The 282210-nt window shown below is 45.2% G+C and overlaps 10 protein-coding genes, 1 long non-coding RNA gene and 1 other non-coding gene across 35 annotated transcripts; 6 read left to right on the forward strand and 6 right to left on the reverse strand.

Annotated features, from left to right (window-relative positions):
* The first annotated feature begins 4802 nt into the window (after positions 1-4802).
* TROAP (trophinin associated protein) lies at positions 4803-11338 on the forward strand. Of its 3 annotated transcripts, XM_006177686.3 has the most exons (15): positions 4803-4950; positions 5200-5354; positions 5456-5642; positions 6157-6314; positions 6404-6541; positions 6733-6815; positions 7317-7369; positions 7829-7950; positions 8894-9010; positions 9118-9201; positions 9302-9361; positions 9626-9757; positions 9916-10549; positions 10821-11014; positions 11175-11338. In XM_006177686.3, the coding sequence occupies exons 1-15, from the start codon at positions 4803-4805 to the stop codon at positions 11220-11222; spliced, it is 2313 nt and encodes a 770-aa protein (XP_006177748.2). In that variant the 3' UTR covers positions 11223-11338. The 3 variants fall into 3 exon arrangements, 2 of the variants coding, with proteins under 2 accessions (XP_006177748.2, XP_032348645.1); XM_032492754.1 differs by lacking the exon at positions 9626-9757; XR_004324469.1 differs by lacking the exons at positions 9118-9201; positions 9302-9361; positions 9626-9757; ... (1 more) ...; positions 10821-11014; positions 11175-11338 and having other exon boundaries at positions 6157-6216.
* Positions 11339-11967: 629 nt separating this feature from the next.
* Positions 11968-15424, reverse strand: C1QL4 (complement C1q like 4). Its single transcript, XM_032492760.1, has 2 exons — positions 14857-15424; positions 11968-12782 (listed from the first exon to the last, which is right to left on the reverse strand). The coding sequence occupies exons 1-2, from the start codon at positions 15391-15393 to the stop codon at positions 12603-12605; spliced, it is 717 nt and encodes a 238-aa protein (XP_032348651.1). The 5' UTR covers positions 15394-15424; the 3' UTR covers positions 11968-12602.
* Positions 15342-29413, forward strand: LOC116667582. Of its 4 annotated transcripts, XM_032492757.1 has the most exons (5): positions 15342-15648; positions 15773-15937; positions 20728-20829; positions 25676-26125; positions 29351-29413. In XM_032492757.1, exons 1-4 carry the CDS (start codon positions 15368-15370, stop codon positions 25911-25913), a joined length of 786 nt encoding a protein of 261 aa, XP_032348648.1. In that variant the 5' UTR covers positions 15342-15367; the 3' UTR covers positions 25914-26125; positions 29351-29413. The 4 variants fall into 4 exon arrangements, with proteins under 4 accessions (XP_032348648.1, XP_032348647.1, XP_032348650.1 ...); XM_032492756.1 differs by lacking the exons at positions 25676-26125; positions 29351-29413 and adding an exon at positions 21214-21798; XM_032492759.1 differs by lacking the exons at positions 20728-20829; positions 25676-26125; positions 29351-29413 and adding exons at positions 17239-17402; positions 17656-18242.
* On the forward strand, positions 26159-31515 carry DNAJC22 (DnaJ heat shock protein family (Hsp40) member C22). The gene is given in 5 exon segments (XM_032492755.1): positions 26159-27610; positions 27612-28231; positions 28233-28323; positions 29367-29548; positions 30072-31515. Coding segments are annotated over 4 exon segments (1005 nt in total). The 5' UTR covers positions 26159-27496; the 3' UTR covers positions 29547-29548; positions 30072-31515.
* A 6670-nt stretch (positions 31516-38185) lies between these two features.
* LOC116667888 lies at positions 38186-38315 on the reverse strand. Its single transcript, XR_004324941.1, has one exon. It is a non-coding gene; the product is annotated as a small nucleolar RNA SNORA11 (small nucleolar RNA).
* A 3776-nt stretch (positions 38316-42091) lies between these two features.
* SPATS2 (spermatogenesis associated serine rich 2) lies at positions 42092-137628 on the forward strand. 3 transcript variants are annotated; one of them, XM_032492763.1, is made up of 14 exons: positions 42092-42260; positions 82198-82387; positions 90726-90994; positions 102685-102764; positions 105948-106056; positions 107173-107222; positions 112101-112359; positions 113548-113727; positions 116125-116260; positions 126897-126955; positions 130550-130659; positions 132887-132989; positions 134224-134438; positions 135491-137628. In XM_032492763.1, the coding sequence occupies exons 3-14, from the start codon at positions 90970-90972 to the stop codon at positions 135800-135802; spliced, it is 1638 nt and encodes a 545-aa protein (XP_032348654.1). In that variant the 5' UTR covers positions 42092-42260; positions 82198-82387; positions 90726-90969; the 3' UTR covers positions 135803-137628. The 3 variants fall into 3 exon arrangements, with proteins under 3 accessions (XP_032348654.1, XP_032348655.1, XP_032348653.1); XM_032492764.1 differs by lacking the exon at positions 82198-82387 and having other exon boundaries at positions 42092-42264; XM_032492762.1 differs by lacking the exon at positions 82198-82387.
* Positions 134379-147269, reverse strand: LOC106728782. The gene is made up of 3 exons (XR_004324470.1): positions 147260-147269; positions 146190-146194; positions 134379-134463 (listed from the first exon to the last, which is right to left on the reverse strand). It is a non-coding gene; the product is annotated as an uncharacterized LOC106728782 (long non-coding RNA).
* On the forward strand, positions 145116-162715 carry KCNH3 (potassium voltage-gated channel subfamily H member 3). Of its 2 annotated transcripts, XM_032492761.1 has the most exons (16): positions 145116-145641; positions 147036-147269; positions 147706-147840; positions 148775-148908; positions 149354-149597; positions 149963-150120; positions 150205-150412; positions 154250-154531; positions 154815-155014; positions 155214-155366; positions 155534-155783; positions 159095-159312; positions 160069-160400; positions 160809-160915; positions 161577-161653; positions 161743-162715. In XM_032492761.1, the coding sequence occupies exons 1-16, from the start codon at positions 145566-145568 to the stop codon at positions 162337-162339; spliced, it is 3405 nt and encodes a 1134-aa protein (XP_032348652.1). In that variant the 5' UTR covers positions 145116-145565; the 3' UTR covers positions 162340-162715. The 2 variants fall into 2 exon arrangements, with proteins under 2 accessions (XP_032348652.1, XP_014408729.2); XM_014553243.2 differs by lacking the exon at positions 155214-155366 and having other exon boundaries at positions 145118-145641.
* MCRS1 (microspherule protein 1) lies at positions 162708-172156 on the reverse strand. Of its 3 annotated transcripts, none has more exons than XM_032492765.1 (15): positions 172003-172131; positions 170741-170842; positions 170076-170214; positions 169571-169709; positions 168794-168952; positions 168534-168643; positions 167501-167609; positions 167064-167202; positions 164795-164870; positions 164385-164413; positions 164174-164266; positions 163918-164000; positions 163630-163717; positions 163258-163385; positions 162708-163142 (listed from the first exon to the last, which is right to left on the reverse strand). In XM_032492765.1, the coding sequence occupies exons 3-15, from the start codon at positions 170183-170185 to the stop codon at positions 163056-163058; spliced, it is 1350 nt and encodes a 449-aa protein (XP_032348656.1). In that variant the 5' UTR covers positions 170186-170214; positions 170741-170842; positions 172003-172131; the 3' UTR covers positions 162708-163055. The 3 variants fall into 3 exon arrangements, with proteins under 3 accessions (XP_032348656.1, XP_006177751.1, XP_014408732.1); XM_006177689.3 differs by having other exon boundaries at positions 170723-170842; XM_014553246.2 differs by lacking the exon at positions 170741-170842 and having other exon boundaries at positions 172003-172156.
* Positions 172157-182833: 10677 nt separating this feature from the next.
* FAM186B (family with sequence similarity 186 member B) lies at positions 182834-206148 on the reverse strand. Of its 4 annotated transcripts, XM_032492769.1 has the most exons (9): positions 206002-206140; positions 198147-198314; positions 197106-197331; positions 193029-193211; positions 189426-191088; positions 188712-188904; positions 186753-186931; positions 185879-186064; positions 182834-183183 (listed from the first exon to the last, which is right to left on the reverse strand). In XM_032492769.1, the coding sequence occupies exons 2-9, from the start codon at positions 198240-198242 to the stop codon at positions 183042-183044; spliced, it is 2868 nt and encodes a 955-aa protein (XP_032348660.1). In that variant the 5' UTR covers positions 198243-198314; positions 206002-206140; the 3' UTR covers positions 182834-183041. The 4 variants fall into 4 exon arrangements, with proteins under 4 accessions (XP_032348660.1, XP_032348663.1, XP_032348662.1 ...); XM_032492771.1 differs by lacking the exon at positions 198147-198314 and having other exon boundaries at positions 182835-183183; positions 206023-206148; XM_032492770.1 differs by lacking the exon at positions 198147-198314 and having other exon boundaries at positions 182835-183183; positions 206002-206118.
* Positions 206149-206386: 238 nt separating this feature from the next.
* Positions 206387-226707, forward strand: PRPF40B (pre-mRNA processing factor 40 homolog B). Of its 7 annotated transcripts, none has more exons than XM_032492773.1 (26): positions 206391-206522; positions 212598-212678; positions 213436-213579; positions 213886-213951; positions 214617-214644; positions 214861-214886; positions 215021-215131; positions 215418-215538; positions 215621-215645; positions 215873-216076; positions 216306-216435; positions 216519-216583; positions 217093-217257; positions 217355-217463; positions 217825-217975; positions 218660-218793; positions 219435-219549; positions 219698-219789; positions 223936-224052; positions 224277-224414; positions 224623-224718; positions 224970-225056; positions 225275-225452; positions 225712-225773; positions 225886-226029; positions 226130-226707. In XM_032492773.1, exons 1-26 carry the CDS (start codon positions 206520-206522, stop codon positions 226220-226222), a joined length of 2685 nt encoding a protein of 894 aa, XP_032348664.1. In that variant the 5' UTR covers positions 206391-206519; the 3' UTR covers positions 226223-226707. The 7 variants fall into 7 exon arrangements, with proteins under 7 accessions (XP_032348668.1, XP_032348664.1, XP_032348669.1 ...); XM_032492776.1 differs by lacking the exon at positions 206391-206522 and adding an exon at positions 207567-207585; XM_032492777.1 differs by lacking the exon at positions 212598-212678 and having other exon boundaries at positions 206387-206522.
* A 272-nt stretch (positions 226708-226979) lies between these two features.
* FMNL3 (formin like 3) lies at positions 226980-278645 on the reverse strand. 5 transcript variants are annotated; one of them, XM_014553248.2, is made up of 27 exons: positions 278252-278645; positions 248462-248545; positions 246397-246477; positions 246045-246121; positions 242850-242933; positions 239941-240093; positions 238643-238751; positions 238385-238461; positions 237940-238033; positions 236793-236867; positions 236101-236211; positions 235516-235662; positions 234988-235089; positions 233704-233983; positions 233178-233246; positions 232972-233096; positions 232569-232771; positions 231591-231825; positions 231386-231454; positions 231180-231260; positions 230949-231078; positions 230110-230270; positions 229682-229783; positions 229232-229324; positions 228805-228928; positions 228585-228701; positions 226980-227900 (listed from the first exon to the last, which is right to left on the reverse strand). In XM_014553248.2, exons 1-26 carry the CDS (start codon positions 278375-278377, stop codon positions 228610-228612), a joined length of 3084 nt encoding a protein of 1027 aa, XP_014408734.1. In that variant the 5' UTR covers positions 278378-278645; the 3' UTR covers positions 226980-227900; positions 228585-228609. The 5 variants fall into 5 exon arrangements, with proteins under 5 accessions (XP_014408734.1, XP_006177754.1, XP_032348659.1 ...); XM_006177692.3 differs by having other exon boundaries at positions 235516-235665; XM_032492768.1 differs by lacking the exon at positions 239941-240093 and having other exon boundaries at positions 235516-235665.
* Between the last annotated feature and the right edge of the window lie 3565 nt (positions 278646-282210).

Genomic DNA, 282210 nt, shown 5'->3' on the forward strand with positions numbered 1-282210 from the left:
TTACATAATCTCAAAGTACCCCCCCTACAAAAAATATTAATTACAAAGGGGAAAGAGTAATTTACAGTGAAGAAACCTGGCAGATACCACTTTAATGAAGTAATCAAAGTATTCCCATCACAGGAAAGTTGGAAACAGGCACCACTTGAATAGGATGCAGTAGACAGAAAATAGCATCATTTCTGTGGTAGTCCGGCCAGAGACACGTTCTCTGGGTCTAATCACGAGGAAACATCAGAACAAACACAAATTGAAGGACATTCTGCAAATAACTGGCCTGTAATCCTCAGAAGTGTCAAGGTCATGAAAGTCAAGAATGAAGAACTGTTCCAGATTGAAGGAGACTAAATAGATATGACAACTAAATGCAACACATGATTTTGGACTGGATCCTTTTGCTATGAAGATCACTTAGAAAACTGGAAGAACTTGAGTAGGGTCTGACGGTTGGATGGATGGACTGTATCAGTGTTCTTTTCCTGATTTGGATGGTTGCACTGTGGTTATTGAAGGAGAATGTCCTTGTTAGCAGGAAATATGCACTAAAATATTGGGGAGAAATAAGGCAACATTGGCAACTTACTCTCAAATGGTTGAGAAAAAAAAAGATTTTGTGTACTACTCATGCAACTTTTCTGTAAGTTTGAGATTTTTTCCACCAAAAAAGGTGGGAAAAAAAAGAAATGAAAGGCTACTCTTTGGAGAAACTTTAGATGGTTTCCCACAACTCAAGTTTGCCCTGGCACTGTAACTGTTTAATATCATATTGGAAGTTCTATACAATGATGTAAGAAGAAACTCAACAATGTCAAACAAAACAACAAAAAACTCAACAAGGTACAAACGACTGAAAAGGAATATATAAAATTGTTTTTATTTGCAGAAGACATAATTATGTCTATAGAAAACCCAACAGAATCAATAGAGAAACTACGAAAGCCAAGAGTTCATTAAGGTTGCCAGATAGAAAATCAATTATATTTCACTACAAATGTAAAGGAAATATTTGCAGTGTCTAAAGTGGACATGGGATTAATATGTAGAATATACAGTGGAATTGTATAAGTTAAAGAAATAAAGACAGGAAAACCAATAGGAAAAAAGTGCACAGAGTGTATGAATAGGCATTTCACAGAAGGAGAGCTCTATGGGCTAATAAGAATATGAAGTAACATTGAGACTCACAGAGGGAGGGGATTGCTCAGTGAAAGAGCACTTGCCTAGCATGCACAAGTCTTGGGTTCAAACCCCAGTATCTCCATTAAAAAATAAAGAATGGAAAAAAAAATTCAAACTCACTACTAATCAGAGAAATGCAATTTAAAATAACCAACAGTCCACTGAATACCCATTAGAACTTGTGTAATATCAAATGTTGAGAGGACAGAGGTAGTAACTTTCAAATAACAATGTTAAGAGTATAAACAACTACAGACTTTCTGAAAAATAACCTGGAGGTGCTTAGTGAAATTAAGTTTGTGTAAAATTCATGATTTGGAAATTCCATTCCTGGATGTATGTCCCAGGGAAATTCTTGAACAGGTTCGCAGTGGGCAACACAAGATAATTTTTGGAAGTGGGGAATGGATAAGCAAAGTATGATGGATGCCTATCATGGAATCCTGTGCAGTTGTTAAAAGCGTGAACTAGATTATATATAGCAATAATGATGGATCCTCAAAACAGAGTTGACTAAAAAAAGTAAAAATAAAATATGTGACAATGCCATTTACGCAAATTAAAAACACATACACTAAATAACCTGCAGTAGGTTGAATAATGCCCCCACAAAGATGTCCATATCTTAATTCCCTGAAGCTATGAATGTTACCTTACATGGCAAAAGAGACTTTGCAGATGTGTTTAAGGACTTGAGATTTATCCTGTATCATATGGGAAGGCCCAATGTAATCACAAGGGTATTCATAAAAGGGAGGCAGGGAATCAGTGTATAGTAGATGTGATAGCAGAAGGAAGTGGACAGAGTGATGGAAGAAGGGGCCACAGGCTAAGAAATGCTGGCAGCCTCTTAGAAGGTGAAAAAGGCAAGCAAACAGACCCTCCTCTGAAGCCTCCAGAAGGAATGGAGCCAGGCCAAATCTTGATTTTAGACTTCTGACCCTCAGTCCTGTAAAAGAATAAACTTGTACAGTTTTAAGCCACTAAATTGGTAGCAATCTGTTACAGCAGCAATAGGAAACAAATATACAACCCTACACATTTATAAGCACACGTGTAGTTAAGAACTTACATCAGTCACGTGAGAGTGGTGTCTCTGAGGGAGAGGAGTAGGAGATCAGATAGGGAATGAAGAGGGGTGACAGGATAAAACAAGAGACGTGGCCTGCACCTCCCCATATGCAAGGTCCAGCAAAGACAAACAGAAGCAGGTCACTCTGACTGCTGTGTAGAAAACAGGTTGAATGCTCTGATAGGTGTGGCAGATATTCTGAACATTGGCTCTTTTAAAGACTTTTACAGTATAAAATCAGTCTCGTTTGTACCTTGACTCTGTGAAGGCAGTGCCCTGAGGGGCAGGCATAAATATTTTGCTCACCGAAAGGTGTATCACTCAGTTTTGCTTACAAATTTGATCAGTGTGTGTGTAAGATCTACTCTGGGTAGCCTAACAAACTCAAGTCTGGGGGGTGTGAACTTGGACCTGCACTGTGCTGACCACCTTTTTTTTTTTAATTTAGATTTTTCTAGGGGGTAGGTAATTAGGTTTATTTATCTTTAGAGGAGGTACTGGGGATTGAACCCAGAACCTTGTGCATGCTAAGCATGTGCTCTGCTACTTGAGCTATATCCTCACCCTCTGTGCTGACAACCCTAATATCATATAAAGCTATTGTGCAGCCAACCTCCATCCTGGTGCCTCCTCACCCTTCACCTTCAGCCTTATTCCTCCCCATATCCCAAATGTCTGGTAAAGGGCCTTACACACAGTAGGCACACAGTGTTTGTCAGCCATCCTTGCTGATCTAGTAGTTAGGACCTGGCACGTTCATAGTACCTATTAGTGAAATGAGGTGACTGACCCTCCCCTTCCCTCAAATCAGATCATCTTTCTAGTTTTATTCCCTACTGTCCTACGTTCCATCTACCCCTAAGGACTTACTTTACTATACTATAAACACTCCATATTCTTTTCCTGCTTCCTTGCCTTTGCAAGCACTGTTACAAGTGACTAGAATAGATTTCTCTTTTAAAGAGGAGTTTCAAATATTACTTCTTCTTGGAGGTCTTCCCTATCACTCCATGCATTCATTTGATCAATTATTCATTCATCTATGGACTCATTCAACAAATACTGAGCACCTTTACAGCTAGGCACAAATGCAAGGCATTGAAAATATGTGAGCCAAAAATAAAAGGTCACCACCTTCATAGAGGTCTAGCAGGAGAGATCAAGTTTAATAAACATGATACATTATGTTCACATTGATGAACTGAGATACATGCTCTGAGGAAACACTGTTCTTTGAGAGCACATAACTAAGGAATCTTTTTTCTAGAATAGGGTGAGTTGTGAGTAGAGGGGTTCAAAGAAGGCCTCTATAAGGAAGTAACAGTGAACATCAATTTGGAGGCATGAATAGGCAAAGTGGAAGCAAAAAAGGTATTCCAAACAGAGAGGCTAGAAGGAATATGACAAATTTGAGGAACTGGAGGAGGCAATGGAGTTGGAAAGCAGAGAACAAGGAGGTAAGTGGTACAAAATGGGGAATTCGAGTGAGGAGAGGTCAAGGCACTGTGGCATGATCAGATCTGCATTTTGAAAAGATTATTGTAGCTGCTCTATGGTGACTGTATTAACGTGGAGAGCAAGAGAGAATGGAGGGTGGCAGGCTTTTGCAATCCTCTAGGTGAAATCAGGGTAGAGGTAATGAAAAGGAAGAAAGTAAATGAATTCCAAAGATAATTAAAAGGTAAAATTAATAAGAGTGAGGGAGAGTTTTAAGGGAAGGGAAAGAGGAATTCAAGAATAACTCCTAGGCTTCTGGCTTCAGTAACAGGAACCACTGGAGTCAGGGGAAGAACCTACCAGAATCCTATACACTTGAAACCATCGCCCATTTCCCGTCTTCCATTTGAGTTTAACCCCTTCCATTCTAACCGGGGTATTCTAAGTTCCCTCATTGTCACACTCCTGCCTGCCAGCAACAGGCAGGTGACACACCTCTCCCCAGTCCTCCAGGCCTGTTGTGTTGAAGGAGTTTCAATGACACAGTTTTTGAGTCTTGTTTCTTATCTTTAAAATGGAGACCACACCTCACCAGTCGTGAGGCTCCAGTTTAAAAATGATTGTATCTTTTCATTTTTGTCATTGTTTGGCTGTTCACTTTTTTCCAGCCCTCTCCGCCTGTTTGGAGGCAGTTCCTCGTCCCAGAGACAACGTGCAGACAATTCGTATAATGTGTCTGGAACGGCGGCCCCAAAGTTTGCCGCCCTACTCTGGTCAGAGTCCGGCCAGGGGCTCCGGCCAGCCTCCGACACCGTTAGGTAGCCTCCTGCAGGAGGTCAGCCCTCCCCACAGTGCCGCGAGACTGATTCATTCCGCACCGGTCCCGAGACCTCGCGAGAGTAGACGGCGCCCGTTGTCGCCCGGACTTGGAGCGCCACGCCTTCCCTAGCCTCAGAACGGTCTGCTCCTTCTTCTTTCCCCGCCTTCCACCCCGCGCTCCGCTCTCGGATTGGCTGATTGAGTCGGGTCAGGTTTTTCCTGGCCAGAAAGCGGCTCGACCACTAGTCCTTCTTTTGCGCCCGCCTCCGAAGCCTGTGGATTGGACAGCTGAGTCATGCGTCATGCGCCTCCGCGGGAGCGTAGACGAGCCAATCAGGAGCTTGGTGTATTTTACAAACTGGGGAAGTATCTGCAGCAGGAGCCGACAGAGTCCGGGGAAATAGCGAAAGCATTGGGGGCGACTCTGAGGGGTTCCAGGGGAGGTGCGGCATGGAAATCCTGGAGGGAATGAGGGCTGCGGGGGCTCATAGGGAGGAGAGGCAGCTCGGGGTCCTGGGGCGAAAGAATAGGCTCCGGGTGTCAGGAGGTGACGCCTAGAAAAGCGACCTTGTAGGCACCGGATCTTATGGGCGCATGGATTTGAGCGGAGGTGGGAGTATCAGGGAAGTCAGGACCGAAGCCTCGAACTGGCTGACCTTTGATCCCCGACCCTGCCTTCTTCTCCGTCTTAGTTGTAGCCGTCATGACCACCCTCCAAACCACGAAGGATCCTCTCCTCCGGAGTGTATCTCCCACCCCTAGCAAGATTCCCGTTCGCTCTCAGAGACGTCCTCCTCTCCCCACGGCCAAACTCTGCGCCCTGGACCAGGAGAACCAAGATCCAAGGGTAAGAGGGGCCTGAGGGGTGAAGACAGTAGCTACAAGGAGGCAGCACACACCAGCAATGCACCCAAACGCTAAGCCCCAGCTTTTTGTTCTCTTCCCCAGAGATTGGTGCAGAAGCTCAGTATTCAGCCTCCCCTCGCTGACTCAGCAGGCCCCAGGCCGAAAGCCACACTTCAAACAGACCAATCAGAGAAATCGGTGGGGAGCACTCAGCTCCGGAATCCCTTGGAGGAGCTCAGGCCTAGCCCTGGGGGACAAAATGTGGGGCCTAGGCTCCCTCCCCAGACAGGTACTTGTTGAAGGATTGAAAACAGTCTCCTTGGCTAAGTTGGAAAATGGGTTGGGTGCAGTGGAGTTTGGGAGCTTTGCACCCCCCACCCCTGTTTACTATAAGTCCTAATACCTGTTCCTGGAAACCTCTTTGCTCTTAGAAGCCCTTTTCTTCCTTCAGCAGAATGTCATCTCTTCTAAAGTCTTTTGCAGCATCCCCCGTCAATTGCTCTGTGTTCTAGTATTTTGCTGTACTTCTTTTATAACATGTCTATGCTTTGCTTGAGTCTGTTACCTCTCTATAGTTTGATAATAGCTGATTGAGGATGGGGCTTTGTCTTACTCATCTCTTGGCGCCAGTGCCTAGAGTAGTGTTTTACACAGAGTAAAGTTCTGTGAATGGTGAGTTGAGTTCAATTACATGAATCTCTTTGGCTCCCTCTTGCACCTCAAGGTGACTGCTAGGCTCCCTGGCCCCTCAGCCTCCCCACTTCCTGTTCCTTTTCACCTTTTCTTCTCCTCTTCCCTTGCAGAGGCTCCAGGGACCATAGAGTTTGTGGCTGACCCTGCAGCCCTGGCCACCATCCTGTCAGGTGAGGGGGTGAAGAGCTGTCGCCTTGGGCGCCAGCCCAGTTTGGCTCAGAGAGTACTGATTCGAGGAAGCCAGGGAGGCACCGCCCGGAGGGGCCAGGTAATGAGCCAGGATAGGAAGAGATCAGGCTGGGATGGACTGGGGAGGGATTCCTGAGCCTGTGCTGATAACCTCTTTTGGGGTCCTAGCATGCCCGGGCCTCTGCATATTTGGCCCCCAGAACCCCCACCCACCGACTGGACCCTGCCAGGGCTTCCTGCTTCTCAAGGCTAGAGGGACCAGGACCTCGCAGCCGGACCTTTTGTCCCCAGAGGCTAGAAGCTCTGGTGAGTGTCCTTGATGGGCTGATACTCGGTGCTTCTGGGACCTCCTTCCAAGGACAAAGCTGGGCCTTGGAAGAGAAGGTACCTTGTGATGAGCCAAAGGGGTGGTGTCAAGGCATGTGGGATTGGTGATGGGGCCTGAAGATTTGGGCCCTGCCTCTGACTCTGCCTTTTCCCTTGCTCCTATGGATCAGATTCCTCCTTCAGGACCTTCTTCTCACCCTTCTGCTCGTCCTCATTTCCAGGAGCTAAGAAAAGAGACAGGTGGCAGCAGCAGGTAAGGAGAAGAGGGTCATTTGAAAAAGAATGATCCAGTGTCTCATACAGGGGTCCCTCAGAACAGGGGCCTTCCAGTAGCTTTAGGACTTCCCACCAACCCGGGCAGGGAACCTGTGACTGCCCAGGGTGAGCCCTTGGAATGGGGTTCAGGCCTTCATCACCAGTCCTCGGTATAACATCCATTTCTTCAGGTTATGGGGGAAGGAAGGGGAAAGAAATGAGAGGTGCCATCTCTTTTGTTTAGTGGCCAGAGCATAGACTGTGGCAATAAATGGGGTTTGCGTTAGGTTCTTGACTCTGGGCACTTAAAGGCTGTGCAAGCTTGCCCTAACCTCCGAGGTTCAGTTTCTTTAATCTGTCAAATGAAGATAATGTTTGTATCAGCATTTGAGATTGTTGTGAGAATTAAATGAGATGATGTTTGTAAAGCACTTAGCACAGTGCCCAGCTCTTACTTGGTACTCAGTGACTAGCAAGCTGCTGTCCTTATTGTCATCAGGACTTCAGTGAGCCAGGCCTCAGGATTACTTCGGGAGATCCCTGTCCAGCCCGGTGAGTGTGTCTGGCCGGGGAGAGAGGAGCAGGGGTCTGCTTGGAGCAGGGAGCAAGACATGAAAGCTCAGCAGGCTCAGGGGGCAGGCCAAGTCAGAAGGAGCCAGAGGGGAAGGGACCTTCTTGATAGTCCGGAGGTTGGCCCAGTTGCACTGGTGTCGAAGGATGTGGTCCCCATTTCTACCTTCTCTCTGCCACTTTCTGCAAGGTTTACCTTCCACTCGTTGTTCACTCCTCAACCCCTAAGAGCTATCACCACACCCCCACCCACTCAGGGTGTTCAGATTAATGAGTGGTTACTGAGATTGTGCTAGGCTTCAAAGGGATGCTGGATGGGGTCCCTGCCCCTGCTAGTGCACTGGGGGCTGTCAAACTGGCATACCCTCCTCAGAGGTTGCAAAGCCCTGTACCAACCTTTGATGTGTGTTCCAGACACTACAGAAAATGTCTGTCTTCTAGCTTCCTCTCTCCCTGAAGGAGAACATGAAGTTGTCATTCACTCAGATGAAGGAGGAGGGGGCCCCCTTGGTCTGGCCAAGCGGGTACTGTTAAAAGAAACCCGAGAGACAACCCACAGCAGGGTGAGATGGGACCCTCTTGAGATGGGGGAGGGGAGTTGGGGAGATGCATGGGGCAATTCCCCAGCAGCAGTTGGCACTGAGGACTGTGGGTGGAGCCAGGCAGTCCTGGCCTGGGCCTCTGGATGTTAACTGGGTCCTGATTTACCCCAGATGGGTCCAGGCCCTCTCCCAAGTGGGACCGGCCTCTGTTTACCATGTATCTGAGGCCTGGAAGTGAGAGGCCACAGTCTGGTATATATTTGTATCAACATCAGATCAGTTCCAAGAGTGAGACAGATCTGACACTTGTCAGCCAAAAACATTTGTGCGTTCACTCCACAAGTGTTTATTGACCAGCTACCGTGTGCCAAGCAATGTTCTGGGTATACAGTAGTAAATAAGTTCACATTCTAGAAGGGGGAGCAAAAATAAACACATACATAAGTTATATAGTTTGTCATATAGTGATAAGTAATCTGTAAAAGAAAAAAATAAGGCACTGAAGGGGAAGGAGAAGTGGAAGGGGACTGGGTATTGCAGTTTGAAATAGATTGGTCAGGGGACTCCCATGGAGAAGGGGTGGCTAAGTGAAGAGCAGAAAGAGCTGAGGGAGTGAGCCATGCAGATATCTGGGGGAAGACTGTTCCAGGCCACGAGAACTACTGATGAAAAGAGGGGATGTGCCCATTGTGTTTAAGGATCAGCAAAAAGGCAAGGCTGAAGCAGAGTAAAGACAGGAAGTGAGGTTAGAGTGGTGATAGGATCAGGTTGGGTAGGGGTTTGTAAACCAGTGTGAGACCTTGGCTTTTACTTGGGGTGAGTGGAAAGCAGTGGGGAGCAGGGAGGAACAAGGGAGGGCCATGATTTGATAGATCTTACAAAAATCCCACTGGCTGCTGAAGTAAGAACAACACAGCAGTGCAAAGTAGGAGGGATCACTCTTCCACCTCGTCCTTCTCCACAGGATGGCTGCGGCTCTTGCCTGATGCCCTCCCCTGGCCGAGTAGTGCCACCTTCTGTCACCCGACCATCACCCTTTGGACGGGCTCAGCGTGTACCCTCCCCTGGCCCCTCAGCTCCAGTTTGTATCCACAATTCCTGGGGGCTGGGCAAGGGCAGAACAGTCTGGCTGGGATCCCTGCTGGGTCCAGGTTTTGTTCCGGCTCAGCCACCCCCATCTCTCCCCAGACCTCATATTCAGTGTTGCGGCGTCTCGCATTCCGCCCCAAAACTCAGTTCACACCCCTCCCATCGGCCCCCAGAGTTCCACAGGTAAGAGACGGCAGGGTGGGTAGCTGTCATAGGCCAGGGCTCCAGGAGGAAGGGAATGCATGGTTACAGGGAGAGTTATGGCATCTCACTTCTGTCCCAGGCCCGATGGTTGAGTGGCCTCTCCCCTCAGCCTTGCCCTGAAGAGCCTGCCCTGCCTTGGGTAAGTACCTGCAACCTTCCCATGCTCAGATTCCTCGCTCTGTCCTGCGGGCCTGAGGCCCAGCAGTTTTGAGGCAGGTGGCTCTCTGAAAAAGCTACCCAACTCTCCCTACTTCTCTGCTGCCCCTCCTAATCCAAGTCTAGGGCCTCTCAATTAAGGACCTAATCCCTTCCTCATGAGGGTGGGACTCCTAGAAGAAGACACTAGTCTTCTTCCTACCCCAGCCTGGCTTCCTCACATGGCCCCTCTCCTCCTATGTGGCAGGAACAGATTGCAGTCCGGTTATTTGACCAGGAGAGTTGTATAAGGTTGCCGGAGGGGTCTGGGAAGCCACCCATGGCAACTCATGGACCCCACCCCAATAGAACCCCCAACCTCCAGGAGCTGAAGATGCAGGTGGGCCTGTGTGGGCAACAGCTTTGATGCCGATGGGCAGTGACAGGGCTGGAGGCAAGACAGACAGGAGGGGGGCGGGTATGGGAATAGGACAGTGTGCATACGAGACTTGCACCCACATCTTGACATCACGTTGGGGTACTCTCTCCCACCCACAGCGCATCAGTATCCTGCAACAGCTTTTGCGACAGGAGGTAGAGGGGCTGGCAGAGGGCAAATGTGCCTCCCTTAGTGGGGGCTCCTCTCTGGATATGGTTGAACTTCAGCCCCTGCTGGCTGAAATTTCTAGAACACTGAATGCCCCAGAGCATAATCCTGGGTCTATCCACCTTCCTGGACTGTTACAACACTCTGGGCAGCCAGAGCCCCACCTTCCAGAGGAGTGTGGGGAACTGGAGCCCTGCCCTGGAGCAGAGCCTGAGGTGGCTCAGCCCTGCCCTCCAGCAGAGCCAGGGACCAGAGAGTCCCACCAGAGGAGGGAGCCTGAGACACCAGAGCCCTCCACCCCGGAACAGCCTGAGATGCCGGAGCCCTGCCCTCCGGGAGAGCCTGGACCCCTTCAGGCCTGCCCCCAGGGGCAGACAGGACTCCCAGAGCCCTCCCCTAGGATAGAGCCTGGGGTATCAGAGGCCTGCTCCCCAGAACCCAGAAGTCCAGAGTCCAGCCGACACCCCTGCTGCAGTCAGTGGGCTCCAGCGACCACCACCCTGACCTTCTCCTCTCAACACCCACTTTGCGCCAGCCCCCCTATCCACTCACTCCAGTCTCTGAGGCCCCCACCAGGCCAGGCAGGTAAGGAGCTGGTTGAAGGGGTTGTGAACAAAGAAGGTGCTCATCTGGCTGGAGCGGGGCCTGCCCCACACCAGGTGATCCCATGCTTTCTTTCCCCTACCTGCCTTGCTCCAGCCCGTCTCTCCCTCAGGAAGAAAGGGGGAGCTGTGCTTTCAGCCCTGTGTTCCTAATTGGCTTGGCCTTTGGTTGGGGAGTGGGACAGAGCAGTATATGGTTGGGAGTCTAGGAGTCCAGAGTCCTCCCTGAACTCTCCATGGCCCCTGGCCCTCAGACCTCAGCAGTCTGGCGCCTCGAACCCTGGCCCTGAGGCAGCGCCTCAAATCATGTCTGACCGCCATCCACTGCTTCCACGAGGCCCGCCTGGATGATGAGTGTGCCTTCTACACCAGCCGAGCGCCTCCCTCAGGCCTCACCCGGGTCTGCACCAACCCTGTAGCCACGCTGCTGGAATGGCAGGACGCCCTGGTGAGCCTCCAGGCTGCAGCCAGCTATGCCTGCACAGCAGGCCTGTGGGAAGTAGGAGGTGGGGAGGCGGCCAGCCTCGGCTCCTTTACGGAGGTCAATAGGAAGAGTTGGCTGCGGTGCAAAGATGGCCGGGCTGTAACAAGCTCTTCTCTCTCTTCAGAGTTTTATTCCAGTCGGTTCTCCTGCCCCACAGGACTCTCCGTCATGAGGCATCCTCCTCTACCCATTCCTGTGCTGCCTTGCTCCTTCCTTTTAACGCTTATTTATTTTCTGCTCCATGGATTGGGAGCCAACACCCTTTTGTCCTTCAATAAAGTTTCTAAAGTGTCCAAATGTCTGTTTTCCTCTGGCCCTAGGCCAACTACTGCTGTTGCTCTCCAATTGCCCACAAGGTGGCAGTGTCCCCCAGCTTAAATGTCAGCCCTGGGTTCTCAGGATCCCCCAAGCTCCCTTACCTAGGAGCTGTCCTAGCATCCCACTCCTGCCCACCCCACCCACCCGGCAAGCTCTGAGTTGAGTGTGTTGGGGAAGCGGGAGTGGGCCTTTGGGGACTGCTCTTCTCCTTGCTCCCTGAGATCATGGCCCTTCCAGGAGCCATCAACAGTTCGCTCATCGCCTAGAGCTCCTTAGAATTCTCTCCCTGCATTGGGCTGAAAGCAAAAGCACGAGACCCAGATCTTTGGAATCCTCCCTTGTTAGTGCCACTCTGGTTGGTGTCTCCCTACAGTGTGAGTCCTCAAAGCTCTCCTGAAGCTGGTACCCTTCCTTCCCCATATCAGAGTGGAAACCCTGGGCTACTCCCCTCCTACTCCAGAGACAGGCCTTGCCAGGAATAAACCTTTGCCTCTGGCAGAATGATAGTCAGAGTGGGGGATCCTTGAGAGGAGTGAGGACAGGGTCAGCCACTTTTTCCCTCTCCGTGCAGCAAGTTAAGAGGCACTCACATTCTCCAACTTCACTTTATTGGAAGAGGCAACAGCAGCTGTAGCCCCAGGGCCTAACCTGGATCGGGGTGAAGTAGGGGCTGTACAGGATGAATTTTAAATGCTAGGAAAGAATTCACTGGTTCCTCCAGTTCACAGGAAGGCCGCCATGACTAGAGCCTGGAGCCTGAAAATGGAGATGAGGGGAAGAGGGGATGGCTAGAGAAGTCAGGACAGAGGACCAGCGCCTACCCCATCCTAATGTCTCTTCTCCTGCCTAGATGGGCTCCTTCTGTTTCTGTTTTCTCCCTCGGAAAAAGCCAGGGTTTCCCTTCTGTTTTCTGCTTTCCATACCTCGGAGCTGCGTCTAGTGAAACTGTTCCCTAGCTCCCGGCAAAAGAGAGGGCATGACCTCCGCCCCTGTCCTGGCTTTCACATGCCTGCACACGGATGCTTCCCGCTCTGCGCTTCCTCTGCTCCCCAGCCGCTTATACCCTGGAGCAGCAAGAGTCCGCCCACTAAGGCCACCTCCGAGAGGGGGAGGGTCCGCTCCACCGCCAGGTTCTCGAAGGATGGGGTGGCGCCTTGGGTGGGGCCAGGTGAAGGTGGGTGAGGAGAGGAGCGGAGGCGAAGGGCGAGCAGGGATGTGGGGGATGAGGCCCGGCTCAGTCCGGGTAGATGATGAAGCCAGAGAAGGTGCTGTACTTGTTGGTGTTACCGCCATGCACCTTCCCGCCGTCCAGCTTGATGAAGACTTCATCTCCCACATCCAAGTGCAGGATGACGCTGTTGCTGGCGTAGTCGTAGTTCTGGTCCGCATCCTGAGCAATGGCGCTGGCTCGGACCTAGTGACGGAGAACAGAACAACCCACTCACGCCCTGTGCCAAGTTGGGGTGACGAGGGGTCGGCCGAGGAGGTGCAGCTGGGTCTGTGAAGGAGACGTGAGGGTAGAAGGCTGCAGGGATTGGGAAGGACAAGGTGCTTCGCAGGCACTGCCATTCACTAGGTGCTGTGACTGGGGCAAGTTTCATGCCTTCTCTGGTCCTGTTTGAGCTATAAGGTGGAAGGTAGGAACAGAGCCTTCCTCATAAGGTTATAGGATTAAGTGAGTGTGAAGTGTGTTAGAACAGTGCTTTGCACAAAGCTGTATAGGTTTTGCTATTATTATTGTCATTAAAAAAATAAAATTAGCCTAAAGGATAATTTCAAGATTCTGAACCCTCTCTGATCTCCTAAATTTGCATTCCGTTCCTCCAGTGATAGAGCACAGGCGTGTCTGTGCGTACGCAAGAGTGCGGGGGCCCTGGGAAGGTGCGATGATGCATTCCTGCCCCTGCTAGATTTCCCCTCCTAGCGCCGGTGGGCGCCCCGATGTGGGGGTCGCCTTCTGCCCCAACAGGTAGACCCTCCTGCCCTTTGGCCTCTGCTGCTGTTCGCCTCTCACTACCAGCCCCCTCTCCAGCCCCCCTTTTCCTGTCCCGCGGGGGTTGGTTATTAACTCATTAATTATTCATCATTATTCTAATCACTATTTACCTTCCCCAGGGCCGCAGCGCCCGCACCACGGAATACAGAGTGGGAGCCACGCAGCCCCCGCCTCCTCGGAAACCGACACATTCTAGATACAGACTACCCACCTTGCCCCTCACAGACACCTGGCATGGACCACACACACACCTGCACAGTGCCACATGCAGGTAGACACCCCTTTACTCGCACACCTTTGCACCCCGCACCCACAGACACACTTGCATCACGCACTAACACTAATTCTCGTACACAATACACTATCTCACTCCCATATATGGACACATATACACTCTCAATCCCTTTCCCTGGGTTCCCGGGGCATCTCTGCTGGGAGGAGACCCCAGTGCAGTGTCCGCGGGTCTTGGAGGGAGGCTGCTGCAGCAAGACCTGGGGTTCTGACAGCTGGGATGAGCAGGCCGGATGCGACACGGTCAAACCACCCCATCGCACACAGGCATTTAGGAGGTCACAGCTCAGCCCCAACCTTACACCCTGCAGCTTACAGGGGCCCAGGCACCTTTCCCCACCTCCACCACTGTGGCCTCTCTCTTCCTCTATGCATGTCGTGGACCTTGAACTGAGTCTTTGAGGCTTTTCTCCCAAGCCAAGACAGTAGTGACTCCGACTCAGATCACAGGGGCAGGGACTAGGCCAGGGTCCAAGGCTTCTGCTTTATCTGTCCTTTGCCTCTTTCTTTTTCCCATATTCATTCCGGCAAGCCACCTGGCTGACCCCTAAGCTGCCACACCATTTTTCACCTCTGCCTACCGACTCAGTATTAGCTGAGGGTAAGGCCCACTATAGAAATGGTCCCAAGCCCAGGAGCTAGCAATAAGAGCTGCTTGGAAAATGAGCGAATGTTTTCTTTCTTTTTTACCTTTTTCTCAAAAAGCCAAGTTTAATGCCCCACACAGGAACAGCTACCTACTGCCACTGCCTTAAACCCAGATTCCATTCTATTTTGAAGGAGCCAGATTCCAGTCAGTCACCCACAGAGCAGCTGGGAAACCAGAAGGTCAGAAGACCTACCCAAGACAGGACGAGAAAAGAAGCTAACTGCAGCGTGAAATACCGAAGAGGTTGGATGTACAGTTGTCTACAGTTGGAGTGTGAAGGAGCGGCTGCAGCGATAGTAGTAAGCTCTGAGTCCTCAGGTACTTATTCTGAGGTACCATTCCTAATGCCCTGTGAGACCCTGGGCAGGTCGTTTCCTTTCTCTGGCTCCCCAATTCCTCTTTAGCTAAATGACGTGATTTCTAAGTTCTTGGCCACCTGGCCTTCTTGGACTTAGTGACCCTATTTGGGAAAGAGGTTCGGGTCGCGTAATGAGTGCAGAGAGATTTAGGAAGCTACCAGGTCTGGAGCTAGGTGGGGGAGGGGCATCTCACCTGTCCATTCTTCATCAAGTCAGCCCACATGCTGGTGCCGTCACCGCCGCGCATGAGCACATGGTAAGCGAAGAAGTAGACACCTGGCATGGGGCAGGTGAACTTGCCACTGGCCGCCTCGTAAGCGTTGCCCACGTTGGTCACCACGTCGTCGAAACGCAGCACCTCGTAACCCTCGTGTGGCCGCCGCAGACCAGCGTAGAAAGCTATTCGAGGCACGTAGCCGGCAGGGGGCGCCACCCCGCCGGGACCTGGGCCGGGAGGGCCCGGGGGACCTGGCCTGCCCGGCTCTCCTGGAGGTCCTCTGGGGCCTGGCGGTCCTGGGGGCCCTCGCAGACCTGCCTTCCCCCGCCGGCCCACCTCTCCCTTGGCTCCCGGAGGGAAGGGGGTCACGGAGGCGGTCGCGCCGTCGGATCCTGTGCCCCGAGGCCCATGCGGGTCGCACACCATGCGGCAGCGACCCAGCATCTCGTAGTGTGCCGGCCCGCGGGAGCTGTGCACTAGCAGCGGAATGGCCACCAGCAGCAGCAGCACCATGGCCACCCCGACGGCCGCGCCCGCCACCCGCTTGCGGCGGCTCAGCCGCGACGCGGCCAGGGCCAGCAAATCCTCCTCACTCTTGGGCGCAATGGCGGCGGAGGCCCGGAGCTCTCCACGGACCCCGGAGGCGGTGGCCGGGCTCGGGCCTGGATCGGGATCCCCCCGACGGCTGCTCCCGGCACCCCCGCCCCTGCGGGCTCCCGCCTCAGTGCTGCGGTTCCCCAAACCTTCCGTCAAGGCGGAGGTCCCCGCGTGAGTTGAGCCAGGGGCAGCTCCCGACGGTTCAGAGTCCGTGGTCCTCTGTTACCCTCCTGTTCAGTCTAACACTCTCGTGCGCCTGAAATCGGTAGCTTCTCGGACGGCTGGTTTCTTACAGATCTAGGATGCCTGCTCTCCGGACAGCTGCTTTCTCAAGGATGGCGGCGCCTAAGTCCCCTGCTACCCAGACGGATCGCTCTCTGCCGGAGCTGGGACTACTCTCCGCGCTCTGGACGTCCCAGGCTCTGCGCTGCGAGTGGCGCCCACCGGACACGACCTCCTGGTAGGTTTGCGCCCTGGCTCTTGGCGAGCACTGACCCACCTTTCTACCCCAGCCGCGGCCCCAGCCCCTGCTGGTGCCCTGGCCCCACGTCTCTCTCCAGCCAGCGCTCTCCCTCTCTGCGTCCCTAACCTTCCTCCCCTCCCTCCCGGGGCGGCAGTGCGGGTGGTGTGAGCAGCCGCGCGGCGAGAGCCGCTATAAGCGGCCGGGGGCGGAGCGACCCCTGGCGCCCAGAGAAGGAAGCGCGGAGGCGGGGCAGGCAGCGGCCCCCACCCGCATCCCTCTACTCTCTGTTCCTTCCCAGCTCTAAACCAATACTGCAGGGATTCATTGCCCCCACCCTATGCTTACTTTCACCCTCTTCCCTGAGTTTGGTATTCCCAGAGCCCAGAGTAGGCCAGAAACAGCGGTGGGGTAAAAGGGGTTGAGATACATACAGAAAACAGGTGGATTCCTGAGCTAAAAAGAATCCTCCCTGTCTCCCCCACCAAATAAATAAATAAATAAATAAATAAATAAATAAATAAATAAATAAATAAATAAATAAATAAATAAATAAATAAATAAATAAATAAATAAATAAGAAGAAAGAAAAAAAAAAACCTCACAAACAAACAAGAAGGGCGAGAAAAAAAATAGAAATTTGCTACCCCATGTCCCTCAGTGCCAATGACCCAATAATGTATGGTAAAGGATTCAACGGGTATGTGTTGGTTTGAACTAGAAGAGGCAAATCTCCAGGCACTCCTACCCTCGACCCCCAGTGTTGAGGGGCGCAGAGCAATCGAGAGAGTGAGGGAGCTAGAGAGTGAGAAAACAGATCAGCCTGGGGAGTGAGCAGGAAACCGACAGGAAAGCCGAGAAGGAGCTACAGAGAAATCAGAGACGAAAGCCAGATAGAGATGCAGAGACAGAGATAAAGCTTGGAAAAGAGACTAACTGACAGCCCCAGAGGGGGAGAGGGAGAGACAGAGACGGAGAGAGAGAGACGGGAGCCAAGACAGGTTGACAGATCGAGAGAGAAATGTAAATGGCGCGCTGCAGAGAGACACCCAGGTCCGTGTTCGGACTTCAATGTGACATATCAACTGTGGGGAAGACGCGGAGGCGGGGCGGTTCTTCCAGCAGTGTGGTAGGCTCTGGGCCTGTGCATTGTGACAGTGTGCTGGCAAGTGTGGACGTGTCCATGGGACCCTGGCCTTGTGTGTCCCTGGGTGAGTGGGATTGTGGACTGTGCTGTTGTCTTTGTGTGTGTATGTGTGAGGGCTGTTTAAAGGGAGGTTTTGCATTTGTCTTCTTCTTAGTTCCTAAATGTGGGACCCCACGAATGTCATCTCTTCCACCTCAGGACTGAAGAGGAGAGTCTACTAGGGAGAAAGTCAGAAGGCAGTTCTTGCCCTGCCACCCTTGTCCTGGTCCCAGACCTTGTCTAGCCCCAGGATCTCTGCCCCTTCACTCTTCCTCACAGGTCTGTGGTTAGAGAGAAACTCATAGAGATTGGACCCCACGTAATAAATATTTGGGGGAGGGATTTGAAATTGTTTATGCAAATAACATAACTACAATGCAGATTAAGTGCTCGGAACCCTCCTGTGAGAGGTGACTGTGTCTGTCATTTGAGTGACCAAGAGGAAACACAAGCTTTGATAGATCCTTCTCTATGAGGGATCTTCATCCTTCCTCAGGGTCTGACCCCTCTGGGGGCAATTTCTTGCTCACAGGAACCCCAGGGCCAGAGGCAAAAGTAGGTTGTTTGGAGACCCTGGAGGTGGACAGCTGCAAAGGATCTCTTAGAGACGAGGATAAGCCAGTACTGTGATATGTAAGAGTACATTGTGTAAAATGGAGAGCACCGAGCACATCAGGGCATAATTATTGGGTGGAAGGTGATTCCCTCATCTCCTGTTTCCCTTCCCTGCACCTCCCAGCCCATAATGGTGCAGGAAAAAACAGGTTGCTGAGACTGGGCCTGTGTGGAGGGAGGCCCCTACATGCTTGAAAGGGTTGGGAGAAAAAGGATTGGCAGTCAGTGGGGGAGGGGCCTCCTCCAACCATAAATACAAATTTTATTCAAGGTCTTTGTCGCCATTTGTCTTCCTCGGGGGGCTGAGGGCCATGTCGGCCCCATGCATGTCTAATTCTGAATCTGCTCCCCCAGCTGGATGATGGATGGATCAGAGACAGAGAGCAGGCCAGGGTTCACCCTGGCCTCCTCTGCCTGATCCCCAAGCCCCATCGACCTCAGGTCCTGCCACCCCTCTCCTCCCCCCTCTCCCCCCATGTACACACTGAAGGTCCTCTCTGCTCAGCCCGGCCCCCCACCCCCTCTCCTACTCACCCAGGTCCCAGCCCTCTTCTCTCTGGAGCTTCCCTTCTCCTCCCATCCCCAGCCCAGGCTCTGAGTTTCAGTGACCAGCAGGGCTGCAGGCGGCAGCGGGTGTGTGTGGTGGGGGAAGCGGGCTTGGCTCACAGGGAGCTGAGGGGCCAGCTCCATGAATTTATTCATGTTCTGTTGCTCTTTCCCCACACTCCGGAATGAAGCTGCCAGCTCACCAGGTCCTTATTGCTTCCCCTGCAGCTGTCACATTCGGCCAAGGAGGGACCTGGGCAGGGTCAAGGCCAGCCAGTGCTCCTGGGGCCAGAAGCCAAGGGTCTGGGCTCAAGAGGAAATACGGGGGCCCAGGCTGGGGTCTGGGACAATTTACCCAGAGCTCCTTGGGCAGCCAAACTGGGAGGCCTCAGAGGGATGGTATGGTTTGGAATGGGAAGTAGACTGAGAGCTGTGCTGCAGGACACAGAAGGGGCAGTGGAGGTGGGGACAAGGCTGATGGGGAGGAGGGGAGAAGAGAGAAAGCCTTTAAGTCCCTTAGGCTCCCTGATTTAAAAGCACAGCCCAGTCTGAATCCTGCCTTACTGTACTCGGCCCTTAACTCTGCAGTAGCCCTGACCCTAATCCCAAAGTATACACTTGACTCCTCTCCAATCCTAAAATGAATCCTAACTCCATAACTTGACTCTAAATGGAACCCACCCCTACCTGTCCTGTCCTGGAACACAGGGGTGTCCCAAGAATTTCCCCCAGGGCTTACAGCCAGGTGTGTGTCAGAGTTCTGAGGACCAGACTTTAGATTAGCATGTGATTAGCATATGATTTGCATATGATATGTACCTTCTACTCTGAGGAAGTTTTCTTGTTAAAATTTTATGAAGTCTAGCAGAAAGGTCCTGGCTCCTTGAAGTTTTTCTCTTTTGTTCCTTCTCCCACACTCCTTGTCACTGACCTGGACCCCTTCATGGGAAGAAAGGGGGCCGGAGGAAACAAACAATAGAGGACTCACGGGAGGAAAGATCCCAGAAGTGTGATCTGCCCCTGTCACTTACAGTGTAACCTCCGCGGGCCTCAGTTTCCTCATCTGTAAGGGGAGAGGAACCATCTGGCTTATGTTACATTAAGATCTAAAGAAACGTCTTTTTTTCCCCTTGCAATCTCTCCTTCCTCATCTTTTAAGGGCCATTTATAGTGTGGTTCTTTTCCACTCCTCCCTCCTCCCCCCTACACACTGGCTTTCAGCTCCCACAAGTAAGATCACACAGAACTGGATGCAACCTGGGTTGCCTGGTACCAGACCTCTGATTTAAAGAGAAAGGAAATTTGCCCTCCTGAGAGCACAGGGACTAGTACGGAAAGGGAAATAACATTATTATGTGCTTACAGTATTTCAGAGCTTTTATGTTTTGGGTTTTTTGGTCGGGGGAGTAATTAGGTTTGTTTGTTTGTTTGTTTGTTTACAGAGGTACTGGAAATTGAACCTAGCACCTCCTACATGCTAAGCACGTGCTCTACCACTGAGCTATACCCTCCCCCACTCCAGAGCTTTTACCAACAAGTTTTCATTGCATCCTGGAGACACTCCTGAGAGATGGATATATTGTCTCCATTTTACAGATGAGGGAAGGAGGACCCAGAAAGGAAAAATGACTTGTCTTGTATCACCCTGTAAATGGCAGCCCTAGAACTAGAGTTCTGATCTCCTGGTTTCCTTCTCACTGCCCAGAGAAGAGAAATGACACCGGAAGCAGTGGAAGGGTGCGAAAAGCAGGACAGGAGTGGGAAAGAGAGATCTGAATGGGTCTCAGGGGAGACCTATGCGTGTGAGGCCAACAGGGCAGGCAGGACCTTGACTGAACGTGTCCCCCAACCCCCACCTCCAGCGCTGTGGAGCCTAACACCCAATAGGTGCTCAGTTGTTGGCTAATGGATATTGGATGTTTGGCCGAAGTTAGCTGAGGAGAAGTCACTTAGTTCAGTCGGAAGAGGAGAGAAAAGAGAAAAGGGAGGGAGAAGGAAATGAGGGAATCGCAGAAAAAAAATGTGCTCAAGATGCCAAAGGCAGGAAAGCCGAGGACGTCTCTCCTCCCACCACCGAGGGGAAAACAGTCACGGCCCAAGAGCCCGCACGCACTTTGCCTTCTCTCTCAGAAGGTCGACAGGCCTCAGCGACCCGCCAGAGGGCAAGTCCGCCGCCCGGCCCAGGGCTTCCATTCATCCGCCGCACGGATCCCCTGGCATCGCAGCTCCGTGCAGACTTAGGTTCAAAGGGCAGCCACCAGAGCTCACAAGGCTGAGAACAGGCTCCTGGCTCCACAGAGAATGGGTAGAGATTGCTTCCAACGTCAGGCCAGATCACGCAGATTAACTTCCGCAGCCCTTGACCCCTGGCCAGGTGCGGCTCCTCGCCCTAGCCCCTCTCTCCACCCTCTTTTCCCTCCCCCTCGCCCCCATCGTCCTCCAGCTCCAGCCTCCAGTTAATGAAATGTGGCGAGCGGCCGCACAGAGAGCTGTCAGACCCCTCATTTCTCCGGTGGGATATTGGATCCCGCGCTGAGACCGACAGGTGAGCAGAGGAGGCGGGGGGTGGGGTGGGGAGCCGAGGGCGGGGCTTGGGCTTGTGAAAGCCGGGAGCCCAAGAGGCAGTGCGAGGCTGTAATCTTCGAAGGCTCAGCTAAACGAGGTTGGCCCTAGGATGCTTTCTGCCCCTAGCTCTTTCTTCTTCTCCAGCAAGCGGGAGACTTCACGAACCCCCACACCCACCTGACCCAGGGACCGACCTAGACTCCTGGTCCCGCACCGTAGGCCAGCCTGGCTCCCATGTGCGCCTCGTGCAGCGGTTCTGAGCCGGCGGCCGCGGCCCCTTACTTCCCCCTACCTCTTTCCATCCCTTCCTTCTTTCTCCCCCTCCTTCCCGCGCTCCCTCCCCGGCGGCCGCGGCCTTTATTAGGGATTCCACGGCTGTCGGTCCCGCCATCCATCCTGTCCGCCGGCAATTAGGCGGCCAGACAAAGAGCAGCTTCGGATGGATGAGGGTCCCGGCGGATCGGAAATGTGAAGGGTCAGCGCTGCCGCCCGCGGCGCACCCCGCTCCCTCTCCGCATAATCGCCGGCCGCCCGTCACTCAGCCTGCCGCCAGAGGAGCTCCGGGGCCCGGGCTGGGGGAGGGTGGGGGTGGGACAGCAACCTAGGCTCCTAGGGCAGGGCGAGGGCAGACCTGCAACAGGGGCGCCTCCTGCGGGAGAATGGAGGACTGCGGAAGGCCGGAGGTGCGGGAGGCCAGAGTCACGGGAGGAAAGAGAGGGCAGTATATGGCCCCCATCGTTCACTGAAGGCGGACTGGGGACGGCTGCCTGGGGGCTTCCAGTGCGGAAGCCGGGACTAGCTGTGAGTGAGAGGAGACTGGTGGCCCAGGCGCCGCCTGCTGGGAGTCTGAGGGACGAAGCCCAAGAGTGTCCCGTCTGTAGAAGTGGGACAGAGCCCAGGACAAGCCCTCTAAGGATCTCTAGACTGGTGCGCCTCCCATTGAAATAAAATGATACTGTGCTTCTATTCTCGGTCTCTTAAGTGAAATCCAACCCATGCACATCAAATCCAGAAAGGCTCCAAGGCTGGGCGACCCCAAATGGAGGCAGAGGAAGTTCAAGGAGCCCAGGTTTTACTGCGGATTCTTTGGCGCTAGCTCCTAGCTTACAAATCAACATCTCAATCTGACAATTAGTAGTGGAGGTGGAGGGAGAGGGGGTCTCGCCGCCTGGGCCGCGTAGCCCTCCCGGCAGGCGCAGAGAGGTGGGCGGTGCTGGCAGTGATGAACGATTCCAGGGGAGCCCGGGGCCCGGAGCGCGCATTCATTACTCGACTGACAGGCGGGCGGCGGGCCGCGAGTGGACGTGCCGGGAAAGAGACAGTGACAGGAGGGGAAATAAGGGAGGCGTATAACAGCTCCACTGCCCGGTCAGCTCCCGGTTCCTTGCCTCGACCCTGGTACTTGACTTCCTCGAGATTGGCCTTTTAGTTGCTGGAGCTGGCCCTGGTTGCAGAATTTGGGGAGCAGGGACAGGGACCTAAGCCCTCTGCTCAGATAAGGCGATTTAACGTCTAAGATGTCAAGAAAGGGTGTAGACAGGCTTTAAGACTAGGCGCTTTGGCCTGACCTAGGAGGAATTGTGCGTGTCTGTGCGCATAGAGGTGGTGTATGTGACAGGGATTGATGCGTGTTGGTCGCATGTGGGGGTCAGTGACTGTGTGTTGTCAGTGGTAGGGATGTGTCGGCCTGATTTTGTCAGTGGAGGTGTGTGATGCTTGTGTCTGAGGATGAGCTGCCTCCTCTCCCTGTATGTCTGTGCCACCCCACCCTACTTGCTGTCAGCTCTCTGTCTCCAATTCTGTAGGAAACAGCAGTGTGCACAGTGACAGCTGAGGTGTGCTGCTGGGGGTGTGGGGGATAGATGTTAACTGTGAGGGTGCTGGTCTGGACAATTGCTCCCTTCACCACCTCCAACCCAAACATCATCCCTTTCCCAAGCTTCCTGAGAGTGGTGGATTTTTTCCAAAGTCTGTAGACCCAGCTGCTAAGTTCTAGAGAAGGAAGCAGTTACTTCCAGAGTTTTCTACAGTCCACATACATATACACACTCACGCAGTCTCCATCACATATACAGTCTCCAATATAAGATGTGATCTCCAGCCCATCTGGCTTCCCAGGCTGGTGGTGGACAGAAAGGAAGAGGTGGATATCCAGAAGGGAGGGGAAGGCCATCAGACCTCCAAGAGAGCCCACCTCTTTTGGGGCTGGGTTTGTGGCTTCTGGGACCCTTACTTTTTGGATTTCAGGTCCAGTTGCTAGTTGACACTTTGGGAAGATAATGCTAATTACATTCTAATTCCTCTCCCTAAATAACTCTCTTCACTTGGTGTGTCTTTCAGCCCCTTCCATGTGCCTTACTCTTCTTTATACATAGGGTATCTCCTGGAGCCTCTGTATCTGTGTCTCTACACCCCTCCTTGTGTCTGTATGCCTCCACATTTAGGAATCTCCTCCAAATTTGTCTCCCTACGTTTAGGGGGTCTTTCTTTGTTCCTCTGGGGCTTCTCTTTCTGGGAATACCCCACCGCAACAGTGCGGTCCATGGAGATGGGGAGGGGGAGTAGGGCTTCCTTCCTACCCTCATCCAGAGGTGACTGCAACCTAAGGATAAGCAGCTAGTGTCAGGGCCCGGCCATGGCCGGGTCGCTTCTCATTCAGGGCACAGGCACCTGGTCGATGCCCCTCTGTCTGCCCCCCACCCCCAAGCGGCCCTCCTCCAAATCCACCCCCCGCCCCCTCCACCCGCCTGGAAAAGGCAAATTTGACATTTTTAAATCCCGAGCCTTAGAGGGATCGATGCGGCCCAGAGGCCCCGCCCGGGGTCGATATTCCTGATTGGGAAGCGGCCGTTGCGCGGAGCCCGCGTGTAAATCACCCGGACTGGGGGAGGGGGCGCGGGAGCCAACTGCGTCCCAGGCGCGCAGAGCCAGGCGGGGTCCCGGCCCTGGCCCCGGCCCCGGCCCAACCCTAGGGCAATGGAATGAGGAGACAGACAGGCCTTAGAGATTCAGAGACAAGCCTGCCCATGGCCCCTCTCTCCCCCGCCCAGCTCTGATAACTCTGCGGGCCGGCTCCGGTCTCGCTTCAGCGGCCGCCACCCTCCGTTGCCCCTGGAGCCGCCGGGGAGACCGGTGTCGGAGCCAGCCATGCGGCGGCTCCTCTCCGGCCGCTCCCGCGGGGCCTGGGCTTCGGCGGCGGCTGTCACGAAGCCGACAGGCCGGCCCGGCCGGTAAGGGGAGGGTGGCGGGGGAGAGGCGGGGGTGGATGGGGGAGGCTGGCGCGGATCTGGCTCACAGTGGGCGCGCAACAGATGTTTGCGGAATTGAGGGACAGCAAGGTGGCTTGGGCACCGGGCGGCGCGGAGCTTGGGCTGGAGGACGCAGGCGGGGCAAGGGGCGGCCCAGACCTGTTGAGGGTGGGAGTCTGGTCATCCAGCAGGGTTGAGCCTGCACCCGAGGGCGGTCTGGGGAGAATGAGCTGGATAGACCCCCTCTCCATGTGACCAGGGTAGCAGACAACAAAAGAGAATGGGGCGAGCAGGCAAGTTCGGGCCCCACCTACAGCTGCCTCGCTGCTCCTGCCTTCTAAGCCTCTCAGTTCTCTTTTGGGGAAACTGAGGTACCCGAGGCTGAGAAGGGCCAGGAAGGTTAAAAGCGCTATCAACGATGAGGCTAGGGCAGCAACCATAATTCCTGCGTGGGTCTCAGGATTCACCTGCTTGCCCCAGGCCCGCTTGAAGGTAAATACAACACCAAGGCCCCCACCGCAGCTCAGACCCTCCCCTCCTGCTTCAGCCTGTCAGATCCCCCTACTCCCCACCCTACGCCAGTTTATAGAACAACAATTTGGGGAAAACAATCCGGGCCGAGTGACGGCCCCGTAATTGTGACAAAGTGAGTGCGGGCGGCTGGAGAGAGCGCTAGGGCGGGAGCGCGGCGGGGCGAGGCGGAGGCAGGGGCGCCTCCCGCCCGCCCCGCCGCCCTCTCGTTCTCATTCCGGTCATCTCCCATCCTTCTCCTTGACTCTTCTCCAATTCTTCTTCCCCCGTCTCCTCGCGCCTCCCTTCGCTTGTTCCTCCATCGCTCTTCCCTTTCCTCTTAGTAACGGCTCTTTTCCCGCCACAGCCCCTCCCCCGGAGAGCTTTTCCCTGTCTCAGATCTCCCTCTCTCCTCCGCCCTCCACTTGTTTCTCCATCTTTTCGTCGCGCTTATCGCCCTCGGGGCACTGACTCCACCGCAAAATCGCCTTCTCTCCCTCCCTAGTCCCAGCTTCCTGAGATGGAGCCCTGAGCCCCCTCCCTGTCCCCCACTCTCCGGGAGGCAGGCGCAGCCCGGCACTCCGGGGTTCCTCCGGCCTCAGAGCCAGCGGCGCGCGGAGGCCCCGGGGCCCGGGCGGCCTGCCGCTTCCCTCCCCCTCCCGCAGCTGCCTCCCCCACCCGGCTCTCTGCGCGGGGAGCTAGTTTGTTTGTCCAGCGGCGGCCGCCGCCGCCGCCGGAGCTGTTTGCCGAGCTTAGCGCGCCGCCGCACAGTGCCGGCCCAATTAAGTCTCATTCATTATTCAGCGCCCCGGTCCGCCCCCGCCCCTCAGCTGGCGGCTCCAGCATTGCTTCGGGGCCTTCCCCAGCCCCACAATGTGCCCCGGGGGCAATATGGGGAGCCACATTCCCTCCCCAGGCCAGGATAAGGACTGAGGAGGCTGGGAATGTGGAGGGAACAGAAACATTCTGCTGACTGCTAGGAGGCGACTTGGGTGAAGAACCTCCAGGCCCAGCCCACCCCCAAATCAAGGCTGGGGGACCTTAGAGATCCGAAATTTTCCTTTGCAGAGGAGGAAACAGGCCCAAGAAGCGGCAAGACTTGCCAAGGTCACGTAACAGAATCAAGATTGGAGCCCACGACATTGAAATGGAGGCATCTTGCATCCCAGGTCCATCCCAGCATCGAGGCGGGAGGATGTGGACTATTCTCATGCTGGGGAAGCCCTCGCCCCCATCCCTTTTGCTTCTGGTTCTCCCTCTCGCCAAAGTCAGCGAGATACAGCGGACATGGGTTCCTGAGGGATAAGGGGGCTCCTCAGGTCTCAGGCTCAAATCTAGGATCTAGATGTAGTGCCCCTGACTGGCAGGCCTGGAGGCAGGGCAGTGAGGCAAACTCGGGGAAAGAGACCCTCTCTGCAGCCTGTCTGTCGGTGTCTCTGCCTTAGAGGAACTGGAAGTGGACCCATCCAAGACAGCCTTGAAGAGCAATGGAGTAGGGAGAGAGGAGTGCAGCCCGAGGTGAGAAAGGAGACACATTCTCATTTGTAGGAGTGGAAAGGGGGCGATCAGGGGCGGTTTTTTGCGTTTATGGGGAACCGCCCTGGGCTGCTTTTTGCGGGGCCGTCTGGACAAGGTGAGTCTCGGGGACCCGCCCGGCACCACCCGTCCGTAAACGGCAACGCCACCTGGTGGTCGTGGTGCCGCAGTGCAGGCGTTCTCGGCCTGGAGTGGGGCGCTATGCCAGCCGTGTTGAACCTGGGGACACTGAATACGCCGGGAAAACCTTAAACCGAGTTTACCCGAGAGGGCTGGCGAGAGGAGCCCCAGCCTGAAAAATGATCCCTAAGGGTCCAGGAAGGGCCTTGGGGAGGGGCCTGACCAGGACGGCCCGACTTCCGTGATACAGCAAACACAGAAAGACAAAGTCCATTTGGATGGAAGTGGGAGCGGAATGAGAGGGGCCATTTTGACTCTGTGGTCAAAGAAAATGACTGATCTGATGAGGTCTGGGAGCCGAGGTCCCCAGGTACGGCTGCTCACCCTGGGACTAGCAGGTACTAGCTGGTGGTCATGAGGTGCACTCTGTGTAGAGGGGAGAGACTGGCAGGCACTTTTTGGCATCTGGTTTGATATTCTGGGAATTAACCTGGCCGCTCTGGAGAGAATTTCCAAGTCTGCGCCGAAAGTTGGTGGTTGAATTGTGGAGTGCCAGGGTCTAAGTCAAAATGTAGTTTTCCAGAGCTGGAGGGAATTCAGGACCTCTTTCAAGTTTGACTTGTGGGAAGATTTCCTGATCTGGGGAGATGGGAGGCTGCAGAGGGATAAAACCTCAGCCAAGTGTCTGAGGGCAGCAGTAGTGGGAATTGGGGTGGGGGCAGGGGTGCTGTGTGACAGAGGACTTTAAAAACGTGTAGGAACTTTAAAAGGGCATTGTATCCATCCAGATTCACTCCACCCCACCCCACCCCCCACCCCCAATGCATGAGTTAATTCGGGAGGTCGGTGGTCTGAGGGGAGGTCTGAAATTTAAGCTTCTGCCTTTTTGTCTGTGTGCTGGGTTCTCAGTTACTCAACTGAAAGCATTTAAAACATTCTCCCCTAAATTTGGAGTCAGTGTGGTTGTGAAAAACAGAGATGAGGTGCTAGACCAAAGGGTATGGGAGAAGCAGAATTTCAGAGACACTCAGGAAGATCTGGACTTGATTAATATTGGAAGGAGAAAGGGTTACTGTGCTGGGGAACTGGATATAGTCTTACAACTGCTTTTTTCCATGTCTTAGGGTCTAAGGATAACTCTGGGGCCGTGATTCTCACAGAGGATCCCAGATTTCTGCATTCTGAGTAATGTCAGGTGCCACTGGACTTGTTCTGAGACCCTTTCCCTAGAGGATGGCCAAGGGGCTCTTGATGACCTATGTCCTCTGGGCTGTAGGGGGCCCTGTTGGGCTCCACCACCTGTACCTGGGGCGGGACAGCCATGCATTGCTCTGGATGCTTACCCTGGGGGGGGGGGGGACTAGGCTGGCTCTGGGAGTTCTGGAAGCTCCCAAGTTTTGTTGCTCAGGCCAACAGAGCCCAGGGGCAGAGGCAGAGCTCAGGAGGGGGGACACCCCCTCTGAGTCCCATTCGCTTTGCTGCCCAGATGATAGTGGGCATCTATTTTGGCCTTGTGGCTCTCATTAGCCTTTCTTTCATGGCCAGCTTCTATATTGTAGGCCTCCCACTGGCAGTTGGCTTAGGGGTCCTGCTGGTGGCTGCTGTTGGCAACCAGACCTCAGACTTTAAGAACACTCTAGGGGTGGCATTTCTTACTTCCCCTATCTTCTATGGCCGCCCCATAGCCATCCTGCCCATCAGCTTGGCTGCCAGCATCACAGCCCAGAAGCATCGCCGATACAAATCTTCACTTGGGTCAGAGACGCTCAGTGTGCGGCTCTACCGCCTGGGCTTGGCTTACCTTGCTTTCACAGGCCCGCTAGCGTACAGCGCCCTCTACAGCACAGCTGCCACCCTCAGCTATGGGGCGGAGACCCTAGGCTCCTTCTTGAGTTGGTTCAGCTTCTTCCCCCTCTTTGGCCGCCTGATGGAGTCTGTCCTCCTTCTGCCTTACCGAGTCTGGAGGCTATGGCTTCAGCAGCAGCTACTTCCGGGAGTGGGAGAAGCTGTACGAGTTTGTTCACAGTTTTCAGGATGAGAAGTGTCAGCTGGCTCGCCAGGTAAGGTTTTCTCCTCTCTCAGTCCTGTCTGGGTCGGCTCCGGGGGTTAGGCTAAGCCTTATTGGAGCTGGTGCCCCTTATGTGGAAATACTGTTTTCATGTCTGCTGGGTCAGGCCCCAGAAGGATGTTCTAGCCTGTTTGGGCTTCTGTGTGCAATGAATGAAGGTGCAGAGCTCTAATAGGGAGCAGAAAAAGGTATGTCTATACCATTTACCTTTGCTTGAGGTACAACATATATAAAGTACACTAATTTTTTGTATACACCTATGTAACTACCACTCAGATCAAGGTATAGAATATTTCCAGTAGTAAGAAGGTTTCTTGGGGGAGCATATAGCTCAATGGTAGAACGCATGCTTAGCATGCAGGAGGTCTTGGGTTCAATCCCCAGTACCTCCATTAAAAAAAAAAAAGGTTTACTTATGCCCCTTTCCAATCCCCTCCTGGGAGGGGTACCTCTTTTCTGACTTCTGTCACCATAGATTAGCTTTGTCTATTCTTGGGCTTCGTATAAATGGAACCATTCAGTGTGTACTCTTTTGTGTCTGACTTCTTTCATTGAATATTATGTTTGTGAGATTTATTCATACTGTTGCACGGGATTATAAATGGTTTGTTTTCATTGTTGTGTAGTATCCCATTGTAAGAATATACCACAATGTATCTATCTATTCTGTTGTTAGTGAACATTTGGGTTGTTCCCAGTTTGGGGCTATTCTGAATAAAGCTGCTACGAACATTCTCGTACATGTCTTTGGTGAACATATATGCTTATTTCTCTTGCGAGGAGGACATCTTATCAGAGATGCCAAGTTCCAGGTTGGAAAATGGGTATCTGTGATTAAAGGCAAATCCTGGTTCTTGCCATGCGATCCAGAGAGTGTCTGTGTTTCAAAAGGCTGGAATTCTAATCTGAGGCTCTGGGCATTTTTGACCAGTAAGTGGAAGCCAATTCCAGCATGATTTAGGAAGGGAGCAGGGAGAGGCCCAGATGCCCTGACAACTCATGAGGTTCTAATTTGTTAGTTTCTGTTTCCTGAAGGTTTTGGGTGTCTCAGAGGGGGCAACAAATGAACAAATACATCGCAGATACCGAGAGCTAGTGAAGATCTGGCACCCTGACGACAACCGGCACCAGACAGAGGAAGCTCAGAGGCACTTCCTGGAGATCCAGGCTGTGTATGAAGCCCTGAATCAGCTCAGGAAGCCCAGGGGTTCCTGAAGGTGAGAAGAAACTTCCCCTTGAGGATAGACTCTTCCTGGCAGAGCTGGGGAGCTTGTCCTAGCCCAGCTTTGTCTACTTGGGGCATCCTAACAATGTTAAAGAAACTGCCATTTGCAGCAGAAATGAGAAAACCTTAGAGGTGAGAAAGCTATTGTGATGAAAGAACATATTTATGTTTTTGAATTTCTGAATTCTTGACTATTATATTCCTGATTATTTTTTTCTTAAAACCAGATAGTCAAATGAAAGACATATTATAAAACCAACAAAATATCTTTTAGAGACTATACCACATTATTTCACCCCTGGTCCATTGATGAGTGATGGGGGAAGGTTATTTATCAAATTTTTTTTTAATGTGCCACGTACTGAGTTAGGTGATTGAACGGAAATATAAGATTCTAGTATTTCACAAGCTGTCCTGTGACAAGAGGGATTTGATCTATTCTCTGGACTACCAAGGGGTAAGACTGGGGTTAAATTTCAAAATTTCAGAAAAAATATTTTAATTCCATTTATTAGGAGAGCTTTCTAGGAGCTACACTTTTCCCAAGAAGAAAGAAGCTGCTCTGGGGTAGCGACAGTCCCCTCATCAGAGACTCTTCTGCGTGGTGGGGTATTGTGGAATGCCCTCAAAACCTACATGGGTGTTGGACTGGCTGAATTCTCAGGTCTTCCCAAACCTTGGGATTTAATTCTGAGCTACACATCCTGCTCCCTCTTTGCTTACAGTCCAGTGGGGGAACACAGGTACCAAGTCCACCTCACTCAGTGTTTTGAACTGCGTTCTAAGTGGTGTAACTAGGATGCATTAGAATGTTGCAGAAGAGACAGACGACATTGTTTTATAGGAACTCATGGGAAAATTCATGATTTTATATCTCATACGCCCTTATGAGGACTTTGGGGAAACCCTAGGGAACCAATAGCTTGAATATCTCAAGGGGGCCTTACTTAATTCCCAAGTGTGGAAGAAATAGCCCAGGATGCTTCAGTTTGCAGAGGAAGACTGGAGACCAGGAACATGATGTTAAAATTATGTACCTTTACTCCAGCTTTCTTCCTCTTTTTTATTTGTGGGTGTGTCCCTTACACTTTTTTTTTTCTTTTTTCTGGAAGTTAACTCTGAGTAGTATATATATATTTAACAAGTAGGATTATTTTGGCTAGTGTTCCCTACTAATTAAAAAAATGGTCTGATCAGTTGACAGGAATGAAATTTGTAGATGTTTTTTCTTTGCATCCATATATTAAAAAAATTGTCAATGAATTTATGTACCTTGATTTCAAGACCAAATTAACTTTCTCACCTTTTTAAAGTTGACAGAAATTGATATATATTGCCTTTGAAAAGCATTTATAATTTGTCAGATTATAATGTGGAATTTTAATGAGACATTTTCATAGCTATTAATAATTTGTTAATATGATATGTAGTAGTACATCTGCAAAATGTAAATATATTAAATAACAGTCTATAAGGAAAAAGAGACAAAAAGTGACTGGGGCTTTACTTGATTTGGAAAATTATTTTACTGTTCTCAAATTTTCTTAGGAGTTTTTGTACAAAATATGCAATATTTTAGTTTGTTCAAATGGGAACTGTTGATGAGCAGTCTCTATTTTTCCAACATGAGCCATGCTACAATAAATATCTTTAAATATATGTGCTGGTGTTTTTTAATTTTTTTGACGTGGATTCCAATAAATCATAATGTCGGCTCAAACAGAATGTATGTTTTAAATTTTTATTGATATTGTATCAGGGTACTTTTTGAGAAGATTATAACATCCTACACTTCCACCAGCAGTACAAGTGGCCCTTTCTTTGTAACTGGTATAGACTGTTATCACTCTTTTAAATTTTTCCCACGGTGATGGGTAAGAAATAGTATCTGATGACTCATAGACACAGAATACCAACTTGTGGTTGCCCGGGGGAGGGGGCTGGGAATGGACAGATTGGGAGTTTGAAATCTGTAAATACTGACAGGTATATATAGAATAGATAAACAAGTTTATACTGTATAGCACAGGGAAATATATACAAGATCTTGTGGTAGCCCATGGTGAAAAAGAATGTGACAATAAATATATGTATATTCATGTATGACTGAAAAATTGTGCTCTACACTGGAAATTGACACATTGTAGACTGACTATAACTCAGTAAAATAAAATTTTAAAAAAACACTATCTAAATCACACATACACAAAAGAAGTACTATCTGATGACTTTAATTTGCCTTTCCCTGACTCCTAGTGAAGTTAGCATCTTTTCAAATGTTTATTGGGCACTTGAATTTCCTCTTCAGTGAATTGTCTGATCATGTCATCTACCTATTTTTTTTTTCATCGTGTTCCTACTTGTCTTGGTGAAATCTATTTTCTTGGTATCCTTTCTTGTTAGGAACCTTAGCAGTTTGCCACATGTGTTGTAGATATTTCCCCCCAGTCTATGGCTTGTCTTTTGACTTTAAGCATGAGTTCTAGAGTCAGAAGTATTAGGATTAGGGCTTGAATCTGGTTCCATGATTTTCTAGCTCTGTGATCTTGGGTTTCTTTAGCCACTTAGAGCCTTAGTTTCCTCTAAAGTTGGGATAATAGTATGTACTTTTAAAGGGTTGCTGTGATAAAGAAGCTGGCATATGTAGAGTGAGCAAATGTAACTAGAAGTTCCCTTTCCCCTTTTCAGCCTATGTAAAGAAATGGGGCTTGAGTGTCTAGTGAGTCACTGGTACAGAATGAAGTTTCTATCTATAAGGCTAAATTTTCCTAGAGTATATTAGTGTATTTTGTATTTTAAAAAATTCCTCTTGTTTTCCTGTGTGAATGCTTACAAATGATGGTTAGAAAGAAGTAAATAGGAAGATGGATTGTGTTGTGATGGGGGTAGGTTACAAGTGGTCCTCCCTTCTCTAGACTCTCATGGGTTTTTTGCTTTTTTTTTTTTAATGGAGGTATGCGGAATGGAACTCAGGACCTCGTGCACACTAAGCAGATACTCTACCACTGAACTATACCCTTCCCCTCAGTGCAGGATCATGAGAATAGCTTGCTCAGAGATGACCCTTCTGGTTTTTGATTGAATTAGAAATCCCCTGCCTGTCCCACCTTTGGGACATCCTTAATTGTCATTCTCTTATTAGACTGGAATTTTCTTCCCTGAAATTTATTCCTAGATCTGCCATCTCTTGCTACAAAGAACAAAAACTAACAAAAAACCCTTTCTTGAAAAGAACCTGCCCTTCACCTCATATCCCTCTAAATCTTCCCTTTTCCAGATTAAACATCACCTTGTTTAAGGAAGCACCATAGTTTGGTAGAAAGAGGATGGATGGAGAAGTGAGGAGATGAGGTTCAGCTTCTGCCTTTTGCGTGACCAGCCTGCTGACTTAGGATGAGGCCACTCTGGGCCTCAGTCTTTTCCTTGTATGGTGAAGAGGTTGGACTCACATGACCTTTAAGATTGCTTTCCACACTGGATTCTGGGCTTTTAACTTCAGCTGAGGCTTCTGTTAAACGGTTTGTTTTGTCATCTTTTCTCTGCCCTCTTGTGGACACTGTCGGGAAGAAAATAAAATGTTTAATTGCTCAAAGGGCAATATAATGACCAATCAGAAATTCACCTGTATCAAACTATTTCCATTTACTCATGTTCTCTTCTAGTCCTCATCCGTAAATGTACATAATTAACTTTACATGATCGAATCATATCAGGGATCTAATTTTGTAGTTTTTTCCCCTCATTGAGACTTTATATATATATAATTACTCAGATATAATTCACATACCATAAAATTCCCCCTTTTAAAGAATACAGGTTAGTGGTTTTTAGTATATTCATGAGGTTGTACAACCATAAATACGAATTCCAGAATATTTTCACCACCCCAAAAAGAAACCCCTTACCTATTAGCAATCATTCTCCATTCTCCCCTCCCCCCAGCCCCCAGTAACTACTAATCTACTTTCTATCTTTATAGGTTTACCTATCTAGGACATTTTCTATAAATGGAATCAGACAATGTCTCCTTTTGTGTCTGGCTTCTTTCACTTAGCATAATGTTTTCAGGATTTATCCATGTTGTAGCCTGTATTATTATTATATATTTTTAATTTTTTCAAATAACATGGAATTATATTTTAATGCTGTGTAATATTCCCTTCTCGGGAGACATTTAAGCTATTAATAGATATGTATATTTGTTGTTGTAAAGAATGCTGCATCGATATTTTCATGCTTCTAATTCATCTGCTCTCTTGAATTATATCAGAATAAATTCCCCTGGGTGGGATTATTGGGTCAAAGGCTATGAACATTTTTATGACTCTTGTCAATATTGCTCTTAAATTGTGGTGCCCAGAACTAAATGCAATTCTCAGATGAGTTCAGACAGAACAAGGTACTGTGGAGCTATTAAGTTCTCAAGGTCTGGACAGTATATCATCCTTTAAATCAAGCAGTCTAAGAATTTATTAGCTTTTTTTTTTTTTTTTTTTTGGTTGCTCATTGAGCTTATAGCCAACTAAGGCCCTTAGGTCTTTTTCTAGGCACTGTGTCTTCAAGCTGTTGCATCTACTTTAGGACCCAGGAGGTTTTTGAGGACTCCTTAGCCTGAATTTAGTATTTCTTTGTTTTGTTTTGTTTTTAATGGTGGGTGGTCCTAATAAGCTAGCAGCAAGTCTGGGTTTACTGCAGTCTTAACTAAGAACTGCAGATGGCGCCTTAAGGCTGTCACAGGGTAAAATATGTCCCTTCATTTTTTTGGAATCTGGTAGTGGCACCTCTGTAGCAGATTCATTACTAGAGTTTATCCCCTCCTTTTGCTGGGAAGGTGAGAGCAACTGTGAAGTTGGATTTGGGTGTTATTCAGGGCAAACTCCAAATGAAGTATGTTTTCTAGAGGTTATTTGATCGCCTCAGAAACTCTGGGGAAATCTAGCTCATATTAGAGCTTTGCTTAAACACAAATTTCATGCCACTGCTTTGGTTTTTGAAGTTTACACCCTGAGAAGCTGATTTTTTTTTGTTTCTCTTCATGTTCTTTGCCGTCTCCTTCTCTTAGTAATGGCAAGGATTTGAAACTTGTTCAATGAACCGGTTTTGTTTGTTTGTTTGTTTTGCTAGGGTGGGTTTTGAAGAACAAATGCAGAAAACTTTATCTGGGATTCCAGCTAAGTGAGGTTTCATTTCAATAATTTGTTGCTTTCTTCATTTTCCTTTTCTTCACAATTCTCTTTCTTCTCCCCACCTCTCATCCATCTGCTTACTTGCAAACTATTATAACTTTCAGGAAGACCTTGGATTTTCTAGATTTAAACCTCACTGATAAGTTTCAACAGAAGAGAGCAGTGCCCTGTGTGGGAGAGTTGGAGGGGAATGATTTTAACCCCTTCTGTGCCAGCCCTTAGTTCCATTTCTGGGCCTAAGAATGGTTGTGGGGGACATCCTTCGCTTGGCAGTGACTGAGTTATCATGAGAGTCTGGCTTCACAAGCATCACTTAAAAGGGCATTTTCCTACCATCAGTAGGTCAGGCACCTTTCAGATGAATTAGTATCAGGAAAGAAATTCGAAGGGTATAGAGGAAATATAAATGTATTCTATTCATATATTTCTCAGTCAATATCTGAGGGCCAGTGAGGCTCATGTTACTCCCCCTCCCCATGCCTTCCTACCTATAACCACCAGTTTGGACTTAGCTTCTCTTGCTAGTTTCTCTTCTTCAGTCCTGGGGCCACAACAGAGAGTGTAAGCTCACTGCTTCTCTGTGTAACTTGGGTGGGAAAGCACTTGTTCAATCCAGGCAAGTGGTACCATATTATTTTATATTCAGTGATGGGGACTCTTTGTCCCTTAGCAGTTGACTTTTCCTGCACAGCCAAAAGACTGATCATTTCAGACCCATCTTCCTTCAAACTCTAATTCTTTTCCATCAGTGTGTTTCTTGTTCTCATGTTCATGCCTTTGCTGATGTCAGTCTTTCCTATAATTCTTTTTCCTTGCTGCTAATCCAAATGTTTACACTTCTTTTACGATCCAGCTTAAGGTTTATCCCTAAATGATGCCTTCACTGATTAATTCCATTTCTAGTAATCATTCTTCCTTGAATTCCTTCAGCATTCTTGTCTAGTTTGTACCATTCTATCAAGCATTTTCTTACATCATTCTCTAGCTCGTGTTTGTTAAGTTTTGTCTCCTTAACTATACCAAAGCCCCGGACAGCAAGGACTGTCTTCGTTTCTCCCAGTGCAAATAATAGGACATTTGCTAAATATGTTAAATTGTTATTTAACAATTTGGAGCCTCAGTTTCCCCAGTTTGTTACATGGGGATAATGATGTCACAGGGATGTTGAGACATTTAAATGAGATAATGTGTTGAGAGCACTTTATAAATCATAAAACATTTTACAGAGGGTGGCATTATCACTTTTTAACAAATAGTGACAGGCTGTATAAATGAAAGAGTATGCTGAAATTCTATGAATGAACTTACAGTAAAGCAGTATTAGTTAAATATCTTACACTAAGAAACAAATTCACTAAAAATCAATTCCATCAATTCCAAGTTTAATGAACCTGCAAGGCATTCTTACCAAACTGAGTGTTTCTCAATTTTGGTTCTGACATTGCCACTAATTTTATGATGTAACAATTCAACCTTTGATAATTTAAGGCTTTTTCCAGCTCCAAACGTCTGATACACAACTGAATTTGGGTATGTTACCCATGTTTTTGGAACTTAGTTTTGTTATCTGTGAAGTGAGAAATGCCAACCTAATCAAACCCCATTCAATAGGACTTTATAGAGTAGATGTTCACGTAAACAGTAATCCTGCAAGGAAGTCTCTTGGGAGAAAAAAGTTTCCTTGGGGGAAAGCTGCATACTATATAGTGCATTCCCTTCAGTATTTTTTTTATTTGTGATTTTTTATTTAATGTGAAATTCATTTATTTTCCCTAATATTTTATAATGGACATGGATTATTTTTATACTCAGAAGAAGAGTTTTTTTTTAATTGAAGTATAGTCAGTTATAATGTGTCAATTTTCTGGTGTACAGCACAATGTCCCAGTCATGCATATACATATATATTTGTTTTCATATTCTTTTTCATTAAAGTTTATTGAATATAGTTCCCTATGCTATACAGAAGAAATTTATGTTTTTGAATCTATTTTTATATACAGTGGCTAACATTTACAAATCTCAAACTCCCAAATTTATCCCTAATATTTTTTTAATTGAAGTATAGTTGCTGTACAATCTTATATAAGTTACAGGTGTAAAATATAATGGTTCCCAATTTTTAAAGGCTATACTCCATTTATAGTTATTATAAAACATTGGCTATATTCCCCATGTTGTACAATATATCCTTGATCCTTGTAGCTTATTTTATACCTTATAGTTTTTATCTCTTAACCCCCTTTCTCTGATATTGCCCCTCCCTTCTTCCCTCTCCCTACTGGTAACCACTAGTTTGTTCTCTATATCTGTGCGTCTGCTTCTTCTTTGTTACATTTACTAGTTTGTTGTATTTTTTAGATTCCACATATAAGTGATATTATACAGTATTTGTCTTTCTCTGATTTATTTCACTTAGCATAATACCCTCAAAGTCCACCCATGTTGCTGCAAATGGCAGAATTTAATTCTTTTTTATGGCTGAATAGTATTCCTGTGTGTGTGTGTGTGTTTACCACATCTTCTTTATCCATTCATCTGTTGATGGACACTTACATTGCTTCTGTATCTTGGCAATTGTAGCTAATGCTGCAATGAACATTGGGGTGTGTATATCTTTTTGAATTAGTGTTTTTGGATATAGTCCCAGGAGTAGAATTACTGGGTCATACGGTAGCTCTATTTTTAGTTTTTTGAGAAACCTCCATACTGTTTTGCACAGTGGCTGCACCAATTTACATTCCTACCAACAGTATAGGAGGATTCCCTTTTCTCCACATCCTCTCCAGCATTTGTTATTTGTGGTCTTTTTGGTGATAGCCACTCTCACAGGTGTGAGGTGATATCTTATTGTGGTTTTGATTAGCATTTTCCTGAACATTAGCAATATTGAGCATCTTTTTTATGTGCCTGTTGGCCATCTGCATTTCCTTTTTCAAAAAACATCTATTCAGTTCTTCTGCCCATTTTTTTAAATAGCAGTTTTAGGTTTACAACAAAATTGACAGAAAGGTACAGAAAGTTCCAATATACTCCCTCTCCACACATACGCATAGCCATTATTTTTATTAACCAGTCATTATTTTTATTTATATTTATTTTTTTAAACTAAGGATGAACATACTTTGACATACCATAATCACCAAAGTCCACAGTTCACCTATTTGGACAAAAGTATAGATCTCCATCATTATAATGTCATACAAAGTATTTTCACTGCTCTTAAAAACTCCTCTACTCCAGAATGGCATATGGAATCTCTTTTTTTCCTTGAAAAGAGGTTCAAAGCCTTCATGTCTATAGGACCACTCATGGCTCACCCATGCATGGACTGGACAGGCTCTAGGTGGCAAATTCCCCTACTAAATACTTTGGCTTTTCTTCCAATATTGAGCCCTGTCCCACTGGTCCTGCCCAGCAGCCATGTGGAGGTGCAGGGGAATACCTGTAGGGTATGTGTTCATAGGAGGGCCCCAAGTGTTGTGCCTGTTGTCACAGTGAACCCGGATTCCTGTTGGCTGTGTTGTAAACAGAGGATCCATTTCTTCAGGCCCCCTGCTCTGAGCACACCCCATCTTCTGCCCATTTCAAAACTGTGTTGTTTGTTTTTTTGATATTGAGTTGTATGAGCTGTTTATATAGGTTGGATATTAACCCCTTATCAGTCATGTCATTTGCAAGTATTTTCTCCAATTTTGTAGGTTTTCTTTTCATTTTGTTGATGGTTTCCTTTGCTGTGCAAAAGCTTTCAAGTTTAATTAGGTCCTATTTGTTTATTTTTGCTTTTATTTCATTTGCTTTAGGAGATGGATCCAAAAAAAATATTGCTGCAATTTATGTCAAAGGGTGTTCTGCCTATGTTTTCCTCTAGGAGTTTTATAGTATCCAGTGTTACATTTAGGTCGTTAATTCGAGTTTGCTTTTGCATATGGTATTAGAAAATGTTCTAGTTTCATTCTTTTACATGTTGCTGTCCAGTTTTCCTAGCATCTCCCTTCAATTAACAAAGCACATTACCGTATTAAATGCTCTGGGAAGTAAAGAAACCAATTTATCTTGATTTCACCTGAATTTCTCAAACTACTTGGACCTGGAGCAGTTTTTTTCAGATAACATCTATTCAGCATCCCATGAAACTAATTTTCTAAGACAAACAGTGTGGACTGCCAACATGAATATCCTTAGGTATCAGAGGTAGTCTAAGCAAAGGTAAATGTTCACCCTTATGTGATGTTCTCTGCTGGTCGTCATTCCTGTTGTGACTTCAGCTTTAGTTAAAAGAGATCTTAACTTCAGTCTTTTTTTGCTAAGGAAAACATGAAATTGGCAATCAATCATTTCGGATACAAAATATCAACTCAAACAAAAATATGAGAAAAGTTCTGATCTCAAGGATCTACTTTGGAAATATATTAAATTAGGTCATGTATTAACATGAATATATCTGCCAAGGTGAAGTTTCCTGTCATGATTTATCTTTAATTCCAATTTTGCCTCACTCATTAGGTAACCTGGGGTAAATTCCCTTAAGGCTGAACTGAGACATATGGATGTTATCTCTAAATATCTTCTGTTGTAGTCCTTAGCAGTTACTCTAATCATTTCAGAAATTTGGTTGTTTTTGTGTTTTCTTCTGAGTGGGCCACAAGAATTACATGTTGAATTTATTAGCAGGATTTCTTTTCCTCCAATATAATTTGTAGGCAGATTTTAAAGAATTTGCCACTAATTCAAAGCAGGCAATGATCACTTTCTTTTATTGTAAAGTACAGCATATAAAATGGAAAATGTATATGTAATATAAAGAACAGTGATAAAATTAATAACCCAGGTCCAAAAGGTACTTTTGAAACATTTGTTCAATGTCCTTTAAGAGAGTGCTGCATGGAGAAAAGGGCCAAGGTGGGTCATGAGCTGCAGTAGCCCTCTTGGAAATCCCACTCAACAAAACATACACTCTATATGACCTGCCCTCCTTGGAGGGCCATTATTTTTTGAGTAAAATCCCTGTGAAGAGTCTACCCCTACTGTCACCCCAGGGACTTAGCAAAATATTCTCAACCATACTCAGGACTCTCACTTAGAGGAGATCAGCTAGATATTTTTCCTCTCATTCGATTTCCAGTGATGTTTCGACAGCTGTCATAGATTGGGCCTAGGCATGTTCCTTAATCCATCTCCCTTCTCCTTGAGTGCGATACCCACCTATAAAAACTCTCATTAGACCAGGGGCTCTCTTAGGAAAGGAATCATGTCTTTCCTAACAGGCTGTAAGGTTTCCAGGAGTGAGGATTTAATTTTCCTCCCAAAGAAAATACATTGGTTTTGCAGCAGCATCAGGTACTACAATGAAGGTGTTTCCCAAGTGACTATGGATAGGTGAAATCAGTCCTTCTAGAACAAGATCTTGGATCCTGTTGGTTCAGGTCCTATTCTTCAGTAAGACGTTTCCTACTAACCAGGGTCATATCATCCCATCCCATGCTGTATGGGAAGAAAGGGGAATTGTGGAAGAATTAGTCACTCATTCCTCTTTGTTCCTATACCACTTTGCAGTTTTCTGTTCCAGCACTTATCACATGTTATAGTTAATTATTTAATAGCTTTTATCCTCCAGTACAACTGGATACTTTCCTGGAGGATAATGATCTAGTTTTGTTCTTTGTAAGTGACCCATGCTTAGAACAATGCCTACCACTCACTGAGTGGCCAATTTAGTAAATGAAAGAAGATTCAATAATAAGCAACACATGGTGTAGTGCCCTAACTAGTTGGATGACCTCATCTTCTGTTTCTTTAGATCTGTAAATATGGTTGGATCAGATTAGGAATTATTAACCAGGGGCCAGTGGGCTCCGGAGGATTTTTGACCCTTCCACCCTCTGCAAATTTAAAAACCAAAGGACCAAATGACTTCGTAGAGATCTACTACAGGACCCCACTACATGTACTGCAACGGCAATAACAAACATGTGGAAACCAAACTACATTGTGCCTGTGGTGTCTGTACACACTCACACACACTCTCGGGCTTGTCGTTGGTGTCCAGTGCCCCTTATGCTTTGGCCTCAAAAAATAAGAACGTGGGGATAGATTCTGATTAACCTTTCCAATGCTGATTGTCTAAACATCCAGCCTCTAGTCGCTCCTAATAGATGGCTGATCTGTTGGCCGTGGGGTGGGTGCTTCACACACGGAGGACACTTGCTAGAAAGATGTACACATATTAGAGATCGTTCTTATCCTGGGGTGCTTGGGAATCTGACCATGAAGACATTAGAGTATTTGACAGAAACATAAAACAGGCAATGTGCCTGACCCCCATCTGTGCCAGCAGCATAGATGGATGCCACAGAAATGGACTTGGGCAGTATGTCCAGCGGACGTGGCAGAGAATCCTCAACTCACTGCTGAGGTTATCCTGCGCCAGGTCCGGAAGGCGCAACCTCCCCCCAACACCACGCACCAGCCCCGATGGATTCCCAGGAGGCTGAGTGGCTGGGGAGTCCGGACGTTTCCTTCAGCCGGTGGCTCTGAAATGGCCTTTTGCAGTAAAACTTGGGTCGGGAAGAAAGCAATGGGGAAAGTGCTGGAAATACGTCGGGGCGGAGTTGTAGCGCTGAAAAGGCGAGCAGCCTGGGAGACCGAGTCCCGGCTTAGACCTAGAGAGAAAAGCCCCATGCAACGCTTCCCTCGAGGCGGCCGCCTTCGGCAACCTCCGGGGGAGTTTCGGCTCTTTCCGGCAGTTCCAGCTCGGGCCCTCAATTCCCAGTCCACGCTATCCTCCCACCCCCACGTCGCCCCGCTCTTTCTTGGCGCGAGCCGTTCTGCACGTGCGTGCGACCTCGTTTCCCACTCGTCCCCACTCCTATCTAGTTTGTTCCCGACCCACTCTTCCAATCCCGTCTCTTCCTGTTTCTTCCCAATCCCCGGCTACGGCCGAGCTCCCTAAACTCAGGCCCACGACCCGCCAGGCGGTGTGAGACCGCGAGATCCGGTCACGAGAGGGGCGGTAACCCTACGTACTGGTGGCTGTCTCCCGCCCCGCGCCTCTCCGCACGCAGGCCCCGGGCTCGCGGGCCGCCTCGCGCCTGGGCCGCGCTCGCGCGCGGGTTGGCTACAACGGCTTCGAGCTCAGCGCGCCGGGTTCGCGCCGGCGCGAGCACGCGCCCTGTGCGCTGGCTGGCCAGCGCGCACGCGCCCGAGCGGGCTCCGGGGCGGGGCAAAGAGCTCTAGCACCGGAGAGACTGGTGTGGATCCGTTGGCACTCCGGCCCCCAGCCTCGGCTGCGATTCACAGTCCGCCGCCCGGCCGAAGGGGGAAGCAGGGAAAGGAGCGGTGGGGGCGGTGGGGGCGGGGCGGCGTCCGGCTCCGGGAGAGCTGGGGGAGGAGCGCGACGGCGGCGGCTCTAGAAGAGGAGGAGGAGACGCAGAGGAGCTCCTTTCCTCTTCTCAGACCCCGGAGCGTCCCGGACGCCGAGCCGGAACTAGGGGGACGCGGCGACTGCGGGGGCCTGGGGTAGGTGAGGCTGAGGGTGCTGAGTGGAGGGGTTTGTAGGGGGTGAAGGGGGATCACTGAGGTGCAGAGAGCGGGACTGAGAGAGGGCACAGGGGGAGGGGGCAGTTGTTGGGGGTTGGGGTACCGAGGGGGAGGGGGACGTGAGCCCTTTGGGACTTGGAGTGCCAGATGGTGAAAGGTTTCTGGGGTCAGTGGGGCAGGCCGAAGCACACGGGTCCGAGTTGGGGGATTTCCTGAGGCATAGGCCGGGGAAACAATGGAGTGAGGGGGAACTCTGGTGTGAGCGTGTGTAGGGTACTGGATTTTAAGAAACAACGAGATCGAAAGGAATGAAAGAATGGATCATTTGGTATGAGAAGTACAGTGAATTGGGAATTGTGCGCGGATGCGTTAAGGTCATCTGCGTGGGTGTCCGAAGTCCCTAGGATTTGGGGACAAAGTGGGATTTGAAAATAAGAGATAGAAGGACATTCGTGGAATGAGGGGAGCAGGAAACGGAAAATAAAGCAGAGAGGGGCAGATAAATAAAACAGACGTGGTTTGGGCTTGAATTAAAGCAGAAGGGTAAATCCAGTTACAGAGTATAGGGTAGGTTGATTGGAGTGGCATCTTTCTCCTAATTCATCCAGGATGACTGGGTTCTTTTATAAGGTGAATCTTTCTCTGGCATGTCCCACTGCCAAGTAGTGCAAGCCGCTCTTTTAATAACTTGGTTATCACTTGTAGTCCATTTCATTGATAAAACCTGCCTGTAATATTTATTTCCCCTCTGTATGTAATTTACCTGTGGTTAATGAACCAGGAGAGGACAGATCACTAAAAGTAGGCATCTTGCTTTGAGTTAGGTCAGTGATAATGCAGAGTTTAGGATGTTTGGGGGAGAACCAAGAGTTTGTTTTCATTTAGACCAAAAGGTGATGAACAACCTTGATAAAAATCTAAGTTATCTGTACTTTGTTAGAATTACAGTTTCTCACTGAGAAATTATCATGTACCATCTGTTACTGGTTTTATGCTTGTGGGAGAGAGTTTGGATTTTGTCTCAAGAAATTCTTGATACTGATTTCAAATTATCAGGCTGCTTTGTACCTTCCAGTTGGAATTAAGGTGATTTGAAAATATTGTGAGAAAGTATTTCTGGAGTTATGATCTTTGCATTTCCTTGATACTTGGATTTCCAGACCAGATTCTGAGTGGTTTTAGATACAAGATTGCTGATTTTGAAATTGTCATTATCATGTGTTCATAAATAGTCCATATTAAAGCTTTTTATTTATTGGTCACTAAGTTTTGCTGACTCATCTAAGATTTCTGGGAATTTTTCAGAAGGTTTATATCTCTCAGCTATGTCTTGGATAGTAGCATTAGACTACTTAATAAAGGTCCAAAAATGATGATCTAAATTGTCACTTTTCTATGTTAAAAAAACTGAACAAAGCAGGAGGTGAGTGCAGTTTCCTCATTAGTAATAATGAGGCTGTTTATTGACGTCTTACAGTAGGCTAGGCAAGGTGCTAAGATTATTTTGCATGTATTATCTTGGTTAATTTAATCCTCACAGTTACTTCCTTTTTGGTAAAGTAAGAGGTTAAATAACTTACTAAAGCTAGTAAATAAAGCTGAATTCAGATCCAGCTCTGTTAGATGCCTTCTTTAAATCTTCTCTGCCTGATTGTTGTTCCTGTGCTCTCTTCCTCCCAGTCTTGGTTGTAGTGCTAGCAGCAGGAATTGGTTGAAACTTGGGTCTGATATAGTCATTTAGATGAAGATTGGGTTTACTGGGGCTACATCTGTAGAGTTTATTGAAGGTTTATTGCTCCTGTGATTTAACAGATCTTCTGGGGTCCAGATAATAGGCAAAAACGTCTTGTTAAAGGTTTGTCCTGTGAGCATGCTTAATTTTCTGTTTAGTCTAGTGTACTGCTGAAGTACTATGCATACGTGGCACTCTTCCTGTAGAAGTCAAGGCAGCCAGTTGTGGAGCCAAAACCAATTAACTCTGGAAAACAATAGAGAAGTCCTGAGTGCCCAAGTGCCCTCCAAGCACCTGTTGAGTCCACAGTTGATACTGGCATTGTCTTTAAATATAGACAGCATCCGCCTAGAAACCAGGAGTAAAACAGCTAGAACTGAGAGAAACAGCTGGGGCCTCAGGGAGGAGCCAGAGGTTACTGGCCTAAACATCAGTCTAGTCCCTGGAGGCGGATCCAGGAGTAGCAAAGGCTGTAGATACTAGTGAATGGCAGGAGGGGAGGAAATTTTTATTTGTTAAGTATTTGTGTTTTCTCGGGACTGAACTCTGTGTTTTATATGTACTACTTTATTAGATCGTCAAACAACCCTTATAAAGAAATTGTAAGCATTATCCTCATATTTTAGATGTCTCAGAAAGGTTAAGAAACTTCATAATGATGGTGAAGGAAGTTTGCATGTATTATTATTATTTTATTATTATTATTTTGCTGCTTACAGTTTCTATTATAGAGCCACCATATTAAAACTGGAAACTTAAAGTCACTCTTTAGGATCCACTGTGCTTCTTTGTTAGAAGTAAAGCTGATTATTGCAGTCTTGCTGCTCACAGTGCAGACTGGAAGGTAAAGCTTATATGTTTCTGATTTAATTGTTGGGAACGGGAGCCCATTCATTATTTAGCAAATGATCTACTGTAGAATATAATTCACCTACTAATATATTCACATTATATACTGATAATATAATATTGATATATACCTGTGGCAGCATGAAAGTGGCATATCCGTTCCTCCTTTTCCGAAGCCTTGACTTTTAGGTAAGTCATCTAGGCTCTGGAGGGTGACAGTGAAGCATGCCTATTGTAGACTCTTACCACTTTTCTTGGTATGTTTTTGCCATAAAGGTTTGACTATCATTCTTGCTTGGTTACTTAAAAAAAAAATTGTAAATAACACAAAATTTACCATTTAAATCACTTTTTATATCTGCAGTTCAGTGGCATTAAGTACAGTCACATGGCTGTGCAGCCACTACCACCATCCATCTCCAGAACATTTTCATCTTCCCAAACTGAAATTCTGTACCTATTAAACAATAACTCGCCATTCCTGTCTTCTCCCAGCCCCTGGCAGCCACTATTCCATTTTCTGTCTTTAGGAATATGACTATTTTAGGTACTGCATGTAAGTGGAATCATATAGTGTTTGTCCATTTGTGTCTGGCTTATTTCATTTAGCACAGTATCTTCAAGGTTCGTCAATGTTTTAGCTTGTGTCAGAATTTTATTACTTTCTAGGAATGATAATGTCCTATTATATGCATATACCACATTTTGTTTATCCATTCATCTGTCATGGACATGGGTTATGTCAACCTTGTGGCTGTTGTGAATAATGCTGCTGTGAACATTGGTGTACAAATATCTGTTCGAGTCCTTGCTTTCAGTTCTTCTGGGTGTATAACCAGAAGTGAGATTTTTGGATCATATGGTAGTCCTATGTTTAGTTTTTTGTGGTAGTTTGGTTACTTTTAAATGGTGGTTTTATTATGTGTTCACCTGAAGAGCACTTCACCTTATGTTTGAGGGCTGCTGTTTCCTCTTCTGACTTTTTCTGTACTGTTTGAAGGATACTTACACTGGAAATCATTAAAAAGGAAATGATTTATTCAGTTTTCATGGCTCTCTCTTAGCTTCTGCCTACTTATATTTATGTATCAAGACATCTAGCAAGCACAGTAAAGTATACTTCAACTCAGCAATGAAACTACTTTTGAAAATCTTTTATTAGACTGTTGAGTTGATGAGGAAAATGGGATTTTAAGTTCTTAAGTATGAAATGTATTCAGTGTGAAGGAACCATTTGTTATATACAGATCTTTCCAGTGGAAAGATAAGTATCTATAAATGTGGATGATTATCTTAAAAAGGTTATCTGTATGTGTATTTGAAAAATGTGTCAATATTGTATAGGTGGTGGGGGGAAAAGCTCAGCGGTAGAGTGCATGCTTGGCATGCACAAAGTCCTGGGTTCAATCCCCAGTGCCTCAGTTAAGGGGGAAAAATAGTGTAGAGCATCTTCAGTTTACTTTGCTACCTTTGAGATTCAGGGTACTTTTTCCATTTAAAAATGTTTTACATGTATGAGCTGCTGAGTATTGCTTACCTTCTGTATCCCTTCTTTATTCACTGAAAAAAGTTTGAGTCCCTGCTATATGCTTTAAATATTTCCAGAAGGTAATGTAATACAGAAAGTGTTATTTGATTCCATTTTTTCTCTCTCCTTTTATATGTATTTGAGAGAGGGAGAGAGAGAAAGAGATGTCACATAATACCAAACAGATTGAAGTAGCTGCAGATTGCCAGTGAACTGTCTCTTAGAATGGATCTAACCTCCCATTTCATTTTTTCTAAATGTCACAAAGAGGTTAATTATCCTTCCATCTTGTTTCTTGAGATTATTGGTTTACAAAGGGACTTCAGGCTCACATGCCATCTTCTGAGAGCGTCATAGGAGTCTTAGTGAGACCACACTTACTTTGGATGTAGTCTGTTGATTCTGAAATATTTTAAAAAGACTTAAGGTTTCTAAACACCTTATCTTGAGGTTGCTGGATATTAAGGATTGGCCAGAGGCCAGCATTTACTCTTTACGTTCAAATCCACTATGACAGCTGTTTAGGGTGGGTTCCTGAAATATACATCCATCTTCCACACAGATTCTGCAGCAACCCCAGGCCCTTAAAACTTTTCTACAGGGTCTGAGGACATCGCTATCAGCTAAAAGGCAACTTCTGCAGTTGTTGTCCTATGACTAATTTGTGGTTGAGGTTTACACAGGGATTCTTACTAGTTCAAACCTTAAATGACAACGTTGGATTGCTGGTAAGAAGGATTTTTATATGACTTAATTAGTAAAAGACATGATTACTAGCTGTGGAGTATGTGTGTGTTCTTCTTTAGCATTGGCTAAAGAGTATTGGGACTGAGGAGAAGGAAGTTTGTGATGAGACTGTTCTATGGGTGTGGATGGGTCATGTTAGATAAATGAAGATATCTTCATTTATGAAGGGTGCCCTAGTGTGTGGTAGAAGTGACTCTTCTGCTTACTTTGGTTATCTTCATATCTTTATAGTAAATTGCCATCATAACCTACCTGCATATCCTACACGAGTCCTCAGTACAAGAATCTCATCATTAGAAGCTCCCTCACATTTGATGAAAACAGTGAAACTCATCTATAACTAAGATGGAATGACAGAAAATCAGAGTATTGTACCTGATTAATGGGTGGTACAGACTACCACAAACTAAGTCAGCCATTTAGCTTAGATACAAACCTGATGTTTTATTGTATCTTACTAGTCAGTACACCCTAGGTTTCTTGAGATGGTTGAATTTCTTATTAAGTTGATAATACTTTAAACAGAGCTTAGTTGGGTAATCTTTTTTACCTCTGTCACTATTCAAAGGTTGTATTTTATGGAAGTCTTTTAAAAGTTATTTGACATTAGTCATTTGTCTGCCAGCCCATAATATTATTATGATCCAGTAAGTTAGACTTCAATGTATTGTTATGTGATGTTACTGTAATTTGGGAGCACAGGAAACAACACAACAGCAGTGATGGCTAAATTCGTGTTAGGGCATCTAACCTGATGAAGTAGAAAAAGCTCCCGAAAAAGGAGGGATATTTGGCACCTTCATCGTGTTACTTGATACCTGAAATCTTAACATTTAAGTAAGATTAAGTAGAATTATATGCAATTTTTACATGATTACATTTTTGATTGGGCAGTAAATCTGAGAACACATGATCCTTTCATACTCTACTGGCTAATCGTTTCAATTGTGAAATAGCCCCAAGTATATTATTAAACTTCTTGGCAGCTGGACTTTTTGATGCCTGAAATGTGGATCTACTGAATGGTATTAGTTACGATCAAGCCAATACTGATGGTATATTTATAATATTTCCATGTTATGATTTTTTCTCCTAATTTATAGTTAAAATAGGGAAGCTGTATAATGTTTGTTAAGAGCACAGAAGTGTTAGTTGTATCAGGTAGGAGTTGCTGATAAGTTGGATTATGGACAGCTCTGCATAAAATTTTAATTGTTGGGAAGAGGGGCTATCAAGGTCCTACATTCTATGAACATAAAGAAGAAAAAGCACAAATCTGGTGAACAAATCTGGCTCTGAATCTCTGTCTCTCTGCTTACTCCCTCTGGATTTGGTCAAGTCATTTAATTTCTCTGAGCTGTTTCTGAAGCTGCACAATTGGTACAGCAGTTAATCCCTGCTACAGAGTTGTCATGACTATTGGATTTTTTTTTGTGTGTGATGAAATTCACATAACATAAAATTAACCCTTTTAAAGTATACAGTTCAGAGGTACTTAGTACATTCACAGTGTTGTATAGTCATCACTGTATCTAGTTCCAGAAGTGTTGCATCAACCCTGAAGGATACTGCATACCCATCAAGCAGTCTCTCCTCAGTCTCCCCTCCCCTAGTCTCTGGTAACCACCAGTCTGCTTTCTGTTTCTGCGAGTTTCCCTCTTCTGGATATTTCAGTAAATGGAGTCATACAATATATGACCTTTTGTGTCTGGCTTCTTTCACTTAGTATAACGGTTTTGATGTTCGTCCGTGTTGTAGCATATATCAGCACTTAATTTCTTTTTATAGCTGAATACTATTCTAGTTGTATGGATATATCACATTTTGTTTATCCATTTATCTGTTGATGGGCAGTTGTATCATTTCTCCCTTTTGGCTGCTGTGAATAATGCTGCTTTGAACGTTCACATACCGGTGTTTGTTTGAATACCTGTATTCAGTTCTTTCGGTCTTTACCTGAAAAATGGAATTGCTGGGTCATGTAGTATTTCTATAGTTAACTTTTTGAGGAACTGCCATACTGTTTTCCACAGCAGCTGCACCAGTTTATATTCCTACCAGCAATGTAAGAGGGTTCCAATTTCTCCACATCTTTGTCAGCAATTGTTATTTTCCCTATTTCTTTTTTGATTGTAGCCATCTTAGTAGGTGTGAAATGGTATTGTGAATTTGATTTGCATTTCCTTACTAGTGACTAGTGATGTTGAGCATCTTTTCAGGCACTCATTGGTCATTTGTATATCTTCTTTGGAGAAATGTCTATTTAAGTCCTTTGCCCATTTTAAAATTAGATTATCTTTTTGTTGAGTTATGATCGTTGCCTTTTTTTTTCCAGTTTTATTTATTTATTTTTGATTTACAATGTGTGCTAGTTTCTGTTGTACATCATAGTGATTCAGTTACACGTATATATATACACACATATATATTCTTTTTCATTACAGAGTACTACAAGCCATTCAGTATAGTTCTCTGTGCTATACAGTAGGACCTTGTTGTTTATTCTGTATATGGTAATTTGTATAAGCCTATCCCAAACTCCCATTTTATCCCCTCTTGCCCCTCCCCTACTGCTAACCATAGTTTGTTTTCTGTCTTTGAGTCTCTTTCTGTTTTGTAAATATGTTCTTTTGTGTCATTTTTAAAGATTCCACATATAAGTGATATCATATGATGTTTGTCTTTCTCTGACTAACTTACTTCACTTAGTATGATCATCTAGCTCTATCCATGTTGCTGCAAATGACATTATTTTATTCTTTTAGTTGCTGAGTAGTATTCCATTGTATATATGTATATACCACAACTTCTTTATCCAGTCATCTGTCGATGGAGATTTAGGTTGTTTCCATGTCTTAGCTATTGTTTATAGTGCTACTGTGAGTATTGGGGTGTGTGTATCTTTTCAAAATAGTGTTCCCTCTGGATATATGCTCAGAAGTGAGATTGCTGGATCATATGGTAAGTCTATTTTTAGTTTTTTGAGGAACCTCCATACTGTTTTCCATAATGGTTGCACCAAACTACATTCCCACCAACGGTACAGGAGGGTTCCCGTTCTCCACAGCCTCTCCAGCATTTATTGTTCATGAACTTTTGAATGATGGTCATTCTGACTGGTGTGAGGTGATACCTCGTTGTAGTTTTGATTTGCATTTCTCTGATAAGTAGTGATATTGAGCATTTTTTCATGTGCCTATTGGCTATTTGTATGCATGACCATTGCCTTTAATGGTTATAAAGCACTTAGACCAGTGAGGACATGTAGTACACACTCAGTAAACATTAAGTTATAATTATTTTTCTACATGTGGCCTAAGTTGAAAGGAAACTTTGCCTAGTTTTTCCAAATAGGAGTGGAGAGGCAACAAAACCTATCATTTGTTGTCAATAAGGATTTGACTATGTCAGTGTTGATAATTTTCTTTTGATTGATGCCTGCCGATCAAGAAATTAGGAACACATAAAAACAGTTTATCTTTGGCAGAAATCAGTATTTCATCAATGTTTAGTTTATTCCTAAGAACTATAAAGCAGTAGTGCCATCTAGTTATAGCTGAGATTTAGGTTGTCTTTGTTCTACCCTGTTATGAGACATTGTTATAAATGCCACAGTCAAAATTTTTTGAAAACTGGGTCAGGGAAGCCTACTTTTTATATTTAATGGTATGCAGCTGATGTATCATCATTGTTTTTATGCTTTTTGCAGCTTGGCTTTATGGGCTGGTCAAAAGAAGATAGATGAGAATAGGGGATCAAAGTAATTATTAATTTAGAATCTTGCCCTTTAGTCAGGATTGTGCCATTTTGAACTGATGAATATTCTGCCAGGTTTATGGGTAAGCATACTCATTTCACTATGTCATGGTTTGGAGTAGGGCAGTAGCTTAGGCAGAACATACAGAATATACTGTATGCAAATCTGTATTTGATTATTTTCTTGAAAAAGGCAGCAAAAAGCAGTGTGCTTTCAGGAACTGGTGTTTATTCAGATTCTTCCTGAAGGCCCTCTCCCCCTGCACTCCCAAGCTTTATTCTTTATGCCTCAGCTCTGAACCCTTCTATGTTTTGTGATGCCTCTGTTCCTTTGCCCACTTTGTGAACTCTGCCTGGAATGCCTTCTGGGTCTGTTGGGGACTCTGGCCTTCCTAAAGTCTCTCAGGCAGACCAAACACTACCTTTTGGGCTTTTAAACATGTAGCATACTTTCATAATAGCAGATTATCATAGTGTACTTCTAAAAATGCATGTTAAATTTTTAAAAATTAGTGCATGCGCATGGTAAACATTTGAAGAGTCTGGAAGTAAATGGTGGAAATAATTTTTCCAGTTCTCTTCCCCAAAGGCAGTCACTGGTAATACTTTCTGGAAGTATGTCCTTCCAGGTTATTCTTTGCTGATAAATAATTTTTATAGTGTATGAAATACTAATTTTTTCCTTATTTTTTATTGCAAAGTAATTTATAAGTATTAAAAAATTCAAGCATTATAGAAATATATAGAGTGAAAAGTGAAAGATTCCCTTTACCTTGATCCTTAACCCTTGTCCTTCCTATAGTAACTCTCCTCCCCAGTAACATTTCCTCTCTCCGGAAGTAATCCTGTTATAAGCCTAGTGTGTATCCTTTCAGATTGTTCCACTTACAGAAATGTTTTAATATACATATGTAAATGTATGGTCATTTATTACTCTGTAACTTCCTCTTTTTAATATGTTTTGGAGATTTTTCTCATCAGTATGTACAGATCTGTTTTAATCTCTTAATTTCTGCAAGGTGTTCATTCTATATTATGCATACACTATTTTTTTAATCATTTCCCAATTGGTGAAGATATATCTAGATCTATACCTATATCTATATCCATCTCTCTGTTGTAGTTTCTAACAATGCTTCAATGAATACTTTTATTATAGGCTTCTTTTTGGATATATATGAGTGTTTCTGTAGGTTGCTAGAAGTGAATTGCTGGGTATAAAGGATATATTATTCTAAAAATTTTGGTGAACCTTGCCAAATAGCTTTTTTCGAAACAACTTTTTATTTTGAAGTAATTTTAGCCTTACAGAAGAGTAAAGATAGTACAGAGAGTTCCCATATACCCTTTCCCTACCTTCTGCTACTGTTAATGTCTTCTATGACCATAGTATATTTATCAAAACTGAGAAATTAACATTGGTACAACAGTATTAAGTTTGACTTTATTTGGATTTCCCCAGTTTTTCCACATATGTTCTAAAAGTTTCTAGGATCTAGTCCAGGATTCCACATTGCAGTTAGCCATCATTTCTCAAGTGTCCTCCAGTCTGTGATAGTTTCTCAGTTTTTCCTTGCCTTTTTCAATGTCTTGGCACTTTCGAAGAGTACTGGTCAGGTATAGGTTTGTCTGATGTTTTCTTGTGATCAGACAGAGGTTATAGATTTGGGGGGAAGAATACCACAGAGGTGATGGGCCCTTGTCATCACATTGTATCCAGGGTAGATGGCATCAACATGTCTTAGTACTGGTGATGTTAACCTTGATTACTTAAGGGGATATCTGCGGGGTTTCATCACTGTAGAATTTCTGCTTTTCTCTTTCTGTACTCTGTTTGTTAAAGGTGAGTCACTAAGTCCAGCCCACACTTATGGGGAAGGGAATTAAGTTCCACCTTCTGGAGGGAGAAGTCTTAAAAGAATTTGGACACACGTTTAAACCTCCACAGTAGATATTTTAGGGCAATAGTTTGAGGCTATGCAAATACACTGCTTTTCTTTAAAAGGTCACCTGTTAACTTTAGCATTCATCAGTGGATCTTGCCTGCAGCAGTTATTACTGTGGTATCGTAATGGTTAGTTTGTTTCCCTTTTACATCTACATTTATTAATTAGAATTAAGGAGACTTGTGCTTTGTCGCCCATTTATTTAATAATTTATTTACACATTATAGAATTATGGACATTTATTATTCTTTGGAGTATAACATTATTTACTTTGCTCACTAAATTACTTTAAAAAAATACCAGTTTGCACTCCTACCAGCAGTTGTGGATAACAAACTTACACACTTAAAACATTGGCTAGTTACCTGATGAATTAAAACAATGTTTTATTTTTCTTGGTTAAACATGAAGTTGAGTGTGTTTTATATGTTTATTGACTATATTTCTTTGTAAATTGTCTTTTTATGTGTTTTGCCCATTTTTAAATTGGATTTTCTGTTGGTTTTATAGTTTTTTACACCCTGGATGTTAATCTGTTAATTATAATTTTTTTCCTTTTTGGGAAGAAAATTTTTCCTTCTCTCTTTTTTAAATTATGAGAGTAATGTGGTTATTGTAAAACATGTATAAAGTGAAAAGTGAAAGTCTCCCCACCCCCTCTTCAGTCTCATTCTGCATACCTACTACTATTCTCACCCCACAGGCTAATAGTTTGTCATTTTTCCTTTCAGAACTTTTTCTGTATAGGTGCAGAGGTATGTTTATATGTGTTGTATGTATGTACACATGTGTATGCATATATGAAAGTGTACATTTTTGATAAAAATGGGATCATGGAATATTAGTTCTTCAATTTTGCTTTTATCATAAATTTAAGAAGTCAGAGTCTTAATATGTTATAAATACGTGTTTCAGTGTCTTTCTGTCACTAGATTATAAGCTCCTTTGTACAAAGACTTAAATTCTTTCCACTGTTAAGGTATACTTTTTCTGTGTGAATGACACCACCATCCAACCATTTGCTCCTGCTGGGAACATTTCATTTCTTTAACAAAGTTTTCTTGAGTGCCTACTGTCTTTCTGTTGTGCATGAGTGAACTAAGCAGAAAAATCCTTGCCTGCATGCAGTTTATATTCTTGTAGGGGAAGGGAGATATTAAGCAAAGGAGCATCTGTTTAATATTTCAGTTGGTGATAACTGGTATTGAGGGGAGAGCCCCAAAACAAAAACAGGAAAGGAGATAGGGACACTGTGATCATGTGACTCTGTGTGTGTGTCTGAGAGAGAGAGAGAAACTGATGAGACTGAAAGGTGTTAAGGGAAAACTTTGCTGAGAAAATAATATTTGAGCAAATACTTAAAAGTCATCTCTGATTGCTTTCTCTTCCTCACAACTCACATCAGATCCATCTCCTATTCTTGTTGATTTCATCTTCAAAATATATCTCAAACCCTCCATCGAGTAGATGGATTGCTTTGGCAGTAGTAGTTTGTGACAGTTTTCTTCTGTTGTTATAATCTTCTCAGTGAGTAAGGAATCAAAGTGCTCAGTTGAGAGTGAGGGTGGGCAGGAGGTGATGGAGGTCTGTGGAGAGAAAAGGTGTGAACTTGTTCAGGAGAGTGAGAGAGTGGCTGCAGCCGGGATATACTGTATGATTGCCAGGTGGCATTAAGGGCCCCTTGAGGCTTGTGGTCATGGATTTAAAGTGAGATTAGTCAGTACGGTTTTTTTTTCCTCCAGCCACATTCAGCTGCAGGGGGTGTATGTTTGGAGTAGATTTAACCAGAGAGAGGTTTTACCCTGATAGTAAAACAAAGCATGAGAGGGTCAAGGCAATAGAGGACATATGTAAGGGAGTGATTGTGATAATACACTGTGGAATTTAAGCCAGGTCAGGAGGAAACCCCCATAAGGCTTTCAGCTGATTTCCCTATATAAACACTGCTGGCTAGAAGGGAGTAGCAAGATATATTCGAAGTCCTGGATGAGAAAAGGCTGCAACCTAGGATACTCTATCTGGCAAGACTATCCTTTAGAGTAAAAGGAGAGATAAAGAATTTCACAGACAAGCAAAAAAACTAAAAGAATTCAGCAATACTAAAACTATCCTAAAAGAAATATTGAAAGGTCTACTCTAAATAGAAAAGAAGCAGAGAACTACAGAAATGAGAAAACCATAATTGGAAATGCAATAACTACAGTGAGTTGCAAGAGAATAAACATGAAGATTAAAAAAAAGGACACCAAAATCATAAAAGGTGGGAGAGGGGAGCAAGAAAATGTAGATTTTTTTCCTCTCCTTTTTTTTTTTTTTCATTCTTTTTAGGATGTGTTTAAGCCTACATGAGTACTAGTCTAAAGCAAACAGATATAGTAAAGAGTTAACATACTTGAAAAGCAGGGTAACCACAAATCACAAGCATACAGTAGAGTCACAAAAACCAAAAAGAAACCAAGCTAATACAGAAGAAAATGATCAAACCAGAAAAATACCGTATGATATCACTTATATGTGGAATCTAAAACAAAGAGAAATGAACTTATTTACAAAACAGGAACAGACTCACGGACATAGAAAACAAACTTAGGGTTACTGGTGGGGGCAGGGGGATGGGAAGGGATAAATTGGGGAGTTCGAGATTTGCAGATATGAACTAATATATATAAGATAGATAAACAAGTTCATACTGTATAGCACAGGGAACTATATTAAATATCTTTTAGTAACTTGTGAAAAAATATGAAAATGAATATATGTATGTTCATGTATGACTGAAACATTATGCTGTACACCAGAAATTGACACAACATTGTAAACTGGCTATACTTCAATAAAATGTATATAAAAAAAGAGAAAGCATGGCAGTGACTTTGCTCTCCTTCCTTCAGAGGTAGCCACTATAATATATTAAGAGACTGTTAATCCCCTGAATGCTTTACAGTTTTTCACTTTGTATATATATATATATACACAAGTAATGTAGAAGAGTATTTTATTGGTTCTAGATGCATGTTCTACATCCCCCCTTTTAATCTCTGAATTTGTGATGTGTTTTATAATCAATTAGAGTTTAATTGGCTGAGTTTTTTTCTTAGTGGCTTGTTAGATAATAATGTGTCTTATTTATGGCTTCTTAGAAGGAAAACAGCATTTTAATTTTTAAACTTTATAAAAGCAGTATCATATTATGCTTATCTTTTGGCTCCTGTCTATCAGTTGGATGCAGCTCTAGACTACTGTAATAGCCTTTTCAGTGGGTTTTAAATGGGCTCCTCAGATTCCACCCTTCTACCCCTAATCATCTATTCCCAACACAGTGACTGTTTATTTGATTTAATAAATGCCTAAGTTTTCAGCTTCCTCTGGGCCGTTGCTACTCTCTAGTTACTCTGGCTTTTTATTTTCCCTAATGTCCTGGTCTCCCACTCATCTCAGAGCCTTTTACAAAGGCTGTTCCCTCTGCCTGGAATGCTCTTCACCACCTTCTGTTGTCATTGCCTGTTCATCTCTGCAGTCTTATCTCAAATATCACTTCCTCAGAAGTCTTTCCTGATGCCTCAGATGGTTCAGGTTTCCCTGTCCTTATGTATCTCATAGCATCCTGAGCTTAATTTTCAAGGCATTTCTAGTTTCTCTCAGATACTAACTATCTGAGGGTAGGGACCTTCTTGCTCAGCATCGTATATCCAGCACTGCTTGTACAAGTAGTCATGCAACAAAATTTGTTAAGTGGATGAATCTATTCATTGAGTAATTTCCTCCATTAGCCTGTAAGGACATTTTATTTTGTTTACCAGAGTATTTCCCAATGCCTAGTACAGAATCTGGCATATTCTAGGTGCTCAATAAATATTCGGTGACTGACTAAATGAATCAGTGAGTGAGATAAGTAGTTTTAAATAAGGATGGAGGCCAGAGTAGGGTCAGTTGATAAAGAATTTTATTTGCAGTGCTGAGAAGCTTCAAATTTAGATTTCTTGGAGGGTTTCAAGTGGGGGAGTTACATGAGCAGGCTTATATTCAATATAGAAGGATCTTTTCAGCAGTTATTTGGAGGATGGTTGGAACACTATAAAGCTATGGCTGTTCCTCAGGAAAGAGATTAAGCCCTGATATAAGGTAGCTGGAATGGAGAAGGTAAATTCAAGGGAATTTAGAAGTATATTAGGTTAAGATAGTGACTGGATTAAGGTAGGAGAAGAAGGGGAAGAATCTAGCATCACTTCCTGAGTTTCTTATTTGGGAGACTGAGTAATGCCTATTACCTAGAGTAGGCACTCTAAGAAGAAGGGCAGGTATGGGAGTGGATGGGTTTAATTGAGACATGTTAATTTTTTTAACTTGGGAAATTTGGATAATTTTATTGATTATTGATTTAGCTGGATTATGGATATTCTTTTTTTTCCCTCACACATACTTAATCCTTTATATGTAAGTATACAAAACCCACCCACCTTTTGTTTTTCCAGAAAATGATATGAGTTAAGCAGTTCTTACACCAAGGACATGTTTAGTGTGAGTGTCCTGCGGACTATCCAGGTGGTGGAGATGTAGATAGGTAATAAAGAGCTCAGTTGAGAAAGTCTGTTTCTGTACTATTCCCTGTAATTTCAGTTAAAACAACCTGACATTTTAACTGTTTCTATCTTAGGCAGTTTTGGCATGCTTTGTCTCCAGTCCCTGCAAAGCTGTTCTAGATTTTTCTTCCCTTTGTTTTTGTCCTTCCTCTTTAGTCTGCCCTTGCCAGATAGACTCAAGGGATTGATTTCTGCCTTCTGACCCCTGCATTTTTCCCATGTCTGCATATATTTTCCTCTCCTGTTTTTCTCAGAGATCATTTAATTTTTTTCTTTTATTTAGGTTTTAGGATTCATTTTTGTCAAAGTTATATGTATACATACTTTATAGGATCAAATAGTTATGTAAAGTTTGTTAAAAAAAAATAAAGCACCTTTCCTCCTTTATTTCCCTTTCTTAAAAGAGGCACTTTTAGCTTTTTCAGTTAACACTTTCTGGTATCCATTTCTCTAAATGATATACTTGTATTGCTGTTTTGGTACCATCAGTTGTAAGATGCACCATTATTTTATGTACTACTGAAAAAGGGAACTAGCTCCATCTTGGGTGATCTGTAAGAGTCCCTGCTTAAAGCCGGGAAGCTACATGAGAACATAAATGAGAAACCCACCACACAGAAAGGGACAGCAAGGCAACTTGCATGTCTCAATCCTGACGTTATTATGTAGGAGAGGTAAAAACTTTCTTTGGAATTTGAACTGGTTCTCAGTCTGAATTCACACTACCTATATGGTATCAAAAACTCAAGCAGAGATTTTAATTATAAATTGTTTCAGGTTGGTAGTGTCATAGGTGCTTGAAAGAAACAAATAACAATTGTAAGGTGTCATCAATTGTGTTTGGATTTCAGAGATGTTAAAATATGAAGGAAAAAAGGCATCTTAGAATCAGTGAAATATGGTCCCATGTGCCAGACGCTGTTCTTTCTCAGTGCTAGAGATATAGCTGTGAACAAAAGAAAAAGCCCTACTCTCACTGAGCTTACATTCTGGGGAGGGAAATGTTTAGACAAAATAAAAATATATTTGACATGCCAGATGTTGCAGGTATGTAAATTGGATGAGGACTGAACATTAATCAATGGATTTAGCAGTTAACAGCAGGAGAGGCTTTGGAGGTATAATCAGGGAGCAAAAGCCTATTGGAGTGATTTTTGAAAGAGAAAGGGAAGAAAGTGGAGGTGTTGACCATAGACAGGAGCAGTCTGTTCATCCACAGTAATTAGCAGGAGAGAAGACACGGCAAATGGGAACCAATGCTGGTAGTGGTGGCAGTTGCTTTCTATTTCACTGGGATAATTGAAGGAAGGGCAGCATTTGGGAGTGAAGATGAAGAGGTGTTGATGGCTCGAGGAAGAAGGAAATGACATGGGGGTCAGGTTATAGCTCAGCGGTAGAGTGCCTGCTTAGCATGCACAAAGTCCTGGGTTCCATTCCCAGTACTTTCATTAGAAAATAAGTAAGTAGTTAAGTAAGTAAGTTGTTTGACATGGAGTTATGTGTAACAAGGGTAAGTGTTTTGCCAGGCAAGTACGATGAAGTGAGGGAAGGGGCAGGAGTCTTGAGGTGCATGAAAGGGGGTGATTGTAATGATGGGCCTTGAGCTCTAATCTAAGGTGGGAAATGAGGACATGAGAGGGGAACAGAATCAATGGCTTATAAGTCCTGGTTGGGTCAAAGTATTGTTGGGGTTGCGGTGTTGGAGCAACCTGAAAAGATAGGAAGTGGTGATTGGAGAGCGGAGTGCAGATGAAGTAGAGATCGTGGAGAGACCATAGTTACCGTATTGACAAGTTCTAGAATATTGACTCAGGGAACGAGTGGCTAAAGTAAGGTAGAGGACAAGATGGTTGCATGTGAGGAGGTCAAGGAACTGAGAGGACAGTATCAGAGCAGTCATCTTGGTGAACATTTGAAATCATCTGGAATTATGACAGGCCAGTGAGATAGGCACTAAAAGCTTGAGGCTTGAGCAGAAGAGAGCCAGCTTATCCAGATGATTGTAGCAGGGGGTGGGGAGGTGGAGGTATGGTCTGGAGGCCTTTTTCAGAGGGAAGAAAGGGGACTAATTTGGAAGTGGAAACAAGGTACAAGGTGAATACCTCCTTTTTCTACCCCTAGGCCCAGTAGTATAAGGGGTGTGGGACAGAAAACAGCCATAGGTAGGGCTGTAGAGAGAGCAATGGCCTCAGCAGTGAGATTGCAGATAACTGAAAGCAAAACTGTGATTTCAGGTAACTAAGAGCAAAAAGGTGAAGGGATCATTCAGACAAGAGGTTGAAGATACAGGGGATTTTGCTGATATTGGAAAGATTTCAGAAATTGAGGGAGGAGTGGGAAGAGAGGTGGTTCATGAAAGGGGTTGTACTTAGCCATGTGGGGTTGAAAGTTGGAGGATATGGAAAGACTCGAGTCCTGGGATTCTTGTTCTAGTGGTATAAAGAGGGACAGTGATCATAATGAGATTAGTCTCTGTGTTTCAAGGCAAATTGTTGTGTAAGCAGGTGCAGAATAGAGATGTGGGAATAGAGTAAAGCGGTCTTATTACTGCTGATGCCTGTGGAGAGGCTGGGGGAAAGGCAGAGAGTTGGAGCTGTTACTTGCTTTCTACTCGTGGGGCCAAAGTGGTCTGCAGTAAAAAAGCTGTTAATCCAGCTCTTCAAACTAGAATTCCCTTTTCTGTTTTCTGTTGTTTTTGCCTTCCCTGCTTCCATTTTTCTCCCCTTTCTTACTGAAAAGTAGAATCTTTGGATGTTTTCAGTACCCTATTCTTAAATATCCTGGAAACTGGCAAATGATGTTATTAGCTTGCTGGAACATGATTACAATAAGGAAGTGGGGAGGCTCAGCTTTACAGTTGGAAAGGGAAGGAAGGGAAGAGGTTTCAGGCAGAATCAGCTTTTGATTCCTTAAATCTGGCCAAGAAACAGAGGACTTAGAAGAGGGAAAGAGTTTGACTTGTGTCCTGGGAGGGGAAAGGAAAGTGTTATTTGGAAGGACAGAACCTGCCTGTGGATTTGTGCCCTGACAGAGTCCTTAAAGAGCTGTTGCTGGATGGCAGACTGGACTATTGCTAGATTCATTCATTTCAATGGATGTTTCTTAGTACTTACTACATGCCAGACACTGGACTAGGTGGTTGGGAGATCAGGTGGAGCAAGTAGACAGCTTCTTGCTTACCTGGATTTACAGTCTAGCAGCAAAGACAATTAAATAAGAGATTACAATTTAATGTGAAAGCTCTGATAGAAGTAGTGAGGGTTTTTGGGAAGCCTGTAGTAAAAGCATTGGATTAGTCTCAGATTGGGGGAGGGAGGGAAAAAATGCAGATCCTGGCGTTAGTGACATTTGAACAGGGACCAGAAAGAGCAGGAATTAGCCAGGCAAAGAGAATAGGGAGAAAGTTACATGTCCAGCAGCCACAGCTGGACTGTCTTTGGCTCTCCAACATCCAAACCTTATCTTACCCAGGGGAACAGGGAGCAGAATCATCTATTCTCATTGCTGTCTTTATCCCCAATATTCCTGTACACCGGAGGTTGACAAACTGCAGCTCATAGGTCTGGCCTGCTGCTGTTTTTGAATGGTCGGCAAGATAAGTATAGTTAGCGGCTCAAACTGCAAGCCAAGAATGGTGGCAAAATTCAAACCCAGATGTCTGAATCCCAAATCTGGTTTCATTCCACTGATCACATTGTATTATAACTAGTTGTTTATATTTTCATCTCTCAAGAAGAGACTTGAGCTTGAAGATGGCTTGCTTTTTCTTTTATCTACCATTTCCAGCACAGATTGAGTCCCAAGTAAATGTTTTTTTGTTGTTGTTTGTTTTTTGATTCATTCTTCTTTTTTTTTTTTTTTTTTTTGTCAAATTGAAGTACAGTTACAATGTGTATAACACAATGTCTCAGCCAGGCATATACATACATATATTTGTCTTCATATTCTTTTTCATTGAAGGTTATTATATGATAAAGTAAATGTTTATTAAATGACTTTCATGTGTATAATTTCATTTGCTCCCTTGTACCTAATCCTGTGAGAATAACACATACATAGAACTTTCAAATGATTGATATTTATTTACTCTCTTACATACCATTTCTTCCATTTTTATTAGCAATATATCTATATTTTTTGACAGGAAAATAGGATTTATTGGTGGTCGTGAGTAAGGAGAGGATGGTGCCAAGGCTCTCATGAGTGCAGGGCCGGCCATTTGTATGGGGGTGGGGGCCACGACTAGGTCTGTATTTGACCCCACAGCCATCCAGAATGAGCCTTTATTAGCAATATTTTTTAAAATGTCACTTAAAATTATTTATATTAAATGTAACTAAATATAATTAGAAATATTTTTGGTATAACAGATGCCTTGAGGAGTTACTTACTGACATACACGTCCAGCTCTTTGTTTTTATAGTGAATGTGGTTGGCCCTCTGTATCTGCATGGGTGCATTCAACCAACTGTAGATTGAAAATATTTTTTAAAAAATTCCAGAAAGTTCCAAAAAGCATAACTTGAATTTGCCATGGGCTGGCAACTGTCTATATAGCATTTACATTGTATTTACAACTAGCTACATAGCATTTTCATTGTATTAGGTATTATAAGTAATCTAGAGATGACTTAAAGTGTCCAGGAGGATGTGTGTAGGTTATATGCAAATACTGTGACATCTTGTATGAAGGACTTGAGCATCCAAGGATTTTGGTATCTGCAGGGGTCCTGAAGCCAATTCTCCATAGGTACTGAGGGACAACTGTAATCTCAGAATGCTAGATATTTCTAGTTTTTGTCAGTGTTTTATAATTTCTGTGTATTCCTTTGTCAGTTGTCAGTTACAGCTGCTGTCTCCCCCTGCCTCATTTTAAATTTGCTGTTCCTATCATTTATGGATTCAGAAACTAGATATCTAATCTTATTAAAACTGTGTATAAAGTAAGTATATAGTCTTGGGGATAATAACCTGTGAGTAAAGTGAAGGTGAGGTGGTTTTGTTCTTAAGGATTTAAGATCTCCCAGTTGGAGAGATCAAACATACTGGGAACAATTATGATGCAAAAGTATATTAACTCCAAACTTGTATATCCCATTGCCCACTTAACATCTCTATGTGGATGGATGTCTAATATGCATGTCAGACTTAATATGTTTCCCCCAAGATTCTTCCCACAGTCATCATATCATGTCCTTCCGGTTCCTTGAGCCTTAAACCTAGCTGATGCCTCTCTCTCTGTAACATCTCACATCTATTCTAGTTTTACCTTCAGAATATGTACTGAATCTGATCACTCTGCTGCTACCACCAAGATTCAAACTGCCATTCTCTCTTCCTTGGATTATTGTGTTAACCATCCGACTCATTTTTCTGCTTCTGCCCTTGTCTCTGTACTGTCTGTTCTCAACAGACATCCAGAATGATCCTCTAAAAAGTCAAATCAGGTTGTCACTCCTTTGCTCAAAACCCTCTCGGGGCTTTCCATCTCCTGTAAAAGACAAAGTTCTGAAAGTGGCCTTAAAAGATTTTACAGAGCCTGGCCTCAGTTTGCCTCTCTTGCCTAATTTCCTATGACTGTTTCCCCTGGTCGTGTCCCTCTACCCAATAGTGACATCCTTGCTGTTTTTCTCCAGGCACCAGGTTATTCCTTCTTCAGAACCTTGATCCTTGCTGTTACCTGTCCCTGAGATGCTTTTCCTATGGAGGTAGTGTGGCGTTTCCTCTTTCTTTCTTTAGGTGTCAGGCTCAAATGTCATCATTTCAGTGCCGCTCTAGGTCTCCTTATCCCTTTGATTCTGCTTTATTTTTCTCCATAGCACTTATCAGCATCTGACAGACTGTGTGTATGCATGTGTATTTTAATTAATTAATTAAAATCTAACTTTACTTTTTTTAATTTTGTTTTTTATTGAAATGTACTTGATTTACAATGTTAGTTTCAGGTGTATTAACTGCTTTTAAAAATTTGTTTCACTGCTCTCTCCTCATAGGCATAGAGCAGGTGTTGGCAAGCCAAAAACGGCCCGCTGCATGTTTTTGTAAATAAAGTTTGATGAGCACACAGCCATACTTACTCATTAGTGTATTGTCTGTGGCTGTTTTCACACCACAACAGCAGAGTTGAGTATTGCAACAGAGACTGTATGGCCTGTAAAGCCTAAAATATTTGTTGTCAGGCCCTTTACAGAAAAAGTTTGCTGACCCCTGGGCTAGAACAATGTCTGGTACATGGTAGGTGATTGAATGAGCATAAAGGAAGTGCTGACTGGCAGGGCACAGACTAAATTGTTAGTGAAGATATGGGTTAATATTTTAAAAGTTGTTATTAGACTTTAATAATTAGGATAATTTGGGAATATGTCAACCATAATAATTTGTTCTAAATGAAGTTCTTGAATTTATTATAGTCATTATTACCTGATAGCAGAGATGTGCCAACCTTTTGAAGGCTAATTAATTTGGAGTGATAGTGTTCCAAAGGCATAAGATCCTTTTAAATATTACCTTTTAATCTAGTGCTACAGAAAGGACTGTAAGTAATGAGTAGGTAGTAGTTGTTGGCTGCATGCTGTGAAAAACATGAATGTACATAAATGTATATTCCTCTCAGGCATTTATGCTAAAGGAAGGTCATATGGAATAGATGATGATGATGATGATAAAAAAATTTGCATTTGACTTTGGAATATGTTTTTGGATTGCAAATGGATTAACCTGGTTATTCCAGATACTTCTAATAGTGTTTTAGCATAATAAAATCAAATTGGAAAAAAACAGCTTAGAATCTGAAAAATTGTATTACGTCTGGCATCCTATCTTTGTTCAAATCTTACCTTTTTAAAACCTGCATCCAGGGGATAAATAGTATCAGTCACACAAAACACCTGTGTGGAGAGGTGGAGAGGATTCTAGAAGTGTTTTAGTTTTAAAAGGCCTTTACTGGTAGCTGAGCTGAGTGTAGAGAAGGAATCTTTTTTTTTAAATAGAAGTACTGGGGATTGAACCCAGGACCTTGTGCATGCTAAGCATGTACTCTACCATTAAGCTATACCCTCCCTCCTAGAGAAAGAATTTTAAATCTTTTGCTTATTGGACTGTAATATGTATGCTTAAAAAACAAATATAATTTTTAAATGGTAAAGAATTCTAGAATCAGGGCTGGAAGAAACTTTGTCCAGTAAATATTTGAATGTACTCTAGCCACTCTTTTCGATACTGGGTTACAGATGAATAAGACAAGAGTCATTGCCCTCATGAGACTGTCTAATCCTCATTCCCAGTCCCCACCTTACCTCATTTTATGTTGTAATAGAAACAAAAGCTTGAGAGATGAGATACCTTGTCCAAGGTTATATAGCTTGTTACTGATAGAACAGAACTAGAATGCAAGTTTCTTATATGGGGGGTGAAAGCAAAGAATTTGTTCATTTGGGCAAAGTTTTCAGTGCTCACTTATATGCTTATCCCTTTCCCAGGTGCTGGGGGGTACAATGGTAAGTATAATGGCCATATCTCTTTGATATAGAGTATAAAGGGAATTTTTTTTTGGAAATCAGAATTTTTCCCACTATGTTGCATTATGCTGCTTACAGTCTTTTATCTCATGGGAAGGTTAGAGGCTTTCAAACATTCATTCTTTAATGTGACTTAGTTCAATGAGTTTAATGTTTTTCTGACACTAAACTGACAGGTCTATTTCATTGAGGGGCTTTTGAATGAGGAAGGAAGAATTAGGTAGTTGTGGACTGTCTGAGGGAGGTAACCTTTATTTATTTCAAAATTTGTTACAGGGCCTAAACTTCTGCCCAGTGAGTAAGAGAGAACCTTTCTTCTCTCTTTCATTTATATGTATATGTATATATACATATACATACACACACATATAAAATACATATATTTTTTAATTGAAGTATAGTCAGTTTACAATGTTGTACCAATTTCTGGTGTACAGCACAATACTTCAGTCATATAGGAACATACATATATTCATTTTCATATTCTTTTTCCCCATAAGTTACTACAAGATAATAAGTATAGTTACCTGTGCTATACAGAAGAAATTTTTTTTTATCTATTCCAACTGATATTTAAAATCAGCTGTGTTACGGGTTAAATAGACTTTTGCACACTGACCTCTTTCCTTTTAGTTACCCAAACTCGGCAATATGTGAGATATGTACTGGGTATGTGTACACTTAGGAGTATATTTATTATTCAGTGCTCAAAAGAATCATAAAGCAGAAGCAGAATGCATATTTTATTCTTTTAAATTTCTTGTCAAACTGATTATGATTATGTTTGATTTTTTTCTTCTCAGTTGCTTCCTAAAAAAGCCCAGACATTTGACAGTCTAGGAAAAAGTGAACAAAGGTCAATTAAACTGCTGCTAAATAATTTAGGATGTTTTAGTTATTTGATGGCATGGAGGATTAAGGCTTTTTTTCTTAAAATGTCTGGTTGGAAGTGCTTATACAATGGAGAAAGTAATTACATTTTCAGAGTAAGTTATTTTGACCTCCGGCCTCCTTACTGTTCCTATTCCAGAGCACCTTCTGCCATTCTGCTGGGGCCAATTAGTTCTTGGCTCAGCTGTTTGAGTTTCTGTAAAAGAAGCTGAGCTTAACCATGTTTATAATCTGTGAACATCAAATTCCATTTCTTCTAAGAGCTAGAATGTTAAATTCCTTTCAGTGATCTAAAACATGTTGGAACTTTGTATCTTCAATGTAAAATATTTATTTCTCTGCATGTAGATCATGGCATTTAACAATGAAGAGACCTTAGAAATAGTGGTTTTTATATATTAGTGATGATTATTCTAGTTCTGCTGCAGGTATAACCACTTTTAAAACACTACAAATTAGTATTATGTTGCAGAGGAGGTAGTATGACTACCAGTCTCAAATTACTTAATCATTAAAAAAAATTTGTAAAGTAAGTGAAATGATATACTAGTAAGCAGTAAAATATTGACTCTGTGTGTGTGTGTGTAAATATGGGTGATTTCAAATAACAGTTAGATACATAATTTGAAAGATAATAATTATCATGTTATAATTGTATGCATTTAAATCAGTCATAAAATATTTTTCACCACGGTCAGATCAAATATTTCAGCTGGGGGAAGAAGAAGGAGGAGGTGGATGAACATGAAGATGTTGTTTCATGTTATTTGGTTGTTAATAAAGGAAGGCACACTAAGTTGGACCTCCCACCATTTCAGGCTAGGGTCTGTCTCCAGGCATGTTGTTGCAGTCATCTATTGCTAAGGCACAAAACCACTCCAAACTTGGCATAATGCTCTCATGGTTCTGGGTGTTGACTGGACTCAGCCAAGTGATTCTTGCCTGAGTTCTTTTATGCACTTGTAGTCAGATGGGCCTAGAGTTACCTTGGAGGCTTCCATCCAGACTCACATGTCTGGCACCTGAGCAGGGAAATGCAAATCAGTAGAAGCTGAAATAGTTGGGGCTCTTTGAACATCTCTTTCTCTCTCTATTTCTGTATATCCTTTCCAGCATCGGGGCTTCATGGTAGCCAGACTTCTTACATGGAGGCTTAGGGCTCCAACAGCACTTACTCTGAGTAAGAGAGCCAGAAAGATACTGTCTTTTATGACCTAAATTCAGAATCATTGTCATTTCCACTGCGTTTTATTCATTAGAAGCAAGTCACTAAGAATGACCTGTATTCAAGGGTGGGGGGTGGAGAGAACTAGACTCCACCTCTTGCTGGGAGGAGTGTCAAAATTGTGCAGACCATTTCAAAGCCACCTTAGTCTTTCTTCCCTCTGGCTATGAATTATTTACATTCCTCTCACATGCAAAACACACTACCCCTTCTCAAGGCCCCCAGAGTCTTATCTAGTATAGCTTCAGGCTGAGGCTTGAGATCCAAGATGTCATTTAAATCAGATCCAGATGCAGTTAAGGCTATTTAGATTTAGTCCTTGAGTTACCCTACTTTCACTTTGAAGACCTGTAAACTAAAGAGTCATGTTATCATCCCCTATGCCCAGCCTACCCTATATGCCGCAATGGACAGGCATAAGATAACAGCTATAGACGCTCCTGTTCAAAAATAAAGAAAAATGTAAGGAACAGAATAGTCACTGCTCCATACCAAACCTGAAGTCCAGCCAGGCACATATTGCTAGTTCTGTGATTAGGGTTCAGCCCCTGCTGCCTAGGAGCCATCCCCTTCAGCTCTTGGTTTTTCCCTCTGAATATCCTCCCTTTCCCATAAAATGAATCCTGTGTTTGCAGGTGAGTAATTTTCTCAGCCTGTTTCCTGCCCATAGAGGTTTGGGCGGGGTGGGATGCAGGTCCCAAAAGCCTTTTTTCATTTTGTACTGTTTCTGTCCTTTTTAGTCCAAGGTGACAATGCTGCCGAACATAAAATTCCCTGTGAATCTTATTGAGGAGTTCAATCTCCTAGACAAAAAAGCCACACTTACACGTTGATATAAACCCTTCTCTACCTTAGGCTTTGTAGAGAAAGAAATAGTTTTCCTCAACCCTTCTAGGGTCGCTGGCTGAGTTTGCAAATTAAACTGACAAAGACTGATTAAGAGGAGAAAAGTATACAAATTTGTTTACTGTAAGTTTTATGTGAAATGGGAGACATAAATGAAGACCTAAATATTTAAACCTGAGTTTTTTTTTTTTTTTTTTTTTTAGCCTTCTAGGGATAATTTGATTGATTGATTGATTGACTGAAGTATAGTCAATTAGAATGTGTCTATCTCTGGTATACAGCACAATGTCCCAGTCATACATATACATACATGTATTCGTTTTCATATTTTTTCCATTAAAGGTTTTTACAAGATATTGAACATAGTTCTCTATGCTACACAAAAGAAACTGTTTTTTAAAATCTATTTTTATATATAATGGCTAACATTTGTAAATCTAAACCTGAGTATTTTTATGCTAGGTTTGATGAAGAGGGGACAGTGGAGAAATATGATGGATCAAAGAGTATGAAGTAAGTGTAGTAAACTGGGGGAAATTTAGCAAAGTCTGTTTTTTGGGATTCTTCTGTGTCCCTTTGTCTTTGGAGATAAGGATGCTCCTTTCTTCAAGTGTAGGGAGTTGCCTCTTACAGGGCTTTTTTTTTTCCTTCCGGGAGAATGGTTGAGGGGAAGGTCAGAGTGACATTCCTCATTCTGCTATTTTCTCGAGATCCTTCATCTTAAAACAGGGTGTCATATTTTGGGGTGGCATTTCCTGAACCCTGTCAGCTCCCTTTAAGCCTTTTGTGGTACAACACCTTTAAGATTCTTAGAAGGCCTTTGGTTTGGCAGAATCTCTGAGGCTCCATCTTAAACTCTTTGAAGTCTTAGGGGTAGGCAAACCATGGCCAGTGAGCTAAGATTTGTTTTTACATTTTTAAGGGTTATAAAAAAAAAAAGAAGAAGAATGTTGAACGGAGACTATATATGGCCCTCAAAGCCTAAAATATTTATCTGACCCCTTACAGGAAAAGTTTGCCAACTCTTGGTCTAAACAAAAGTTTAATCTTGAGGCCATGTTTCCCTGACTCTGCCTTAGTTTGATCTTTGCCCAGGGTATTTCTTAATTTGAAAAACATTTGCTATATGGGGAGCCTGGGTATAAGAAACATTTATTTTTGGACCTAGCAAGTTCTGACTCCTTTATATGTCCTCTATATTCTGCCTGGAAATCATGTAATTCCTTTTTTGTCTCATCTTTCTCCACCTGTACTTTGTGGCACACAGCTTAAAAAAAAAAGCACTTGACTCTTTTGACATTCTACCTGGAAATCTCCTTACCAGTTCATTTATCAGTTCATTAGATATTTTCTGTTTTTCACATTACTGTAGATGACATCTTTGCTAAACTTTCCACCATAATCTAGTAAGATTCTCCTTTCCTATAGCTTCCAGTAATAGTTTTTTCATTTTCTTTTAAGGCAAGGATCAGCAAACAACCTTTTTCTGTCAAGAGCCAGATAATATTTTAGGCTTTTTGGGCCATATGATCTCTGGCACACCTACTCAACTCTGCTATTGTAGTGAGAAAACAGCCATAGACATAGACTGTGTAAACACATGGGTGTGACTGTGTTCCAGTAAAACTTTATTTACAAAAACAGGCAGCAGGCTGAATTTTGCCAGTAGATTGTAGTTTGCTGACCCCTTTTTTAAGTCTTTATTGACAGCTTCTACCAGTGTCCTTAAGATCCTTCAGGCTTTACTAACACTTTGAAGGCCCTTGCTTTCTCCTGCCACCCAGTCCCAAAGCCAGACAGCTTAACTTTTTGTTATGGAAACAACCCACTCCCTCTACCAAAATCTGTTTTGGTTACCTAGTGCTAGGTAATACACCATGCCAAACTGAGTGCTGTAAAACAGCACTCCTTTTTATCTTTTATGGCTCTGATGTTTGGGCTCAGCTAGGCAGTTCTTTCTCATGGTTTTCCATGTGCAGGCGATTGGATCATAGCTGAGGCTGGAATCATTTAAAAGTCTTCCTCGCCAAAGTCTGTTACTCAGTTAGAGGCAGATGGTAGCTGGACTTGGAGTCATCTCCAGGGATTCCTCATTCACAAGTCTGGTGGTTGAGCTGGGAAGACTAGAACGGCTGACACTCAGACTTCTCTACCCCTCCGCGGCCTTCTCCCATAGTCTCTCCAGCATGAGGGCTTTAGGGTGGCTGGATGTCTTACATGGTAACTCAGGACTCCAAGCTTGCCTGAACTGGGAGGCACCAGGCAGAAATTTTATCATCTTTTATGCCCTAACTTTTGAAGTTGCTGAGTGTCACTTCCGCTTCATCCTCTTCATGGGGAGGAGAATTAGACTCTACCTTTTGATGGGAATAAGATCAAAAAATTTGCAGAGATGTTTTAAAATACAAAATGGCCCATACATACACCTATCAGAATTTTTTAGAAGCTAGACTGTATGGTGGGTCATGCTTTGTTAGGGCAGGCTTTCTACTCCCTGTTCATGGGGTGGTGGAGGTAGGAGATATCCTCCCTTTATTTAATGTTCAGCAATGGATTTGTGAAGAGCCCTGGAAGGAGACTTCACGGTAAGAAATACCTCTTTTCTTCAGCAGAGAGGACTTGGAAGTTTTGGACTTGGCCTTCCTTTTCCTCTCTCTTCTTTCTTTTGTATGAGTGTAGGCGTAATAGTGCTTCCATCCTAAAAGAGGAAACAAAAGGAACAAAGAGAAAAAGGAAAAAAACTGCCGAACTATTAAAAATTCTGGTTTGAATTGATTTTTTCTTAAATTGAATATCTAGTTTTCTTAATGCCTGCAGGGATACCTTTAAGGGAAATTTTGAAGAGGGCATGGGTGATAGAAGTGATTTTACTCTAGACTCTGGATAGCATTAGGGAATGGTCTCGAACCGCTCTACTGCCTGACTGCCTGAGAAGACTTTGCTTACCTTATTATAGTGACCTAGCTCTGGAGCTAAAATATTTGAAAAAGTTGGAGTATTTCTTGATATGTGTTTGTAGAGGCTTTTGTGTTATTTTTTTCCTTTTTTCTCTAGACGAAAAGAAGGTGTCAGTGAGTATATTTTGCTTTATTTGTTTAGGGTCAAACAGGCAATGTGAATATTGCATTTTTGTGTTCTCATTTTGTTTTCTTTTTCTTCCAGTGTTGCTTCTTTCTTTACCTTTCTCTTTGGATTTGTATATCATGAGAGATTCACCCAAATTGTCTGACGACCTGAAAAAAAAAGAAAATTGCTTAGTGAATAGAAAGTTGTTAAAGAAATAGCTGCCTGCCATATTGCTCTTCCTACTCTGGGAAGAAGAAATGCCTGAATTTAATTATTTACCTGTTTTATTTTTCTTGATATCCAGATCTATACATTGTTGAATTGGGGGTAGAGGGAAAAGCCTACTAGCTGTTATTTATTTTTCAGATAGTAATACTTTTTTGTTTGTTTGTTTTTGAGGGGGAGTAATTAGGTTTATTTATTTTTAGAGGAGGTACTGGGGATTGAACCCAGGACCTCATGCGTGCTAAGCATGCGGTCTACCACTTGAGCTATACCTTTCCCCTGAATAATACGTTTTAATAGTGTACGATGAAAATAAAGCCAAAATGATATTTAATTATCTTGCACTTTTATTTCTTTCTATTTTTTAATTGAAGTATAGTTGATTTACAATATTGTATTAGTTTCAAGTGTACAGCAAAATGATTATTACATGCGTGTGTGTGTGTGTGTGTATATATATATATATATATATATATATGTCTCTTCTTTTTTTGATTCTTTTACATTATAGGTTATTACAAGATATTGAATGTAGTTCTCTGTGCTATACAGTAAATCCTTGTTGTTTAACTGTTTTATATTTGGTAGTGTGTATTTGTTAATCCCATACTCCTAATTTATCCCTCCCCCTTACCCTTTAGTAACCATAAATTTGTTTTCTGTGTCTGAGTCTGTTTCTGTTTTGTGAATAAGTTCATTTTTTAGATTCCACATGTAAGTGATACTATATATTTGTCTTTCTCTGACTTACTTGACTTAATCATTAGCTTTTATTTTAGATGATTCTGTTTTTGTTTTTTTCTACTTGGTCTTTGAAAAATACTTTTACAGAGCTTTAATAAAATCCTAGAAATACGTACTCAAAGTTTAAGAACCTCGAGAAGAGTCAGAAAAGAAAGTTTTGAAATGGGTTACACTCCAAAGAAGAACAATATATTACCTTGAACTACTGAAAATGTTGAAGACTTCTCACTTTAGTTCTTTAACTTCAGTTGCAATTTGGAAGAGGTAACATCTTTTTGGGAGAGTAGCATTCTGTACCTTTCCCTGGTTGTTTTATTCATTTGCCTCCTCTTTCCTACTAATTGACAAGTATTATTACCTCCTGAAAGGTTCCTGTTGATTTGGAGGGAGTAGAGGAGGGGAGAAGGAAGGGTTAACTTGTCATGCTTTTAAATCCGGTAGTATCTACTTAACTAAGTTTAACTAGATGAAAACTTACCTTTTAGAATATTTAACGCATGATATGCTGCATGCATTATGCATTCATTTTAAGAATTATAATATAGTAGCATGGATTTATGAATGACATGGGCAGCAAATTATTTCCAATTTAAATTACTCTGTTCGTTTTTGGACAGAATAATTACTTGCTAGAGTAATATTTTTCTGGCATGTTACAAGCCATGAAAGTGGTTTGGAAGGATCTGAATGAATGCTGAGTGTAAAGATTTTTGGTAAAACTTGATTTTACTCTTTCTTTCCTCAGAGTGTCAGGGGATTAGTTTGATCTTGAGTGAGGAATAAAGCTGCTTTGTGAAACCAGTAATCCCTTAGAGACAAGTGGTATTAGAGATATTTTTAATCTGGGTCTTAGAAGCCAGAAGATTTGACCATTGATACACCTTTATCTCCTGCATTAATAAATTTGAAATATATTGTTGATTTGATATTTAGTTTGTATATTGATTTCTGTCTTTGGCTTCTTTAAACTGTTTGTAAATATTTGATTCAGGTTACTTTGTTAAAAAATACGTAATTATTCTGTCCTTTCATGTGACATACACCAATAGATGACAACTATTATTTTGAAAACAGCAAATGTATTTAATATTTTTATGATCATACAGATGTTGACTGGCAGAAAAATCTTTTGGATCGAAAAAACATTTGTCAAATGTAGATTTTTAGTTCAATATGAAGATGTACCATCTATTTTTTAGTGACTAGTTAACAAAAGTAGTTCAGAGAAAAGATTCTAAGCATTTCTGAAATGATGAAGCTTCTGTTCTTGAGACAGTGCTTTGTTTACACTGCACTGGGGGATAAAAGCAGCTGCAAATATCACTCCAAAGAGTTTTTTTGTGAGTTATGGGCTCTTTCAAGAATGACCAACTTCAACAATGACTGCTTCTTAGAGTCTTAAAATTTCAGAACTGGGAAGAGTCAAGGCCTAATTTTTGTCTGGTTTTCTTTATATATATATATATATATATCTTATACATATGCATTATGCATTCTACTCATATATATATATGAGTAGAAAATGATGTTTCCTTCCCTTGAGCTTTTGCATTACATTTTTCATTTTCCATGGTAGCTACTACATGTTATATGAAATTCATTGCTAAAGGATTAAAAGTTAGAACCATGATTTTCATGAAATATAAAATAAGAAAGTGTAAAAGATGTTATTTAACTCATTAATTAACAGGAGAACCAGTAAGATGTTAAAAGTAATTCCAAGGAAAGTTCAAAGTACTATCTATGTCTGTATCTATATCTAGGATCAAGTATGCTGAAATGAATTTACAAATGGATGCAAAACTGGCTTTTTCCACAGGGACATGAGGAAATCATTCTTCCCTCACTGGCCAGAATTTGTTTGCAAGTGTATGGACAAGAATGCCTTGTATTACTGTCATTTATCTACAACTTACAGTTATAAAACAGCTCAAAGATCATGAAGAATGCAAACCTTTTAGAATCAGGTAACTAGGAAAGTGCATATTACACAATGCCTAGTTGACCATTGAAGATGCCAGGTGATCTTTTTGGTCCATTTCAAAGTCTTTCACAGTTTGTCATAAAAGGACAAAATAAATGGATCTGGATTCTGTTTTTTGACAACAATTCTATGTGTGTTAGTCTTAGACACTTTCATTCCTTGTAAATGAAGTCAGTTTTTAAAATGAAGGAAAATTAAGTTATTCTTAATGGATGGATTTTTCTAGTATCTTGATAGACATTAGAACACTTAGATTAGTGTTGAATTTTGGACTGTTAGCAGTTACCTAAACCGCCAGTGGCTTTGAATAGTTAGGTAGCAAGTTTCATAAGACTACCAATGCCTAATATTTTGTAGATACTCCATTAGTAAAGACATAGTGATAATTTGAAGGAAGGTAGAACCCTCCTGCCCTATTTTAATTCATTAAAAAAGTATTAATTTATTACAACTTTAGCAACTTCCCAGTGTTAAATACTTTTTATCTGGGTAGTTGAACCCAGCGGGGGAGAGGGCATGGAGTTGGCATTATCTGCTCCAAATTCATGATGTCTACTTTTTTTTTTCTCTTTCCACAGAAAACTGTTAGCTTTAATTATGAATCTCAGCAAAGGATATCCATTATTAGTGTCTTTACATTAATTTGTACAAAGGTGCTAAAAAGTCATTTAGTTGGAATTGTAAGAATTCGATGCACTTGTTTGTGGTTTAATTAAATCCAATATGAACAATTTTCAATATACAAGAAAAGCAAATAAGAGAGAAGGAAAAATATTTTATGACTTTATTAAGAGCTAATTCTTGTATTACCATGATCCCATTCTAATTCTGATATATTTCACATTGATTGGGGAATCTACAGGCTTCAATCAGGGTTATCACCTACTTCAGCAACTTCTAAAATATCTATTCTATAACAAAATTAATTTAAGTATATTAAACTATATCACTCGAAAAATACTGTTACTATATTTTAAGAACAAAATTGGTGTCTGATATTCAACTAAATCAATGAACCTACTTTTTGCACATTATGAAGGAATAAATAATAAGATTGCCATGAAATCTGGCAGAGACCATAATTTATTTACAATACCACAGAGCTTCAGTACCTGGAAAGAATCTTACCGTTCACTTAGTTCAAGCCAGTCTGCAGATGAGACAATCCCATGTATGTCGCTGCTGTAGAGCTACCTAGTGGCTCAGGCTCAAACTCCAGATATTTTCCATCTATATTTCATGGTGTCTACTTTTAACTGGACCTTTCCTGCTTCATGACCTTTTTAATTTCTCTCATATTTATTCCCTTGCACTTTCCTGATTTTGACGCAGCTTTGGTATACTAGAAAGAAATAGAATTTGTAGTCTCATATCCCTGGGTTTAAATCACCACCCCACCACTTACCAGCTGTTAGAACTTGAGAAAGTCTCACAGTCTCAAGTTCTTCAGTTAAATAGATAACAAATACTAAGCAGGATTACATGAACTTGGTTTATAAGGGATGTAACAGCACATGGTGGGCCGTAAGTATTTTCTTTCTTACTCCTCGCAGGCCCTCAAACCTCCCTGCTTTCTCTCCTCTTGTTTCCATTACTCAGACAGTTGGGGTCATTTGGTATAACCTCCCTTGTCTTCCCTCTTCTATATCCATATTTCTTCCTGTCTTGTTTGTTTGTTTAAGAAGTATGTTTCTTTTACCTCACAGGGTTGTTGTGAAGATTAAATAAGATAATGTGTATGAAATTGCTTAGTACATTTCTAGCACATAGTAGGCATTAAAAGAAGATTAATTGGAGCTGAAAGTAAGGCTAATTTTATATTTGATATTGCCTCTCTAAGTTATTTTAGACTTTTATAAGTATTACCCTTCTCTGTACTATGTTTGATCTTTCCTTCTCCTCTTTCAAAAAGCATTCCTTTTTTAAAAGGGGAAACTCTAAGGGAAAACCCCTTTTGCTTGGCCTTGCTGGAACTCTGGCTAATATCCTGTTTCTTTCATTCCCTTATTGTTAGACTTCTCAGCTGAATAGGTAAGGGGTTTGGCTGCCACTTTTCCATCTCCACTCTCACATTAAACCCCTGCATTCTGACATATTGTAATTCTCCCCTGAATCTGAAACAGCACCCTCCCAATCAAGCTCCCACAAGGCTTAGAATGTAGTAGGTATTCAATGAATATTACTTGAATAATGAATGAAATTAGAAGCTTTAGAGTACTATCACTGAAGGCTCACTAAGGCTTTGAATCACTGCTTTTAAAGAAATCTGATAAGAAACCAGACATTGTTTGCTTAGCAGTGGTTTTGAAATAGATTCATGTTATGTCAGTATCTCACTCTTTTTCACTGCAGTGTATTGTATTCTACTCTGTGAATATACCACAGTTTATGCATCCATTCTGTCACTGATTGATGTTTAGGTTTATTTCTAGTTTTGGCCTCTTACAAATAATTCTGCTGTAAACATTCTTATACATGTCTTACATGTCTCACATACATGCATATATACATGCATTTTGTTGAGCATATACATAGGAGTGAGACACCTGGTTATAGGATATGCTTATGTTCAGCTTTAGTAGATTCTACTGAATAGTTTTTACACTCCCACTAGTAATGTGTAGAAATCAGTTATTCCACATCCTTCAACAGCCCTTTAAAAAAACTTCGTTATGTATTTGTTTTGTCATTTTGTTTATGTTGTGTATTTGGTTTTTAGAAATATTATATAGAATATTCATGAACCCACCATTTAACCTAAGAATTTTAATATTGAATATAGACAGTATTATATGTTCTCCCCTCTAATGTCCTCTTGCCTTTCAAGGTAAATACTATCCTAAGTTTTCTTTTTTTTTTTACTCTTTCCATTACCTTTTCAAAAAATAGTTTTATTAGATGTATATGTGTATCTAAATAATATATTGTCTAGTGTTACTTGTATTTAATTTTTTAAACAAGAACGTCATGTATATGTAATCTGTAAATTTCTTTCATTTTATGCTTAACATCATATTGCTAAGATTCTTCTGTATTATTGCATGTAGTTGTAGTTGACACATTTTCTCTGCCATACAGTATTTCATTTAGTGAATACATCACAATTTATTCATTTCCTGTTGATATTTGGGTTGTTTCCATTTCTCATTGTTAAGAATTCTACGTTTTCTGGTGTACCATGAGTAAGAATTTCTCTTGGCACTGAATGTAATTTCTGTGTCATAGGATTGATAAATGTTCTACTTTACAAAATAATATCTGTATTCCAAAGAAGTTGTACCAATTTATACTCCTACCAGCAGTAGATCAGGGATGAGATCCTTATCATTATGAAAGAATTTAAAAATATGACCTCAGTTACTTTTATAGGTATAGGACTATTTACGTTTTCTTGCTTTAAAAATTGATTTACAATGTTACTTTAGTTTCTGGTGTACAGTGAAGTGATTCATTTATATATATGTGTATACATATATTTTTTCATGTTCTTTTCCATTATGATTTATTACAGAATATTGAATATAGTTCCCTGTGCTATACAGTAGGACCTTGTTATTTAACTGTGTTATATATAGTAGTTTGTATCTGCTAATCTCAAACTCCTAATTTAGCCGTCTGCCACCCACTTTCCCCTTTGGTAACCATAAATTTGTTTTCTATGTCTGTGAGTCTGTTTCTGTTTTGTAAGTAAGTTCACTTGTATCATATTTTAGATTCCACATGTAGGTGGCTGTCCCTATGAATTTGACTACTCTAAGTACCTCATATAAGTAGAATTATACAGTATTTTGTGACTGGTTTATTTCACTTAGCATAATGTCCTTAAGGTTTATCCATGTTTTAGCTTGTGTTGAGTATTGGCACATAGTGATTCATCTTAAATACTTATTAATTGATCAATTAATATTTTTTAAGTTAGCAGGTGTATTAGAAATCACTTTTTCTATATGCATAGGATTTCCCTTTATGGATTACAATCAGTGAATAAAGTTGCTCTTAATTGCCTTGTTTTGTTTTTGCCTCATAGCTGCCTCCATTCCCTTGTGCTGCTTGTGCATCTGTGCTTCAGGGAGATGGAAGGAATGGCCTTTTTGTATGTGTGGAGTGGGGTAGGGGTGAAATGATCAGTATTGTTCAAAACCTTATTGAAGAATTTATATAGATGAGGATAATTTGGCTTGATTGGACTTGGGTTACAGCCACCTGCATGAAGGGGAGGGTACAGACAACTCTTATCACCCAGCTGGCAGTGAAATAGGAAGACAAACATATATGTATTCCTGCTTTGCTCCTTTGAGCCCCCTCTGCTCCCACACTTACAGCTGCCACTGGTGACTAACGTTAAGCAATTTAGAGGGTCCTGTGTCTTTTAATAGTATCAAACAGTTGTGGTATCACGTGGTTTCTGATTTTTCTGCTTAGAATGTATTTTTTTTAACATTTTTTATTGATTTATAATCATTTTACAATGTTGTGTCAAATTCCAGTGTTCAGCACAATTTTTCAGTTATTCATGGACATATACACACTCATTGTCACATTTTTTTCTCTGTGAGTTATCATAACATTTTGTGTATATTTCCCTATGCTATACAGTGTAGTCTATTCTACAATTTTGAAATCCCAGTCTATCCCTTCCCACCCTCCACCCCCCAGAATGTATTTTAAATTTCCAGAAATTCTATTTTGTTCCAATTTCCAATTCTGTGTTGTTCCAACTCAAGGTTTATATTTTTAAAAGGGAATTTATTGATTTTTCTAAATGAAAGTTTCATTTTCAAAAATAAAATTTATAGTGATCATTTCTTAGAATTATGGGAGTTTTTCAGTTAGGAAGGCATATGAATTGGAAAGTTAGTGCTAATGAATAAAGACATTTGTTGAGAAAACATACTTATGGAAATGTCTCATATTCACCTTTTTGACCTATGGAAGTCATCTCTTTTCTTCCTAATTATTTTTTAGAATGTATGAATGCATTACTTTGGGTCTTTCTCCTTATTCATATTCCTTTATAAAGCTACTGAGAATATTTATTGTCAAACCGAGTTATTGTGGAATAAGAACTCTTCTTTACTTTCTCACAACCAAAACCTTTTATAAGTCAGGGGAAAGTGCTTTTATTTGGAACACCTCCACTTTCTTATTTTTGATTGTTATTCTGCAGGTCTAGAGAGTTAGTGTTTGTAAGTTCTTACTGACATTTCTTCATCCTGTTGATTGGGTTTCTGAGTTGCAACAAATGGTATTTAGATTCAACTGATGTTTTTCAGCTTTGATTTAATCTACTGGGAAGTGATCTTTTTAAAAAAAAGTATTACAAGTATTTTGAACAGATTAGATGTCTGTATGGTTCTAATGCCAAAGTATAAAAAGGTAGATTGAAAAGTCTTTTTTTATTGAAGTCAGTTTACAATATTGTGTCAATTTCTATGTACAGCATAATATTTCAGTCATACATATACATACATATATTCCTTTTCATATTCTTTTTCATTATAGGTTTCTATAAGATATTGAATATAGTAGTTCCCTGTGCTATGCAGTAGAAACTTGTTGTTTATTTTATATATAGTAGTTAGTATCTGCAAATCTTGAGCTCCCAATTTATCCCTTCTCACCTCCTTCCCCACCTCCCAGTAACCATAAGTTTGTTTTCTATGTCAGTGAATCTGTTTCTGCTTTGTAAATAAATTCATTTGTGTCTTTTTTTAAAGATTCCACATATAAACGGTATTATATGGTATTTTTCTTACTACAGTGGTAGTAAGGCTGTGGAAAAACAGGCTACCTGTTTACATATCAATATGTAAAAGAGCTTTCTCTCTTCTCAAAAATATTTGCATACTATTTCATTGTATGAATAAACCATAATTTATTAAACTAATGTCCTGTTGATGGACAGTTAGATTGTTTCCAATCTTTTGCTCTAATAAATAATGTTACATTTGATAACTTTGGACATACCTGTGCAGACATTTGTAAATATGCTTGTAGGGCAAATTCCTAGAAATTGCCTTGCTAGGTCAAATAGTATATGCATTTTTGTTGTTTAATTTTTAGGGGGTGGGAAATTAGATTTGTCTATTTATTTGTTTGATGGAGGTAGTGGTGATTGAATTCAGTACCTCCTTCCTGCATGCTAAGCACAGGCTCTATCACTGAGCTATACCCTTCCCCCCAGTATATGCATTTTTTTTTTACCTTTTTCTTTTTTAACATTTTTTATTGATTTATAATCATTTTACAATGTTGTGTCAAATTCCAGTGTAGAGCACAATTTTTCAGTTATATATGAACATGTATATATATTCATTGTCACATTTTTTTCTCTGTGAGCTACCATAAGATCTTGTGTATATTTCCTTGTGCTTTACAGTATAATCCTGTTTATCTATTCTACAATTTTAAAATCCCGTCTATCCCTTCCCACCCTCCACCCCCTTGGTAACCACAAGTTTGTATTCTATGTCTATGAGTCTATTTCTGTTCTGTATTTATGCTTTTTTTTTTTTTAGATTCCACATGTGAGTGATCTCATATGGTATTTTTCTTTCTCTTTCTGGCTTATTTCACTTAGAATGACATTCTCGAGGAGCATCCATGTTGCTGCAAATGGTGTTATGTTGTTGGTTTTTATGGCTGAGTAGTATTCCATTGTATAAATATACCACATCTTCTTTATCCAGTCACCTGTTGATGGACATTTAGGCTGTTTTCCATGTCTTGGCTATTGTAAATAGTGCTGCTATGAACATTGGGGTGCAGGTGTCATCCTGAAGTAGGGTTCCTTCTGGATATAAGCCCAGGAGCAGAATTCCTGGGTCATATGGTAAGTCTATTCCTAGTCTTTTGAGGAATCTCCATACTGTTTTCCACAGTGGCTGCACCAAACTGCATTCCCACCGGCAGTGTAGGAGGGTTCCCCTTTCTCCTACAGCCTCTCCAGCATTTGTCATTTGTGGATTTTTGAATGATGGCCATTCTGACTGGTGTGAGGTGATACCTCCTTGTAGTTTTGATTTGCATTTCTCTGATAATTAGTGATATTGAGCATTTTTTTCATGTGCTTATTGATCATTTGTGTGTCTTCCTTGGAGAACTGCTTGTTCAGGTCAGTATATGCATTTTTAATTTTGGTAACTACTATCTAGTTGTTTACCATAGGTATTGTACAAATTGACATTCTCACTTAGACAGGTACCTGTTTTTCCACAGCCTTACTACCAGTGTGTATAATCCTTTGGGACATTTGTCAATCTGAAGGTAAAAAACAGTGTCTTAGTAGTTTTAATTTGCATAAAATAGGCCAAAATATTTTTTAATCTAAGTATACACATAGTCCTCCCTTAGTATTTGCTGAGAATTAGTTCCAGGACCTGCCACAGATACCAAAATCTGTGGATGCTAAAGTCCCTTATATGAGATGGTGTAGTATTTGCATATAACCTACAAATATCCTCTTGTATATTTTAAATCATCTCTAGATTACTTATAATACCTAATACAATGTAAATGGTATGTAAATAGTTGCTGGTGTGTGGCAAAAATCAAGTTTTGCTTTTTGGAACTTTCTGGATTTTTTTTTTCTGAATATCTTTGTTTCTTGGTTGATTGAATCTGAGAATGCAGAAACCAGATATGGAGGACTGACTGCATGTGGTATAAGAAGTCAGAGAGTATTACAAGGCTTATAATAATTAAAAAAAAATCAGTCCTTTGCTTCTTCTCCCCTCTCCCCTACTATTCCCTATTCTAGTTTTCCATGGGTAATTACAAACATTTCTTCTGGCATTAACCTCCATATTTCTGAGTAGCATGGCTATACTGACTTCTTAATCTTTTTAGGGGCAATCCTATTATGGAAGATGAGGATTTAATTTTCTTATGTTTTTTTCCTTCTTCACCCATCCTCCCTTTTTCCCTGGTTCTACTGATAGGTAGATTCTGTAACAATCTGTATTTTAAATTTAAAATAACTGCAAATATGTTTATGTACAGCCTAATTTACCTTTTATTTGTTAGTGTGTCAGGTTCTTATAATGCATGCCAATGTGAAAAGTTATGCACCCCAAGATTTGGAAATCATACCCTCTATATCTTGAGTACTTTGAACCATTCTGATTTCGTAACTACACATCATGTAAATTAGATGGGATTGCTGTTTTAAAGTTCTAACAGTACCTGAAATTATCACCTATTGCTAGTAACTCATAGTCTTGGTATAGTTTCCATTCATTTTTGTTAAGTAACTTATGTATGATTCTTGGAACCTTTTAGTTTTAGGAGACACATCTTTCATTGCAGTTAATATCAACCAGTGTTTATCAACCAGTGGTTGTCAATAAATGCCAGACATTCTTCTAAGTGCTACATCTGTATGAACTCACTTATATCATACAACAGCCCTGTGGGGAAGATGCTAGCATTATTTGCATTTTACAGATGAAGAAGCAGAGACACAGAGAAGGTAAGTAGCTTGCTTCTGGTCATTCAGCTAGGAGGTGGTGGAACTGGGATGGATACCCAGGCAGTCTGGCTCTAAAGCCCTCACTTATCCACTCACCACATTGCATCTATACTAGTGATGTACTTAACCTCAGTAGAGCATGTGTTTTGTTTTGGTTTTCCATGAGTAGTGATGGATTTATGCCAATCCATCCATGTTTAATATTTCTCATCCCTTTTTCTTTCTTTTTTTCCAAATCAGTGTATTCCTGAAAATTTTAAAAAAATTAAAAATTTTTATTGTGATAAAAAATACATAATGTAAAATTTACCATCTTAATCATTTATAAATGTGTGGGTCAGTAGTCAAGTATATTTATGTAGTTGTGTAACAGATCTGTGGAAATTTTCCATCTTGTAAAATTGAAACTTTCTACAGACATCCTTTTGTTTTATTGAGATTTGCTTTATTGCACTTCATGGATATTGCATTTTTTTACAAATTGAATGTTTGTAGCAACCTTGTGTCAAGCAAGTCTGTTGGTGCCATTTTTCCAACATATTGCTCACTTTGTGTCTCTATCACATTTTGATATTTCTTGCAGTATTTCAAACTGTTTCAGTATTACTATATTTGTTACAGTGGTCTTTGATCGGTGATCTTTGATGTTACTATTCTAGTTGTTTTGGGGTGCCGCAAACCATGCCCACACAAGACAGCAAACTTAATTGGTGAATGTTGTTATATGTTCTGACTGCTCCACAACTGGCTGTTCCCCTGTCTCTCTCCCTCTCCTCAGGCTTCCCTATTCCAAGAGAACAATATTGAAATTATAGGCATACTTTGTTTAATTGTGCTTCACTTTATTGCACTTCACAGATACTGTTTTTCTTTTTGTTTTTGTTCTTTTTTAACAAACTGAAGGTTTGTGGTAACCCTGCGTTGTCAGATCATGGTTAACAATGAAGTATTTTTAAATTAAAGTATGTACATTTTTTGAAGAGATAATGCTATTATTGCACACTTAGTAGACTACAGTGTAGTGTAAACAACTTGTATATGCACTGGGAAGCCAAAAAATTCCTGTGACTTGCTTTGTTGCAATGTTTATTTTATTGTAGTGATCTGGCACTGAACCTGCAATGTCTCTGAGTATGTTTGTACCTATTAAATCACAATATCCCATTTCCCTGTCCTTCTTTCCCCTGATAGGCACCATTCTGTTTCTGTTTCTCATGTAAGTGGAGTCATACAATATTTGTCTTTTATGACTGACACTTCATTTGACGTAATGTCCTCAAATTCATTCATGTTGTGGCATTTGTCAAGATTTCCTTCTTTTTAAAGGCCAAATAATATTCTGTTATATGTATATGCCACAGTTTGTTTATCTGGTCATCCGTTGTCTCCACCTCTTGTCTTTTATAAATAGTGCTACAGTGAATATGGGTGTACAGATATCTTTTCAATAGCCTACTTTCAGTTCTTTTGGATATATACCCAGAGGTGGGATTTCTGGATCATACAATAGTTCAATTTTTAATTTTTTGAGGAACCTTTATGTTTTCCATAGCAGCTGCACAACTTTATATCCCATCAACAGTACACAAGAGTTCCAGTTTCTCCACATCCTTGACAGTACATTTTCTGGGGTTGGTTGGTTTGTTTTGGTGTTTTGTTTGTCTGTTTGTCTGGTAGCAGCCATCCTAATGAGTATGAGGTGATACCTCATTGTGATTTTGATTTGTGTTTCTCTGATGGTGAGTGATGGTAAGCATCTTTTTGTGTGTTTGTTGACAATTTGCATATCTTTTTTGGAGAAATGTCTATTCAAGTTCTTTGTCCATTTTTAAATTGGGTCATTAATTTTTCTGTTGTTAACTTGTTGGGGTTCTTTATATATTCTGGATGTTAACCCCTTATCCTATAATGTGACTTACAGATATTTTTCTCCCATTCCATAGATTGCCTTTTCACTCTGTTGATTATTTTCTTTGATGTACAGAAGTTTTTGATTTTCACATAGTCCTATTCGTCTATTTTTGCCCTTTTTTGCTGTGTTTTTGGTGTCTTATCCAAGAAATCATTGCCAAATTCAATGTCATGAAGCTTTTCCTCTGTGTTTTCTTCTAGGAGTTTTAGATCTTATGTTTAGGGCTTTTATCTATTTTGAGTTGATTTTTGTATATGGTGTAAGTGAAGGGTTCAACTTCATTCTTTCACATGTGGATATCCAGTTTTCCCAACATCATTTGTTGGAGAGACTCTTCTTTTCCCATTGAGTGGTCCTGGTGCCCTTGTCAAAAATCATTTGGCTGTATATGTGAGAGTTTATTTCTGAGCCCCCTGTTTTATTCCATTGGTCTAAATGTTAGTCTTTATGCCATTACTGCACTATTTTGATTACTGTAGCTTTGTAATCTGTTTTGAAGTTGACAAGTGTGAGGCCTCCAACTTTGTTCTTTTTCAAGATTGTTTTGTCTATTTGAGTCTAGTTGAAATTAATATATATATAGCATAATATTTAGTATTTTAACCATTCATAAATATACAAGTCAGTGGCATTAAATACATTCACAGTGTTGTGTAACCATTACTACGATCTATCCTTGAAGTTTTTTATCATCCCCAACAAAAACTTTGTACCCATTAATAACTCTTCTTTTCCTCCTTACTCCTAGCTTCTTGTAACCTCTATTCTACTTTCTCTTTTTCTCATTCCTTTTTAACCCATGTTCCCATTCTGATAAATAGAAAAACTTTATGTCCACTTTTGTTGTGATTTGAAATGAAAAATAAATACAACATATAGCAGTAACTCAAAGTAATAGATTTTAAAACTGTATGTGCCCATCCTCTTCCCATTTCCCTACCTTGAGAGTCACTGAGCTGTACCCTTAGGCTCAGGGCATCTAGGAACTAGCACCATGTGTTTCCATAGCAGGTACTGGAGGTGTGGTCTGTGACCATGGACTTCTTTAGAGCAAAACTAACTGAAGATGGAATCTGGTTCATTGGTTTTTTTAGCTCTGAGCTCTAGCTCACTGAAGTCACTAATCCCAGACTGACCATTTTGAATTTGCTCTACTGTTCAGTAAGGAGCAACAGATTAATAGAAAACATCCAGATTTAATCATTTAATTTGCTTTTCAATATATCTGTCCATTATTGATTACTAGTTTTCCCACATTGAGGCTTTAATTTAATCAATACAATGAGGTATTATATACATTTTGTCCCCATTTGGGAAAAATGCTTGACTGGTTTCTTGTGTACAAATGAGTGGCTTAGTCAAGAGTATTCTTTGAGTTTTTTTCCCCTAGTTTTTACAGAAAAAATTTTTTGATTTTTAATTTATATTCTATGTACAGTAAAATGAACAAACTTTAAGAGTACAGCTCAGTGAATTTTAACATATATATGCACTCACTAACTACCCCCCCAGATCAAGATATAGAACATTTTCCACCTCAGAAATTTCCTTCATGTTCATTCTCAGAGATACATGCTTCCTCCCTCCAGAAAAGGGATGTCCTGACCCTTTTATCATAATAATATGTCTTTTTGTCTCTAGTAATTTTTTAAAGTTTATTTTGTCTGATAGTAAGCTCTCTTAGTGTTACTATTTGTATGACACATCTTTTTTCATCCTTTTACTTTCAGTCTCTTCATACCTGAATCTGTAGTGTGTCTCTTGTAGACAGTATATGGTTGGATCTTGCTTTTCCATCCAGTCTGACAGTTTCTGTCTTTTTGAGTGGAATCTTTAGTCCATTCATATTTAATGTAATTTTTATATCTTTAGATTTCATTCTGCCGCTTTGGTATTCATTTTTTGTATGCCTCATGTATTTTCTGTTTCCTTCTTCCTCCTTTATTACCTTATTTTGTGTTAGATTTTTTTAATGTATAATTTAAATTATTTTGTCTTGCTGTTGTCTTCTGTTTTTACTGTTGAGTTATTTTCTTAATCATCTGTCCTTTATGTCTCCAAACTTTAAGTAGATTAAGAATGAAATACCATAAGTGTTGGTGATTCTTCTCTGAAAAATAAAAAGGACAGTTATCCTTCTCATAACAGCAACTGCAGGATAACTCAGTAGAAACTCAACATTGTTTTCAGGGGGAAATACCTGATGTCATATATTTTGTCTAATAAAGACCAAGTTGGTGGTACACTAAGCCAATTTAAGAATGTGATCTGTAACTCGTAGTCTTAATTACATGGAGGAAAAGGGAAATGGGTTCATTAATGCTGTAAAAAGGAATCGACACCTACCTGCCAAGTGGCAAGGTGGAAATAATTAATTAGTCAATTAAAAAGAAGCAGATAATTTAAAATACAAAGGCTTTCAGGTGGTGAGTTATTTTCTTAGTGCTTGCTCTGGGCATAGCAAAATGCCTCTTTATTGCAGTCTACTTTAGATTAATACTAGTTTAATTCTGTAAAATAGCTTTTCTTTCCCCCTACTTTGTGCAGTTTTTATTGTATGTATTATATCTGTATTTGTTATAAACCCAACAATACAGTGTTATTATTACTATTTTATACAGTCTTATCTTTTAAATAATTTAAGAGAATAAAATTAAAAAATACATTCTTTTTACCCATGTATTTATTTTTCCCATTGCTTTTCGTTTCTTTGTGTAGATTCAGGTTACCCTCTGGTGTCAGTGGATTTTCTAAGTCTTTGGAAATGTCTTTGTTTCACCTTCATTTTGAAAGACAGTTTAGAAATCTGGATAAAGAATTCTTGCTTGACAATATTTTCTTTCAGCATTTTGAATATATCATCTCACTGCCTTCTGGCCTCCTTTGTTTCTGATGAGAAGTTAGCCACTAGTCATATCTTTGCTTCCCTGTAAATGATGAGTTGTTTTTTCTTACTACTCCCAACGTTTTCTGTTTGGGACTTTCATCAGTTTTACTGTATGTCTAGGTATGGATCTCTGTGTTTATTGTAGTTGTGGTTTCTTGAGCTTCTTAATCTCTATATTAATTTTTTTAAATCAGTTTGGTCATGGTTTCTGTCCTTCGTCTTCACTTCTGCTGCAACTCCTAATTCATGTATATCAGTACACTTGACACTGTTCCATAGGCCTTTGAGCAAAAGCAAAACACAGACTTTTGAAATCTGTGTTTGCTGAGTCTGGCTTTGGGCCTACTCAGGGACATTTTCAATCACATGGGATCTTTTTTCCTTTCTGAGTTTGGGTCACATTTTCTTGCATCTTTACATCTCATAAATTTTTGTTGAAACTGTGGACATTTTACATAATATAATGTAACAGTTTTGGATTCTGATGCTTTCCCCCCTTTTGAGCGTTGTTGCTTTGTTATTGTTGTTTTATAGGTAACTTGCCTGGACTAAATCTGTGGAATCTTTCTCCTTGGAGTGTAGCTGCTAATATCTGCTCAGTTTTTGTTTTTAATTTGTTTAATTTTTAAGTCTGGCTTCCTGAAGTCATACCTGTATCTGCATTGCTTAATGGTCAGTTACTGATTGGTCAAAGATAGTGATAAACACCTTGAGCCAGTAAGGCTTCCACTCCCTGCTAATCTTTGTGAGTGTTGGGGAAGCTCCTTCAAAGTTCAGACAGTTTAAAAGTCTGCCCTTACTCTTACCTTCCACTGGGCCCTGTTGTATCTTTTCTGCCTCTGTATGCAGGCTCCTGGTTGGCTCTCTCCAGTCTCTCCAGTGTGAATGTGTAGAGCATTTATCAAGGTCCCTTATAGTTTTGTTTCCAGATTTATTTTTTAGATTTCTGTCCATTGCTTGCACTATGACAGCAACCCCAGGCTAGCTGGCCCCTTGGTCTTGCTTGTTTGTTTGCCACCAAGAATGCAGACTGTTACTGACAATGCTGATGGGTATGAGGTTTTTCTGTGCTTTGCTGTAAATCAAGTCAGCCCTCTCTTGTCAGTAAAGCTACTGCCTTTTCATGGCTTTCACCCACCTAGAACTACCTTTCGCACTGACCTTGGGGTGATGGTAGTAGCTTTAGGTAATAATGCCACAGACTCTCACTGTTCTTACCCCAAGTTCAGTAGTTTCTCATGAATAACCACAGAGAAAGTAATATTTGAGAAGAGACCTGAAGGAGGTGAGGAGGTAGTCCATGTAGATATCCAGGGGAAGAACATCTCTGGCAGAGGCAACACCTTACAGGCCTTAAGGTGAGAATGTATCTAGGTTATAAAAGGGACAGTGAAGAGGCCAGTGTGGCTGATGTGAAGTACCTAAGGGGAAGATTAGCAGAAAATGAGGTCAGAGAGATAAAGGGAGGATGGGGACAGGGTGTAAGAGCAGCTAAGACCTTTTAGGCCACTGTAAAGGATTTGGCTTTAGCTTTGAATGAAGCAAGGAGCTGCTGGAGGGCTTTAAACAGCATGATTGGGACATAATTTGTCTACAATTTTAAAAGCAGCCAGAGAGTGGCAGAATAGAAGGATGCCAATTAAGAGACTACTACAGTCTTGCTGTAGCAATGTAGGTGAGAAATGATTGTGGCTTAGACAAGGGTGTTAGCAGTGGAGATGGTTAAAAGTGGTCCAGTTCTGGTGTATGTAAAAGGTAGTATAGATAGGATTTCTTCTGATGGATTGGAGGTGGGGACTGAGCAGATTCAGATCTCTTTATTTCAAGGGGAGTTTCCTTTATATTAGCTCTGAATGCTTTTTTTGTTCCTTTTATTGACTCCTGTATTTTTTGAGTCTATTATATTGATTCTAATTATCCTTAGATTGGATCATTTTATATTCTAATATTGTCTTCTGATTGCTTTAATCTCTTTTATTTTTATTCTGAAAGACTTTCTCTGTTCATTCTATTTTCATCTGTTCCATTTCTTGCTATTTCTGACATGTTATTGAATCTGTGATGGTGTTTTGTTTTTCAGTTTTTCTTTAGCTTTGCAGTCATCTTTTCATTCTATTTATTCTTATTCATTCTGTCCTTTATTTCCTAGCTTTTTTAAATTGAATCTAAATTCTTATTTAAAGTATTCAAATCAATCTTCAAGGGAGAATCTGCTTTTGGTTTTGGGGGGTTACATTGTTTTCCAGGTTGGGTTCTTTCTTGCTACATGGTAATTTCTTCTCTCGTCTCTCTTTTATTATAGGATATTTGACAGTTGCTATGTCATTTTTATTAATCTTCTTTATGTTTTATATGGACAGTTCTGTTTACATCTTTTGTTTGACAGAATATGGATATGATATCCTTGGTGTTTCTCACCTTATTTGGGACCTGTCCCAATGCAATCCTGCTCATCAGCTATGGTTAGTTTTTTATGGTTGCTTTCTTCCTCTTTTCTTTAAGCTGAGGGCATGAAGGTAGAGAAAGGCTTTCCACTGAAGAGTTTAATAATTTCTAGTGATCTGAATTCCACCTTTTTTCTATAATCTCATAAAGTGTTTTCTATCAGGCTTATTCTATCCAGTGGTAAATTCCATGTCTTTCCATAGACTTTGGCTGATTCTCCCAATATGGCTCAATTCGCTGGAAGATGTTAAGCCCCAGAGACTCAGCATGCTTTTCCTGTGGTCCCATAGTGGTTTGTAGATTCTCTTACTTTTGATGGTTTAAAAAAAAAAAAACAAAACTTACCCAGGACTATTTACTCATCCCTTTCATTTTCCTTCTTCCACATTGGAGAGTATTTCATAGAAGGTTACTCTCATTTCCTTCTTTGGTTGCATTTTGTAAAATGTTTTTTCTATCATGTGTCCAGGTATAAGAGTTCTGTGGTCCTCCTCATGCTTTCTTTACCCAGAAATCTTGAACATGTATTTTTTAAATGTTTAGTAATGTGGGGAAAAAAACATTTGTATCTTTGCAATTTATGAAAGTTTCTTTCAGTATTGACTAATCTAAATTTTGATGTTTCAATTTTTCTTAATTAAATTTCCTTTATGCTCTCCTCACTCACCCCACCCCCAAGTTTCTTGCAACCGTGTTTGAGCTCGGAAACCTGAGGAGGGCTTAGATCTAGGAAATTGTAGAGGAAGAGAAAAGACCCTTGATTTAGACAAGAAGAGCAGGTGGAGAGAGAGATCTTAGAGAGTGATAAGAGGTAATTAGTTTGTGATGCAGAGATGGGGATAAGATTTTTGAGATGGATACAAGAAGAATAAAAAATCATGCTTTTCTAAACTAAGAAGATGTTTTGATTCTAAGACTTAAGTTTCTTAGGAAGCAAAATACTACTTTTTACAACTGTGTTTTTTCTGGAGTACTTTTAATAACTAGTTTCATTTAGGAAAAAGTGCAAAATAAAGCCTGTGGGTATTTCTTAGAAATTTCTTATATGTAGCTGTTACTGTAATGGTGAATGTGTGTGTGTGTTTTCCCTCCAGAATCTCCCTGGAAAAAGAGACATGAATGTCTGCAGTGATATTTCCTGACAAGAAGTTGATACAAGAGAAGGAAAAGAGATCGACAGCTAGTGAGCAGAATTTCAAATAACCAGGATTTTACATTTATCACCTCCAACTGCAGACTTCTGTTGCCTACTTTTAAATCAGAGATAACTACAATCAGAACCCAAACAAGGCGGAGATACTTTTCTTCTGTATTCTCTGGGATTAAAGAAACTGTGAAATGTCTAGGAAACAGAACCAGAAGGGTAAGAGTACATGTGGGCATAAATTGTTAAAAGCATAGTTGTGGGGTTATGATCACCATTTCTATCTATAGGTAGTTTTAAAAAATGTTCTCTTAATGTGTTCTGAATGGTGGTATACTTCCCCTCACCCAGTACTGATAGTTAAAACATCTTTTTGTCGTGACTGCAGTTAATTTTAGAAGAGTCCAGAACATTCATAACTTTATCTTGTTGTGCTTTTAACTACCTACGTATTTGTGGATGTTAGATTATAGCTTTTTGTGTTACCAGTTTGGGAGTTAATTCATATAACAATTGCTTTTCTACTCTTATAAACTTACTAGATTGTAATATACTTTCAGGAAAGCCAAATGCATCTTGAAAGAGTCTCCATTTTTGGAGAGTGAACATATGTTACAGGGAGTGTGGTAGGAGATAACTTACTACAGGATATTCTATATCCTGTGAGTTGATGTTTCTTTGTAGACAGGAAATGTATTAAGAGTAAATGCTTCCAGTTGTCGATTCCTTCTTAAGCTTTCCTTCTGGGATTATGACTCTAGCTTTTTGTATAAAGTAAAATATAAGTTGCAAAGAGTCAAGACATACCAAGAATAGTTATAAGAAGGAAAGGACAACAAAGAAAAATGAAATCACTTTTTCAACTTTCTGAGAATAGCTGCGGAAATTTCAAGGGACAAAAAGCACTAGAAATATTACACATAACTGGAATATGTTTGTTAAAAGAATGATCATAGATATCCTGGATTTTTTCCACCTCATAACAGTTTAATTTTCAATTTAACGTTAATGTTCTTTAATACAAAACAAAGCTACAGATCTAGGTCTCATGTGCTATATATGAAGGAAATGATTTTAAATTTAATTTTGACTTGGCAATTTAAAAACTTCGTTATAAGAAAATACCATACCAGAGCTGCATGTGGTTTTGAACACTGTATAATAAATCTGTATAAAGAAAATCTGAGTTCTAAGGAATGGTTAGATTACTAAAGAAGCTGAACTCTTCTACAGAATGAGGTTTACCAACTGAAAAGTTTTTATAATCCAAGTTTGTTTCTTCTTAGTCATTATAATTCAGTTTGCTTTTTCCAAGTTAGGTTTGAAATACTGAGTATCTGTTTTCCTCCTGCAAGTGAGAAATGCTGTAGTAAAAATAGGATTCTGGACTTTAAAGTAAAGTAATTTCATCTAAAAAGTTTAGCATTTAATTTTTCCTAAAAAAGTTAACTTCAGCATATTGCTTTGATCTTTTAAAAACTAGAGTGTTTATTTCATGCCTATGTTTTGCCAGAGCTATAAAAAAGTATCATTGCTTTCTGTAATTGGTATCCAGTTACTATAAAATGAATATAAATTTTAGATCACATCATAGGCATTAAGTGCTAATACATTTCAATTGAACATAGCCTGGATTTACACTTAGTTGGAAACAAAAGAAAGCTTATGTGTCATTAGGACATTCTCTGAAGTAAATCTATATATATAACTGATACTTGAACAAAAAAAATATAAAATACTTATAAAATTCTATCGCATTTATTCATTTATATATTTAAAATTTCATTGTTTTGGGTTTTATTAATCCAAATAATTATACTGACTTTATCAACTTAGTTATAACACATTAAAAAGGTAGATACTATGATAGTTTTTGTTCTCTAGTGACACTCATTTACTAAGTGTCATTTTGTAATGTTATGTTTTTATTCCACAATAGACCATGTTTCCATATTTTCCTTTGTCAGTAATACTTGTAAATTTCTTATTTAAAGACATATTTAGTGAAGTTAAACTTGTATGGCTTAAATTTAATTGAGGTCAACTTCAATTACAAATATTGATTGCTCCAAACCTTTTAGGCAACACCTAGCAGAAGTCAGATCAATGCTTCTCCACCTGTAATCAGTGGACTGGTGCCTGTCTCTGAAGTAGAGAAATATTTAGAAATGAAGAGTGTTTAGAAACTCTTCTGTAGTGATTTAATTGTACTATAACATCCAAGCCCTTTTCAAAACAGTTTTATTGAGATATAAATACTATAAAATTAATTCATTATAAATACACAATTTGATTATTTTTAGTAAATGTATGCAATTGTACAGCCATCACCACAATCCTATTTTAAAATATCCTTCTCACCCCAGAAATTTCACTCTTACCTGTTTATGATCAGTTTCTGCTCCCAACCCCAGGCAAACACTGATCTACTTTGTCTCTTTAGTTTTTCCTTTTCTAGAGATTTTATATAAATAGATTAATACAATAAGTTTTTGTGTCTGGCTTTTTTCACTTAGTGTAATGTTTTTGAGATTCATCAGTGTTGCTGAATGTATCAGTAGTTTGCTCCTTTTTACTGCTGAGTAGCATTAAGGTTCTGAAAAGGCAAAACCCTGTTTCTTTTACCCTCTACTACTCATAACACTTCTGTGACTAGACGAGTGGGTGTTTTTCTTACACCGACCAATTCTCCAATACTAGCTGAGTGTCCTACAGTTCAGTTAAATTCTGATGCTGTCTGCCTGCAGTTAGTTTTAGATCCCATAGGTTAAGGGTTCAGTCCCCCAAGACTGCGCCCACGTCAGATGCCAATCACAAATAGTAGATCCCCAGGTTATCCATCCTTCTGTCCAGCTTGGCTACATATGGGTGGTTTCCATGACCTCCTCCTCAGGTTAAGTAATGCTATAATGCTCACTGAACTCAGGGAAACATTTCCTTTTACTGGTTTATTACATAATGGAAGATGTGATAAAGAATGCAAATGAACAGGCAGATGAAGGGTGAGGTCTGGAAGGGTCCTCAGTGCAGGAGCTTCTGTCCCCATAAAGTGAGATGTACTACCCTCCCAGCACACGGATGGGTTCACCAACCTGGAAGCTGGAAGCTCTCTGAACCTCATACTTTAGGGATTTTTTTTAAGACTTTATCACAGAGTGATTGAGTATTAACTTATCTCTTAACTCTTCTCCTCTTCTGTATGGGCAGATGGGGGTGGGGCTGAAAGCTCTAAGCCTCTAATCATGGCTTGATTTTTCTGGTGACCAGCCCCCAAAGCTATCTGGGAGTTCAAGTTGCTTGATTAAAACAAAAGGTGCTCCTATCACCCAGGAAATTTCAAGGCATTTGCTGTCTCAGTTAGGAACTGGAGTCAGATACCTAAGATTAGAACACAAGATGCTCCTAGTACCTTTACTGCTTAGGAAATTACAGAGGTTTTAGGTGCTCTAGCCAGGAGCCAGAGGTGAAGACCAAAATATGTATTTCTTATTATATTACAATATCATAGGTTATATCACATTTTGTTTTGTTTATCCATTTACCAATTGATTATTCATTTGGATTATTTCCACTTTTGGCTATTTTGAATAATTATAAATTATGAGTATTTGCTTACAAGTCTTTATGTAGACATATGCTTACATTTCTCTTGGGGAAATACCTGGGAGTGAAACTGCGGTGCCAAAACCTGTTTTCCAAAGTGACCGTTTTATAATTCCACCAGCAACAAATGTTGGTTTTGGGTGTTTCATGTCCCTGCCAACACTTAGTATGGTGTCTTTTTATTATGGCTATTTTACTAGGTGTGTAATGGTACCTCGTGGTTTTGATTTGTACTTTCTTAATGGCTAATGATGTTGACTATTTCTTTGTGATTATTAGCCATTTGTGTATCTTTTTTGATGAAATGTCTATTTAAATTCTTTATTCACTTAAAAAAATTGAGATATAGGTCTTTTTCTCTAAAATGTTTTATTTAATTGAGGTATAGTTGATTTAAGATAATATATATGTTTCAGGTGTGCAACATAGTGATTCTACAATTTTTAAAGGTTGTACTCCATTTACAGTTATTATGAAGAGTTAGCAGTCTTCTTATTGAGTTGTAAGCATTGTTTAAATTTTGAATTCACATCCATTATCAGGTACATGATTTGCAGATATATTCTCCTAATCTCTGGCTTGTCTTTTCATTTTCTTAATCGTGTCTTTTTAAAAGCGAAAGTTTTTCATTTTGATGAAGCCCAGTATATTTTTTCTTAAAGTATAGTATAATAAGTAAGGTGTAGGTTAAGTCCTCCTACTTTTTTCCCCCCAAAGCTTTTTTTGTCTATCCTGGTTCCTTTATAGTTCCCTATAAAATTTAGAATCAGTTTGTCAATTCATACAAAAATATCTGTTTGGAATCTGATAGGGATTACATTGAATCAATAGAACATTTTGTTAGAGAATTGTCATCTAAACAGTATTAAGTCTTTCAATCCATGAATGTAGTGTATCTCTGTATTTATTTAGATCTTACTTTCTCTCACCAGTGTTTTACAGATTTAAGTGCACAGCTCTTGCAATTCCTTTGTTAAGTTTATTCCTAAGTAATTTATTCTTTTTGATACTGTTGTGGATGAGACATCTGATTTTTGTTGTTGTTAAACTCACTTATTAGCTCAATTAGTTTTTTTAGTAGATAACTTAGATTTCCAGTATACAAGATCATGTCCTCTATGAATAAAGTTGGTTTTCTTCCTGTCTTCCATTCTGGGTCTGTAATTTCTTTTTTGTTGCCTTTTGCTTGGGCTTGAACTTCTGGAACATTGTTGCAAAGAAATATGAGAGCAGACATCTTTGCCTTGTTCTCAGTCTTGGGAAGAAGCATTTAGTCTTTTACCATTAAGTATGATGTTAGCTGTAGGTTTTTCCTAGATGCCCTTTGTCAGTTTGAAGAAGTTTCTGTCTTTTCTTACCTTGCTGAGTTTTTACATGAATTGATATTGGGATTTTGTCAAGTGTTTTTTCTGCATCTATTTTAGCAGTTCTCAAACAGGGATGATTTTGCCCCCTAGGGGATATTTGGCAATGTATGGAGACATTTTTAGTGGTCACAAGCTTGGGGCCAGGGTGGCATCTAGTGGGTTTGGGTTCAGGATGCTATAGATACCCCACAGTGCACAGGACAGCCCTCCACAACAAACAATTGCTTTCCTTAAAATGTCAGTACTCCTGAAGTTGAGAAACTCTGATCTATTAATATGATCATGTGGTATTATCCTTTATTAAAATAGATCATTATATTAATTTTCATACGTTAAACCAGTTCTGCATTCGTAGTATAAGTCTCATTTGGTCATAGTATATATTTCTTTTACTGGCTTCTGTTTGCTAATATTTTGTTATAGATTTTTACACCTATATTCCTGAGAGATAGTGGTCTGTAGTTTTCTGTTCTTGTGATGTGTTTGTCTAGTCTTTGTGTTTAGTTTGTCTTTGTGATGATTTGTCCTGGAGAATATGCCATATGTGCTTAAAAAGGAAGTGTATCGATCTGTTGTTAGGTGGAGTGTTCTATTATCTGTCAGTGAGCTCAGCTGGATCATGATTTTCAAGTCATCTGTATCCTTAGTAATGTTCTGTGTAGTTGTTCTGTCATTTACTATGAGAAACCTGTTGAAATCTTCAGCTGTAATTGTTGAATTGTACATTTTTCCTTTCTATTCTTTCAGTTTTTAATTCACATATTTTAGGACTTATTAAGTGTATATGTGTTTATAATTGCTATATCTGCTGATGTATTGATTTTCCTATCATTATAAAATGTTCTTCTTCATCTCTAGTAATATTTCCTGTCTTTTAAGTTTTGGTTTTTCTGATGGTAATACATTTGTTTGAGCTTTCTTACAGTTACGATTTGCAGGGAATATATTTTTTTTATCCTTTTACTTTCAGTCTATTTGTGTCTTGGAATCTAAGGAATATGTTTTGTAGTCACCATATGTTTAGTCCACTCACATTTAAAGTAATTGTCAGTATGATTGGTTTATGCTTGCCATATGTTGTTTCTACGTGTCTTCTCATTGATAATCAGATTGAATTCACTTCAGTACTTTTAAAGAGCCTTACTGTGTCCTCATAATATTAACTCTGCTAAATCTAAGTAGTAGAGCTTTTAATAATCTCCACCTCATAGTAGTGTTAATGTGGGGTCTAGTATATCAGTTTAGTACTGTGCAATTTAATAAACGAATACATAGTTGCTATCACTATTAGTGATAAATTAGTTATTTATCAAATATTATAAAATAGTGATTAAATAGTTATTTTATTTTTATATATTCTTACTAGTCTCTTGCAATAGACTGTAAAACTCTGAGGGCAGCAACCTTAGGTGTTTACAAATGTATTCTTATTGCCTAGGTTGACTTATGGTAGGTGTTTACCAACTATTTATTGCAGGAATTAATTTGGAATCTCAGTAAGGGATCCTTACATTTAAAAATTTATATTAGAAAAAATGCTGTTTCTTACCATTCTTTATAATTAGAACTTAAAGATTTTTTTTAAGTTGTGATAAAATTTACATAACATAAAATTTACCATTTTAACCGTTTTTAATTGTACAGTTTAGTTATTATTTTCACATTGCTCTGCAACTATCACTTCTATGCATCTCCATAAGTTTTTCAACTTGCAAAACTGAAATTCTGTATCTATTAAACAATAATTTGCTTTCTCCCTTCCTTTCCAGCCCATACCAACCACCTTTCTACTTTCTCTCTCTTCTAATTTGACTACTCTAGGTACCTCAAATAAGCGGAATCATACAGCATTTGACATTTCGTGACTGGCCTATTTAACTTAGCATAATGTCTTCAAGATTCATCCATGTTGTAGCATGTGTCAGAATTTCCATCCTTTTTAATGCTGAATAATATTCAATTGTGTGTATATATATGTATGCAACATTTTATTTATTCATTCATCTGATGATGGGCATTTTGTTACACATTTTAGCTATTGTGAATAATGCTAGTATGAACATGGGTATACAAATATTTGTTATATTTGCTGCTTTTAGTTCTTTTGTGTGTATACCCAGAACTGAAATTGCTGTATCATATGATAATTCTGTTTAATTATTTAAGGAAACACCATATAGCTTTCCACAACAACTGTACCATTTTACATTCCCACCAGCATTGTATGAGAGTTCCAGTTTCTCCACATCCTCACCAACTTGTTTTCTTTCTTTTTTTTAATAATGGCCATCCTGAGAGTTGTGAATATAATCAGAAATTTAACCTAATTTATGAAACATTCAGTACAATATGGTCTTCAGGTTAAATTATAAATTAAAAACAGAATTAGATTGTATTTCAAAGTGTGTTGAGATATGTGTTCAGTTACAGAGAAGACATACAGATGGCCAGTAGGCACATGAAAAGGTGCTTGACATCACTAATCATCAGGAAAATGCAAATCAAAACCATAGTACAATATTACATTAGAATATTTATTATAAAATAAATAGTTATTATAAAAATTATAATAGTTAGAATAGTTATTATAAAATAGAATAGTTATTATAGTTAGAATAGTTATTATAAAAAAGATAAGAAATGATAAATGTTGACCAGGGTGTGGAGAAAGGGGAGCTGTTGATAAGAATGTAAATTGGTATAGCCACTATGGAAAACAGTATGGAGTTTCCTCAAAATATTAAATATAGAACTACCCTATGATCCAGCAATTCCACTTCTAGGTATTTATCCAAAGAAAATGAAAACACTAGCTCGAAAAGATACATATACCCCTGTGTTCATTGCAGCATGATTTACAATAGCCAAGTTATGGAAACAACCTAAGTATTCATTGATGGATGAATGGATAAAGAAACTGTGGTGTATATATACAATGGAAAATTATTCGGCCATAAAAAAGAAGGAAATCTTGCCATTTGTGACAACGTGGATGGACCTTGAGGACATTATGCTAAGTGAAATAAGCCAGGCAGAGAAAAACAAATACCATATGTTCTCACTTATGTGTGGGATCTAAAAAAAACAACCAAAACGAGCTCATAGATACAAAGAACAGATTGGTGGTTAACAGAGGTGGAGGATGGCTGGAGGGCCAAAGGAGTAAAGGGGGTCAAAAGGTACAAAGTTCCAGTTATAAAATAAATAAGCCCTGTGAATATAATGTATAGCTTGGTGATTATAGTTAATACTGTATTGCATATTTGAAAGTTGCTAAGAGAATAGATCGCAAAAGTTCTTATTTTCTAACTATATGTGGTGATGGATGTTAACTAACTAGACTTATTGTGGTGATCGTTTCACAATATATACAAATATCAAATCATTATGTTGTACACCTAAAACTATGTAATATAATGTTATATATATGTATGTCAGTTACACCTCAGTTAAAAAAAACTTATTCAAGTTTGGTTTGATACATGTGATAATCAGTCTCAGATATTTCTATGTTGTCCTCATTGACTAAAACAACTTTTGCCTGATTTTTGAAGCCAGGGAAAACAATAACAAAGCCTACAGTATTTACAAATATGTCAGTGATACTGTAAATAACATACTTTTTCCAAAATGTTCCTAAATGTGTGCTATTTGAAATAATTCCAAGAAACTTGTAAGATGGCTCCTGATAGAATGAAATAAATAATAATATGAAAGCTCAGTCTCAAGGGTTTCTGGTATCCTTTATGAATCTTGCCTGAGAAGAGTACTTTACTTCATTTTTTTCTTTAAAAATTCATTCATAGAGTGTATGTGCTTTTCTTTTATATGGTAGATATCAAAGGGTGAGATATCCTACCTTATTTCCTACCAATGGAATGAAGTAAATCTTAGGCTTTCTTTGCATAAAACAATAAGAGAATTGTTAAATCACTGAATATTGTTGTTAGGTATTAAAAATGACTTTCCCTGTAATGTTGAGAGACACTTAAGCTCCAGTTCATTGAAACAAGGTTTTGAATCTACTTGAGTTGATGGTTTAAGTAAAAAGAGGCAGCATTAGCTGCTAAATAGACAAGTTGAGACGTTAAATTATTGCTCTCCCTTTTTGGCGAGCTCTTGATTTAGAATATAAATACAAAATGGGCTTTTGTGCCCTGGGTGGCTGACCTGTACAGGCTGCCTCAGTGGCTCTCTTGCCCTTGGGCTTCTGGTTGGCTTTGGCCATTGGGCAGCATAGGCAGGAGACCAGAGGCAGGGAGGAGAGCGAGGTAGGAGTGTGTATTCCCCTCATCTTTCCCTGAGGGGCCACTGTGGACTTACGGTGGCCTTTTACTAAAGGACTACTGTCCTATGGCCGTCTCCACACCAGATGAAACAAAACAAAAATTAAAGAGCCCTCTTTCTCTGGGTTCCAGTAATTACTCCCTCCTTACCCCTCTTTAAAATCTCTGGTAGCAAAGTACGTTGCTATTATTAGCCAAGAGGACTTTCTCCATCTTGCGGTTTCCCTATCCCCTACTAGCTCCTTCAAAAACAGTTGCTTTATTGAACTCTTCAGATTTCCCAATCTAAGTGCGCCATTTGTTTCCTGCTGGAATCCTGGCTGAAATAGCAGCTTTATGTATTTTTAATCATTATCCCAATTGGTATGCCAAATAAACCCTAGTAATTCTTATGATAATGTGGAGGGGGCAATAACAAGATGTTTGCAGAGCTACCCTTTGTTTTCCTCACACTTCATTTCCACCTAGTGTGTCTTTAAAGGAAAGAAATAAAAGGTGTTAGATGATGTGTAAGAAGCTAGTAATACCAATGGTTTATTTAAATATAGATGCCAAAATGCTGCTTTACTTTAAGTATCCCCTTTTTTCCCCTTAAAGAGTTTGGAAGTTTGATTTTTTGATAAGATTACTGATGTCCTTTGTATCATCTCACCGCTCGTTAACATGTCTTTGGGAGAGAGTACAGTTCCCCCTTGAACAACATGGGAGTTAGTGGCACTGACCCCCGTGCACAATGGAAAATCCTTATAATTGGCCCTCTGTATCCACAGATTCTGCATCCATGGATTCCATGGGTTGTGTAGTACTGTAGTATTTGCTATTGAAAAAAATCCGTGTGTAAGTGGACCCAGGTGGTTCAAACCTGTGTTGTTCACGGATCAACTGTGCTTATGACAGTCAAGTTATCCAGCTATCCTAAAGCAATGCTGAAAAGGTTACTGGGTAGTATTTTGGCTATATAGAATTTTCATCGTATGTACTGTCTCTTCAGTCAAAGATAATTGGGAGTTAACCATATCATGTAGTCATCTGGAAAACTCAGGCTTAAATACTGAGTTTGTGTTAAGTGCAACCTAATCTTTCATTTGGGTAACAGTCTTGTAACTGCCAGCATTACAGAGGTTACATCTAGATTAATTTATAGCCCATTGGTAATTGGTAACATAGTTTCTCTTGGAATAACATAGACTTTATTTATATCCTCTTTTCCACTTTTAGTACTAAAATATTGTTATCATCCTAACTTACAAATTATCAATCTTCCACAGCAACTAGGAGGTATTTGAAAACACAGGATAAGGTCTGAGCTGTAAAAGAGGCTTTAATTAAAACATGTCTGTAATAACAGTAATAAAAGAATTTGAAAAGTGTAATAGAATATTACTGTATTTTTTATACCCCCATCTTATTCTGTTCAGACTGCTATAACAAAATGCCACAGACTTGGTGACTTATAAACGACAGAAATTTACTTCTCACAGTTCTAGAGGCTGGAAGTCTGAGATCAGGGTGCCAGAGTGGTTCCGTGAGAGCCCTCTTCTGGGTCACAGACTTCACACTGTGTCCTCATGTGGTGGCAGGGGCTAGGGAGCTCTGTGGAATCTCTTTTATGAGAGCACTAATCCCATTCTTGAGGGCTTTACTCTCCCAAAGGCCTCACCTACTAATGCCATCACGTTAGGATTTCAACATACGGATTTGAGGGAGGACACAAGCATTCAGACCACAAAAACCCCTTTTCTCAAAATTCTCCCTTTTACTTGCTTTGGTAGAATTCTAACCCCCGAGTTACTCCCAAGTATGGTGTATGGATTTGCACTGTTGATATTACTCAGTAAAAATCTTAGGCCCTGTGCCAGACTAATGAATCAAAACCTGCATTTTAACCTGAGATTCCCCATGGTAAGTATAAGCATCAGAATTTGAGATGTCCTAGGATTGCATCTCATTAGGTTAAAACAAAGTTATCAAGTGTTAAAGAGGAAGTAATTTGTTGATCATATAGTCACAGGTAAAGAAACTGACTAAATTTTCAAACAACCTTTTCTTTATAAGTACAGGGAAGCCATACTCTTTTCTGTAATCACTTACATCAAACTAAGATTTCCCATATTGTGCAGGTTAATGTAAAGGCAGTTACAGTGTTTCATCAAACACTGTGGGGACACAAACACGAATGTATTCATAGAGTCATAATCTAAGAACATGAAGTGTGTGGTGCAGTCTAGAAGATGAAAGTACTTGTATGTGTTGTTATTAATGTTTCAGAAGCTCTCATTCTCGCTCACATTTTCATATTTGTTAGTATTAACTTTTACCTTGGGCAGCTGTTTACTTGCAGCATTTTTAGAGGGCCTTTAAAATTAAGATGGGATAGTTAACAAAGTATCAAAGATTACTAGACAGTGTAATATAGTTGATATATTCAGTGTTTTTCTCAAGCTGTTACAGTTCTATTAAAAATTCTATCAAATCTATTTATAATTTTAACACAAATGTAGTTTTCAGTTTTCTACATAATAGAACTTGCAAAATAGCAACTAAGTTCTTGTTAACTGTTAATGGGAAGAAAGCCCTTCTTCCGTTTTGGGGGATGGATTACATGTTAGTTTTGGACCATGTTGAATATATTTTTTCCTTCTCATTCTTTCAGATTCATCAGGATTCATTTTTGATTTGCAGTCTAATACTGTACTGGCCCAGGGAGGAGCTTTTGAGAACATGAAAGAGAAGGTATGACTAGATACTATGGATAGGAAACTTGAATGTCATGGTAAAATACAATCAGTGGCTACACAAACTGATTAAGAAAGTGAAATTTTGAGAATAAAACTATATGAATGCCACTGTGTATCAGAGAGTAACTATCATGAAAATTTTAAGGAATCAGAGCTTACTAATGCAAACACAATTTTCTTTGCATATATCTATATACGTATATTCATTCTAAATTCTCTTGAAGACATCTTAATGTTAATTAATATTATAACAAATAATATTTATGTGCCTAAGTGTGTATCTCATTTGGCAACATTCTTTAAGGAGCCGTCTGAGTAGGAACTTGCCATTCACTTGAGGAGAATTTTTAAGTCTGGGAGACTTTAGAGCAAGAAGAGAAATAGATTTTCTAAATAACATACCTTTGGAAGAAAGCCAGGTTGTTTTTAGTAATATAACCCTTGATAAGCCTATTGAGAAAGACATAAGACAAAGCTTTATGTGTGTTCTCTGTCTTATTAAAGTATATTGTTGATTACAGAGTCATAGATATATGTTGGTTCAGTATTATAAACACTCTCACATTGTAAGTTATCAGAATCTTACCTTTATCACTGAATCAGTAAGTTTTGCCTTAAGTCCATTTTCTAGTGATCAGTGCTAAATTTTTGCTCACCTCAAAAGTGTATATTACAAATCAGCCCCCCCCTTTTTTTTTGACAGGGGTAGGGGAGGTAATTAGATTTTATTTATTTACTTATTTATTTAAGGGAGATACTGGGGATTGAACCTAGGAATGCTAGGTACATGCACTCTGCCACTGACCTATAACTTTCCCCCCTAAATTAGCCCTCTTTGGATTATAGCTTACGTACCTTCTCACTTTTGTATAGTTTTAAACCTTATCATTGTTCAGTTAAGCCCAAAAGAAAAAAAGCATAGAATGATATGAAAGCAAGTATACTAAATAAGACTTAGGTTCTCATACGGATTGCTTATTACTTGAACAAAGATACTTTACTTTTCTTCATCTAAGAGAGGACTTCCTTTCAAGCAGTGTGGCTGACTGGATACCATGAAAACAAACCTAATATAAAATACCTAGAAATACAAAGTGAAAAATAACATACATCATTTTAAATTTATAGCTGAATACAAGAAGTAGAGGAAATCCCTAGGGGCCAAAAATATAGAAGGAACTAAAAACCTGAGTGGTAAGCCTGAGCCAGGTAGCTCTGATGTCTTTTGCCAGCCTCAGAAACAAATGGGTTTTACCACACAAGGCCTGAAATTTAGCCCAAAGCTTGTCCTGGGTTAGGAATTGGAGCTGAGATCTTATGTCAGGTTGAGATCCTAAAAATATTTCACCTTCATGGGAAGGTAAACTAGAAGAAATCTTCCCACTGACTTTTGAATATAGTATTCCTACTGTACATGTTTAGAGGGATATATTTAAGAATTGAAAATAAATCAAATTTTATTCAACATTTTTTCATTAGTAGTAATATTATACTGTTATTAGTAATATTATTTTATGAATATTGCAGAATAAAGCAAATCAATAAGTAAGTTAATATTTTTAAGAATTAAAACTTCTGGTTTGGAGAAAGGAGATGCAATGTTTAAAACCATTTAAGAAAAAGCCTTTCAATACTATATTTGAACTAAAGTTTTCAGTATGAACTTATATTGTAAAAAACAAAATTTCCTAGTTCTATCCACTGAAAGAACCTAGAAATAATTGCTCCCCAGTAACAATAAACACACCTCTTAGATCTTCATTTCTAATTACCTCTTCCTACCAAAAAGAATCAGGTCTATTTGAAGAATAATTTACATTGTGCAGTAAGACAAGAAACAAAATTATAAAGATTGGAAAGGACAAAACCCAAAAACTCCTGTTATTTATAGACAATATAGTTATCTACATAGAATAACCAAGGAAGCAACAAATTATTAGGAATAATGAAGTCATCAAAATTGCTAGATGCACAATTGATTATAAAAATGAAAACAACATGCGATTATTTTAAAGTATATATGTTTACTCTCAAAACATACAAAATAACCTTAGGAATAGCTGACAAAATTGGTATATCTGTTTTAAAGGGCAGTTTGGCATTTCTAATGAATTTGTAGCTGCCCTACTGTTCAGGAATTCTACTGGTGGTTATATACAATAGAGACAGCCTCTCACTGTTCACAGAAGACCCATTTTTTTTGTTGTTTCTGTTGTTTTACAATTTGTTACAGGTACTGAGTATTCAGCAGCAAGCAAGCACAGGAATGTTTAATACATAGGCATTTTTTATAATAGCCAAACATTGGAAAAAATGTACATGTCCATTAACAGGAGAATAAATAAATTGTCTATATTCATACAATGGAAATGCTATGTAGCGGTTAAAATAAATGAATAAGAGATACATTTATCAACATGAAAAAAATCTAGAAAACAATGTTAATATGAAAAAAGCAAACTGAATATAGACATGCACAATATGATAATATTTATATAATGCAAAGCAGTAGTATGTATTACCTGTGGATACATACATACCTCATAAAAGTACAAAAACTTGTATGAAAATAACACAAAATTCAAGGTAGAAATCTCTGTGGAGAGGAGGGAAATGCAATTTATAAGAGACTTCATGGGCATTTCAACTGCATCTATTTTGTTTTATTAAACTGGCTGTCATGTAGTGAGTGTTCATTATGTTTTATACGCCTGAAATCGTTTATAATAACTTAAATTATCTTTGATAACATTATTATACAAGTAAATGGTATGAAATAAATGTTTTGAAAAGTGCTATACAAAAATCTAAGTTGTTATTGTTGGTGGTTCATTAAACTTTCCACCTTTTTCTACAGTTTGCTAAAAATGAGGAAATGTTGATGCTAAATTAATACCTGATACCTAAATTAAACCACCCTTTCTTGAAATAAAATCTAGCACAAATCTTCTATTTCTAGAAATATTCTTCTATTTCTAGAAATTAATGTTTCATGTGCTATTATCACTCATCTGTTAACCATTCCCAGTGAGATGGTTGTGTGTACTCTCACTGACACTAAATAGTGATACATGTTGTTAAAAATGAGATGTTACTCTTTCTGTTATTCTCTGTGTAGACCTCAGTTTCCAACTGACCTACTGATACTAGAATTAAATGACCCTGTCTTCTTTTCCAGATAAATGCAGTGCGTGCAATAGTCCCCAATAAGAGCAACAATGAAATTATCCTGGTTTTGCAGCACTTTGATAATTGTGTGGACAAAACAGTACAAGCATTCATGGAAGGTAATCCTTACTCAGTTTTTTTAGTAAGTTCATATTTGTTCAAATAGAAGTTGCTTCAGACTTCTGTAACATTCTTTCCACAACCTGGTGTTTCATAAGTGATAGAGCAGACCATGCCATTTTTAAAAGATTGTCTCTTAAAGCTCCCTCTTTCAGCTCTAGAAGTAATTCATTCATAAGCTATATGATATCTGGAAGCTGAGAAGCTGAGAAGACTCCATGATATTATTCAAAATGTTCTCTAATGATATTTAAGAAGAAATTAGGTGGCCAGTAGAATAAAGGGCTTGATCAGAGTTGGATTGAATAAGAATTTAAGAAACAATGACAAAGCATAGTCCAGTGGTTCAGCCACAGATGGAGAATTCAGGGACTCAGCATTCTTTTCCAGGCTTCAGTACCATTTAGTTTGGCTCTAGCAAGTGATTCAAATGTATGGATTTTAGTTTCCTTATCTAATTAATATACAGAAGAATGGTAGGGTTAGTCAAGCCTTCTGATTTATGGAGTTGAGGAGTGTTTCACAAACTTCTTTCCACATAACTTGTTTGGGGAAAGCTTTGCCTAAAGCTATTGCATCATTGAACAGTGATAGTGGCATCAGAATAAGTCTCCTTGTTTCTATTTTTCTGAATTTGCCAGTATAGAATAAGATCCAAATACTGTCAGGTATTTCTTCATCATCATCTATTTTCTTTATAATGTTAGTATTTGGGCCTAGGGTAGTGTACAGTTCTCTCTGAAACAGCGTAGCAAAGGTGGTGTGTAATCTTCTGTAGAAGAGGGGATGGCATATTTGGGCTGAAACCAGCCCACCTTTGTATTGGTCAAAGCTATGTGAATAAAAGAATCTTCAAAATGGTTAGTCTGCATTAGTCTCTTCTTGGAAAAACTTACTGAGGAAATTACATGGAGAAGGGTGATCTAAAAGAGCAGGTATTCCAAAAGATAAGCATGATATGATTATCTTACTGTATTAGCTCAGAGACTTGAACCTTAACGTTTCCTATTAAGAACTTTGGAAATTCTCCAGCAAGTACGAAATTCAGGGACACTAACTCCTGCTTGAGCATGCATGTGGTAGGAGAAAACATCTGTAATTTGTTTCTTTTACAGGTAGTGCCAGTGAAGTACTCAAAGAATGGACAGTTACAGGCAAGAAAAAGGTAAAAATGAATTAAGTTTAAAAGCAGGAAATCAGTATTTGTATTATATAAAAATTTAGGTTCTGCAAAAATATTTGAAAGATATGCATGTGCATCTTCAATTCACCTGGTTTAAGTTTTCTTCTGTGACATTGAAACACAGCTGTGTACGTAGAGTACCATGGAGTATCCTACATGTGATTTTAGACAGGAAGCAGAATGACTGTCACAGTGCATTTACTGAGGGTATATTAATACTAGGCAGGGATTAAACAAGAGAACATGTCAAGGAAAGCAGAGCTCCTCTAGAGAAAGTTACCTAGTCTAGTGGTTTTCAACATTGTTCATCTTATAGATCAGTTTAAATAGTTTGGATTTTTAGGTCAGACCACTTGTGTTGTAGTCTCTGATATTAATGAGCTTTGTTTTAAAGACTAAAGAGGAGCTTCCTACTGTTAGCTATGCAGAGGGGACTGATGTTCCAGTTCAGGGAGGTAGAAGGCACTTCGGGCTGTGCAGTCAATCAGAACTGTATTTATATCCTGTTGCACTAGTTATTGGCTTTGTTTCCTGGGAGTGTTGTTTAACCTTTGTGTGCATTAGTTTGCTCATCTCTAAAATAGGAAAATAATATTAACAAACATAATACCTAATGCAGTGTCTAACATGTTAGTTCTCATTCCTTCTCCTTATCTGCTTAAAACCAAAATACTTTCCCCCAAGGATACTAGCTAGTCTCAAAATGCTTTCCATAGCTCTTTACTGTAAATCTAGTTCCTTCAGGAAATACTTGAAGTATGGACTTTAATCAAGTATTTCTATGAAATCTCTTTGGGGTCTTTATTAGTTTAGTACTGGAGTTCTGGAATGCTTTCTTGATGACCATAAATCACTTCATTAGGAGTTCAAACCAGTTTTGACCAGTGACCCTTGAATTTTTTCTAAGAAGAAAGTTGTTTGCAATCCTTTGCTGTTATTAACAATATTCCAATGAATAACCTTGTACATATATCGATTTTTTTTCTAAGAAGAACTACAGATTCTCCTGAAGTTCTCCATACCTGTAACTCTGAATATTTGCTTAACTTCCCATTGCTTTCACCCAACATGAGTGGCTGTGTATGTTCTGAAGGACACCAGTTTATTAATTTATTGGCCCAAGATAATGTTATTAATGATGTAAGATACGCATGAAGCTGAAAAAGTATGTGTTGGAGACATAAATTTCTTAAAATTTGGAGAAAGAAAAATGTTTTATAATTTCCTTTTCAGATTGTTCATGTATCGAAATGCAGTGTGTTGATTTTGTATCCTGCTAGTTTGCTGAATTTATTTGTTAGTTCTAACACTTTTTTTGTGGAATATTTAGAGTTTTCTACATATAAGATCTTACCATCTGCAGAGATATTTTCCTTTTTCCTTCCTAGTTTGGATACCTTTTATTTCTCTTTCTTTCCTAATTGTCCTGGCTAGAACTTTCAGTACTATGTTGAATAGAAGTGGCCAAAATGGGCATCCTTACCTTGTTCCTGATCTTTGAGGAAAAGCTTTATTCTTTGACTATTGTTCACTGTGGGTTGTTGATATATGGCTTTTATTTTCTTGAGGTAGCTTCCTTCTCTTCCCAATTTTTTTTTTTTTTTTTTTTTTGGTTTTTAATAGTGTTTTTATCATGAAAGAGTGGTGAATTTTGTCATATTTTTTCTGCATCAATTGATCTGATTGTGTTTTTTCCCTTCATTCTGTTAACATGCTGTATTACAGTGATTGATTTTCTTAAGTTGAACCATTCTTGCATCCAAGGAATAAATCCTACTTGGTCAAGGTATAATCCTTTTAATATGCTGCTGAATTTGGTTTGGTACTATTTTGTTGAGGATTTTTGCATCAGTGTTAATAAGGGATATTGCTCTATGGTTTTCATATATGTCTCTGGCTGGCTAAGTATCAAGGAAATAATGCTGGCCTCATAGAATGAATTAAATAGTGTTCGCTCTTCAGCTTTTTTGAAAAGTTTGAGAAAAGTTGATACTAGTTCTTCTGTAAGTGTTCAGTAGAATTCACCAGTGAAGTCATTGGATCCAAGGCTTTTCTTTGTCAGGAGATTTTTGATTACTGATTTAATCTCCTTACTAGTTTTAGGTCTATTCAGATTTTCTATTTCTTCATGATTTAGTCTTGGTAGGCTTTGTGTTTCTAGGAATTTGACCATTTAATCTAGGTGAACAGTTGTTCACAGTACTCTCTGAATCTTTTTTATTTCTGTAGAATTGGTAGTAATGTGTCCCTCATTTTTATTTCTTATTTTAATAATTTGAGTCTTCTCTCTTTTTTTCTTAGCCTGTCCAGCTTAAAGGTTTGTCAATTTTGTTGATCTTTTTGAAGAACCAGCTTTTGGTTTCATTGATTTTTCTCTATTGCTTTTTTATTCTCTATTTAATTTATCTCTACTCTAATCTTTATTATTTTCTTCCTTCTGCTAACTTTGGGTTTAGTTTGTTCTTTTTTTCCCCTAGCTGCTTAAGTTACAAAATTAGGTTGTTAATTTGAGATCTTTCTTGCTTTTTAATGTAAGTGTTTATAAATTTCTTCCTTAGCACCACTTGTAAGTTTTGATTTTGTATTTTCATTTTTATTTGTTTTTGAGTATTTTCTAGTTGCCCTTGTTATTTCTTCTTTGATCCAGTCATTGTTTGAAAATGAGTTATTTAATTTCCATAATGTCATGGATTTTCCAGTTTTCCTTTGGTTATTGATTTCCAGCTTCATCCTGTCAAATTACCATCTAGTGTTCTTCAGTCTCACATTACACAACCCCCTTTGTTGAACATCTCTTGCAGAGCAGATCTGGTGCCATAACTCCATCAGCTTTTGTTATCTGAGAATACCTTAATTTCTCCCTCAAATTTGAAAGACAGTTTTGCCAGATACAGGATTCTTGGTTGGCAGGTTTTGGTTTTTTTTTTCCTTTTTTCCTTTTTTCCTTTTTTTTCCTTTTAGCACTTTGAATATATCTGCCTACTGCCTTTTAGCCTCCAAAGTTTCTGATGAGAAATCTGCTCATGATTCTCATTGACGATCCCTTATGTATGACAAGTCACTTTTCTCTTGCTTTTTTCAAAATTCTCTCTTTGTCTTTTGAAGGTTTAATTATAATCTATCTCACTGTCTCTTGAAATTTGTTAAGCTTCTTGGATGTTTATATTTATGTCTTTCACCAAATTCAGAAAGTTTTCAGCCATTATTTCTTCAGACATTCTCTCTTCCCTTTCTCTCTTCTTCTTGAACTTCCACGGTGCATATATTGGTTTGCTTGATGGGGCTCCACAGGTCCCTTAGACTGTTCAGTTTTCTCCAGTCTTTTTTTCTTTCTCTTCTTCAGACTCAATACTTTCCATTTTCCTGTCCTTAAATTCAGTGATTTATTCTTCTGCCTTCTCAAATGTGCCTTTGAATCCCTTTACTGGTTTTTTATTAAACTTTAGTTACCATACTATTCAGCTCCAGATTTTCTTTTTTGATTTCTTTTTAGGTTTTCTTTCCCTTTATTGATATTTCCATTTTGTTCACGCTTTGTTTTCTTGACTTTCCCCCACATCTTCCTTTAGTTCTTTGAGAACTGAGTTGTTTTAAAGACTTTAATATATCTACCAGCAGGTTTTTTTTTCAGAAAAAGTTTCTGTTGATTTATTTTTCCTTTGAATGGGCTGTACTTTCTTGTTTCTTTGTGTCCCTTGTGAGTTTTTGTTGAAAACTAGATATTTGAATCTAATAATGTAGTAACTCTGGAAATCAAATTCTCCCCCTTCCTCTGGGTTTGCTGTTTTTTTGTTATTACATTTTAAAATTGTTGTAAGCTGTCTCTGTACCAAGTGTCAGCCTAAAGTGTAAACCTAAGGTCTTCTCAGGTCTTTCCTAAGATTTTCCCCAGGCATGCATGGTTACTTTCAGTTTTTTTCCATATATGCAATTGTTTTTGAATGTCCTAGTCTTTGATGTCCGGCTCCCAAAAGGGAGTAAAGAAAAATAAAGTTGGAGGAGGGGTGGTACCACCCCTTTAATTTCCTCTGAAAGTAACTTCAGCCAGAGGGAACAGGGCTTGCAACAGTGGGTGGAGGTACAGTTAACAGTGGCCGCCTGCCTCTTTGTCTATAGTTTTGTGATCAACAGCAGCAATCCGTGATCACAGCATAGATCCCCGATATTTGGAGGACAGTTGTGCCTACCCTGGCTCCAGCAAGCTGTGTGCAAGTTACTCCAAGAACAGGTGCACAGCCGCCTGTTTCCTAGCTGGGGGTGGGGAGTGGGTAGCTATTACTGTGCTCAGAACTGAAATTGACTGAAATTAACCACAATTTACCATCTAAGTCTTTCCTCTGGAAATTATATGCCATCAGAAGACTCGAGAGTTCCAAAATAGTTAGACAGATTCTGCCAGTGTAATTGTTGTCTAAGTGGGGAGACAGATTTCTGATGCAGAATTCTCTACAGTGCAGATTTATGTCTTTATTAGACTGAAATTGCACTTCATTCTATATGTTTATATCCTATGCCATTTTTTCTTTCGGGCCGTTATTTTGTTTTTTGATAGTGCAGTTTATGTATTTAACTCTTTGTATATAAGTTACACTTTTTTTTCATATTTTATAATTTATCTTTTGATCTTACGGTGGGTTTTGCCATGCATTAATATTTCATATTTTGTGTTGGAGTTTATCCGAAGTATTCTACATAGTTATTTTAGTCAGTAGTTCAATATATACACAAATATATTCAATTTCTGGAAGAGCAAATGAGAAATTGGTAACATTGGTTGCCTTTGGTTACCTAGAGTTACCTCTCTGGGTTGTGGGGGTCTACTTTTTCTTTTCTTTTTTTCGAATCTTTAATAACCATTAGAACAAAAAGAAGAAGAACAAACCAAAACCTGCAGCAGAAGCAAGTAACAGTATCCCAGATTCCAATAAATCAGTTTCCGTTCAAGAGGAGCAGTCTGCACCTTCCTCAGAGAAAGGAGGTATTAATGGTTACCATAACGGTGCCATCAATGATACTGAGTCTGTGGAGTCATTCAGTGAAGGTATGGAGACACTTTCAATAGATGCCAGAGAATTGGAGGATCCTGAGTCTGCTACACCAGATCTGCTGGATAGAACAGGTGAGTATATTAACAGGTCTTTGAAAAGTTGGATTTTATTGAAAAATACAGATGACTTTCTAGTTGAGAAAACGATAAATTAAATCTGTTTAGTCTTTTGCTTCTATTCTTTGTTTCCTCTTCTGTGAAAGTTTCACATTTTGTAACTATCAAAGGCCTAGAAAAATAGAATTCTTGTTCCATTGTCTCATATTTTAATTTTGGTCTAAACCAGCCTTGTGGAAATCTTCTAAGTTAATAGTTCCATAGTGCTTAGAGATTACAGAAGGTGACCTTACAATTTTTTTTAATGCACACTTATTAAGGAAAATGATGATGATGAGTTGATGTTGATATTATTATTCTAAGATGTAACATAGTAAAGAATATATAATCATCACTGTAACATGGCTTTCATGAGAAGTGGAATATGTGTAGTCCCACATTTGTTTTCTAGTCAAGAATTAAGATTAGTGTTAGTTGTAAATTCAAATATCTTGTCCATTTTTTTACTTTTTTGTTTAATTAACCATTTTGATCAGTGCTGGGAAGATATTGGGAATATCTGTTTAAAAATAAGCTTTTTAATTACTTGTTGGTGTATCCAGTTCCCCTTGCTCTGTTGCTACTGGCCTTATAAATGTAATGCCAATTTAAAAATTATGCTGTACTTTTCAGATGTTCTTTTGTTGATTAGTTTGCGCACACACATAGAAAGATTTTCTTCCCCCCACAAAAAGACTTAGAAGATATAGCACCTCAAACAAACCAAAGATAGTCAGTGGCATCCATTTTTTTTCTAAGCTGACTTTCCTTTCATTTCCTAACTCTTGGCCCTTTCTATTCCCCAAAGCTTTTAAAACTTTCCCTGGGAGAATGTAAAACTCTTTTCCTCAACATAACTTACAGAAGCTTTCAGAAGCTGGTGATGTTGACTCTCTTCACTTCCTTGTGTCCAGAACTGCAGAAGTTACCAAGGTACAGGGGACGAGCTAACCTATTTGGAGATGGATTAACACAGATCCTCTTCTTCCTCAGTTAGGGCTAAGCCAGACACTACTCATAGCCTTGCTGTTTCTGCTCTTTGTCCTATTTTGTCAGTTGATTTTGTTCACAGCCTTCTAAGAGGCATCATTTTGCCTCAAACATTTTTACCTTTTTTCTTTGTGTATTATTGTGTTCTGAAATACTGGCCTCTTTCTTTGACAGGATCCATGCTGGAGAATGGTGTCTCTGATTTTGAGTCCAAGTCTTCAACTATGCACTCTACTCAGAATTCTCAACAAAATAGGAATGCTGCCAAATCTCTCTCAAGATTTACCACAGGACCTCAGTTTTCAAATCTGGGCAAGGAAGATGTCCCATTCTCTTCCACCAACAAAAAGCTAGGTAAATCAGAGGCATACCTTTGAGAGAAAACAAAAACAAAAACAAATCTGTGTTTTTAGCTAAAGAGGACAGATTTTCTCTGTTCCCATAGATAAGGTTTCAGAAGGGCAGCAGGTAGTATTTTTCTGTTTTCTGGGCAGCCTTTGCCTAATTCTGTGTACACAGAGTCTGATGGTAGTTTAGATGCTGTGCAGTCCTGTTACAATAATAGGGATCCTTTTCATGAATGAAGGTCAAACTCTACTGCGAGGATGACTTTTCTGCTAACATTAACCTGTTTGTATTATTTGCTTTACTGCAATATTTTTGTGCTGTTTCCTTCATTTTTGTTGGAACAGTAAAAAGCTTTGCCATCTCTGACACTACATTTTAAAGAAATATTTTAATTTCCCTTCACAACTTCATGCTCTTACTGATACCTGTCAGAACATAGCTTTAAACAAGGTCATTAAGTTCTCTTAGGTACTTAGCATTGACTGATGGTAATAGCCCTTTGCTTTTTTTTTTTTTTTTTGAAACTATAATAGTCATTTAAATAATCAGCCAGTAATTAAACAGATAGAGATAATAGCCCTTCTGACTGTCATACACGAAGCATGACAATCCACTTCGCTAAACAAATGAAACAGAGAAACGTAAAAGACTCTTGTAACCTGTAGCTCTTTATTGAATTACTTATTCTATAAGAGCTAAAAAAAGGAAGCTCTCCTTTTTCATCTTTCTAACACAACCCTCAACTTGGTGCAGAAAGGCAAATCTGAGACTGTTCAGTCAAGCAAAAATAAAGGCACAAGGCTTGAAAGCTTTTAGGCAAATTTTGAAATAAATCAAGTTGATATGAGGAAGAATTTAATTAAAAATTGAAAATATGAATCCTGGCTCATTATAAATTTGTTAGATCAGTTTTCCAGCTACCAGTTGTAATAACTTTGGTGAATACAAAAAGGTTAATTTAAGAACTCTTGGGAACTGGTTAAAATGTGTTGGGTAGGTAAATGTATTTCATCTTTATCTGTGCAGTTGGCCTACCCACATGTAATGCTTCAAACTGTACTACCAAGAGAGAACCATATCAATTTTGTAATGTCTACATGGTGAATTGTATTCATCTAAATCCTGTTGCGTAGAGAGTTTTGAAAATTTTGTACCTACAAAAATTGTTTTGTCTTTTTCTATGTTTCATTTCATTTTGGATAGTTCCTAGAATTGCATCTTCAAATTTACTCATCTTTTTTTAACAGTTTTTAATATGCTCTTAATCCAATCCAGTGTATTTTTCATCTCAGACATTTTTTTTTCATCTCTAGAGGTTCAGTTGGGGTGTTTTAAATATCTTTCATGTCTCTCCTTAACATGCTTATGCTTTTCCTCTGCCTTCTTGAATTTATGGTGTCTGATTATATTAGCTGTTTTGATGTCCTTGCCTACTTGATTCTATGTCTGTGTCATTTCTACATCTGTTTCTGTTAATTGGTTTTTCTCCTCATTATGGATCAGTCATAGTTTTCTGCCTCTTTATATACCTAATAATTTTTTATTGGATGCCAGACCTTATGAATTTTGCTTTGTTGATTGGTAGATACTTTTGTATTTCTTTAAATATACTTGTGATTTACTCTGGGACTGTTATTTGGAAACAATCTGAAACTTGCTTTCTTAAGCTTTGTTAGGTGGAAATAGAGTAGCCTTTAGTCTAGAGCTAATTACTGAGACAATACCCTTCTAAGTATTCTACCTGGTGCCCCACTCCGGCTGGTGTGAACATGAAATGTTCCTTGCATGAAATATACCTTCTCCTTTCCAGTGGTTCGTTTCCCTTTTTCAGACAGTTTCTGCACACCAAGACACTCAGAATCTTCTGTAGCTCTTTGTATAACTTTTTCATTTTTGTGTAGCTCTCTCCTCTCCAGTATTGTGCCCTGAGAATTCTAGCCACCGTGGCCTCCCTGATTTCTCAACTCTATTCCCTTGATTTAGGGAGACTTCCAGGCTCAGCTTAGGATTCTCTTCCTCATGCATCTCCTCCTGGAACTCTCTTGTGGCAGTAAATTGGGGCAGTCATAGGCCTTACTTCTTCAGTTTCTGTTTTCTCAGTAGGGTTAGGGTGGAGTGGTAGTGGGGAATACTGCCTGTTGTTCATTGTCTGAATACCATTGTTTCGTATATTTTGTGTGTGTGTGTTAAGTTTTTTAAGACAGGAAGGTAAATCCAATTCTTACTCCATCTTGGCCAGGATACTTTTTTTTTTTTAATATATAGAAACATTGGTTTTTTGTTGAGGAGCGTAGCCATTTAGGAAACATTCTTAGTCCATGTGACATTTGTTACATTACATGCTTAGGCAGATCCAACTTTCAAGTTACCTATGCTCCTTTTTTAACTGGGGTTTTTCCCAAGGTTCCAACATTGAAAAATCTGTGAAAGACCTCCAGCGCTGCACGGTGTCTCTTGCACGGTATCGAGTTGTAGTTAAAGAAGAGATGGATGCTTCCATTAAGAAAATGAAACAAGCTTTTGCTGAATTACAGAGCTGGTAAGTTGCATTTGATATCAGGAGCACAAAAATGATCACTTATAAAGATGGTCAGCCATTCACAAAATTCTTTAATTCCTGACTCTTAACTACGCTGCATAGTGAGAAAAGGCTTAAAAATCCTATGCTCTATTTAGCTTTCTGCCTTGTTCTCCTTTGTGGTCACAGTGTGGGAATGAGTGATAGAGAGAACTCATAATGCTTTAGGAATGGGCCTAAGGTTAATATTGTTCGGAAAGGGACAACTAATTACAGAATAGATCATGCATCCTTACATTAGTGTCTGTCTTTTAGCCAGGAACCTGTGACCAAGGACATGTTTTTGAACAAAGTTATAAAGTAGAAAAGATGTCTTTGTTTTCCTACCTCCTTTTATCTTTCCTAATGCACCCCACCCTAATAGTCTCTTCTGTGCCCTATTATTAATCATTTATTTGAATTTTGTGTTTTTTAAAATGTTCTTAAAAATGCTCATATCTTGAAATATATTAATATGTGTTCTGTATTGGAAATAGAGCTTAGTAGTTAAATAGGTTTGAAAATACTTAAAAAATTTTTTTTTTACTACTAGACTTCTTAATGCCTTTTTAATGCTAATGTACATTGTGAATTTGTAAGACAGAGCCATACTTTGTTGTTTCTCAAATGTATTTGATTATAAAGTCTTTGGGAGGAGAAATATATTCTAATTTTTTTCTAGAACACTGAAGCTGTTTTAACTATTAGATATTAAGGTGGTAACTAATTTTTAAACCATACTTTCTGCTTTCTAGGGGTATTTGCATTTTATAAGGGACTTTTTTGAAAATGGAAAAGACCTAAGGACCATATTAAGTAAAATGATAGGGAGACGGGCAGCTAAGTTGATACTTGGGGATTTAAGACTGTCCATTCTGCTTATTTGTGAGATTTACATGGATTGAAATGTGAGAGGAAGTTTTCGTGAACAGAGAGAATCTGCCTCCCAAGCATCCATCCATTTTCTTACTTGTCTGTGGCCTGTCTCAGTTCACAAACTTAGTCTGGTCACTTCATGCCGTGGCAGACAAGAGATAGAGGGAGTGTGGGTAGCCTCAGTCCTCCTGTTCCGTAGAATTGAAGAGGGAATGAATTAACGAAGATGTAGAATAAAGCCTCCAAAAAGTTGCTGACCCCTACTTTTATCACTTGCAAAGTATTAGAATGGTCCATTGAGTCATCATAACCAAAAGGTATTTTTAGGATAGATAGTTCATCTACAAGTCTACTGATGCTTTGTTCTGTATCTAGAATTTTCCCTTTCAGGTTTTATAGCTAGAAATTTAATGTCATTAACTTCTGTTTTTCTTATATATGTTTTTGCTCCAGCCAGATTACTCATCTCAAAACATAATATTCACATTTCCTCTTTCATACAATAATTAATGACACTTTTCCAGTCTAATGCTCTCCTATATTTTTATACCTTTCTAAATCCAACCAATTCTCCCAAACTCACCTTAAATAAACTCTAACTTCCCCTGGTAATTTTTCTAGGTAACTGATCTCTCCTCTTTCTGACTCTCTGGGAAGAAGTGCCATGCCCTTTGCCTTGGATTATTATTATATCAGATATTGTTGGCTCATTTGGAAAAGAATAAAGATCTAAGAGTAGGGCATCACAACTTTGCCTTGACAAGCCTCCAGTCTCCATGATTGTTTAGCTTGCTGATTACTTAGCCACAGAATCTGGTTCTATTTAGAACCAGCCTGAACCAGGAAACACAGTTCCGGGAGAGAAATTTGTAAGTTCTTGTTCACTTGGAACCCAGCCAAGGGGAGCCTCCTTTAATAAATAGCAAGTGAAATGGTTTCCTGCCTTGAAACTGTGTATTTAGGATTGATTAGCAGGTGTAGCAACCAGGTCAATTTAACTTGAGGAAAGAGATTACCTGCTCTTTCCTGCTGGTGTAAAGTCCTTTTCTCTGGCTGATTGGGTTTTTAAACTGCCTTATTTCAATGCCCCTTGTAGTTGCTACTTCAAGACATAATTGGCAGGTGAGCTAACTCCATATGGCACTGAACCAGAGCTTGGAGTTAATGTCACTTAGGAAGCCATTTTTTGTGTTGGTTATAGTATTAAAAAAAGAAAAGAGTTCTAACAAATTTGCAGCAATAAGATTACATTACACCTGATGGGGCACTAGGGGAATTATACAGATAACTGCTTTCACTTTGAGGTCAAATGAAAGCTGACATTTACCTGTGGGAAGGTGAAATCAGAGGCTTTCCAGGATATAATATGTAAAATCTGTTCTGACTGGTGATCCAGTAATGACTATCTCTAGACCTGAGTTTCCTTTTCTTGTTAATTAATAAAATTTATCTGACATATTGTTGGAGCTCTTAGTTAACTTCAGCTTAAGGCTATTAAAGAGCAGGAAATGAAGTGGAGCGTGAAGCTAGAGTCTATAGTCTACTTTGGACGGTTGTCATATAATGTGCTGGTGAAAAATGCCAACAGGATACACACGCAGCCTACCTTTTAAATAAAATTTCTATTTTATTGAAAATCAAAAGGTACTTATTAAAAGGAGAGAATGGGTAAGAAATTTGAGATTCTGCAACACATAAATTTAATGTAACTCTGTGCTGAAGACTGAAATTTTTCCTGGCTGATTCCTCATTCACCTTGGAAAATTTACTACCTTTAATTTGAGGTTCTTTTTTCTTCTGTTAAACTCACAGTAGTCTTAACAAAGGCTTTTAGATCCTTGAAGTCCATCTACTATAGAAATGCTGAAAATTTAGAAATCATTTTATGAACTAAAGCACTTTCAAAAATGTCTGAAAAGCATAGAAATAGGAATGGGCTACTGCAGTGTGTTATCAAGAAGACACATAACACTGTTTTTAAATTATTCCTCAGTTTTTGTGTATTTAGTACACTGATACCTTATTTCCACCAATACTTAACCTCCATGATTCTCAATGTTCCTTGATTTAAAATTTTAACTCAAGAATATAGGCAAAACATTCTCTAACATAAATCGCAGCAATGTCTTCTCAGGTCAGTCTCCCAAGGCAATAGAAATAAAAGCAAAAATAAACAAATGGGACCTAATCAAACTTGTAAACTTTTGCACAGCAAAGGAAACCATAAACAAAACAGAAAGACAACCTACAGACTGGGAGAAAACATTTGCGAATGATGCCACCCACAAGGGCTTAATTTCCAGAATATACATACAGTTCATATAACTCAATAAAAGAAACAACCCAAGCAAAAAATGGGCAGAAGACGTAAATATACATTTCTCCAAAGAAGACACTCAGATGGCCAATAGGCACATGAGAAGATGCTCAACATCACAAATTATCAGAGAGATGCAAATCAGAACTAGAGTGAGGTGTCACTTTACACTAGTCATAATGGCCATCATTAAAAAGTCCACAAACAATAAATGTTGGGAAGAGTATAGAGAAAAGGGAATCCTCCTATACTGTTGGTGGGAATGTAAATTGGTGCAACCACTATGGAAAACAGTATGGAGGTTCCTTAAAAATCTAAAAATACAGTTGCCATATGATCCAGCAATCCCACTTCTGGGTATATATCTGGAGAAAACTCTAATTCAGAAAGATACATGCACCCCAGTGTTAATAGCAGCACTATTTACAATAGCCAACATAAATGTCCATGGACAGATGAATGGATAACTAAGATGTGGTGTATATATACAGTGAAATGCTACTCAGCCATAAAAAAAGAATGAAATAATGCCATTTGCAGCAACATGGATGGATCTAGAGATTATTATACTAAGTAAAGTAAGTCAAACAGAGAAAGACAAATACCATGATATCACTTATACGTGGAGTCTAAAATATGATACAGGTGAACTTATTTACAAAACAGAAACAGACTCACAGACACAGAAAACAAACTTATGATTACCAAAGGGGAAAGTGGGTAGGGGAGGGATAAATTAGGAGTTTGGGATTAGCAGATATAAACAAAAATATATAAAATAGATAAACAACAAGGTTCTACTGTGTAGCACAGGGAACTATATTCAATATCTTATTATAACCTATAATGGAAAAGAATATGAAAAAGAATATATATATGTATGAGTCACTTTGCTGTACATCAGAAACTAACACATTGTAAATCAACTATACTTCAGTAAAATAAAATAAAATTTTAACTCTTTAACCATCTCTGAAAACAACTAATAACATATGAAGATTGCAGTACCAAACATGTTCAGTCATATTATCTGATTTATTCATCCAGATTTCTGTCCTGTGAAGTAGGAATTTTTTTTAGGAGTTTTAAATTTTACTTTATTATTAAATTTGAGTCTTAGGTTAAGCTATTTGCCTAACATGACATCATAAGTTGTAGGCTCAACATTTGAATCTCTATATTCTGACTTGCGGTAACCTATGACCTTCATCCCACCCATCACTGATGGCTCACTTCCCCACTAAAGCTTGAGAAGAAGGCTGGAGACTCTTGGTGCATATCACATACACTGTTTCCTCCTCGGCTTAAAAGCTATGTAACAGAGATCCCCACTATAGGAGAATTCAGGGGCTGGGGAATTCAGTCTTTATGGAATAGGGTTAGAATGAAGAGGACCAAGATTTTGACTGAGCCTGTGAAAGCCTTTATACGTATTTCTTATAGTTCAATAAAATAAAACTCCAAGAATAAAACTATAAGAAGGAGTATTCAATATTCCTTTCATTTTGTAATTCAGAAGGGCCTAGATCACTCTTCTTAAGTCACAATTTGGAATGACTTGTGATTAAGGTATTCTTCAGGTCAGATCTTCTTTGTGGGAAAGGCAAGAAGATTAAGTGAAAGGTTACTGTGGAGTGGGGTCAATTAGAAAAGATTTCTTGGAGAAATGAATCATTATCAAGCCTTGAAAGAAGCATGGAATTTACCCTGGCAGAAAGGGGGGGGGGGATCCTTTAGTAAGGGAGATGATAGAAGCAAAGGCATAGCAGGGACATGTGGAGACTTCACAGTGTAGCTGGAGCTTAAAGGGCAGTTAGTTGAACATAGTGAGGGATGAAGTCACAGACCAGCGTAGAAGGAGTCTGAATTTTGTTTTTCGTTTTTTTTAAGTTTCCATTATTCTCTCTTACTTTTACTATATTTCCCATAATTATAAAAATCGTTTTTTAAAAATAGAAATTAAAGTCATATAACTCTACCACCCTAACACATAAATCTTTTTGTGCTCCCTTTTGTCCCTTACCTGTATATATGAATAATCTTAATAGTTGTAATCATACTGAGATAATAATTTTTTCTAATTTTTAGTTTTTTATTTAATGGAAATACTGGAGATTGAGCCCAGGACCTCGCACATGCTAAGCACGCACTTTACCACTGAGCTATACTCCCACCCGTGAGATTATAATTTTGTAATGCATTCTTTTCACTTAAAATTATCTTTGATTCACCTCTGTATAACTGCCTACACTGTGTTAGTATGTGTATGCGTTTAAGAATTTCTAGACAGTGGATCTGGAATGTATAAGATTTACCAGAGTAATATGAGGGCCTTTTACTAAACAGATATTCCGCTGAAACTGAGAGATCACAGTAAGAACAGAAATTGGAACAATTGCTACTGCCATTTATTGAGGTGTTGTATGTCAGAAGCTTTTATGTACAGTATCTCTAATCTGTGTAATAATCTCATTTGTAATATTATACTCATTTTATAGATGAGAAAAGATGGGCACAGAAAAAAATAATTTGTCTGAAGTCATACTTGGTATTAAGTAACACTTTTCTACTATATTTCCTTTTTTGGGTCATACCAGGTGTCTCTCTTTGCTTTTATTTTTTGGTCTTTGCCTTCCTAGTCCACACATGTCTCCCTTTAGACATTGTCATCATAATTCCAGAAAAAAGATTCAAAAAACCAAATCACGGTTTCAAATTAAGATCTAGTCAGCTATTCGCTATGTGGCTTAACACTCCAACTATTTTTCCTTACCAACTAGAAACTTGAACAATAAATTCCTTGGTAATCTGGATTGCTACTGGATCTTTTTTCTGAAATTTATTGTAAAATATCGTCAAGTTACATAGTCTCTAGTATTACTTTAAAACTGAGATGCCTTTGACCACTGGAAGAGAACAGAAAGAAAGATTATCCATTGAGGGCCTGTCCCACAAGAACAGCTTATATTTATATTCTAACTTCTTAAAAGCTACTTGAGACTCTTGAAAGTATGAAAATCACATTACATGTTTTGTAAAGGACTCCTAACAAAGAGGAACCAAATTTTCATAAGATCCAAATTTGACTTAATAAACTAGTTCTTTGAATTCATTTTACCCCAGTTGTTCAGCTCAGTATGATGACCTGGCTACCTAAGTGATGCTTTTTGTTTTTATTTTGAGCCCAGATATGTGGACCGTACTCATAAGGCCAGGGCTGAGAGTATAGACTTTTAAAAAACACAGGAAGCATCATTAATTCTCTGCTAACAAAAACTACTGATGATTCTCTTTTTTGATTGTTTTATATGAGAAGGGGGAGGTGTCGTCAGAGAAATAGATGTGTTTGCACTGGCTTTGCTTGGCTTGGATTTCTGCTTTGATTGGTTAATGGAAATAGAATAAATAGGTTTTAGATTTTCAGTTAATAAAATAAAAGTACAAATGTTTTCTAAGAACATTATTGAGTAGTTTAGGGTATTACCCTTGAAATCATTGGCTCAGAAATTACCAGATTTATTTCCCTTATAACATTATTTTCTAACACAACAACCATAAGTAAACAGTGATAGTTAACAGTTTTTTGGTGTCAAGGAATTACTACTGAAGGCAATAACTAGTCAGTAAGCTACATGTTAAATATATTAAATAAAGGGCTTACTTCAAATGATGGACACAGTATGTCTCAGATATATGAATGGTGATGCTACAGGAACAACTAGTCTGAGCAACTAAATTACACAAAAGCTTTAGAATAAGTCGAGCAAATGTGAAGATGGTCAAAAGTCTTGGTAAGAAGGGAAGGAAATACAGAACATTCAGACACTGACCAGTCATTTTCCTTAACAACTGTGACAGGACATCTAAAACCATCTTTCACCGAAAGGATATGGAAATTCTCTACGCTGTATAAGGCCCACGCTTAATAAGACCCAGTGTCTTTCTCAACAGAGTCCCAGCAATATTTAGCTGAATTTCATTAGCAGTTTCAGAGTCCAGTGTATCAGATGCTCAGCATGGTGTATTTCCATTCAGGAAAGTCTTGACGGAACAGTTGCAAGCTTAGTACCCTCAGGTATTGGAGTGAGCAAGGTAACAGAAAAGTCAGGCAGTCTGAATGAGCCTTTCCTCACTCTCTGAGATGACTCATTGTTTGCAGTGACAGCATCTAAAAGCTATTTCGTCAAACCACAGGTACTTTTGAATCTCTTGGCCACAGATCTATACTGGGACCACTGTTCAGCTTAAGAACAGATGAAAAACTTTAGTGTTATTTTTTTCATTGTCATGAAGTTATGTTACAGTAAATTACTGTTTTTGCCTGTTATTTATCCTTATCCTTAGCCTACTTTCCACTTTTGAACTCTTCTCGCCTTCTCTATTTCGTGATGCACATATTTCTGCAACTTTTTATTGTGAAAACTTTCAAAATACAAAAAAGTTGAAGGGATAGTACAGTGATCAGTTTGTTTACTCTGTGTGTGTGTTTGTGTTTTGGTGGAACCATTTGAAAGCTGCAGACATCATGACGTCATCCCTAACTGCTTTTGCATTACTTACCTAAAATACAGTCATTCTTCTACACAACTGTAGTACATTATGTGATATACTTTTAAAAAGAAGGTTCTTATATTGCTTTGTGTCAGTCTCAGCCTACCTTTAGCGACACTATCAGCTAAGAATGCCTGGGGGCACTCACCTGGGCTCTGTACTGCTTGTGGCAAGCCCTCCACCCCCGCCACAAGCCAGTGTTTTAGCTGGACTGTTCCTTGTGGCTCTTATGATTATGCACCTCAGCAACTTCGAAAAAAACTTTGAAAAAAGGTTTATTACTCTGTAAGTCTGAGAGGGTACATGGCACTCCTGGAATCACACAGCAAAATGTGTTTAAAGGGAGAGCACAGACCTGGGATCATGCCTTTATTGGGGTCAAAGGTGGGATGCCTGGAATTTTGTGGGTTTATTCTTTATTAGTGAATTTAAAACATAATAGGTGGGAAGAGAGTATAGCTCAGTGGTAGAGCGCATGCTTAGCATGCACAAGGTCCTGGGTTCAATCCCCAGCACCATTATTAATAATAACCAAAAAACACATAATAAAAAAACAATAAGAGCAAGAATTAAAGCGTGGGAGGGAAAAGTAAGGTCACTCAAGTGGCCAGTTATCTAGGTCACCCAGGGCTTTCTAAAAGGGGAACTTGTGGGTGGGGTGGCCTGGCTCTTTATCAGTCTTGTAGCTGGCAGTCTACTTATTTGAGATGAATGTCTTTGAAATGGATGTCGGCAACCAAAAGTATGTCAGGCACTTACATTATAATCAAAAAAGCTAATAGTCGGGCACTTATACTACATATGTTTTAATATTTATTCATTTTTCTATTTTAAAGGCTTGTAAAAAAATTAATGAAAAATTACAGATATTTATCACCCTTTTCTCTGAGAAAGATCCCAGATGTTAGCCAATAGATTCCTCTCTTTAATGCTTGGCTGACATCACAGGCCCTTCCCAAAGGTGTTACCAATAGATGGAAATACGATAAACAACACACAAAAGAAATAGAAGTGCTTACTGCTTTTCAGTGTTTTTTGACAATGAATATTTTTTATTGGAGTGGTCATATGGTTGTCCATACACTGCCCTATGAATTTCTTATGATCTACCAATGAGTTATTCAAGAAACAAAGTTTATTTAAATGGGTGCTAGTCATTCTTACAGGGGGAAAAAAAAAAAACAAGTGCCATCATGATGTGGTAGCTCATACTGTCACAGAAAAGTCTGATTGTGATGGTGCAGAACTTCTTGGCCTTGCTGAAAGTGTCATGTGACATTCTACTTTTTCATGGTAAAGACTGTAAGCTGCAAAAAGCTTACTTGTTTGCTGAGGTCTTTTAATAAATACTTTACAAGCTTTGCCAGAGACAGATTTGTCATCTGGTGGACACAGTGTCTGCACCTTAAGGTGATTCAGCAACAGAAGAGAGAGAATGCTAAACTCGAGGCTGGGCAGCTCCTGTCTCAGATATGCTTTTGTTTTGCCTTTTAGGTATTCCAAATGCTGCTAGAGTTCTTGGAGCAAAATATTTGCCAAGGTTTGGGAAATGCTTTCTTAGCAAAGTATTGCTACCCCACAGTAGTTGTATCTTCTCTCTAGTCTGGTGCTTTGAGATTAATAAGCCAACCAAATTTGTTTGGTAACAAGTCTGTGTATTAACATCATGCATAATGATTATCAAACCTGTGTTCTCCAGCATTTCACTCTAAAAGATTTTGCTCCTTGAGAAAATGACCCTGCCTTATATATATTTTTTATATCTCACACTACAGTCTCCATATTAACCACTTTGTGCTAACGTAACTACATACTGAGCTATGTTGAATTAGTATACACAGACATGCATTTGTATGTATATATATGATTAGCTTTACAGCCAGAAACAAGAGTAGAACTTTTATTAACTCTGTAGTTATATTCCCATTCAAAAGGAGAAATCAGGATGATTTTTAAATTTGAAGAGAGTTGGAACATTTCATGTTTGTGCAGGTATTAAAATTTTAACTTTATGTTTTGGTTTTTGTGGGGGGTTTTTTGGCCACCACTAAGCAAACTGATATGGTAAAGAAAATTATTTCCTTCCAGAGGTTGAATACTGGGGCAACTTGCTATCTCTTTATACACTCATTAAAGGTGGTAGGTTCTTTTATAAGGACATGAAAAAGCTTTCATGCTTAGAAACCATTTACATTTGCAGTGGAGAAAATTCTAATTGCCTGTTTAATGTTCTTTTTCTGTAAAAAGCCTCCCAGAAACCTTTGATTCCATATTTCATGGATTACTGTTAAACGTTTACTCAAAACCAGCACAGTGTATGTATGTCTTTTGATTACTCTGCATTCTAAAGGGAAAGTGCCAGTGCACTTGGTGCAATTGTGGTAAGTTTTGAAGATCTATATCCTAATTATGGATAAATTTTTCGTGCTCTGGCAGGGGTATTGCCTGGTAAAAATTCATTAGAAGTGAAGCTGTCCAATTTTATAGACCAAAATATAAAATGAAAAATATGTGAGCACATATGTAGAAATATATGATTTCCACAGGGACTTCTGCTTTTTTCTTGGTAAGCACAACTTACCAAGAAATGTTTTGTAGCTTACTACTGCCATCTACTGGTTCTCAACTCTTACATGTCTAGCTACTGGTTTACTGTAACATACATAGAAATAAAAGGGAACCAGGTTTTTTAATTGGAATCCTTAGAATAGTCTTTGCTAAGGGTGAAAGAGAATTTTCACGTGATTCATACAGTATTTACTTTGTAGATGCTTTTAGTGAACAAACTTATAACCCTCTTTCCACTATTTACAATATGACATTTTTCTGCTTGAGTTTCTGATCAAACCTTTTTTCCCTGTCATCTCTTCGTAGTTTAATGGATCGAGAAGTGGCATTACTTGCTGAAATGGACAAAGTGAAAGCTGAAGCCAGTAAGTCTGATCTTTATTAAAGCTATTACCAGTTAATACGTACCCGCATTTCAACCCCCATAACAAAAGCTCAATATAAATGCCACAGTAAGAGCTTATATATTTAGTTATGCAGTCTTGAGCGGTTGTACTGTAGTGTCATATGAAACCTTTCAGGCGAAACAACTTTATAAGAGCCTGTTTTTTTTTTTTTTTACTATTTCCAAATTTTAATATTTTGAATGTATAGCTTAGTGTCTTAAGAGACTATATCATGGTATCTGCCAGCATAGCACCAGCTTAGGAAAATAAAGTATCTTCCAGATGCCTGGGTTTTATTTCATTTTGTTTCACCTCCAGTAATTGAACAATTCCATTGGGTTTCTTTCTACTTGGGAAAAAAAAAACCCTTTGGCATAATCAGAGGTGACTTTACTAGGTTGCCTATAATTAGTGTATACATTCCTGTCATTACCACGCTCAGAACTTTCTTTGTTTTCTTGGTTTGTAGAAACTTCACTCAGTGTCTGTTATCATTGGGTAGGAAAAAAGTCGATTAATTGAGGGTTCAGGATACCATGACTGGGGTTCTTCGAAAACTTACTAAAATAGATTATGGAAGAATAGAGTCTAACTTGGATAATTTGTGTGGTTTTATACTAAAGAACCAGGTATCTGTTTTTTTTGTAATTTCTTTTACGGGTTAGGTTAAAGATAGACAGCTATATGAAAAGAAGGGAACGTCAACCGCACCTTGTACAATGACATTGATTTGGGGCTTTTCAACAGCAGTTTATCTTCATGCATTGAATGCCAGATTTGTAATTAGGAAGGTTGTTCCTTTTAGCCTGCTTTCAAACTGGTAAGAATGGAAATAGGCTGAGATGATGACTTACAGTTAAATCATTTGTGTCTATGGTCATGGGCCAGAGGAGGCAGCTTTGAAGCACTGAGCTGAGATCAGTTTCTATCCATTTAACATGAAATGCTGAATACATGGTAGAAAGTGATCCACAGTTTTTCAGACGTGAGATTTCATTAAAATGGAGTGGTATATCCTGTAATTTCTAAATGTGACAGTTTCAGTCCAGTCTTGTGCCTGTGTGTTCTCTTTTTGAAGGTGAAGTTTCAGAGAAAATACAACTGGTAAGAAGGCATTGTCCTTACTGTTGAGAAGAAGGTGTTTTTTAAAATACATCGTTTATAGAAAATTTTGAACATACTTCAAATAGAGGCTAATATAATTAGCCCCCGTCACCTAGCCTCAACCAGTTATCAGTTCATGGCCAATCTTATATTATCAACTTCAGATAAAATTCATCAATTTTATATCTGTATCTCCTTTCTCCCATGATAAAAATCCAAGTTTTCAATGACAATAATGAAATTACTCATTTACCGATGATATCAAGAAGGTATTTTTCTTTTTTACACATTGTAGTTTTATTAATTATATATTCACAGTTCAGACTTTATTCACATTCATTCATATATGATCTTAACATCAGCCTTATGGAGGAGTTGGGTTTTTAATTAATTAATTAATCAATTAATCAAACTAGTTCCTTTGGGGGAAATGTGACTTGTCCAAAATTAGATCCTCTCAGTTATCTGATACATATAGAAATCTTTACTTGATATGTTTTTTCCATCTTGAGATCTGTAATTTTGTCTTAGAGTCCTAGAATGCTGGAGCTGAGGAAGAGTGAATTTGATACAAATGGCAAGTAGGTTTTATCCTGGGAGACAGAACAACAGATCATTTGTAGCTGTTGGGCCTTTGTGTTGAGAAACTTTGTGTCTGTTCCTAGCTTATTGGGAAAGTGTGACCTTATTGATTAACCTGACACTGGTGTAGGCAGCCCATGGTGGCATGTGTGTGGCAATTGAATTAAGTAAACTTGCTAAAGACATTCAGCTCTTTGTAATACCTGATACAGCTCTTTGAAAATTCTGGGTTTTTTCTAACAAATTTGGTTAATTTCTTGGTATGTTATAGGATTCTATGTATAACAATTAGGAATTGAGTTTGACTGCATACTACAGAATAGCCTAAGTAAATGTGAGTTTGCTTTTCTCTCAGGAAATGAAAGGTCCACAGGTAAGCAATCCAGGGCTGCAGGGCATCTCCAACATGACATGAGGGACCCAGGCTTCTCTATCCTTCTCCCCAGCCACAGCTATCCCTACAGTGTGCTTATGGTCAAAAGATACCTCCTATGACTCCAGTCAAGGAGGGGCAAAATGTTGCACGCTACCTAAGACTCCTTTAGAGAGCTTTCCTATAAGCCTCGCCCTGTGAGTTCTGCTTAGATCTGCCAAACTATATTAAATGACTCTCATCTGTAGCAAAGCTAGGAAATGTAGATTTTTACTTAAGCAAGTTGGTACGCAACAACATTAGACTTCTGATAGAGGAGAATGGCTATTCAGTCATGAACAGTCTTTGCTACAGTCCACCCTTCAGCTGCCCAAGATGCTTCTTTTTTCTGAAATGAAAACACACCTCCCCAATGGCAGCACCTCCATGGTCTCTAGTTCATATATTCAGCTGAAAATCCAGGACTTCTGGGTAATTTCAGATCTTCCAGCAGGTCTGGATATGACACGTTGTGGTCTGGGATTCCATCAACTAAAAGAAAAGTTAGATACCTTCCTCCAGTATTATGTAGAGAAAGAAGAGGATAATTACAGTAAAAATTCCCACTTGGAAAAGCAATAATCAAATCTTACTGGACAGCAGTAGTCGAGTCCCTGCTTCAGTGGTGGAGAAATTTCCTTGCTTCATCTGCCCTAGTTCTGCTTTCTATGAGAATTTCTTTTGCCCATTGTCCTCTGTAGCCCCTGGCTCTCTACTCTGAGATTTCTTTATTGTCTGTAATCCTCCATGGACTTATCTAAGTTACACATCTGGGCGCATGCCAAAGAAGATGCTTCTAAAAGGCTGTAAAAAGTCTAAATACCCATCATTAGGGAACTTGGTAAATAATTGTGTTATATCCATATAGTAGAATACTTGATGGCTATTAAACAGACTGAGGGGAACCTAATGTGTTAGTAAGGAATGAACTTCAAGATATATTAAGTGAAAATAGCTAAGGTGAAGGAAGGACCGTGTATGTGCTGTACTCCCATTTGTGACAAGGGAAGAGAGAGAGAGAGATGTTGTACATGCAGAGAATGTATTTGGAAGTATACTTAAGAAATTGTTAGCAGTGGTTTCCTCTGGGAAAGGGACCACAAAATCGGATGTAAGAGAGACAGTTTTACTTTTCATTTTATACCCATTTATTTTAGATTAATTTTTCACCATAAGCATTTTTTGTTTTAATTTCAATGCTTCTTGATTAAAAAAAATTTTTTTTTTAACTGGGAAGAGGAGAAGGAGAAATGGCAAGTGACTTACAAGTCTTTATGATTCATAAAAAGCGTTTAGCACTTAACTGCCTTCAGAGTTCCTCAGGAAAGTGGAAGCTGGACCTTTGGTATTTTCATTTTCTGGATGGGTGGGCAGCGAAGCCTTTGGCTGCCCAGATACGTACTGCAAGTCCTGTATTTCCAGTTCTTTGTCCTATTTAGCAGAGTCTGAGAGTCATACTCCCTTTTTCTCTGCAGTGGAAATTTTGCTCAGCCGTCAAAAGAAAGCCGAACTTCTAAAGAAGATGACTGACGTGGCTGTTCGAATGTCAGAGGAGCAGTTGGTTGAGCTCAGAGCAGATATCAAGGTAAAACTTCCTTCTCTTCTCTGCCTTTCTTCTTACCCTTGGGGACTAAAGTAGCAAATCTCCGTAATTCATGGCCATCTCTAATGTACTGAACTCATGATCTTTTCTTCCCAAACCTGGCCCTTTTCCAGGTCCCCTTTTTCTGTAGGTGGTACTGTCATCTATCCAGTGTCCAAGCTGGAAACCTTAGGAAATTTCTCCTTTTCCCACAATTAAATCTATCAGGAGACCCTGTCCATTTGACCTTCTGCGAAATCTCAGGTCTGAGCTTTTCTCTCTCACTCACCACAACCGTTATCAAGCTACTGTGAACTCTTGTTTGGACTTCCGTAATATCCTCCTAACTGATGCTACCCCTTCACCTGGCCACTGCCCCACTCTCGCCACCCCTTCAGATCTGTTCCTCACGCTGCGGTAACCTGCTTCAAATGTCCCAGTGCCATCGGATAGACTATAGTCCTTGATGGCCTGTAGGTCTCCACATGGCCTGGCCCTGCTGCCGTCCTTTTCTCACCACCCGACTCGTTCTCTGTACTCCAGCCACGTCAGCTCTCCTTTCCACAGACACGTCCTGTTCCTTCCATCTCCCTTTGCCAATCCCAGCACACGTCAACCTTGTTTCTAAATCGTGAGCTCTGTGAACCACGGGAGTTGGCCTTCTCTACTCCAGAGCCCTTACTGTGCTCTTTCTGAATGTGTGAGACTTATTGCCATTTTTAAGACGAATGGGGAGGCTGTATAAGAGCCTTTGTAAAATAAAAACATAGTTGGAAGATCATCTAAGACCTTCCACATGTCCTTGTTATTATTCCCTTGCTCTTTGCCCTTAGACTCTATTGAGGAGAACTAGTGAAATATACAATGCAAATTTTAAATTACCATTTTCTGATTAACTAAGACTACATTACTAAACTTTATAGAAAGTCTTCCTCGCATTGATGCCAGTCATCCTCATTCAACTATCAGGGAGAAGCCGGAAACCCCTTTGGAATTAGATAAGAATTCTGGCTCTCACAGGCCTCATCTGTTCCCCTTCCCACGTGGTTGAAAAGCTGCTAGAAATATTTCTGCAGGCTGACTAAGGATCTGTTTCTCTCCACGTCTTCAGTGTACCGAAGTGGGTGCTGTGCAATTTAAATGTCTTATTTCCAGATCATTTTATTTCCGTCATTGCTGTTATGTCTTTGGCTCAGCAAACCCTAGAATTTGTTTCAGAATTAATCTCAGACTGATCTTACATGTCTGAAGGCTTTGTTACAGACGTTCATGTGCTTTCCTAAGCCACAGTGTACCCTGAAGCTTTAAGGCTTCAAGGCCCAGAGGTAATTTTTATTTCTCCTCTCCCATTTACTGCCTCTAGATGCATCGCAAGGATTTGATGTATTTGATTCTACCTTTTGAAAATCCAAAGTGGAATTAGGCCACCCCTAGTTAGAGGACTGATCTGAGGAGTTCAGTTCTTTTAAATTATATCCAGGCCTTTAGCTTTTCTTTTTCTCTCTCCTTTTCATCTGAAAAAAAAATGATTCTAGGCGACCTTGGAAATTGTTTATTGAAATAGACCCCCAAAAGCACTTTATTCCTGACACGTTTCTAGTCTCACTATTTCTACAGAATAGTTAGTTTTGACCCAAGGGGTTGGATCCTTCTCAGCTCAGTCTGCTTAAAAGGATTAAATTACTTGCAGCATGCTCTTCTCATTTGCAAAGTTGACTTTTCGCATGAATGATTTTCCATCTCAAGAAATTGTTCCTATTTCAAGAACTAACAAATCCTACTTTATAAAGAGATGAAGTGGGTTTCCTAAGGAAGTTCCTATTAAAGAACACCAAACCATCTATTTAAATGGAATCATTGTAACTTATGAGCATTTTTGCTGCCTCTGCCTTTGTGTAAGATGGAACAATGTTGAGAGTAGCCAACAGGGGGAAGAAAGATGGCTCTCCACCATGAATTCCTTCTCCATCCTCCATAGCTTCTGATTATACCTAACGACCACCATGTAGCGTTTAATAAAGTTCCCAAATAGACTTATCTTTGGGCTCTTAAAGAAAATGATTGAATTTTGTCAGTTGCACAGCATTGGTAATATCATGGCCATTTAGTGAACTTCAGAGAAACAAAAATATGACAGTTGAAAGTAACTGTTTCATCTGTTTATAGCAAACTGGAGATTCCATGGATACTGTTTGTCTCACTTGGAGTCTTTTCTTTGTCTTTTCTCCAGCACTTTGTTAGTGAACGTAAATATGACGAGGATCTGGGACGAGTAGCCCGGTTCACCTGTGATGTAGAGACCCTCAAGAACAACATTGATTCGTTCGGACAAGGTGAGATGATGAGGGATTCAGGGCTCCAGGGATGGTGATGAGAAGACCACCCTCTAGTCATTAGAGACCCAAGTGCCAGTTGATTTCTCCACTGATTCTTCTCAGTGCTGCTTGTGTTTGGGTTTGTTGGTTTGTTTTTATGAAAAGAAAACTGAGATACTTAACAAGTCAATGGATGCAGATGCTTTGATCTCACAAGGATGGGTATTTTCCAGCTCCCTTAATTTGCAGTCATACTGTTTCATCATTTTCTGCTGAGTTGAGGCATGTTCGGCATATAGCATAAAGAGCATGTGGCCCTGGAGTCAGACCAAGTTTGAATCCTTGTCTCTACCCTAACCTCTTGGCCCCTCAGTTTATTCCTCTGCAAAATGGAGATAACAATGCTTGCTTTGCCTGACACAGAATAGGTACTTAATAGTTACAAAGGATGTGTGTGTGGCAGTGGGAGGAGGTGTGCCTCTGAGGTGAGAGCTTGTAGTGACCCATCAGTCAGATCCAAACCCTGAGCTCAGCTCCTCTGTTCTCTCTGGCTCAGTGTGAAAGTGAAATAATGGACTTAGGGCAGGGATTGTGAACTCAACATGAGTCCAAGCTTAAAGCCAAGAAAAAAAATCTAGGGAGTAGTTTTAAACCATTGAATTCTGGCAAAATTTGAACTGAAAATATTAATATTTTTCAGCTCACTTGGTATTTTGAATTTGGGGTTATTTTTGCAGTAGGAACTTTGGGAAAATACATGTTTGTTGTAAAGACTAGTTCTGTTCATATTTAACTCATCTTGAATCATTCGAATCTTTTTAAAAGGATTTAGCTTTTTCTTTAACTTTTTCTTTCTTTGCGAAGTCTGTACTTTGGAGTGTTCTTGCATAGGAAATCAAACATATGGCCCATACTATTGTTCCTAGGCTTAGTCAGCGGCTAGAGCCACCGCCAGGAGTTTAGGTGGTAGGAAACGCCCAGAAGTCATCAGTTGGTGGGGGGATGGGCCGCTGCAATTGTATAAGGTTCTCCTGTCTCAGAGTTCCTTTACCAAGCAGTGAGGATTTGGCAGGAGTGGAGGAAGAGGGCATAAGGCAGATTTTCCTTCCTTACGCATTTATAAACTTATCTTTATGATCACTCAGGTAGACAGTTCTTTAAGTTGCTCATTGTGAAATGGAGAAATAGGGAAAGTGTTACCCAACATGCTTTTCTGTCATATGACAGCATATTTCTCATATTTCTCTCTCAGTGTCACATCCAAAGAACAGCTATTCAACCAGATCTCGATGTAGCTCAGTTACATCAGTGTCTTTGAGTAGCCCATGTGATGCCTCTGCTGCTTCCTCTTCCACTTGTGCCTCTGCTCCCAGCCTTACAAGTGCTAACAAGAAAAACCCGGCACCAAGAGAGGCTCCTGCAGCCACAGCAAACTCCAGTGGCCGGACCTACCAGCCTCATCGAGAGGTAACCGAGCTTCCACACTGAGCAACTTAAGGAAGAAAAGCTACCAGGTTGTCACAGTTTAAATGCTGACAGTTCAGTACATTACCTTCCTCTCTTTATGCCCATTCCGTACCTATTTTGAATCCCTCCTGCTTCAGTTAGTTCCAGAGAAAGCATTTGGTACGTATGTTCCAAACCACCAGCCAGTGTAGATTTCTTGTTGCCAAGACCGCTGACTTCCTGGTGTTGGCAGTGATCCCAGCTGTTGTAGGTAGGATTGCCTGGTAATTGGTCACATTGGGAGTCGTGCACCCATCTCGAGGTAGACAAGCACCACAGTGGCAGGCTCACCAGAATGCATCTGCAGCAGCTGCTCCCTAGAAGCACAACGGAGAACGTATCAGGGAGAGCGAGAGAGCGTGAACTTGCTAGGGTGGGCAGCAAACACAGGAAAGTTGAAGCATAATCCATAGTTTCTTTTCCCTGGTGTGAAGGAGATACACAAGAGTAATCCAAGGCAGTGCTGTCAGTAATTCTTCAGAACTGGTGTTACATTGGAATTAGAGGACAAAAATAAAATCCTATGTCATAAGCTTTCTGGGTTGTAAAGTGAAAGATGTGTTAAATGTCACAGCAGCATGACTCAATCTACGCTTCATGATGTATAGCAGAGTAGAGCATAATGACATTTATCGTATTATTCCAAATGTCCATTATTTTTACAAATGGCTTATGATCTGTAAAAGTCAGACATGTGATAAGATACTTCCCAGCTGGGGGCTTATAATAACCCAGAGTTAGCTTTCTTCTTCTGCCCAGCTAACGAAAAGTGAACTCCTCTTCAGTGGATAAGAGCCTAGGGGTGAAAGGTGGGGGTAAAAATCGTGGAAGATTTATTAGTTCTGATATAGTGTCTAGGTTGGATTGGCTGAGCAAATTCTGAGTCTTGAGAGAGAACCGAGTCCCAAGCATGAGATACTACTATGAGGCTTTCAGAATTCTATAAACTGAACTAGAACAAAGCGGGGCCATAATGCCACAGTGCTCTGAACGTTGTGTTCTTTTGTCCTTAGGTATTGCCGGGAAACAGACGAGGAGGACAAAGCTACAGGCCACAAGGCCAAAAGTCCAGTGACCCCATGAACCAAGGGCAACATGACAGTGTGGGTCGTTACAGAAACAGCTCATGGTATTCATCTGGTTCCAGGTACCAGAGCGCTCCATCCCAGGCACCAGGAAACACTAGTGAACAGGGCCAGGCTCATCCTGCAGGGACCAGTGGAACTGGAGCCAGCATGGAGCCCAGCCCACCCAAGCCCTCATTCAAAAGGGGGCTCCCCCAGCGCAAACCCAGGACCTCTCAGCCTGAAGCCGGGAACTCTTGAGGGAAATTGCACTTGACCTCTCTTCTGTCCCACACAGTTCAACTTGGTAACTGGACTTTAGGAAACTTATAGTTAGACTTAATAACGAAAAGAAGTTTACGCATATCACTTTTTATGCCATTCTAAATACTTTGATTTCTTCTTTCCTCGTTTCCTCTTTACCATTTTTGGAGGGGAAACTGTGTTTTCCCTTCACCTTTTCCAGTGATATGGATTGATTCTGACTAGTCATTTCCACCAGGAGTCACAGGCGACTGTTGCCAAGTTTCCCAAGTGTAAGCAGTGTTCTTCCCAGTGCTCCCGGCCTTTCAGGTGCCTGAAGAGGCCTTCCTCGGCAGCCCCTACTGTTCAGGCTTCTGGGGGGAGATGGATCAGAACTGGTCCTGCTGCCTTTCCAGGCTAAGCAGAAACCACATGGGCCTGTCAGATTCCCTGTGAACAGAGTGTGACCAGTGAGGGGATGGTGAACTGCACTGAATTAGCCAGAGAAGAGGAAATTTAATTAGTGAAAAGTAAAGAACACTAGGAAACATTTGAGAATCTGCCTCTGCTCGCAGAACGTGCCTGAGATTGACGCTCAGATCAGGGTTCAGTCTCTTGCTTAGCACCATAGCTTAACCTGCAGTTTCTTCCAAATGCCCAAAGCCTTGTTTCCTATTACCTTAGACTGCAACCCAGTCTAGGGAAGTCTATGGGAAAGTAGCATTTAACTAAAGGAAAAAAAGTATTTCTTTGTTTCAATGTTTGAAGATTTTTGTTGCTATTGTTCTCTCTTTCCTGATTTCCTGTTCTGATCCTGAACCAAATTTACAGCAATATAATTAGTGTTAATCTAAGGTGTTACCCATCAAAAAATTGCCGCAGTCAATCTTTAGAGTTGAATAAATAAAAACAATTGCATAAATGTTCCCACGTTTGTTTCACAGCAGGAAGTGACTTCATTTCATTACCTGTTTTTCTTTGGGCCTCATGGGGTAGAAGTCACTTCTGCAGCTTGTTCGGGGGCTTCACTGAGGGTGTCCAATTCCTCAGTCACTTGTCCCCCACTTAGCTTCAGAACCGAATTAAATGTGAAAGCCAGGGTGAGCAGATGCAGCTGTTCCTCACGGGAACAGGTCTGTAGGAGAGGGAATGGTGACTTTCCAGAGAGCCTACCAGTTCAGAAAAACTACAGCTGCCAACAGCTCCCCCAGGCAACCAAAAGTTCTGTCCCCACCCCTGACCTCCACTGCCCGTCCCTTCACAGGAGTAGTTGATGTCACAATGTAATTGGGTTCCAGCATGTAGCAGGTGGCACTGGTACCAGCCCCCCCCCAACACTCACCCCAGCCTCTATGATTTAATAACAGCAGAGCATTTTCTTCCCCAGCTTTTTTCTCCCAAGTCTGAAACCCAACTGTGAGTGGCAGTGGTGCAGAACTTAGCTGCCTCAGGGCTTCCCCTGGCTCTTTGGCTGAAGCGGAGCTTCCAGGGTTCAGGTTGGTTGCACAGACTGAGAGAGAAAGAGAGCGAGTGTGTGTCTTTCAGTAAAGAGAACAGTAGTCAAGGAGTACTAGGAAGCCATTTTCTAAGGGGCTGGTCACCTCATTTGGGGGAATTTATCCAACAACACTATCAGCCTTCTGGTATCAGGAAAAATCCCCGCTTTTCTGATTAATTGCTTACCTGTACTTTATAGGAAATCCAGAGATTGAAGTGACCTTGAAGGATTATGAGGTCTGTCCCTGTATCCAGGCAAGACTGTATTTAACCATCTAAACAGATGGGAAGCCACATATTTGTCAAAACTGCCTTGAAGTTGAAATTAAAATCTCTTTGTAGAAAAATATTTGAGGATTTTTTTTCTGTGACCATAAAAAGTTTGAAAATTATGAAACTTTTTTTACATTTTGTTTTTAATTATAAAAGTTGTATTTAAAATATCAAATAATACAGAAATGTAAAAGGAAAACGTTAAAGTTTCCACCTTCCCATTCTGTTCCTCAGGGGTAATGAGTTAATCATTTGGCATATATCCTTATAAACCTTTTTCAAAGAGTATATGTTCACATGCACATAGATGTATGGGCTTTTAATTTTGGTTTTGTTTTTTATAAAAAAGGGATCATACTATATACATTCTGTGATTCTTTTTTTAGACAATATATCTAAACCATAATTCATTTAGGATCTCATGTTGTGGATATTCTGCTCTGAAATTTGCCAATTTGACTTTCTTCCATGAAGAGAAGTTAGCTTTATCTTAAGTTTGAATTGTGGGGCCCATTCCTTGCTCCCCATAACAGCTCTCTGCTTCCCAAGAGAAGGGAGGCTCTGTACCCTGGGCAGTTCCGCTGTGTGTTGAGGGAGATCCCACCCTAATCATCATGTTCCTTCTCTTTCCATTTCCTCTTAGAGATCAGCGTCGTGCCCTTTCCCAGCCTAGAGACTTCAGGTTGAGCTTTGTCAGTTATAGACCACTTGAGAGAGAAAAGCTAAGTTAGCACGGCTTCATTAGGAACACCCAAATATTTCCTAGGCCCCTTATTTATGGCAGTTTTTTAAATTCACTTTTAAAAAAAAGTAGTAACAGACTAATTTTTTGAAGGTATGAAAGGATACATGATGTAAAAGTAAAAAATACTCTCCTACCTTGTCCCACTCCCCAGAAGAAATCACTGGTAAGTTTCTTGTATATCTTTTCACAAAATTTCTAAATCCAGACATGCAAATACATTTTTTTCTTTCTTTTACATAAATGGGAACCATACTACGCATGTTCCTAAACAGCGTGCTTTTTTCACTTGTCCTCACTTTTTATCACTAGTTTTTGTTTGGTTTTAAGAAAAATCAATATATGTAAATGGTAAAAGAAGAAAAAGCCTAAACGGTTCACAGGATATATGATGAAAAATAAGCCTTCGTCCCACTCTGGACTATCTATTCCCTCCCCTAGAGGCAAGCACTCTTAAGTTTCTTGTGGAGATTCTCTATATTGGTACACATATATCAGAAGAATATATACCACTTAGACTTCCTTCTGTGCCAGTTTATATAAATACACCTTCTTTCTATGACTGCATAGTATCCCTATAAATTTATCGTACTTAGTTTAACCAGTCCCTATTGATGATTTTCAGTTTTTTGCTGTCACAAGTATTGCTGAAATGAGCATCTCATAATACATATATGACTCCACCTGTGAGAGTGTTATCTTCAGGGTAAATTTCTAGGAGTGGAATTGTTGGATCATATAGTTATTGATAAAGTACTCTTAAAGGTGCATGGATTTATATTCTTGCCAACAGTGTTAGGGAGTGCTTTGTCCAGTTGCTGAGATGGATGCTAAAGAGAGATAAAGATAACTAAAACATAGCCCTTTATGGGGCTGACAAACTCGTGGAGGCAACTGACACACACCAATAACATAATACAAGGTAATAGTGTTGCATGAGGGAGCCATGCTGTCTTCCGAGAGTAAAATGGAGAAGCACAGTCCCGAAGGGCAGGGGCCTGTGCTTGAACCAGAACTACACCAAGAAGTGACCAGGCATTCATTCAGTGGCTCATAGACAGAGGGACCTCATACTTCAGAATCCCAAACCGGGGTGCAGTCTTGTGAGTATGAATGTATGTGGGGACAAACAGAATAAAATATTTTAGGTTGGGGGTGGCCTGGAAAAGCCAGGACACATGGTTATCAGTGTGTGAACTAACCTCGCCTTTTGGAGAAGGTCAGTAGAGTAATGAACTTGTTGCCCCTGGAAATTCTGCCATTTGACCTAACAAAACGAGAGTCTGTCTTGCCTGATCTACATGATTCATCCCACCTTGTCCCACCTGGAGAGGATTATATCCATATGGAAGCACACTTTATGGAAGACACAGGTGACCAAAATGATACATGGTTGCGGGTCACCTACTGATACAAGGAGCTCTGTTGTCACTATTTTAACTAGTCCAGAGTACCAGACCATATCGCTGGTAGCCGGAACAACCTGCTGTACAAGCAGTCAAGCTTGACCTCTGGTTGCTTTGGCCACCTGAGCAGCCTTTCCTTCCAACATGGAGGTACCTATTGTGTGCTGCGCAGTGTGCTGAGTTCTGAGGCGAAGATAAATGCTTCCTTCTCTTTCCTCAGCCACTTTGCGGGTGAGGGAAATAAAGCTCATAGCTCTTCCTCAGACTCCTGGAAGCGGTGTCTGTGGCTAGGCTGTGTGGGAGAGCAGGAAGACCCTGGACTTTTGAGACATACACTTGGATTTTAATTCTGGCTTCACAACTTGGCAGCTACGTGACCAACTAACCTTGGGCAAAAAACATAACACCTTTGAACCTCTTCTTGAATGGTTAAGTGGAGACAAGGATAACTACCTCACGGAGGGGTTCGGGGTTTGTCTAGCCAGGTGCTGCAGAACGATACCCTGGTGTCCAAGCTAACCTGTGACAAGTTAAATGTTCACTCACCTGACTCCTTTGCTTTACTGGCTCTCCTGCACTGTCTCCAGCCATACAGACCTAATTAACCAAGAAAACAATAACTCAGCCATCCTGTTCCTTCTGTAGCTTTTCTTCTCTGCGTGCATCTCCCCCCAGCGTGGTGAGCTCTGTGCCCTCTTGTCTGTCCTGACAGCTGTCAGGAGAGCACACCCCCTCCCCCATCTGCACTCTCTGGGTGGCGTAGGCCAGATGCTTATGGCACCAACCTGGGCAAACAGTCACCAGCGCAGCAGCTGCAGGAGCAAGTCTCCCAGGAGAGAGCCAGGGAACGTCATTTCCATACAGGTGCTGGGGGAGTTTTGTTACCTACTCTGCAACTCCTTACCAAGGGGAAATGCCATCTGAAGATTTGCCTGGGTGAGGAAGCCTCACCCACCATCAGCACAACTGTTCTCCAGCCCGCCCGCCCCTTCACTACCGTCAAAACAGCAGGAACAAATCCACCCACTCTGATTCCTCAGGGAAAAGTCAGGTCGCCTTTTTATGTCTCTCTTCAAGTTAACCCAGTTTGGCTTTCTCTGTAACTATATTTCAGATGAACCCATTTTCTGGTGCTGCTAGAACACGCAGGTTGAGAGACTGAGAAGATCTCTCAGACTCACCCCCTTGCCGACTCCAGGCAGGGCTGTGGTAAACTGCCGTCCCAGTAGGCAGGGCCTGCGTGCAACTGCAGCATCTCCCCACAAGCTGAAGTCCATGATGCTGCTCCCAGTGGGCATTCGTCAAAATGACCATATGGCCCCCTTTTAATAGGCTGTTTACCAAAGGAAGAAGACGAGGCCCCTCAGCAGCTTGGCATGGTAGCAAACTGCTGTCAATCTAGTCAACTCTTGGTCCAGATCTGTTCCTCCACTTAACTAGCCATGCGACATACCACAGGTTATGCAGAATTCCCTTGTTTGAAAATTTATTGAGGTTTTCTCACACTAGCTAGGATCCCCCACTAGAAGAAATGGCCTAGAACTGGGGGGGAAGGATATAGCTCAGTGGTAGAGGATGTACTTAGCATGCAGGAGGTCTGGGTTCAGTCCCCAGTACCTCCATATAAATAAACAAGTAAATTAATTTTTAAAAACCTAATTACCTTCCCCCTCAATAAAAAATAAATTAAAAAAAAAAAAAAGAAAGAAATGGCCTAGAATGACAGCAGTGAGGGGTGGCCAAATATTGGAGGCCTCAAATTATTCCAAAACGTAGTGTTTGTTTTGGTGGAGGTGGCAAGCCTTCAGTGAGGCTTTGTGCTGAGCTCATTTCCGTGGTCCCAGCACCCAGGGCCAGGGCAAGGCTCAGGGGGACTTGCAGTAACAATCATAACTACTCACTAAGCTCATCTTATTCTCTCAACAATTCTCACAAGTGAAGGAACTGATCCTCTTTAAGAGCAACACCTGTCCCCTGTCCCGGCCCAAGGTCATTTAGCCCATCAGCGATGGAGCTAGAAGTCAAACCCAGACTAGTTGGGCTTGAAAGCCTGAGATTTTCCCACCACACAACATGGCCTGAGAAGGAGAGATAGACCTGGGGACCTCCATAAATGAGGGTGGTGAGAGTGAGAAGAGGGGAGGGGCAGGGCCCCTCGAGTCTGTTCCTCGACAGCCACCTGTTCTCCCCCACTGCACACAGCAACTGACTCCGCCTGCGCTCAGGAGAGGGGGGAGCTTTTTCCATCTTTTGTGTCTCAAGCAGTTTTCTTGTTGCTTTGCTCTTCCCTTCTCTCTCCTTGTTCCTTTTGTAGATAATACTCCCACAGTCCTCCCACGGCAGCTTCAAAATGCAGCCTCCTGAGTTTCTTCTTGTTGACAATAGCTTTGAGCTATCATCTCTGAACAGGGCTCCTCCTCACCCTTCCCCTCCCTGTGACTTCTCACTGTGGCCACTGAGTCAAGAACTGGGGAAAGAGGAAAAGAAGAGGAGATTGTAATGAGACCAGTGCTCCCTGACCCTCTGTTCACTTTTCAGCTCCTCCCAACCTCCACTGTACTGTCTCCTGAACATGGACCCCTTCTGTGTTTGTGTGTGTGTGTGTGTGTGTGTGTGTGTGTGTGTGTGTGTGTGTGTGTGTGTGTTTGCATGCATGCGGGGTGGAAAGCAAGGAATTCATCAATTCATCGCTGCAAGCTGAGGGAACCTAGAAGCCAGGTCTGGCAGAAGACCTGAGGGACTAGGTAAAGTGAAAGGGAGGAGAGGGCTGAGATTCCATGCCTGGATACACTCATCTAGATGGAAAGGGCATCTTAAGTCAGGCCAGACTAAAGGAAAGGGTCAGTGGCTGCATTCCTACCCCATACACACTTTCACACAAATTCTTTGAAGAGCAAAAGGGAAAGGGGTTTAAAGCCCAAAACATTGCTGTTTCATTCTGAGATAGGAAGAGGGATCATAACATTCAATAAATGTTAGCATATTTTCTTCTGGAAGTGCGGACCAGGACACCAAAACAGTGACACAGGCACTGTCTCTGAAGCTGCTGGAGGGTGCAGTGCATCTTAGACAAGATATTTAACCTCTCTGCCTCAATGTTTTCACCTGTAAATTGGGGATTATAACAATGACTACTTCATAGAGTTATGATGAAGAATAATGGGATAATCCAAGTAAAGCACTTTACACAGTGCTTTGGCACAAAGTTGATGCTCAATAAATGTCAGCATTGTAATATTTGGGGCACTGCACACATTCCTCTACCACCTGTCCACCCTGACCCAAGGTGTCTTGTCTAGCTTGATGTTCAAAACTAGCCCGGGCTGATGAGCTGGAAGCCTGAAAGTCTGAACCGTTTGAGCTTACGAGGGTAACTCAAGGACCATCTGGATCCGATATACAACCCAGATGACCAGTCTTCATGAGTGTCACACAGCTAACCTGGGGTTGTTTCTGGGTCCTCAGAGTGGGAAACAGCAATGCTGGAGTGAGATGGACTCTGGACATAGAGTTGGGAGATTGTCAGGGTTGGAACCTTAGCCATTTATCACTTGGTTACCTTGAGCAAGTCTCTCTATCTCTGCCTCTGTACTCATTTGTGAAATGGAGTGCAAGTAGCATCTACCCTGCATATTTTACAGGGCTCTTATAAAATTCAAAATCAGATGATAATAAACATTTACATGATGCAAATGTTACACACTGTTCTAGATCCTTTACTCTTTTAATCCTCCTAACAACCCTCTGAGGTAGTTATTATTGTCTTCATTTCACAGAGGAGAAAATTGAGTCACAGAAGGAGAATCACAACAGCAAGTGGCAGAACTATATTCAAACCTAGTTAGGTAGCCTGGTTCTTAAGTTCGGTGCTTTCAACTATAGCCTCATCCTGTCTCTCAAAGTGAGCCCATTCCTAACGTGCACCCTCTCCTTAGCATTATGCTTGAACATTGCCTGGAGGGGCAAAAATGAGCCTTTGAGTGAGGGGTTACTGCGCGGCCCTGGATACTAGTGAGAGGGTGGGGGCGGGGGATAAGGCGCACAATCTGCAGAATCCTTAGAGTCATTCTTCCTGGGACTAGGATTCCAAGATTCAGAGGACAGGGAGAGGGGGACGCTTCCTCCCTTTCCTCCCCAAGCACTAGCTCATTTTAATACAGGTGCCTGGGGCTTTGGCCCCTGTTGGAGATGAGGGGTGGGTGGAGTGGGGGACACTCCTTTCTTTCCGATGCTGATGACTCTGGACGTGTCTCCTAGAGGGGTGGGAGTACTGAGCCTCCCGCATCACTCGTTCGGAAACAAATTGCTCTTTTGGCCCCGGCGGTTCCTCTGGGCGCGGGCGGTAGCCGCGCTCGCTGGCAAATCGTGGGAGGGAGGAGGAGCGGCGCTGGCAGCGCGAGGCTGGGGGGGACCGACGCAGCGCGGGAGACCAGAGAGAGACTGCCGCCTCGGGGCGGGCTCCACACCGCCCACTGGCCCCTCCTCCCCACCCCCTCGCCGGAGTTGGGGGGGGAGGTCCCTGCAGCCATCGCTCCCCCTTAAGCGTAAAACCTAGTTCTCTATGACTGAAGGGGCTGAGGCAGGGGAGACTCGGTCCTCTCACACCTGCTCGCAAGGACCCACAAACACAAAATTAGGAAGTTTCCCCCAGCGTCTGATGTCTACCGTCCCCTGTATTTGCAATCTTAACCTCTAGCGCAGCCTGGGAGCTGCAAAGGATGACAAAAAGAGAAATATAAGGGCAAGACAAAGGATCTGGGGTGCCCCTCATTCACACACCTCTTTTCCACCTGCTGGGCACACACAGAGAGCGTCTAAACCTTACTTCCAGGACTACCCCCTCTCCAATTTCCTGACAGCTATAGCCTGCCCTGGCATCGCCTAGTGATTGCTTGATCCATTTTTCGGAGGGTCAAGTTGAGGCTAAAAAAGACTTGGATGCCCAGAAGCTGTGTTTAAACTCCCTCTTCCAAATCTCCTTTTAGACTTTCCCTTCCCCAACCTCTACAAACCACCGGCCTTCACCTCCGCCTGGTGGCCCAGCCCCCTTTCCCGTTACATTTTTCCTAGGGGAAAGCTTCTTCTAAAACACGCACCCTCCGCTCAACCCCCGCCTGAGCTCTCCTCAGGTCCCTCCGGGGGAGGAGAGGCTGCCAGGCTCTCTGAGAACCCCCAATGCTGCAGAGAAAGACGCCTCGCCCCTGCGGCTGAGTCAGCCCGAGCAGGACCAGGCGCTCGCCCGTAGTTCTCCAAGGGGCGGGCGGGGCGGCTTGGGGCGGCTCGGGCGGCCTGCGGGGCGAGGGAAGCGGGGCGCCTCCTCCCTTGCCCCATCAAGGTCCCAAGGGGAGGGGGAATCCCTCGGCAGGAGGCCTGTCCCTTTAAGGAGGCGGCCCTGCCTGGGTGTGCCCCGTCTCCATGGTTACTCCGGTGCAGGCGGCGGGCGCCGGAGGAAGGGAGGGAGGATGCGGCTTCTCCCCGACAGACGGAGGGAGCTGCGGGGATCCGGTGCTGAGCGGAGCCCGAGCGGGAGCTGACCTGCAGCCGAAACGGGAGCCGCCGCCGCCGCCGCCGCCGCCGCCAACGGAAGGTGCCGAGAGCACAGCAGGAGCGGAGCCGGGAACCCGGGATTCGTGGGCGGCCAGGGCGCGAGGAGCCGCGCGCCATGCTCCGGGCCCCGACGGCGGGGACGTCCTCTCGCGCGCGGGCCGCTGGCGGGACCTGCGAGCCCGGGGTGGGCATTGCCTCCCGACGACTGCACTAGGGGGCGCGGGGCCCGGCGGGGGGCGGCCGAGTTGGGCGCCCTCCCCCGGCGCTGAATCCCCGCGCCCCGGAGGGATGGGGCAGGCGGTCACGGCCGCCTAAGATGCCGGCCATGCGGGGACTCCTGGCGCCTCAGAACACCTTCCTGGACACCATCGCCACGCGCTTCGACGGCACGCGTGAGTCCGACCCTCGCCCCACTGGCTCCTGGACCAGCTGCCCCAGGCCAGGGTTCCCACAAGTCCTGCACCCCGACATCTCAGCCTGGCGACCTCCTGTTCTCACTCCCTTCCTTCCCCGCTCCCCGCTTTTAGCTGGGACCACCATTTCCTTCCAGACGCCGTTTCCCCTAAAGATTCAGAGTCCACGCCGCCCCAGGCAGAGCAAAAATGGCTAGAACTCTCGGGTTTGGGGACTGGGCATGTCTGTTCGTGGGGGCGCGAACCCCAATCTAGTCAGTCTAACCCGTCCCATACCAGTGTCTGGAACTGTCCCACGGACTACCCTCGATCTGGCGGTTTAAGGCATGGGGCAGGGAAACGGTGTTCAGGGACAGACCAGAAACTCAAAAAACAAATTTGGAGAAGAGGTTTGCAAACAGAGATAGAATAGGAGGGACTCAGGAGTCCAGGCTCACCTCACAGGCTAAACCCACAGAGCATGTCCAACTCTAAAAAGATAGACTAGGGGACTCCCACCAAGAGTGGGGAAGTTTGGAGAAGTCGACCAGAGCTGATGAATCCTGGTTTCCCAGGGCTCTGAGCACTGGGAAAATCGTGAAAGCCCCCTCCCTCATCCTCCTCCCTTACCCCCAGTGGGGCTTCCCAGCTGCCTGCCTAGCATCCTCCCAGTCTGGTTCCTGATGGAAGGCAGGAGCCCATCCCTGAGCCCCCACCTCCTCAAGCTTCTCCATATGCTTTGCCTGCGCTTGGCTCCTGCAGCCTGCTGATTCAGCGTGCCCCCCCCCCACCCCCCAACCAATACATTCCTGGCTCCAGGCTGCCAGTGCTCAGCTACCATTCTTACACCCTCAGTATGGATCACACTCACTAATTCCTGAGCCACATCAGGTAACTGGGGCTCAAACAAAGTGCACAAGAGATGGTGGCCTGGACTGCCTCTCAGTCCAGGTGTGTCTCAGTGGGAGGAGCCAGGTAGCCAACCTGGGTACCTAGCTGGTGAGTGAACCTGGCAGAGGCTGGGGTGGGACTAAGGCTAGCCTAGAGTCATCCTTGGGGCTTCCCCAACCGCACCCCTTACCTGAAGCTGCTCAGGACATACTCCAGAGGGCACAGCACCCACACAGGGTTCACACATGCTGATTTTTGAATGTACTGTACACACAATGCTAGGAAGGGGCCCTTACAGGGCACTGACACACAGGTGGCATGCTAATTCCTGTTCATAAACAGCTCCTGTCCTAACCCTTCCCCTACTTCACCCCAAGCACTCACACACAACATTCCTGGGATTTGTAACACCCACCCTTTGGTTGCAGGCATTTGGGAAAGGAGGGTTGGTAGAGTCCTTGCCCTTTCACCCCACACCTCCTCTGAGAGGTGCTGTCTTGCAGATAGTAACTTCGTGCTGGGCAACGCCCAGGTGGCGGGGCTCTTCCCCGTGGTCTACTGCTCTGATGGCTTCTGCGACCTCACGGGTTTCTCCCGGGCTGAGGTCATGCAGCGGGGCTGTGCCTGCTCCTTCCTCTATGGGCCAGACACCAGTGAGCTCGTCCGCCAACAGATCCGAAAGGCCCTGGATGAGCACAAGGAGTTCAAGGCTGAGCTGATCCTATACCGGAAGAGCGGTGAGGGGCCACCTGGCCGGCTGGCCCTACCTTTGGGGTCTCACCTAGCCTGGTACCCACCCCATCTACAGTCCCTCCTCTCCAGTCCCATCTTCTCCATCTCCCCATCTCATCCCATCTTCCCACTTTCCCTTCTTCTCTTCGTCTCTTCTTGTTCCTGGTCCCTCCTTTTTTCTGTCCTCACCCCAATCTCAGCCAGCACTCAATTTCCCATCTTGGGTTTTCCACCCCAGTAGAAAAATGTCCCCTTCTGACCTAGCAGGACAGATCTATGAACACATGTCTGTCATCTCTGCTCTCCCTTGCTTTCCCTCACCCTGTTCGATCAAGCCTAAATTTCCTAAGTGGAGCTGGCTTGTGCCTTGACCAGGGGTGTCAATGGCCCTTGGGCACTGACAGAGAATGGGAACTGGGCTGAGTCTGTCCTTGTGCCCAGGGCTCCCGTTCTGGTGTCTCCTGGATGTGATACCCATAAAGAATGAGAAGGGGGAAGTGGCCCTCTTCCTAGTCTCTCACAAGGACATCAGTGATACCAAGAACCGAGGGGGCCCTGACAGCTGGAAGGAGAGAGGTGGGTGCCGTAGAGCTGCTGATTTGTTTGCTGTGGCTGGGGTGTTGGGTACCTCGGGCCTGGGTGGGGCTGTGGCATCCAGTATGGGCTTGGAGGTCCCCCACCACTCCCGCTCTGCTGGGAGTCAGTGCCGAGAGCCTGTGCCGCTCCCATCTCGACATGTCCAGGCACAGAAAGCTTATTGAGACAAAGTTGGAGTTTTAAAGTCAACTTTACTAAGAAACCGAAGGCAGCAAACTCCACTAGTGCCCATGAAGTACCATTTTCTCACTAATTAGTGAGGCTGAGCACAGACCCACCTGATTCCTTTTCCTCACACAAACCTTTCTGGAGAACCCTGGCTTTGTCCCTGGGGGTCTTTCCCCTCTTACATCCTCTTAGGGCTGGGGAAGACCTTTGGACACCTCACAAAACTGTCATCAAAAGCTGCTCCAAGGCCTCTTTGCTATTTGGGGATGCTGGGGGTACTCTCCATTCCCCATCCCCCACCCCCAGCCCTGGGGCAGCTGCTCTACAATGTACGTCTTCAGTGGCCACTGCACCTGCGTGGGCGCTAGGCTCCTTCTCGAAGCTCTCACAGCTCTGCCCAGTGGCCTCCTACTACCTCTGCACTTCCTCACCCCTGAGAACCACCTCCCTTCTCCCCTCTCAGGCCCTTCCCTATGGAGATCCTCTCCTGACTTGCCTTGGTCCAAACCTCCTTCTCCTAGAAGCAGGCACTGGGGAGGAGTGTCTGTAAGCATCCACAGGACTGCCCATTGCTGGGGTTGGCAGGAGACTCTAGGAAGTGAGAAACGTTGGAGTTCCAGCTCTAAACAGACGAGCTAGTCAATCAGCCAGTCTGTGGGCCAGGAACTGGTGTCCTACCCCCAAGCCCCTGGGCTGGGGTGTGTGAGTGCCTCCCCAATCACCCTCTCTGGCCGCTCTTTTGTAGGTGGTGGCCGGCGCCGATATGGCAGGGCAGGGGCCAAAGGCTTCAATGCCAACCGACGACGGAGTCGGGCTGTGCTCTACCACCTGTCTGGGCACCTGCAGAAGCAGCCCAAGGGGAAGCACAAGCTCAATAAGGTGGATTGCGTGCTAGGGTGTGTGTTTGGGGGGCGGGGCAGGGTTGGGGCAGGCTGAGGAGATGGAGGAGAAGAACTGAGCCCACCACAGAGAGACTGTCCAGGGGGCTACCCAGGTCCCACCAGCACTTTGGGGGATGTGACAAGAATGTCACGTGCCTGATCTATCAAAGGTATAGAGGAGAATTTGGGCCCTGGAGCCTGGTGGGCCTTGGCTCAATCTTGGCTCCTCCCCTAAGCAGCTGTGTGACCTCAGCTAAGTCACTTAATCTCCCCAATCCTCAGTCTTCTGATCTATGACCAGGGGACTCTAATGCCTGTGTCAGAGGTTGTCTTGAGAATGTAGGGCCAGAGAGGAGGTGGATACCTGTCCCAGACCCTATCCACACTCAGCCTGTGCCAATTTCTTGTCCCCTCTGCCTGGATCTGCCCTGCCTCTCACTCAGGGGGTGTTTGGGGAAAAGCCAAATTTGCCAGAGTACAAAGTAGCCGCCATCCGGAAGTCACCCTTCATCCTGCTGCACTGTGGGGCGCTGAGGGCCACTTGGGACGGCTTCATTCTGCTTGCCACCCTCTATGTGGCCGTCACCGTGCCCTACAGCGTGTGCGTGAGCACAGCCCGGGAACCCAGCGCCGCCCGGAGTCCCCCCAGTGTCTGTGACCTGGCCGTGGAGGTCCTCTTCATTCTTGGTATGTGTGCTCTGTGCCTCCCACCCCACCCTGGGCCAAGGCCCCTGTGGGTAGTCTGGATGGCTTCTGCTGCCCCCAGTGTCCTCCTTGCCCTCCCTATTTATGACCTGTGGGCTTTGAAATGGGACCTTAGTTCCAAAAATGTCTTTACCACAAATGGGTTATTTGACCCCAAGCCAGTCGTAGCCTCTCCAAGCCTGTTTCTCCCTTCATCAAATAAGTACAACAGTGCCCACCCTTTAGAGTTACTGTGGAAACTAAGATGGTGCATGTAAAGGGCCCAGGACAGTGTCCTACTGAGCAGGTGCCCAGTAAAGTGTGGTTCCTCCCCAGCCCGTGCTGACTCCTGCCCTGACTTCCTGCAGACATTGTGCTGAATTTCCGCACCACGTTCGTGTCCAAGTCAGGCCAGGTGGTGTTTGCCCCAAAGTCCATTTGCCTCCACTACGTTACCACCTGGTTCCTGCTGGATGTCATTGCAGCACTGCCCTTCGACCTGCTCCACGCCTTCAAGGTCAACGTGGTCAGTGTGGCCGGGCTGGGTGGCTTTGGGGTAAGACAGGAGGGGCTGGCCCTGGGGTGACCTCCCTGCCTCCCCCCACCTCAGTATGTCGGGGCGCACCTGCTGAAGACAGTGCGCCTGCTGCGCCTGCTGCGCCTGCTCCCGCGGCTGGACCGCTACTCCCAGTACAGTGCCGTGGTGCTGACCCTGCTCATGGCCGTGTTCGCCCTGCTCGCCCACTGGGTGGCCTGCATCTGGTTCTACATCGGCCAGCGGGAGATTGAGAGCAGCGCCTCCGAGCTGCCTGAGATTGGTACTGCAGGCTGTGTATGTGTGTACGGTGTGTGCATATGTGCCTAAGGAATCAGTCCACTCGAGTGTATGTGTCAGGGAGATGTGAGTCCAAGTGTGTGTCTGTCAGGGTATGTCTGTGAGCTGATATGAGGTGTCAAAGAGATGTGTGCAAGTCTGCATGTGAACATGCTCATAGGTGTATGTCAGGGATGTGTGTACAAGTAGGCATGTGTTTGTGAGGAAAATGTGGGGGCTGTTGCGTGTGTGTGCAGGTGGGAGTGTGACAGCGCCACCACCTCAAGGCAGGCCTGCCCTCCAGCAGCTGGGCATTGTGGAGACAGCCTGATGGGCTGCCTGGAGGAGTCTAGTCACCCATCATGGCCTCCTCGTGGCCAAACTTCTGTCACATTCTTCAAGTCCCTGCCCAGCTGGGAACCCCGCCCCTCTCAAGAGACCTCTCCAGGGTTCCTTTGATGTCTGACACTTTCCCAGCATCCTTTTGGAAGCTCATCCCCCACCAGCTTGGTTCCTAAGGCCCCTTCCCCACTCTTGTCACCTCTGGGCCGCATGTTTCTCAGTTGCTTCAGCTCTCCTCCAGCCTAAAATGCAGCCTTTCTCTGCGTCCCACCAGTATCTTCACTCTCCTTCATTTCACCTCCACTTCACAGCTCCTCCCTCTGCTTACCTCCCACTCGCATCTTAATCCTGCCAGGAGGGCTTCCACCCCCACCTCTCCACCCAGCATGTCACCCTGCAGGTCAAACCCTCATCCCCTTGAAGGCCCTGTAGCACCTGACCCTGCCAACCCCCTCTCTGCCCCAGCCCCTCCTAGAGCCCGGCTTTCCTCAGACCTCTCCCCCCACCTTGCTCTCCCTTGGTGGTTCCACTGGCACCACTGTGTGAACATCTCAACTCCGTCCTCTCTCTCTGACTCCAAAAGATTCTCTTCCAACAGTGTCTAACTGTCCATATCCTGCAGCTCCCAAACTGAACATGCCTCCTTCCTCCCCGTGCCCTCTGGCCCTCTGGCAACTTCCCAGTAACTGGCTTTAGCGCCCTGTTTCCAGTCAGTGGGCAACAGGCCAACTGTTCAGGTGGCCCCTCGTGACTGCCTGTTCCTTGGTGGGGTCACCAGGAGTCCAGGTTGGCCTTAGAAACGTGCTCTGATCAGTTCCTGGGGACGAGCAGATGCCTGCGAATCCTCTCCCCTGCCAAGCCCGCGGAGACCGGTGTGCTGCCCAGAGGCCCATGGGGATAGTCCCCAAAGCTCCAGTTGCCGAGCACAGGAACCCGGATGTTCCCGGTAGTGTCAGCCCCTTGGCACCTGCCCTTCCCAGAGGGAGGCTGTGGTGGAGGCTCTGAAGTCAGACGGCCCCACAGTGAAGACGCTCAGAGGACTGGGCAATGGGTAATGGTGATGCAAAGCCCTGACCCCAAAGTGGGCGAGACACCAAACCCCCAAGTCAGCCCCCTACCCCCAACAGGACCCAGATGCCCTGGGTCTTGTGTCCACGTGGCCCCTCTGTTCTGGCCACTTCACAGGGGCTGCTGAGCTGCAGTGAAGAACACTTTTGGCTCCCAGAGGGGCTCTGAGCCCCACTGTGAAGAGTGTGAGGCATGAAGGTGGCTGACTATTTGCAGACACATACCTTTGATCCCTAAGTTCCAGAAGGGTTTTCTATTTGGGGGTAGTACTAGTTCACATTAGGGGAGTTTCCAAGTCCTTCACATCATTGTCTGCCACTTCCTTCTCCAGGGAAACTACCCGCCACTGAGTTGGAGCCACACCCAACCTCCCAAGGTCCAGCCCTGGGAGGGATGTCTGTGGAGGACAGGGGTGCCCCTTGCTGGCCCAGCTCTCCCTGGTGGGAGGTGCCTTCCCATGGCTTCCTTGACTTGGTTCTGCTGCTTCACTGCTCCTGGTGTAGATAGAATTCCTGCCCCAGAATCCCATTAGCCCAGTGAAGAGGAGTTAGGTTTTCAAAAGATTGTGCTAAACACTGAGGGAAGTCACCCAACACATTTCTCAGTGTGAATACCACCAGCCTCCAGAGCAGCCTCTGCTGCCGACCCTCCCCATGAGACGTGCTGTCCCACCACCAGCCCCAGGGGCTGCTGACGCCCCACTACCAAGACTGAGTGAGGAGGGGCCCCTCTGCACCTTCCCCTCGTCCTCCTCCTACCCCTGCCCCACCCCACTCGGCGACTGGCTTCACCTCAGGGGCCTAACTAAATGATGAAAGATTTTTTGCACTTCCTTGCATTCTCACAGCATACATCAAACAACAGAAGGGTGAATCCTCACCTTGGCTCAGGGCTTAACGTGTTCCCCCTGATACCTTAGCCTGGAGTTTGATCCCCCAGTGTGGACCCCACATTCTGGCTAAGCTGAGCTCCTCACCAGAACTCGTCTCCAGCCCTAGGTGTGGCCCATGCCTTTCTTGAGATCAGGAACGGCCCCCTCTCAGTTTCTTTGTATCAATAATCTACCCATCCTCTGAGACTGAGCACCCACGTCCCCTCTTCCAGGAAGCCATCTGGATGTAGCCCATAGCATGTAGGTTTGAGCCCCATCCTGGGGTGCTATGTACCTCTGAGACTCCTGCCTTGCAGTAAGCTTCTGGGGGTGCCCCAGCTCCTGGCACACGTGCATGAGGTTGCTGAATGAATGGGTGGGTGGGAATCACAGGGAGCAGCGTGTGTGTGGTGTTGGGGTGAGTGTGAAGTAGGGGGCTGTGGAGGGGGGAGGGGCAGTGCATATGTGGAGAGGTGGGTCTCACTGCAGCTTGTGATCCTGAGCCCACCCTCTGCCCTTACCCTCTGGGCCTCCATTCTAGGTCTGCCCTCCCTCCTTTGCTCCCCATGGCCCCCAGCTCTGCCAGGACCCCTGGTACCTCTGTGGACCCTGGGAGCCCCCATCGAACACCCTAGAATCCCCACAACCCTCCAGCTCAGCTGAGTGACTTTAGGCAACCATAGGCTCCTGAGAGTCCCCAGTACACAGCCCCACCTCCTCCAAGGCCAGGCCTGAGAATCTGGGATTGCTGGGGAGACTGGGGCGATCTTCAGCCTCTGCCTGGTGGTGTCCCAGGCTGGCCTGTGTCTGCGTGTGTGCTCAAGAGCCTCTGTGTGCACGGTGGTCTGTCTGTGGCCTTTGTGTGCTCACATCCACGCAGGTGTATCCCTCTCCTACCTGGGTGTCATCGTCCAAGCACCTGTGCACCCTTGTCTCTCTCCCAAGTGTACACAGGATTTTTTTGTGTGAGTGGCCACAACTGTACTCCTGAGAATGTGCTCACACATGTGTGCCCTCATCCTCAACTGTGTGGAGCACGTCTGTAGCCTTAATGGTGTGTATGCGTGTGCACATCAGTGTGCTTGAGGACACGGACATGAGGTTGCGTGGTGTGTGTGGTTGTGGGGAGGGACGAGGCTGAATGGGGGGTGGCCTTCTGGAGCAGGGGAGCTCAGAGAAAGAGCAAGACGAGTCTGGGTGGACAGGGCGGAGGCGCTGGCCCTGGGGACGAGGCTGTGGCTGGTACAGTGAGCCCTCCAGTCCCTCTGCCCACTCCAGCTGGGCCACCTGCCTGGGATTAGTACCGGGGGAGGAGGGTGCAGTGCTCCTCACTCCATCCTCAGCACCCAGAGGCACCATCTGGGGAGATAACAGTCTCATCCTCATGTGCTTGTCTCAGTGAGGACTGAGGGGGTGCACGGGGGTGGGCAGGGCTGGCAGAGGAGGGATGTGGCCAGAAGCCATGGAGGGTGGATTTGCAGCCACATGTCCCCCACCCCGGGGGACCAGCAGGGCACCCTGCCCCGGCAGTGCAGCAGTGTTGTCCTGCCCCCTCCCCAGGCTGGCTGCAGGAGCTGGCCCGCCGACTGGAGACCCCCTACTACTTGGTGGCCCGCAGCCCGGCTGTAGGGAACAGCTCTGGCCAGAGTGACAACTGTAGCAGCAGCGGCAGCGAGGCCAACAGGACGGGGCCGGAGCTCCTGGGCGGCCCCTCACTACGCAGCGCCTACATCACCTCCCTCTACTTCGCACTCAGCAGCCTCACCAGCGTGGGCTTCGGCAACGTGTCCGCCAACACGGACACGGAGAAGATCTTCTCCATCTGCACCATGCTCATCGGCGGTGAGGCCTGCCCCTCTCCCGGTCCAGGGCGCAGTCTCAGACTGATGGCTCTGGGCGGCTCTTCCCTCCCCCCCGCCCAGGGTCCAGAGGTCCTCGCCAGGGGGCCCAAGGAGCACGAGGCCAGGGCCAGGAGAGCCCACTTGGCCGCAGACTCCACCTCGCACAGAGCCGTGGGCCTGGCCTAGCGTGGGAGGGTGGGGGTGGGGAGAACAGATGTGTTCCTCACTGTGGCAGGCCGGGCCAGGCTGGTCCTGGAGGTGACCCCTGTCGCCACCCTCCCCAGCCCTGATGCACGCGGTGGTGTTTGGGAACGTGACGGCCATCATCCAGCGCATGTACGCCCGCCGCTTTCTGTACCACAGCCGCACCCGCGACCTGCGCGACTACATCCGCATCCACCGCATCCCCAAGCCCCTCAAGCAGCGCATGCTCGAGTACTTCCAGGCGACCTGGGCTGTGAACAACGGTATCGACACCACCGAGGTGCGCAGGCCTCCAGGGCCGGCCCGTCCGGCCTTTGCTCCTTCAAGGAATGTGTGCTCGGCCTAACATTCCCAGGAGTGGGCTGGAGGGCAAGGGATGCAGAATTCTGACCTCCCTACCTCCGTCTCTGCTGGGGGGACAGCAGCATGGAACCGAGGGCAGCCAAGGCGGCTCGGAGGCCCCTCTCCACCCTTGTTAGGTCTGGAGACCCTGTTCACTGACCTCCAAGAGGAGGAAAACTGGGCTGCTCACAGCGGAAGGGGGTGGTAAAGTGATTGAGAGGGAGGCAGAGACAGCCCCCCGCACTGATTGGACCAAGTGTGGAGCTGGATGCTGTGCACCGGGCCTCGAGGTACCAGCCTGGCGGGAGACTGCCTCCCTTTCTCCACCCTAACCTTCCCCACCTGTTCCCACCTGTAGCTGCTGTAGGGCCGCCCAGATGAGTCTCTCGCGAGAACGGGAAGCACGCGGTTCCCTCCCTTTCTCCACCCTAACCTTCCCCACCTGCTCCCACTGCAGCTGCTGCAGAGCCTCCCAGACGAGCTCCGCGCAGACATTGCCATGCACCTACACAAGGAGGTCCTGCAGCTGCCCCTGTTCGAGGCGGCGAGCCGCGGCTGCCTGCGGGCGCTGTCCCTGGCCCTGCGGCCTGCCTTCTGCACGCCCGGCGAGTACCTCATCCACCAAGGGGACGCCCTCCAGGCCCTCTACTTCGTCTGCTCCGGCTCCATGGAGGTGCTCAAGGGCGGCACGGTGCTCGCCATCCTAGGTTTGTGAGAGTGGGACAGAGGACTCGGGGACTTGCAGGAGGTGGGTGGGACCATGGCCCCATCTGCAGAAAACACAGAGAGCCGACGCAGGCAAGGCCACCAGGGAGAAAAGCCGGGGTGGAGTCAGGAGTAGCCACGGAGCTCTGGGCACAGATCAGAGCGGACCCAGTGGCCACAAGCCGCCAACACAAGGAGGTAGACTCTATGTCATGGGTGTTGGAGGCCAGAGTGAGTGAAGGACCAGCCTTTGGTATGTGAGGGGACAGAGCCGCACTCTGTCAAGGAGGAAAATCTAACACTGAGACTGGAAAGAGTGTTCTGGCAGGAAAAAGGGAGGCACGACCGCCATCTTTGTTCCCTCTCCCCCACACCGCCGGGCCTGGGGGTGGGGTGGGGGGAGGAGATGCTGCTTTCCTAGGGCAGGTTACAGAGCAAGCCCAGGGCCACTGCACCTATGGGTGTCGGCAGAGCTCAGACTCCAAATACACTTAGCTTCTTGGCAAAAGAAAGAGAGGTGAAGATGAGGGGTCAGTTCTCTAGACGAGGAAGAAGAGATTGCAGCTGTGGAATAGCCAGATAAAAGTGCTGGTGGCCCCAGGGGTGAAGCAGCGGGGTCAGCCACGTGTCCAGGCCGCCCCGCATGCTTCATCTCACACAAACCTCACAAAGCCCAGCAGGGAGGAACTACTGCTATTCCAGTTTTGCAGAGAAGGAGCCTGAGGCTCCAAGAGGTTAATGAAGGGGCAGACTGAGGTGTTAGAACCTAGTCTGCCAAATCTAAACCTCAGGCTTCTTACACTGTGCTCTCAGGCACTCGGCTCTGGGGAGACTCATCCTGCAAAAAGTGCGCGGTGTCAGGGTAGTGGGCAACTCAGGGCTGTGGGAGGCTCTCAGCAGGGAACCCAGAGTGGGGTCTGTGATCTGCTTGGGTGATGGAGAGCCTCACACATCTGGTGGGAGGGAGGTGGCACCCGAACCACAGCTGGATCCTCAGGCAGCCTGTATTGTAGACTCTCTGTGGGGGCAGCTGACGCCGGAGGGGCTGAAGTTTGTCACTAACCTGGAGAACTAGGAAGACCACATGCCCAGCAGCAATGGTGTGCCCGTCCTCCCTCCTTTGAGAAGGATGGTCTTCCAACAGGGAACAGGAAAAAGAAATACCACCAAGGAGCTCTGGGAGCTGAGAGAGGCATCGTTCATGAGTTTGGCTTCTGTTCCTAGATGCCAGGTCTCTGAGCAAATGGAGTTAAGTCCACTCACGTATGGCTGGCAATCCTTGAGAAATTAGGGGGAACTGGAGAGATTCAGAAGGGCAAAAGGCAGATTTCAACAGTTGCAGACCAGTCACTCCAAAGCAAGATTGTCAAGCGGATTATTAAACAGATGGTTTTCAGCTTGGAGCCTAGGAAGCAGTGTGGCTGGGAGCTGGCATGAGTCCTGCAAGAATATCTCTTCACTGATACCAGGCACCAGGTCTCAGAACAGCCATGCTCAGTATTAAGACAGAGCCTCAAGGATGGCCACTGCCTGACCCTGGCCTTTGCCTCCAGGATTCCCCAGCACTGGGACTTACGCCACCTTCGATCCATCCTGTCCCTGCCCATCTGTTCCAGATGAACTGTTTCCTCTGTTGGCTTGGCCACTCTGGATGCCCCAATGGATGCCTGGTTCCCCAACCCTCATCATGGCCTGGTTTTCTGCTTTGCCTTCACCCCACCCCGACCTGCCTCCTTAGTTGAACATCGAGGTGCTTTCTGCCTGCTCCTGGCAGCTCAGACTCATGGCACATCTAGCAGAATCAGTTCTGGCCCCACCTCTGTGTGTGAACTAACAGCTAAGTGTGTACAGAGTCAATTGTGGGTGAGGAAGGAGGCAAGATGAAGAGAGGTGAGCCGCACAACGGTGCAGGGAGGACCTTTTGGGGCTTGATAAGCTGGGCTGGAGGCTCTGGCTGAGATACAGCCTGGAGGGCAGTTTCTGGTCCCTGAGACCAGTGGCACGGAACTCGGTCCTTGGTCCTGCCCTATTTCTTGTTTTTGTCTCTTCTTGGATGAAGACAAGAAATACATACTTATTCTACTTCCAGATGACACACATGAGGAGAGAAAGCTCATTCATCAGATGATCACATCGAGATCCCAACAGCTCTCGAAAGGAACCAGAAGGATGGCCAGAAACCAAGAAAACAAGATTTAACAACGATGTTTTCTACACTTAAGTTTGAGCAAAAGTCCATGAACATTTATTTTTATTTTTTTATTTTTTATTTTTTCATGAACATTTAGAGGAGGCCTTTAAGCTCAGTGCGTTCTGCTGGCAGCGTGAGGCAGCCCACAGCGGGGGTGGCAGTGAGCCATCTTTTTCCTTAAGGATAAGGAAACACTGTCTGATCTTGTGAAATGTCTGGCCGTGGGTTGAGCTGCCTTGTGCGGGCTGAGATTGCTGCGCCCAAGTCCAGGCGTGCTATCCCTGTTGGGAATGATCTGTAAGGAACAGTTGTTGGGCAGGGAGGCAAGGACATGAACTTTCATTGGTCATCTGTGTGTCAGGCACTTTATCAACACTAACTCATTTAATCCGCACCGTGTCCCTGAGCAGACACCCTCTTTCACTGATTCTAAGTCACACATTTTTTTCCCCACAATTTAACATCTCTGAGGCTGCGATGCGGACTCTAATTGATGCCATTTTACAATCGCTGTCAGCCAGGTGGCAGTCTCAGCCTGGTGGTGGGAAAACCCTCCATTGACACCTTCTAGTGAGATCAAGAAAGCACCACAGAAAGTTCAGTATAGGATCTCTCGTATAGACGAGGCACCAGGGCTCAGGGAAGTGAAATAACGTGACCCCTGCCATTTTCACTGTGCCACAGGTGGCGCTAACCTGCTAGATCCACATACTGGTCCCTGGACAAGCTCCACCTGAATCACCCATGGGGCTTGAAAAACAACTGTAGGGTCTCCAGTAGAGATTGTGATTCTTTAGGTGGTGATGGGGCCTGGGAGTCTGATTGGTTTAACTTTCCCAGGGGCTTCTGATCCATGGGCAACCTGGGAGCCACCAGAGTGGGTGTCTCAGACCTAATATTCTGATGTGTTTCAATGCAGTGCTTTGGTCCCAGATGTGCCTGGGCACCTGGGTCATGGGGCTCTTCACCCCAAGCGCATCTGAGGAGCCAGTGAGGCAGGCAGCAGGGGTCCAGGGCCCAGGCCCCTCTGCTCCTCTCTGTCCTGGCTGGAAAGGTTGCACTCGACACCCCTCTCTGGTGGCTGAGGGGCAGGGCTTGCTGACCTCTGCTTCCTCTCCCCAGGGAAGGGCGATCTAATCGGCTGTGAGCTGCCCCGGCGCGAGCAGGTGGTCAAGGCCAATGCCGATGTGAAGGGGCTGACATACTGTGTCCTGCAGTGTCTGCAGCTGGCTGGATTGCACGAGAGCCTCGCGCTGTACCCTGAGTTTGCCCCGCGCTTCAGCAGGGGCCTCCGGGGGGAGCTCAGCTACAACCTGGGTGCTGGTGGAGGCCCCGCAGAGGTGAGGGTGCTGGGTATGTGCATGGAGGGGGGCTAGGGTGCCAGGGAGCCTGGTGAGGGGGGCAGAGGCGGGGTTTGTGGAGGTGCTGTGGGAGCACATGGCCTAGTGTGAATACTCCCACATGTGGTGGGGGGCGGGTGGTCTATACTCTCCTGCCCCTTAGCACTCACACTCTCCCTCAGAGCCCAGCCCTGCTCAGCTCAGCCACCATTCTTAGCTCTCCCCGGCCCGTCTGAGACAGACTGGCCGAATCCACTGGTACCAGACAAGGAGGCTGTAAGGTCACAGATGAGGGATGGTTCCCAGGAGTCGGGGCCAGGCAGCGCTGTGCCCTAGACCTCCAGGCTGTCTCTGAAGAGAGCCCTGCAGTGCCCCCTGCTGCTTCACAGTGGAACAGGGCTGCTTTGAGAGGCTTTTGAATTTTCCTGCCTTATGTCACTTATTCCAAACCAGGTTTTAGTACTGAGTCCTCTTGGATAGTTCAGTTAGCCTGAGGGACCAAGAAGAGGGCTGGTGTGTCCACACTTGGCTAGGATTTTGAGGGGTGGCGAATGCCTCCAAGCTTTGTGGCTTTATGGTGGCAGCAGAAAATCACTCCCCTCTCCTGCTGAGTCTCTTCCTCTGTAGGTGGGAGACACCAGGTATCCTGTGTAACAAAAACAGCTCCTCCTTTCTAGGGTGATGAGACCATGGGGGGAGGTAAGTAGGACATAGAGGGGATATCCATCCCAGTTGCCTGTCCCCCACTATCCCCAGGTGGACACTAGCTCGCTGAGTGGCGACAACACCCTCATGTCCACACTGGAGGAGAAGGAGACAGATGGGGAGCAGGGCCCCACAGCCTCACCAGCCCCAGCTGATGAGCCCTCCAGCCCCTTACTGTCCCCCAGCTGCACCTCCTCGTCCTCAGCTGCCAAGCTGCTATCCCCGCGTCGAACCGCACCCCGGCCCCGGCTCGGCGGCAGAGGGCGGCCAGGCAGGGCAGGGGCTTCACAGGCTGAGGCTGGCCCCTCTGCTCACCCTCGGAGCTTAGAGGGGCTGCGGCTGCCCCATGTGCCATGGAATGTGCCCCCGGATCTGAGCCCCAGGTGAGTGAGCTCTGGGCCACTCAATTCTGGCAGAGATATGATGAGAGGGCTGGGGCTCTGGCCAGGCACACCCCTGCCCCAGATGCCCATCCTTCCATCCTAACCCCTCCCAGCTTCTTCCAAGAAGCCTTCCTTGACTCCTCCACCTCCCTGCTGCCCCGACTCCATTCAGTGCATGACCATGCCCTGCTGAGAACGCTCTTGCTGTTTCACATCACTCAAGTTTCAATCCCTAGTGAAACTGGAAACTCCTGCGGAAGGGACCACATGTTACCTCTCTTGGGGCCCTAAGCCCTGGCCCAGCTCCAGGCTCCTGCAGCTTCTGTGGGCAGTGGGGCATCTTGTCCCGTGAAACACTGCAGTGGTCATCTATCGACTGACTAGTTGCCCTGCCGCCTGCATCCACAGGGTAGTAGATGGCATTGAGGATGGCTGTGGCTCCGACCAACCCAAGTTCTCTTTCCGTGTGAGGCAGTCTGGCCCAGAATGTAGCAGCAGCCCCTCTCCTGGACCAGGTACTGGGGCCCGGGTCTGGGGGGAGGTCAGCAAGGCAGTCCCTTTGCCCTGTGAGCCTCTGAGAAACCAGCAGGGTACAGACTTTGGACGCCCTCTTGCCCTCACCCACCTGCATGGTTTGGGCAGGGGAGTTTCGTGGTTAAGACTAGCACCTTAGCGTTGGAAGTCAGCTGGAATGGAGTTTGGTTCTCCGCTTCCAGCTCTCTAGCTGCATGACCTTGGTTCTCACCCCAGCTTCTCGGTTGTAAAAAGGTGGTTGTGCGCGTGAAATGAGATAATGTTGCTAAGACCCTTAGCACAATGCCTGGCTCACTAGGAGGATACAGGGCTAGGGACGCAGAATTCAAAGTGGCCCCTGGGCAGGCTGGGCTGCCCTGGGAGTGGACCTGGTAATGAACTCCCAGAAGTGTCCACTTGCCTGGAGGACAGAGCAGGAGGCTGGCACAAAAGCAGCCTCCTGAGGGGGAAGCACGGGGCAGTGTGCCTGAGGCCCCCTGGTGGTTTGTACAGAATTCAGCAACTCAAGGTGAGGATGTAAGTGGCTGTTCCTGGCAGTAGGCTCTGCCAGGTGGCTCTGGTCTGTGCTAACTGGGCAGAGGCCTGGACCCCACGCTGTCTTCATTTACCAGCCCCAGCTGGTAACCCCATCCTACTTTACAGAGAACAGCCTGCTCACTGTCCCCCTTGGGCCCAGAGAGGTGAGGAACACAGACACGCTGGACAAGCTTCGGCAGGCGGTGGGTGAGGGGCAAAGTGGAGGCAGGGTGGGGGGCCCTGCAGTTGTGAGGCCCTGACTCCACTCTGACCGCTCTCTCCCTCCCCCCAGGTGACGGAGCTGTCTGAGCAGGTGCTGCAGATGCGGGAGGGGCTGCAGTCCCTTCGCCAGGCAGTGCAGCTGGTCCTGGCGCCCCATGGGGAAGGCCCATGTCCTCGGGCGTCGGGAGAGGGGCCTTTCCCGGCTGGTGCATCTGGGCTTCTGCAGCCTCTGTGTGTGGACACTGGGACATCGTCCTACTGCCTACAGCCCCCAGCTGGCTCTGTCTTGAGTGGGACCTGGCCCCACCCTCGTCCAGGGCCACCTCCTCTTATGGCTCCCTGGCCCTGGGGCCCCCCAGCATCGCAGAGCTCCCCCTGGCCTCGAGCCACAGGTTTTTGGACCTCCACCTCTGACTCAGAGCCCCCAGGCTCAGGAGAACTATGCCCAGAACCCAGCACCCCTGGCTCGCTGCCTCCTGAGGAAGGGACTAGGACTGGGCCCCCAGAGCCTGTGAACCAGGCTGAGGCTGCCAGCACTGGAGAGCCCCCGCCAGGGTCAGGGGGCCTGGCCTTGCCCTGGGAACCCCATAGCCTGGAGATGGTGCTTATTGGCTGCCACGGCTCTGGCACAGTCCAGTGGACCCAGGAAGAAGGCACAGGAGTCTGACCTCCAGCTACAGAACTCAGTGTTGCCAGACATGCTGCCATCTGCTGCTCTGCCCAACCTCGGGGTGGAGGAAAGGTGGCAGCCACCCTCCAGGACTCCATGCTGCCCGCTGGCTCAGGGCAGGGAGCCCGAGAGCAAAGCTGGGCTCTCAGAGGGTGGGCTGGAATTTCAGGGGCAGGCCCCAGGCTAGGAATCTTTGGGTTCCTTCTCCTGGGGCCCTTCCTCACCTCAGTCTGCTCCTCTGACTGCCTCATCTCCCTCTGCAGGCTGGGGGACAGAGGCCTGAGGCCAAAGAGGGGGTTCTGCCATCCCCTGCATGTGCCCCTGCCTTACCTGTCCCCCCGTTTTTTATATTAAAAAATAAACTACTTTGGAACTCAGTGCTTTTTATTTACAAAAGAAAAATAAAAGAGTCGTCTGAAGCTAATCAGCTGGAGACACCGGGTGAAGGTGGGACTCTGAGGGAAGCGGGGAGGGTGGTCGGCAGAGTGAGAAGGGGAGGGGCTCTGGCACTCAGGAAGCCGGAAGGTCCCAGCCTCTAGGGGGCTTCCTGAGGGCCGGGCCTGCCCTCCCACAGAGGCTCAGAACAATGGGCCAGGAGCTGAGTCCCCCAACGCCCACTCTGGTTTTTCCAGGAACCTGAGTTCCCAGCTCCAAGGGGCTGGGATGGCAGGGAAAACAGGCCAGAGAGAGCCCATGGGTCCTGCCACCACTCCTCACTGTGGTGTGATCTTGGCAGCCTCGGCCCGAATAAGGGCAATGAGGTCCTGGTTGATGAGGAAGACAAATCGCAGGCTGGCAATCTGTGGGCGGGGAAGAAGTGTGGCTGAGGACGGAGGTGAGACCAGGGGCGAGGTCCACACACTGGCTCAGCCCACCCTGGGCTCATCCGGCCTCTCTACCTCCCTCCCAGCTCACCTCCACCACGGAGTTGTTGCTGAGACGCCATTTGGAGCCACACAGCACGGGCCGTCCGTCGATGTAGATGGGCCGCCGGCCCTCATTGGCAATAAAGAAATCACCGTTGTTCTTCAGTTTGATGACACCTATGGAAATGGAGAGGGAAGGGGCTATGATGGGATGGGGGAAGGCCAGAAGAGGACCTGAAAACACATATCCTCTCTTCCTGGAGACAGGCGTCCTGGGTGCCTTCTAGCCCAAGTTAGAGATTTTGAAATGCCAGCTCCTCAGCCCCAGCTGGTACCTGAGGTTCCCATGAAGACCGAGCCCCAGGGCTGGAGGGCAGTGAGAGGCTGGGCGGGATATCCTCACACTGCTTCCGGCTGGTACCTTGTTTCCGGGAGATCTTCCAGGCTGGCCCCTCCAGAGACAGGTCCACATCAATCTGGTTATCCTTGGTTGCTCTGCCCAGGGTGATCTAGGGAAATGGGGCAGGTGAGGGCTGGGAGCTAAGGAATGGGGGGGGGGGTCCACACAGGCCAGCAAAAGATGAGAAATCAGGGACCAGACAGAAAGGGCAGTGAGGGGAAGATGAACAGAGAAGGGGACCCTAGGGAGGGGGTGGTGGTAGGGATGGGGAGGGTTGGGGAGGGATAGGGCAGGCTGGGCTGGCCTCACCTCTCGTGAGCGCATCAGGTATCGCACCATGCGGCCCCGCAGCACTGCCAGGGTCTGGTTGTCGAAGTCCGGAGAGCTCATGCCTGGAGGAGAGCGGTTCATGTCAGGGACGAGCCCACTCCTGAGGGCCACAGCATTGAAGGCAGAGAGCCAGGGGTCTGGGAAATGAGTGTGAACCTAGCCAAGCCACCACAGGGACTCAGAGTGGGGTGAAGGGAGTTGAAGCCCAACCCTCCTGGTCCCCTCACCTCCTCACCTGTGATGCTATCTACTAGCACCTGCCACTTGTGCAGTTCCTGTTCCAGCTGCCGAATCTCTCGTTTCTGGCGCCGGTCAGCCACTGTCAGCTCTGGGGTGAAGTGGGGTGGTAAGGAGGGACACTTTGAGGTCACCAGCACCTTGTACTATTCCTCTCTGTTCCAGCAGGAGCTTCCACCCCCTCACTGTCCCCACCAGGGCACACTCACCATGTTCTAGGACTTCATCTCGCATGTCCCTGAGGGGTAAGAAGAGAAGGATGAATCAGGCTCCACTTCTAGGTCACCTGTGATCACCATTAGATGCCACTTGGCTCACTAGAGCATCCCTCGGCCCCTCAGCCCCTCAGCCCCTCAGCCCAGTGGCCCTGTGGGCTGTTCCTCTGGCCTCAGTTTAGCCTCCCTCCCTGGGGTTGGGGTGGGGGATACAGTATGATGGGGCGGGTGGGTGGCGCTGAGCAGGGAGACCAGGCAGCAATGGCTCCAACTGGGGCTCCAGGGCAAGTCTAGGCTGGGCTCCATTCTCTGCAGCAAGAGAGGTAGGGCTGGGCAGCCTGGGGAGCTCTGTCCCTGGGAGACACTCAGCTCTCTGTGCCCTACCCGTGGCCCCAGACACTCACTTGAGCTTACTGTCATCAATCAAGTCCTCTGCGTCAGAGAAATTCAGCACTTGGTCCCCCTTGGGCAGTGGCTGCACTGAACAAAGGATGGAGGGAGGATCAGCACCAATGTTCCCACTCAACCCCAAGCTGCTGAGCAGACAACTGAACTAAGAGGACAAACTGTAAAGACAGTCCGTGAGAAGAGTCTTGTGCTGAAATCAACAAGATTAACCTGACACAGGTAACGGAGTACCTGCAGGTCAGACTGCACAACACTTTGGCAAAAAGCATGCCTGAGGTTAGCCCAGGGCAGAGGGGGTTCTAGAAAGGGAAGGAAATTAAAGCTGACCTTTTGCATGGTCTTTTCAGTGTGTGAAGAGTTCTCACTTACAAAACATTGAACCAAGTAGGGAAGGCACTACTATCAGCTGCGTGCTACAGATGAGGAAACAGATACAGGAGGGAGGGTTAAGCTATGTGACTCTAGTTTAGAGCAGAGCCAGGAATCAAGCCCTGCTTTCCTGATTCCAAATCCAAACTGCTCTTTCTACCACATCATACTCTCCCAGACATTTTCTGCCATATCTGGTGAGGGGCTGAGAGCACATGCTGGTCAAGTCCCACCTGGGATGCATCAGAAGGGAGCTGTCCCGCCTCAGGCAGTGTTTTTAAACGGTGGGTCATGAAATTCATTTTTTCCTACACACACACATAAATAATATCAGAATCCATCAGATACATTCAGTATAAATATTGTCTCATGAAAGTTTCTCCATTATTTTCTAATCAAAATGTAAAAGGGATTGGGGTCCCCAAACTCTGAGGACTTCTGCCTTAAGGTGAGCTGTCCCCAGGACTGCAGTGTCTTCTCAGGAGCAGTTCCCATTAGTGAGTGGGACTGCTGGCTGAGAAGTCTGACACCACCCAAGGTGTCATCACTGTCTGCCAGGGAAGCATGGGGGCTGCCCAAGAGTCACAAACACTCCACCTCCACCCCTGCCTGCTCAGGTCCGACCGTGTGGGAGTCGGAGGTTGCGGCAGTCTCCCCACCAGGGTCTGGAATCCCATCACCTAACAGTCAACTGACTTGCCAGGTAAGCAGTGTGTACTCCCTGTCCCAGGGACTCCCAGCATGAAACGGCCAAGGAGAAATCAAACACCCGCATAAGATAACACTCAGAGAAAAAAAATCAAACCTTTAAGTTAACAAATAAAGTTACACAAAATAACTTTCAAAATAGTGACAGAGGAGTTAGCTGTAGCAGCAAAAACCACCTTTCTCCAGGGTTTGTTCTCTCTGTAGGAGTTCAGTGATATCTGAGCCTGAGGAAGTAGCAGAGATCTGGAAGCTGCAGGAATAAAGAGGGCTGCCCACTGGCACTAAACCCAGAGACCTTCAGGAAGGAAAGATGGGGCCTCTGCCGACCAGATTTCCTAAAATCCTCCTGTAGGAATATTGTTTATTAACCAGAAGCTGCAGGACCAGGGAGTAAGGTAAAGGGCAGAACTGAAGCTTCAAATTCAGAATAGTGCAAACAACTATGCAGTAGGCAACAGTCAGTATTTAGGAAGTAAGATTAACGTGTGCTTGTACCATGTAAGTCTGACCCTGAGTCTCAAATCTAACTGAAGAATTTCCTGCAGTTTAATCAGACTGCTTTCCTAGTATCTGTTATTAGGAGAGTGAGAGTTTTGATGGTGAGGGGAGAGAGGCAGCAGAGAGCATTCTGGCCCCTGGGGAAGGAGAAAGACAAGTGGACTGGGTGTAGAGTCCCTGTGGGGATTTCTGAATGGCCTGAAGGCAGCCTCACAGCAGACTGCTTGGTGAGAAGGGACTCAGAGACAGGGAGATAGGGAGACAGGGAAGGGACAGGAAGGCTTAGAGAAAGTAGTCCTTATCTCTAGAGTGGGAAAGGAAGAGCAAGCAGTGAAAAGGACTTTCACATTTTACTCACGTTTGAATGTTATTCATGAAGAATATATTAATGTATTATTTATGTAATGGTAAAACATATCAAAAAAACAAAAAAGAAATCAAGAATTGGGAGACAACTCTGCCATTTAGACTTTTTGTTCAGGATTCTAGGCAATTTTGGCTACCATGATGCTGAAGACTGTTCCAGCCACTTTCCTTCCCTCTGGAAGGAAATGGCTTTTGCTGCAGAGTGAATGAGACACTGGGGACCAGTGAGGGATGTGTTACAGGACACCTGAGGGCAGCTGTGCCCAGATGCCTTCACACTCACACATGCACCCCCCAACTCTGCCAGCTCCAGGGCCCAGTTACCTGTCTGGTCCTCCAGCAGGTAATACTGCTTCATGAGCTGCCAGTGGGCCTGCAGAGCCTTGGCAGTACGGGCTAGGTAGAAGGCATCGGGGTGTCTGTGCAGTAGGTCCTGGAAGGTCTCCAAGGTGGGCTGGCTGGTCTGGAGGGCAAGAAGCATGCTCTGGGTGTCTGGGTTTCCTCGCTCATGCCTCTGCCCCACCATCCATGGCCCCTCCCCAGCCCCCAGTAGGAGCCGGGAGAAGCGACAGCTTTGGCTGCCCAGGGAGCCAGGCTTGGCTCTCCTTCAGGACCCCGTCCACAAAGGCCCTGCAGTTGTACATGCATCTGTAGGGTGCGTTTCCAGGCAGTAGAGCCTCCCTCAGTTTTCCAGGTGGGCGAGCTCCTGCCCAGGCTCCAGCCCCGCCCCGCCCCTCAGCCTTCCCAGCCTTCAGCCTTACCGATCCCACTTTGCTCAGCAGCTGCTCCTCAGCCTTGCTAAACAGGGCCTTGCTCTGGATGGCGGCAATGGCCTCTGGGTGCAGCTGTCTCATGGCCTGGCAGGCCAGCCTGGGTTGAGGAGACAGAGAGCAGGGTAGGGTTGAAGGGAGGGTGTCAAGCAATCTGAGGTTCCTACTTCCGCAAAGCCTGCAGGCCTCTGAGATCCAGAACTCAAAGATCCTGACTCTCAAAAGGAGAGCTCAAGGCTTAAGACAGCACTGGTGGCCTCATCAGTTTGTCGAAAATATGAACAGGCAACTCAGAAAACTGAGGATCCTGTGTTCAACTCCAGGAAGAGACTCAAAGGCACAGCTGCCTAGAGGCCAGTCCTGAGGGAGACCAGCTGCTGCTCCCGCCCCAAGACCTTCCTCCTCACTTGGCCAAAGCTGCCAGCCACTAGCCACCTCCTCTTTTCCAAGCTGCGCCCTGCCCACTTCCTGGTCTATCAGGGCTGTGGCTACAGCTTAAGTGGTGCCAGGGGCTGTGGAGCAGAAGACAGGTGTGAAGTATTAAACCAAACTCTGACAACGTTAAACGAAGTGACTGAGGAGGAAGTGTGTGCGCACAGTTGCATCTGGAACCCGGACTGCTGGAGCTGGAAGGGCCGGGGTGTTCTTTTGTTCCAACTTCTTCTTATGGAGGAAGAAACTGTAGGAGGGCAGCGTGGGAAGGTTTGGAGGTGACCTGCCCCAAACCACAATGCACACGGTGGTAGAACAGAACTCCTGGCACTCATTCTGGTGTTTTCTCTCATGTTACTTCCTTGGCTTCCAGATCCTTGCTTCTGGCATCCAGCCAGGATTAGCAGGGTTGATAGCAAGAAGCAGCTTTCCTCTGAAGCCTGGCAGATCTCAGTATCATCCCAGAGGATGCAAGGCCCCAAGGAGCCCTGCCACCCAGGCCCCTCCCTTGGGCTCTTATACAATTCTTCTGTTCAGGGGCCAAATTCTGGTGTCCCCAGTACCATACCACTGCTGGAGCCAGCCCACTCACTTGGAGATGACAGGATCGTACAGCAGGGCGTACCAGCGCTCCTGGACTTCCCGAAGGGTGAAGCGGCAGCTGAACTTCACGCCCAGGTGGACAGATGTCAGGTCATTGGTCTGCAAGGCCCCAGAGAAGTCTGCTCCAGCCTCAGAGCTGGGAGGAACTCTTCCCCTCCCACCCACAGGACACTGCTGGGCCAGTTTGGGGGCTGGGAACTGGAGGCTGTGGGGAGAGGGGGGACACAACCCTATGGCGGGAGGCACTACCTGCAATACAGCATTGATGAGCAGGAGGTCGTCTGCAGGCTTCCAGCGGCCCAGATCCTTGGTCACCTGGAGTGGCTGTTTGCTCTTCTTCACACGCTTGGTGAGTCCAGGGGCTGGGGCTGGGCTGGGCGGCACAGGAGTGCTAGGGGCCTTGGACACCTGGGCAGAGGGCAGGAGCAGAGTGAGCTCAAAGTCCACATCAGGGCAGCTGGGACTTTGGGCCTAGAGCTTTACACACTGTGTGGCAGCCCCAGCCCCGGCCGATGATAAGCAACACAGGCAAAGAGCTGCTTACTAATAACCACCCCTCTCCTTTCCCACCCCCATCAAAGTAGTCCTTGACCTTATGGGGTCTTTTTTTTGCTGGTGGTGCCCCCAACCCCAGAATGGAGGGTGGATGGGGAAGATACCAGGAAAACACTCTTGCTGGTACAGTGTCTGGGGCCACAGCAATGCCACCTGGGGGTTATTTTTACACCCAGCAATGCTGGGAACAGGCTGTCTGCTCCCAGAATAGATGCATGCTCCATGCCTCCCACACAGAATGTGATACAGGATGCATTGACAGGGAGGTGGTGGTGGGGAGTGCAGCAAGAAAGGCGGAGTAGTGAGAGATGGGCCCCCAGGAGGGAGGCATCTGAGGTTGGGGCTGGGGCAGCCTGATCCTCTCACAAGCCTCCCCTACAGGGCTCTTGCCAGCTGGCAAAGGTTGTGGGGAAACATGAAATCTGGCACTGCCCCCTACCCCCTCAGTCCCCACGTCCTCCAATCCCTCACCTTCTTCTTCTCACTGGAGGAGGGTTCACTCCCCGAACAGCGCCCTGGTTCCACCCCACTGGCCCCCTTCGCCCGGGTAGAGGACTTAGCCAGGCTGCTCTCCACCAGCTCATCATCAAACTTCTTCCTCTTGATGAACCTGTGAAGAGTCCTACCCAGTGAGCACCCCGTGCCCCATCCCCAGTACCCACTCACACACACCCAGCCTCCAGAATAGAGCGGGTTCCCAGCAGGCAGGGTGCTAACTGCTCTGGCTCAGTGGATGGGCATGAAACTACTATGCTCCACCCCTCTGAGATGACAGGGTACTGCACCACAAAGATTCACATCAAAGACCTAAAAGCTCCCTCGCTTGCTCTTGGTTCCATGGGGAGGGATTTAGGAGGGACAGGAAAAGCACAGGGCTCTGCCAACATCACAGTCCCAGAGGGGCTCAGGGAGCCATTCCCCACAGGGGTGAAGGCATGCAGCAGGCTCAGTCTCTGGCCCTCCAAACCTTTATTACCTGGAGGAGCTTCTCCGTTTAGGGATGGTGCCCAAGGCCTGTGAGGAGGCCCGCTTCTGCCCTGCCAGCGACTCCTCATCCTCTGAGCGGCTGGCAGTGCCTGATGCCATCAGGGATGAATCTAGCAGCCCCTGAGAATCTAGAAAAAGAGAAGTGGTGAACCCAGGCCTCCTAAGTGTCTAGCAGAGCCCTGAGCCTCTGCACATGGGACCCCTCCTAAGTCCCTCTTCCCCTACCAGCCCTCTTGGCCCCTCCCCTGCTTCCTTGACACTTGAGATATTAAGGTGGGAGTTCCTTGGCCATCCAGATCCCATCTGGGCCCAGACCTTCCACGCTGGGCAGTTCTCCCGGTGCCACGTGTCATGTCGTGCAGCACATGGTGCTCAGGTCAGACTGGTGATGCCGACACACCGGGCTCTGGGCATAAGTGCTCCCTCTGCCATCAAAATGCAGCCGTGCCAAAGAGCGGCAGCTCAACAGCAAGTCAGTCAATTGTGGCTTCTGCTGAGAGGTACGTGGGTGGTGCTGGCCCAGGGGGAGGTGGCAATGCCCAGCCAGGACCGAAAGACACACGTGCCAGGCACAGGGTGGAATCAGCAGATACTTGGCACCCGAGCATTTGGGGAGCTGGCCCAGCCTCATACTACCTTTATCCATCCTCTTACAGTCCAAAAGCCACTGGTTCCAAACCACAGGGCTAGGAGGAAGGGTCCCACAGGCTCATCCAAGGATTCTGACCAGGTGAGCTTACAGGCTGAGAGGAGATTCTGTAAAGGAGAAATGAGGCTCCCTGAGGCTCAGGGTTCCAACTGGCCAGCCTCATCTCCTTATACTAAAACAGGTCCCCCAGGATCCCATAAGCTAGGGGAGACACCAGGAGAAGTGACAGAAAGCTCTAGTCTGCCAATATGACCCTGATAAACCAGTAGCCTTTTCAGAGGTCACTGACATCTCTCAGTGATAAAAGCTATGGACCCTAGAAAAATTTACTTATTTTAGGATGTTCAGAAACTCCTCTAATTCTACTCATGGCCCCTAGGTTAAGGACCTTGACTATAAACTAGCAAGAAACAAGGGATTCTTGGCTCACTTTTTCTTTGTCAGCTGACCGCTCAGCTCAACAGCACCAACCTTCCCCTCCCAGGCCAAAAAAGGGAAAAGGTAAGGGAGACAGAACTCCAACCAGTTCATCTCACTTTTTTCATTTGCAGCTCTGGCTGAAGATTTAATGGGTGCTACCTCGTGGAAGCTAAGAAAAAAAACGCGGTTTGGGAACTGAGCAAATATCAACCGCCCTAGGGGCCCTCTCTTAACCCCCGGAGAACGCTGGTACTGTGGACTCTCCCGGGAGTGCCGCTAGTGGGTCCTGACCCTTCTAACCAGGGCGGCTCTTCGAGGAGCGTTCCGGCCCTGCCCCCAGGTGCGCTTGTCACGCCGCTCCACTGGATACGGCTGGGAATCTTGCCACCTGAGGATAGGGTGAAGGGCCCAATTCCGCGGGTACACTGAGGCAGGCCCTCCGCCCCTCGTTCTCCCCCACGAAGTGCACACCCAAGGTGGGGGATTGGTTCACGTCTGTTTCAGGGGCTCGGGAGAGGAATGGTGATGAAGTCAGCCCTGAAACTCAAAAGCAAAGCACCAAGTGAACCCCAATGCTCTCGCAGACTCGGTTTAAGCCCCAACGGCCGGTGGCGGGGGAAGTCAACTCCCAGGCCAATTATCACCCCACCTTCGGCATGCTACCTTTGCGCATGCGTAACTTCTTGGCTCAGATTCTGGCCCGGTCCGGCCAACGCATGCGCAGATTTTCGGGGCGCTACCTGGGCGGAGCCCCAAACCTGGGGGTCGCCCCCAGCGGCACTCTGGGAAACTCCATTTCACCCCCAAGTCTGCTCAGAACCCTCAGAGGCGAACCGCGAGGTCTCACCATTCCTAGGCTGCCAGCTCCAACAATTTCTCCGCGGCGACTGTAGCAGCCGCAGGGCCAAAGCCGGCTTCCGTGAGGTCCGTCTACTTCCGGGTCTACGAACTAGGCAAGGCGCAACCCCTTCCGGTTTGCCCCGGCAACTTGAGTAAGGGGGCGTGGCTATGGCCCCTATTTTGATAAAAACCTAAATTAAAGGCTTTCGTAATTGTGACAACATATAGGGAGACATCAGGGATTATAGGCCCCAGTGAGCTTCCCCGGTTGTAGGAAGTGATTATAGGAAAAGGCGAGAGTTGAAGCGAGATAGAACGAGGGGCAGGACCGAGTCGGATGAGGTGAGACGCTATGAGTGACGAGCCCGAGGTTGGGGCGGGGCAGCAGAGTAGATTTCGGCTTCCTAGTCTTGCAGCCTTGCTGCGAGATCTGGGACTGTGAATAGTTTCCCGGGACCAATTATGGATTGTTTGAGTCCACCAGCGGTTTTAGAAAAACTGCTTTGTGGCAGGTGCTGTGCTAGGCACAATATGGGGAGATGCTGTTGAGGAGCTCCCTCCAGCCGGAGAGATGCGGCGTATAGAAGGGGCAGGGAGGTTGATGTCTAAGGAATGGATGAAGGGTCGTGGACCACGGTCCCAGAAGGTAGAGGCCCTGGGAGAAGGGGTGGAACCCAGTTGGTTCCGTCAGCCCGACTCTACCTGGATTGCTGGAGGCAGTTGTGGGCCCCGTGCGGTAAGATGACCAAAAGAAGCACCTTGAGAGGAGAGTGCCCTAGAGAGAGTCTTGGGATGGGAAGACAAGCCTACAGGAAAAGTTGGGAGTTTGGGGCTGTGAGAACTGCCTTGAGAAACCAGAAAGACTGTCCTCTAAAAGAGGATTTCTATTTGTTTTATGCTTGGAGGGGCACAAAAATGTAGTAGCGCTAGAGAAACACTGCTGCTCAGAATAAGAAAGATACAATTCCAAAGCTGTCCAGCAGCTAGGGTGGTCCCCTCAGTGGAAGTGTCAAGTACATGTCACCTGGACATTGCCAGGGAATTAAAGTGTCAGATGGGAGGCTAGCCCTTCTGGCCCTGACAGCGTATAATAGCCCTCTGCTTCAACAGTCCCCTCTTCATTTGTGATCTTGCTTAATGAATGTTAACCTATTTTATCTCCCCGGAAAGATTGTTTTTTGATACACGGTGTGATGGACTATACTAGATGGAGTGTAGTAGATGTACTAGATGAGAGTTAACAGGGACGTCTCTAAGGAGGTGACAACTGAATTGAGATTTAACAGTTGATAAGGGACCAGTAGGCAAAGAGCTGAGGTAAGATGACCTACTCAGAGGAGACAGCATAGCTCCAAAGCACAAAAGCATTTGGTGAGTTTGAGGAACAGAAAGAAGTTTAGTGTGGCTGGAGCGGTATGATCTAGAAAAAGAGGGAGGACACTAATGAACTCATTTACAAAACAGAAAGAGAGTTACAGATATAGTAAACGATCTTATGGTTACCCTGGGAAAGGGGTGGGAAAGGATAAATTTGTTTGAGATTTGCAAATGTTAACCACTAGATATAAAAATAGATAAACAAATTTCTTCTGTATAGCACAGGGAACTATATTCTGTATCTTGTAATAACCTTTAAGGAAAATATGAAAATAAATATATATACATACACACATACATACATGACTGGAACATTATGCTGTACACCAGAAATCGACACATTGTAACTGACTATACTTCAATTAAAAAAAAGAGGGAGGAGAGATAAGAACAGAGAGGTCATCAGGGCAGATCATATTAACGCTTGTAGTTCATGGTATGGGTTTTGGCCTTTTTTTTTTTTCAAATGCACATTTTAAAAAATTGAGGTATAGTCAGTTTACAATGTTGCATCATTGGTGTACAGCATAATGTTTCAGTCATATATACATATATTCCTTTTCATATTCTTTTTCATTATAGTTTACTACAAGATACTGAATATAGTTCTCTGTGCTTTATAGTAGAAACTTGTTTGGCCTTTATTCTTAATGCATTAGAAAGCCCTTAAAGGATGACAGGGAAAAGCATCCATCCTGTGGGTAGGATTTAGTTTTTTAAGTGATCCCTTTGTCTGCTCGTGGAGAATGATTGCAGGGAGGCAATCAGATAAGAGACTATTGTAGCAAAACAAGTTGAGAAGCAAACCCAGGTGGTTTACCTGGGTCCTGGGGGCAGTGAAGATGGACAGAAATAATGACTTTGATATATATTTTGCTATAACTACCTGTTGCCCAGGTGGTCAGTCTAGGACCCAGACTTTGATAGCACAGCCCCTCCCCACTCCTGTCCACTGAAGTAGGACCAGTTTCACTCTTACCTAAAGCTGTTACCTTCTTGGCATTCAGTCAGAAGACACAGGATCTCTCTGCTGTTGGCTTAAATATACCTTCTTAGGAAGTCAAGTTTAATAAAGTTGACCAGTACAAAATTGCTTTTGGATTCACAATGCATTTTCAGTCAACATATACTCTACTTGATAACTGTTCACTTTTTTTTTCCTCTAAGGGAGGAGAAACCATCTGCAAAAGAATAGTCTCATACAGAGACTGAATCTCTCTGAAATATCAATCCTGAGGGAAAAGAACCACAGACAAACTTCATGAAATATCCAACGTATTTAACATGACAAAATGTATACACCTCAGTCCAAAGGCCAGATCACACTTAATGAGGAAACCTAAATTATTCCCATTAAAGTTAGGTAGTCCACAAAGATAGCCCTTGTGACTATTTTTATTTAATACTGCTTTGGAAGTACTAGCCTACTTAACTACAGAGAAAGGAATGAGATATAAAAACTGTAAAATAAGAGGTGAAATTACCATTATTTAATTATGATGTAATACCCTAACTGGAAAATCCAAGGATATCAACTAAAAAACTAATAGAAATAAGATATTTTAGCAAAGTGGGTACAAACTAATAAACAAAAAGCCAATGAACAACAATCAATTAGAAAGTATAAGGGACTAAAATGTATCATTTACAATAGCAACGAAAAGGTAAATGAACCAAGGGTAATCTTAAGAATAAATGTGCTACATGTATTCTTAAACGCAATCAAAGGACACAAAATTCAAAACTAAAACGCAATCGAAGGACACAAAAGGAGACATGAATAAATGGAAAGGCATATTCTATTTTTGAGTAGAAATATCACTATCATAAAGATGTCAGATCTCCATAAGTTAATCTATAAATTTAACATAATCTAATAAAAATACCAACAGACTACATAACCTGAATATAAAGTTCATACAGAAATTTTTGCATCAAAAATAACCATGAACATTCTGAAAAAGAAGGTAATGAAAGAGGCGTATCTCTACAACATATTAAACCATTAAAGCTACAATAGCTAAAATAGTAAAATCCAGAGGACACTAGCACATGCATAGGCAATTTGATCAAGTGAACAAAATAGGGAGTCCAGGAATAGACCCAAGACATTGAAAATGTTAGTATATGATAAAGATGGCATTGTCTGTCTCTAGGGAGAAGGTGGATTATGCAGTAAGTGGTATTGAGACAACTGTATACCCAACCTGAAAAAAAAAGTAATGTGGTATCTCTAGTCCTTATGCTAAAATAAATCCATACGAATCAGTTGTGTTTAAATAAATGTAAAATAGTAAAACCATAAATTTATATGTCATAGCAGAGAAAGTGTCTTTCAGAACAGCACAAAATTTCCCAAAGCATAAAAAAGACAATTCTGTTAACACAAAAAATCTATAATTTCTGCAGAGCAAAATACACCATAAACAAAGACAAATGCCAAACTGGGGGAAATGTTTGCAGTTCACATCATAGACAAAGGGACTAATTTGCTTAATACATACAAAAGCCCTTCAAATCAATATGAAAACAAAAATCCAATAACAAAATAGGGTGGTTAACATAAAAAGAAACATAAATGGCTCTTAGACATATGAGAAAATTCCCACTGGGCTCACAGGAAAATTGAAACTACATTTAGATATCATTTTTCACCTACAGATTGGCAAAAAATCGAAATGTTTGACAATATGCCCTTGGTGTGGTTATGGGGAAACAGGCCCTCTTATGTGTTACTGGTAGAACTGTAAATTGTCAATATTTGCCAGAATTACAAATGAATATAATTTCTGATCCAGTATACTTGCACACATTCAAATAAAGTATATACAAAAATTTCAACTGTAGCATTATTTATGATAGCAAAAGTTTACAAACAACTCAAACATCTGTCACTAGAAAGCTAATTAAATTATGGTACATTCATACAATGGAATGTCATATAGCCAGGCTAAAGAGCTGTCACAAAAATCTTTATAGGCCATGAATAAACCCATGAAAAGCCATGAAAAAGTTTTTAAGCAGGGGTGTGGTATGAGATCTGGATGTTAGAAAGAGCTCTCTGGCCTAGTATGGAGCATACCTTGACAAAGTAAAACTAGAGACAGATCAGTCAGTGGCCTAAATTAGGGTAGTTACCAAGGAGAAGACACAGAAGATGTAGACTGGTTAGGGCTTAGTGACAGACTAGAGGAACTGATGATACCCTGGTTTCTGGCTTTGGCAGTAGATGGAGAGTGATGGTTATGCATTGAGATAGGGAGCACAAGGGGAGAAGCTGGTTTGGGTAAGGAGGAGAGATGAGTTTTATTCGGATGAATTGAGTTGGAGGTGCCAGTGGACAACGAATTGAGACATTCAGTTGGGTGTTTGGGTATACAGCTCTAGGACTCAGGGGAGAGGCTGGAACTAGGGATACATTAGGGAATCATCATCATATAGCTGATGTTTGAAGCCGTAGGGGAGGATGAAGTCATCTTGGGATATCCTGTGTCATGAGGACAGAAGAGTCGAGGTACTCAAGTGACCCCTGGGGTACAGGCAGAAGATAATGAACTCCTACAAGAGCCAGAGGAGCATGGGGAACATGGGAGGGAAAACAGGCATCACATGACAGCAGTCAAGGGAAATTGTGGTAGTGTTTTAGGGGTCTCTGTCTCTCACTTGACTGTTATATCCTTGAGGACATAAACTGGGTCTTATTTTTCTTTGTTTTCTCCTGTCTGCTCCATCCCTACCTTCCGTCAATACAAAGTTTCAATACAATACATATAATAGAGATGTCTGTGAACAAACAAGGGCATGAATGAGTAAATACAATCAAAGCTGGGTCTTTACACTACTTTAGTTCAAACTTTCATTATTGTTCCTCTAATTGGTCTACCTGCATCCATTCTCTAACCTCTCCGCATTGCCACAGCTTCCTCTCTAAAGCACAGATATAGTATCATCACTCCTTTCCTTAAAAATCATCAGTGTGTCTCCACTGCCTGTGAGGAAAATCTCAGCTTGGCCTTTAAGCCCATCCAAACCCAATCCCCAGCCCAGTTTAGCTCCTGGCTTCTACCCACTGAACTACAGCCACACTGACCACTTTTTGGTCCATAAACATGCTGTATGCTTACAGGGTTCTGTTCCCTTGCATTTCTCTGGATTCCCCCACCTCAGCCACCTGTGTTAGTTCTACCCATCCTTCCGCATTCTATTAAAATCCCACTTAGCCCTGAAGGCCTTTCCAGACCCTCACTGCAATGAATATCTTCTCCTGTTCTCCATTTTACTTTGCACCTGTATTTTATCACTTGCCCTGTACTGTTGTGTTTGTTACATACACCAGCTCCCTACTATTTACTACTTACTCCGTCTCCACACTAGAGTGTGAAGAGGGATTTCTGTCTCAGTGTCATCATTACATGTCCAGCCTTAGCACAGTGCACTAGGTAATTGCTGAACAGTGATGGGTGGATGGTAAATCCTTGGGAATACAAGGACCCAGTTCTATATATTTTTGTTTCTACTCCAGTGCTTTCCATATAGCCTGCACTCTATGTTTGCAGCAAGCTCCTTACAAATTTGTTTTATTGCCTTTTATGCCCTTGCTGCCTAGTATAGAGCATAGCATTACAGTAGGTGCTCAGTAAATGTTTAAGGACTCAATATATTATTACTTATTTAATTTGCTCTCAAGCCTCCAGAGGCCAGTGGCTTTGGCAAATAGTGTTTGGTTTGTGTTTCCTGCCAGCTCTGACAGGCTGCCTCTGCAGGCCAGAAACAAGCTATGTCGTGTAGTGTGGCTAACAGACCGAATTAAGGCTGTTATGATGGTTAAGCGTTTAACATAAAGAGATGTGGCTCTCCAGGCAGAAACACAGCCAGGAAGAAGCCTCTGAAGCAAGAGCAAAGCAGCTCAACTAAGGAGGGAAGGGCTTCACTTGTTCCTCAGGGAAAAGTCTGACTTGGTTTCAACCATGTGCACAGCACTCTGTGTTGGGGGGAGCTACTGCTTTGAAAGCAACTGGGCAGCTGCTCTTAGAGAGTTTAAGGTGTGGTGGGAATGCGGACAGCCCCACAACGATCCCGCAACAAAGACAAGACTGACCAGTGCTGGAAGAGATGCATGAACAAAGGTGGAGAAAGCCTCCAGGAGAAGGGCGCAGCGTCTTAGGGAGGATCAGGAGAGGCTTCATGGTAGGTGGAGTAGCATGTGAAGCTCATTTACTAAGCTTTCCTGAATGGAAAGGGAATGGTAATAGCCTCTGACTGGTCTCCCTGCTTCCCTCTCCCAGCCTCCAGTCGGTTCCCATCACTCTAGCCAGAGCGATGCTCTTGAAGTGTAGGTCAGATTACGTCATTTCTCTGCTCAAAATTCTTCAGTGGTTCCCATTTTATTCAGAGTAAAAATGGCTCCTATTCTTTCAGAGTGAAAAACAAAAAAGTCCCTACAGTCGCCTACAAGGTCTTACATGATCTACTCCCCCCATCCCGCCCCAGCATTCTCCGGCATCTTCCCTGCTTCTCTCCTCTCACTCACTCACCTGGCACCATCTACACTGGAGGCTTGGCCATCCTTGAGTATGCTAGGCGCGCTCCCACCTCAGGCTGTTCCCTCGGCCTGCACGCTTTCTCCAGGGCTTACAGTCCTCATCTCCTTCAAGTCTTGACTCAAACGTCACCTCAGCAAGGCCTGACATGCCCTATTTCTAATGGTAACCTCTGCATCCTGGGACTTTACCCCCTCTGCTGAAATTTGTTTCTCCATGGCATCTTTTACCATCTGATATACTGTGTATTTTACTAATTTTTTGTCTGTCTGTTTTCCCCCAGTAGAATGTAAGCTGTGTGAAAGCACTTAAAAAAAGAAACAATCTTCTTCAGTACTGTATCTCTAGTGCCTACAAGTGCCGAGTATTAGGTACTTAGCAGGTATTGAATGACTAAATGAGGACATGATACATATTTGAAGAAGTATGCAGGAAGGGCCTCCTGGCGGAGTTCATAAAATATAGTTGCCTGCAGAATCATTTACAAGGACAGATCTCTGGACTGCAGACCCTGCTGGGGGTGGGTGTTCAAGTGGACCTAGGCTGAGTGAGAAAAGACTCCGGCCACCAGGAATTGTCTGCAGGATCTAGATGTCCAAAGAATGGGTCAGGAATCCCTTGTCTCTTCACCGACCTTTGCCATACTTGCGCTCCTCACTGGGCCGTGCACCTTCTCAGATAAACTTCACCCAGCTTCAGCTGTGTCCATCTTTCAGCGGCTCCCATCCAGGCCAGCCAAGACCCTTAAATAAGCACTTTGCTGCCTCCTTGTGGCTTCTGCAGTAAAGGAACTCTTTTCCAGAAAGTGAGGTGACAGAGGCACATAGGGACTCTTAGAATGGGGGTTGTGGGAGAGGAAACCTGAATCTTCTTGAACCTGACGGTGACTGTGAATTATTGGCCACTGCCCCCCCACCGCAGATATTATGGCCAATAGCAGTGACCATCCCCTCAGCAGAGCACTGACAGCTATGCCAGCTGGACTCGGGCTTTGGTTGTTTCAGGCAGGTCACCTTTGGGGGAAGAATTTGAGGCAACAGTCAGATCCCAGGGCCCACCTTGTGGGGCATTCAGGCCAGTCGACTGGTATATCTAGCCTCTACGTACTCTGCCTGCTCCCAATCACAGCCAGTAAATGGTCTTTAAGGGTTGATGCAGCCACCAGCTGGCTGAGGGCCAGGTAAGTGTAAAGGGGGTGGGGGTGCTGGGTGTGACAAGAGAGGGAGGGCTAGGCACTGTGGACACCCGGACCCAATGCCCTGGAGGACGCTGCTTAGCTCAGTTCCAGCCCACTGCTGTTTCTGCAGGTAACAAAAACCTGCTTAAGCTAGCATCAGCCCCCAGATGGGGTGCTAGAACACCACTGGGTTGCCTTGTGGACCTATAAGGCAGGGACACAGCCAGGCTCCAGGAACCATCTGGCTAGAAACATTTCTGATGAAAAGACTGCTTTCTTACTTTTCTATGCAATTTGTTTTTCTTTTTGGGTGCTTTCAAAATGTCTTCTTACCTTTGGTTTCAGCAGTTTGACTAGGATATGCTTAGGTTTCTTTTTCTTTGTATTTATCCTGGTTGGGGTTCTCTGAGATTCCAGGATCTGTGGTTTGTTGTCTTTCATTAATTCGGGAAATTCTTGGTGATTATCTCTACAACTATTTCTTCTGTCCCATTCTATCTCCCTTTTTCTGGGACTTCAGTTATGTGTGTTAGATCATTTGTCATTGTCCCACACATGTTGGTGCTTAGTTTGGGGTTTGCACAATTACTTCTGTTTATTCTTTGTGTTAGTTTGGTTAATTTCTACTGTCCTAGCTTTAAGCTCATAGATTTTTTTTTGTCTGCCTTTGTCCAGTTTATTGATTAACCTGTCAAAGGAATACTTCATCTCTGATATTACGGTTTTCATTTCTATTATTTCCATTCTTCCATTTCCTTTCTACAATTTCCTATTCTCTGCTCAAATTCCCCATCTGTTCATGCATGTCGTCCACCTTTTCTACTAGACTAGATCCTGTAACTTAGTGAAAATAGCCATTTCAAAGTTCCCAGATGATAGTTTCATCTTAGCCATGCTCATACTGTTTTTTTGAGAAGATGACTTCTCTAATCATGGAGTCATACTCATTCTTTTTCTGACTTTTTCCAAGTTGGCCTCCCCAGCACATGGGACACACCAGACCCCACATGGCTTTCCCCGCCCTGGCTCTTTGGCTGGGTTGTTTACAAAAGGTTTTTGTTCCTTCCACTTCACCAATGCCTCCTTGAAGGTCTCAGTCGGTGTTAAAGTAGACCCTTCCACGTAAGTGTTGGTTCTTCATCTTAGAAGCTCCTGGAGCCATGGGCCATGCAAGCCGAGCTATGGCCAGCCCCAAATCTGACTTGAAGAAATATGCCAAGAAGTATTCCTTCCCACACCTTGGCTTCCCCAAGTTTTTTTGAGGGTGGAGCCAGTATCTTGTTTAACCAAATACATCAATTTTGCTCTGGGGGAAAAAAAAAGTCAGGCTTGTGCATATTATCAAAGAAACTCATCACCCGAAAAACACCGTATACTTTATCTATATATCTCCTTGGCTTTCAACCTTCTCGGCCTTGAAGTTTGGTGCATCTATCAGATACTCTGCTTGCTTGCCAGAGAGCTTGCTAGAGGACATCCAGAAAATCAAAGTCCTCCATCACCAGAGCAGGTTTAGCTGCCGGGCACCTTAAACACAGAGCCAAGAGCCTACGAAAACGTATGAAACCTTTAAAAATGTCACTGGCATCAAAATATAAAAATGTAAAACAAAAAAATAGATGTTTATAAAACATAATGTCAGTTTCACTATACTGTCAAATATTCAAAAATATTCCACTTATAAAACTTGTTAAGATTTCATCTCTATGCATCATGATTGCTGAGAAATACATATAGCCAACTACACATTAAAAAAAAAACTTACTCATAGCCAGTTAATTTCCAAAGCAACGTTATAAAAATCCTTTCAAATTATTTACAAAGCAATACATTTAGTATGAAGGCATTTTACTATGTTGGCTACAATTGGGGTGAGGTCTCCCAATAAAGAATAAGCCTGAAATACTAGAAACAGCTGTTTCCTGCCACAGCTGTCCTGTGCGTGCGACCTGCATCACGAATGCTTCTCACCTTCCTCTCCTCAACAGGCTTCCTTGCAATATGTTAAGCTGTGGCTCAGATCAAATCCTTCTCCAGCTTCACCCAAGGGCCATCTGTTTGCATCCCACATCCTCCTCTTACTTCCAGAGTCTCAACCTTAAGCTGGAAGCAAGGATGGGTGCCATTCCTAAGAAACAGAATCACTGGATTGTGGGTTTTCTGAGGCCAGGGTAATTTCCTAGCTAATGTTTTATTATGCCTGGTCTGGTTGGGTGAGAGAAGGAGAAGGGTGGGGGCAGAGGCCGCCTGGAAGACAGGCAGATGGTGAGTCCAAGGGAAAGTGAGGGTGGGATGGTGCTCGTAAGGTGAGTGAACTAACCAAAGTAGTATCTTCACTGAACAGACGATTGCCAGGGATGGCCTCCTCAGCCCTCACCATCTAGTTTTAGAAACTCTGTGTCCCCATTTCTTCCATCTTTGTCCCCAATCCTCAGAGGCCCACTTGCCTTTGCCCCCGACCCAGTCTCACTTGGCTCTGACCTGTACTCAGTATCTCCTTTTGTTCGTATCTTCTAAGCTTTCATGCTAATCATCAGTATATCCGCTACTTACTCGTCTTTGTCTCTGATTAATTGAAGGGTTACTGATCCCCACTGTGCACCAGGCACTAATCATGGCCTTTGTGGCTGGTTAGCTCCCAGAAGGCAGAGACCACACTTGGGGAATCTTCTGTGACTGGTGTCCAAGTCAGTGGCCAGGTGGTCATGGACCTGGTTCCAAAAACGAGTTGGGAAAGTATGGAAATGAAACAGGAAATTAAAAAAATAAACACACCTCTATTTTATTAAAAAGGTACAGTTTGGGGACTGAAGGAGGGAAACAGTGTTTCTCAAAGTTCTAGGACTACTTAGCAGTACCCAGAATGTTTGTTTAAAAACACCAGCAGGGAACCTACATTTGGAACAAGTTTCCATGTGATTTTTAGTCACCCTGGAGTTTGAGAATCACTGGCTAAGGCATGGCATGGGGACTGGGATTGTCTCGATCCTTCTGGCTCTTTGTTTCAGGGAAGGATTCATTAGACTTTTTACGAATAAGCTCAGCTGACTCGTCTGGGAGTTCCTGGTGTTCCTTTCTTTGGGTCACTGAAGCACTGAAAGAGTTAATACAGTTACGGGTTGGGGAGCAGCTAAGATAAGGTCCCAAGATGTGAGTGCCCACAGCCCACCTGAGAGCTTCCCTGGTTGTCTCTGGGAGACCAGTCCAGGCCTGGGCCCAGACTGACCCAGAAGTGGAACTGCTTAACATACATTTCTGCCACATCCCAGAGCTCTGCTACTTTTCCTGTGAATTTTCCTCTGGTTTCACATCACAGAAGACTCTCTCTTCCTCCCTTCACTCTCCCCTGCTCCCTCCTACCCATCCATGTTTCTTCCTCTCCACCCTCATCTTGTTTCCTTCCCAGAAACCAAGTTATAAGCCCTCCCGTCTGTCTGCACCATGTTGGAAGTCTGTGTATGTCTGTGTGTCGGTGCTCACTGCATCTTGGCATGTGCATGGGAACCATTGTGGACTTTGTGCAAAAATGGGCTGAGCAAGGGAGGGCCAGGGCAGCTAGAGTCGAGGTAGAGAGTCTTCTCCAACTGCAGATAGTGTTTGGTGCATAGAGGCACACAGCTATCTTAACCTGGCAGACAAAAGAGCCCAGGGGAGACACTTGTAAGACAAAGCAGAAAAAGATCTTGGAGAAGGGGATCTGCTCATTTTTGAGGGACACAGTCCCAAACTACAGAGGAAAGATGACTAGCCCCTCCCCACATGCTGAGAGGACACCCAGCGGGCCTTTGATGAGACAGGCCGTCAATGGCAGGCAGACCAGAAGAATGGGGCAGTCGGCGTGAGGCTGGTCCTAGTTATGAAACTAGACAGTGCTGTGAACTGGACAGCACAGCTGGGGAATTGGGGAGGTCGTGAGGATCACAAAGAGGTAAGTGACCTGGGCTCACAGAACAGGTGGACGTGTGGATTGGAGGTGGGCCGGGGCAGGCGGCCAAAGAGAAGGTGCACTTTTCGGAGTGGAAGCAGTGTGTCTCCAGAGTGGCACACACACGGAGTATTCACAAGGAAAGCAGCACGACCACCACCCCTGGAGCAGCAGCAGAGAACTTTCATTAAGGAGCAGCAGATTCTCACGCCACAGCCATGAGATCCCAAGGCTGTGCAGGGAGCCCCCACACTGAAACGCCGAGGACCAGCCCGACACACACGTAGTTGGTGCCAACCTGGCATGTGGATAAGGAAGACAGAAGCAGCAGGGCTTGGCCTCTACACCTGGTAGTGCGATAAACTGAACAAACCTGTATAGAGTTAGAGAAAGGGGAAGAAAATTGTATTCACCTAAATTCCCCTGGAAAGAGGAAGCTGTCTTTGCTGGGAACAATATTTTGATTTAGTGCTTAAGTCTGAAGCTGAGATCCCAGTGGAGGCCGGGGTGTGGGTAGAACAGCTCTGCATGAGACAGGAAGGAGTTTTTGAATTTTGCATGTTATACCAAAGACAGAGTGTAAGAAAGAGGCTGCCAGTTTGATGCTGTTCACTGTGAATCCCTTTCCCCATCACCTCCCCTAAATTTTCAGAAAGTTACTAACATCACGAAATGTTGGGGTCAAGTGGAGCGTGCACACTAGACATGTAGGTGCATGTATTAATGTGAGAGGGAAGAACCAAGGGGTTGGGGCCTTGGATTCAAATAGATGCTTAGCAGAGCCCAGGCACTGGCAGGGATGCAGAGGGAGAGGAGCTCGGAGAGGAGAGATACCAACATGGGGGTGAGAGAGTAGGGAGCAAGTTTAGCCGAATCTCAGCAGGGCAGGGCCCCAGTTGAGTTCTGCTACATTGTTGTTTTGGTTATTCTCAATTGTGTTTTCTATATCCAAATCAACTACCACCACGACCACCACCACCACCACCACACACACACAGCCCTTGGGAACGCTCCAGGAACTGAAAACCAGGTATCTATGTACTTGGTGAGCCATGATGTTGAAGTCCAGCTGGGACTCTCAGGCCCACTTCAGAGCAGAAGCATAGACAAGAAGCAGCCTTCTCTGATGCTGCCATGCCCCGCTGTCTTCCCTAAGTCCATCTAGAGGATGGGGCTGGCACCAGCATCTCACAGCCTTGGTTCCAGTTAGGTCTATACTGGCAGGCATCAGTGCCCTCTCTCTACCAAAGATCTTTAATTGTGGCAGGGCCAGGGCCATGAAGGGTGGCTGGGATTAGTAATCTAGAAAGACTCCTTGGAAGAGACTTGCGTCTTCAATACTGACATCTTTAAGCCAAGAGAGGCAGAGTTGAACCTTCCCAACCAGAAAAGCCCCTTGTTGGCCCACTGAGTCCTGCCTCTGTCCCCTCAGCTGCTCTTCCCAGGGGCAGTTCTTGAAGGCAGTAAGGCAATGCCAATGCCAAAGACAGGCCTAGGTTTATCCGAAACTCTTGGTCTCTCTCAACTCTTCACTCCTGCATCCAGCTCACCTTGACAACAATCCCCAGACCTAGGGCAGATATGCCTCTCGAGCAATTCCTGTGCAGCCCAGAAAGCAAATGGGAAGGAAAGACTACTGTTGTGATCTGAGATGCCACGTGCAGTCAGTCCTTTGAGAGAACTAGAATGGTGTTGGCATGGGGATCCAAGCTCATGGCCAGTGAGGCAGGTAAGCATCTCTGTCTGATGTGGTACAGTAATGAGGTCATTATTAATGTGTGGAAAGAGACCTGTTGGGCAGCTGGACACAGATAGTGTGTACCCTGGCTCCTGCCCTTGCTGGGCAGGTCTCCTTGCACCTTACTAGGCCTGGAGGGACATCAAGCTTCTGTGGTAAGAGGAATGCACATCCAATGCCAACAGCCGCGGAGTATCTGGGTACCCCCCTAGCTGATCCCAGGACAGGCTGGCAGGGGTCTTCTTTTCTACTGGGTGACTGGAGGAGGCTACATCAACCTTCCAGATGGCTTCCATATGGTTTCCCTGTTGGCTGGGGTGTGAGGGTTGAAAGTGTAAAAAAGAGATGAAGAGTTAGACAAACAGAAAGGGAGAGACTGAGAAACAACAAGCTCTCCACAGTTTTCTTCCCTTCTCAAATAGGTGTCACACCCTCCTTGCCACGTCTCTTCCCCTTAACTCCACATCTCACCTCGCTGGGTCTCCTCTAGCTGAGGCACTACTGGAAGAGGCTGCGGGGGTAGCCCACGTGCCCTGGGGCAGAAGCCCTGAACTGGCTACACTAGTGAGGCTGTGAAGGTGGCCCTTCTTGGCTGCCCAGAGGCTCACAGTGTCTCTCTTTGAGCCTGGGGGGGTCACATGGTGGGAAGCATCAGGTTTGTTTATAGGGATGGACCAATGGCAGGTGGTGGATCAATGCTCAGCATAGAAATGGTTGTAAGTTCTCAGCTGTGGGTCCTCAGGGTCTTTCAGTTGCATAGTTTGAAACCTACTTGGTCAGGTTGGCCCCTGAAGCCCACACACCACATGCATACATACCTCCATTTGGGCCAATGGCCAGAGCTTGGCCTGGCAGCTGAGAAGACAGGCTCTTTGCAATTCATGGGGTGAGCTTTGCCTGTCTGTGCCTTCCCAGAGCTGCCAGCCCTCCAGTCTGGCCACCCTTCCTCCCTGCCTTCCCACCCATCCAGTCGGCTGCCCCCTGGCTTCTGTGCACCTACCGGGCCACCCGCAGGGGCACAAGTTGCTGGCCCCCAGACATAAAGAGCTCCAGGGGCTGCTTGCAGGAGGAGCTGCTGGAGTGGGTGTGCTGGAGTAAGGATGGAGGCGGCTTGCTTTTTCTTGACTTTGGGGAAGTGACCACAGGGGTGTGCAGGTTAACGTTCCACTCCAGCTGGAGCTAAGAGGAACCGGCAGAGAGGCATCAGGGGGACAGGAAGATATTCCCTCTCTAGGGCGGGAGGAGGCATTGCTTGACTCAGGGCTGAGCAGAAAGGGTAGGGTCCAGGGAATCCCTCCCATTAGAGACCCCTGGAACCCCAGGGTGTTGCATTTCCTAGAAATTCCTTGAATTATTATTTGCTGGGTTAGTTCCTGCTTTCTCCTTTGTTGTGAAGAATCTGGACAACAGGCAAAAAAGCAAGGAAAAAACTAAAGGAAGCCAGGGTAGCTGGAACTGTGAGAGCACTCACAGAGTTCATGACATGGGGCCAGGTTGTGCCCAGAATGTTCTCAGTATCTTGTCATCCAGGCCCTGCTCTGGACAAAGAGCTGAGGAAACCCTCACAGCCACCTAAAGAATTATATGGTCCCTTTCCTTGTCAACCTCAGAACCAACTTAACAAATCAAGACCTCTACAGGAGATGATCAGGACTAGTCTAGTATAAGGCAATAGGAAACTGAGTTGGGAGATACCTCCATGGCCAAGGCTCTTCCACCTGCCTGATGCTGGCACTTATACCCCTCAGGACACTGCTTCCCCCAGACTTAGGCCATTACCACTCAGGACTTGAGGAGCTACCTCCTGGCCCAACCCTATGGGAGATCTCAGGAGTTCTGAGTCACTGCTGTGGGATTCTCCAATTCCTCCAAGCAGCCGGTTAGCCCCCTATGGACTCTTTAAGGCACTCGCTGCTTCTCTGACCCTGGTAGCAGGGGAGAGTGGAGGAAACTGAAGCCAGCCCTTCAAGAATAAAAATAGATCAAACTCAGTGGATTGGAACTCAGAATGACTGGACTCTCAGCAGCAACACCAAAACCTAGAAGGCAATGAGCACTGCCTGCAGAATTGTGAGGGAAAATGAACTCTAACCTAGACTTCCATATCCAGGCAAACTGCCAACTAAGGGTTACAGGTACATGAGGTCCTGGGTTCAATCCCCAGTACCTCCATAAAAATAAATAAATAAATAAATAAATAAATAAATAAATAAACAAACAAACAAACAAACAAACAAACAAACCTAATCACCTCCCCCTCAAAATAAAATTAATTTAAAAAAGTTGAAAGACTATGAAAACGAGTATATGTATATTCATGTATGACTGAAGCAACGTGCTATAGAAATTTACACAACATTGTAAACTGACTATACTTCAAAAAAAAAAAAGCTGACGGTAAATACTAGGTAAAGGTATTTCCAGACAATTAGGGTCTCAGTGATTTTACCTGCCACAAACCCTCTGTCAGGAAGTGACTAGAGGAGGTACTGCACTAAAACAAGGGAGACCTGGCATCTAGAAAACAGAGGAGTCGTCCCCAGAGAGAAGCAAGTCCCCAGCCTTTAGGAGGGTGAAGAGGACAGCTGTGACCAAGCCTGGAGAGCAACCAGGCTGGACAGGAGCAGGGAGACCCACAGGGAGGGAGAACCTGAGCACAGAGTCAGTACTGCAGGCTCCCGCTACCTCCCCTTCCAGAAGAGCCTTTCTTCTCCAGCTCTTTTTGAGGATCCCTCCCTGCCATGCTCTCCCCATATATGGAGACTGGAAAACTGCCCTTCCTTACACTCAGGCCTCCTCCTGGCCTTCACTTCTTCCCGATTCAGAGACTTTAATCTGCTCTCTTATTTCCCATCTGCTCCCCCTGCCCCCAGACACACCCCACATCCCCATGGCTCATTTCCTGGCCCCATCCCTGCTGGCTGAACTGAGCCCTGAGGGTGCTGGACAGGAGGCCCACCTTGGGGAACATGGTCACCATGCTGCTCAGGCACTCTTGGCACTTCTCCCCCAGGTCCTTCTGCTTGTCCGTCCAGGCCTGCAGCTGGAGGTTCTGCAGGTGGTTGATGTTCTCCAGGAAGATGTAGAGGTTCTGGGCCCTCCAGGCAAACTCAGTTTTTTGCACAACTTGTATACGGTTGATCATTTCTTGTCTGGGAGGAGAGGGAAGTGATTCAGTGGGTGAAGGGGCCTCTTCCTGCCCCTAACTCTGTTAACCAGGATGACACTTTGTTTGTAATCCCTGAGAGCAAGAAGAGAAACGGTGGTTGGTGAGAGCTGGGAAAAACAGGGAACAGAGAAGCAGGAGGTGGTGTCAGGAGAGGAGCCTCGGGCTGGGCTGGAAACAGGAAGAGAAAGCAAGGCAGGTGGAGGGGAGCATGTTAGGGGGCTTCTGGACAGGACAGTAGGAAGAGAGGAAGAAACAAGGAAGCAGGCTTAGAGGAAAAGGCCACTAGAGGGAGAGCAGCGTGTGAGGGCCTGACCTTCCACATCTGCATGCTGCCCAGGGCCTTGAGGTCAGGCATCCTTTGCCAGGCTCCTCCCTCAGAGGGACCCTGTCCATGCCTGGAGTGATTCTCCCTGATCCCCCTGCCCTGTGCTTTTCTTTTCTTGTTGGGTTTTGGCTCTGCCCACACATCACAGTGGGTGTGGGTGGGTGCCAGGGAGGACCTACCGGAGGCCCTGGAAGCGTCTGTAGAGGATGTACTTATGGCACAGGCACTGCAGCCAGAGCGCGTTCAGCTCCATGGTGGTGGTGGTGAGCTCCAGCGCCTTGCTGCGCAGGTAGTCGGGCAGCCCCAGCTGACCCTCCTCACTCAGGAGCTGCAGGTTCCTCCTCTGGGCCTCCACGTCCATGTGGTAGACCTTCCTCTTAGGAGTTACCAGGGATATATGCAAAGGGAGCTGGGTCACCTTCCGGAGGGATGTCCCTGCAACAGGAAAGGAGGCTGATTTCTTGGGCTTCGTGGGAACCTGGTAGGTCCATGGTTTCTGGGTAAACTCAGTTGAACTCATGGTCTTCTGGTTTCTGGGCACAGGCTGCTGGGTCTTAGTGGACCTGGACAAGTGTGGCCTCCTGTCTTGTTGAGCAGATTGGGCCCGGCTTGGGGGAGGTGCCGGCAATGCCTCCTCCAAGGCCCTCCATCGACTGGTGGGCATGAAGATCATTCTCTCCGCTTCCTCCCTTGGCTGTCCTGGCTCCCTCCATGGGCCCCCTTGCTCCTGGTCCAATTTCTGCTGCTGCTTCCTTGCCACCTCTTCCACCTCCCACTGCCGCAGCTTCTCCTGGTGCTCCTGCTCCAGCAGGGCCCACATCTTCTGCCGCTGCAGCCACATCTCCTCCTCCTCCAGCCACTGCTGCCTCCGGCGCTCCCAGCTGAGTTCCTCTTCCTGGTGCTCTGCCTTGCTCTCCACAGCCACATTCCTAGAGCCCTCTAGGGACAGCTGCTTCTGCAAATGGGACTTAATTTGGAGTCCTTCCTTCTCCTGGACTGCTTCCTGGAAGAAATCCTTCTGGTCTTTGACTTTGTGGCCTGGACTTTCTGCCTCTGGTCTTTCCAATTTCTTAGGAAACTTGTGATCCACAGAGGATGGTAACACAGGCTGAAGACATTCAGTGTCCCTGCTGCTGTACACATCTGCGATCCTTGAATGCACGGTCATGGTGGAAAGTGGCTGATACATGGAAGGCTTGGTGCCACTCTCCCAGGCCACGGCCATGGGACTTGGGGAAAGTGGTGAAAGTTGCTCCCCTTTTTTGGGTTCCTGTTGGCTTTCCTCCATGACTGCTTCTTTCTTTGGGAGGGTGTCTTTCTCAGTGGGGGCTGTGGAGTCAACCAAGACCTTGGCCGAGACTTCTGCTTGACCTCTGTTAGACTGAGCCTTCTTCAGCTGGAACTCTAAGGCATGCTTTATCAGGAGAAGGTCATGGTATTTTCCCCCTAGAACTTCTACCTGCTTTAGTAGAGCATCTCTTTTACTCTCAAGGACCTGGAGGGAATTCTGGAAGTACAGCCTCTGGCTGCTGAGTTCTTTGGTCATCTCTATTTTTAGGTACCTGTATTTGGTCTCCAGGCTCCTGTTCTCCTTGTACTGGAGGATCAAGGCCTTGTTGAGGTTCTCCACCACAGTTGACATGTACCTAATGGCCCTAACCTCCCCCTGGTTGAACATGGTGGAGTCCAGGAGCTCCTGCAGCATGGACTTCACCTCGGAGACCATGGTGCAAGTGATGTGCCTGTCCTGGAGCATCTGCTCTGGGCTCAGGGGCTGAGCGCAGGATATTGCTTTTTGCTGGCTTTGTTCCTGCCAGCCCTGCCAGAAGGTGTGTTTGGCCACTAGGAGAGGTGGAGAGAACAAAGGCAATAAGCTCCTATGGATCCAAGGATTATACTGATTCTCCAGACCCTGCTAGACCAAATTCCCATCCAACCCTCTTAGACTTTGGCAATAATTGGAGCTGGGCCATCGTATGAGGCCAGGAGAGATACTGTCAGGAGAGATGTCTGCTGGGCTCAGAGCTTGCCCAGAGCTTATGCACCAGGGTCTGTCAGCTCTGTAGCATCTGCAGGGCCCAGAGGGGTCTGGACCTATTTGATCCAGTTCAACTCAATTCAGCACATTCCTGATCCTCCATATCTCCTTGAAGTAGAGTTATTTTTCTAATCGTGCTACTTTCCAGCCTCGGTATCTGTGTTTGGCTACCTATTGTCAACCTATACAAATTCTGGAAGCCCACCTGGCACCTGGACTCCAGATCACCTGGGAAATTTTAATCCTTTTTCTGTTACTACTGGACTATATTTGTAGAGAATTTATCACATGGTCCTGTTAACTGTTCACATTAAAAAAAAAAAAGCCTAGTGTCTTTTTCCATTTTGAGGGTCATGAACTCGTTTAATACTTTGAAGAAAGCAGGAAAACATACAAAAACACAGACTGTGCACTTTGTGGTCAAACCTATCCATAGACTTCAGCTCTTTGGGGATGGTTGATGGTCACAGTTGAATCTACCATGTGCAGAGCTGCTGGAGTGATTATCTTGGAGCATCCATTCATTTACCTATTCAATGAACATCACTGGCAGAAAAAACACTGTCTAACTTTAGATGAGGGACTAAAGGAAATATGGAAATTAAATGACATTGAAGTCAAGCTAGCATCTAGCTAAATAGTGTCAGAAAGGCCATACAGCCTAGTGGTTCAGAGCTTGGATTCTGGAATCAGATAACTTGAATCCCGTACTTCCCACTTGCTTTAGGCAAGTTTTCTAACTTCTGTGTCTCCAGTCCTGAAAAATGGGGATAATCATACCATCTACTTCATAGGACTTAAGTAGATTATGCATGTTTAGTACCAAGCACAGAACAAGGTGTACCTTGAAAGAGCTCCATAATTAATCCCTTAAAAAAAAAAAAAAAAGACACAGCCTTTGCCCTCTAGGAGTTTATAATCTAGCAAGGAAATAAGTCGAGGATACAAATACAATAGGATTATTGTGAGGACTGTAAGAGAGACTGTCTCCTTCTCCTCCATTTTTCCCTGCTCCCCCACCTACCCCATGCCCCCGCTAACTATTGACCTTGCTTGACTGGAAGGAACCTGGCCACGACAATCAGTGGGAAAACACTAATGTCAGCTATTGTCCATTAAACCCCGAGCACGTTCTAAGCAAAGTGCCAGATGCCTCGCACTGACTGAAACCCTGTAAGTGGGCGGTGTTCTCCTCACTTTGCATATGAGGAAAGTGAGGTTCAGAAAGATGAAGTAATTTGTCCAAAGTCACACTGTCAGGAATTGAGATTCAAATTTGAGTTTGTTTGGCTCTGAAGCCCATATCCTTGAGTAAGATTAGGAGGCCAGAAAACCTATGTGTGGGGTCTGGTTTTGCCACAGGCTCTCCTTGTGGTCCCTCCTCTTCTCTGAGCTTCAGTGTTCTCATCCACAGAATGTGGGAGTTAGATAATCTCAGGTCCCTTTAGTGCTGATAGGAGCAATATTTCAAGGTTGAGCTACGAGGCAGCAGCTCCAGGGAGCACCAACAGGAACCTGTTTCCACATCATACCTTCCTTCAGCCTGAGGGACAGCCCATAACTGCTCAGTGCTCAGCTTGGGTTCACCACCCCAATCCTCTTACCACTGCCCATCCATCTCAGCATTTTTTTTTTTTTTTATGGAGGAGAATTGGAAGACTCCCATAGACCCTGCTGTGTGACTTCTTCCCTGAGATGGCATCCACCCCACTCAGCTTCTCTCCCAGATGCTCCTGGAACCTACTTTGTGCCCCTTTCTTCTGTCCTTCAATGAGAGTGGAGCAAAGGGAAATGAGAGACTCGATGCCTCCTTTGGTGGCAATGAGGGAGAGAGGTAACACCTTCTCCATCACCTCGATCCATTCATCCAGGGCTTCTTCTTCCTCCTCACTCTTCCTGTTCCTGATCTCATAGGTCAGACTGTCACCTGGAGAGACAGTGGGAGGTGCAGGCTGAGAACAAGCAGTCCTCTAGGGAGACCCAAACAGCCCTACAGCACAGGGGCTACACCAGCAGGCTTTGAGGTTGGATTGGTTTCACCTCTCATTAGCTGTGTGATTTGGGCAAGTCACTTATTCCCCTAATCCTTAGTATCCTTGCCAATAAAAGGGCTGGGTAAGGATTAAATGAGATAATGCAAGGGAAACGATTAACATGAGACCTGCCATATAGAAAATGTACAACAGACATTAGACAGTATTGTTGTACTACAAGGCCAGGGATGTACCTGCCTTGTTATTGCTCTACCCTCATTGCCTAGTCCAATATCTGGACAATTACATGAATTACTCAGAGTTAACAGCCCTGCTTAATTCTTGGGGGCAGCTGAAGGACCGCTAAACTGAGAGGTCCTCCAGGGCAGGGCAGTGTGAGGCGAGGAGGGCACATCCCTATACCATCTTCTTCCAACACTGCATCAGTCACCACACCTCACAGCAGACTGAGGCCTCCTGATGGGATAACTCTGATCTTAATCTGGGCAGCACCTGGCTCCAGGCCTGCATGCAGCTGGTCCACACCCAAATGGCTATACCAGTTGCTTACAGCTGGCATCAGTGGTGTTTGACCTAGTACCCACCTTTGGCTTCCTCTATAAAATAGCTAGTGTGCTCCACCAAAAAACTATTAGAACTAATAAGTAAATTCAGTAAAGTTGCAGGATACAAAATCAACATACAAAAGTCAGTTGCATTTCTACACACTAACAATTAACTATCTGAAAAAGAAGTAAAGAAAGCAATCCCATTTACAATAGCATCAAAAACAATAAAATTCTTAGGAAGAAATTTAGCCAGAGAGGTGAAGGAATTCTAGTGAAAACTATAAGACATTAATGAAAGAAACTGAAGAAGACACAAATAAATGGAAAGATACCCCATGTTCATGGATGGGAAAAATTAATATTATAAAAATGTCCATACTACCCAAACCCATCTATAGATTCAGTGTGATCCCCATCAAAATCCCAATGGCATTTTTCACAGAACTAGGGAAAACAATCCTAAAATTCATGTAGAACCATAGAAGACCCTAAATAGCCAAAGCATTCTTGAGAAAGAAAAACAAAGCTGGAGGCGTCACACAAGCTGGTTCCAAATTATATTACAAAGCTACAGTAAACAAAACAGTATGGTACTGGCATAAAAACAGACATATAGACAAATGGAACAGAATCAAGAGCCCAGAAATAAACCCATGCATATGCAGCCAGCTAATATTTGATAAGGGAGCCAGGAACACTCAGTGAGGAAAGGACAGTATCTTCAGTAAGTGGTGTTGGTAAACCTGTATATTCACATGCAAAAAAATGAAATTGGACCCCCTACCTTATACCACTCTCAAAAAGTACCTTCAAATGATTAAAGACTGAAATACAAGCCCCCAAACCATAAAGCTTTTAGAAGAAAACACCAGGCAAAAGCTTCTTGATATTGGTCTTGGCAATGATTTTTTCTTGGATAGGACACCAAAAGCAAAGGCAATAAAAGCAAAAATAAATAAGTGGAACTACATTAAACTAAAAAGTTTCTGCACAGCAGAAGAAATGATCAACAAAATGAAAAGGTCCAACCTACAGAATGGGAGAAAATATTTGCAAATCATTTATCTAACAAGGGGTTAATATCCGAAATACAAAAGGAACTCATACAACTCAATAGCAAAGAAAATAATAATAATCCAATTTTAAAATGGGTGAAGGATCTGAATCAACATTTTTCTAAAGAAGACACAGAAATGGCCAACAAGGATGTTGATAAGGTGTTCAACATCACTAATCATCAGGGAAATGCAAATCAAAGCTGCGATGAAATATTACCTCATACCTGTTAGGATGGCTATTATGAAAAGGACAAGAGATAACAAGTGTTGGTGAGGACATGGAGAAAGGGGGATCCTTATATATTGTTGGTGGGAATGTAAATTGGTATAACCATCTTGGAAAACAATGGAGGTTCTTCAAAAAATTAAAAATAGAATTACCATATAATCCTGCAATCCCACTGTTGGGTGTATATCCACAGGCAACAAAATCACTATCTCCAAGAAATATCTGCGTGTCCATGATCACTAAAGCATTATTCACAAGAGTCAAGACATGGAAACAACCTGTCAGTCAATGGATGAATGGATAAAGAAAATGTGGTACATATAATGAAATATAGATAGTTTCCAACTTACGATGGTTCAACTTAGGATTTTTTGACTTTACAATGGTGTAAAAGTGACGTACACTCCTTAGAAATCACATTTTGAATTCTGAATTTGAATATGGGGCATGATATTCTCTCATGAGGCTGGGCAGTGGCAGCAAGTGCAGCTCCCAGTCAGCCACACAGTCACAGGGGTAAGCCAATACACTGACTACCATCTGTACACACACAGCCATTCTGTTTTTCACTTTCAGTACAGTCTTCAATAAATTACAGGAGATATTCAACACTTTATTCTAAAATAAGTGTTGTATTAGATGATTTTGCCCCACTGTAGGCTAATGTAAGTGTTCTGAACACATTTAAGGTAGGCTAGGCTAAGCTGTGATGTTTGGTAGACTAGTTGTATTATTAAATATACTTTTCAACTTAATATTTTCAACTTACGATGTGTTCACCAGGACGTAACTTCATCATAAGCCAAGGAAGATCTGTATTATTCAGTAATAACAGAGAAGGAAATCCTGCCATTTGCAACAACATGGATGGACCTTGAGGGTACTATACTAAGTGAAATAAGTCAGACAGAGAAAGACAAATACTGTACTATCTCACTTATATGTGGAATCTAAAAAAAGTTGAACTCATAGAAAAAGAGAGTAAGTTGGTGGTTATCAGAGGCTGGGAGGTGGGGGAAATGAGGAGGTGCTGGTCAAAGGGTAAAAACTTTCAATTATAAGATGAGTAAGTTCTGGGGATCTAATGTATAGTATGGTGACTATAGTTAACAATACGGAATGGTATACAGGCATACCTTTTTATTGTGCTTTGTTTTATTGCTCTTTGTAGATACTGCATTTTTCATAATTTGAGGGTTTGTGAAAACCCTGCATTGTGAGATGACGGTTAGCATCTTTTAGCAATATATAAAATTAAGGCATGCACATTGTTTTCTTAAACATAATGCTATTGTACACTCAATAGACTACAGTATAGTGTAAACATAACTTTTACATGCACTGGGAAACAAAACAATTCGTATGACTCACTTTATTGTGATACTCACTAAATTGTGGTTGTCTGGAACCAAACCTGCAATATCTCCAAGGTATGCCTGTATTTGAAATTTGCTAAGAGAGTAGATCTTCAGTGTTCTCACCACACACAAAAAAATGGTAACTAAGTGAGGTGGTAAGATGTGTTAACTAAACTTACTATGATAATCTTTTTTGCAATATATGCATATCAAATCATCACACTGTATACTTCAAATTTACACAGTATTGTTTGTCAATTATATCTCAATAAAGCTGGAAAAATAAAATAAAATAGCTAATGTGAGTCTGCATTTAGTTTCTATCTTGCTAAAAAATGAGATGTAACAGTGAACTCATGACCTAGGCCTCATCCCATAAGCACCTAATGTCACAGTCTATTATGTTTTGGACAATTTGCCCCTCTGGGGAGGAGAGGTGATGTGCTATGACAAGAGTGTTTCCCTGGAGAGGCACTGCGATATGTCTTTTGCTTCCTCTGCACCGACCACCCTGCATTCCCCTCCCAACGAATGCTGACCTAGGGTGGGGAAAGGGGGAGGCTGAATGAACTGGGACCAGGGTCTTGCAGAGGAGACACCTACCCTCAGGACTGCACCCAATCTGCAAACTCACCCCAGTCACCCAGCCAGTGGAGAATTTCATACAAGTGCTTCTCTTTAGTCTCAGCATCTTTGGAGAAGGAGGTAATTTTCTCCAGCAAGATGAATCTGTTCTTGCCCTTTTGCTCTGTCTGGTGAGACTTCGCCTTTTTTTTAAAATCATATCCTAACTCTTCCTGGAAGCGGCTGATGACACAGTTGACATTGTCCAAGATGTCTGAGAGCTGGGAAGAAATATCCTAAATGGGAGGCAGCAGATTGTAGTGTTTAGAGGGGTGAACTCAGGCACCAGATACCATGTCCTAAAGTGTGATCTTAGACAAGTCAGCTAACCTCTTGGGGCTTCAGGTTTCTTATTTGTAAAGTGGGGGTCATTACAATACCTATGTCACAGGGTTTTCGTAAGGATTAAACAAATTAATATTTGTAAATCACTTAGGACAGTACCTGGCACATAAAGTGTCAGCTCTTATTACTGTCATTTTGATTATTAAGACCAGGTCAGGAAGGGAGAAAAAACTAAAAATCCATAGTTCTTCAGAATTTCAGAATTTGCTGGGGACTTTAGGACATCTCTCCTCACCAGGCTCCAGAGGCATCAGATTAGAAAAATGAGGCCCTAAGAAACCTCAGGATCAGAGGCTCCCATAAAAAAAATGCACTAGAGGCTCACATGCAGAGTGATTCAAGTCTTTGCCCATTTCTCTGTGAGCCCCTAGGGGTCAGCCTGAAGAACTCTGACAGCTTTCCAAGAACAGACCTCCAATCACAAACTCTAGACCGATTCTCCTGCTCTGGCAGGACCCAACACTAAGTGGTTCAGGGTCATCCTAGGGCTTCCCTGTGGGCTGTCCCCTTCCTGGGCCCATCCCTGCCTGGGGTGGGGAGCGCAGTTTGATTTCAGCTTGCCCCTGCACTAATCTGTCTATAAACCCAGCTTGCTGAGGATCCCAGGACCCTGTCCAGAGCTGGAATCTTGCCCAAATCTGGAATCAGTCCCCAGCCTCCACATTAGACCCCAAAAGAAGGGTGACACTGTCATCTCAGGGGTTACCTCCTGAGCCCGGGTTAGTTGGGCAGCCTCAATCCTCGAGATGATGGCTTTCACTGATGCAGGGGTCACCAACTGTGGAGGTGTATCTTTCTCCATTTTGGATCACTCTGTCTGTCACAAAGATGTCCTGTGTCTCTGGTACACAGGCCTGGACACATGATTTGGCTGCTTGGGGGGTTAAGGACTCCAGGGCAGCTCCTGAGGACCCTCTTCCTAGCTACAGCTCCTGTAACTGCCAGACATCAGGTTCCAACTGACCTTCTTTTCTCCAATGACATCATCACTTGGATTGGAAGAATGACTCCCTGTCATCTATCTGCTTGATTATCTAGCTTTTTATCCATCACCCAATCTATATTAACTTGACCTGTTACTTTCTAAAAATCATTAAATGTTATGCTCCCAAACCAAACATTAGAGTCTAAAAGGAAAAAGCAATTACAAAGAGTTCTTTTCTCAAAGAGGACTTTTTTTTTTTTAACTTAACAGAGGCACTCGGGATTGAACCCAGGACCTCGTGCACGCCAAGCACATGCTGTACCACTGAGCTATACCACACTCACCAAGGAGACTTTTTTAAAAATTATAGCCAACCAATAACTAGTGGGAATATATTTCAGTTTGCACCAGGGGTAAGGACTTAGTCAACATTTTCACTGAAGGTAATTACCATTGCCGAAGGCATTTAAAAACAGATTAAAATGGACTTTGCTGTATGCCTAGGACTAGAAATCTACCTGGCACACAGTAGATATTTAATAAACATTTATTGACTCAATGAATATGTAAGTAAAAATACATATACGTGTAAATTATTCTTCCATGCTACTGAACATTTAACAGATAAGGAATTAAACATTGTACGTTCAGTTCTTAGCAGTGCTATAGCCACTTAATAACTTTTCACCTGGCACCCATTTGTCTTTTATAGACTATCATTCATTCACTTATTGAAAGTTAATTCTTTCATTGCCTCATCACTCAATGAACACTTATTGGTAACATTCTATATGCCAGACCTGGGGCTAGGTGCTGGAAATACAGAAAAGAGTGAGACCTAGTTCTCTCACACCTTGTTTATGGATATCTGTCTATCTATACATCTGACACTGGATGGTCCTTTAACCCCTTATGACTTCAGAGCATGTTGTAGTTTACAAATAACTTATTCATCCTTACAAACATGAGAGAGCCAGCTAAGGCTCAGAGGAGTTATGAGATTTATGTAAAGTTACAGAGCTGGGAAGTACACAGTCAGGACTTTAACCAGCTTTTCTGATTCCCAATCTGGGGTTCTTTCCTCTTTTACCCCTTTTCTCTCCCCACTCCCTTTTCTTTCTTTTAAGCCTAATCATACTGATAATTAGATTATATATAAATGACCTAAACAAGCCAATTAAAAGATAGAGATGATAAGATTCAAAAACCCAAGATTCAACTATGTTCTGTCTACAAGAAACACACTTTAAACAAAGACACATATAGGTTAAAAGTAAAAGGGGAGAAAGAGACAAACCATGCTAATACTAATGAAAAGAAAGCTAGAGTGGCTATATTAATTTCTGATTTTAGAACAAGAGAGATTAGCAAAAATAAAAAGGGAGGGACATTCCATAATGATAAACGTGTCAGTTAAAAAGGTGACATAATCCTACATATGTACAAACCTAATAACATAACTTTAAAATACATGAAACAAAAAACTTACAGAAGTAAAAGGAGAAATGGATAAATCCATAATTACAGCTAGAGATTTCAACACTTCTCCTTCAGGAATAGGTAGAAGAGAAAAAAATAAGTAAAGATATAGAGGTTTTGAAAAACACTATCAACAAGCTTGACTCCATCAACATTTATTGAACATCTCACCGACAAAAGCAGGACACGTTATTCCAAATGCATATGGAATAACAATCTTGGCCATAAAACAAATATCAATAAACGTAAGAGGATTGGAATCTTACAAAATATGTTCTCTGACCACAACAGAATTAAATTATAAGTCAATAATTGAGGGCTATTTGGGAAAATTCCCAAATATTTATAAATTAAACAAAACACTTCTATATAACCCATGAATCAAAGAAGAAATGACAAGGAAAATTGTGACATATTTTGAGCTGAGTGAAAATGAAAACATGACATATCAAATCTTGTGGGATGCTGCTAAAGCAGTGCTGAGACAGAAACTAGAAAAGGAAGAACAGAGAAACTCAAAGTAAGCACAAGGAAATCATACAGGTAAGAGTAAAATAAATAAAACAGAAAACAAACAAACAAAAATGGAGAAAATCAATGAAACCAAAACCTGGTTCTTTGAAAAGATTAATAAACTGATAAAGCTCTAGCCAGTTTTTACCAGGGGGAAAAAAAAGAGAAGACACAACTTTTCAACATCAGGAATAAGAAAGGGGACATCACTATAGTGGGAATAATAAGAGAGTATTATGAAAAAACTTTAAGCCAATAAAGTTGGTAAATTAGATGAAAAGGACAAATTCCTTGAAAGATATAATCTATCAAAGCTCACAAAAAACAGAAAACATGAAAAGCCCTGTATCTATTAAATAAATTGAATTTGTAATTAAAAACCTTTCCCTCAAAGAAAACTCCAGCCCCAGACAGCTTTATTGGTAAATTTTGCCAAACATTTAAGGAAAACATAACACAATTCTATATAAACCTTCCAGAAAGTTGAACCGTATGGAACACTTCTCAAATCATTTTACGTGGTTAACATTACCTTGCTACAAAAAACAGACAACATTTTACAAGACAAACACAGACACAAAATAAAATGAAATGGAAGCCCCCAGGCAGGAAAAAAGTTATTTGCGAGACATGTATTTGATAAACAACTCTCATCCAGACTCTATAAACACTATAACTCAATTACAAGAAGAAAAACAATCCAGTTTTTTAAATAAGTAGACAATCTGAATAGATGCATCATTAAAGAAGATATTCAAATGGTAAATAAGCACATGAAAAGATTCTCAACATCATTAGTCCTTAGGGAAATGCAAGTTAAAACCACATCGGGTTGCCAAGTCTGACAAAGATGAGTCAGGGGATAGAAAGTGTGACAATACCTAGTGTTGAGGAGGATGGTGGGAAAGTGAAACCCTTGTATATTACTGGTGAGAATGTAAAGTGGCACAGCCACTTCGGAAAACTGTTTGGCAGTTTTTTTAAAGTTAAATATACATGACCATACAATCCAGCAATCCCACTCCTAAGTATTTATCCAAGAGAAATGAAAACATATGTCCACACAAAGACCTATACACAAATATTCATAAGCAGCTCTATTTGTTATAGCACAAACCAAAAAACAACCTAAACATCCATGAACTGGTGAATAGATAAACGAATTATAGTACGTCCATGCAATGAAACAGACTACTTCACATTAAAAAGGAATGAACTACTGATACATGCAACTACTGATACGTGCAATACTTCTGGATAATCCCCAAAGTATTATACTAAGTGAAAGAAGCCAGAAACAAATGACCACAAACTGTATGTTTCCATTTATATGAAATTCCAGAAAGGCAAAAACTATAGTGACCGAAAACAGATCAGGAGATGCCAGGAGCCAGAAGAAAAAGAGAGAGGAGGTAATTAGGTTTTTTTTTAATGAAGGTACTAGGGATTGAATCCAGGACCTTGGGCATGCTAAGCATGCGATCTACCACAGAGCTATACCCTCTCCTGCCTTTAAAGAAAACCCAAAACATATAAATGACCTAAAGAAGCAATTAAAAGATAGAGGTTATAAGTTTCTGAGAAGGAAATGCTTCATGCCATGATTATGGTGGTGTTTACATGACTGTAGATATTTCTGAAAATTCACTCTACTGTACACTTAAAATTGGTGAATTTTACTATATGTAAACTGTACCTCAATAAAGCTGATTTTTTTTTTTAATGCAACGTTTTACTATGCCCAGGACTGTGGAGGGAATGTGGGCAGACAGTGCAAAGGGGCTGGAAGTTAGTCAGGGGTATAAGGAAATAATTCTTTTTCCTCACAGGTGGCAAGTCTTCTCTATTTTCATTCGCGTCACCCCTGGGGCTGGGACACTCCTTCCTCCAAGCCCCTCTCCCATGCAGTTCAGGCCAGTAGCAGCACTTTCACCACAAATGATCACCCAGGAGAGACACATGTATCCCTTTCTCTCTTTTTTGGTGGGGGGAGGTAATTAGGTTTACTTATTTCTTTTTAGAGGAAGTACTGGGGATTGAACCCAGGACATTGTGTGTGCTAAGCATGTACTCTACCACTTGAGCTATACACTCCGGCTAAACCTTTTTTAAAAAAAGCAACAAACCCTCTTTTCCAAGCAAGCCTTTTGTAGAACCTCACTATCTAAAATAGGTAAAAGCGACATTTTATTAGAATACATTTATAAGTTCAAATTCATGATATCTCCGTGTTATAGAATCATTCAATGCCAACAAGCCTGTTTTGAGGAACCCAAAAAATCTGATACGTAGGACATCCAAGTGTATATATTTTTAAACCACTGTTTTAAAAATAGTTAAAATATATTTAGTTTCTGGGTAAAAATGGTAGACTGAACACATGTATCTAATTTTGCTCTACTAAAAATACACTAAAACTATAGCAAAGGGATTTTTAAAAAGGCATAAATGCAAAAAGGGAAATAGGAGAGATGAGCAAAATACTTCAGGAAGCTGTTAAGCATATGGGTGAGTGGTTGCTGACAGACTAGAAAAGGATAAATCTTAAGGCAGTAGTGGGGTTACCATATGGCAAACGGAACTGGTTGTGCCAGAATGCTGACCACCCGGAGAAGGAAGAACTAAAGAGGTGAGATCAGAGCTTCCCTGCAGTGAAGCTCTTGGCCGACAAACCTCGCCTGTGTACCTGAGCCCACAGAGCACAAAGGCTTCTAACTGGCATTTTGGTAACCCATCCTTAAATGTGAGGCGATAACCAAGGATGATAAGAATTTCAGGCAAAGAATCTAACATGAAAGAGACCAAAAGCACAGGAAAGGAAATTTAGAGAGAACAGTGATTATGCAGAAAGAAGAAAACATAAAGCAGCCATTAATAACGTCAGAGATAAGCTATTGCAACTCTGGAACAAAATAAGATGCTATGAAAAGGAATATTTGGAGAACAAAAATAAAGTGAGACTAATAAAATTCCTTAAAATGTTGAAAAACTCAGTAGAAGAATGGGAAGATAAGTTAAGGAAATCTCCCTGAAGACAAAGTAAAAAGGTGAAAAGTAAGAGAGGAAAAACAAGAAATGAGTCCAGCAGATCCATCGTCTGAATTATAGGTGTTCCAAAAAAGAAGATGGAAGGGAAGAAATCACCAATGGGATGATTCAAGATTATTTCCTAGGAGTGAGGGGCACTGAGTGCACAGACCTACACATAGCCCCTTCAAGACACATCACTGCCATTTCAGAATACTGGACACAAGGAGAGGTTCAGGGAGGGGGGAAAAGTCACTTACAAAGGATAAGGAGTTAAAAGGCTTCAGATGTCTCAAGAGCAATGGTGAAAGCTAGAAGGTAATGTCACAATGCTGTCGTAGTTCCAAAGAAATTCAAGACCCAGCCAAACAACGGATCAAGTGTCAGGACAGAATAATGAAACATGCAAAGTTTCAACACAATTTACTTCCTCCTTTCTGAGGAAGCTTCTGGAAGATGCTCTCCTCCAAAAAGAGGGAATAAGTCAAGAAAGAGAAAGAAACAGAATATGGCAAATAAAAGATCCCACAAAGAAGAGAGGCAAAGAAAATGCCGGGGGGATGAGAGATGAGATGCCAGGTTGCCAGATGTGCAGCAAGAGGGGAGGATGAACTGAGACCGGAGCAGGTCAGAAGGCTTCAGCACAGATGTCTTCAAGTACGTGAAGTTGACAGAAGATTTGCTGTACCTGAATATTCCAAGAGATTTAGGCAACCGGGGGAAGATTTTGAGGCAGATTTTGTGATAAATAGATAGAAAACTAACTAACTAACTAACTAAATAAATAAATAAACCACAAGGTAATTGTTACTTCCAGGAAACATGAAAAGTGCAGGAAAGGAAGAGTAATCAAAGTTTTCCACATGGCTCAACTCTCAATAGGATATGTAGTCACAGTGTTGTAAGAACTGAAAATTGAACTAAAAGTTATCAAATTAAACTTGGCAGATAGGAGACGGGAGTGAGGTATAAGCAGTGGGGAGACAGAAAGGGAAAAGAGATAAATCTTCAAATCTGCTCCTGTTATTTGTAGGGGCTGGGGCAAGACTATAAATGGAGACTCACACACTACACACCTTAATGTTATGAATTAAGCTCACAAACTGTTCCACTAAAAAACCTGTTTAAACTTCTAACTTTATAAATATACCTTCATAAGGACCTGGTAGGCCAGGTTCTAGATTAGAATTTTTGGAATCCTCAGAGTTCTACACTAGGATATAGCAACCCCCGGCTCTTGCCTGACCCCCTTCCTTTCTGCTCTTGGCTTCTGTCCTGCATTAGAGAGCTCACACAGGGTCCTGTGGACACTCCCACTTGCGCGCACTCCTCTCGCAGCAAATAGCTGCTCCTTGGCTGTCCACACTATCAGCAAGTCTCCCTGGGGAGGAGCGATCCAAGGAAGAAACTGGTGCAGGCCCAGCAAGCAAGCTGGGCAAGGAACTCCAGGGTCCTAGGTATTCAGAATATGGCCTATAAGGGGGGAAGTGGGCTTTGGTTGGGGATATCCTCTTGGGCTCCTCGAAGGGACACAGCTGGAGGCAGACCAGAGATATGAATATTAACAGTTTAAAAGAGCTGAATATGGCCGCCTCCCAGGGGGAGAGAAGATGGAGACAACAGGGTTCTGCTGTTTTTCTTAACAAATCTTAAATAATAATTTGACATTTTAAAACAGCTGTCTATGTATCCTAAAAGAAACCTCATTAAAAAAAGAAAAGCTGGGGGGGGGGGGGGTAGGGTAGAGCACATGCTTAGAATGCACATGGTTCAATCCCCAGAATCTCCATTATAATTATTAATTAAAAATCCTAGTTACCTCCCCCTCTAAAAAAAACTGTAAAAATAAAATGTGATTGATAAAAGTTTATGGAATCTCTGAACCACTTCTGCTATGTCTAGAGGTCTTAATAATGTTTGAAAACTACAGGACTAGGGCCACGCAGGTATTATAATGAAAACCACAATGAAATTCCTACAGCGACCCCGATAATGACTCTCTCCTCCTTTCCACCCGTTTGTCACTTTTAATTTAGGGCTTCTACTTTGGGTTAGTTGTTTTCCTATCTCTTTCCTGCTAAATTCTAAGCTCCTTGCATTCGGCGACCCGCCTCAGAGTTCTTTGTATCTTCAGGACAATACCAAGCACAGAGCACAGGCTCAGCTAAGTGTTGAATAAAAGAAAGAGGAAGCACCTTTACCCAGGCTACGCAAAGGTGTTCAACTTTTCTGCCTGAAGCTCTGTAGACGTTCAGCATAGTCATTAAATAGCTTTAGGTTATAATTCCTCTACCCGAACAACATAATATTTACCGCATATGTTTATTCTTACAATAAATTAGGCCCTTCGCCTCACCGTTTCACCGCCTGGTGGGAGCCACGTCTCACAAGAAGTAACTTTGGGTCACGTGAGAAGCACGTGTACGCCGCATGAGGGCAGGGGTTTCGGGGGATCTGTCTGCTTATTTTTTTTTCAATTGCTAGTTGCCTAGTGCCTCGAACAATTCCCAGCATATTACAGGTGCTCAATAAATAGTTGTCAAATAAGTGAATTAAGTAAAATGCTAAAAATAACTACGCATCGCATAAAAAAATCCTTTGTGAAGTGCAAAGATACCCCTATATTCCGAGTGTATACTTGGGTTCAGCTCTTGGTCCTGGGAGCGAGCACGCGGGATCCTGCCGCTCCGAGCGCCCGTGTGGGGCGGACGCGCCAGCGGAGCCGCAAAGGCCGGGAAGCGGCAGGCCGAGGTCTGGAGGCCGCCGGCGGAAAGAGCAGGAAGGCAGAAGAGTCGCCGACGCGCGCTGAGCGGCCAGGACCCGCACTCAGGTCGCTCGGTGCAGCCCGGCGTCGGCAGCTGAGCGCCTGGAGCAGGCGTGCCCCGCCCCCTGGTGGGCGGGCCCCGGGCCCGGCGGCGCGGGGGCGGGGCCTGGCTTTCCGCGCCGGGGGCGGGGCCGAGCCCGGACGCTCCGGGCCGGTGGAGGACCCGGCTGATCGGCGGGAGCGACCGGAGTCCCGGCCACCAAGGGGTGCGACCCCCCACTGGCCCCGCCTTCCCGGCTGCGGCCCGGCCAATCAGAGCGGCTTTTACTGGCGGGTGGGCCGAGCCGGCCCAGCTGCTCGGAGGCTCTGGCATGGTAACGTCCCCGCGCGGGGGTGGAGGGGGCCCGGGGCGGTCCCACAGCGCCCCCGGCGGCCCGGGCCGGGGCCGGGGGAGCGGGGAGGCCGCCGGGGGTGCCCGGGACCCCGGGGGAGAGCTAGGGGAATGAGGGGTTAGGGAGAGGAGCCCAGGACGGGGGAGGGGGCGGGGATTTAGGGGAGATGGGGCGGGGGGAGGCCATGATGGAGGATGGCTGGGGGTGGGGGGTTGAGGAGAACTCGAGTTGCGGGACTGGGTGAGGAGGATGGGATGAAGTGAAGGGTGGGTTTGTGGAGAAAAGTCGGGAAAGGAGAGAGGGTCGAGAGATGGGGGAACCGCCGGACAAGGGGAAACCTGGGGGCCACAGTTGCCCCACCTGGGATATTTGGCGTGCGGCATGCCCCTTCCCGGGACTTAGTGCTTTGGAAGCCCTGGATGCCCCATAAAACCTCTAGGAGACCCCCTTCCTCATTTCCTCGCATTGTCTCCTGAGGTGAGGAGGGGGCATTGTCTCCTGAGGAAAGAGAGGCTTCTGGCCCCCACCCAGTGCTGGATGGACCAAGAAGTGGGAGAGCAGAGGCCCCTTGGTCCCAACCCTAGCCCTGCCGTCAACAGACTGTAACAACTCTGTGTGACCTTGGACAAGTCACTACCTTTCTTTGGGCCTCATATTTCCCATCAATTAAAAAAAAAAAAAAAGGAAGATGCATGAGAATGATATCCTCGATTTCTTCCTGCTCCAAAATGGGGTGGTTCTTGAGGAGAGAGTTCAGGAGAATGGGTTCTGGGACGTGGTGAAGCAAAGGAAAAGGATGAAGATGGAGGCAGGCCTTCGACTGGGGCTGCAGACAATCCCCTGGGATGTTGGGGGATGGTAGGCACAAAGCAAGGCTGGGGCAGGCTCGCCAGCGCCTCTGGAATTAGGTTGGAGGGATGGGAGAACTCTATAAGTAGAGGAGGAGGTTGAGACCTCACCTGAGAAAGATGAAGACAAGAAGTAACATTCTGTTTATCAGGGAGAGTGATGAAGAGATGGCAGGATCAGAGAGAAGGAATGAAAGGTATTTTCTAATAAGATGGCCATTGTCTTTGGGGAGAAGGAGTAATAATAACGCTGGTACAGTGGAGTGGAGACTAAGATGATCTTGAAAATAGGGAGGGGGAGGCTGGTGCTGTTTAGGGCAGCAAGTAGAGATAGACCACAAGGTAATCGGCTGGTCTCTCGGCCTCCATGTTACTTTTCTTTTTGATGATTGAGACCTCTTTCTGAGAGGTGTGCCTCCCAGCCTTCGTTTTCCAAAACAAATCCCTTCAGGGAGTGAGTCAGGCCCGGTCAACCTTAGGATCACCTGGCTGTCCGAGGATTTCAGGATTGTGTGAGGATTGGGGTAAAAAGAAAACAGGGGAATGAATCTGAATGTAAGAAACACCTGTGGCACCATCGTCCTTGCTAGGAGGCTGCTTTATGGAGTAGTTGAAAGCACAGGCTTTGGGGTCAGATTGCTTGGATTCCAAACTTGCCTTTACCATTTAATGTCTTGGAACCTTGGTCAAGTTACTTGGTCTTTCTGAACCTCAGTTTCTTTATAAAATGAGGATAATAAGCTCTAAGATGGTTGCAAGGATTAAATGAGTGACATGGTATCTGGCTCATAATAAGCACTCAGTAAATATTAGCTATTAGCTGTTATTATTCCCTCTTTCTGTTCTCTTCCTCTGTCTCTCCATTCTCCTTTTCTCCTTTTGTTCTTTCTTCTGAATCTTCAGTTCTCAGATGCCCCTCACATTTGGAGGCTGAGAAGAATTGATTGTGTTTTGGGGAGGATGGAGGGTGGTCCTTCCACTGGTCCAGGTGAACACATGATGATCAGATGATCAGTTATCTCTTCATTTTCTGTTCCCAGCCCACAAATGTGTTTTTGTTCCAAGGAAGACACACAATCTGCTTCTCTTTTAACCCCCTTTCCTATGTCCCTCTCTCACATGAGTTATTTCTTCAGATTCTCACCCGGAAGTGTAATAAGACCTAACATTGTAAAGGCTCTGGAGCAAGTGACATAGGGGTAGGGGGATTTCAGGAAAGGATGAACGTATACATATCACACAGAGGAGGCTCAGGGAAGGGAAGGCTTTGGAAGTTCCAAAGTTCCATAGAAATTTATGTTCATTCCATTACTCTCCTCTGTAGGGAACTTTCCAAAACAGGCTAGTGTCTGGATCCTGGCCGGGGGGGTCTCCTTTCCAAGTTAAAGATGGTCATTTACAGTAAGGTTTTTGGGGGTGTTTTTTTAGGTCTGCCTATGCCAGTTCCCTATCCCCAGTCACACAGACCTCTGCCAAACTGTCCCTCTCATCACAGTTAGCTTTTACCCAGAGAATTTATACAAATGTACCTGGATACATGTGCACACACGCACACATTTGCCTCTTTTTATGATATTCCAGTATGCAAAAATAAGATTAGGGATAAGCCTGCATTTTATCACAGCATTTTGTGTGCAGGGGCCTGGCTAGACACTCAGAGGAGGCTTAAAAGGAGAAAAAAATTGCTGAATGTAGGGAAGTTCTCACCTGAGTAGGGAGACAGGCAGAATCATGTGAAACACCCAGCAAACATCCACAGACTGGCATGCCAATCTGGGCAAAGTCGTGCAGCATTTATCCTGAGGGGACACAGGTAGGAGTGTGTGTATGTGTGGAGGATAATCACAAAGGTAACCTGAAGGAGGTGAATGCTGGATCATCTTGAACAAACTGAGCAACAAAGCAGAATAAAAGAAACATGGAGTACTCTTAACAATTCCTGTGCAGAGAGGAGGGAGGATGTCACAGAGTCAGGAGGAGCCAAGAAGTGTGTGGGATGGGTCTTATGTAAACGCTTAGAATATTAGATAAGAGATTCTGTAGGGTGGGCAGTAGGGAGCCACCACTGGTTCTCAAGCAACAAAGTGTTGGAACATTCCTGGTTGAACCACATGGTTCTTGGGGGATATGCTGGAGTCAAAAAACAGACCTGCTTCCTGTGGCAAGAATTGTGCTTTTAAGGGAGTAGGGCTGGAGGGCAGACTGGATCCAGTCCTGGCTCTGTCCCTAACCAGCAGTGGGACCTGGGACTGATTAATTTCCCTTGTTTTTTCATCTGAAGAAAGGAGACTGCCTAGGGTGGTTGCCAGAGTCCCCGCCAGCTCTGACATTCTGTGTTCCCTGAATAACCGCTAGGCCTTCCAGTGGTTTTGTGGGACCTGCCGAGTCATTAAGTCAACAAATACTTAATAGCAGGCACTGTAAGCCAGGAGGGGGTGGTGGGAAAATACAGTGGCGATAGGATATTTGGGTAAGCAAAAACAAATCCCTGCTGCTTGGCATTTTCAGCCTAGTGGATGTAGCAGATATTTCATTGATTCCAAGACTCATATTTTAACATTTCTGAAGTTAAGGTGCATCTTAAAATCAATGGAGTATCATAACTTCATTGGTAGCATTTGTTTTTCATTAATGACACATAAAATAATAGTACAATCAGAATTGTATAAATAACTGTAAAATTCCAGTGAATAATTGCTGAAGAGGAGGGTACATGGTGTACGAGCCTATACAAGAGGGCTCTGACTAGTCTGCTGGGTTGGGAGAAAGGCTTTCCCGAAGAAATGATGACTGATAAATGTGAAGGATATGGAGGCAAGTGTGAGGGCTAGAGCGAAGATCGCCCCAGGCAAAGGTTGATGTCTGAGGCAGGAGGATTGAGAGAAAGAGCTCAGCATGTGTGAGGAAGGCGAGGCATTTGGGAAGCCAGCCTCCCACAGCCTCCCAGACCCTGGGCACAGGTTCTGGTCTTTACCCTAAGAACAGTGAGAAGTCATTAAAAAGTTTTAAGCAGGGAAGTGTCATGGCCTGAGGTTGGAGTGGATATGAGGAGACCAGTCAGGAGGCCACTGCAGTAGGTCATATGAAATGAGGGGTGGTAGGGGTGGAGGAGGAATGGAGAGAAATAGATGGATTCAAGAAATCTTTAGGAGGTGAAATTAACATGACACGCTGATGTACTGACGAGAAGAGGGAGGTGTGGTGAATGACTCACAGGTTTCTATCTTGGACAACTGTGTTGGTTATGGCACCAGTCTCTGAGATGGGCAACCCTGGAGCCTGGTAGGACCTAAAGATACGTGGTGTCTGGGAGGTTAGAGAAGACCCTGAGGCAGCTTGGGTGGGAAAGTGTGGCCCAGAGAATTGTATTTCCTCCCATGTTGATTTGTTTCTGACTTCCCATGCTGAGGAAAGTTTCAGGGAGCAGGAGCAGGTTTGAATACATGGGTAAGAGTAGCTAAACAATGAGAAAAGGTGACTCAAGTTGGTGTAGTTAGACTTATCCCCTTCTCTTCTTAGAACAAGATGGGTGGGAAGAGAGGAAGGGCAGATGTTGCTGAAGGTGGAGATTAGAAAGCATTTTTAAATACTGAGCCTTCTCACCATCAGGATAATTGGGAAAGTAGGGAAATTGGGCAGCAGTGAGCCAGTTCCCACTTCCCATGGAATTTCTCCCTGCCACCTCCTACCTTCCAAGCAAAGAGGAAGAAAGGCCAGGCCTTTTAGCTGCATCTCTGTGCCCCAGTTTACTTAAAAAAATTTTTTTGAATGGGTATATAGACATGTGGGTGCATGTTCAAAGTTATGAAAGGGCATACAATGAGAATTCTCCTTTCAGCCTCTGTCCCCCTTCTCATTTCTTTTCTCTGTCCCCCTCTGTGTCATCTTTTGTCTCTGATTTTTGTACAGGTGGTAAAACTTTGCTGCACTTTGCTTTTTTCTCCCATTCAGTTATGCGTCTTAGAGATTACTCCCTATCAAGACAGTGAGCCTCTTCATTCTTTTTTATGACTGCATCATATTCCATTTTTGTATGTAAAATTCATAGTTCTTCACTGTTGGATATTTAGGCTGATTGCAGCCTTCTGTTTTTTACAAATAATGCTGATTTGAAATGTGGGGCTATATCTATAGGATGAGTTTTTAGAATTGGAAGGTTCTGTATAAAGAAGATTTGTTCTTTCATTTGTTCTTTCATTCATTTAACATTTGTTGAGTACCCATTATGTGCCAGACACTGTGGCAGGTGCCAGGAATCCAGTTTTCAACAAGTCAGATATGATCTCTGCCCTCTGAAATGTTACTACTCTAGTGAGGGGAAACACATTTCCAAGCAAATATAATAATTACAAAATTGTATACATGAGGAAACTAAAAAGGGGATCAGATAGAGAATAAATTGGAAGTGCTTTAAATAAATTCAGGGAAGCTTCTTAGAGCAAGTGATATTTAAGCTGAGAACTAAAGGGACATATATGGTTAGCCATTAGGTGTAGAACAGGGAGACCGAGGCTGTTCAAAGCCTCATCCAGTGGGATATGAGTTCAGAATCTGTAGGGGAGGTGATGGCCACTGAGCAGGGGCAGAGGGGCAGAGAAGTAGAGCTAAAGCAAAGAGGGAGGCAAATGGGAATGTAAGATGTCAGAGAGAATGAGTGAGTCACGAAAGACGAGGCTGGTTAGGGGAGGGGCTGGTGGTGAAGAGAGGAGAGTTCGGGAAAATAGTACTTGACGAAGGACTAGTGACTATGTTTAAAGGGATTTGGGCTGAATCTCTGTAACTGGCTGAATTCAGATAGGTGAACAGGAAAAGAGGCCACTTCCTCCCTGATACTTTGGGAATGAAAGACCTCTCTAACTGGTTTGAGGGAGGCACAGCCTTGCCCACAGGCAGAGAGTGGATGAAAAGCCTTGAGAAGAGCCCACCTGTGCCTGTAGTAGAGCCTCCTTCATCTTTTCTTGATTTGGGCAAAATGGAGACTTCCAAAATAAAGATGACATTGAAGGGACTCAGGCAGCTGGCTCTGGGCTGGCAGAAGAGAAAACAGACCTACCCAGGGCTCAGAGCTGGGGGTGGGTAGGAAACTTGCCTTGGAGACCCTTCCTCTGAACTTTGTGCTCATTTTTCATCCTCACCCCTCTGCTTCCCTTCTGCAAAAGCCCATCTCTTCGCCCAGCCTGGGTCCTATGACTTTTCTCTCCCTCAACAGTCGGTTCCCGATTCTGGTCCCCGGCCCCCAGCAGCGCCTGCCCCCTTCCCACCGGGGCCCCCCATGATGCCACCACCCTTCGTAAGTTTTATGTCTTTCCCTGGGCTTGGCTTTTCCAGCCTGCAACCCAGCTCCCTAGTCCCTAGCACTGCTGTGTCACCAGCACAGGTTTTATGTAATGCCCCTTGTGTTGTCCTTGAAGAGGGATGGTTTTGCTTGGGCATTGGGATGGGAGGGACTGCTGTTAAACTCCCAGTCTATAAAACTGACAGCTCCCTCTTGGTCTTTTTGTCCTTGGGACACAGTGGGGCTGGGGGAAGGAGAAGTGGATGGGTAAAGTCCCCGTTAATGTGAGGGCAGGGTGGGGCTCTCTTTCTCTTTCACTACTCCTTGTCTGTATTCTTTGAATACACCACGAGGTCAGGCTGGAATAGCAACTGATAGTCACTGAGCTGGGGAAAAAGGGGTAGGAGGCAGGAGACTAGGGGATATGGGTACCTGGACACCTGCCTCTGGTCTTGCATCTGAGAGGCCCCTTTGGGGAGAATTGCTGAAGCAGTGGAGCCTTCCAGTCACAGTCTGGTGGTGGTTACACTTGCCTTTTCCCTCTCCCTTCCCTGCCTCTCAAGAAGCTGTGTACTTGCCTGTTAGACCCAGAGAACCTGCCTATTATCAGTCTCAGTGGTGAGGAGGGAGGCAGTGTCATGCCTCTCAAACTAAAGTCTTGCAGTTGTCTCAGAGTCGGGTGGAGGGTGGGGTGCGAGACGAGTGGCTGTTTTCTGACAGGTACAAATCAGTGTCTTCTCTGCTCTGCATCTCTAACTTTCCTCCTTTCCAGATGCCCCCTCCGGGAATCCCCCCACCTTTTCCTCCAATGGGGCTACCCCCCATGAGTCAGAGACCACCAGCCATCCCTCCCATGCCACCTGGCATCATGCCCCCAATGCTTCCACCAATGGGGGCACCACCGCCGCTCACACAGGTAATCCTCTCCCCTGCACCAGGGCCTCAGAAAACCCTGTCATGTCAGCTGGGGTTAGAGATGAGAGTGGATATCTGGACTTCAAAACTGGGGAGGGGAGGCAGGGAACCTGGGGCCAAGCCCCTGTGGATTTGTCTGCTGAATGACTGAAGAACACTCTCAGGCTAGGCTGAGAGCTCAGAGCCTGGGGATTGCTGAGAAGGTGCCCACATGAGAGTCACGGCCGCAGCAGGATCTCTCAGCACCCTACGCAGCCCGTGCTTGCCTTTACTTCAGTAGCTGGTTTTTGTCTCTTTGTATCCATAGATACCGGGAATGGTACCTCCCATGATGCCAGGAATGCTGATGCCCGCAGTGCCTGTCACCGCAGCGGTAAGCCCTGAGTAGGGGCAGAAAGTGGGCTCTGCCCCGCAGCCCTGTGGGTCTGACTTGGAGTACAGGGACGTGGCCGCCTCTCTTTCCCTCTTCTCATCACATCCACCCTGGGCCCAGCACTCCCCATGCTGAGTGCTCCTCTCCAGTCACATACTCAGCTCTTCTAGTTTCTCGCTCGTCCCCAAAGGCGTGTACATTCTCTCTGGTTACTCCCCCTGCTGCGCTCAGCTCCTTTGAGGAACACACTCATGAGTTACCACTGTGGACACTTGAGCACAGTTTCCTTTTCACATCTTCTTTGTCGCTGGAGGAAGCAGCAGTATCTGGGGATCTCGCTGTACCTTCTTGTGCTGTTACTCAGTGTAGTAGAGTCTGGGTAGGATGTGGCATTTGGTACTTGCTGTGGAAGAGATGGGCCGTGGAGGTTGACTCAACAAAATCCTCTCGCTTGAGGAAAACGAAGAAAGTTGCTGCTGTGTGATTTCCTCCTGGGGTCCTAGAACCATGGCCCCGGAGGGTGGGGGAAGCCTGTTAGGGAGCAAAGATCCCTGGGAGCAGGACACGTGGATCCTGGCCTGGTCTGCTTCTCCATCCCCCATGGCCTGGGTCTTGGGGGCCACCGGGCTTGGCCCCAACCCTTCCCCCTCCTCTTTCTTCGGCAGACGGCTCCGGGTGCGGACACCGCCAGCTGTGAGTCTTCTGGGGGCCTGCTCCCCCCAGGCTCGGAGGTTGGGGGGGGAAGGGGACCATGGACTAGAGCCCACCCTGGATCATGCCTGTTGGGGTGCCAGGGAGCCTGGGATGTTGATGGGGATATTTATTGGGGATGGAATAAGGGAGGAATAAGTGGGAACAAGATGAGAATTGGAGCAAGGATTTAATATGTTCCCTTTGACTTCTTTGTAGCTGCTGTGGCTGGGACAGGCCCTCCGGTGAGTTCTTTCAGCTCAGGGGTCTCTGGGTAGAAAGGCTGAAAGTGGGGGGCTGATGGTTAAATCTTTGGGGTGAGGAGGAGAAGCTTTGGGAAAGGGGCCTTGACCACCATTCTGTGCCCCCCCTCCCCCAGAGGGCCCTATGGAGTGAGCATGTGGCCCCTGATGGGCGCATCTACTACTACAATGCTGACGACAAGCAGTCCGTGTGGGAGAAGCCCAGCGTGCTCAAGTCCAAGGCAGAGGTCCTGAGTGGGCCTTTCTGGCCCTTCCTTTCAGCTGCCCTGACCCTTCTAAGTCCTTGGCCTCCCCTGAGTCTCTAACCATACACATGGCTCCTCTGATCCCAAGATCCCTGACCACCCCAACCTCCCTAGGATCTCAGGAAGTCCACCTTCCCCCAGGTTGAGCCAGGTCAGGTGGTAGTTAAACAGTCCTGTGTCCCGTACTCACTGGGTCCCCTTAGCTTCCCTACGTGTGGCTGGAAGGTATGCCCTGCCCACTAATGTTCTCTGACCCATCCTCTTGCAGCTGCTGCTGTCCCAGTGTCCCTGGAAAGAGTACAAGTCAGACACAGGCAAACCTTACTACTATAACAACCAGAGTAAGGAGTCCCGCTGGACCCGGCCCAAGGACCTGGATGACCTGGAGGGTGAGGAGGGGGTGGGCCCAGGAAGGGGCTCTGGGGCGTGGCCCTTGCTACCCTATAACTATGTTATCCTTTCCTGTTGCAGCTCTAGTCAAACAAGAGGCTGCAGGGTGAGTGACTTGCCCACCTTGCCCACCTGTACATCCGTACTTGGGGCCACCTGAGGGGTGGGAGTGGCCTCTCCCCATGATCCCTACTCTGGAGGAAGAGCCAGCTCTCAGTCTCCTTGTGGAGTGGTCTGTCCTGGCCCCAGTCCTGCGCAGGTTAGAGGGACCAGCCAGCCCCGACCACCTCTATCCCTACTGTACTGGACACTGCCCTTCCGGGTCACCTGCAGGAAACAGCAGCAGCCGCCACAGACACTACAGCCACAGCCTTCTCAGCCACAGCCTGACCCCCCACCTGTGCCACCTGGCCCCACCTCGGTGCCCACGGGCCTCCTAGAACCTGAGCCAGGTGGGAGTGAAGACTGCGATGTGTCAGAGGCTGCCCAGCCCCTGGAGCAGGGGTTCCTGCATCAGCTGGAGGAGGGCCCCAGCAGGTGAGGGCTGCTCCCCTGCAACATTCCCAGCACTGACCTCAGGCTCCCAGCTGCGCTCAAGCCCTGACCTCTGCCAAGTTTCTCAGGAAGGGTGTAAAGATCTGGGTGTGACCTCTGAAGAGCAGAAGAGGGCTGCCCTGGGGAACGAGGAGGGGGTGTCCTGATTACGCGGGGTGCTGGAGGCTATAGGGATTGGGGGACACTGTGGCTGAATCCCCTCTGCCCCCAGTTCTGCTGGACGGCGTCAGGCACCACAGCAGGAGGAAGAAGAATCAAAGCCAGAACCAGAGAGGTCTGGCCTCAGTTGGAGCAACCGGGAGAAGGCAAAACAGGCCTTCAAGGAGCTACTGAGGGACAAGGTGCTGAGGGTGGGGCTCCCAGGGTAGGCCTGGAGGGGGCTGGAGGTGGGCGGGCCCCGTGACCCCTGCCTGCTCCATTCCAGGCTGTCCCCTCCAACGCTTCGTGGGAACAGGCCATGAAGATGGTGGTCACCGACCCCCGTTACAGGTAGGCCTGGGCAGAGGGAGCCAGGCCCTCCAGACCCTGTTCATGAGAGCATTTGAGCCAGGGACTCCCTGAGAACCCCAAGGGTGCCAGTGTGAGGAGAGTGATGAATGGGTGAGCTTGCCAGGGGAAGAGAAGCTGGAGGGCCTTCAGGAGAAGGAAGGGAAAGAGATCTGTCGTGAGACATTCAATAAATGCTTGTTGAATTGAATTGATTTGAATTGAATTAATTGGGGAAGGAGGGGGCTGGATAGGGCAGGCCTGACTGCGACCTGAGAACCCCAGAGCCAAAGGGCCCAGGATTTGCAGTGCCGTGGAGCCCTGTCTCTTCCCCTCACTGCCTCTCACCCCTCCCCATGTCCAGAGACCTGTCCTGCGTCCCTGTGCCCTGGGAGCCCCTGCCGCCTGCTGTGCCCATGCACAGACGCCTCAGTCAGCTCTGCTCTGTGGGCTGTGCAGTGGCGTTCAGGCTGACTCCTCTGTCTCCACCCACTCCCACTCTTCCATCCCAGTGCCTTGCCCAAACTGAGTGAGAAAAAGCAGGCATTCAATGCCTACAAAGCGCAACGGGAGAAAGAGGAGAAGGAAGAGGCCCGACTAAGGGCCAAGGAGGCCAAGCAGACCTTGCAGCATTTCCTGGAGCAGCATGAGCGCATGACCTCCACCACCCGCTATCGGTCAGGGGGCCGGGCTGGGGTGGGGCCTGGACACCCTGAGAACCCATGGGCCCAGTCTGTTCTCTGCCTGCCTACCCACAGCCCATATACTCCACAGGCGGGCGGAACAGACCTTTGGCGAGCTGGAGGTGTGGGCTGTGGTCCCCGAGAGGGATCGGAAAGAGGTCTATGATGATGTTCTCTTCTTCCTGGCCAAGAAGGAGAAGGTAACAGTCACTGGGCTGGATCCATCAGCCCTAGTCTCATCTTAGACCCTCCATGTTTTTGCTTCCTTGTGGAACCCTGGCTGTTCACTTCTCCGCTGCCCTGGGGTCCCAGCTCTGTACTCAGAAGCTGGTGTCGCACCTGCACATCCACCATTTCTGCTCTGGGCATGGGAAGACGGGAGGGAGTCTCTCAGGGCTTCATTTGTAACCTGTGCTCCTTCTCCTTTTCGGGGACATGAAAGCCTGAGTCTGGTCATCCTAGAGTTCTCTAGCTTCCTGGCTTTCCCCGAGTGCCCCTCTGCCCAGGCCCACTTGAGTAGTCTGGCCTGTCTTGCCTCACGGAGACCCTGTGGCTCCCTAGGAACAGGCCAAGCAGCTCCGGCGCCGCAACATCCAGGCCCTGAAGAGCATCCTGGATGGGATGAGTAGTGTCAACTTCCAAACCACATGGTCCCAGGCCCAGCAGTACCTCATGGATAATCCCAGCTTTGCTCAGGACCATCAACTTCAGAGTAAGCTCCCTCCTCTCGTCCTCACTGACCCCAACACCTGCCTCACACCACTCCCCTGCACCTCCTGCCCTCCTGGACGTCTCGGAATCCCCAGCACTCACTCAGTCCCTGAACCTCTCTGGATTCCAGAGATCCCAGAATGCTTCAGGACACCCCCTCCCTCCCTCCAGGGTTTACTGTTGACCTAGACATTGTGTGTCTTTGGAGGAAGAGCTCTGGGGTGGGAATCAGAAGACTTGGAGGTCATTTTTATAGCTCATGTGAATACGGTCTTAAATCGTCACGGCACTGTAGGCCTTAAGTGGTCACATGTTGCAGTAAGCCTATAATCACTGGCCATACCTTCTGTTATTCACTTTCTAAAGTTGCATCAAAGCCCAGTTGATTCCCAGGTCCATGAAAAGTAAAACCTCAGATCCTGAGATAACTGGTTTCTTATGATGACTTTTAGTAACCAAATTCCTAAGAGGTGAATAGTTGCTAATTTTTTCTCATACAATTAATGAACCCTCCTCACAAACCACCATTCCAGTAGCCTCTCCCACAGAGCCCCCTGCTCCCCTTGCCTCACCACCCTGGGTGTCCCCCACGCCTACCAGGGTAGCATCTTTAAAGCACTGGGGGTCCTGGCTGAGAGGGTGTCCCACTGGTGCAGTGCCCACTGAGCTTCCTCCCTGTGGTTAGACATGGACAAGGAAGATGCGCTGATCTGCTTTGAGGAGCACATCCGAGCTTTGGAGAGGGAGGAGGAGGAGGAGCGGGAGCGGGCCCGGCTTCGGGAGCGCCGCCAGCAACGCAAGAACCGGGAGGCCTTCCAGGTATCTTTGCTACCCTTTGGGTTAGAGCTCAACTCTGCCCCAGGCCGTCACCGCTTCACCCATGTTCTGCCTCCTCTTAGCCTCCACTGTTTTGTCTGTGCCCAGCCCTGTCCCACCTCCACGAGGCCTCTCTATACCTGCAGTTTTGCTCCTTCTGTGTCCCCTCAGCTCTGGGCCATACTCCTCTAGGGAGACTGGACGTCTGCACCACCCAGAACCTGCCAGTAGAGAGCACCCTAAAAGCACGGCTCGGCAGCTAGTTTATTTCCATTTGGTGGGGAGCCAGACAGGCATAGCTAGCTTGTCCTTCAGCTTGGAGGTGGCATTGGGGTTACTTAGCTGAAACACTTTTAGAAAGTTTAAACCAAGTCATGGGAAGATTGTTCTATAGGCAAGTTTCCATTTCTTTGCCTCCCAGTGTGGCCCATTCTCATTTTGAGTCTGTCCCTTTCTGTTTACACTCTTTTCACATTGCTCTCTGCCTCCCTACCTGTATCTCTTCATCTTTGCCTCCCTTGCCTGCATTTCCTCAGTCTGGGTCATCCCTGTGTCTCCCTGCCATCCCCTCTCTTCCTACCCAGTATTTAGCTTTGCCTCTCCCCCTTTCTCACTCCCCCTGTAACTGGCCTCTCCCTGCTCAGACCTTCCTGGATGAGCTGCACGAGACAGGGCAGCTGCACTCTATGTCCACCTGGATGGAGCTGTACCCAGCCGTCAGCACTGATGTCCGCTTTGCCAACATGCTGGGCCAGCCGGGTAAGGCAGCCGGGCTCCCCCTCCTCTGGCCTGGCTTCCTGCCCTGCCAGCCTCTCTGGACTCCCATTCCCTGGTCCTGTCCTCGACCCCACCCCCAGGCCTTGGGAAGCTGCCGCCCGCCAGGCCCCCCTCCCTCCCTCCCCCGCAGGCTCCACCCCTCTGGACTTGTTCAAGTTCTATGTGGAGGAGTTGAAGGCACGATTCCATGATGAGAAGAAGATCATTAAGGACATCCTTAAGGTGAGGGAGGCCTGGGGTTGCCAATGGATACAGGCTGGGTACAGGGCACGCTCCCAGGACAGGACTGCCCGCTAAGTCCTGTTTTGCAGGAGCATTGCAGCCCGGTTCAGGAGATAGCTACTGTGATCCTTTGTTGTGCACTGGGGACACAGAAATGGATAAGACACCATTTCTGCCCATAAGGAGCTCATGGCCTAGTAGGAAGACAGACATGACAGTAGCAATACAGAGGGGCAAGCGTTACTACAGAGATGAGAATCAGAAGAATCGAACTGTACCTCTAAGAACGAGTAGGTAGAGGAGGGTGGATGTCCAGGGCACAGGGTACTACAGGAGCAAAGGCAAGGGGCACAGGGCATGGCAGGTTTGAGCAGCAAGAAGCACAGCTAATCAGAAACTGGGAGCCCACAGATATGTTCCTTCTGCCCGCACAGTGTTTTAGAGGAATTTGGAATTTGTTGCTAACATTTTAAAATCAAGTGATTACAATTAAAATCTGCATCTTCAGCTTCTCTTGGAAATTTGGATTACCTAGCAGCACTGGACTAGTTTTGTGAGGCATTCAGTGGACTTGAGCCAAGACGCCACTGCCTTTTAGAGGGGGCATGTCATCCTTATCTAGCCTTACTCTTCCCTGTCACCTCCATGACATGGGAGGAAGTCCATCTGCCATTTACCATCACATGTGCTCGTTGGAGAATTCTCAACGTCCATGGCTATCAAAGGGAGAAGTGAGTGATGGACTAAGAGAGCCTTGTGTTTCAGAAAAAGATAACAAAGAGAAAGCATACTTCTTTGTGGCAGTGAAGAGCATTCCGATGCCTTTGAGGGGGCAGTGTAGAGAAGTGGTTAGGAGCAAGACAGTGAAGGCAGACTTGGGGGGTGAGTGTCTAGCTTAACTGCCACAAGTTGTGTGACTTTGGGCAGGTGACTTAATCTTTCTGAGCCTGTTTCCTCATCTGAAAAATGGGGAGGATTCCTCCAGACGGCACCTGATTACCAAGGGGAATAACTTGGTACCTGAGGTGAGGAGGGTCTGAGGATAAAGCTAGAAACGTCCCACTGCACACACATTTCTTTGAAGTCCCGTGTTTTGCCTTAAAAATTCATGCAGGTGTTGTATTTTAATACTGTAATACCTCTCTGTTTAATACAAACTTAATATTTTAAAATTACTTACCATTACGTAAGATGTATCATATTGTCCTGTGGCTTCCTCTGTTTCTCTGGAACCACGTGTCCCAGGTGGGAAGGAGACCCCTGGATGTGAAATTCCTTGAGTGCTAAAATAAGGAATTTGGATTTTTCTCTTGTAAGTCATGGGGAGCTGGGGAATGATATGATCAGGCAATGTCTTAGAGAAGCCCATGTAGCGTAGGGCAGCACCTCTCAGCCTGAGTGCTGGCGTCCTTAGGGGTGGGCGGTGGTAGGAGGGCAGGACCTGAAGCCTCAGGATGCTGAAAGCGATAGTGGCAAGTGATTCAAATTCTGAGCTTCTGACTCACCCCCAGACCTCTCCCCTGCTGTTGGGGCCATTTGGTAGAAAAGTCCGGGCAGCCCTGGACTCTTGAGGCAGGGTTAGAAGCGGTGGTGGTGGGGTGATTAGAAACACAGAGATGAGGCAGGAGCTGCTGCAGTGATCTAGGTGGGAGGGAGCTCAGGGCAGGCAGTGGGGACAGTGGGTGAGGAGAGAGGTGTAGTGCTCCAGGCTCTGAAGCACCCTGGGTTTCCTCAGGGGTGCCTTGGTTCAAGCAAGGAGAGGGTGGTGGGGACTTTATGCCCCTTACTTTATTTTCAAGTGTAAAAGCTTATTTCTCTTTTACATTGAGGTTCTACATAAGATTTTTATTGAAAAAAATGTTTCTGCTGTTAAAAAAAAAAGTTTAAAACCAGTAGGCTAGAGTCAGTCAGAATTAACAGATTTTTTTGGTGAAATTGAGAGAAGGAAGGAATGAGTCAGAGGTGGCAGGAGTGGATTGATGATACCACTGGTAAGGATTAAGCAGGAAGAACAGGGCTGGAGAAAATCGGAATTCTATTTGGGGAATTAGTCCCAAAAGCAACCTGGGGCAGAGATGAGTAAAGCAAATATCATAATTTAAATCAGATAATCGTATAAAGTAGAAATATCTAATCCCAAGAGAGCTAAATTTTATTGGACACTTAACTTTTAGCCAAAGACTGGCTGGTACTGCTGACAGGCCTATAGGAGTCCTGTCCTTGCTGAGTCCTGTCTCTCCACCCCCCCTGAGAAAGAATGTTCTTTAGACAGGTGCCCCCCTTGTTCCCCATTTTGGACTTCTGTCTGTGAAAGGCAGGTGAGCCCAGGGATCCCTGTGGCCATCCAGTAGCCAGGCAGACTGTGATGGTACCTCGTATCCTGTATTGTAACGCAGATTCCTGGACTTGGAACAGCTGGAAGACAGAAGATCCGGGCCTGGGAGATCCATGGGACTGGGGTGTGGGGTGAGGGGCTTGCGGGAAATGAATGCTCTTGGAATCTGCTGAATTTGATGTGTCTGTGAAATATCCAGTCTGGTTTGGCTTTGGAAGTCAGGAGAGAGGCAGGAGATGAGATTGCTAGGGACAATGTAGATCGTAAAGACTAACTGCTGTTCTCAGGGGAACCAGCACATGCAAGAGAGGTGGTAAAAGATCAGAGAGACAGGAGGGGACCCTGGAGAGGGGAGCACTGAAGTGAATGTCCTTGGAGTTGGCTCGGGGGCCATGAGAAACATCTGGGAGAGCAGTGTCCGTGAAGAGGGTAGAGTGAGTGTAGCATGGGCTTTAGAATTGGATACCTTCTGGCTGCTTATTGGTTGAGACCGCAGCAGTTTATATATCTCTGAGCCTCAGTTTCCTCATCTGTAAAATGGGGTTAATCTATGCAAGGTTGTGAGAATTAAATGATAACAATTGTAGTGTTTTGCTTATAGCAGGCTCAATACATATTTATTTGTTTTCCTTTGTGCTGCATTTAAGGATTTTGATACAAAGGGGAAGAAGCAGAGGTTGTTAGCCTGAGGAAGATGAGGGGAGGGTGGAAAGGATGCTCCAGGTTAAGTGAGGTGTGTACTTGATGGAAGGAGCCAGTGAAGAGGTGAGATTGAAGTTTGCAGTTCCCTAGGGGAGAGCATGGTATGTTTTGAGGAGAAGGGCTGGAGGCCAGGGCTTGAGGAGGTCCTCTTGGAAGAAGCAAGAAGAGTATGCCTCTGCCGTCAGCAGGAAGGCCAGAGCAAGTTAAAACCGTGTGGAGGGAGAGGAAGGGAGTCTGGGCCCATGCCCAAGCTGACTCGAGAGCCAGACTTCAGACTCTAGTGGCTCTACTTTCCATTGAGTTGTCTTGGTCCAAGTGAGATAACTTTCCTAAGCCTTGCAGTGTTGTGAGGCTTAGGTGAGAAGCACAGAGCCTGGTCCCTGGTGCTTCAAGAAAGTGAGGTGTTTCTAATATTGTTCAGGAGTTGCACACCTGATGGCTTCTATTTCTCCCGTGGACTAAGTGATCTGTATGGGTGTAGTGCTTAAAAGTAGGGGCTTTGTTGTTAGAAAGACCTGGGGTAGCGTTCTTGTTCAGCTGTACATTAGCCTTGAAGACCTTGGGCAAGTGTCTGGTTTCTCTAAACCTTGGTTTCCCCTTCCACATAAAATTAGGAGACTAGGACCTAGGTTTAAATTCAGATTAAATGAGGGAGGATTAATTGAGGTAATGTGTGTGAAGCACTAAGCACAGTACCTGGTACCTAGTAAGCAATCAATAAATATAGCCAAAGGGTGGGACCCGCAAGAGAATGCAAGGAAGCTACTGAGCAGCAGGAGGACCCAGTGGGGGCCGAAGCTTTAAGCCAAAGGAACAAAGAACTGAGAAACTTGGGCATCAATCAGCAGACCAGGCACACATACCCGCCGCCGTCTCCCCTCCCCTGTGATCCAACCCCCCAGTTCCCTGTGACAGCCAAACCAGGGGTTGGCGTGGGAGGCTTATTAGACGGTGAGGAACTGGACGACTTGGTCTCTGAAGTGCGTCCCAGTGCTGTGGCTCTCTTCCCGGGCATCCTGTAGTCTGACCCCTCCGCCTGCCCTGGAGGCTGGCCAGCTTCAGGCTCAGGCCTGCGGTGCCCCCTGCTTCATGCGCTGCTGTGCCCACAGGACCGGGGCTTCTGCGTGGAGGTGAACACAGCCTTTGAGGACTTCGCCCACGTCATAAGCTTTGACAAGAGGGCTGCTGCGCTGGATGCAGGCAACATCAAGCTGACTTTCAATAGTGTGAGGGGCCGCGCGGGGTGGGGCTGTAGCCAGGGCTCTGTTCTCAAACTCGTCCCTCGGTCTTGTTCTGTTCCTTCTCACTGCCCCAGTGTGACTCCATCTTCAGTTCAGGGGGTGATAGTAAGAGCCCAGACTCCATCTTCCCACATTTTAAGGTCTGCCTGCATGGGGCTGGGGCACCCACCCTCCTGGGTGACCCTGTTGTGTGTCCTGTCTGCCCTCAGCTCCTGGAGAAAGCAGAGGCACGGGAGAGAGAGCGGGAGAAGGAGGAGGCACGAAGGCTGCGGCGCAGGGAAGCTGCCTTCCGAAGCATGCTGAGGCAGGCTGTGCCTGCTCTGGAGCTGGGCACGGCCTGGGAAGAGGTCAGGACTGCAGCCTGGCACCAAACACCACCCCCTCAGTCCTGAGGGCAGCGGTGCTTCTCCACCACTGGGGGCCCACCCCAGTCATAGCACAGCTCAGGGCCAGCTCCGGCTCCCTTCCTTCCTCTGCCCCAGCCCTGCCCTGTGCTCATGGCGGCATCCATGCTGTGCTGGGGCTAGTCTGATCAGCAGTGCTCTCCTGTTCAAGGTCCGTGAGCGCTTTGTGTGCGACTCAGCCTTTGAGCAGATCACCCTGGAGTCGGAGCGGATCCGGCTCTTCCGAGAGTTCCTGCAGGTACTGGAGGTGAGGCAGAGCTTCTGGTTCTCTGCGTCTGTCCTGGGCTCTGGAACACCCAAGGCTAGCTTGACAGAAAGCTCAGTGACCTCTTACCCCCAGGGGTCTCCTTTTCTGGACAATTAAGGAAGGGGAGGTCTTAGGGTGCCCTGGATAAGCCTAAGGCCCTAGCCTCAGAGGCAAAACCAGATTTTAGGATACCAGGTCCTTCCTGGGGCTAACCCTGGTGCCTTCCTCACCCCTTCTTCTGCCTCCACCAGACTGAATGCCAGCACCTCCACACCAAAGGCCGAAAACACAGCAGAAAGGGCAAGAAGCACCATCACAAGCGTTCCCACTCGCCTTCAGTGAGTTGGCGGGTAGAAAGGATGTGGGGTGAGGCTGGATTGTCTGGTGATGAAAGAAGAACCACTTTTCTTGCTTTTCCCCTACATCACCTCCCCTGGAGGGAGATCTGAGGATTCCTTTGGTCCTGCATCCTCGTCTCTGTCCCCAGCTCCCAGACTTGAGGGCTTCTGGAGGGCAGAGAGCCTCTGCACTGACGTGTGTCTGCTGCTCTCCCCAGGGCTCTGAGTCGGAAGAGGAGGAGCTGCCCCCACCGTCTCTCCGGCCTCCCAAGCGGAGGCGGCGGAACCCCTCGGAGTCAGGCTCCGAGCCCTCTTCCTCACTTGATTCTGTTGAAAGTGGGGGTGCTGCCCTTGGAGGACGAGGTTCCCCATCCTCCCGCCTTCTCCTTGGATCAGGTAGGCAGTTGGGAACTGGACAGGTTGGCCCAGACCAAGAGGAGGCCTTGGGGGAGCCCCACCCCCCTGAGGGTGGAGTGGATTGGAAGGGTGGGACCTGTCAGAGAGAGAACTTCCCATCCCTGCCCAGGCAGGAAACTGGGAGAAGGTAGGAAAACTGGACTAACTTCCTCCGACTGGTCCCTGTCTGTGAAGGAGCGGAGAAAAGGATGAGGCCTCCCTTCTCCCATGGGACTTAGTGGGGACTTTTTATCTCCAGATCATGGCCTTCGGAAAGCCAAGAAACCAAAAAAGAAAACGAAGAAGAGAAGACACAAGTCGGTGCGTAGAGAAGGAACTCCATCCAAGGCCCTGCTATTTTAGGAGATGTCTTCGCCCGCCTCCTGGGCTGTCCTCCACGGGAACTGAGGAGGCGGGCTCTGGGCTCTTACAGAACAGTCCTGAGAGTGAGACAGACCCTGAGGAGAAAGCTGGCAAGGAGAGTGATGAGAAAGAACCAGAACAGGACAAGGACAGGGACCTCCGTCGGGCAGAGCTCCCTAACCGTTCCCCAGGCTTTGGAATTAAGAAGGAGAAGGTGAGAGGCAGGCGCCCGACCCCAGCCCAGTCAGCGTTCTGTCCAGGCCTCCGCAGCCCTCGGGGGAGGCGGTGGGTGAGCTGTGCCTTTGCTCCACCAGACGGGCTGGGACACGTCGGAAAGCGAGCTGAGCGAGGGTGAGCTGGAAAGACGGCGGCGGACGCTCCTGCAGCAGCTGGATGACCACCAGTGACCTGACAAGCCACCCTGCCTCGGGTCTGTGTGAGGCTGTGGCCTAGGTCACCCTCACCGTCTGCCCCAGACTTCTTCCTTAGTTGGGTCTGTGTCCACTTTTCCTCAAGTAACCCCAACCCCATCACACCATTGCAGGCACCTCCCAAGGTTGCTCGTGGTGTTCAAGGGTCCCCCACTTCCCGGACAACTAGTGCAGTCCTTGCCCTCAGCCCCTGACTGGAGATTGGTGGTGTATACCATACGGGGTGGGTGGTGCCAGTAGATAAAATGTGAGGGGGGGGGCCTCCAGGAAGAGGGACAGGCTGGTGGACACAGCCTGGGTGGCAGAGGGCAGGGTCCTTACCCTCTAGCATCAGTGCCTGCTCCTGCCTGCCCAGGGCCCTTGGGGCTCCACCACTCCTTCCTCCAGCCCCAGGGCCCAGTGTATGTGTGTTTTGTTTTGGTTTGGTTTTGGTTTTTTAAATAACAATATTTATAACGTGGCCAGTGGCTCTTTTGTCTTCTCCATGTGCTACCGAGGCAGGCTGGGGCCTGGACAGGTACACACATGGCCAGCAGAGGGCACTGGTGTCTCACAGCAGGCCTGCCTCCCTTTGTGTGGTTGGAGCCCACCTAGCCAGGTTCCCCTTCCCCAGGCTTCTGTACCCACCTACCCCAGGCAGACGGCAGCTCTGCCCAGCTTCTTTTCTATCCCCATGGCTCAGGTCAGGCTAAATAGCCACCTTAGTCCCCCACTCAGAAAGAACAGTCAGGCCTGGTGTTTGAAGCCTTTGTTGAGAGAAGGAAGGTCTGGAGTTTATATACAAAAGAGAAGGGAAGTGGTACATGTACAAAAAGGAGTGGGCCCCTGTCTTCCCTTCCAGAGGCTGAGAAGAAACTGGCAGGGGACTGAAAATCGTCAGCCAAGACCACTATGACCCTGCCCCCTGCTAAAAAACAAAATACAAAAAAACCTAGCTGAGGAAAGGTGAGGATGCTGTTGGCACACCCTTTCTCTAGGAGGGCAGAGAAAACCATTCCTCTGCCCACCGTAGGACAGAGTCGGCCTAGAATGCAAAGGACCAAGGGTAGGGAGCGTGGCATCTCTCCTCTACCCTTATCACTAGGGCACAGCTGGGCAGGCCCAAGCTTAGGAGAGCCTTGCTCCTGTAAATGATCTGAGATTGGCAGGGTCCCAGGGCTCCTTAAGCCTGGACACTTCTAGATCACAGCTGACCATGGCGCTGCAGGAAGGAAGGAGAAGAAGGATAATTGCTTTCTCCTGTCATCCCTCTGGCTCTTAGGTTCCCCTATGTAGCCTAAAACTGGAAATGGTTTTTTCCAGCCCTGAGCTGACCCTTGAGGAAATGAAGTTGAAGACCTTGGGAGCAAAGTGCAGTACTGGAGGCACCAGGGAAGTGCCAGGCCCCAAAGGACCTAGTGCCCACTGTGGCAGCAGGCAGGATGCAGCTTTGAGAGCTGGGGTGAACACTGCGTTGAGAGCAGCACAGCCTTCTGCTGCGCCCTTGGCCAATTCCAGGGCTTCAGGTCCACTTGCTGGACCTGCAGGACTCCTAAGGTTGAAGTGCTTCTGCCTCCAAGAGGGTCTCAGTGGGGGCCTGGAGCCCGAGGCGGGCCAGTGGGCGGTGCGGCACTCTTGGCTTGGTGGCAAACGGCAAGGGGCTGGTGGTGGAGGCCTATGGGGAAGACAGAGGCCTGTGAACAGGCAAGGAGGCCAGGCTGGGCCCAGCCTCACAGGCAGGGCCAGCGAAGAGCCAGCCATGAGGCCAGTGAGGGAGAAGATCAAAGAGAGGCTGGAGGGGATAGTCAGGGAGATTTCTGCCACAGGCTCTGCATTTCCAGAGAACAGGTAGGGGTAACTAGAGGCCCCTGGGGAGTGGCAGAAACAAGGTAGACTCGGCAAGAGCTAGAAGCTGGGAAGAAACCCCAGGCAGATTGGATATCAGGCAACAGGTCAAGGGTCATCTGATACCCCTGGGCAGAAGCCACTGCCAGAGCTCTTCTGAGAAGGCAGGAACAAAGGACACCTGGGCCCAGGACCAGAGCCTCTCCGCCTCTGTGACCAAAGGTGGCGGCCTGGTCCTGCCTGCTCTGGCAACTCCCTACCCCTGGGGTCTTAGTTGAAGCCAGGGTAGCATTAGTGGGAGAGATACCGCTTCCCTGAGGGCACATGCAGGGGATAAGCCATGCTTCTCAGAGCATGGGGCATGCAAGGGAAGAAGTATGTGTCCCCATCACCACAAGACTGCCAGAGGATAGTTCCAAGTCATGCAGGACATGCAGGAGAGGGGGTGCCTTAGGGCCCCAGCAGGAGTCCTGGGAGGTGGGCATGCAGAGAGGGCAGCTGTAGTGCCCAGTACCTGTCAAGAGCCCCAGCCTTGGGGGTTAACAGTTTGACTCATCATGGTGGGCTGCATCGCAGAAGAAGCGTGAGCCCCGCTTGGCAGTACGGGCCGTGAAAGGGACACTCTTCAGCACTGTGGCCCAGGAAAGAGATAGTGGTCAGGCCCCATGAGGATGGGGTTGGGGTTTGGGAGCTGGGCCCAGTGACCAGGCACCAGGGAGGGAAAAGGGCCCCACCTGTGATGATGTCCTCAATGGTACCATCCTTCCCCTCATAAACAGGCCGGTGTTCCTTGGCCTGGCGCCGCCTCAACTCTGCAATTAGCTCCTGTTGTTGCCACTTGTTCCTCTGGGATGGGGTCTAGAGTCGAACATTTGAAGGGGAAGGGAGTCACCATCCTTACCATGGGGCTGGTTCCTGTCCCAAGAAGCAGTCTGAGGACACCCTTGATTGTGCTTGGCAGCCCAGCCCCCATCATTGCCCAGGAATCCCCTCCCAGAGCCCCTCTCCCCATCCCTTTGGACTCCAGCGTCAGGCCCTCTGGGTGGTCCCTGGGCTCCGGTTTTCCATCTCCTCTGCTCCACCCCCAGTTTTCCATCTCTGCTCCACCCCCTTCTAATCCTTTGCCCTGTTCTCCAGGCCTCAGCTCTTGGTCCCACCCACCTTGGCATCCAGTTTCTTGGCTTCCTGAGCCAGCTGCTTCTCCCGCATTACCTCCTCCTGCTTCTTTCGGGCTTCGTTCTCTTGTTCTGCTTCCTAAGAACCATGGAAGATGGGGGCAGTGTGTGTGTGTTTGTGTGTGTAGTGAGGCTCACACAGGCTGTGAGGGGAGGGGCTGACACTGAGAGTGGAGAGTGGGTGTCAGTGGGACCAGCAACCCCAGGTGGCCACCCTCTGGAGGGGCACTTCCTGCCCCAAACAATGACAGGAAGGGCCTGGGCCCCCACCCTGCCCACCAGTTCACAGCTAAGAGGCCTGTGGCCAGCTTCCATAGCTCCCTCCCAGGACTCAGAGGAGGAGACGGAAAAGGCCCAGACTTGAAGCCCAGCCCTCTCTCCCCCTACCAGTTTTCTCTCAGCCAGACTCCTCTTTAAAAGCCCCTTTTGTGCTCACCTTGTAAGAACGGATGAATCGGACAAATACTGGGAAGAATACAGAAGGAGGTGTGGTCTTGGGACTCTCACCAAAGTAGCGCACAACTGCATTGTAGGCCTCCTGGGGAAGGGATGGGCAGAAGGGGTCAAGCCCGGCAAGGAAGGAGAAGCCCAGCTCCCGCCAGGACAGGAGGCCCACAGAAAGCAGGCCAAGGCCAAAGGAGGAGCCCCTGTGGGAGGGAAGAGAATCTGGGGCTCCCAAAGCCTCTGGAATGCGCATCTCCAGAGGCAGATGCCTGCCCCCTCCAATACCCCCCTCTCCCCCACAATCAGCCAGCCAGCCACCTGAAGAAAGTTCTTTGAATCCGAGAGCCAGAACGGAGCCCACCTAGAGAGGCACGGTGCCTTACCCCTGGCTGCTCACACCCACCTCCACCCTGTGCTCACCTCAGCCGTCTTGGCGTCACGCTGGAGCTTGTCCAGTTTGCCTTCGTTGGTGCTAAGGAAGTTCCGCAGGACGCTGTTGTCATGTATGCTGCACTCCCGCCGAATCAGCTCCATGCCCCGGCCCAGCTCCTTCACGTCCAGCAGCACGTTCTCCAGGGACACTGTTGTCACCGGACCGTAGGCTGAGGCCCGCCCAGCCCGACATGCCCACCTCCCAGCCCAGGGCTACAGCGAGCTCCAGCCCTCCCCCTTGGCCTGGGCTCACTCAGTTTCTCACGCCCTGCTTCCAGAGCCACCCACCTGGACAGAGAGAGGGGGCACCAAGCTAGCCAGGCTCTCACCGGGGCCAGGAAAAGGAATGGAGGCTGTAAGCTCATGACCCACAAGGCAGCAAAGGCAGGCAAGCCAGAGAGAATGCTGGTCTCCAAAAGAGAGCTGCCTTGGGCCTGCCCCCGTTTTCATGAGTCGGGCAAAAGTAACAGGTACCTTATGTCTGTGCAGGGCTTTATGGGTTTTCTAAGCACACCACATACATCACAGAGACATGCAGGCTCTGGGGCCAGCCTAGGGGAGTTGGGAGTGAAGAGCCTTTCTCTGCCAGCAAGCACAGCACCCAAATGGGAAGGACCGGGCAGGGCCTGCTGCCTGGAGGAAAGCTCCCTCTGCGGCGGCCCTTGCCCATGGCCCCAGCAGAAAGCTTTGAAGTGGTCAGGGAAAAAAAAAAAAACAAAACAAACAGCCAGAAACAAAGGCACCCAAGTGTTCTCTCTCCTCGTAGCTTCCTGGGATTGTCCCAGGCTGGACATAAGGGTGGGCTCACTGGGCCAGGCTCCCCTTACCTGCCGCAGCTTTTTCCACAAAGTGCAGCTCATGCCAGAAGTTAGCCAGGTCTGGGTATTTCTCCTTTACCGTCAAGGCGATGAAATGCAGTAATGTCATCTTTCTGTCGGTGGACTTGGTGTCCAGCAGCTGGGAGGAGGGGACGGTGGGCAATGAAAGGGCTGAACACTCTGGCTCCATGGCCACCGCCCTCCAGGCTTCCTTGGCCCCTCGTTGCCCCCACATCTTACCAGATCCAGGCTCTGGAGCTTGAAGCCATACACAGCTCCCCGCTTGCTGCTGTTCATGTAGTTCCCCAGTGCAAGTATGATCTGTCCAAAGATGCACGGGAGGAACTTAGGCCAAGCCGAGGGCTCCTTCCTCCTCTCTATAGCCCCAGACCCCCCCGCCCAAGACCTAGGAACCACCTGCAGCCCCATCCACAACCTTGCCCCACCTCCAACATCTGCTTCAGCTTCTGGGAGGACTTGACAGAGGCAGAGGCCGCAATGATGGCATTGAGTTGCTGGAAGGCAAGATGAAGAGCTGAGTAACCCCAGGCCGGGGTGGGGCACAGTCAGCAAGGGGCTGGCAGGCAGGGGACCAGCAGGTAGGGGTGGAGGGGTGGCTGCAGATGACCACAGTAGGGGTGGGGGTTGTACCGGCGTGAGCATCTGTAGGTTGTCCTGGAAGTTGCCCAGGAAGGCCATGCCAGCCATTCGCTGGGTCAGCCGCTCCACCTTGCTGAAGAGCAGCATGAAGCGGTCCTCGGCCGCCAGCTCCTCCAGGGGCTGCCGCTCCCGCTCGTACTGCCGCAGCAGCTTCACCTCAGCCTCTGTGGGCAGGAAGCGCATCAGGCACTCCACGAAGTCCACTGGTAGTGTCTGGAGGTCAAACCTGTGTAGGAGGGAGGAACCACCTCAGGGCTCACCTTTGCCCACGTTACCTGTCATCCCTTCATTCTCCAGCTCCTACGGAGACAGGGTGGGGTCTGTGAGCAGGACACAGCCAGAGGGAGAGGACCCATTGCCTCACCTCCAGTGACTTACTGGAGTTACTCTGCACCAGTAACAATCCTAGAGGCACATTCCATGCCCTGTTTAAGAACCCTTCAGTGTCTTTCCTCTGCACCTAGGGAGAAGTCCTAACATCTGAGCATGGCTTAGGAAGCCCAGCTGGAAAGACTTCTGCTCACCTCTCTCTCTGTCTTACACTAAAGCCAGAGTTGATTTTCAGCCCCCAGGGCACCATGCCTCTTCCTCCAGGCCCTGATCTGGACTTTATATACATTCTTCAGGTTGCAGATGAGAGATCACCTCCTCTGGGAACCTTCCCCGATCACCAAGTTGGCCCTTCCTGTTTTCCCAAAGCTGCCTGTACCTCTACCATCTTGGTGGTTATCACCCAATGTTACTGGACTGCTCCCCCTAGACTGTAAGTTCCTCGAATAAAGGTCTGGGCTGAATCCCCAGCACCTCACACAGTGCCTGGCACACAGCACACATGCAGTAAGTTCTGGCCTAGCCATTGGATGACTGAGGTGTGTGAGGAGTTCTGTTGATGCCCTGGAATCCAGGGAAGGCCAGGATCCTAGCTAGGTTATCAACTGGGGTCCAGGGCGAGGTCAGTGGGAGCCTCACGTGTGGATGGCCCTGCAGATCTCCTCAGCTGAGCGGCCAGCTTTGCGAAGGGTGATGGCCAGGTTCTTGGCACGATTGGCTTCCAACAGGGTCACCTTGCTGGCCGCCTTTTGTGCTGTCTTGTTCTTGGAGCAGATGAGGTCAAGGGCAGGGCCCTGGGCTTTCGTCTTGAACAGTTCTTCAAACTTGTCCAGGTCCAGGTCCTGGTAGGGGTTGATGAGAAGGGAAAATGCTATGGCCTTATTCTGTAAGAGGACCCCCTGGCAGCACACCCAGCATTAGCTCAGCTCTAGTTCACAAAGAGCTGAGTCTGAGGACTTTTCCAAGGCCAAGAGATCTGGCTAAAAGGGCAACCTGGTCCCCAGCCCCCAGCTCCACCCCTCAGGGCCCCAGGCCCTGCTACCTCCAAAATCTTCTCATCATCAAGTTCACTGAAGACAGTGCCACTGATCTGGTTGGGTTTCAGTGCTGTCCAGTTGAAGACAGGCAGCCGGAATTTGGTCTTGATAGGTTTCTTGATACGAATGGCTAATTTGGAAGGAGGATCAGTGAGGCAGGAGCCAAGGAGACTGTCCCACCAGCCCTGCCCAGAGCCCTGAGGACACTCACCTGACAGGCCTACTGTCAACACCACAGAGGGAGCAGCTCCGGGGAGTGGTGGGGCTGGCGGACACTTGTCTGGGGGAAGAAGAAATGGCACAGTGACCCAGTGGCCTAGAGGCTCCTCCCCTCTGCCTACCCTACCTGTCCTTAAAGATTCTCAGGGAAGGAGGCTACATGAACTCCCTGCCCCAGTGGCTCCCAGGGGTCTTAACCCTGACAGTTAGGGGCAGGTCATGCTGGTCTCTGACCCACTATTTCCCGCTTTGGCCTAAGCCCTCTTCTTGGCTGTCTTCAGAGGAATCAGGAGCAGCATCTTTGTGACCCGTTAAACAGATCCACACCTGCTCTCAGACATCCCTTGCCTAGTAACCTGAGCCTTCCTCAGATTCTAACCCTCCCTTAACCCTCTCCCACCTGACTTCCCATCCTTCGAGCCACATCCCCAGCTTCTCCCTGTGGAAGCCGCTGCTGAGGTCTGGCCACACAATAAGGCTGCCCCTTTTACCTCTTACCAGGTAAGGGTCCTGCTTACCTGGTAATGGGGGAGGTGGAGGGGGTAAGGGAGGAGCTGGCGGTGGAGGCAGAGGTAGGGCCTCCTCGGGGGGCGGGGCTGGAGCCAGGAGGTCCAGGTCAGAAGAGGGCATGCCCTCATTCAGCTCCACAGGGCCTACCCGGGCCAGGGCCTCACTGCCCACTGACTCCAGGCCCCGGACACTGGGATCCAAGTGGCATCGGCGCTGGAAGGCCTCCTCCTTCTCTTTAATGAGCCGCCGCAGGGTGTGTACCTGGTGGCTCGTGTTCTCATAAGTCTCCTGTTGGGCAGACAGCACCATTAAGAAAAGAACAGCTGAAGGCACAGCAGGCGCTGCCCCTGGGAGTGAGACTTCCTACCCAAGGGTCTCCCAGCTGGGGTCTCTGGGAGGGTGCTCCGAGGCAGAGTGGCAGAAACACAGGTGGGGACCTGGGGAAGCTGGAATGCAGTAGAACAAAAGAGGCAAGAGGAAGAGCTGGCCTGCCTGGCTCACACACTGAAGTGTCCTTCCTCTCAACTCCAGCCTAATCTCGCTGGCCCCTCAAGGCCCAGGCAGAAGGCTGCCCTTGTGAAACTCTCCTTGACCCGCCAGCAGCCTGCTATGGCTGCTCTCAGACCTCTGTGCCTCAGTCCTGCTCTCATTTCATTTGGTTTGTACAGTCGCTCAACTGGAAGCCCCCTCAGGATAAGACCCTGCCTAACCCACCTCTGAATCCTCCATATTTCCCATACAGCACTTTAGACTCTTAGTCGGGGCTCGGCAGATATAAACTGAGCTCAACAGAGGCAGCATAACTGTACTCCTGCGGAAGAAGAGGTAGGTTGGGGCATGATTTTATAACTGACAAACAGTTAAGTGAAGGACAGAGAAGACACTGAAATATGAGGAGCCGCTGCTCTCTGATTTAGGATACCTGGTGGACATCCTAATAAATAGTCCCAAGTGCCTGGGCCACTCTGAGCCTGCCCAGTGCCCTGGGCTGGGGAAGCACAGGGTGGTGCAGGTGAGGGAGAGGCAACGGGATGGGCTGGCAGGCGGGGGCGTGGACTCCAAATGTGCCCCATCTGCTCCCACCCTTCTCTCTGTGTCTGGCCCACTCTGGTTCCAGTTTCTCTCTCAAACTAAACCATGGGGTAAAATCATCAGCCCACCCTCATCTGAGTGCCTCATGGGTGAATCAAGACCCTGGATTCTCAAGGACTTGACATGTCTCAGGATGCCAGATCCCCGGGCCCCAGCACCCAGCATCAGTCAGGGATGCCCTTCCTCAGGTGACTTGGTACCTTGATGCTCTCTAGTTCCTTCTCCCGCTGCAGCAGCTGCTTCTCCAGCTCTGCCACACGCATCATGTTCTCATTCTCTAGGTCCAGAAGTTTCTCTGTGAGCTGCAGGATGGGAAGGGTAGGTTTGGAGCTGGCCCTAAAGCCTGGGGACTCGGCATAGCCTTAACCCCGGTCAGGACCTGGGGCCGACCCCTCCAGTGCCCCAAAGGCAGCTTGGCCTGGTAGCTTCGCTGTGTCACTCCTGTGGGCCCACGGTCTTAGACCATATGAAATAGTACAAGGCAAGTGGCCACATCTGACTCCCAGAGCCTGAGGCCACCTCACACTCAGCCCTGAGGTCAGTGTGTTCCACTGTGGATGAGCCAGTGCCTCAGCCAGAGCATGCTCTAGAGAGCCCCAGTGGGTTCTGAGGCTTCCTGGGGCTTAGTCAGGAGGTAAGTGGGTCAGCTCAGGGTTCCTGGGACTCAGATGTCCCCATCCTCTCCCCACCCTCAACAGTGGTTCTGGCAGCAAAGGAGGACCACCTACATGGGACACATGCTCCTCCAGCTCCTCCACCTTCTCCAGGGCCACATTCTTGGTCTCGGCATCCTCCAACAAGCCTCCCACATCAAACACGTTGTCCAGGTATGCCTGGATCTGCACCTGCAGCTTCTCGCTCTCCGTGTGCCTTGACTTCTGGGGAAAAGCAGAGACAGTAGTAGTTGGGGGAGCCTCCTCCTCGCCCTCCATGACGCCTTCCTGGAACCTAAGACCCAGGAGTTCCTACCTCGGCCATGTCAGAGTCTCACCCCATGGAGCTGACTGACTGAGGAGTCCTCTGCGGAAGGACCTGGGTCCCAGGCTCCAAGCATCTATGACTAAGCCCGTGTGTACAAGAAAAACCCTTTGTGGGGGGAGGGTGTAGCTCAGTGGTAGAGCGTGTGCTTAGCATGCATGAGGTTCTGGGTTCAATCCCCAGCACCTCCATTAAAATAAATAAATAAATAAACCTAATTACCTCCCCCCACAAATAAAAACAATTAAAGAAAAAAAAACAACCCTTTGTGATACAGCTAAGCTGTTCCTCTGCCCCAAAGCACCCCACCTTTTGAGGACTGCAGCCCAGCTCACCTGAAGGAACTCCTCCAGCCCCAGCTTTGTAAACTCATACTGCAAGTGGACCCGGAAGTTCATATCCTCCACCGAGTGCACCACGATGTTGATAAACTGCATGCAGGCCACCTGGGGAAGGAGCAGCCCAGCGGGGCAGAGAGAGCCAAGACAGGGAGGGTAGGTGGCTGTTAGAACCAGCATCACCAGATGGATAATCAAAAGGAGTGAGTAAAAAAGGCAAGTCTTTCTGGGAGCAATGAGTATTTTAACTCAAAAAAGGTCAAACTTACTATTCAGTGTATGGGGACAAGTAAATTATACAAGAAATAGGTGTAAATGAAGATACAGCTCTCTGATTTCCTTTGCACATCAGAGACATTTCTTGAGGCAACCCTACTTAGCTGAAGACCCTAAACTGAGAAGCTAGACAAAAAGCAGGGGGAAAAGGAAAGCGGCTGGGAAAGGATCCAATCAGGGACAGTAAGGCCACAAAAAGGGGGAAAGGAAGTAGACCCAAGACAGAAAAATGACATTGTCCTGGAGTTTCTATAAGTGCCCTGGGGTGAGCGAGTGGACAAGGAGCATTTACTGAGTAGAGAATTGCTCCAGGTCCTACACAGAATATCAGAGTCAGCTGTGGGCCCGGCCCCGGTTCTCAAGGAGCAGACAGCCCTGCTGGGCGTGCGCCTGACCCAGGCCCAGCTCCTCACCATGAAGTCGATGTTGCTGTCCTCGTTCCGGAAATATTCCATCAGCTTCTCAAAGCGGTGCAGCTCCTTGCACACCTGAACAAGCAAACTTTCTCAGTGATAGGATCTGTCCTATGTAGAACCCAAGCCCCTGAGCCCTGGTTCTCAGGAACATTTGGCAAAGGGACTGGTTTAGACTAACTGTAACCACAACTCTTTCTGTGTAAGGGAACACTTGGTACATGATAGAAGAAAGCCTGGGACCTGGTATTTGCTCTGGTATGAGCTCAGTAAAGCATGTGCCCTTAGTCTGGTCTCTGGGTGCCTCTTGGGGGGCCAAGAAGAAACACAGGGGTCTGGTGTTGCTGAGTTATTGAAGGAAGGGGGGAGGGAGGAGGAAGGCTGTGGGCCATAGCTGAGACAGGAGGTTGAAGTCCTATTGGGGACACAGGGGAGAGGCCAGGGTGCAGGAAAGCCCCTGTGCTGAGAGGGGTTCAGAGACTCCTCCGAGCCTCTGGCTTCAAGGAGGAAGAGCCGTTTCCTGGCTTGAACAATGGATGCTAGGGAAGAGGTCCAAAGAGGAGGAAGGGGTGGTACCAGCAGCTGCGGCTGGATGTCGAGGAATCCTATGTTCAAGCAGATGGAGGTTTTAGAGCCAGGCCCAGAGGCTGGGGAAATTCCAAGTAGGAGCTCCCTCTTCCCTCACCAGTAACAGCTGACAACCCAGGAGGATCCTTGCTTGCCTTCTCCTCCCGCTACAAATACGATTGTCTCAGGTTCTACCAGTGGTTTCACGGCCTCAGAACCACCTGGGCAGCCTGTTAAAGCACAGTTAGGCAGGCCTGCCAGGGGGTCTGTCCATGTAACCGGCTCTTCAGGTATTCTGCTGCCTGGCAGGATGGGACTGCTGAACAATAGCCCTCAAGAGAGGGCATACTTTGCTGGCCAATCAGGAGCTTTCCTGAGATGAGATCCAGTAAGACTGATGTTCTGGTTTTGGTTTAAAAAAGCAGTGGGCGGACAACCTAACTAACTACTGGGCTGTTGAAATCCCTGGGATATGTGAGATCACAGGAAAGGGTGCTTACCTATCTGGCTCCCACCTCCTCCCTGCCAAACACACACACACACACACACACACACACACACCCAAATATAGGAGACTGACCTCTTTGAAATTGTCAAAGGCAGCAAGAATGATTTCGTGTCCTCCCCGCACCAAACACACGGCTGCTAGGAGCTCTAAGACAAGGGCTTTGGTCCTAAAGGGTGGAGAATGAAGATTAACACCTTAGCCCCTGACCCTAGCCACCACACATCTCACTTCCACAAGTGGGTGAGTCCTTTTAGAGAAGAGAGACAGCCTCAGTGGTGAGGGGAGAAGGTGGGTTTGGGGAAGAAGGCAGGGGAAGGCAGGCTTGCTCCCTCACTAAGCCGTGTAGACCAGTGGGATGCAGGACACGCCTTCTTCAGCAGAGGTGAGGGGGCCACACCAAGGCGCTGACCTAGGCCTCAGGACCGGGGTCAGGCAGGACTCCTTGACAGGGACAAGTGGAGCCCAGATCTCCAGAGCCCAGGGCAGAGCAGGGAGGAAAGGGAGGGAAGGAACTCACCTTGGATTCTTGTTGTTGAGACTGAGCGCAATCTCATTGACAGCATGGGGGTGGGACATGACCAGGTTGAATCCATACTGTAGCAAAGGGAAAGGACAGAGGAGGGGAGACTGTGATGGTGGGGAAGGCAGGTCCCAGCCACAGCACCTTGACCCACCAGCAAACTTGTCTTTCACAAGCTGGTGCCTTCCGAGCTCTCCTGGCTGGGGAGATGCAGCAGAAGAGGCAGAGCACCTGTGACTAGTGCTGTCACCTTACCTGATAGTTCATGATGGCTCGGAGACAAAGGATACAGACATGGACGTCATCCTTCTGGCTCACCAAGCGGGAGTTCTTCAGGGCTCTGCGCCCGGGGAGAGTGCTATACCTGGAGGAGAGGGGGCTTCTGGTGAAGGGTCTAGGAGTGCTCACTGTCACCCAGACAACAGGCTGCCCCTCAGAAGCAGAAGAAAAGGGGGACAGAGGACCTTGCACCAATGGCCCAGAGAGGGAGAGGGCAGGGGCAGGGCACTCCACTGTTTTCGCCTCCCTGGAACAGGTCTTCCAGCATTATAATCAGTGCCCAAACCATCCTAATCCCAGAGATCCTCCAAAATACAACAGTAAATGTGCAGGCCTTCCTAGACCTCAAGATGGGTCCAGGGAAACATTCACTTGAGCCTCTCCTCCTCCTCCTTCCAGTCAGTGCATCTTCCCACAATACCTGGGGCAGGGGCATCTTGGCTCCCATCCCACTTCTATGTCCTAGGAAAGACAGAGCAGACCCCAAAGGCTATAGGAGGGCCAGGGGCTACATCTGGTTTTGCCTCCAATGATGTTTCATGGAAGAAAAAGGAAGCACAAATGGTATCTGCTGGTGCATGACTAGAATGATGAGCAGTGTCAGGGGGGCAAAACCTAAAGGAGACTAGGTGAAAAGCGTGGCTGAGAGACAGAGACCATGGAAAGGGCCACAGGACCCAAAGGAAAGCCTCCCTCTATGGGAGAGGCTCTAAGAAGTCATCCAGTCCATCCACCTGCCTCCGGGCAGGACGGCTCTTCAGATACTGCAATGAATGAACACGTTTCAGCCTTGGAGAAAAAAGGCCTAAAGGAAGAAGGGAAGGGAAGGTGAGCATCAGGCTGGGTGGGAGCTGGTCTCCGGGCAGCTGATGGGTCAGAGCGCAGAGCAGAGGGAAGCAGATGTGAGGGCAGGCACTGGACCAGCCAGCAAAGACCAGGGAGCCAGGTGAGGACAAGGCCTGTGCAGAGGCAGGAAGGAATGGCAGAGCGAGAGTGAGGAATGGAGGGGCCCCCAGAGAGGGGGAGAGGGGAGGGGAGGGCTGGAACCCCAGAAGGGATGGGCACAGCCGAGGGTGATGTACTTACCCAGGACAGATCGCTGGGCAGAGTCAGGGAGACAGAGAGGACAGACCAGAGACAGACTGGCAGGCAGAGGGCAAGAGAGCTGAGCCTGGAAGCAAGAGTGGAGGGAGAGCATGAGCACTCACCGCTATACCCAAACCTGGACAGGGGCTGGGGTGGGAGGCAGGCGGGCAGAGCGAGAGCACACATACCGGAGCACAGACTGGCGCGCAGAGCGAGCGAGGCTGTTGGTGAAGGGGGCTGACAGGGCGCTGGGTGGCTGCAGGTCCTCAATGGACCTGCTCCAGGACCGGAGCTTGTCAAATGCACCATCGTCACCACTCTCCAGACCCTCAAAGTCAAACCTGGAGCAGGAAAGGACACAGCGCACACACAGGAGAAATTCAGTGCCAAGCCCCAGGCGAGTCCACCCCTGCCCTTTAGACCTCTAGGGCAACAAGAAGCAAGGGCAGCAAGAAGAGAAAGCAGAATTGGGCAACAGAGATCCAACCCTGGTCAGAGGAGCCACCAGCACAGGAGGGCTGAGCAGGGCAGGGTAGGCACAGGCAGCAACGTGGAGGGGCCCCTCAGGAAACAGGGTTTCTGACAGAGGCAGCCGCTGCTCCCCACTTGCCAGGTGACTCCAGGAGGAGTGACCTCCCCCTGGGCCCGAGGGGACACAGGGGGCTGGGAATCTTTCTGCACTCTCAGCCATCGATGGGACATCTCAGAGAAGCTGTGGCTCCCCTTGGAGAATCTGCTCGGTGGAGCAGTGGTGGGGAACAGGCCAACTGCAGGTTTTGCTTGGTGGCAAATGGCAGCAGCCAAAGAGGCCTCCCTAAGGGGGCCTGGTTGGTTCTGGATCGGGCTCATGAGGGGCCAGTCTGAGTGGAAGGGAATGGAGGTCCTGGCAAACCCAGAGTGGAAATGCCTCTATGTTTAGGAAAAGCACCACGGTCTCATCCTAGCAATGGGTTTTAATGACCAGGTTTTCTACGGTTCTACTTAAGGCTTCTAGGTTTTTCTGGTTTAGAGGCTCCTTGGGGCTTTAGCATCCCTGGGGGAAGAAATAACAGGTCAAGTGTGTGAACTGGGGTCCTTAGTCCCTACAGGAGTTGGAATGGTTTCTGCTTGTCCCTTTGTGTTGCTGGGACCAGATATCTCCCACCATCAGCAGTTCGGGAGCGTGGCCAGGGCAAGGAGGGCAGCTCAAGATCACAAACCCACAGGGCCTTCTCCCTTACATATCCCCACTTCGGGATCTACCCTCGCTGAGAAACAAGCCCCACTCCTCTTTCCTGTCCCCTCCCCCGACTAGGTCACCCAGGACTGAGCAAGCAGGCTGTTCCCCCAAGGAGCCTTCTGTTCAGACATGCTCAGCCCCAGGGTCAAAGGCACCAAGGATGAGGCTTCCTGAAATAGGAAGCGATATCTGCAGATGACTGAATGTTCCAAAGGAAGCAGAAGCAGGCTTCAGAATCCCGCTGATCAGATGTTTAATGGAGCTCTCGAGCAGACATCAAAGGGGTCTCCCTGAGAGGGAGACTGCTTGCCAGTGGCTTCCCTCCATTAATAATAGTATTCCCTCGGCTGGGACGTGCAGTGTACAAATAAGTGCCTTCACTCAAACTCTATTTGGCTTCACCTTTTTCCTCTCAACCCTTCCCAAGACACACAGTCTCCCTCCTCCACCCGCCTCCCACTCACCACGGCCCCAAATCGTTCTTTTAAAAATAGAGTCAAAGGTACTGCCATGGACACTACAGTGCTGAGGTTCCAGTGTATTTTGGTTTAAAGCAGCTGGAATTTGTTTGCTTTTCAAACAAGATAGGCTTATTTGGAAAAATGATCTACATCTTTTTACTATAAAAGCCCTGAATTTAAAAAAATTGTTTCAGCAAATGTTTTTCATTTCTTTCTATAAAAAGAGTGGGGTTTTTTTAAGGGATAGGAGGATCATGAGACATGATTTCTGCAGGGACGGGAATGGGGAGTGGGCCATGTTTGGTTTTAACAGGAGATGACCTGGATAAAGTGAAAGAGGCCAAACTGAGGAGAGGCGTTTAGTTCAAACCCCTAAGGAGATGAGAGTGAGTTCCTGCCGGGCAAAGGAGAATGGCCAGCGGGCAAGGACAGCAACAAGGAAAGTGAAAGTGGAGGCTGGGGTTGAGTCCCAGGACTGAGGAGTTCCCCAAAACAAGGGACTTTCATCTCTTACACTGGGGAAAGTCATGGGCAAACCGGGATGATCAGTCACTCTAGGGCTGACATAAGTCTTGAGTATAAGTCTGAATGTGTTGGTCATGCCGTGAATGATCACTAAAATCCCTCTTTCCATATATTTAGGTAATTATGGCAGGGAACACCGCCTTAAATAATAACAATTAAGTGGCTTCCACAGTATAGACTATGTTCTAAATACTACAGATGCTTCACTTGCATTATCATCTAATCCTTACAACAACCTGGAACAGGGATCCCTTCATATAAGAGGAGGCAAACTTGCCTGAGGTCACGTAGATAGCAAAGGACAGAAAAGACCCACATCTGGCTTTGGGCTTCATCTTAACTCGAAAGCCCTCATTCCTTTCACTATCCCACATTGCCTTCTCCTCTGCTTTAATTCACTTCCTGCTGCCTCCAACCTGCTTGAAAAAAGCTCCTGAATGCTTCATTTTCAGTCTGCGTCAAAGGTCATGCTCACTGCTCCCAGGGTGACCTGGAGTAACCCTCTCACAACTGGAGACCCAAAGGAGCTTCTTGAAGGCTTAGCTCTCTCAAAGCAAATGAATCCCACAGGCATCTCTCTCAGAAGCCAGGGCATTTCCGTGGACTGCCCCAGCAGTCTGGATCCTTTGGGTTCAGATTCTGAGCTCTCTTTCCACATCTTTCCTCCTGCTCCCCAAAATGCACTTTCTCTCCAGCCACCTGGCATCCTTCACTGATCCCAGACAACTCCTTCGCTGCCTGTCCACTCCCACGCTGCTGCCTGGGCCCCTCCCTCCTGCCTGGGATTCCTATTCCCATCTTCACTACTGTAAGCTCACCCTTCCTCATCAAAGCAGAATGGGACCCTGTCCTTCCTCGCTGGTCCCCAACCCTAGTCCCAGGTGGTACTCACATGACAGAACATTGGGCAAATGACAGGTAATCCACCAGCACGTCCAAGCCTTTGTTCTCATCATTCAGAAACTCCCGCACCCACCTGCAGATAACAGAGACATAGTGGAGGACTCTGCTAAAATGGGTTGAGGGGGTGACAGGCAAGGTATCTCTGACACAGCACTCCCTCTTGGATCCTCTGGAACTCAGCACCAGACTGGGAGAATTCTGAAGATGAAAGCCCGTGGCAGACCCAGCCACGGTCACATCACTGGCCTGGATCTCCCCTAGGTGGGGGAGCCAGGGATGGAAAAAGATACAGGCCTTCCAACACCATGTCGGCCAACCAGCCTTCAGGAGCCCCCTCCTCAAGGGCCAGGACCCCACTCAATCATTTTCTGGGTCCCTGGTGTCTAGCACGAGGCTGGGCACACCATCCTGGCGTGACGTTCGTTGGAGGAACTGGGGGTTATCAAGAGCATTTACTGCAGCCTTTGTGCAGGGCTGTGCCTGACAGAGGCCACCAAGTCCCCAACTTGCCCGAAGTCTCAATCAGAGACAGGCAGGAAGGGTCAAAGAGAGCTCTGGAACAGAGGGATAATGGGCCAAAGTGCTCTCCACCAAGTTCAGTGGAGGTATTTGGGGAAGTAGTGAGCAAAGAGGGATATGTGCAAGTTCTGTGTTTGGTCGAGTCTGGCAGAATGGGAAAAGGATGAGGGAACAGTCAGGAACTCAAGCAACCCCAGAATGGCTCTGATCACTCAAAGACTGAACCAGGGAGGCAGGAGGGCAGACAACTAGGCACCTAAAGACAATGGACCAGGGCATTTCCAACCTTCTGCCTTCAGGCCTTTGGGGCTGAGATATCCCTGGAAAGAAAGTCAGGAACAAGTCCCAGGAGGACTGTTACAGGATAGGTTCGTTCCTGTCCTATAGACAGACAGGACCCAGAGAAACATAAAACTCTCAGGGTGAACCCTAACTCTCTTGACTGCTCTGTCCCGTCTGAGTGTCCGGGGGTCTTTCTAGGCTAGGTGTGCCAAACAGCCCTCTGGGCAGCTTCTCCTCCACAGCTGGAGCCCCAGCGCCATGTTTGATGGCCACACCCCGGGCTACAGAGAGCGGCCGGGCTGCAGCACCAGGCCCGGCTAAGATTTGGCAGCAGGCTCTGGCTGAGGCTGACTGACACCGGAGCTGCCTGAAGTTAGCTTCCTCTCTGGGGGCCGACAGGCCTCCCGTTTCCTGTCTGTCTGCTCTCCAGCTCCCCACCCCCTTCTCATTTCCTGTCTGAGTCTACACTGCTATTTTCGGGATCTTGACACTTTGAGGAGAGGTTAAAGGGCACTTAGGCAAGGCCGAGAAACCAATACAAACCAAGGAGAGGAGGAGCTGGAGAGGCTCTGGAATCCTACTCCCCAGCCCGCCCTGCTCTGCAGGCCTGGGGCTGAGCGGTATCCTCCTCTCCCCACCTTGCCCCGGGCTCCTTCTGCCCAGGAGCAGCCACATCCTCGCAGGACAGCCTGACAAACTCTTCCTGCCCAGAAATCTGGGAAGGATCCTGGCCCTCCCATATCACTCCGCCAGAGAAGCCACAGTTCAGAGGACAGGAGCTCCTAAAATGCCAGACACTAAACTGCTCCCTGGGAACCAAGGACCAGGTCCAGACTTCTAACCTGTGTGCCAACTGTCAAGAGGCCTGGGCCTGGGAATCGTGCTGCTCGGGCCCCAGCTCCCGGCCAATGCCCAGAGGGGACGGCACCAGGTAGAAGGGGCAGGCAGGGGGGACTGCCACACACTGCTCTGTGGCCCTCTCCTGAGAAGAGCAGACCCCCATCCTTACACAGCAAAACTTACTAAGAAAGACAGGAGGGCCTGAGAGAGAGGGAAGGAGCGGGGAAAAGGCCCCATGGAGGAATGCAGCGTGGCAGGTGGTGTCTGGAGCTGCCATCTGCGTCGCTGTTGCCCTCCTCACACGCGGTAGCTGATGAGGCTCTGCTGTTTTTCCTTCTGTGAGGATTCACCAAATAAAGGTGAAGGCTTAGTTACATATTTCCTAGCAAGTCAGTTCTCAGTGACTGAATCACAGATGAGGTGCAAAAGCCAACTCTGGCCACCAAGCACAGCTACTAAAGACAGGAACTGTCCCTCTTCTGTTCTCTCCTGGGCCACTTCCTCTGTGGCTGCTGGGGTGGCAGCTGGCTGCATACAGGTAGCCCTGTAAGAACCCCAGGCAGGCTCAGCCTGAGGGTGGACAAGTGGGCGGGGAAGGCAGATGATGTCATTTGGCTCGTTCTACCCTGGCTCTCAGGAAGCCCAGGACCCTGGGGCTGGCACCTGCCCAGCAACACCCTCTCTCATCCTAGGCTTGACTTCTCACTCACATAAGCTCTCAACATTCATGCCAGGCCCCTCGGTCAGGACTGCAGCCCTGCCCACAGTTCTCTATCAGGAGTCCCTCAGTCCTTTGTGTACACACACACACACACACACACACACACACATACACACACCCTTCCTCTCTCTCTCACTTTCACTCTATTTACTCTGGCTGGTTACAGGCTTTGTGAAACTGAGACCACTGCCGTCTTTCACTGTACTCCATGCATTATCCTCTGCCTGTTCAGCAGGTCTGGTTCCCCACTCCTCTGGAAAACAAAACTCATGCAGTTCCTAGGGGCCCGGTCAATGGGTTGGCAGTACTGGGGTTTGTGAATACAGAAGACGTTCAACTCCTAGCCCCTAGTGCCTTAGATCTTTCCTGGTGCTTCAGGAAGCTGCTGGCTGCTCATGAATTAAATTATCTTATAATCAAGCAAATAATCTTCTGGGCACCAAAGAGTCCACAAACTAGGTCTCAGCTACCCAATGCAATATGCTCCCCTCTCCCCAGCCTTCCCTGGGCCTCCCTTGGCCCAGCCCCAGGCCACAGGCAGACTCCAGTCTCAGCCGCTGTGGGAATGTCTTCCACTCAAAGCCACAGGCTGAGGACCCCAGGAGAGGCCCCTAGCTTGCCAGCAGCATCCAGTCAGCAGCTGGCAGAGCTGAGGGGGAGAAAAGCCAGAAAAGGAACAGTCTGAAGCTCTCTGGGGAACCAAGAGCCATTCAAGGGGCAACTCTGCCCCATGGCAGGGAGATTAACAGGCAAACTATCCTCAGGGGACACCAGGTCCTAAGGGGCCAGGGGAAGAGGCTCTGATGGCCAGATCTGACTCACCCAATGTGGTTGGTACGAAGTGAGATCTCCAGCTCTCTCAGCACTTTGGTTGACTCCTGCACCCTCCTCCTGAACTTCTGTAAACATGGAATTTTCTGTCACTGACGGAGGCCAACAATCCAACTTTACAATATAAGCAAAAGGGGTAGAAAAGGAAAAGGAAGGCACTCAAGAGGGCAGTTATAGTCCTTCCCTCTGCTACTAACCAGCCACTCCAGGCCCATGGCCTCAGAACACAGAAAGCCAACTCCCATTGCTCAGAAGCAGTCCCAACCCAAGTCACAGGGTTTGCCCCTGAACCCCACAGGACTATAAAGGCAGCAAGATGGGGCCTCCCTGCTTTGCACTTCACCTTCCGAGTTACGCTGGGGTCCAAGAAGCTCTGGAGTTTCTGGATGTAAGTGTGGGGAGGATTTTTCACCTGGAATCGTTCCTGTAAGGGAGACACACGTGTGTGCACAGACACCCAGGGTTCCAAGAAGAGTGTTAAGGAAGTAGAGTTCATATGAGTAGAACTCACAGTGTTTGATTTGGGGGGCCTCAGCCTCCTAAAGCTGAAACACCTGGCCCTTAACATCACTGAAACCATAAGTTCCCTTCCTTGACGTAGCCTCAGGTTCTTCCCATCTGTTACCATATTCTCCTCTAATTAGTACTCCCTGAGCCTAAAATATTTTTCTATATTAAAAAACCTTTAAGAACCTGCTGCTTCCTAAGAAGATGTAGGGATTACAGAGCTGTAAACAGAAATGTTGTTCACTGCCTACCCAGCTAATGGATGGGATTTAGGAAGGCCAAGGGGAAGGGAGCTAGGCCTTGTAGAATCCAACTTTCTCAGCGCTGAACCCAGACTGGGACTGGACTGGTTTTGCAGTGTCAACACAGCTCAGGACTGAAAACACACTTTCTGCTCCTTGCCCAGGCCTCAGAGTCCAACAATCCAAGCAACCCCAAATGCTGAAGCCTGCTTTCCACAAGGTGATCCCTTGGTCCCCTTCCACACAGGGCATGGAACCATGTCCTCCCTAACCCCCTCATCCAACCCAAGAGAAAACTCAAGGAAAACTCTTAAGCATTCTGGTCTGATAAGGGCCTCCACAACTGAGTTATCTGAAAAGTTAAGGGGTGGAGGGGCTGGAAAGTGTCCAGGAGAATGTATAATGTTAGGAAATAAAATCTAAAAACAAAATAGAAGGAAAAAAAGAAAGATTTGAGAAAGAGCTGACATTATGAGACCTAGAAAAGACTGAGAGATTATCAGTTAGAGAAACTCAGTACCCAAGGGCTACTGTTCTCCAAACTCCAAGTAGGTGCTCACTGACCCCTCTGAATGCAGGACTTGAGGAAACAGGCCTTCCCTGGAGAAGAAGGGACCTGGACTAGGTTCTCTGAAGCATGAGTCTACCTTAGGTCAAGCAGCATGACTAGGGAGGCAGAGGAGCAGAACCCTTCGCACAGATGGAGGTGGCTGCCTGAGCCCCAGCTCCATCACCTACCAGTGTCAGGCAAGGCACCGAGCCTTGGGTTCTGCTTCTATAAAATGTAACAGTGCTTTCCTTAAAGGGTTTTTGTGAGGATTAAGTGAGATATTTCAGTGTATAGAAAGTGGTTGGTCCATAATAAGCACTCAATGAATGTTAGCTATTGTGATTTTGCTCAGGGCTTGAAAAGGAACACTAAATATGTTCATGACAAAGCTCCACCAGAAAGTGCTGGGTAAACAGACTGCCTACACTCTCTGCCAGGTGCTTCCACATCTCCCAAGAGGTAAGGAAGGAAAGGCCGACTCTCGCAGCTGTGCAGACAGGCCTGTCTGAGTTCAGAAGCTCATGACTTGTCATATTCAGATGTGTGCAGGGCAAAGAGCAAGGCCGCAGCTGTTAGTTCTTGATTCTGAGCTAAGCAGTAATCTCTATAATGTCTTCCAGCTCTAAACACTGTTCACGTGGGGAGAGCTTCCAATCCTCATGCTCTGACTTGGGAACAAAGCCCAGGGGACCGGGGCTTCTCATTCCTAGAGGCCTGTAAATAATGGGAAAACCCCACTATTTGCCAGACTGGAGCAAAGTAAGATAAAAATGGTCCTTTGAATTCCCCAGCCAGGCACAGCCCTCACCCTGGGGAAAGGCAGAAACGGGCACTGCTGGGAAAACCACCAAACTCCTCCACAGCCGACCCTACACAAACCTCCTTCAGGCTGCTGCTCAGTGGGAAGAAATTAAAACAGCTCTTTCCGGGAGCTAGAGGGGAACCTGGCCTACCAGCCTTGTCTCTGTTAGGAGAGGGCGCTGGAGCAGGACTGATGCCAAGTCCAGGCCAGGATTCCTCGAAGGACCTCAAAGGAAATGCCTTTGGCCCTGCTGCCCTGTCCAGCCCAAGACACAACCCCTACTTCCCGCCCTGCCCCATCCCCGTACCTGGTCACAGATCAGATCCCACTTCTTCTCGTTGTCATACTGCCGCAGGAGCCGGGCCTTGTCAGGAGGCAGGTTCATGGAGCTCTGAGGAGAGAACCTGAGTCAAAAGGGCCAAAACCCCACTACTACTCAGAGGAGAGAAAGGCTCGATGAAAGGAGCCCACCTTTGCCCCGGGACCCTCAGGCTTCCCCATGACTCTCCAGGCTGGTAAGGAAGGCTCAGAGAGGCGCCAGCATCCCTCTGCTTCCCCTTCATATCTGGTTCAGTGAATGTTTTCCAAACCACAGGTCGTGGAATAGATTTCGTGAGTCGAGAGTAACTTTATTTTAAGTGAAAATGAACAGATTAAAATAGGACTGAAGATATTGGAATTCACTGTAAGTAGGAAGTACAAATAATGTTTCATGAAGCTTTTGTTTCTTTTATATTTTATGTATATACATATACACATACATGCACACATATAGATCACACTGTAAAATGTGTTTCTTAGCATGGGACAAATCAAAAAAGTTTGAAAGCCACCAGTCTAAAGCAACAACCTTCAATCGCTTTTCCACCACAGCCAGAGATGGGCGGCTGTCCTGCACCATGCAGACTCACGGGCAGATCCTGAGCCACCCACAGCCTGTGCAGATGCTACAACTCTACCCCTTCCCCTCATATCAGGATACAAGTGAATGAGAAGGACATTAGCATAAAGATAACTGCTTAAAATTTTAAGGAAATAATTTACAAAATTTCAGTACTTTAATTATTGGTATAATTATTTATGACACAGCTCCCAATTACTTAAGACACAGTAAAGTGTTTCAACCCTTTAAAGAGACACACTAACCTGGAGTACAGGTCAGAGTAGGAGTCATTTTTATTTTGTTCATTACCATTTGTTGAATGAGTAAGTGAATAAAGGTGCTAAGTGAGTGAGTAAAAGCCCAAGACATCCATGGGCAAGCCCCACCCAGGCCAGGAGCCCTGCCTTCCCCTCCTTATTCCCTTCCAGCCAAGCCTCTCCTTTAACCAGTCCAGATGTCTATACTGCAGGTCACAGCCATCGCCTGCAAAGGCAGGTCGCTGCACCTGCCTCCCACCCCCAACTCCTGAATCAAATATCTCCTACTTGAAGCACTGCAGCTGCTTGATAACCCACATGACCTCCCACAAATCCTGCCTCTTCCCCAGGCACACCACAGGCCACCTGGAAGGCCTTCTTCTCATCTTTCTCTCCTTTACCTTCTGCTCCAAGTTCAGCTCTACTCCCAGCTAAACCAAGCATGACCATGGTTTTCCTCTGCCCACTCCTTGACATCCTCATCCCTGGGCACGTGAACTGTGTGTGTCCAGGATCCCAAGGAGTCACTCACTGCATTATTCCAGAAGCAGCAGGAGTATTCTGAGAGTGGGCCCTCCATTTTCTAAGAAACTAAAGATCCTTAAACATCAGTTATTTCTGTTACATGTATCTACTTTTTATGCATTTGTTTACACACATACCATTAAGCCAGTTGTACGCTCATCTAGTGCCTAAAGGACTGTTTCTGTTCATATGATCTCCAACCCCCACTAATGTCTAGTACTGTGACAGGCACCTAGTAGAGAGTAAGTTGATGATAAATCTATAGTTAAGATGTCCCAATTCTGAGCTCTGGGCCCAGCTCCTGGCTAGAAACAGGGTCGCTATGGCTCAAAATAGGCAGTAGGGTTGGGATCTCTGCTCAGTGTTTAGAAATGGAAGAGTTGAGGAATACAGAAGAGGGGCAGGTGAGAGAAGAAACCAAGGGGAAGAGACCACCACATCATACCTCTCCCCTTGGTTTCTGCTGCCCTGTGGACCTACCTGAACTTCTGCAGGGAAGAGGGGCTAAACCAAACCCTTGCCACTGCCAACATAGCAGGGATGGCCAGACGCGCAAATACAACTCCAGATGTTTTCTCTGGAATTACTTTGCTAAGGACCAACCTCAGCATGTCTGTGTGGATAGCAGGAAAGGAGCAGGAGGCTAAAACAGAACAGGGACCCAAAGATCAAAGATGGCCCGGAGCAAGGTCTCCCACCTAACTGGGGTCAGGCAGCTGCCAGCTGAGCCCAAGTGAGACCAGCCCTGGTTCTGGCTCTGCACACCCCTAGATGACTTCACTGTTATCTGTCTATTTCTCCCAAGTCTGTGTCACGAAGACAGAAAACAACGTCTCCCCTGAAAGAAAGCGGCCGGGGAAGGGGAGGGAGGGCCTGTTGCTACTGTGGCAGAATCACATCCCGTCTACACCAACTTCCTCCCTCAGTCAGCTGCTGTGGCCTCATACTTCCCCACCAGGTGAATTGGTGAGAAAATGTCTGGTCCCCCTGGGGCTTCAAAGACAGAGCAAAGTCATCACCTTTGGGAACCCTAGCTTGAGAGCATAGAATAGGCATCTCAGGAACCTGGCCAAACTTTAGATGCCAGAACAGAGGAACCCCAGAATATGGAAACAGGTGGCAGAAGCATGAAGCCTCTCTGACCGCAGGCCCACATCCTCCAGTCTAGGGTTTTGGGTGGCACTTTCTGGACAGCTTCTCTGCTCCTTTGAGGCAGAAGTGTGGCAATGGGGAAGGACGTGGGTGGGGGAATTCCCCCTGCCTCCAACACTTTTACAAGAAATCAATCACTGACTGCGGGGTAGGAGTGATGCGCCAAGGAGGCAGGACCAGGGCCTGGCAGGGCAGCCCTCTCCCTGCCAGACCAGGGCATCAGGAGTTCTGATAACACGTGTGAGGCTAGCAGGGTTCAATGTCCTGAGGAAGGGCAGCTTCCTGAGTTCCGGGGACAGCCAGGGAGCAAACCTGACACGGTTCCTTCCGGTCTCCGTCAGAGGTTTGTTTCCTGCAGTGGACCGCGGGCTCTCTTAAGGCAGAAGCTGGGCTGAGTTCTTGCTAACTCTTCACTGAGATTCTTGCTGAACAGAAAGGAGGCGCAGCTGTCTTGGAGCAGAGGGCACTGGATGTGGAATCAGAGAGCCCAAGATCTACTTCGGGTGCTTCAGAGTCCCTGAACCTCGTGAGCTCATCCATAAAACGGAGATAATCTCACTACTTCACAGGGTTTTATGAGGATTAAACGATAAATACTTTAGGTCTGTATGTGTCTGGAACACTGCGAGTGTTCAACACAGTTTCCTCCCCCTTCCTCCTAAAAACCCTGGGTAATGTTCTGACATCCGAGGACCTGCTCTCTTGCTCCTGGGTTGTCCTCTATCTCTGCCTCTGTCCCTCCTTCAGCACTGCTTCTCAACACTCTGAGGACAGAGGGCCCAGGTTTGATCCCTCTCAGGTTTCCTCTAAGACTAGGAGGCAATTAAATACCACCAACCTTGGGGAGGGAGGGAGAGACCCCAGGGGATGGGAGGAGAGAGGGAAGAGGAACTCAGACTGAAAGCAATCTGGGACTGATTCCTAAATCAGAGGGAACCAGCCAGAAGCCTAATAATAAAAAACCTATAACAGGAAGAAGCAGAAAGGGGTGGACCCGATGCTTCTTCGCAAGACCGCTCTGCTTTGCTGCCAGTTTGAGGCCAGGCAGCGTGCCCTGCTCAGTGGCCAACACCTTCCTGGGCTCTGTGGGAGCAATGGCCCAGGCCCTCTGGCGAGGCTTCCTGACACCCCAATGAGCCCTATCGGCCCCAGAGAAGCCGAGGAGGAGGGGGTGGCCCTGGTTGCAGAGGTTCCCTTCCCTTTCCAGCTCTGCAGGCCCAGCCAGTGAGCCACTCCTCGCTTCCTTCCCACGGCAGGGAAAGGGAAATGCCGGTGGGGTTGGAGTTTCCTCCAAAGCTGTGGGTCCTTCTCTGGGACTCACCCCTGACTCTGTCAGTCTCCTTGGGTTGGGCCTGGGGAAAACCCAACAAACAGAAATAGGAACCACCAAAAGTTCCCAACTGTTTCTGTTGGTCCCAGTGAATCATGATAAATCTTAGGAACAGAGATAAAAACGGCCTAGCCCCTCTGAGAGACAGGGAGAGAGATGTCTGAAACTTTCCTGCAAAGGGGATTCAGAAGGCTTTAGGGAAGGCAGGCAGGGGTTGTTTATTTTGAGCAAACACAGATTGTGAGTTGGTGGTTTTCTCAATGTTTTCCCTTTCAAGAACCACCTCTCACCAAGCCCCGATGGTTGGCCACTTCTCCCCAGTGTGGTAGAGGGGTGGGGAGCCCTGGGAAGCTGAGTCTAGAACTTCCCCAGAGATGAAATGGGGCACTGTCCTGGGCACCCCATGTGCCCCTGGTCACAGCAAGTCCTCTCAGGCGTCCATAGATCAGCCCGCTGTACAGACAGGCAGAGGTGGACTGTGGTGGGGAGGTACAAGGTTTGGGAGTCCGGAGGACTGCTGGAGGAGGAGCTGGGGCACTGCCTTCCTGCCAGGACCCCCCTCCCCCAAACCAACATCTCTTCCCTCAAGCCAATGGCGAAGCAGGCAACACCGGGCACAAAGGCCCATGCCCAGCCGCCAAAAGGACAATGTGAGGAGTGGCCCAGTCCACCCTCCACGTGTCTCTACTGGTGGGCAGGAGGCACAGCTGTGGCCAGCTGGGCACTGCTCCCAAAGGGCAAAAGCCCAAGGAGGTGGGAGGTACCAGCTCCTGCTGCCTCGGCCCCCTTGGCGGCCGCAGCCAGCCCTGCCAGCCCTGCCGCAGTAGCAGCTCCCAGACAATGAGAGTTATTTTCAGCCAGCGCTTTAACACAAGCCAGCTGGCCAGTGTGCAGGGCGGGAGTCCTCCTCCACCCAGCCCGCCCAGACGGCCGGCCCAGCCTGTTCCTTACGCTGCTGCTGCCCCTGCGTCACTGTTTGTTTATCTCGTCGTTTCAGCACAGCTCCTCCTAACTCCCCACCAAAAGTACAATCCCAGCAAGAGGAAACCAAAAAATCAGAGTTTGATCAAAGGTCCAAGTGCCAAAATTAAGAAGGTCCAGACATGGGAAGCACGGCAGCCCCTGCAAACACCCACACTTCTTCCCGCCCTGCGACTGGCGGGAGTGGCGCAGGAGAGGAAGCGGAACAGATCCGTGGCCAGGTCTCACTGCAGCCCCCACGGACCGAGGCCGAGGTTGGCTTTGCTGCCAACCCAGGAGATGAAGCCCAAGACAGCTTTCCTTGCCTGCTGCCCTCCCATCCTTCTTTTCAGAGGGCAGGTTTGGAGACGATAACTTGAGACAGAGCCTGGGTGAGCCTGAGTCAACTGGGAAAGGCTCTGGGAGAAAAGCTGCATCCTGCAGCAGAAAGGAAATCACATGAACAGTTCATGACACTTGGCTGCAGGGAGAGGTAGCCCTGCCCATGATGGAGAGGGGTGAACACTTCAAGAATAGGAAGGGGTGGACAGCAGTTGTCACCTCCCTGGACTCAAGGCCTCCTGCCCTGGTGCCGCCAAACCCCACAGCCTTCACAGTGCAGCCCCCTCCCTCCTCATCTCCCTCCATTTGCAACCCCACACACAGGGGCTCATGGGTGTGACACACTCCAGCTATACACACTGTGTCCTTGTGGCTTGAGCTGCCCTACTAGACTTCTGTCATGGGGTCATGGGGTACCTCGTGACCAAAGACATCAGAAAAGTGGGTGCTCCTTGCTTTAAGTGTCGGCAATGGCTTAGGTCTGGCTTTCTGGTTTTGTTTACTTGAAGCTAATCACTTTGGGGACAAGCTGCCAGAGAAAAGCCAGCTTTCAGAGCCCTGTCTGGAGAACGTGCTTCTGTGGTCACTGATGACTCTATAACCAGAAATGACTTGCTGAGCAGTTATGGGCCAAGTCCTTGAGCAGTCTGGAGGAAAAAGAGATGGATTTGCCAGATGTCTCAGGCTGAGCTCTGCAACTCACACCAGGGAAGTCGGGTAAAGGAGAGGTCCTAGAAGTCCAGCATCAATTAGAGATGTGGCTTTATCCAAATACAACTAAACCCCCATGGCCTCTTCTTCACCTTGGAGGACTCCTGCCTTAGAACCTGAGCAGGCACAGTAAGTTGGCCCTGCCCCCAGGGCCAGCAAAGCCCCCCAGCCCTACCCTCTGCCACACTGTTGGCCTCACACCTGACAACAGGTAACCACAACAAGTAACCTGGCCCCTAGACCCTAGCTGAGGACACCCCTTCTGGCCTACCCAGTCAAGAAGCACAAACTTTCAGACAGAAGAACTCTTGTTAGCTACAAGCCCCCAGCTAAAAAGCCACTGCCACAGCAACTTGATCTGTCTGCTGGCTCCTCAGCCCCTCCTCGCGGTTAGCCAGACCCACACACTCCCCAGTTACGCAGAATGGAAACTATTCCGCTGGGGGCGGCTGGCTTTCCAAAGCTAAGGAGTCTCACATTGTCCCTGTGTCCAACCACGGTCATCCCTTCTCTTCACCATATTCTGCCCTCGCCTGGGGAGCCCTAATACGCAGTGCTACTTCTCAGAGGACACGTTTCTGGGGTTACATTCCACAAAGAGTATTTTCCTCTCTCTCCTCAGATCACAGCCCATTACTCACTAAGACCCAGGGCGTGTCCGCCCAGGATCTCTCATCCATACCTTCCTTTCCCTTCCATCCCACTGTCACCATCAGATGGGCCCTTGTTTTTCATTCCTAACCCTCTGAGATAACTTTCTAGCTGGCATCCCTACTTCCAGCCCTCTCCTCCTTCCAACCTGCATGTGGATGAAATTTCTAAACTTTCTAGCACATAAGGTAAATCATGTTTCTTTTTAGTTCAGAAGTCTTCTCTGACTCATCATTTACACAAGAAAACCTTAACTCCTTTGCCTGCTGTTCTTAGCATCTTAAAATAAGAAAGAGCTTCGGGGTAAGATTCTCCCCAGGATAGCCCCAGCATCTCTGACCAGCTCATCCTCTCCTGGACTCTCTCTCCTGGAACAGCCACTCTTGACACAGGATTTGCTTGTAACTTGTAACTCACGTTTCCGCAATCTTCTGAATCCCTATCTATTACTACCTGACTCAAAACCCAACTCTGTGACTATTCAACCTAAAATAATCAACCACTCTTCTGAGCTCCAAAGCATAATCATATGTGAAGAATGATATGGCAGACTTGCTTGTTATCCCCCAACCTCTTCTCATCCTCCTTGATAAGGAACCCCCAATGTTCAGCTAAGCACTTGGAAACCCAGAATTAATATATTTCTCATCTTTCCTAGCATTCAGATGTGGCTATGTGACCATGTGGAATGCAAGTGGTAGTGTGTACAACTTCTCAGAAGTATCATTAAAGAGAGGGAGTACACCCTTTCTGCTTCCAGCTGATTGGAATGCAGAGGTAATGGCTGGAACTTCAGTAGCTATTCTGAACCGTGAGGTGACCTTGGAAATGAAGTCCAGATGGCTGAAGCAAAGAGAAAGAAAATATCTGGTAGTGATACCATGGACCTTAACACAAATTGAATGACGTCATATAGTGTCTTTTCATGTGTGTTTTTCCTCTATTTACAACTAGAATATGAACTCCTGGAGGGTAGGGGCATGCCTTATCGTTCTTTGAATCATGTGCAGGGGCTTAAAAAATAGCTGATTGATCCTACTACTACCTCTCCTATCACCAGGTCCCTTGTTCAGCCCCTGGTTATTTCTGGAGGGGATTATCCAACTTCTCACAATCGCCCTTGCTATTTCTGGTCTCTCCTATAATCTTCTTTATGTGCTACAGCCCAAATCACTTTCTTTATATGCCGTTTCTCCCTCAGCAAACTCCTACTTCTCATTCTGAGTTTCAACTCTGTCCTTCAGTTCATGCCATAAATCTAAGCCACTCCCCTGACGCATCTTGTAACCAGACTCATCTTCTTGCAGCCTGCTAGACCATGAGCTCCTGATCACAGGGATCATCACTGCCAGCTTGTTGATCACTGCAGCAGGTGCTCAATAAAGACTGGGAAAATTGAACTTCCCCGTACATATACTTCTCTTCTCGCTGTCCCTAAGTTTTCTACTCCATTAGACCTCAGAGAGATCATCCCCTTCCCAACTGCCAGCCATGCCCTGCCTCCGAGTCACAACAGGTGGAATCCCACCTTCCCTAGCATATCTTTCATGAGTGAGAGTGGTAAGGTCTACACTCACCCCCTCAAAAAACAGTGTCTCCACACGTATACTAATGCCTTTAAAATGTGTTCATGGAGCTGTGATTTATAGCTAATGTCTCTTCACCTTTTCTTAGGCATTCAATAAATATCCTATCACAAATGCTCACGGTGCAGCTAAAGCAAAGGATGAGGAACCACATTGCTCAGGTGTGAATCCTGGTTCTACCACTTACTAGTGTGGCCTTGGGAGAGTTATTTAATCTCCACAAGGCTCAGTTTCCTCATCTGTAAAATGGAGGTAGAAACAGTACCTACTTCATAGGGTTGCTATGATTATTAAATAAGTTTATAAATGTAAAGTATTTAAATCAGAACTAGGTAGTAAATGTTATACATCACGCTAGCTATGTTTTTTGTTGCTGTTTGGATTTCTTGCTTAACACTTAGCTGGAAAACAACTATATGCCAAGCACTAAGATACGAGCTGGGGATATAAAAATTAATAGGGCAGGATCCCTACGTTCAGGAAGTTCATATCCAGAGGGCAAGGTAGATAAGCAAACCAGAGGTGAGTGCATACAGCACAGCTATGAAACAGGTGCACATGGCACTGTGGGACCCCAGGGAGACAGCCTCTGATTGAACAGAGGAGCCAAGTAAGGCTTCTGGGAAGAAATGCTACAGGACTTAGTCTTAAAACAGCAAGCAGGAGGGAGTTAGGCAAAGACAATGAAGGAGGGGAAGATGGTGATTTTCTAGGCAAGGACACAGCATATAGAAGCACAAAACACCATAAAAATCCCAGGAGTCTCTAAGTGATTTGCAACAGTGGAGGAAACCACAGCAAGCAGGGAACAGCCAGACGACACAAGGTCTTGGGAACTAACATAAGTAGGTGGGCATGAGCAGGATAATAATGATACTATTATTAAAATTTAAAAAATGATAATGACAAAAGCTAACATTTATTGACAAAACTGTGATAAGAACTCTATATGAATTGTCTCATTTAATTCTCACAACAACTCTGTGACGTTGGGACTAGTATTTCCATTTTACACGTAAGGAAGCAAAGGCTCGGGAAGGCTGTGGAAGCTGCCCAAGGTCACATGGCTAGTATGTGATGGAGCTGGGATTTGAACCCAAGTCTGACCCTTAAGCCTGAGTCTGTAATCCCACACAATGCCTCCTCTAAGACAACCAATTGTTTTAGCCCTTCTCTGCCCCTTTTCAAATTGTACGCATCCTTCAGGAGCAGTATAATCAACCTTCCTCACGAAACCTCCCCCAAACAACCCAGACTTCTGCACAGTCCTTTCTCTCAACTTGAGCAGGGTTTACTGCCCTCATATTCAATCATTCTTCAACACTAGTATCTTCTAGGTATCAAGCACCATGCCAATTAGGAGACCCGTTTTGCCTTGTGATGACTCATATATTTACCAAAAGAGGGAAAATTATGGCTTATAAACATCTGTTCTGGGCCAGGCACTGTGCTAGACCTTTAATGACAAGATTTAATTTAATGAAAAAATTATTTCATTCTCATATAATTATTCATCTTTCACATTCTGTATTAATTCCTGAACTAGATTGTAAGCTCTGTGAGGGCATGTACTTTCCTTAAACAGACCTGTTCCTAACTAAGGATGTCTAACACACAGAAGAAGCTTAGCAGATGCTGTGGGCTGCCCACGTGGACACAGAGGCCGGCTGGGGGCAGTACTCCACCTCGTCCAGTGTACCAGCGAGGAGCCCAGCTTGGGCTTGCCTGGAGTCTCATCAGAAATCCAGGAGTTTGTTATCAAATCATAAAATTTAATGAATCCCTTCCTACATCCAGATGACATGTGGGAGGGGCATGACTCCTGCTTTAAGGAAGGATAAACTGAGGCCCAGCACGGGCCCACAGCTGTCACAAGTCACGTCAGCTGGGGAGAGGCACTGCAAGTCCTCTGTCTCTCCTTGCTTTTCCAGTTGTTCTCAAGTAGGGGCTGGCTTAGTGCCTCAGTGCTCCTGCCCTCTTTGGGGAGGAATCATAGTGACATTTTTGAGAGTTCCAGCTTTTTTACATCTCATCTGATTCTCCAGCTAGGGAAAAACACCTCTTTGGAGGTAGCCTTCTGAGAGTTCATGCTGCATGACCCAAATAGACCCTGATTCTTCTCTGCTTCTCTCAATTTCTGGCATCACAGGTGCCATATTCACTCAGGGTCACGGATGGTGAGGAAAACATTACTGAGCATCTGATATGCCAGGCACTTTCCTCACAAAATCTCACTTACTGCTCTCGATAACCAGTGGAGGTAAATATTATTATGCCTGTTCAACTGGTGAGAAAATTAAGTATCTGAGACCAACTCGCTGGAGGTCACACAGAAAGTGGCAGAATCCAGATTCAAACCCAGATATGTGACCTTTAACAGAACTTTTGCCAGGACATGGCTTTTTCAACTGTATCCTGCTATCTCCTTGCCAAGAAAACAAATCTCCATTTCTAATTTGGGTCCACCTGGATTTGTCTGGCTTTGGTTAATCATTAAATGGTATTTCCCTAACCAACAAGACTGGGTGAAACCAGCTGAATGAGGTATGTGTGCTGGACACCTGAAGTTCAAGGCTTCTGTCTGAGTAAGAGGGAGACCATGCAGGAAAAGGGACAAGGGAACTGCCCTCTTGGACACCACATGGTGACAATTCTCTCATACCTGAATGGCATTTTAAACATTCCAAGTACTACAGATAACTGTATGGGCTTTGGAATCAGAGAGGACCTAGATTTGAATCTTGCTACTTTTCAAGAGACAAAGAGAAAGTTACTAGGCTCTGAACCTCAGTTTCTTTATCTGTAAAATGTGAATCATAATATTACCTCTTATAAGAATTAAGTAAAGGGATGAATTAATGAAAAGGATTTTGCACAGTGCCTGACCCAGAAGGGTAGATAGTAACTTGGATGAGTGACTCCAGGAGTTGCAGGTGACTCAAGATAGCTTCTAAGCACAAAGCTAAAACACAATTTCACAGTACTTCAAAATACATAAGAGCAGGAGGAAGGTATAGCTCAAGTGGTAGAGTGCATGCTTAGCATGAATGAGGTCCTGGGTTCAATCCCCAGTACTTCCATTAAAAAATAATTAAATAAATAAACCTAATTACCTACTCCCCCCCCCAAAACAAACAACAACAACAACAACAAATTTTTAAAGTACATTAAAAAAAAAGAATATAAAACACATAAGAGAGAGTGCGTAAATGTAGCTGAACAGTGCAGATTAAATACATTTATTTATATGCTTATTAATTCTCTAGGTTAGAGGAGTAGTACACATGCCCCTTAGAAAGAGAAGACTGAAACACAAACAGCCGCCAGGGGATTCACAGGAAAGCTGGGACCAGAATTTGGGGAGACAGAATTGAGTCACTGACTAAGGTGCTCTACTGAGTGATCTAGGACACCTCCTCTAAGCTTTCAGATGAGATTTTTGTAAGCTGTCTTTAGCTTTCCGCTTATCTCAAATCTCTCATTTCCCCATTGTCTCCTAACTTCCTCAGGTTAAATCTGCGGTCTGCAAACCCGAGGTCTGATCTACCACAAATCTGTTTTCAGCCCCCTCAGCTAACTACTCTTCTCAACAACTCTGTTTCTCTCCTTGTGACATTGCATAAGTCCTAGGAGTTGTCCCTCCCAGTCACTGAAGGTCTGTGCTATCTGCAGGAACATAGAGAGAGGCATGAGAATGTTTTGGCCCCATATTTTATTTGACCAGTAGACACCAATGACTTTCAAATATGTATTCTACTCCAAACTAGAAATCTGGGTGTCATCCTGAATTCCTCCCTTTTCCCTTATCTTAACCTTTCCAAGTTCAAATCTAATCCAACAAGTCCCCCAAATTTAATCCTTTTGACTATTCATGAGTCTATCCCATCACCTCCACCATGCAAAACAGCCATTGTCATCACCACACTACCAAGATCTCTCACTCAGCTGCCCACCTCCAATTCTGATCCCCCCCACCCCGGCCACCACACTGACCTACCCAGACATCAAAATCTGATCATGCCACTTTCCTATGAAAAGCATGAAGTACAGTTCTTTCCACACAGCATTCAAAACCCTCCTTACCACACTAGCTTCCCCTCCCACCACTCTCTGCCTTACATCTTACACTCCAATAGCCCCAAGCAGCTGCAGGAGGATTCTCTGAACACATCGCGCTGTCTCACCTTGATGTCCCTGCTCTATCTAGAATGCTTTCTCTTCCACACTTCTCTCCAACTTCTAATTATCCCATTAACAAGTAGAGATTTCTTCTTACTGGCAGTATTCCCCAAGCCTCCTCTCCGTGCTCCCCAGATGCTCCTGCATATCTACACCACGGGCACTTCACAAGCTGAAGACTGCAATTAGAAGTTTAATGTGTCTGTCTCCCCCTCCAGACTGAATTCCTGGGGGCAGACACTGTCTCAGTCATCTTAATTTCTCTGGCACTTAATACAATCCTAAGTGCTCAAAAAGTGCTTGCTGAGTGAATGAACACCAGGCTGCACTTGGGAGTCTCCAAGGGCTGGTACTGCATCCCCTTCCCTGTCTCCAAGCAAGGAAGATGACACCTTCGCCATTCTCAGTTCGCAGCCTCAGAGGCCCTCCTGAGTTCTGAGTGAATCTTCACCTGCCTCGCCATAGAATAAGGCTGGAGCAACCTCTCTGTCCTTTTGCCTCCAAGACAATCAGAAGCAGCTGGGAGTGCTTTTATAATGTTATGACAACATTTGACATTTCCCTACGCACCTGTAGGCAACGAGTACTATTTGACTTCTTTATAACTCTTGGAGGGAACCAACTGAGAAACCAGATGCCACCAGACATTGTCTAGCTGGCTACCTTTCAACTCCCGGGGTTTTGCTCACAACTTTTAACAAGGATATTCTGGGGGAAATGACAGATAAATGCTTTGGGAGCTCATCAGGACCTGCTGCCCCATAAATGCATAAGAGACTCTTAATTCCTTACTCATCCACGATGCCAGCAGTAATTAGCCAAGCCCAAAGGGAGCAATTTATAGTTGCTATTGGACCATCAATCTGGAACTCATGCCAGATGCATCAAAAAATAATCTGCAGACGTGAGCACTTTAGAAGGGATTCTCAAAGTGCCCTGACTGCCAAGGGCCTGAGGATAATGAGTGTTTGTGTGATGCTGACTCTAGTGAGTGGCAAGTAAAAACAAAATAACCACAACCATAAACAAGAAAGCTGTCCAAAGTAAGGGGCCGAAGCATACTCTGGACACAGAAGGTTCAAACAAAGATCTCGTCCACCCATACTAAAACATTGTCTGGGCCTGACTCTGAGGCTGGTTTTGAGGGGAAGGGAGTCTGTGATCTCCTCAGTCTGCAAATGAGCCCACATAACAGTGCCACCACCACTCCAGAGTTCAAAACAGTCCCAGGAGCACAGGTCTGGACCTTAGTAGCTAGTCCAGCCTTGGTAAATGCCCCAGTCCAGAAGGGTCTTAAAGTCTGATTCTTTGAAGGCTGTGCTAGAGACGAAATGTGCTAAAGGGCAGGCCAAGGGCTGTGTTGGTTCCCGGAGGTCCTAAGGCCAGTGGCAAGGTCATGACAAGGCCAGCATCATCAAGCAGGAAAGCAAGGTGACTAACATGGTGTGCAATTCAGTGATTTTACAACTTCGAGGTACGTTGAATCGGTCAGTCTCTTATGCATCAACAAGAATCCGTATTTCTTGGATATCTTCATTGGACTCTTTAATAGCAGATCCCTGACTTTACGAGGTTAGTGGTCTTAAAATAATATTTCTACTTAAAATTTACTGAGCACCCACTATGCCAGACCCTGTCCTGGATTCTTCACATGTTATTTAATCCTCACAAAATCCCTAGAAGCCAAGTATTCTTATCCTGATTACACAGATAAAGAAACTGAGGCTCAAGGAAGTTACAGCACTGGCCCAAGGTCACAGAGCTAATAAATGACAGAGCCAGGATTTCAAATCCAATCCACTGAACCCCAGAGCCCTTGCAAAAGGCCTGGCTGAGCAGTGGTCATGGGCAGAAGGAACCCCTGCACTCCTTGCAACTTCCCAGGCCAGACTTCTTAGTCCTCCTCTAGCCAAGAACACACGGTGACTTCAGGAAATCTTGAGAGAATCAGGCTTGGGGAGCTCTGGAAAGACAAGTATCTGTTTGCAGTTAATCAGCACTCTGCCCAGCCCCGCAGACAGTTCTGACAAGTGGAGCCAGGAAGAGGCAACCACAGGCTCTAAGTGGCCCACCTGGGGCTAGGAGCCAGCCCAGCCCCCGAAGAGCATGGATCCCACTCTGCCCAGACTGGCTGTGCTGCTCTGGGAGCCCCTGTCCTGGAGGAACTCTCCAGAGCTGGGATCCAGAGTCCACAGAAAGTCCCTTCACTATTTTGCTTTTCTCTCATACCTCAACCCCCAAAACTGCCACCTCATTAAAACTTTGCCCCCATTACTCTCTAACTCTTGACCTTCTTTTTCTTCACTTATCCCTACTTAACATTCCATTACAAACTTGTATATGTGTTTTTTGTTGTCCCCAACAACTTCAACTCCATGCGACAAGTCTCCTTTGTCCTTCCTGTTCACAGTAGGATCTCTAAAGTCTAAAATACAGAGTAAATGCTCAATACATTTGTGTTCAATGAATAAATGAATGATCACACAAACATCTGAAAACTCTACTTCCCTCTCAGTGGGCTACATGAGAAGCAAGACTAAATAATGCTGACTTCCCAGGAAGCCCCATCAAACCTGTTTTTGGACCCTAACATTCCTTCTAAATATCCCCCTAAAACTCACCCCTAGGCCCACAAACCCCAACTCGCCCCAGAGCAGGTACTCAAGGGAGAAAATGGAGCAGTGACTAGGGAGGAGACACATTTCTCCTCCAGTTAAATACAGCCCAGGACCTCTGCAAATTAAAAGCTCTCTCTTTACTGAATCCACTCAGCTTTAGTTATAGGTCATACTTTTTATTTTTGTAACCAGCCAACCCACCAAATTATAGGCTCAGTCCACGAGCAGGCACGCCAAACACCAGGGCCAGCCTAGCAGAGGCGCTGCCCTTTCTGGCCTGAGGCGGGTACAGGAGGGAGGGCTGAGCACCAGTCAAACCTGAAAAGGCAGAGGGCACGATTGTTCTGCTGGCCAGAGTTGACTGAGGAGTTCTCACTCAGGCCAGCATGCTGCCCAGAGGGAGGCCAGATCCCAGGGCTCTCAACACAGCAGCCACAGTGAACTCTTTACACTATAAAGCAGATCAGGTCACTCCTCAAACTCCCTACCAAGGCTGACAAGGTTCCCATGACCTGAGCCCTGCTAACCTCTCTTCTGCCTTCCTAGACCTCTCTTTAGCGTCCTGGTCCACAAATCTGGCATTCCTTCAGTTCCTTGAATGTGCAAAGTTCCTTCCCACTACAAGGTTTACTCAGGTTGTTTGCTCTTCCTAGAAAATCCCTCATCTAGATCTTTACATATGGCTATGAGGATGGATGGGAGGGAATGGGGGAGCTGGGTCTGCAAGACTGCAGTAGAGAGACCACTAAGGAGTCTACTACAATGGACCAGGCAAGAGATGAGGACCAATTACAGCAGTGGTAGTACACAGGGAAAGAAGGTGAGAGGAGTAGTAGCCTAGAGCGAATCCCAGGTGTCTGGCCTGGATGACTAGCTGGAGGGTGTGCCATCCCCCAACCCCTCACCCTAGTTCAGAGTACAAGAAAACACTAGCAGGTAGAAAGTAGGTCAAAAACACTGGACACTCTGCAGTGAGCAGTATTTATTGAATACCTACCTTGAACAAAGCATTGCTAATAATACAAATTATCTAGTACAAGACAACATTCTACCTTAAAAGAAGGCAAGAAAGATTTGGCAAAGGCAACAATTAGCCCCAGACTTAATGACTTGAAATAGAAACATTTTTTAGACATCTGCAATTCAGGGGTAACATGTGGGATTATCTCTTATCCAGTTTTACTTAAATCAAATAATTCTGATTCCCCTAACCTGTAAGGACTGAGCATTTATTTCTTGTATATATTTTTCTAAGTGAAAGCAAGTTTATTTAGAGAGCTACACATTCCATAGGCAGAATACAGTCCATTTCAGAAGGTGAGAGTGGCCTAATTCTTGTACATTTCAATCATTCAACTTGACAAGCAAATTCATGATGGCCAGCTAATTTCTATTCCCCGCCGAAACACTAGGCAGGAAGGCGTCCAGAGCCTTTTCTGACAATCAGGGGCTCTTCAGACAAAACTCTGAACTGACAAACCATTCTGATCCAAGCTCACCTCTGTCTCTAACTAGGATCTTCTATCCCAGCAGGTGGAGCTCCTGGCTGCCCCTCATGTATCTGGCTCATTCTTCCTCTTTAATCCCCTCCCATACTGCTCTAGCCTACAGCCTCCTCTCTCCTGATCCACACTTGTCACCTTTAAGACCTGACTTAAAGTCCACATCCTCCTGAGAGTGCCTGATTAGCGATCCTATGCCACACTCATCCTTCCCTAACCCTCCAGTCCTGTGCTGGGAGCTGTGTGCCACCTCATCACCTCATGATCTCATTCGGTCTTCACAAAAACATGTGATTGGGCAAGACAAACAGTATCCCCATGTTATGGATGAAATAACTGAGGCACACAGAGAGCCTCTCAGATAACCTGAGGACACACACTTGTTTTAATTCTCTAGTTGTTCAAAGTACAGTTCTAAATATACACATATTTGTCCCTCCAACTTAGCATCGTCTTCTATTTCTCTGGTATTCTCCAAAGCACTTGAGAAAGTGCTGTATATACAGCAGGCACCTAAGACATACTCCTTAAATAAATCACGAAAGGAAAGAAAATGAAATGAAAGTAGAAAGTCTCTCATAGATTCCAAGGCTGCCCCTGGTCTTCACTTGGAGGGAGCCTTGGTTATGCCCTCTCCTAACAACCTGTTCTTTGCTTATATTTACTTGTTTAATATCTGTCATTCCCTCTAAACTTCATGAAGTCAGAGGTGGTATTTGTTTTTCACCACTGTATCCCCAGTGGTATCACTGGCACATAGTAAATTTTAAAAAAAGAAATATTTGTTGAATAATGGCTCATAGCGAAAGAGAATGTGACAATGAATGTATGTATGTTCATGTATAACTGAAAACTTGTGCTCTATACTGGAACTTGACACAACGTTATAAAATGACTATAACTCAATTTAAAAAGTGTTAAAAAAAAAAAAAAGAAATATTTGTTGAATAGTGAATGTCCCAATATGATAGCTGGGATTCAAACCCAGGAGTCAGGATAGCTGACTCCAAAGCCCAAATCTGCCCACTTCACCTCTCAGCAAAGGAAAATTGGTTCTACTTTCCCTATATTCTGCAGTAATCCATACAATCCTCACCAAAGCAGTACTGAAGTCAAGAGGGGCTGACCCTCAAAAGAGGAGACTATGGTTAAGGATGTGGGCTTTGGAGTTAAACTGCTTGGATTCATATTCTGACTTCACCACCTATTAACTGTGTGATCCTAGGCAAGCTGTTTAACCTTCCTAGATCTCCATTTCCTCAACTATAAAATGGAGATAATAATAACTATTTCATAGAGTTATGGTGATTAAATGAGATAATGTGTGTAAAGAGCTTTGCAAGGTGCCTGGCAGACAATTAGCATGCAATAAACGTTAGCTATGAAAATGATTAGCTATCCACATTTCTGGGAGACAAGAATCTAGAGAACAGGGCTTCCCTGGGAGTCACGACTGCTGAACTGACTTGACTTTGAGAAGCTTAGCTGCAGTGAAGCACAGAGCTCATGTTTATTCTCTTTGCTGACTTCACCTGCTCCAGCTTTGCTAAGGCTAGAGGTGCAGCTTTCACTGGCTTGGAAATCAAAGAGGCTAAAAATATACAATCTGGCTGTGTCTGGGGAACCAAGATTGTGCCTACTTTTAAGAGTTTAAAATACAGCCTCAGGGCAGAAGAGCATCTCTTAGGGTTCTTTCTACCATAAAAACTAATGCCAAGCTCGGCACAGGGCAGGGAATGACCCCACTGGTGACCTTTCTCCCTCTAGCTCTCTTCTTTTGGCTCAGTGCAGAGAGCAAGAAAGAGGAGCTTTCTTTTTTACAATAAAAGTTGAGCCCTCCTCCCCTATTTTTATTCCTCCTTTTCCTTTAAAGGAAGAACAAATACATGGGTACATATTGTTAAAAATTAATCAACTCAAAAGCTTACAGAATAAAAATGGAGTCACTGTTTGGCCCCCAACCATATCCATCCCCCTCATAGGTCACCACAGTGACCAACAGCTTGGTGTTGGTTGCTCCAAGACCTTTTTCTATACATTTACATACAAACATGTGGCTATATAAAGCATTTTATGGTCTCCCTTTAATTGCCTCTTTTTTTTTTTTTTTTTGCTTTCTTTCTTTTTTTTTTAATTGAGGTATAGTCAGTTTACAATGTTGTGTCAATTTCTGGTGTACAGCACAATGCTTCAGTCATATATGAATATACATTTATTAACTTTCATATTCCTTTTCACCATAAGCTACTGTAAGATATTGAATATATTTCCCTGTGCTATACAGTATAAACTTGTTTATCTATTTTATATATACCAGTCAGTATCTGCCAATCTCGAACTCCCAATTTGTCCCTTCTCACGCCCCCCCGCCCCTGGCAACCACAAGTCTGTATTCTATGCTGTGAGTCTGTTTCTGTTTTATATATAAGTTCATTTGCCATTTTTTTTAATATTCCACATATGAGTGATATCATATGGTATTTTTCTTTCTCTTTCTGGCTTACTTCACTTAGAATGACATTCTCCAGGGCCATCCATGTTGCTGCAAATGGCATTAATTTATCATTTTTTATGGCTGAGTAGTATTCCATTGTATAAATATACTACAGCTTCTTTATCCAGTCATCTGTCAATGGACATTTAGGTTTTTTCCATGTCTTGGCTATTGTAAACAGTGCTGCTATGAACACTGGGGAGCAGGTGTCTTTTTGAATTAGGGTTCCCTCTGGATATATGCCCAGGAGTGGGATTGCTGGGTCATATGGTAAGTCCATTTTCAGTTGTTTGAGGAATTAGATGATTATATTTATACACACACACATATCTTGGAGATTCCCATCAGCCACAACTATTTACTAAGTATCTACCCAGTGCTGGGTATTTGGCTAGACAGTGGTAAGCATACAGAAAGCCTCCACTCCCATGGAGCCAACAGTCTGGGGTGACATAATAAACAAGTAATTAAACAAATAATTTTAAAATGGAAAATAATACAAAAGAAGTTAATAGGATGAGAAGATAGAGAATAATAATGAAGAGAGGACTCTCTGAGAGGTGGTATTATTAAAACTGAGCCCTGAAGCATACATAAACTGGATTGAGCCATTTGAAGATCCAGGAACAAGGCAATTCAGGAGAGGAAACAGCTTGTGCAAAAGCCCTGTGAGAAGAAGGGAGACTGTCCTGAACTAAAGGAAGGCTAATGTGGAGGCTGGCAGTCAGGAGTGAGTAAGGTTTAAGAAGTCAGCAGGAGCCAAATAATGCACAGTCTTAAGGGCCAAGGTGAGGAGTTTGCTTTTTTTTTTTTTTTTAAAGACAACGAGAAGCCAAGAAAGGTGATGCTCTTTGACTTGTATTTTAAGTTTGGCTGCTTTGTGGAGAATGGATGGGAGGATGGAGAAAGGGGCAGTAGAGGAAGTTGGGAGGCCAGTTGATTGGATATGATACAAGCCAGAGTTGATACTGGCTTGGACTGAGGCAGTGGTAGTAGAGATAGGAGAATGGGTAGATAGATTTGAGACATATTTGGGGGGATGGAATTGGCAGGGTTTGCTAACAGACTGGGTATGGAGAAGGAAGAAGGAAAAATTAAGGATAACTCCCAATATTTGCCTTGAGTAACTAGATGAATGGAAAAGAAATAGAATTGGACAGGAAATGGACAATCAGGTTTTCCCCCGGTTTTTACTGCTAAACAATGCAGCCTTGAGGATCCTTTCCATGCACTTCCATGCACACGTATGAACAGTTTTGTAGGACAGTTTCCTTGGAAGTGAGATGCCCAGGTTAAGGGGTAGGCACATTTGAAATTGACAGACCCTATGAATGTCTTCTAAAATGTCTGTACCAAATTACACTACCATTAGTGGAGTATTAATGTACCATTAATGACAAACATGGACACTGTCGATCTTTAAAACTTTATCCAGACAATTGGTATAAAAGTATATCAGAGAACTGCTCATTTCCTTGATTTCAAATGAGGTTGAGAATTTTTTTCTTTAACTTTTAATACTATAATTAACATATAAATACATTCTCCTTGTAAAAAATGTCAACATTATAAAGCTGAATTCTCTATGACTTTTCTGTTCTTCCTATTACGTATTTCGGAGATAACTATTGTTACTAGTCTTATTTGTATCCTTCCAGACATTTTTCTACACATTTAAAAATATACATATAAAATCAAGGATTAAGCATCTTTTAGAAGCTGTATTTCTAGCAATCTTTTAGCATGAACAAAAAAATCTAACAAAAATTTTACTTAGTCTAAGTAAGTGACATTTAAGCTGAGACCTTCTCCAGGTTCTCTGAGCCCTGTTTTCATCACCTGTAAAACAGAAGTGAAATAACTGCCTTCCAGCACAGTTGTCAAATTAAATGAGAAAACACATGTAAAAGCACATGGCATACACTCAACAAAGGTGAATTCTCTTTTCTTAACCTATACAAGTTAAACCTAAGCATTTGGTGGAGACCAGAAAACTGAGCCATTCCTATAAAGATGAAATGGGAGACTCACCCAGAAAAAAAAACATTTTTAACCTTGTCCTGAAAAATCTTTTTTCATAATAAATAAGGCCCCCAAAAGATCTGAATTTTTCTTCAAAAATTTTAGTATGAAATATCCTAAGCAGTCAAAAATATATAGGGTTTTTTTGTTTTGTTTTTGTTTTGGGTAAGGTAGAAAGCAAAAGGATGTAAGGGTAGAAGTAACTGCTAGAGACTGTATGTTTGAAGTCCCCTTTCAGGCACACACCAGGAAGTCAACTGTCTGGATTTTCCCAGAGACCTTAGGCCTATGGGAGGCAGTTGCGGCTTTGGGCGGGTGGTACCTGCAAGCATAGGATATGACCTAACCTCACTGCAAAGATGGCATTGCTTCCCCTGGCTTGTCAGAGTGCATCCTGTCATCTCTACCTGGATCTTCCTGGAAGTTCTGGCTCAAAGGGGCAGATCCTACCAAAAAGTATCCTTAGTCAAAGTTAAATTAAGACATCCAGGGGCCAGAATATCTCCCTCTGAATGGGAGTCAACCAAGTTTCAACAAGCTCCCTTTTTTGGAACTGCAGCAGAGGCAACATTTTATCTGAACTGGCAACCAGGGCTCCCTTCCCCTTATAAAAATATTGGGTACTGTTTGTATTAAGGAGCTACTGCAGTGGCTTCTCCTCACCCAGCTCTTCCTTCCTCTAGGCCCAAAGCCAGGGATTCCCTGGCAGATCTAAGAATGAGTTTTAAACCCCCAAAGTATTGTATGTGTGCAAAGAACTAGGGGTCACAGGTTTAATTAGATCCCAAAGGATCCAGAAGCATTATTGAAAGAGCTCTCAAATATATTCTCAAACTAAAAGAACTTTACCCCAGCTTGAGGAGCTAATGGGGTTAGTAAAAGTCAGCAGTGAAGCATGTATACCCCAAACTGCTTCTTGATAAGTCTTAGGATAGAACCTACAGTACAGAGGGAATAGGGAATCAGTTCTTAAACCTACAGAAAGATGTAATAAGAAGATGGAGGTCCACCTCTTGACTGAAGGTGTAATAGGAAACGGGAAAATAAGACAGCACCAAAAACTGTTGCCCTGCCTTTACTTTTACTCCTCTTGAAGTTTCATCCCCAATTGCGACTCAAGTCGATTGAGGTACAGATTGACAGAAGTTAATTCTCAGCAGACATGCTATCAGCAATGTGGGTAGGATCATTCTTTATTGTGTGGGACTGACCCAAACACCACAGGATGGTCAACACTCCTAGCCTTCGGGCACTAAGTGCCAGAAGCACCCCTAGTCACTAGGATAACCAAAGCATTCTCACTTTTCACCAAAAACTCCCTCCTGGGACGATACCGCCATCAGCTGAAAACCACTTTAACTTACAGGAATAGAGGTGGTATAGTGGGTAACGTACATGCCCACTATAATCTATAAATATTATTTGTAAAGCTTTTATAGATTATAAAGCATTTTTACTATGTTGTCTACTTTAAACAACTGCAAAACCCTGTAAAGTAGGTATTATCATCACCCATTTCATAAGGATGAAATTGGCTCAGAAATTGGCTTTGCCTAAGGTCATTCAGCTGGGGAAAAGAAGAGTTTATAAAGCTGGATCAGAACCCGAGTGTTCTGATTCCAAAACTAATGTTCTTTCTTTCAAAACATCCTTAGCCTGCAAGAGTCTCAAATCAGCTACTTCCATCCAGGACAGATGTTTTCTTAAGGTTTCATGGGAAATATTGGGTCGATCTAGGGACTGGCTCCCCAGCTCCTTGCAAGGAAGCTGGTAAAAACTGAGCAGAAACTAACTGCTGTAAGCTGTAGATAGTTCTTAAAACAGGATAACCATCTCCTAAAGTACCCAGACACCAGGCTCATGCCCAGCTCTTTAAGAGGGGCTGAGCAGTTGGAGGAAGCTATGATATTCTCCAGTCTACATCTGAGTAGAAATGAGCAAGCAGGGGAGGAAGAGAATATATCCCTTCCCTGTTAATGTTTTAGGGAGTCAGAGGCAGGGCCACCAGCCCACAGAGTCCTGGCAATAACCTGGGTGAGGATGAGAAGGTGGTAAAAGATGGGGAGGGGACAAGGGAAAGAGATGAGGACAAGAATTGAACCACCACGGGTACAACAGCCTAACTCCTTCTTCTGCTTGCAAAATTTGCCACGTAAATAATTCGGCCATCTTCTTGTGATTCTGAATACCCTTCAAGGACCTCAAAGTACTTTATAAATTGAGAAGAGGGTGCATATCAGTAAAGGTTCCCCCAGAACCCTATCCACCCAACACACAAACTTCCACCCCTCAACTTTGTGGTGAGGTGATGGAAGACAGAAAGGATCAGAGAATCTGGAAAGAGGATTCTGAAAGATGAAAAGAAGAAGCAGAGAGGAGAGTGGCAGGCAAAGACAACCAAAGCATCTCGAGGACAGAGGGGCAGCTTGCCACCTCTACATCTTTCTTGTGGGATGCATTCTTCCTTGTGTAAGGAAAACAGGATACAAAAATGTGGCTCTGCTGAGGGAGACAAAAGAGAGACTGGGAATGGGAACTCAGGAATTCTAGCTGCCTAGTTTATCTCTATTCTGGAACTCTCTTCTTCATGGATGACAATCCTAAAGCCCTTAAGTTCCCATATGGTGTTATTCAGAAAGGGGGCCCTAAAGTCCCCAGCAAGGAGCACGGGGCGGGGGCTGCGTGGAGACAGCACCCTCTCTTATCTTCAAAGGAAAAGGTCCTTCCTTTCCTCTGAAGTACATTTCCGAACTGGAATGAACCTCTGGCCTTTCCCTGGCACTGCATCAGCTCAGCTCAGACTTGGGAGAAACATTTCCCCAGAATGGAGGTGACCAGCCTGGCTGACCAGATAACACCCTGACTTCAGGCAGCCAGCGCTGCTGTGCCCTGGGCTGACTGTAGCCAGCTTTGGGGCAGATACTTTGGTCTTGACCACAGAACCAGGGCCCCGGCTCTGACCAGCCTTCCCAGGCAACCTCAGGGGCACGGGAGGATCTGTGGTCTCATTTCCTCTCTACCTTGGCTTCTTTTTTTCACTTCATTGAAGATTAGCTATTTCCACCACGATCAGTTCCTGTTCTCACCAGCTGTAGCGGTTGTTTCCCCACAGACAGAGCTATGAAGCACTGGTGTGGCTGCCACCTGGACTGTCCCAGCTGCAGAAACAGACCCAATAAGTCCTGAGCTAAAGGACTTTTTTCATCACAGATAAAACAGCAGGGAGGAGAAATTATGCGGCAGGAAGTAATTCTAAGAACTCCACAGTGGATACACTAGTATCCATTTTATTATTATTTTAATCTTACATAATAGTTATATGTGCTCTGAAAAATATTTTATAATGAAAAAGTGTGGAAAATGTATACCTTTATTACATAGAAATGTGAATATAAAATAATGAATGAATCATTACAATAATGAATGAATTACATAGAAATATGAATATATAATAAATCCCCAACAGAGAGCAAAGGAAACAGACAAAAGATGGCCAAAACACTTATGATGAAATGTTAAAAGAAATGCAAAGTAAAACAAAATACCATTTATCACTGATTAAATTGACAAAAATTCTTAAAGTTAAACCATTCAGTACTAGTTCGCTTACAGAGAAAGGGAGACACATTATCCATGGAAAAACCAACTGATACAACATTTTTAGAAGGCATACTTCTCAAAGGCCTTGAAAAACCACATTATTATACTACAATTTAAAAAAAGCATATACCTTTGGTCCAATAATTCTACTTCTAGCAATTTATCGCAAAGAAATAATCAGAGATACACACAAATATTTACGCACAGGATAGTCATCAGTGTTAATTACAGTAGCAACAAAGAGAAAAATATAAGATAAGGTGGTAATAAAATACTATATTTTGTAGTACTTTGCAGCCATGAAATCATGATGCTGAAAAATATTTAAACAAATGAGAAAATGTTTAAAATAGTGAAATTAAAAGTCAGTTTATAAAACAATATGCACAGTATGACTCTAATTGTTAAAACGTGAATAAGTACATTAAAATGTTAATAGTAGATGGAGAGATTACAGGTGATTTTAATTCTCTTTATACTTTTCTATATAGTTTATACTTTTTATATTCTTTACTTCTAAATTTGCTTAATAAACATGTCTTACTTCCATAATCTGGAGAAAAGCTATTCTTAATCCTCCTGCCTCGCTAAAAGGACACTCACATGCATTAATCTCTTTAAAAAACCGTTTGGAAATACATACTTAGGACCTTAAAACATTATATCCTACAATCTAGCAACTTCAGTTTGGGGTTTCTATCCTAAGGAAAACTAACTATTGAAAAGGTACACCAAGATGTTCATTATAGCATTGTTTGCCATGGCAAACAGAAGCAAACAGCCTAAATGTCCAACAATAGGAGGACAGTTAAGTAAACAATGGAACATTTACTTTACAGACCATTGTACAAGCATTTAAAAATGTTTACAAAGACTACCCTGGAAAAACTAATGAAATAACAAAAGCGGGGGAGAAGGAGCCAAATTGGATATATATATGTGTTTGTACACATACCTACACATACATGCTACTATTGCAACACTGTACAAAACCCTATGTAGACAAAAAAAATTTGAAAGGTTTTAAAACACATTGTCTCCATTTGCTAAAATAATGGAGAAAATATGGATTTTTTTCTTCAATCTAAATCTTTGATCGTTTCTAATTTTTAAATTGCCCACACTTTTTTTTTTTTTTTAAAGAGAATGAGTATTACTTTAAGAGAAAAAAGAAAAAAAGCAGAGTCTCCCAATGAGCAATGAAAACATTCCCAATGACAAGGAGTCCACCGCAGCAGTTTCATCTCCCTCCCACCTACTCCCCACACCTCCCCCAGTCTAAAGCAGGGTCACAGGGGAAGGTCAAGGAATGAGGCTCCTCTCTGTGGCCTAGGGTCTTCTCAGTGGGGTCTCTAAACAAGTGGGTTCCTCTGACCAGCTGCTGTCAAGGGCCCTTTCCCTCCCCCAAGTCTTATTCCAGCCTGAACTAATTCACCACAATCCCCAGAGCTGGGAAAAACATTTCCATCATGGCGATTTGGAACTTGATATTTAGTCCAAGTTTTTCCCAGCCCCTTTCTATGTCAAAGGAGGCCCCTCAAAGGCTCTTGACAACTAGCACCCAGGTCAGCTTAGCCCCCACATCAATGCTACACTTACAGCAAAACCGCAACTCATCAGTCATCACGAGGGAAATGTGAAAGGAGGAGCCACGGCAGGGACAGCCTATCACACAACCCCATCCTCATGCCCTGAGAGCCTCCTCTTGAGGGATATTCAGAGCTTTTTCTGGCATCAGACTTTAGACTTTGTTTCAAATTTGTAATAAGCCAGCAAACAGAAAAATCAGGGTGCAAACCCAGCAAAGGCAGGCAGCTATCCTCTTAAACCATTAAAGCCCTCTGCCTCCCCTCTCTATCTAAGGAAAGGCCAGTACTGGCCAGTATACTAGTTTCTGGGTAACTAAGGTTGGGTAGTAATCTAGTCTGGACCAAATTACAGAGGGCGGCTTTGCCAGACTAGAGATCAGCTCTCATACAAGAATTAATAAAGAGGAATTCCAATAACTGTCCATCCTAAACTTCTCAGTCCTCAAGAGAATGGAGGCTGCTGCCAAGACAGGGGGTAACAAAGGATCCAGAGGAAACAGTAGTTTCAAATCTTTTTAATATCAGGGCACAACTAGGAAATAACACTATTTGTACAGTAAACTGGGTAAATATTGGAAGCTGATCTGGCCAGAGGGGACTGATCCTGGACCTCAGCTGCCCCCAGGGCTGAGGGGGTCAGTATCCCAGCATACCAGTAGGGAAGCCCTGGATTAGGGCACTGGGTTGGGTTAGGACTCTTGGGATCAATGTCCTGCACAAATCACCTCATAGCTTCAGACCTCGAGTTCTCCAACCTCAGCTGACAGGCTGTGGATCAGATCATATGTCAGCACTAGAAAGCTAGGAGCCTGTGGTCTTGACTCAGCAATGATACAACTTCCCCAGCCAGGGTGCTTTTCAGGGGGGTTTTCCATAGATATATTGGGACTGGGGAAGCCCTCTATGTGACAGCAGCAGCATACCCTGAGACTGGCTATACAGAATGCAGTAATTGGTTTCATGAGATTTCTGAACTTAAAATGCCTTTTTGGGAACACAAGTGATCTTAGACCTGAGTCACTGCTAAAAGCTACAAATTTTTAAATGGCCATTTACTAAACATATAGTAGATGTCAGACTCTGCTCACTAAGTACCTGACTTCTAATTTCGTTAAATTCACACAATAACCTCATGTGGCAAATACTATTATTATCTCCATTTATAAGAGGAAACTAAGACTCAAAGAGGTTAAGTAACTTGCTTGAAGTCACTTTTCTAACTGGAGACTAAGAGGGGCCAGTACTTGAGCCCACTTTGACTTGAAAATCCATATGTTTAGCCAGGACACTAGCACATCATCTCAATAAAACCACCAAATAGCTTTTACATAAACCAGATCAATCATACTGAAGCTGACAATCTGGGAAAGAAAATGGTGAAAATGGAGAAACTTATCTGACTCTTTTACACAATCAAGAAATGAAACTAATCTATATTGAGTACCTACTGGATGCCAAGCACCTTATATACATGGCTCACCTGATTCTCAAAATCCTCCCAGGATGCGAATTATTAGCCCCAATGTACAGATGAGGAAATCTGGGCTTAGGGAGGTTAAGACAATTGCTAAGACAGAGCCCCTGCTTTTCCTACTACACTATGCTTCTCCTGACTGTCAGGAAATACACCTGAGCCTATTCCAGGGTCAAACATCCAACAGCCAGCACTGTTTCCAAAGGATGGTGGAAAAGGGCACGTTTCAGGAACAGAGGAAAGAGGGGTCTTTAAGAGCCCCCAGAGAAGAACTCAAATCCCCAAGAAAGCATGACTCCCCTGTGCTGGAAAACGGAGGTAAAATCCCCTTCTCTTCTAAGTTAGCTAACTAGCCCTGGCCTGCCCTGTTTCAAACCCAGCAGCAACAGCTCAGGCACACAGAAACAAGACCAAAAGCCACAAGGAAACAAATCAAAACTTTATATAGAAAGGAAGGTTTGCAAGTGGGTGGTCTGGGCCCTGGCTTGACCCGGGCTCTCTGGATAGTAATCAGGATACCATGTGCATTTTGTGAATATCAAGCCATTAATTTGCCAACTAAACAAACTTGTCAACCAAACTCCAATGAGGATAAGATCAACTCTGGTTGTGAGCTCTCACAACAAACAGCCGGGCCCCTACCTAAGGTAGCCCCCTACCCAGTCCACCTCTGATCATCCTTTTCTCTCCAATTTCTGTAGCTACCTCATGCCACTCGATGGGGATTTTCACACCCCCACTGGAGTGCAGATTCCCTCCCACTCTTTTCCCCAACAGTTGAGCTCTTGTTCTCAAGGGTACCGAGTCCCAGGCTCTCCTCCTCAGGCTCTGAGATGGCCACAGCACATTAGTAATCACTGAGTCACGCCATTGCCCTGAGGAGGCTGGGGGAAATGCAGAGAGCCACAGGATGTGTGGCCCAGATCCCTTTGGCCCGTCACAGAGCTAATGGGCAGAGAGGTGCCAGCTTCCCCTGGGAACCCCATGGACCCTCTCTGATCTGGCTGTGGTGCCAGTGGGCTGATGTCAGGCTCTGCACTATCAGAGAGGCCAGGATCTCTAGACAGCTTCACTGATGCCAACAGATCTAATCTTCCTATTCCAAAGCAGATGAAATCCAATAAGGCTGCTAAGTCCACAGCTTATCCCTCCTTACAGGCAAAGGCAAAGTCAGCCCTTCAGGCCATAGTAACAATAACTGCAGCATTAACACTGCCTCTTAGAGAGTTCTTTGAGGAACTGGGAACTATTTCCCCAAGTTTCTCTAAGATTTACCTCTGTTAGCAAACGTTCCATCACCTAGTTCACTTTCTTTCTCCAAAACTTCATTTTTAGCTCCAACAGATCCTCTCTGTCCACAGAGCCATTGACATTAAGGTCCAATTCCCACACCAAAGAAGAATCCCAAAGTCAGCTCTAAAAACTCATGCATACAGATCACTTAAGAACCTACAGAAAGACTAAAAAGAAGGACAGGCAAAAAGCACAACAGCCACTAGGGCTTAACATAAAAAGGAGGGGAGGAGGACGCGGGATGGTTTGTGTGTATTGTTTCAATTGGAAAAATACACTAGTGAAATGGCTTATCCACATGTTCAGCCCTTTTAGGCAAACCCACTGTAACTTTGCAGGATGCCTGCAGGCCGTTCTTAAAATAAGAAGAATGGCATCACTCTTTATTCCACCCCCTTCAAGAGCTGCCAGGCCCCCTTTATTCCCCCTCCGCTCCCCCAAACATCTGGTCCGGGCTGGGAGTAGGACCCACTCCCTGGAAAGCCTCCATGTTAACATGAGAGGAAGTCTCCCTAGCCAGAGTCATAGTCGGACCTACGCTCAAGGGTGGGCTGGCCCTGAGCTTCTGAATTCTCCCGCACCCGCCAGAGGCTTTGGCATGAGAATTCTAGGGACCCGGGGAGACTGTCAGGGAAGTGGCAAGAAGTGGGAAGGGAGGCAGAAGGGGGAGGGAAGAGTAAGAATTCTGGATCCTGGGGCGGTCCCAGGCTGAGGACCCCTCCTTCTAAAGTGTCCAGCAGATGAAGCGTCGTTCGGGAGGTCCCCGTCGGGGCTGCTCTGAGGTTCCTGGTAAGGCACTGGGGCCCGACGTCTGTCGGGGCCCTGACTGAAGTGTTGGGCCAGATTGGGGAACCCGGGTAAAATCCCACCCAGAGCGCCAGGACCTGGCGGGACGGTAGGAGGGGGAAGGGACCAGGCTCAGCTCTCACCAGCACCAAGGCGAACCTCTCTTCCAGCTCACAGGGCTCAGGCATCGGCATCTTGCCGGGCGGCGGCAGCAGCGAGACAGAGGGCGGCTCTCCCGGGCCCCCCTCGGCGCTCTCCAGGTTGCCCATCGCGGCGGGGGCCCCCTCAGGGGCCTCAGCCCCCCACCCCCACGCCCGAGGGTCTTGGGCTCGGCCGCTCAGACCCGGCTCCTCCCTCAGAGCGGGCTACCCCAGTCCCGACTCCTCTGCTGGGTAGGGGGTGCCGGGGGCTCCTCGGGGTCCGGCGGGAGGCGACGCAGCGGACAGCGGCACCAAAGCGACCGGCACCGCGGCCACGGCTCTGGCTCACACCCTCCTCCTCGCCGCTCTAGGCGCGCCGTCCCGACGCTGCCCCTCCCCGCCCCCCGCGCTCTTCCCCTTCCCCCCCACTTCGCTTCCTCCCACCCACTCCCGGCCGGGACTCCTGCTTCCCCCCCGAGCGCCGATTGCAGCAGCGCGCCGCGCGCCCCATTCATGCAAGCCCCGCCTCTCACCCACAGGCCTCCCGGGCGCCCCGCCCCGCCCCGCCCGCGCCTGTGCCCGATTGACGGCCGCAATTGCCAATCACAGCTCCTCCCGCCCCTGGCGGCCTCGCGCCTGACGCTTGGCGCGCCCTGGCGGCCTTGGTGCGTATCTAATCCTCGCAGTTGCTGAGGGCGTTGAGATGTCTGCTGGGAAACGCGGGAAACGGTCCTTTTCCACAACAGCTCAAAATGTGTACAATTAGGTAAGATAGAGGGTATAGTGAGAAAAGATAACTACCAAAGAAGTAGGAACAACTGGGCTGCCCAGGAGTGGGGGAGAGACCTCATCTGTTAAAAAGTCACCATAAGGAAGATCATATTTGAACCGGACATTCAGGGGTGGGGAATACTTTAACTGACAGAGACAGATGAAAAGGCGTTTAGGAGAGGACTTTACCAGCGTTCAGACTGATCTGATTGGATGTGGAAATGGAGGGGCAGGAGAATGCTGTTCTGGGCTAGGTCTGCCTGGTGTGTCATCATTTATGATGTGATGGACATCTGTTGTTGCTGCCAGCCAGGCCTACCTCCTTCTTCTTCAAGTGACAGCACGCCATTTCCTTTTAGCGGACTATGTTCCCTTGTTCTCAGTGACTTCACCCCCATTCCAGGAGGCCCCATGACCCTGGCCTGGCCAATTACAGTGTTTTCTTCCTCTACCTTTAGACACTGTTAAAGGGATTAACACTTGACCTAAGCCCAGAATATAAAACTCATTTCTAAGGCTTTCACTGGAATAATCAAGAAAGAGGCATTCTCTTCCCATTAAGGCTGTAAATCTGGAGCTGCTGGTGGCAGTTATGCCATCAACTATAACACCTCAAGACTGCCTGAGAATAAAGCCAATGAAAAGGAAGGCAAAGCTAAAAGATAGAGAGTTTTAATAACACGCTGAGAACCTGAATCCAACCATGCCTGAAGTTATCACTTTGACTTTTCATTCATTTATTGAACAAATATTTACTAAGAAGCTTATTATATGTCAGATACAGTTTTAGGCATTGAAGGTACATCTGTGAATAAAAAAGGCATACATTTTGCTCTCAGAATTTGCACTCTGGGTAGGAAAAGAGGTAGACAACAAACTAAATAAGTAAAATGTATAGATGTTAGTGATTAAGTGTAAATAAAAATAAAACTGAAAGGGGAAAGAGGTGGAAGGGGGTTAATATTTTAAACAGGACAATCACAGGAGACCTCACTGCTAAGATAACATTTGGATAAAGATCTGAAGAAAGGAAGTACTCCATATGACTATCTGGGGAAAGAATGATCCAGACAGAGGGAATGTCAGGTGCATACTATGTCTGATTTGTTAGAGGAACAGGAAGGAGGCCAGGGTGGTGGGAGTGCAATGAGCAAGGGAAAGAGTAGTAAAAGATGAGGTCAGAAATGTAACCAGAAGCCATATTGTGCAGGGCATTGTAGGCTGCTGCAAGGACTTTGGTTTTTCTCTGAGTAGGATAGGTAGCCATTGGAAGATTCTGAGCAGAGAGGTGACATGATCTAACTTATGTTTTAAAGGAGCTTCTGGCTCTTGCATTGAAAACAAGCTGAATAGAGGCATGGGTAGGAAGACCAGTTAGGAGGCTATTACAATAATATGGGTGAGAGATGATGGTGGTTTGGAGGAGGGTAGTAGCTGTACAAGTAGAGAGAAATGGTCAGATTCTCGATGGATTTGAAAGTAGAGCCAATAGAATTGTTTGACAATTTGAATGTGGAAGGTTAATGAAAGTTAACTCCAAAGCATGTGAGCTGAGCAACTGGGAAGGTGGAGTTTTCATTAATTGAAATAGAGAAAGATTGTGGGGGGATTAGATTTGATGAGGGCGAGCCAGAAAGGGAAGAGCAGGAATAGCATTCTGGCCATGTTGAGTTTGATTTGCTGATTGGACATCCAAGTAGAGGTAGCCACTAGGCAACTGGATATGTACGAGACTGGAGAATTTAAAGCTGGTAAATTCTAATTTTTTGCATGTCAGTCTGAGTTAGGTTTCTATTGCTTACAACCAAAAAGTGGAGTCCCTGTCTTTGCAGACCATTGAAACTGCCGAGGTCAGCCTCTTCCAATTGGTTGGACAAATCAATTAACTCACATCTTATCCCCTCTTTTCCTCCCTGCCGCCGCCACCCCAAACACGCACTTTCCCAATTGCTGTAGCAGACTCTTCTAGGACAGATGAGTTATAACACAACTGAGGACTTAACACTAGAAAAAAAATTGAGACTTCAAAAGGGGAAATAATTCATCAGTCATTCATTATGGAAGCTTAAGGAACATCTAGCAGAGACTTGACAAGACAGTAAACAGCAAGGTATTCACCCTTGTGTGATCTCTTGGTCCCAAACCTTTTATTTTTGGTCTTGTTTGACCACCAAATTTACATACTCTACGGTCTTCTGGAGGCTGCTAAATTACTTCTTTCATTATTAACTCTCTGCTCACCTACCTTCAAAGCTTTCTTACTTTATGCAGGATAAAGCCAAAACTTAATCTGGGTTTAATTATCCATATCATCTCCAAACCCCAGTGCCTCCTCAATCTATTCTTCCTGTCTTACTTGGCTCTAATATTCATGAACACTTTGCTTCAGCTGGAAAGCTCCATCTCCAAACATTAGCTGTGCGTTTATTCTTGTGTCTTCAGCTTTGGTTGTCCTGGTAGACAGAATAATGGCTCCCCAAGGTGCTCACATCCTAATCCCTAGAACCTGTGAATATGTTATTTTATGTGACAAAAGGGACTTTGCAGATGAGATTAAGTTAAGAATCTTGAGATGGAAAGATAATCCTGGATTATCTGGGTGGGCTCAGTGTAACCACAAGGGTACTTAAAGGGGAAGAAGCGGGGAGGCAGAAGGCGCAGAATGAGAGAAGGAGATGTGACAACAGAAGCAGAGGTGACAGTGATACAGGGGCACAAGCCAATGAATGCAGCAGCCTCTAGAAACTGGAAAAGACAAGGAAGCAGTTTCTCCCCTAGAGCCTCTGGAAGGAATGTGGCCCTAACACTTTAATTTTAGCCCTGTAGGACCTATTTTCAAACTTCTAGCCTCTAGAACTGTAAGGTAATAAATCTGTGTTGTTTTAAGCCAACTTTATGGTAATTTGTTAGAGCAGCAGTAGGAAACAAATAACTCCTGCCGGGTCCCTGATCTGGATTTCTGCTTTCTTCTATGTGGTTTATTCAAATCTCCCCCAGGTTCAGCAAAATCATTGGTTTTTAACAAAAAGCAACAAACACTACTGGATGCTTATCATGTGTAAAGCATCTGGCTAGATACCAGTCCATAAAGAAAGCATGCAAGATACAAAGATGAGGAAGAGACAACCCCCCACCCCCACCCCAACTTCCAAAGATCTCAGAGTCTAGAGCAAGGGAGGTAAGGAAGAGAG

This window comes from Camelus ferus, chromosome 12 (genome assembly GCF_009834535.1).
Source record: "Camelus ferus isolate YT-003-E chromosome 12, BCGSAC_Cfer_1.0, whole genome shotgun sequence".
Classification (NCBI taxonomy): Eukaryota; Metazoa; Chordata; class Mammalia; order Artiodactyla; family Camelidae; genus Camelus; species Camelus ferus.

Coding starts and splice junctions, on each gene's coding strand:
- TROAP (XM_006177686.3), top strand. CDS start 4,803: ATGCGTCATGCGCCTCCGCGGGAGCGTAGACGAGCCAATCAGGAGCTT. Junction 10,550..10,820: donor GCCCCCACCAGGCCAGGCAG/GTAAGGAGCTGG, acceptor CCTGGCCCTCAG/ACCTCAGCAGTCTGGCGCCT. Junction 11,015..11,174: donor TGGAATGGCAGGACGCCCTG/GTGAGCCTCCAG, acceptor CTCTCTCTTCAG/AGTTTTATTCCAGTCGGTTC.
- LOC116667582 (XM_032492756.1), top strand. CDS start 15,368: ATGGCCACCAGCAGCAGCAGCACCATGGCCACCCCGACGGCCGCGCCC. Junction 15,938..20,727: donor CCACCGGACACGACCTCCTG/GTAGGTTTGCGC, acceptor ATCGTCCTCCAG/CTCCAGCCTCCAGTTAATGA. Junction 20,830..21,213: donor TCCCGCGCTGAGACCGACAG/GTGAGCAGAGGA, acceptor GGCCTTTATTAG/GGATTCCACGGCTGTCGGTC.
- C1QL4 (XM_032492760.1), bottom strand. CDS start 15,393: ATGGTGCTGCTGCTGCTGGTGGCCATTCCGCTGCTAGTGCACAGCTCC. Junction 12,783..14,856: donor ACTTGATGAAGAATGGACAG/GTGAGATGCCCC, acceptor CTCCGTCACTAG/GTCCGAGCCAGCGCCATTGC.
- SPATS2 (XM_032492764.1), top strand. CDS start 90,970: ATGTCTAGGAAACAGAACCAGAAGG. Junction 116,261..126,896: donor TTTGCTGAATTACAGAGCTG/GTAAGTTGCATT, acceptor ATCTCTTCGTAG/TTTAATGGATCGAGAAGTGG. Junction 130,660..132,886: donor AGCTCAGAGCAGATATCAAG/GTAAAACTTCCT, acceptor TCTTTTCTCCAG/CACTTTGTTAGTGAACGTAA.
- KCNH3 (XM_032492761.1), top strand. CDS start 145,566: ATGCCGGCCATGCGGGGACTCCTGGCGCCTCAGAACACCTTCCTGGAC. Junction 149,598..149,962: donor GGAGGTCCTCTTCATTCTTG/GTATGTGTGCTC, acceptor GACTTCCTGCAG/ACATTGTGCTGAATTTCCGC. Junction 159,313..160,068: donor CTGGTGGAGGCCCCGCAGAG/GTGAGGGTGCTG, acceptor CACTATCCCCAG/GTGGACACTAGCTCGCTGAG.
- MCRS1 (XM_006177689.3), bottom strand. Junction 168,953..169,570: donor CCTCCAGTGAGAAGAAGAAG/GTGAGGGATTGG, acceptor CCCTCTGCCCAG/GTGTCCAAGGCCCCTAGCAC. Junction 167,610..168,533: donor TACGATCCTGTCATCTCCAA/GTGAGTGGGCTG, acceptor TCCTCAACCCAG/GCTGGCCTGCCAGGCCATGA.
- FAM186B (XM_032492769.1), bottom strand. CDS start 198,242: ATGGAGAAAGATACACCTCCACAGTTGGTGACCCCTGCATCAGTGAAA. Junction 193,212..197,105: donor CCACTGGCTGGGTGACTGGG/GTGAGTTTGCAG, acceptor CTGTCTCTCCAG/GTGACAGTCTGACCTATGAG. Junction 191,089..193,028: donor ACAGAAGAAAGGGGCACAAA/GTAGGTTCCAGG, acceptor CACCTCTCCTAG/TGGCCAAACACACCTTCTGG.
- PRPF40B (XM_014553249.2), top strand. CDS start 207,549: ATGAAGAGATGGCAGGATCAGAGAGAAGGAATGAAAG. Junction 212,679..213,435: donor CCATGATGCCACCACCCTTC/GTAAGTTTTATG, acceptor CCTCCTTTCCAG/ATGCCCCCTCCGGGAATCCC. Junction 224,053..224,276: donor TCAAGCTGACTTTCAATAGT/GTGAGGGGCCGC, acceptor GTCTGCCCTCAG/CTCCTGGAGAAAGCAGAGGC.
- FMNL3 (XM_006177692.3), bottom strand. CDS start 278,377: ATGGGCAACCTGGAGAGCGCCGAGGGGGGCCCGGGAGAGCCGCCCTCT. Junction 238,462..238,642: donor GAGCCATCATGAACTATCAG/GTAAGGTGACAG, acceptor CCTTTGCTACAG/TATGGATTCAACCTGGTCAT. Junction 231,079..231,179: donor AGCTCCAGAGCCTGGATCTG/GTAAGATGTGGG, acceptor CCCTCCTCCCAG/CTGCTGGACACCAAGTCCAC.